The sequence below is a fragment of the Mustelus asterias genome, chromosome 4 (genome assembly GCF_964213995.1).
Source record: "Mustelus asterias chromosome 4, sMusAst1.hap1.1, whole genome shotgun sequence".
Classification (NCBI taxonomy): Eukaryota; Metazoa; Chordata; class Chondrichthyes; order Carcharhiniformes; family Triakidae; genus Mustelus; species Mustelus asterias.
This window is the reverse complement of record NC_135804.1, coordinates 138,072,383-138,360,740: the sequence shown is the minus strand read 5'-3', so window position 1 is coordinate 138,360,740 and position 288,358 is coordinate 138,072,383. Positions and strand designations below refer to the sequence as shown.

General features: G+C 45.8%; 1 protein-coding gene across 1 annotated transcript; it reads left to right on the top strand.

Moving 5' to 3' along the window:
• Positions 1-179,166: 179,166 nt before the first annotated feature.
• On the top strand, positions 179,167-287,988 carry LOC144493170 (neuronal PAS domain-containing protein 2-like). The gene is made up of 20 exons (XM_078212066.1): positions 179,167-179,198; positions 181,606-181,754; positions 184,041-184,132; positions 189,736-189,825; positions 205,443-205,563; positions 221,523-221,636; positions 222,920-223,038; positions 227,603-227,685; positions 236,516-236,622; positions 239,552-239,699; positions 249,916-250,000; positions 253,284-253,413; positions 256,277-256,383; positions 258,625-258,708; positions 262,312-262,470; positions 264,038-264,259; positions 271,773-271,972; positions 281,051-281,143; positions 285,140-285,329; positions 287,824-287,988. Exons 1-20 carry the CDS (start codon positions 179,167-179,169, stop codon positions 287,986-287,988), a joined length of 2,490 nt encoding a protein of 829 aa, XP_078068192.1.
• The last annotated feature ends 370 nt before the right edge of the window (positions 287,989-288,358 follow it).

Genomic DNA, 288,358 nt, shown 5'->3' with positions numbered 1-288,358 from the left:
CCATAAGACGTGGGAGCAGAATGAGGCCATTCGGCCCATCAAGTCTTCTCTGCCATTCAATCATGGCTGATATTTTTCTCATCCCCATTCTCCTGCCTTTTCCCCATAACCCCTGATCCCCTATTAATCAAGAACCTATTTATCTCTGTCTTAAAGACACTCAATGACCTGGTCTCCACAGCCTTCTGCGGCAAACAGTTACAGATTCACCACTCTCTGGCTGAAGAAATTCCTCCTCATCTCTGATCTAAAGGGTCGTCCCTTTAGCCTGAGGTTGTGCCCTCTGGTTCTAGTTTTTCCTACTAGTGGAAACATCCTCTCCACGTTCACTCTATCCAGGTCTCGCAGTATCCTGTAAGTTTCAATCAGATCCCCCCTCATCCTTTTAAACTCCAACGAATACAGACCCAGAGTCCTCAACCGTTCCTCATACGACAAGCTCTTTATTCCAGGGATCATTCTTGTGAACCTCCTCTGGACCCTTTCCAAGGCCAGCACACCCTTCCTTAGATATGGGGCCCAAAACTGCTCACAATACTCCAAATAGGGTATCCAAATCGCAGCCAAATACGAGACGGTAACCAGACAACAAGCATGGAGATAGAACATAGAACATTACAGCACAGTACAGGCCCTTCGGCCCTCGATGTTGCGCCGACCAGTGGAACCAATCTAAAGCCCCTCTAATCTACACTATTCCAATATCATCCATATGTTTATCCAATAACCATTTGAATGCTCTTAATGTTGACGAGTCCACTACTGCTGCAGGCAGGGCATTCCACACCCTTACTACTCTCTGAGTAAAGAATCTACCTCTAACATCTGTCCTATATCTCTCACCCCTCAATTTAAAGCTATGTTCCCTCGTGCGAGCCATCACCATCTGAGGAAAAAGGCTCTCACTATCCACCCTATCTAATCCTCTGATCATCTTGTATGCCTCTATTAAGTCACCTCTTAACCTTCTTCTCTCTAACGAAAACAACCTCAAGCCCCTCAGCCTTTCCTCATATGATTTTCCCACCATCCCAGGCAACATCCTGGTAAATCTCCTCTGCACCCTTTCCAACACTTCCACATCTTTCCTATAATATGGCGACCAGAACTGTACGCAATACTCCAAATGCGGCCGCACCAGAGTTTTGTACAGTTGCAGCATGACCTCCTGGCTCTGAAACTCAATCCCTCTACCAATAAAAGCTAACACACCGTACGCCTTCTTAGCAACCCTATCAACCTAGGTGGCAACTTTCAGGGATCTATGCACATGGACACCCAGATCCCTCTGTTCATCTACACTACCAAGTATCTTACCATTAGCCCAGTACTCTGTATTCCTGTTACTCCTTCCAAAGTGAATCACCTCACACTTTTCCGCATTGAACTCCATTTGCCACCTCTCAGCCCAGCTCTGCAGCTTATCTATGTCCCTCTGTAACCTGCCACTTCCCTCCGCACTGTCTACAACTCCACCGACTTTAGTATCATCCGCAAATTTACTAATCCATCCTTCCACGCCCTCATCCAGGTCATTAATAAAAATGACCAACAGCAGTGGCCCCAAAACAGATCCTTGCGGTACACCACTAGTAACTGAACTCCAGGATGAATATTTCCCATCAACCATGACCCTCTGTTTTCTTACAGCTAGCCAATTCCTGATCCAAACCACTAAATCACCCTCAATCCCATGTGTCCGTATTTTCTGCAAAAGCTTACCATGGGTAACCTTATCAAACGCTTTGCTGAAATCCATATACACCACATCAACTGCTTTACCCTCATCCACCTCTTTGGTCACCTTCTCAAAGAACTCATTAAGGTTTGTGAGGCACGACCTACCCTTCACAAAACCATGCTGACTATCCCTAATCAAATTATTCCTTTCTCGGTGATTGCAACTGATACTTTGGGTGGGATTTTGGGTGGGATTTTCTGCTAGCCCACCGCATGTTTCACGGTCATGGAGGTGACCCGCCATTGGCCAGTGGCGGGATCTTCTGGTCGCACCATTGTCAAGGGGCCTTCCCATTGAATGCGGCCTATTTGGGTGCACCGTTGGCAGGACCGGAAGATCCCGCAGATGTAAATGGCTGGAAAATTCAAGCTATGACCTTTGTTTCAGAGAATCAAAGTTCTAATCGTTGATAATCTGGACCATAGGAGAAAAGCGAAGTATAAAAAGCTTCTGATCAGAGATGACTTGCTAAAAGCAATATACATTCATAGTGCAGGGGCCCATTCTCTGTAAATAAAGGAATATAATTTGATTTGATTTGTTTTATTATTGCCATATGTAGTAGTATACAGTGAAAAGTATTGTTTCTTGCACACTATAGAGACAAAGCATACTGTTCATAGAGTACATAGAGGAAAAGGAAAGGAGAGGGTGCAGAATGTCGTGTTACAGTCATAGCTAGGGTGCAGAGAAAGATCAATTTGTGCGAGGTTGGTCCATTCAAAAGTCTGATGGCTGCAGGGAAGAAGCTGTTCTTGAGTCGGTTGGTCCGTGACCTCAGATTTTTGTATTATTTTCCTGGTGGAAGAAGGTGCAAGCGAATATGTCTTGGGTACGTGGGGTCCTTAATTATGCTGACTGCTTTTCCAAGGCAATGGGAAGTGTAGACAGAGTCAATGGATTGGAGGCTGGTTTTAGTTCAGGCTTTGTGGGGAGCCTATAGGTCCCCATTCCAGTCTCCATGGTAATGCTTAACCAATCAGAGTTGACTTGCTACCCAATCAGCACCCTTTTCTCCTGAAGTATAAATTGTTGTGATTGTTTGAAATTTGGAATTCTTGTGTTTGTCCTGATGAGTGCAAGACTAAAAGCTTCATCAACATGTCTCTCTTTTCAGCAAGTTTAAAGTCCAAGTAACAGGTGACAGAGTGCACAGAAACTGATCAAAGATAATCCAGCTGGATGTTTTGTAATGGAACTCTGTCAGAAACCTTTGTGAACTGCTTTGACCATGCTGGATCGATGACAGAAAATGGTGGTCTGGAGAAGTAGATGTTATCCGTTAGGCAGGGATGCAGTACACTGGGAATTTCAGAAAGAAAGCAACAGGGAATTGCGGATGAAGAAAATTTAGATGAGCACTCTGAACATAAGGACATTATTGAAGTCTTGGGAAGGATGAGGAAACTTCTAGTGATGAGGATGTGGAAGAGACAGAATGAGGTATCCCTTCACTGCGTGACTTCAGAAAGGCAATCATAACTGCAAAACTTCACACGTCCCATGATTGAGAATCTTTTTAACTCATTCATGAGTTAGATAAAGTGGGCATTGAGAAAAAAGAACAAATAATATGAAGCAAACTATATTGGGAATTTGTAATTGACAGAATCAAATTGACATGAATTGATTCAAAAGATTCATGTGTTCTAACCGTAGAGAATTCCCTGACAGATCAATCTTTTGCTGGTCACAAGAAGATTGGCTATAGTGATATTTGACTACACTTAACTTATCATAGAATCATCGAATTCCTACAATGCAGAAGGAGGCTATTTGGCCCATCGAGTTTGCACTGGCCACAATCCTTATAACCTTACTTATTTACCCTACTAACCACCTGACATTAGGGTCAATTTAGCATAGCCAATCAACCTAACCCGTACATCTTTGGGCTGTGGGAGGAAAGCGGAGCACCCGGAGGAAACCCACGCAGACACAGGGAGAATGTGCAGACTCCACACAGACAGTGACCCAAGCCGGGAATCGAACCCAGTCCCTGGCGCTGTGAGGCAGCAGTGCTAACCACTGTGCCACTGTAACCACGGGGACCATGCCACCCCGCGATGCGATCTTAGAAAGACACAGTAAACAGGGCTAAAATGGGTCGGATCCACGTCCATAATGAGCATCATGGTACAATCCCAAGAATCAATGATTTGGAGTTGTGTTTCTATTTCTTCACATCAGCCAAAATGATTCTTTGGATGGCCGTCACGGGCAGATCTGAAGCTACTTGTGAGTGTAACATCGATACATATATTATACAGACTGTTGTAAATGTAGATAGTAACCTTTGCCTTGTTTGGGACATTTTGGAACTATGCAATTAAATTGAGGAGCAATTTATATAAACTGAAGCCTCTCAATGAGATTGGCTTCATTCAAAAAAGTGCTACTTTTTCAGTGTGCCAAATTCCCTAATGTTTAACCAAGAGGTACTATAGTTTAATTAGTGTAAGGGGGACCCAGGGTTAAATGCATTTTCCTCCTGTCAGCAAAGTCAATATGAACTGTATAAACAGCTTAAACCCATTAATTCTGACTGGAACTCATGCACTTTCTTTAACATGGGAAGGTCTTCTTTCATGGGATTTGGGCATCACTGGCTGGACCAGATTTTAGTGTCCATCCCTAATTGCCCTTTAACTGAGTGGCTTGCTAGGCTATTCAAGAGTCAACCACATTGCTATGGATCTGGAGTCACATGTAGGCCAGACCAGGATGGCAGATTTCCTTCCCTAAAGGAAATCAATAAACCAGATGGATTTTTACAATTGTCATCCTTTAATTCCAGATCTATATTCAATTCAAATTCTACCATCTTCCACGAGAGATATTTAATATCTCCCTGAACATCCGCCATTGTTCCTCAACTGTCCTACCCTCAATTTGAGGACAGGGAGGTAGAGAAGTTGAGGGAAGGAGTTCCAGAGCTTGAGACCTTGGCAGCTGAAGGCCCAGTAACCGATTAAAATCTGGAGGGGGGGGGGGGAGGAGGGTGTGGGGGGCTGGGGTGGGGGGGGGAGCCATGGGGGGGGGGGTGCGCAAGAGGTCAGAGCATTGGAGCAGCGCAGATTTCAGAGGGTTGTGAGCTGGAGTTTACAGACGTGAAGAGCAGTGAGATGTTGAATGGGTTTGAAACCGAGGAACAGAATTTTTTAAAATTGAGACTGGGAACCAATGTATGTCAATGAACACAGGGCGATGGGTGAATGAGACTTGGTGCGAGGTAGGGTATGGGTAGCAAAATGTCAGGTTAATTCATATTCCAATGCATCCCATTGAAGCCAAAGTACTGTGAAATGTTTAACCTGATGTTTAGCACATAGAGACCAGCACGGGAGAGATCCCACTTGGGGGGGAAATCCACGAACATGTAACTTAATTGAAGGTTATTTCTCTTGCAAGAGATTCCATAATGTAAGTAGCATCGTGTGTATTTGTGAAGTTTCCATCCAGATTCCAGAACTAAAAGACTTCAATTGTAACTTAGTATTGGTGAGTAGGCCAGTTTTCTGATATTCTGGGGCAAATTTTCCCGTTCTGCCCACCACGGGAATCATAGCGGGTGAGGGGGTGGACCATGGAAAGAACTGTTGACCTTTGGTTTTGGGGCGAGCGCTGTTTTACACTCTTAAATCTTCAATGTTGCTAATTTTTGTATTTATTTTGATTTTTGTGTTCATAAACTCTTTACAATCAGGTTCACTTGCTTTCTGAATGAATAATGAATAGAAAATGGTATAGCTGAATAAAACATACAAATGCTTTTTGCCCAGTGAATTCCATATAGTGTGCTGAGAGCAAGTTAAAGCGGTAGAACAACTTTAAGTGGTTGTAACAAAATAATGTTGTAAAGACATCATAAAAATGGTTTATTATGTCAATAAAAATTTTACTGCAATAGGAAACAGTGACCCACTTAAAAAGCTTTCAAGTTAAAAGGGAAATAAAGGATTATGGACAGTTTACTATAGAGGCCTGACCTATACATTCAAAACTGGACAATTAGATTTAGCTAAGCTTTGCCAATCATGAATTAAGAAACAAAAAGGGATAATCCTGGAAAAACTCAGCAGCTCAGGCAGCATCCGCGGAGAGTAAAGCAGAGGGTAGGATTTTCCAGCCATTCCCACCGACAGGATCTTCTGGTCACACTGAAGAATAATCTCCTCACCTCTGTCCTATAAGGGCAACAGAGCCCCTTCGTTCTGGACCCACCCACAAGAGGAAACATCCATTCCACATCCTCCTTGTCAATACCATTCAGGGTGTTATACACTTCAGTCAAGTCATCTTTCACTCTTCTAAACTCCAGTGGCAACAAGCCCAGCCTCTCCAACCTATCCTTACGAGACAACCTGCTCATTCCAGGTATCAATCTAATAAACCTCCTCTGAACTACCTCCAACACATTTACATCCTTCCTTAAATAAGGAGAGCAAAATTGTGCACAGTCTTCGAAGTGGTCTCGCCAACGCTATGTATAATTGAAGTATAACATCATTATTTTTTATTCGATTCCTTTCATAATAAATGATGGCATTTCATAGAATCTCTACAGTGCAGAAGAGGTCATTCGGCCCATCGCGTCTGCACCGATTCTCCAACAGAGCAACTTTAACATGGTCAATCCACCTAACCTGCACATCCTTAGAGCGTGGGAGGAAACCGGAGCACCCGGAGGAAATCCACACAGACACAGGGAGAATTTGCAAACTCCACACAGTCACCCCTGGTTGAAATTGAATCCGGGTCCCTGGAGCTGTGAGGCAGCAGTGCTAACCAATGTGCTGCCGTGTTCATTAGCCATCCTGATTACTTGCTATACCTACATACAAATCTTTTTTGTGAAGGGTAGGTCGTGCCTCACAAATCTTAATGAGTTCTTTGAGAAGGTGACCAAAGAGGTGGATGAGGGTAAAGCAGTTGATGTGGTGTATATGGATTTCAGTAAAGTGTTTGATAAGGTTCTCCACGGTAAGCTATTGCAGAAGATACGGAGGCATGGGATTGAGGGTGATTTAGCGGTTTGGATCAGGAATTGGCTAGCTGTAAGAAGACAGAGGGTGGTGGTTGATAGGAAATGTTCATCCTGGAGTTCAGTTACTAGTGGTGTACCGCAAGGACCTGTTTTGGGGCCACTGCTGTTTGTCATTTTTATAAATGACCTGGATGAGGGCGTAGAAGGATGGGTTAGTAAATTTGCGGATGACACTAAAGTAGGTGGAGTTGTGGACAGTTGTGGAAGGTTGTTGCAGGTTACAGAGGGACATAGATAAGCTGCAGTGCTGGGCTGAGAGGTGGCAAATGGAGTTCAATGCGGAAAAGTGTGAGGTGATTCACTTTGGAAGGAGTAACAGGATTATAGAGTACTGGGCTAATGGTAAGATACTTCGTAGTGTGGATGAACAGCGAGATCTCGGTGTCCATGTGCATAGATCCCTGAAAGTTGGCACCCAGGTTGATAGCGTTGTTAAGAAGGCGTACGGAATGTTAGCTTTTATTGGTAGAGGGATTGAGTTTCGGAGCCAGGAGGTCATGTTGCAGCTGTACAAAACTCTGGTGCGGCCGCACTTGGAGTATTGCATACAGTTCTGGTCACCGCATTATAGGAAGGATGTGGAAGCATTGGAAAGGGTGCAGAGGAGATTTACTAGGATGTTGCCTGGTATGGTGGGAAGGTCTTATGAGGAAAGGCTGAGGGACTTGAGGTTGTTTTCGTTAGAGAGAAGAAAGTTAAGGGGTGACTTAATAGAGGCATACAAGATGGTCGGAGGATTAGATAGGGTGGATAGTGAGAGCCTTTTTCCTCGGATGGTGATAGCTAGCACGAGGGGACATAGCTTTAAATTGAGGGGTGATAGATATAGGACAGATGTCAGAGGTAGGTTCTTCACTCAGAGAGTAGTAAGGGTGTGGAATGCCCTGCCTAGAGCAGTAGTGGACTTGCCAACATTAAGGGCATTTAAATGGTCATTGGATAAACATATGGATGATATTGGAATAGTATAGGTTAGATGGGCTTTAGATTGGTTTCACTGGTCGGTGCAACATCGAGGGCCGAAGGGCCTGCACTGCGCTGTAATGATCTATGTTCTATGTTCTATTTTATGACTCATGCCCAAGAAAACCTAGCTCTCTCTGCACTTTGGAATTCTGGGCTGCACAGACTTGAGATAGGAAAAGACTGGTTACGGGTGACATATTTCAGTTTGAAGTTTTGTTTGCCACCATACCTTTCTGGTTCCAGAGTCATGCCTATAACCAGAAGTTAGATTATTCCAGGCCCGTGAAGTGATGTGTCTATTGTTCGTAACCAGGGATCTCTCAGCCATGGTTCTTTGTCTGACTGGACTGTAACACTGGCTGCCATGTCCAACTGAAAGTTTATGAGATGGTCATTAACCAAAATGTCCGCATTCTAGGATGACCTCACCAAATAAGCGTGGTTGTGTGTCCTCTTTGTGTGTTGTCTTGACCTCGTGAATCCCCTTGGGGTTTTCTCTGAGTTTTGATGTCTGGCTTTCATAACTTCCTGTTCAATTACATTGAAAGCATTGGGCTGAAATTGCCAGACATTGATCCCACTATATGTGTACTTTGCTCTATAGCATTGACATGGTCACTTTGCTGGTTGGATAAGGTATTACTTCCTTTGGCTTGGAGTGTATCAGTGTCTGTGCAGCAAACTACCCAGCCTTCAGGAGAACAGCGACCATGATACCACACAACCGCTGCCAAGGCAACCACTGCAAGACGTGCCAGATCATCAACATGGATACCACCATCACACGTGAGAACACCACTCACCAGGTACACGGTACACACTCATGCGACTTGGCCAATGATTATCTACCTCATACACTGCAGGAAAGGATGTCCTGAAGCGTGGTACATCGGCGAGACCATGTTGACGCTGCAACAATGGATGAACGGACACCGCACGACAATCACCAGGCAGGAGTGTTCCCTTCCAGTCAGGGAACACTTGAGCAGTCAAAGGCATTCAGCCTCCGATCTTCGGGTAAGCGTTCAAGACACACGACAACGCAGAATCGCCGAGCAGAAGCTGATAGCCAAGTTCCGCACACATGAGGACAGCCTCAACTGGGATCTTGGGTTCATGTCACACTATCTGTAACCCCCACCATTCTTGCCCGGACTGCAAAATCCTACTAACTGTCCTGGTTTGAGACAATTCACACCTCTTTAACCTGTGATTATCCCTCTCTCCACTCGCATTGTTGGTAACTGTAAAGACTTGATTACCTGTAAAGACTCGTATTCTAATCATTATTTTGCTATTGTGTCTCTGTCTATATATGCCGTGTTTGTGAACCTACCTCTCCACTCACCTGATGAAGGAGCAGCGCTCCGAAAGTTCATGATACCAAATAAACCTGTTGGGACTTTAACCTGGTGTTGTGAAATTTCTTTCTGTTTCACTAACTGGACAGTGGGGTTACTTTGTAACACAGTTTGCTTCTTCCTGTTAATATGGATCTGTACTACAAATGGACGCCAGGTTGCCTGACAATCTGGATGGCCTTCTCAAGGGTTTGATTTTCCTTTGCTTGAAGCATATCTGAGATTGTGTTGTCCACCACTCCTGCAACTATTCTATCCCTGATAAGCTAAGGCTTTAGGTCACTGTTACCACAAATCTCAGCCACTCTGCACAGCTCATTCATGAAGGAATCAACAGGTTAGTCCTGACTATCACATATTTATTAAATTGAACCTCTTCAAGGATTTTGTTACTTCTGAGGGTCATTGAATTATCAGGTTTGAATGATTTTAAAATGTTACAAAATAACAAGCAAGTTGCTGTTTTAATCATTTTGAACACCAGGGTTTGTGCATCGAGAGAGGGCTTTTCTGAAATTGAGGTAAGTGTAACATTATACAATATCCCCAAAATAAACTGCATGGTATTTATATTTTCTTTCTGGTTTATATTTCTCTCACTTTACTTTCAAATATTCGAGGTTTAAAATTTGTAGATCTTTGCCTTAATAAGAAGGACATTTAAACATGTTTATTTCAGTGAGATCGTTCTGCAATTTCACAATTTGGCCACCAGATGGAACACAACGCAGCTTTCATCCATCCTATCAAGAGGTGTACAATGGCCATTTGGCCAATGTTTTCAGCAAAAACTGACAAAAGGAAAAAACCCACTGATTAATTGATGTCCTTTAGAAAGCCAAACCTTCCATCCTCACCTGGTCTGGTTTATGTATGAGTCCTATCAGGAGTGTAATGGGAAGCTCTTCTCTCCTCTGGTTGTGTAGATCTACAGCAACTGGACGGCATCCAGAGCAACGGTGGCACAGGTGGTTAGCACTGCTGTCTCACAGCGCCAGGTACCCGGGTTCGATTCCCGGCTTGGGTCACAGTCTGTGTGGAATTTGTACGTTCTGCCCGCATTTGCGTATGTCTCCTCCGGGTGCTCCGGTTTCCTCCCGCAGTCCGAAAGACGTCCTGGTTAGTTGCATAGGCCATGTTAAAATTCTCCCTCAATGTAACCGAACAGGTGCCGGAGTGTGACGACTAGGGGATTGTCACAGTAACTTCATTGCAGTGTTAATGTAAGCCTACTTGTGACACTAATAAAATAATCAGCTACCGTGTGTCAACTTGGCAAACCATCTACAAATTGCACTTCAGTGACCAGCCATGTCTTCCTCAGCAACACCCCCAAAGCTAGCGACCTCCACCACCTAAAACAAGTGCATGAAACCTCCCGCTGATAGGTTCCTCTCACGATGACAGTGACTATACCTCCAAGGTGCTTAACTGGCTTGGAATTATTACTTCCTGAGGTCATGCACTGAAAGTTTTTTTTAGTTTTCATGACCAAATTCAGACACCACCTCAACTTGGACATTTGGGCCAGAATTCTCCGACCTCGCCCGCGGCTGTGATTCTCCGACCTCGACACGGCTGGGATTCTCCAGTCCCGCTGCAGTGAATTGAGTTTTGGTTGAGCGCCAAATTCTCCATTCTCGCTGGCATCAGGGGCGGGGCAAAGGAGATCAGAGAACCCTGTGCCTGATTAATCTTTCTTTCATCATCATCGCTGGGTCAGAATCCTGACTCTGTCTGCTTAACAACCCTTGTGAGTTACCTTCACTGCAGGAAATGCAATTGTTCAACAGGAATGGTGTTTTGTCAATTTTCACCCGAGGTTAATTCATAGTAAAGTGTCAGAAAGTAGAAGTTGTTTTAAATAATTTATATTTGCGCGGCTCAGTGGCACAGTGGTTAGCATGCTGCCTCACAGTGTCAGGGACCGGGGTTCAATTCCAGCCTCGGAATCTATGTGGAGTTTGCACATTCTCCCCGTGTCTGCGTGGGTTTCTTCCAGGTGCTTCGGTTTCATAGAATCCCTACAGTGCAAAAGGACGCTATTCGGTTCATCGAGCCTGCATTGACACCAATCCTCCTAGACCCTATCCCCATAACCCCATATATTTCCCATTCTAATCCCCTGATACTAAGGGGTGATTTAGCATGGCCAATCCAACTAACCCGCACATCTTTGGACTGTAGGGGGGGGAAACCGGAGCACCCGGAGGAAACCCACGCAGACACGGGGAGAATGTGCAAACTCCACACAGACACTCATCCAGGGGAGGAATTGAACCCGGGTCCCTGAAGCTGTGAGGCCGCAAGTGCTAACCACTGTGTCACCATGCTGCCCGTTAACCTTCCACAGTCCAAAGATGTGCGGGTCAGGTGGATTGGCCCATGCTAAATTGCCCCTTAGTATCCAAAGATGTGTAGGTAGGGGGATTAGCGGGGTAAGTACGTGAGCTTATGAGGATAGGGGTGGGCCTGGGTAAGCTGCTCTTTCCAAGGAGAGTCAGTGCAGACTCAATGGGCCGAATGGCCTTCTTCTGCACTGTGTAGATTCTATGATTCTACCAAGCTGGGTTCCACTCTGGAATCTGCAGTAACATCAGCTGGGATTGTAGCAAAAGCCACTTCTGTCTTTCAATGGACAGTAATGCTAACTTTGCCACATCCAGAAAATGAATAGAGTTTTAAAAACAGACTCATATGTACACTTTTGGTTGTTGATCCGTAAACAAAGACTATGGGCAGGATTTTGTGGCCCCCCCTTGTGGCATGCTTCCTAGCGGTGGAGCAAGCCCACCATTGGCTGGCGCCGAGATCTTCCAGTCCTGCCGACGTCTACAGGGTTTCGGGCGCCCACACCCTCCACTGCTGAGGGCCGCGCTGTGGGTGGGAGGGAAGGGCAGGGGGAGGGGCGGGGGAGTCACTTTCGGCAGGAGCAGAAGATCATTCTGATGGGAAGTGCTGGAAATGTTTGGCCTGTTCTGGCTGGAATTCTCCGACCTCGCTCGCTGCTGGGATTCTCCAGTCTCGCTGCGGTGAATTTAGATTTGGCTGAGTGCCAAATTCTCCGATCTTGCTGGCAGTGGTAGCTGGGCATTATGAGACCTGAAAATTCCAGCCTTTATACTTCCATGGGATGTTGGCTTCATCGGCAAGTCAGCATTTGTTGCCCATCCCCAGTTGCCACCGAACAGTGATGCCATTTCAGAGGGCAGTTCAGAGTCACCACGCTGCTATGATCAGTGCTGGGGGGTCTGTTGTTTGTAATATGTCTTGAAAGAAAATGTAACGGGCCTGATTAGCAAGTTTGCGGATGATACTTAGATTTCTGCAGTTGCGGATAGTGAAGAAGATTGTCAGAGAACACAGCAGAATATAGATGGGCTGGAAAATTGGGCGGAGAAATGGCAGATGGAATTTAATCTGGACAAATGCGAGGTGATGCATTTTGGTTGTTCCAATTCAGGTGGGAGCTATAAAATAAATTGCAGAACCATCAAGAGCATGGACGCACACAGAGATCTGGGAGTACAGGTCCACAGATCCTTAAAAGTGGCAGCACAGGTGGAAAAGGTGGTGAAGACAGCATATGGCATGCTTGCCTTCATCAGCTGGGGCATCGAGTATAAAAGTTGGCAAATTATGAAAGATTTACTAGGATGCTACCAGGACTTGATGGATTGAGTTATAAGGAGAGGCTGAATAGACTGGGACTTTTTTCTCTGGAGCGTAGGAGGCTGAGGGGTGACCTTATAGAGGTCTATAAATAATGAGGGGCATAGACAAGGTAGATAGTAAATATCTTTTCCCAAAGGTAGGGGAGTCTAAAACTAGAGGGTATAGGTTTAAGGTGAGAGGGGAGAGATACAAAAGTGTCCAGAGGGGCAATTTTTTCACACAGAGGATGGTGAGTGTCTGGAACAAGCTGCCAGAGGTAGTAGTAGAGGTGGGTACAATTTTATCTTTTAAAAAGCATTTAGATAGTTACATGGGTACGATGGGTATAGAGGGATATGGGCCAAATGCGGGCAATTGGGATTAGCTTTGGGGTTTTAAAAAATAAAGGGCAGCATGGACAAGTTGGGCCAAAGGGCCTGTTTCCATGCCGTAAACCTCTATGACTCTATGTTACAGTTGTATAAAATGTTGGTTAGGCCACATTTGGAATACTGGCGGGGATTCTGGTCGCCACATTACCAGAAGGATGTGGAAGCTTTGGAGAGGGTACAGAAAAGGTTTACGAGGATGTTGCCTGGTACGGAGTAGAGATTAAATAAACTGGGATTGTTCTCCCTGGAAAGACGGAGGCTGAGGGGCGACATGATAGAAGTTTATAAAATTATGAAGGGCATGGATAAGGTGAACAGTTGGAAGCTTTTTCCCAGGGCAGAAATGACAATTGCAAGGAGGCACAAGTTCCAGGTAAGGGGGGAAAGGTTCAGTAGAGATGTCCGGGGGAAGTTTTTTACACAGAGGGTGGTGGGGGTCTGGAATGCCCTGTCAAGTGAGGTGGTTGAGGCATTATGAGACCTGAAAATTCCGGCCTTTATACTTCCATGGGATGTTGGCTTGATCGGCAAGTCAGCATTTAAGGACATTTAAGACTTATCTGGATAGGCACACGAACAGGTGGGGAATAGACGGGGAATAGAGGGATATAAGCTGATGGTCTAGATTGGACAACGTGATCGGCGCAGGCTTGGAGGGTCAAAGGGCCTGTTGCTGTGCTGCACTGTTCTTTGTTTTTTGTTTTATGGGGTCACAGGTAGGCCAGACTTGGGACAGAAAATGCTGGGAAAACGCAGTAGGTGTGGGCAGCGTCTGTGCAGAGAGACAGTGTAAATGCCTCCGGCTCCGATATGACTCCTCTTCAGAAACTTTTGCTCTCAAAGATAAGTAAATGCACACAGGGCAGCTGCACTGCGAAGCACTGTGAATACATCAGCCCCTGACACTGGCAGCCGGCTGGAATTAATTTACAATTTCAAAGCAGCGACAGGTTGCCAGACTTCTCAAAGAAGTAGTATTACTTATTCACAAATTCATAGCAAGTCCATACTGGTGAGAAGAAGAACTATCTTGGAGCAGAGCAGAGATGGCTGTCAAACTTCCTTCTATAAGTTGGGTCATCCTTCAGCAGCTTATTCCATCCAGGGAGCATTTTATCCAGGAATCCTTTGCACTTGTCGGCAGCACTCGCACATTGCCAGTCAGACAGCAGCACAGAGTATGTAAAATCTCTTGTTTGCTTGAGTGGTCACTTACTCACCGTGTAGTGGAGTATTATCTAGGCCAAGCTAGTCTCAGCAGAATAGGTATGCCACCTCCATCAAGCGCACACCACTTACTCACAGTGGCATTATCTTCCTTCAGCTCTCTGGGACCTTTGAACTCTTTCTTTCTCTCTCTCTCTCGCTCCCTGAAAAGCAGTCTTTTTGTCTTGAGCCTCATTAATGTTTTCTTTTTCAATGTGTGAGAGAGAGGCTCTTTTTCAATGTGTGAGAGAGAGGCTTCTCCGGACAACAGTGTCACTGCAGGTGCGGTGTGATTCTCCGTGAGATGGGAAATGAAATTACCCAAAGTGGGAACCACTTGGCATGTTCATTGCCCACGCTAATACTGAAATGGTGTCAGTTATATAACCACCTTCATGAGTAATCGGCAAACTTACTCTGAGCGCCTGTGTGTGAAACTCCCGAACATAAACAACTCCTCACAGCTACCTGGGTGAGTGACTTCTGTAATCTAACACTCGTTCCGTCTACATGTGTGTGTATGTCTGGATATAAATTAATATATAATTACTTCTTTAATTGATTATGAATTATTCCATTAAATCTGTGCTTTATATGTGTGTGTGTCTATAATACAAAATTAGTTCTCCAATTAATCATTGAATTATTCCATTAAATCTGTGCTTTGTGTGTGTCTAAAATACAAAATTATTCTTCATTTGATCATTGAATTATTCTATTAAATCTGTGCTTTATATGTGTGTCTCTGTGTGTGTCAAAAATACAAAATTATTCTTTATTTGACCAGTGAATTATTCCATTAAATCTGTGCTCTGAAATGCAACACTCTTTAGAATGATGAATGTAGTAGCTGACCACTGTTTATTGAGTGTTTAAGGCTGGAAGTGGACAGCTATTATGACAAAACAAAGGATTGTTTTCCCTTGTGTAACAGTGCGTTGCCAGCAGCTCCATTCTTCTTCAGGTTTACAATGTTTTCTCAATGCATAAACCTGACCGGGTTTTGATAGACATTTGTCACACAATAATTCTGCCAAGTATCAGCGCGTCAATTGACTCTGCACTTCCTGAAACTGTGTCGGGAAAACTATATTTAAAAAAAAACACAGCCTGCTATTTGCAGTTCAAACACAAGATTACTTTCACTGAGATGTTTAGCTTGGCTAAGGGACCACTCGTCGTGTTTTTGTAAGCTCAGATAACTGTGATCAAACACATACAATGTGTTCCCCCTGAAGGATACTATTTTTATGAAAGAAATCAACAGATTGGAAGGCACTCATTAGTCCCAGGGTTGTCTGCTCTCCAGGTTTGTCCTGCATCTCTGGGAATTAAGGACTGATCTCTAGGACACCGCTGTGAGAAACCTATGGAGAGAAACATTAAAGGGGCATGAAGATGTCGTTTTTATCATACTCTTCAAACATTTCTGCCTGTTAGTTGTCAAAATATTGGAGCAGAGGGACAGGTTGTTTGACTATCAAACTCTATCCAATTGGCTAAGGAGGTTTTCCACTTTCAACAGGTCATGGTTAAATGGGTTCTACAGGAATAAGCATGTTGGATGATCAATGATAGGACCATTGGATTGGTTCAAGTGATGAAACCTCCAGGAGTACAATCAATCAGGGTTGGCAACTCTAGTTACGGTCTGTAATTCTTATAAACGTTTTGTTATCAGCACGATAACACTGGACTGCGCTGACGGGTCTATATTGGATTGTTGTCTTCCTCTCACAGACTGATAACTTTTAAAAGGAGGGCAGGATCCTCTGGCCTCTCTGTGGCATGTATCTTGGTGATGGGAGGCCATTGGTAGGTGGCGGGATCTTCTTCTGGTCCTGCCACTCTCAATTGGATTTTCCATTGAATCCACCACATGCCACCAGGAAACCCACAGCGGAGGTGCGCCGTTGGTGGGACCGGTTGATGCCACCGGTGGGAAGGGTGGGAAGATTTCCAGCCAGAGATTTGAACTCCCAGTGGACCATATGTCAAGATTTAATGTTTTAAGACTTTTACTGCAACAAATGAACTAAAACCAACATTGACTAAACATTACATTGTATGTGTGAGAATGTATATTATTTTGTATACTTTTGGGGGAATATTGTGTTATTCTGTAAAGAAGGCTGTGTCTGTTTGTGTGTGTGTGTGTGTGGCGTGTGTGTCAATTATTTAACTAAGCTTGGAAAAGGTTAATGGAAGCCACTTACCTGGAAGAGTTGAGGGAAAAGGAGTAAACGTACCAGATAGATGCTTTTGTAATGAAGCTGCATTCAAGTGTTTTTACCAGTAAATTTGTCAAAGCTTAGGAATGTGCATTAGAGATGTGATTTTCTTCCAGCTGTTGAATTTCAAAGGGGAACAAGCAACTTTTACAACTTGCGAAAGTTTCAAAAGTAAACTAGGGGAGATTATTCAATGTTATTCGACCCGAAATAAGAAAACATGTAAGATTTTCATATTCTGGAAAAGTTGAGTTCAAAGAAGTGCTGAGTGGAATCGTAGATGAAAGGGAAAATGGATATTTAAGGAGATATGTTAGGAGGATTTTGGGTTGGCTGAGTGGGGAAAACCTCCTGAGGGAAACGGCTCCAGGCTGGCAGTAGGCTGTTTGAATCAGCCATGAGTTAGGCAAGTTATCTGCTCCTCTTGTCAGTGGTTGTGGCTGCAAAAACCAGTCTTGTGTCTGAAGGTTTCCTGGATTTCCACAGCAGAGTGGAAGTTGGTTTGAGAGGTCTGCGGTATGCCTTTATTAAAGCAACAGCAGTTTTGCCATGGGTAATATTATTGGATTTTTGTTTACAGGATGTGGGCATTGCTGGCTAGGCCAGCATTTATTATCCATTCCTAATTGTTCTTTAGAAGGCGGTGGTGAGCTGCCTTCTTGAATCACTGCAGTGTCTGGTGTGTAGGTACACCCACAGTGCTGTTACAGAAGGAATTCCAGGATTTTGACCCAGCAACAGTGAAGGAACAGCGATATATTTCCAAATCAGAATGGTGAGTGACTTGGAGGAAAACTTGCAGGTGGTGGTGTTCCCATGTATCTGCTGCCCTTGTCCTTCTTGATGGAAGTGGTTGTGGTTTTGGAAGTTGCTGTCTAAGGAGTCTTGGCAAGTTTCTGCAGTGCATCTTGTAGATGGTACAGATGGCTGTCACTGTTTGTCGGTGGGGAGGAATTGAATGGTTGAGGAAGGAGTAGCAAGATACCGCATGGTAGGTTGTTGCATAAGGTTAAATCTCACAGGATCCAGAGTGAGGTATCTAAATGGATACAAAATCCATTTGGATTTGAGTGGTGAGTGTCTGGAACAAGCTGCCAGAGGTAGTAGTAGAGGTGGGTACAATTTTGTCCTTTATAAAACATTTAGACTGTTACATGGGTAAGATGGTATCGAGGGATATTGGCCAAATGCAGGCAATTGGGATTAGCTTAGGGGTTTAAAAAAAAAGGGCGGCATGGATAAGTTGAGCCGAAGGGCCTGTTTCCATGCTGTAAACCTCTGTGACTCTATGACTGAATCAAACAGGCTGCTTTGTCCTGGATGGCATCAAGCTTCTTGAGTGTTGTTGGAGCTGCACCATCCAGGCAAGTGGAGTTTATAGTTCAACATCTATAAGGGAATGTTGCCTGAGAGGAGTTTACTTATGGGTCTGACTAGGTATGGAGTCATAGAGTCACAGAGGTTTACAGCATGGAAACAGGGCCTTCGGCCCAACTTGTCCATGCCGCCTTTTTTTAAAATCCCGAAGCTAATCCCAATTGCCCGCATTTGGCCCATATCCCTCTATACCCCCATCATACCCATGTAACTATCTAAATGCTTTTTAAAAGACAAAATTGTACCCGCCTCTACTACTACCTCTGGCAGCTTGTTCCAGACTCTCACCACCCTCTGTGTGAAAACATTGGCCCTCTGGACACTTTTGTATCTCTCCCCTCTCACCTTAAACCTATGCTCTCTAGTTTTAGATTCCCCTACCTTTGGGAAAAGATATTGACTATCTTGCTGATCTATGCACCTCATTATTTTATAGACTTCTATAAGATCACCCCTCAGCCTCCTACGCTCCAGAGAAAAAAGTCCTAGTCTAAGCAGCCTCTGCTTATAACTCAATCCATCAAGTCCCGGTAGCATCCTAGTAAATCTTTTCTGCACTCTTTCTAGTTTAATAATATCCTTTCTATAATAGGGTGACCAGAATTGCACACAGTATCCCAAGTGTGGCCTTACCAATGTCTTGTACAACTTCAACAAGACATTCCAACTCCTATATTCAATGTTCTGACCGATGAAACCGAGCATGCCGAATGCCTTCTTCACCCTCTGTCCACTTGTGACTCCACTTTCAAGGAGCTATGAACATGTACCCCTAGATCTCTTTGTTCTGTAACTCTCCCCAACGCCCTACCATTAACTGAGTAAGTCCTGCCCTTGTTCAATCTACCAAAATGTATCACCTCGCATTTGTGTAAATTAAACTCCATCTGCCATTTGTCAGCCCACTGACCCAATTGATCAAGATCCCGTTGCAATTGGAGATAACCTTCTTCTCTGTCCACTATGCCACCAATCTTAGTGTCATCTGCAAACTTACTAACCATGCCTCCTATATTCTCATCCAAATCATTAATATAAATGACAAATAACAGTGGACCCAGCACTGATCCCTGAGGCACACCACTGGTCACAGGCCTCCAGTTTGAAAAACAACTTTCTACAACCACCCTCTGAAGCCAATTTTGTATCCATTTAGATACCTCATCCTGGATCCCGTGAAATTTAACCTTATGCAACAACCTAACATGCGGTACCTTGCCAAAGGCCTTGCTAAAGTCCATGTAGACAACATCAACTGCATTGCCCTCATCTACCTTCTTGGTTACCCCTTCAAGAAACTCAATCAAATTTGTGAGACATGATTTTCCACTCACAAAGCCATGCTGACTGTCCCTAATCAGTCCTTGCATCTCTAAATGCCTGTAGATCCTGTGTCTCAAAATACCTTCCAACAATTTACCTTTTGGGAGTCCTTTTGGGAGAATGTTTTGTAAGTCTAATTTTGACTGTGTTACTGGAATCTTGTGCACTTAAGTTTTCTTTTCTTCTTGTTAATAACGTTTTACTTGTAATTTTAACATCAAAAAGTGTTATTGGCCTGCTTGCTGCTGAGATCAGTTTCCTTCTTGTTTTCAACATGGAAAAAGTATGGTTCGTAAGCCAACTTTCCCTCTTGGATTTGGTTTGTTTAGCAATTTACCTCTGCTGTGGTCATAACACGAGGCAACTGATACACTAAACTACAGAAAAATACTCCTCCTTAACTCCCCAACATTATCAAAATTCCCACATAAGTTACACCTGGCTCTATGCAGAATTGTAACCTTTCCAGTCCAAAGGTACTTGCAGCTGTCAACAGGTTCGCTTCCCCCCATTTCGCTGAGTTGTAACATCTGGCATCCATCTAAAGTTCTTTTTCTCATTCTTGTGAGAATCTCTGAGCTGATCTCCAGCAGCAAAACCTGCTCTGGCAATTACTCCTCCCAGTCACACCGGGGCTAAATTCCAGTGTCCATAAAGTAACAGCAGTTAATAAAAGCAAATTATTGCGGATGCTGGAATCTGAAACCAAAAGAGAAAAAGCTGGAAAATCTCAGCAGGTCTGGCAGCGTCAGTCAGGAGAGAAAAGAGCTGACGCTTCGAGTCTAGATGACCCTTTGAAGGGTCATCTGCAAACCCTAAAATTAAGAGCTTTTTTAAAAGTTTATTTATTAGTCACAAGTAGGCTTACATTAGCACTGCAATGAAGTTACTGTGAAAATCTCCCAGTCACCACACTCCGGCACCTGCTCAGGCACACTGGGGGAGAATTTAGCATGGCCAATGCACATCTTTTGGATTATGGGACGAAACTGGAGCACCCGAAGGAAACTCACGCAGAGACTCCACACTGACAGTGACCTGAGCCTGGAATCGAACTCGGGTTCCTGATGCTGTGAGGCAACAGTGCTAACCACTGTGCCATCATGCCACTTACTGAGAATCTCAGAGACCAAAACGAATCTGTTTTGCGAAATCAGTTACCCTGGTGTAGAATTTACTCTTGGCAAGATGAAGGGCTAGTGATTTACTGCAATGAGATTTCATTCCTCTGTCTGCCAATTAAACACAGGCAGTAAGTGCCCTTTATAGTTATGTAGACTATCAGTATAAATTAACCTTCTAGTTATTGCACAGATCAAGCTGAGCCCTGTTGATTTCTAAAGAATTTATTCTCAATGCACTGGTGAACACTGGCGAGACCATTGTCGCTGCCTGGTTGTACTCTAAGTCCCCATGGCACATAGTAACAGGCATGTTGGTGCTGATGTGATTAGAACTTGGAGAACTGTGACTAGACCTCAAAAAGTAGTTCTAAAATAGTTATATAACTCTCTTCCAGGGCGCAAGAGAGTGGTTCATCTGCTGCCATGGTGAAGGGGGCAATTTCACAGTAACCTCATTTCCAGTGTTAATGTAAGCCTTACTTGTGACTAATAAACTTTATTTCACCCATGGGCACAGCGGCTTGGGTGGGCGGGGGGTGGGGGGGGGGGTGGGGGGGGTGGGGAGGTGCGGGGGGGTGGCTTAGGCTGAGCCAGAGGTCCTCAGGTTCCCCAAACCAGCGGGGGTCGTCACTGGGTTGGGGGTCATGTGGCGAGCATTCATCCTGCCTGCTGAAAGACCCCCGAGGGGTTTCAGAGATCGAGATCAAATCCCACTAACGATGCATTCTGAGGTTGTGGAACATACTGTTAAATGAAGCTATTCCTTCAGAAAGGATGCAGAAGAGATTGCAATAATGTGGAGAAGCTGGGTTTGTTCATTGAGAAAGGAAGGTTAAGGGGAGATTTAAATGAGTTGTCAGAAGTTACAAAGAACTTTGATGGAATCGGTAGTAAGAAGGTTTTTGCACTGGTGGCAGGGTCAGTAACCAGTTGGCACAGAGTTAAGAAAATTGGCAAAAGAATCAAAGAGGAGCTAATAAGTTTTTTTAACATAGTGAGGTGTTCTGATCTGGAATTAACGACCCAGAGTGAGCATGGAAAGTGATTCAGTAATACCTTTCAAAAAGGAACTGGTTACTTACTTAGATAAGATAGTTTTGTGGGGCTATGGGTAAAGAAAGGGACAAGTGAGACCAATTTGATAGCTCTGGTTAAAAACTAGCAGAGGCACCATGGAATGAATGAACGGGCATCTTCTGTGCCATATGAAATGATGGATGGTAAAACTGAGAAGCTCTGATGTGCCAGTCACACTCTGGTTCCTGGTTTTCCTGATTTTCCAGCTCCAGGAGATCTGTATAGAAGTCAAGCACCTTTTCCAGAAGTGAGTCAGGCCAAGGAAACTCAGACCCCGGCAAGTAAATGCTTGTAATCCTGTCACTCTGCTCTCAATGTAGTGTCAGCGTCTGATTACAATCAGGGACTCAGCTCCAATGTACAGGGTGAATCACTGGAAATCAAAGATGAAAGAAAACCCTTCAATTTGCTTGAAATCTGCATGAGCTGTTAACGCACTAAATAGAAAGCTTCAAGTTACTGAAGTCATCTTACTTTAATAAGGCACAAAACACCGATGAGATCATCCAACTTAGCCCAAATTCTTAATTAATTGTCAGTGATTAATATTGTGATTGTGATTAATTTCGATGGTGATAGAAAATGTCAATTGCCATAGCATAAAGAGTGACCTGCCATAGCATTGGTGTACAAGTGTAGAAGTCTATGATAACCAGTAACATTGGGTAGGCACAGTACTGTGCTGAGAATGTAATCTTAACTCTCAGTCCGATTTTCCTAAATGTGTATGTTCGGTGTAGCAGACTTCCCTGTTAATTGAACATTTTTACTTCACGTATTAATGGGATGCAGTGGATAGCATGCCTGCCTCTGAGCCAGAAGCTCTGGGTTCAAGTTTTTTTTCATTCATTCATGGAACATCGATGTCGCTGACTGGCCAGCATTTATTGCCCAACCCTAGTCACCCTCGAACTGAATGGCTTGCCAGGCCATTTCAGAGGGCAGTTGAGAGCCAATCACATTGCTGTGGCTCTGAAGTCACATGTGGGCCAGACCAGGTAAGGACAGCAGATTTCCTTCCGTAAAGTGAACCAGATGGGTGTTTCCGACAATCGACAATGGTTTCGTGGTGGTCATAACATTATTAATTCCAGATATTTTTTATTGAATTCAAATTCCACCAGCTACCGTAGCGGGATTTGAACCTGGGTCCCCAGAACATTAGCTGATTTTCCGGATTAATAGTCTAGCGATAATACCTGATGGCCAAGGAAGGTGTGGTCATAATGCGGTCAAACAGGTTAAATGTCAACCTGCAAAATCCTTCCAAACGCGCAAATAGCTGACGGTAAGAATGGGAGAGATTCCTGGTCAGCTACACTTGATGTGGACTGGCGCCCCTCAAACTATAAGACCCTGGCGACAGACTAGCGACCTGTTCCGGGAATGACGAGCTATGCAAATAGATGAACAAAGAACAAAGAACAAAGAACAGTACAGCACAGGAAACAGGCCCTTCGGCCCTCCAAGCCTGTGCCGCTCCTTGGTCCAACTAGACCAATCGTTTGTATCCCTCCATTCCCAGGCTGCTCATGTGACTATCCAGGTAAGTCTTAAACGATGTCAGCGTGCCTGCCTCCACCACCCTACTTGGCAGCGCATTCCAGGCCCCCACCACCCTCTGTGTAAAAAACGTCCCTCTGATGTCTGAGTTATACTTCGCCCCTCTCAGCTTGAGCCCGTGACCCCTCGTGATCGTCACCTCCGACCTGGGAAAAAGCTTCCCACTGTTCACCCTATCTATACCCTTCATAATCTTGTATACCTCTATTAGATCTCCCCTCATTCTCCGTCTTTCCAAGGAGAACAACCCCAGTCTACCCAATCTCTCCTCATAGCTAAGACCCTCCATACCAGGCAACATCCTGGTAAACCTTCTCTGCACTCTCTCCAATGCCTCCACGTCCCTCCGGTAGTGCGGCGACCAGAACTGGATGCAGTACTCCAAATGTGGCCTAACCAGCGTTCTATACAGCTGCATCATCAGACTCCAGCTTTTATACTCTATACCCCGTCCTATAAAGGCAAGCATACCATATGCCTTCTTCACCACCTTCTCCACCTGTGTTGCCACCTTCAAGGATTTGTGGACTTGCACACCTAGGTCCCTCTGTGTTTCTATACTCCTGATGACTCTGCCATTTATTGTATAAGTCTGCCTTAGTGCACCACTAGTTGCAGGAAGAGTATTAGTGGGAATAAACTGCAGAATCTGATGCTCCACAACTTAAGAAAATGTCATTCATTTAATAGAGTTGGAAAATGTTGCCACATTCCATTGAATTACACTTTTTTTGTTTGCTATTCACTCATGGGATGTGGGTGTCGCTGGCCGGGCCAACATTTATTGCCCATCCCTGAAGGACATTTAAAAGTCAACCACATTGCTGTGGCACTAGAGTCACATATAGGCCAGACCAGGTAAGGACAGCAGATTTCTTTCCCTAATGGGCATAAGTGAACTAGGTGGGTTTTTACAACAATGGTCCAGATTTTTTTTTATTGATTCCAAATTTCATCATATGCCACAGTGGGATCCAAATCTGGGTCTCCAGAGCATTACCCTGTGTTTCTGGATTACTAGTCCAGTGACAATATCACTACAATGAAGGCCAACATGCCATGCCAAATGTGGGCAATTGTTGGAGCTTAGTGGTTAAAAAAAAAGGGCGGCATGGACAAGTTGGGCCGAAGGGGCTTTTTCCATGCTGTAAACCTCTATGACTCTCTGACTCTAACCCAACAGGCCCAGACTAATGACCTGGGGACATGGGTTCAAATCCCAAAATGGCAGCTGGTGGAATTTACAAAACTGGAATGCCAAGCTAGCCTCAGTAATTATGCCCATGGCAACTATCAACAACCCGCCTGGTTCACTAATGCCCTTTAGGGAAGGAAATATGCCATCCTTACCCAGCCTGGCCTCCATGGACTCCAGAGCCATAGCAATGTGGCCAAGGGGCAGGTCCCAATGGGAGCCTCATTGGGGTGGGAGGGGCGGTTTAGTGCTGCTGTGCTTGTGGGCCGGGAGCAGTCCAGCGAACAGGGAATGGTGGATGCCAGCCATGACTGTTGGATAAGGTTGACAGACAGAATCGTTTTCCCCAGTGTCTAATTTAACGTCTAATACTAAGGGGGCATTGCCTTAAGGTGAGAGGGAGAAAGTTCAAAGGAGATGTGAGGGGCAAGTTTTTTTGCACACAGAGTGGTTGGTGTCTGGAACACGCTGCTAGGGGTGGTGATGTAGGCAGATAAAATAGATATGTGTTTAAGGGGCTTTTAGATAAGCACATGAATATGCAAGGAATAGAGGGGAGAGGCATTAGTTTAGTTTGGAGTCATGTTCGGCACAACATCATGGACCGCAGGGCCTGATCCTGTGCTGTATTGTTCTATGTTCTAAAAACCGTCTTCAAACATGTGTGTGAAACAAGAGCAGTTAATGCCATGAAGATTCCAGGGTTAGGTTACAGGCTGCACTCACAGTGCAGAGTTTATTAATTCATCAGCGTGTGGGATTTTCGTGTTCAATTCTTTGCTATTTTTGTGGCTTGTTTTGATCTCTGGTAACAGGTGTCAAATGATATTCATGGAATCTTCCTATGCGGCTGTGACAATCTGACGTGCAGAAGCATAATGTTCATTTTGTTCCAGAACATTCCCCTGGGGCTCATATAAAACAAGTATATATTTTGTAGCCATGAAAGGAAAATGTGCATCAAATATAATAATATATAAACTAACGTGAAAGGTAATGTAATCTTGTTACTTATAAACCTTCATAGACTCCCTACAGTGAAGAAGGAGGCCATTTGGCCCATCAAGTGCACAATTGTGCACCTGATGCGCAATTGTCTCTGTTATCATTTTGTCCTTAGACTCAAGGGTTTGTTTGAGGAGAGGTGGTGATGTCACAGAAATCACAGAAACCCGACAGTGCAGAAAGAGGCCATTTGGCCCATCGAGTCTGCACCGACCACAATCCCACCCAGGCCCTACCCCCATATCCCTACATATTTACCCGCTAGTCCCTCTAACCTACACATCTCAGGACACTAAGGGGCAATTTTAGCATGACCAATCAACTTAACCTGCACATCTTTGGACTGTGGAGGAAACCGGAGCACCCGGAGGAAACCCACGCAGACACGAGGAGAATGTGTGCAAACTTCACACAGACAGTGACCCAACCCGGGAATCGAACCCAGGTCCCTGGAGCTGTGAAGTAGCAGTGCTAACCACTGTGCTACCGTGCCGCCTGAATGGCAGAGTAGGCTCCAAGGGCTGAATAGCCTACTCCTGCTCCTATCTTCTATGTTTCTATGTTTGCCCATATCCCTCGATACGCTCCAGAGAAAAAAGTCCCAGTCTATCCAACCTCTCCTTATAACTCAAACCATCAAGTCCCAGTAGCATCCTAGTAAATCTTTTCTTCACTCTTTCTAGTTTAATAATATCCTTTCTATAATAGGGTGAACAGAACTGTACACAGCATTCCAAGTGTGGCCTTACCAATGTCTTGTACAACTTCAACAAGATGTCCCAACTCCTGTATTCAATGTTCTGACCAATGAAACCAAGCATGCTGAATGCCTTCTTCACCATTCTGTCCACCTGTGACTCCGCTTTCAAGGAGCTATGAACCTGTACCCCTACATCTCTTTGTTTTATGACTCTTCCCAACACCCTACCATTAACTGAGTAAGTCCTGTCTTGTCCCATGTAGACAACATTACGAGCCCAGTGACATTACCACTGCACCACGGACAGAGATTTTAAAAAAATGATGGCCTTAAAAAGGAAAGCCAGCTGAATTAAGCCATGCGCAGAATGATAAAAGTGGAAAATATTTGGTATAGTCAAGCTGTGTACTCTAAAACCAACTTGTAAAACTGCAAACAGGAGCCTTTTATATATTTAGTGAATTGGAAACTCAAAGAAACAGTTCTTCAGTTTCTGATAGGTTAATTTATATACGTGTATTGTATATCATTCAGTCTATACCCATATGTAATATCTATCTCTCAACTTGATATGGATAATGGTATCACTTTATAGTCCATTTGTATTATTCATTATCTTAAAAATTCATTATCTTAAATTTGAATGCATTGTACAATTCATCTCACAACACAGAACTCTTTAAAGTCTGAGGTCACAAACCAACCGACTCAAGAACAGCTTCTTCCCTGCTGCCGTCAGACTTTTTAATGGACCTACCTTATATTAAGCTGATCTTTCTCTACACCCTAGCTGTGACTGTAACACTACATTCTGCATCCTCTCCCTTCCTTCTCTATGAACAGTATGCTTTGCCTGTATAGCATGCAGGAAACACTACTATTCACTGCATACTAATACATGTGATAATAATAAATCAAATCAAATTTTTAAAAAGTCTATTAAGAGAGATGCTGGACTTACCACGGTAATAAATCGTTATTCCAATATCCACATTTATAGAGATTGTTTATTCCCAATTGCAAGATGCTGCTAACTATTTGTGGAAAAGGAGAGGGTCATCAGGAAGAGAATCTGCTATCTCAACAAGGGGAAAAGACCAAACGTTCACCTGACCCAATATCCCTCCTGCAACCAACGGACACATGGGTTCGTTGATACTTTCAAAGAGAATCCTCGCAGACTCAGCTCTGCTGAGCGACTGCGTAGGAGCTCAGTGATCTGGAACGACGAAGGCAACATACCAGAAATAGCAATCAGGAGATGGACCCACCCCCGCTGTCCCACCACACAAGTGGGAACCACACACTATGAGAAGTTTTAGGAAGCATGTAACCACTGTGAAGGCTGTGGTAAACCTGCTTTGTAATAGCATTGTCAGTACATTACACATTAAGGCTGCCTGTGATACTTTTATCAACTCAGATGTTAGCACAGTGGCACAGTGGTTTGCGCTGCTTACTCATAGCGCCAGAGACCCGGATTCAATTCCGGCCTTGGGTTGCTGTCTGTGTGGAGTTTGCATGTTCTCCCTGCGTCTGCGTAGGTTTCCTCCGGGTGCTCCGTTTTCCTTCCACAGTCCAAAGATGTGTGGGTTAGGTTGATTGGCCATGCTGATTTACCCCTTGGGTTACTGTCTATGTGGAGTTTGCACATTCTCCCTGTGTCTGCGTGGGTTTCCTCCGGGTGCTCCGGTTTCCTCCTATGTTCCAAAGATGTGCGGGTTAGGTTGATTGGCCATGCTGAATTACCCCTTAGTCTCAGAAGGACTAGCAGGATAGATGTGTGGTGTTGCGGGGATCGCACCTGGGTAGGATTGTTATCGGTGTAGGCGTGATGGACCAAATGGCCTCCTTCTGCACTGTTGGGATTCTATGATTCTATAATTAATTGTGAGAAATACCTCCTACTTACACGCAGATACTGTATCGTGTATTCATAAATTCGATCCAGTCAGAATATTTGACCAATAATTCAGAATATTATTTCAAATTAATGAATGATTGCTAAGCAAGGGCACATGTGTTCAAACTGGTAAAAGGCAAGTTCAGGACAGATATAGTTAGAGTAGGAACAAGCAATTCAGCTGCTCAAACTTGTTCTGCCATTCAACTACATCATATAATTATATATAATTATATTAAATTATCTTAATATGGAGAGGGAAGCTTTAGACTAAACCTCAGGAAGTATTTAAGAGGGAGTTAGATGCTGTGAAGAGCCAGGCTTAGAATGAATCAAATGGATTCCCCTCTCAGCTGCTCCAATTGAAAAGATCGTTCCAATAGCAGGGTTTTTCCTGCCTTGTCATTTGAGGAATAGAAGGGGAATGTATCGCTGATGTTCCCAACTTTTCCCCCAGCCATTTAACGCTCCAAGGGTGTTACCTGCCCATGGGCTAAACCTCCACCCTCATCTGGGGGAGAAGCCCCACCTTAGTGAAATGCCAGCCAATCTGGTTTGCCGGCACCTCTGTCGTCCCAGCGGTGTTGGGTGCGAGCAGTGGCCACTGCAGGGAATGACAGGCAGTCCCCAGAAGGGAGAAGCTAATGGAGGCCGGATAGAAGGTAAGTCCAGAATATCGGCAGGGCCTGGTCGGCAGGCCCGAGCAAGAGAGGTGAAGGGGCTGATGGGGATGGGTCGCCAGGTTTAAGAGGCCAGAGGGAGAGGGTTAAAGGAGGAAGATATGACCTTGTGGGTAGGGGCAGGCACCTCTGATGGATATAGGAGGTCCTCAAAAGAGGTCCCCACCCTCTTGCCCAACACCAGTCTGCCCAGTAAAAGCTGCCAGGCTACCTGCTTGCCTTGGACCACCCCATACCGTGGATACAATAGCGGCAGATGTAGGATGAGGTACTTAATTAGAACTTAATTGGCCCTTTAAGCACCTTGGGAAGCTCGAGGGTTGGTGGCTGCCCTATGCCTCATGGCCCCCCATAAAATGGGAGACAGGCTGGGACAGGTGGGTAGGCAGATATTATCCATATCAAGTTGAGAGATAGATATTACATATGGGTATAGACTGAATGATATACAATACATGTATATAAATTAACCTATCAGAAACTGAAGAACTGTTTCTTGAGTTTCCAATTCACTAAATATATAAAAGGCTCCTGTTTGCAGTTTTACAAGTTGGTTTTAGAGTACACAGCTTGACTATACCAAATATTTTCCACTTTTATCATTCTGCGCATGGCTTAATTCAGCTGGCTTTCCTTTTTAAGGCCATCATTTTTTTAAAATCTCTGTCCGTGGTGCAGTGGTAATGTCATTGGGTTGCACTTTACAAGCATCCCACCTTGAAGCTTGCCAGCGAGGGAGAGTAAAATTTTCCCCTTTATTTCTGGTGTGTTTTGCGATACTTTGTTGGGCACTGATTTTAAAGATTCATTGGATAGATCTTGACTCTGTGCGATAATGTAAAATGGCGAGTGGATGGGCCGTTTTACACCTCCCTGCATTTTTATTTCCATTGACTTCAATGATTCTTGCGGTTAATTTAATCTAAAGTTGTGTCTTTTCGTTTTAAACTGGATATTGGCACGATGCAATTTTTAATTGACAATGTTTTTTTTTCTCTAAAAGTCAGACATGCCTGCAACTAGCTTTCAAAAACAAATTGAGTAAAATTACAAAGCAAATGAGCAGAACAGCTGAAAACACCCTGTTCACATTGCTAAATTTAGATAGGGAACAAGAAACGTCAATAAAGGCTTCGTGATTAGCTCCCGTCAGGATCATAAAGCCAAAGAAAAAAAACGCTCATTGTTTGAGAACGCCTAGTGTCAAAAATATCACAAATGTATTCAGCATTAATTCATTAAATATCTGAAAACAGGTGAGTAATGTGCCTGCATTACTCCGCGCATATATTTATAAGGGTGTTTAGATTCATAATGAGGGACAACCCCCACAGTGGCATGTAGCAGATACTCCTGTCCCACTGACAGGGAGAAGGTATCATCAGCCATCTGATATTGCAACCTCCTCATTACCTCCAGCCCATTTTTGTAAGGTGCATTAACCCTTTGACTTAAAATGAATCAATCCCTGTATGAAACGTGGAACATGGCCCAAAGCTGCTGAAGGTTCAGGCGATGACCCCAGAGACCACCGCACGGATTTCTGCCTGTGCCCATCTTTGTTAAGCAGTCAAAGTAGGGGAGAGCATGAAGGATGATTGGTGGGTTCGCATCTGTACAGGAGGTACTTCCTCAGAACAGGAAATTGGGTAAAGGGAGACCTGATAGAGGTCTACAAAATTATGAGAGGCATAGACTGCCAGAGGCTTTTTCCCTGGGTGGATGTGTCAATTACAAGGGGGCACAGGTTCAAGGTGAGAGGGGGTAAGTTTAAGGGAGATGTGTGGGGGAAGTTTTTCACACAGAGAGTGGTGGAGGCCTGGAGCGTGCTTCCAGAGGAGGTGGTGGAAGCAGGCACATGAGAAATATTTAAGAGGCATCTGGATGGGTACATGAATAGAGGGATACGGACCGGGTGAGGGCAGAAGCTAATTAAATTAATCTTTAGTTAGATTGAAACTAATTTTTTAGTTTAGATAGGACATTATGATCAGCACGGGCTTGGAGGGCCGAAGGGCCTGTTCCTGCGCTTGTACTTTTCTTTGTTCTTTTCCCTATGTATGGCTTTCTGCTTCTTACAACATAATGTAACTGGAGTTAAACAATATGGTAGCGTAGTGACTATGTTCCTGGAGTAGCATTCAAAGAACAAAGAACAATACAGCACAGGAACAGGCCCTTCGGCCCTCCAAGCCTGCACCGCTCATGTGCCCACTAGACCATTCTTTTGTATCCCTCTTTTCCCAGTCTGTTCATGTGGCTATCTAGATAAGTCTTAAATGATCCCAGCGTGTCCGCCTCAATCACCTTGCTTGGCAGTGCATTCCAGGCCCCCACCACCCTCTGTGTAAAATACGTCCCCCTGACATCTGTGTTGAACCTTGCCCCCCTCACCTTGAACCTGTGACCCCTTGTGTTCGTCACCTCCGACCTGAGAAAAAGCTTCCCACTGTTCACCCTATCTATGCCCTTCAGAATTTTATACACCTCTATTAGATCTCCCCTCATCCTCCGTCTTTCCAGGGAGAACAACCCCAGTTTACCTAATCTCTCCTCATAGCTAAGACCCTCCATACCAGGCAACATCCGGGTAAACCTTCTCTGTACTCTCTCCAAAGCCTCCACGTCCTTCTGGTAGTGTGGCGACCAGAACTGGACGCAGTATTCCAAATGCGGCCTAACCATTGTTCTATACAGCTGCAACATCATATGCCAACTTTTATATTTTATGCCCCATCCAATAAAGGCAAGCATGCCATATGCCTTCTTCACCACCCTCTCCATCTGTGCTGCCACCTTTAAGGATCTGTGGACTTGTACACCCAGGTCCCTCTGTGTGTCTATACTCCTGATGGTTCTGCCATTTATTGTATAGCTCCCCCTTACATTAGATCTACTGAAATGCATCACTTCGCATTTATCTGGATTAAATTCCATCTGCCATTTCTCCGCCCAATGTTCCAGCCTATCTATATCCTAATTCCATTGGCTTGGACTAAGAAATCAGTTCAGAGTTTAAATCCCACCATGGTAATTTGACAATCTGAGATAATAAACAGTAAAAATTGGTTAGGTAGCTGTTGAATTGTCAAAATCTGATTTGTTCATGAATATCCCTGAGAGAAGAGAACCAGCTATCCTTCCCTGACCAAGCTAGAGTAACTCCATTTTCACACCGGCGTGGTCGACTCTTAACTGCCCTGTAAGATGACCTCATAGAAATCATAGAAACCCTACAGTGCAGAAAGAGGCCATTCGGCCCATCGAGTCTGCACCGACCACAATCCCACCCAGGCCCTACCCCCATATCCCTACACATTTACCTGCTAATCCCTCTAATCTACGCATCTCAGGACACTAAGGGGCAATTTTTTAGCCTGGCCAATCAACCTAACCCGCATATCTTTAGACTGTGGGAGGAAACCGGAGCACCCGGAGGAAACCCACACAGACACGAGGAGAATGTGCAAATTCCACACAGACAGTGACCCAAGCCGGGGAATTGAACCCAGGTCCCTGGAGCTATGAAGCAGCAGTGCTAACCACGCCGCCCTGGTACAGTAGTGAACCATCCAGTGATATTCGACTTTCTCCGGGCAATGAGGAATGAAGAACACAACCTGGGAATGAAATGAGAGGTACAGATGTGAATTACATGCCACAATAAGTTGTTCTCTTTTACTCTTACATGGGATGTGGGCGTCACTGCCTGTCCATCCCTAATTAGCCTTGGCCACTTGAATTGAGTGGCTTGCTGGGCCATTTCAGCGGGCATCTAAGAGTCAACCACATTGCTGTGGCATGGAGTCACATGTAGGGCAGATCAGGTAAGGACGGCAGATTTCCTTCCCTAAAGGGACGTTTGTGAACCAGATGGATTCTGACAAGAAGTGGACATATAATTCCAGATTTTTAAAATTGAATTCAAATTTCACCATCAGTCCCAGTGAGATTCGAACCCAGGTCCCCAGGGCATGACCCTGGATTACTAATACAGTAACAATACCACTGCGCCACCATCTCTCCTTACTGGAAAAGGCTGGACTTTCTAATGATGTACAGGATTCTCCCTGTCCAAGGGTGCATTGCACATTATAACATTGTGCCTGCTTCATGTTAAATGACCTCCAAAACTGAATTCACATAACCCTCGTTACTGTGCTGCTCTATTGCTGCTGCTTCATTGGAACTGTGTGCCTTGAAACAGGAAGAATTGTTGAACATTCCAGTCACAAGACAATACTGAAATACCTTTAAAACGTCACCCTAATGAAGATGTGGGCGGGGGGTGGTGGTGCGGGGAGGGGGGGTTGCGAGTGGTGGGATGTGCAGGGAATTAAGCAACCTCATCAGATGCCCAGTGGGAATCCAGATGCCCCACAGAATGGGATGTTGGCCAAAAATCAGGATTCCCGACGGGCGTGATGGCTGCCGAGATTCACCCGATCCACCCTGCCAGTCCTGATTGGGTCCCCATAGCCCATAGCGTGCAGCCACCCAATAATTATGCAAAGCCATGAAATATGATATAATTAGCGGGCTTGACAGCCCATTCGCCAGCCCCCCACCATGCACCTGCCCCCCCCCCACCCCCCACCCCTCCCCTCCCCCCAATGGGAAATGCACCAGGCAGATTTTGGTGATGGTAATCACCAACGTGGACCAGGCATGCTGGACCCCAAAGGTTCAGGGGAGCACAACCAAACCCTCAGAAAAGGGGGGCATCCTCCACCCGACCCTCCCCACCTCTGCCAACCCGTACCATTCAATTCAGGGGCCACCCGACACACCATGCAGCCATCAGGGTGATACAACAAGGCCCCCCTTCAGCCACCTTTTGCCTTCAGGCCCTCACTCAGGCACCCTCTTCAGACCATGCACCTTAGCAGTGCCAATGGTGCATTGCCCCAGCACTGACACCCTGGCTTGGTGCCTTGGGCTTGAGGTGGGTTCAAGGAGGTATGTCCAGTGGCTATAGCCCCTCTGCCGCTGCTAGGCTGCAGGCGAGGTGTCCCTCAAGTATTCTGGGGGTTGGGTGGGCCTGGGATGGGGACAAGGGGTTGAACTCGCTGCTCTCCACTGGGACGGGGGATCTCGTGGCTGGCCTACCCTTCGAGCCCTGTAGGACCTGAAGGTCACCATTGGCATGGTGATTTCAGGCAGAAGCCCTGTAGGGCAGAAGGAGGCCACTCGGCCCTCAAGGCACATGACAGAGTTTCTTACCCAGGCCTTCTCCCCCGACCTATCCCTGTAACCCAGCCATTCACCATTGTCAATCCACCTAACCTGCACATCTTGGGACGCTAAGGGGCAATTTGGCATGCTCAATCCACCTAACCTGCACATCTTCAGACTGTGGGAGGAAATCGGAGCACCCGGAGGAAACCCACGCTGACACAGAACGTGCAAACACCACACAGTCAGTGACCCAAGGCCGGAATCGAACCCGGGTCCCTGGCGCTGTGAGGTAGCAGTGCTGACCACTGTGCCACCTGGCAGCCTTTAATATCACTGCAACACTCGATTCTGCAGCAGAGATTTCCCTTTCTCTCTGTCAGAAGCTGCAGGTGTGTTCCTCACAGATAGCCACGTAAAATCCCATGAGATTTGTTCTAAATTCTGGAAGAGTTCAAGTTTATCAGGTTATGAGAGCGTGTGTAGCATAATCCTGGTAAACAGCAATCAGTCTGAGGATTAAGCTGCTATCCAGTATCCACTAGCTCCTGTGTGTGTTTCCACTGATTTGAGAATTTTTAATGTCGATTGATAAAAAATGAACAGATTGCAATGTTTCTCCTGATTGATACATTGGTACATCAGTCAATCATGACTATAATAATATAATGCACAGTGAATCATTCCAGTAGTCTGTTCGGCAAATTGCTGAGGTTTTGCGCAGATGAATGAACATTGATTTTAACTGAGGGAAAGAAATGGTACGTTAGCTTTTGATTTATTATTGTCACATGTATTGGGATAAAGTGAAAAGTATTGTTTCTTGCACGCTATACAGCCAAAGCATACCGTTCATAGGGAAGGAAAGGAGAGAGTGCAGAATGTAGTGTTACAGTCATTGCTAGGGTGTAGAGAAAGATCAACTTAATGCGGGGTAGGTCCATTCAAAAGTCTGATGGCAGCAGGGAAGAAGCTGTTTTTGAGTCGGTTGGTACGTGATCTCAGACCTTTGATTTGATTTGATTTATTATTGTCACATGTATTAGCATACAGTGAAAAATATTGTTTCTTGCTATACAGCCAAAGCATACCGTTCATAGAGAGGGAAACGAGAGAGTGCAGAATGTAATGTTACAGTCATAGCTTGAGTGTAGAGAAAGGTCAACTTAATGTGAGGTAGGTCCATTCAAAAGCCTGATGGCAGCCGGGAAGAAGCTGTTCTTGAGTTGGTTGGGACGTGACCTCAGACTTTTGTTTCTTTTTCCCGACGGAAGAAGGTGGAAGAGAGAATGGTTTACCCAGAGAGAGTGGGCTAGGAAGTCTAGGATCCACCTGCAGAGGGAGGAGTCGAGCCCCGGGCCACGAAGTTTGGAGATGAGTCTCATAGAGGCTATAGGGATCTAATAATTCGAATATGATGAAACTTTCGGCAGCATTGCAGTACACCAAGGTGAAATAAAGTGTGGTCAGAAACAAGGCCGTGGACAGATTTCAGCTGTACTGAGGAAGTCAAGTGATTTCTGACCTCTTAATTAGCATTCTCAATTTTAATTGCTCCATGAGTTGTGGTTGTGCCTTCAGCTGCCTCTGAAATTCTCTCGTTAAACCTCTTTCCTCCCTTGAGATGCTCCTTAAAGCCTAACTTGTTGGTTAAGCTTTTGGACATATGGGGAGGCAGCCCGTCCCACCACCTTCCCACCCACCCGAAGCTCACCAGCCATAATCCAGTGGGGGACAGGGGGGGCTGCCAATTCAGCAGCCACCTGCCATGAGCATTTAAGGGTCAATTATTAGCACTGCTGCTTCACAGCGCCAGGGACGCAGGTTCGATTCAGGCCTTGGGTGACTGTGTGGAATTTGCACCTTCTCCCCATGTCTGCGTGGGTTTCCTCTGGGTGCTCTGCTTTCCTCCCACAGTCCAAAGATATGCAGGTTAGGTGGATTGTCCATGAAAAATGGCCCCTTAGTGTCCAAAGATGTGTAGGTTGGGGGGATAAGCAGGGTAAATACATGGGGTTACAGAGATAGGGCAGGGGTGGGCCTGGTTTAGATGCTCTGACAGAGAGTTAGTGCAAACACGATGGGCCGAATGGCCTTCTTCTACACTGTTGGGATTCCATGGTTCTCGGATCATTCAGCTTATTATCAAGCATTCTAATCCTGAGAACACACTGCCCATATCGTAATGCATTTGACATGAACAACTGGGCGGAAGTCGTGAACCCAATTTTTAACCCGAAATGTTTAAGGGTCAGGAAAGAAGGGATGAGTCGCTCTTCGGGGGCTGCCCTTTGCCGATTGTGAGGCGCCCCCCGCCCCCCCCCCCCCCCCCCCACCCTTAGACTGGACACTCCCTTACCTCTGACCCACTTCCTCCCCTCCCACCACTGTAACTCTTCCTAACCTCCCTTAACCCTGCCAGGCCAAAATCAAGGACTTACCTGCTCTGGGGAGCCTAGGTCTTGGACTTCCCACTTGCCGCATGCAGACCTGACAGCCACCACCGGTGTGCCATCCTGGCACTGCCGGGACTGAGGGAACTGTTGACCAATTGGTTAGCTGGCAGCTCCAGAGAGTGGGACTTGTGCTCCAATGAGGGGCGGAGGTCCCATTCGGCCCCTGCTAATGAGCCCGCAGCACTTTATTGCTGCGGGTGGGTTGGCATGGAGCGTGTCGGTTCCACGCCAACATGGTTTCCGGAGCGGGTGTCCCCCGTCCTCCCCCCCCCCACCTCCAATATTATCCCGCCCATAGTGTGGGCGAGGTCTTATTCTGGAAACAGCTGGACGAAGAGGAATGAGATATCCTGGAGAGGGCAGAGTGGCTGGAGCCTCAGTACTTTCTGTGGAGTCAGATTGGAGTTTCACAGCAGATTTATGCTCCAGTTGTTTAACATCACTGTGTAGCTGCAATGGTTAAAGTTAAACTATGGCTATATTGTAAAGTTGCAGCCCCCCGGTACCCATTGGGGCAAAGTGTTTTTGTGGGAGCCGCCAATCTCCTCAGGGTCCCATCCATGCCAATTAGTCATATTTCTTCCCTTGGAGACTTGTTTACTTTGCAACGTCAGAAAGGCAGAATTATTCCTGCCCCTCCCCACCTCCGCCCTGCCCCCCCCCACCCCCCGCCCCACCCCACTTCCCCCCCGTTGTCCCACTCACCAAGATCAGGAACAGAGGCGGAAGGAGGAAGGAACCAGGACACCATTCCCAACATCGGCCATCTTGGCCAACGTGGGTTCAGGGCCCAAGGAGGTTACCCGCCTTCATGAGGCAGGCAGGAAATGATGTCTGTTAGGAGCTTTGCCGGGGGTAAGTTACAGTGGGCAGACTGGAATTTGTATCTCAGCCTTCAATTCCCCAATGCGATGCCAGGACAGTTCAGCTGCCAGGACGTGGGCACCAAGAGTCAGTGCTCCATTCGGGCCTACAGGCCTTCTTGCCAGAATGGCTGTCGGTCGAACCCAAGTCTGTCCCGTAGACGGGTTAACTCTTCAACCCTTCTCCATCCCACAGTGATGGTCTGGCTGCGTTTTCAGCTTATTTAATTAAATTTTTAAAAAGTGGCTGAGGGGCACCTTCTAATTAAGGCACTCCCCCTTAGTTATTTACCTTGTACTAAATCTGAAACCGAGGCCTCTGATTGGCCCACCAGATTTGACTGTCGGTCTGCCATCCCAATTGGACATGGAGCCCGTCTCCATGCCAACGAAGGGTTGGCCCACAGGGGCAGCACGGTGGCACAGTGGTTAGCACTGCTGCCTCACAGCTCCAGGGATCTGGATTCGATTCTCGGCTTGAGTCACTGTGTGGAGTTTGCATGTTCTCCCCATGTCTGCGTGGGTATCCTCCGGGTGCTCCGGTTTCCTCCCACAGTCCAAAAGATGTGCAGGTTAGGTGTTTTGGCCATGCTAAATTGCCCCTTAGTGTCCCGGGATGTGTAGGTTAGAGGGATTAGCGGAGTAAATATGTGGGGTTACGGGATACAGCCTAGGGAGGATTGTTGTCAGTGCAGACTCGATGGGCTGAATGGCCTCCTCTGCACTGTAGGGATTCTATGATTTCTATGATTTCTGTGAAAATCAGTTTCCCAGTGGACCCCGATAGCAGCCCCAACTCTCGCTGCCCCCTCCATGGTAAAATTGCAGCCCAAGCTGCGCGACATCTTTAACATCTGAACAAACATCAGCTTAACTGCCGAGGTTGATGCTGGCGGAAGATCTCTTAGTTGCAGTTTGCTTTCCGCCAGCAGTTAATGGGTGCAAATAGCGAGCCCTCTGCAAACCACAGTGGGTTAAGGCGTTGCATCGCTCAGTCACTGAGGTTTGCCCTCGTGGGTTTATCACTGACCTAGATCAGAGAGAATCATAACCATTGTGATTTATTTCATGACAGAGTTCTGAGCCACAGTTCATTCTGTGGCAGCCTTTGGAAATCAGTATACTGACCGTGCCAGAACTTGTTAACCCGAGGAAAGTTACTGCAGAGGAGCAAAGTCTCTGCGTGGAAAATGAATTTCTCATTCAACCCATGCGCCTCAAGTGTTGGTAATTATATTTAATTTGTATCTAAGCATGAATTACAATTAAACATTCAGAAAACAAATGTTGGAGCAATAAACAGTGAAGACTGTACATTTGAGTAGGCAGTCAATTCCCTCAGTATCACTGTCTCTGAACAGATTCATCTAATCCGCGCTGAAAGTGCAAATATCTTTTGATGGAAGCACTGATGCTTTGCCACCTTTATTGTATTTTGTTTAACTGATTAGATTTTTGAGTTTAAAACAATCACTCGGCCTGAATTTGGAGCAATATTAAGTAGTTTAACTAGTTGAGCGACATCTTTAATCAAGAGCTAATCTCCCTGGTACGAATCTGAACCTATTGCTGCAGTTTAGAATAAAATACGAAACCATAAAACTCACCAACCAATCTGCTGACCTAAGTGATGCCTCTGGACTTCAGTTCCATGGCCTTGTTGGGTCCCACTCCATCTCTGACACCATTCATAGTTCTGTAAAGGACCAGAGCGGGCAGCAAGGTGGCACACTGGTTAGCACTGCTGCCTCACCGCGTCAGGGCCCCGGGTTCAATTCCCGGCTTGGGTCACTGTCTGTGCGGAGTTTGCACATTCTCCCCGTGTCTGCATGGGTTTCTTCCGGGTGCTCTTTTTCCTCCCACAGTCTAAAAGACGTGCTGGTTAGATGCATTGACCCGAACAGGCGCCAGAGTGTGGCAACAAGGGGAATTTCACAGTAACTTCATTGCAGTGCTAGTGTCAGCCTTGTGACTAATAAATAAACTTTACTTTTACTTTGAACAGCAGCACCGCACTCACTCACTGTATTCCCTAGTTAACTACTCTATTAAAGCTGTGCTCCTTTGAGCTGGCCTCTGTGCTATCTGGCACTCCTCATTGACTTCATAGAATCATAGACTCCTTACAGTGCAGAAGGAGGCCATTCGGCCCATTGAATCTGCACCGACTCCCAACAGAGCATCCCACCCAGGCCTTACTCCTGTAAACTGACGTATTTACCCCGCTAATCCCTCTAACCCATACATCTTTGGACACTAAGGGGCAATTTCGCATGGCAAAATCCACCTAATCTGCACATCTTTGGACTGTGGGAGGAAACCGGAGCATTCGGAGGAAACCTACACAGACACAGGGAGAACGTGCAAATTCCACACAGACAGTGACCCAAGCTGGGAATCAAACCCGGGTCCCTGGCGCTGTGAGGCTGCAGTGCTAACCACTGTGCCACCATGCTGTCCTGCATTTAGAGATTACCTGTCACAACCTCAGTACATCCCAAAGTGCTTTACAGCCAGTGAAGTACATTTGAAATAGAGACACTGTTATAATGTAGGCTACATAGCAACCAATCTGTGCTTAGCAAGCTCCCACAAACAGCAATCTGATAAGGACCAGATGGTTTGTTTTTCAGCTTAATGTAAGGTAGGTCTATTAAAAGTCTGACAGCAGCAGGGAAGAAGCTGTTCTTGAGTCGGTTAGTACATGACCTCAGACTTTTTAATCTTCTTCCCGAAGGAAGAAGGTGGAAGAGAGAATGTCCGGGCGTGCGTGTGGTCCTTGATTATACTGGCTACTTTGCCGAGGCAGCGGGAAGTGTAGACAGAGTCAATGGATGGGAGGCTGGTTTGAGTGATGGATTGGGGTTCATTCACGACCTTTTGTAGTTTGTTATGGTCCTGGGCAGAGCAGGAGCCATACCAGGCTGTGATACAACCAGAAAGAATGCTTTCTATGGTGCATCTGTAAAGGTTGGTGAGAATCGTAGCTGACATTCCAAATGTCCTTCCTCTTCTGAGAAAGTAGAGGCGTTGGTGGACTTTCTAAACTATAATGTCGGCATGGGGTAACCAGGACAGGTTGTTGGTGATCTGGGCACCTAAAAACTTGAAGCTCTCGACCATTTCCACATCATCCCCGCTGATGTAGACAGGGATATGTTCTCCACTACACTTCCTGAATTCGATGACAATCTCCTTCATTTTGTTGACTTGAGGGAGAAATTATTGTTGCCGCACCAGTTCACCACATTCTCCATCTCTTTCCGGTACCCTGTCTCGTCATTGTCTGAGATCTGACTCACTACGGTGGTGTCATCAGCAAAACGAAAATGGAGTTGGAGGGGAACTTGGCCACACAGTCGTAGGTGTATAAGGAGTATAGAAAATTGATGATTCTCTGTGGCTTTGGTGGTCATCATATCAGATACTTTTCCTACTTTTCAGCAAAAATGTCTTTTTTTAAAAATCCAGCCAAACTGGTTTCCAGTTGACAGGTGCCCATTCCATGCGTTTGTCTTTGTCTGCATGAATGTGCTTAAATGTTTCACTGCATCTGTCACACTACCTCCTGCTCTCTCTCTGTGCACTCAATATTGATGGTCAAAATTGCAGAGTGCTGCAGGAATACGTTCCAGTTCATCCTGCCCATGGCTTGGCTGTCACTGAAGGAAGCAGCCAGGCTGCAGACATTCAAAAGAATATCAACATCCAAGAAATATTGGACAGAAGAGACAAGCTGGTCTGTCTAGCCTGTCACATACGGCTTTGACGTCTGATGCATCTCACCAAAAGCTCCCCCCGCAGCACACAGATTGTTATAATGATGGAAAGATCAATTTGCGTACAGCAAATCTCACAAACAGCAATGCAGGTTATAACTGGATAATTTGTTTTTGATGTGGACATGATAGCCAGGTTCCACCCGCATGAGGACAGTCCCATCCAGGACCTCAGGTTCATGTCACACTACATGTAACCCCCCACCATTCGGCCTGGGCTTGCAAAATCCTACTAACTGTCCTGGCTTGAGACAATTCACACCTCTTTAACCTGTGATTATCCCTCTCTCCACTCACACTGTCTGCACCCGTAAAGACTTGATTACCTGTAAAGACTCGCATTCCAACCATTCTCTTGCAATTGTGCCTTTGTCTATATATGCCGTGTTTGTGAACCCACCTCTCCACTCACCTGATGCAGGAGCAGCGTTCCGAAAGCTCGTGACACCAAATAAACCTTTAACCTGGTGCTGTGAGACTTAGAAAGAACATAGAACATAGAAAAAAATACAGCACAAACAGGCCCTTCGGCCCACAAGTTGCGCCGGTCATGTCCCTACCTACCTAGGCTTATATATAGGCTTACCTATAACCCTCAATCCTATTAAGTCCCATGTACTCATCCAGAAGTCTCTTAAAAGACCCTATCAAGTTTGCCTCCACCACCACTGACGGCAGCCGATTCCACTCACCCACCACCCTCTGAGTGAAAAACTTACCCCTGACATCTCCTCTGTACCTACTCCCCAGCACCTTAAACCTGTGTCCTCTTGTAGCAGCCATTTCAGCCCTGGGAAAAAGCCTCTGAGAATCCACCCAATCTATACCTCTCAACATCTTGTACACCTCTATCAGGTCACCTCTCATCCTTCATCTCTCCAAGGAGAAAAGACCGAGCTCCCTCAACCTGTCCTCATAAGGCATGCCAACCAATCCAGGCAACATCCTTGTAAATCTTCTCTGCACCCTTTCAATCATTTCCACATCCCTCCTGTAATGAGGCGACCAGAACTGAGCACAGTACTCCAAGTGGGGTCTGACGAGGGTCTTATAAAGCTGCATCATTATCTCCTGACTCCTAAACTCAATCCCTCAATTGATGAAGGCCAGCACACCATACGCCTTCTTAACCACCTCCTCTACCTGCGAGGCCGATTTAAGAGTCCTATGGACCCGGACCCCAAGGTCCTTCTGATCCTCTACACTGCTAAGAGTCTTACCCTTGATATTATACTCCTTCATCCCATTTGACCTGCCAAAATGGACCACTACACATTTATCCGGGTTGAAGTCCATCTGTCACTTCTCCACCCAGTCTTGCATCCTATCTATGTCACGCTGCAGCTTCTGACAACCCTCCACTTCTTAATTTGTTTTTGGTACTGGCTGAGGGATAAATATTGTAAGCAGTCTCACAACACCAGGTTAAAGTCCAACAGGTTTATTTGGTAGCAAAGCCACTAGCTTTCGGTTGCATTCTTGGACACACGCATTTCCATCAAGGATGGTCTACTCAGCACTTCACTGTACTGCAAGCCCACGGATAACCTCACGATGTTCCACTTCTCCAGCTTCCACCCAAAACACGTTAAAGAAGCCATCCCCTATGGACTAGCCCTCCGTATACACAGGATCTGCTCAGATGAGGAGGATCGCAACAGACACCTCAAGACACTGAAAGATGCCCTCATAAGAACCGGATATGGCGCTTGACCCATCAATCAACCGTTCCGACACGCTACAGTGAAAAACCGCACCGACCTCCTTAGAAGACAAACACGGGACACGGCGGACAGAGTACCCTTCGTCGTCCAGTACTTCCCCGGAGCGGAGAAGCTACGACATCTTCTCCAGAGCCTTCAACATGTCATCGATGAAGACGAATATCTTGCCAGGGCCATCCCCACACCCCCACTACTTGCTTTCAAACAACCGCACAACCTCAAACAGACCATTTCCCGCAGCAAACTACCCAGCCTTCAGGAGAACAGTGACCACGACACCACATAACCCTGCCACAGCAACCTCTGCAAGATGTGCCAGATCATCGACACGGATGCCATCATCTCATGTGAGAACACCATCCACCAGGTACACAGTACATACTCTTGCAACTCGGCCAACATTGTCTACCTGATACGCTGCAGGAAAGGATGTCCCGAGGCATGGTACATTGGGGAGACCATGCAGACGCTGCGACAACGGATGAATGAACACCGCTCGACAATCACCAGGCAAGACTGTTCTCTTCCTGTTGGGGGCGGCCTTCACGACACACAACAACGCAGAGTCGCTGAGCGGAGACTGATAGCCAAGTTCCGCACTCCTGAGGACGGCCTCAACCAGGATCTTGGGTTCATGTCACACTATCTGTAACCTCCATGACTTGCCTGGGCTTGCAAAATCTCACGAACTGTCCTGGTTGGAGACAATGCACATCTCTTTAACCTGTGCTTAACCCTCTCTCCACTCACATTGTCTGTACCTTTAAGACTTGATTACCTGTAAAGACTCGCATTCCAACCATTATCTTGTAAATTGAGTTTGTGTCTATATATGCCCTGTTTGTGAACACCTGATGAAGGGGCAGCGCTCCAAAAGCTAGTGGCTTGTGCTACCAAATAAACCTGTTGGACTTTAACCTGGTGTTGTGAGACTTCTTACTGTGCTTACCCCAGTCCAATGCCAGCATCTCCACATCATTTTGACCAGCTATTTTGCCATTGGCAGGAGCAAAAGCTTTCAATTTGCTTTTTTTTGTCTAGAAGGAGGCCATTTGGCCCACCGAGACTGCACCAATTCTCAACAGAGCATCTTATAAGCAGAGCACCCTTATAAGGCTACCTCTTTGATGAGTTGGTTGCCCTCTCTCAATCAGAGTGAGCTCGTTGCATTTGGTCTTGTTTGTAGGTAAAATTGCAGGAAATTTGAACTCACATGTTGATTTTAATTTCTGCTCCCTGATGCTCAGAATTCCTGGATGAAAATTTCACGCCTCTTTTTGAGAGTAAATGAGATTGCTTCAGTGTATTTTCAATTGCCTATGTTTGAGACCTCGAAATCTGCTGTGAATAAAACTCATCCAACAGGATGAACACGAGGATACACATCAATTTAGGAAGTGTCTTATCAATGGTGTTAGAACAAAGAACAGCACAGCATAGGAATAGGCCCTTTGGCCCACTAATCCTGCACCGACGCATGACGTCTTCCTCCACTAAAAACCTCTTGTCTCTATGTGGTGCGCATCCCTCTACACCCTGTCTATTCATGTATCTAAATGTTATTTGATTCCTGTTCGGGTCTGAATGTTCATAGGGCTTGATCTTATTACAGCAATCCAAGGCTATTGGCATCAAGGATATGAAGAGGACCTGAACTTTTCATCCTTCGGGCGTGTGCACTTTACAGGTCTGAAAGAGGACGCGAAATGCGGGCGCACGGCCGCAATCGGCCCTGGAAGGAGATTTAACGCCGGCTGGGCAATTAACGCACAGCCACCATGAAACGTGTGTGATGACATTGGGATGCGTGCCTGATGTCTGCTCGCACGATTTCACGCACTTCTGTGTCGAACCCACGCCCCAGCAGCAGACACAGGATGGAATTTTACGGCTCTGTCGTGGCAGGGGCGGGGCTATAAAGTGAGGCGAGTCATTCGAAAGTCCATTGACTTCGGCGAGACTGGAAAATGCCACTGGCAGGAGGGGCCCTAAAATTCCGCCCAGACATGGGGATAAAATGAGAACTGGGGGACAGAGCCAAGAGAAAGATAGAGGCCGGGAATATTACCAGTGTTCACGCTGGCGAGATTTTCCCATCCCGCTGTGGTGAATGGAGATTTGGCTGGGCATCAAATTCTCTGACCTCGCTGAAGCGGGAACATGGCGTGAATGGCCAGTAAGACTGGGCGGAGAGGATACAAATATGAGTGGAAAATTAGATGACAAAGCTATAATGACAAAGGGATAATTTGTGCATTTCAAACCATCAGGTCGACTCTGAATCCAACCATGTCCAGATAGTTTTGTGTTTTTGAACAGATCAGTGTTTGAACCAGTGCAGTGTAACTCAGGAAGCAGCTCCAACCACTTTCTGAGTTGTGGCAGCTCTGTCTTATCCTTCTGTATTCTCTGCCTGTTCAGTGGTGGCACAGTGGTTAGCACTGCTGCCTCACAGCGCCAGGGACCCGGGGTTCAATTCTGGCATCGGGTCATTTTCTGTGTGAAATTTGCACATTCTCCCCGTGTCTGCGGGGGTTCCTTCCGGGTGCTCCGGTTTCCTCCCACAGTCCAAAGATGTGCGGGTTAGGTTGATTGGCCTTGCTAAATTAACTCTAGTGTCTGGGGGATTAGCCGGGTAAATATGTGAGGTTACGGGAATAGGGCCTGGGTGGGATTGTGGTCGGTGTAGACTCGATGGGCTGAATGGCCTCCTCCTGCACTGTAAGGATTCTATGAAGGGTTGCGAAGAAGGGTGTGGTGGGGAACTGAACAGGAAAGGAACAAAATGGATAGAGTGGGAGGTAGGAGTGGTGTAATAACTGCTAATATATAGAAGCAGATGTTGGGTTTGGAGGATATGCAAATAGCTACAAGAAAATAACTAATATCGTCTTGGTTGAGAAATTATATCAATTTTTATTCATTCATAGAATCATAGAGTCTCTACAGTGCAGAAGAAGGCCCATCGAGCCGGCACCGACCACAATCCCACCCAGGCCCTGCTCCCGGAAACTCCATGTATTTACCTTGTTAATTCCCCTGACACTAAGGGGTAATTTAGCATGGCCAATCAACCACACATCTTTGGAGTGTGGGAGGAAACCGGAGCACCCGAAGGAAACCCACACAGACATGGGGAGAATGTGCAAACACCACACGGACAGTGACCCAAGGCAGGAATCGAACCCGGGTCCCTGGCGCTGTGAAGCAGCAGTGACAGCGTTCTCGGGACATGGATGTCACCAATGAGGCCATTCACTGGCCATCCCTAATTGCCTTGAGAATGTGGCGTTAAGCCTGTTTCTTGAACCACTGAACGCCATGAGATGAAGATGAGATCATCGGTTAAAGATGTGTTGTCAACATGCAAAAGTTCCTCTGAAACACGGGAGAAGCTGGAGTCTGAGAAATGATAAAGACAGATTTTTCTTAGGAGCGACATGTTGAAAGTTGCTGCACCTGAAGTGCCATTACAGATCTATAAACCAATAAATCTACACAAGACACCATTTTAAATGGGCAACATGCTCAATCAGAAAATACCCTGTGTGCAGTACAGTTCAAGTAAGTACTTGATATAATATACAGAGATGAAGAAAAGCTTTTCCACACAAAACCAAAATCTGGAGGTCTCTCTCCCCTCCACTGCTCCCTCAGGATGCTGGGAACGTTTAGTCTGGAATCTTCCAGCCATTCCTGCCGGCGGGATTTTCCAGTCCGACCAATGGCTAACACCCACCACAGATTCTGCTGTTGGAGGGACGGGGGAAGGGGTACAGGAAACAGTGCCATTGGGCCAGGATTTTCAATTCTCCCAACCCCCCACACCCACCCCCCCCAACCCCTCCCCCCCGCCAGCATGTTTTCCATTGGCAGAGGCGGCTCACCATTGACTGTTGGCAAGATCTTCCAGTCCCGCCGAGGTCTATGGCATTTTGTACAGCACGGCTGCCGCAGGGGTTCGCCTTTGGCGGAACGTGGGAAGGACTGGAAAATCCTGTCTTTCCAGACTGCAATCGATAGGGTTTTTTGTTCGGTCAGGGTATCAAGGGATAGAGAGCAAAAGCAGTTAAATGGAGTGAAAGTGCAGATCAGTAATTATAGAACTGAGCAGGACTGAGGGGCTGAATAGCCTCCACCTGTTTGTATGCTGCTGTTTGTGTTTATTTCCTTTACTTTTGCTAAATGAATTTGACATTTTGACGAAACTTACCAATTTAGTTTTAAAAGTTTTTAAAAGCTTATTTATTAGTGTCACAAGTAGCTTACATTAACACTGCAATGAAGTTACTGTGAAAATCCCCATGGTGCATGTTTGGGTACACGGAGGGAAAATTTAGCATGGCCAATGCACCTAAGTAGCATGTCTTTCAGACTGTGAGGAACCGGAGCACCCGGAAGGGAACCCACGAAGACACAGGGAGAACGTGCAGACTCCACACAGACAGTGACCCAAGCCGGGAATTGAACCAGGGTCCCTGGCGCTGTGAGGCAGCAGTGCTAACCACTGTGTCACCGTGCCACCCACATTTAATTAGCAATCCTTTTAATGACATTTACACTTTCCAAGCGCATACACAGCCGATGGTCAGAACAGGAGGTTACTTATCAAACTGTCGGATTTGAAAACACTTCGAAAATAATTAGAAGTTGTTAATAATAATTAAAAATGAAAACCCCCTTAAACAAGAATAAACGGTGCTTGAGAGCTAATTATGAGTTTTTTTATAAAAGACTTATCACGTGTAAATTTTCCTGCCAAATGCGCATTCCTTTAAAATAATTGACCTCTGCTGTCAGATACTGATTAGGTTTGACAAGTTAATACAGTGACCTTGCTAACTTGAGGCTGCCTCTGATCTCCCAGTTACTTCCCGACATGTTCAACTCTCAGTTATATATGGGTCGCCGCCAGTGAAATCTCACTGACATTTCACCTGATATTGGGTTGCTGGCCAAAAAGTGAATAAAAGATGACGCAGCAATTTAATATCAGTTAGAAACAAATGTTCTTGTACCTTAGACCGTGACATCTGAAAGTAGGTTACTGGGTCATGTGCATCAGGCTTTGACTGCCAGCCAGAGTATTCCTTTTCTAAGTCTGCTTGCTGTGACCTGCCAGGCCAAAAATACAGGCTGTCAATGTTGGCAATCCTCATCTCTCTCTCAGTGAAGAATTGGTCTAGCGTAATCCTAGTTTCTATGTACCTCATTTGTCAATTTCATCTGTGTGCACGTTGTGTACCAGGCAACACATTGCAAAAGAGGTTTCTGAATGTTATGCCATGAGGTGGCTTTTGTGTTCCACCAGTGTTTAAGATAGATAAGTACATTTAGGGCAGGATTTTCCAGCCGCACTCACTCCAAAACCTGAAGATCCCGCCTGAGGTCAACGGACCTTCGCGTCGTCCGTGTCATGCCCGCTACTATTCCCGTGGCGAGCGGGAAGGGAAAATTCCACCCTTAGGATATAACTTTGATGGCTTAGAAATGGGTGCCAAATATGCACAAGTTTGCATCTTCTAGGGGAGATGGTGACACAGTGGTATTGCCGCTGGACTAATAATCCAGAGGCCCAGGGTACTGTTCTGGGACCCGGGTTCAAATCCCACCATGGCAGATGGTGAAATTTGAATTCAATAAAAATCTGGAATTAAAGTCTAATGATGACCATGAATCCATTGTTGTAAAATCATATCCTGTTCACTTATGTCCTTTAGGGAAGGAAATCTATCATCCTTACCCGGTCTGGCCTACATGTGACACGAGACCCACAGCAATGTGGTTGACTCTCAACTGCCCTCAGAGATGGGCAATAAATGCTGGCCCAGCCAACGACACCTACATCCCATGAACGAATAAATAATAATTAATTCTTGATATAACACAAGATAATCTCCTATTCTGATGCTGGTTGTGACTTACAAGATCCTCTGGTTTATTAGGATGGGAGAATTACATAATGCAATGCTATACTTTGGCTGAGAAAGGGCGTCAACCTGTCCTCTGAGGCCATAAGCTCTAATAACTCTAAACAGGTAAATCCTGAGGTCAATGGCGAGGATAATTTCCATAGATTGGCAGATGCTTCTGAATCCAACTCCCTCATGGGTGCCCTTTGCTAAGGCTCTTTCCCAGAGCAAAGGCAGTAACATCGCACCTCTGAGCTCCCAACCCTGATGCTATTGACGGTGATGTGGCTCTTGGGAAAGTGGAACTGCTTCCATATTGTACAGTGGGCTGGCTGCAGAGAGGTGCAGCTGGAAGTGAGGGAATTGCTGGACAGGTGAGGTGCCTTCTCTAACAAGTTGGTAATTACCCGTCAGACAATGGTGGCACTCACTGAGTAGAAGGAATGCTTTGGACAGGGACCTCACACCTGGCCATGGCTGTGGCTCATCAATGGAACCTCTTGCAGTGTATTTTCAGTGAACTTTCATCAATTTTTACAGATGCACCATAAAGAGCATTCTTTCTGGTTGTATCACAGCTTGATATGTCTCCTGCTTTGTCCAGGACCGCAACGAACTACGAAAGGTCGTGAATGTAGCCCAATCCATCACGCAAACCAGCCTCCCACCCATTGACTCTGTCTAGACTTCCCGCTGCCTCGGCAAAGCAGCCAGCATAATCAAGGACCCCACGCACCCCGGACATTCTCTCTTCCACCTTCTTCTGCCGGGAAAAAGATACAAAAGTCTGAGGTCACATACCAACTGCTTAAAGAACAACTTCTTCCCAGCTGTCATCAGACTTCTGAATGGACCTACCTCGCATTAAGTTGATCTTTCTCTACACCCTAGCTATGACTGTAACACTACATTCTGCACTCTCTCCTTTCCTTTTCTATCTACAGTATGCTTTGTTTGTATAGGGTGCAAGAAACAATACTTTTCACTGTATACATGTGACAATAATAAATCAAATCAAAAATCATGATGATAGATATAACCTGTGCTGCCTCAACAAATTCTCTGAATAATTCTTTTTCCTTTTTGAGGTCCCATTAATTTTGACATCTGCACATCTTAAAGGTGCAGTGTGCTCCTTTCTCCCAATGATAAATAAGGAGCACCTTTAAAACCCTTGACATGTCATGGTATTTTAAAGCATATCTTAGCACACTTATTTCCCTTCAGGGATTAGTGGCATGGTTCCACAGCTGATGATCAACTCATTAACTTGCATTATGAACACTCCTTCCATGGCCAACAAGTCCTGATGTTGGGCTTGAACCCAGAGCTTTTGATCCAGAGGCAGGGATGCTCCCCACTGTGCCACAAGGCCTCCTGGGATCTGGCATGGTGTGCAACAATTACTCTTTGTTTAATTTCTTCTTCAAATTTTTAATCAGCCACCCTCAAACCCAGCCAGTCCCAACTCCTCCCAGCTCAGCTGAAGTGATGATTGTCAGAGTGTCATAGAGCTTTACAGCATGGAAACAGACCCTTCAGCCCAACTTGTCCGTGCCGCCCAGTTTTTACCACTACGCTAGTGCCAATTGCCGGCGTTTGGCCCACATCCCTCTATACCCATCTTGTCCATGTAACTGTCTAAATGTTTTTTAAAAGATAAAATTGTACCCGCCTCTACTACTACCTCTGGCAGCTCGTTCCAGACACTCACCACTTTGGTGAGTGAACTGATAACTGACCACTTAGGATATTAGCTTGCTAGAAATAGCATTTCTGCTCCTGTGCTCAGACTTATGAATTGAACTTAAGAAAGAGTTAGGATTTCAACTTTAAAAATGCATTGCAAGAGAGAACGTTACATCTAACTGACCTTTTAATCACAAACAGCCAGCTGAGGAAAACAAAACGTATGGGAGTTTCAAAAGAAATCCGTTCTTGGGATGTGGGGATGGGTGGCAAGGATGGTATTTATTTCCCATTTCCAATTGCCTTGAGAAGATGCCATTCAGCAGTTGCCTCACTCACTCAACCATTTTAGAGGGAATTTTAGAGACAACCATATCTGGTGGGGAAGTGAAGTCACAAACCATTTCCTTTGCTTCCAGGACAATAATGGAACCAGTTGTGATCTTACACCAATCTGACAGCATCATGGTTGCTTGTATTGATGCCATTTTAAAAATTCCAATGAAAAGAAAATTCAAATTCTCAAACTGTCATGGTGGAATTTGAACTCACCTTTGCTGGATTTGTTAATCAAAATCTCTAACTTGCGAGCTCAGAAACATAGCCACTACACTACCACGCATTACAGTTGAATTGCTCCAGGCTCCAGTGTAAGAATTATTAGTTCAATAAATGACAGCATGTGGTATATGCTGACCAGATGTGGGGGAAAGCATAACCAGCCACTTAAACTGACGGCTACAGTTTTTTCCAAACAAAATCCACAAGAACCTCTTCTGGAAGACTAAAGGATATAGTATGCCTAAGCTTACAGTTTCAGTGTTAACTTGGCTATGTGGTTAGCATTCTTATTACCAGGTCAAAAGGCTGTGGGGTTCATGTTCCAGTATAGTATTTAAATGGCAGTGTTATGATGATACTGTGCTTTTAAAAAATGTATTTTTGTGCAGGATTTTTTAAAACAATGCGTTCTAACACCGTTGCCACTTGGTCTGTAACTGGCAGCCACTGCTGTTACTGCAGCTGCATAATTGGTCCGAGTTGCTCAAATGTTTATTTTATCCTGAACTAATGCTGTTCTGTTATTTTAATGTTTTTCCCCTGGATGGGAATTGATTGGGTTGATTGACAGGAAAATCAGGTGACTGGGTGGGGTTATGCTTACACAGAGAAATCAAAATCAGACGCTTCTTGAAATTGTTAGAGAGCAGTGTCGCTCTTTCTCTCTCTGCATTTGGAGATTGGGTTCTGTTAAAAAAGAGTCTTTTTCTCTGAGATTCTGCTATTTGGGGGTGGATCTTTCTCTGGTGTCTGTCTGGATCTCTGCCCAGAGGTGCTAAAAGGCTGGAAATCTACCATTCACGTGAGCATATCTGTTTTTGTGCTAATTTGAAAAAGGGCTTTATGTCTATGGGGATATTGCTTACATTGGGACTATAGATAGCTAGCTGTGAAAAGTTATACTGTGTCATATTTAAATATCTAAATTGGTAAAAGTTATGCTAATTATTTTTGTTATAATCTAACTGTGTTCTTAAATAAAGTTTGTTTATGCCAGGGGGCAATATTGAGGGGGCCCTCTGGGAAGCTCCTTAGGGTGGCAGGTTCCCCTTACATAGGGGGTTGTTCCACTAATCCGTCACAGGAGGGTTTCCCCTTAACCACTGGAGGAGGTTTCCCATGCCCATGGAGGGGACAAGGGAATGGGGACAGAGGGGATGAGGATGGGGGCCAGGGGGGTGGGGGTTATGGTTTCTCAAACTCAGGATTCCAGTGTTGCCTGGCCCTGCCCACCAGCGTGATGCCGTGCACTGCACATGCAGTTTTTTTTTGTACCAAGTGCTGAATTCTCTGGTAATTTAAGCCGGCTGCGTAGTTGGTGAGCTACTTGTTTTTCTTGCCCCAGCCAGTTGGTGCTAAAATAGGAAAATTCCGCCCACGTGGTTGCTATGAAGCACCTTGGGATGGCTTACCTTGTTAAAGATGCTTTATAAATACAAGCTTTTATTGCATGTAAATTGGATTCTAATTTTGGCTTACAAGATAACATTGACTACACTTCAAAGAATATTCACTGGCTATGAAACACATTGAAGTAGTTCACAAATTCACAAGATATAGGAGCAGAATTAGGTCATTCAACCCATCGAGTCCACTCCGCCATTCGATCATGGCTGATATACTCCTCGTCCCCATTTTCCTGCCTTCTCTCCATCATCCTTCAACCCTTTACCAATTAAAAATCTGTCTAACTCCTCCTTAAATTTACTCACTGTCCCAGCATGCACCGTTCTTTGGAGTCACGAATTCCACAGATTCACAACCCTTTGGGAGAAGCAGTTTCTCCTCAATTCTGTTTTAAATTTGCTTACTCTCATCCCAAGACTGTGACCTCCCACCCTCGATTGCCCCACAAGAGGAAGCATCTGCTCCACATCAACTTTATCCATACCTTTTATCATCTTGAATACCTCAATTTGATCACCCCTCATGCTTCTAAATTCCAGGGTGTATAGGCCGCAACTGTTCAATCTCTCTTCATGCGACAAACCCCTCATCTCTGGAATCAATCGAGTGATACTCTGATAATGGGAAAAAGATGATAGAAATCCAAGTCTTTCTCCTTAGCACCATAGAAATGGAGTAGCTTTAGTCTTCTGTAACATTGGCCATTTGAGAAAGGCTTCATTCGTTTCCATAATTTATGACACTCGGGTCATGTGATGCAACAATTCCCATGGTGGATAATTTAACAGACCGTTAATAGGTCCATTGACCTTGGGTAGGGATTTCTGGTCCCCGAGCGGGCGGGACCGAAAGATGCCACCCTTGTCTTTTATTAAAATATCCCTGACCTGTTTTTTCAAGGAAGACAGCATAAAAATAATTAAAACAGCAACTGTTACTGGGTTGATGGATTTTTAAATTATGAAAAGTCTTTATTTGCAGATCTCTTTTAATCTGCAGATAGGACTGTTCCCTTTAAGTTCGTAATATCGTTGTATAGTACAGCACTGGAGGAGCACAATCAGTCCAGGGGAGGTAATGGCCAAATGATATTATCACCATACTATTAATCCAGCAACTCAACGAATGTTCAGGGGACCCGGGTTCAAATCCCATCACAGCAGATGGTGGAATTTGAATTCAATAAAAAAAATCTGGAATTAAGAATCTACTGATGACCACGAAACGATTGTCAGAAAAACCCATCTCGTTCACTAATGTCCTTTAGGGAAGGAAGTCTACCAATCCGTCCCTACCTGGTCTGACCTACATATGACTCCAGAGCTACAGCAATGAGGTTAACTCTCAACTGCCCTCCAAGGGAAACTAGGGATGGGCAATAAATGCTGGCCAGCCAGCGACACCCAGGTCCCACAAAAAAAAAAGCCCATCAGACCTGTGCTAGCTGTTTTATGGACCATTTCCCTACTTTCTCTCCAACTCCATGCACATTTTGCTCCTTCAAGTACTTACCTAGTTTATTTTGAGAACTACAATTGGATCGCCCTATCAGGCAGTGTACTGTGAATCCTAACCACTGATTTTGTAACAATGTATTTCCTCATGTCTTCTTCCATTCCTTAGCTAATCATCTTGAACACCCACCTACTGAATGTTGCCCCTTCAGTTATTGGAAACAGTTTCTTTTTATTTACTCTATCTAAACACTTTATCATTTTAAAGGCCTCCATTAAATCTCTTCTTAACCTTCGCTGCTGTGAGGAGAGCAAGTTTCTAAAATCTTGACTTCTTCTTCACCCGCAGCAAAGATAGTAGCAACGTTGGCACCTTAGAAACATAGAAACAGAGGGCAGGATTCCCTGGCCTCGTCCCTGACGGGACCTGTTGGGAGAGTCAACAGAAAATTTGACATTTCAGACTTGTCGGTCAGCAGCTCCAGAAAATCCCGGCCACGGACGAGAAGGGAAGATTTCATCCATAAAAACGCAATTCGGCCCTCCAAGCCTGCTCTGCCATTCAATATGACCATGGCTGATTGGGCGGCACGGTGGCACAGTGATTAGCACTGCTGCCTCACAGTGCCAGGGACCCGGGTTCGATTCCGACCTCGGGCCACTGTCTGAGTGGCGCGACACGTTCTCCCCGTGTCTGCGTGGGTTTCCTCCCACAGTCCAAAGATGTGCGGGTTAGGTGGATTGGCCATGCTAAATTGCTCCTCAGTGAAGGGAGGATTAGCAGGGTAAATATGTGGGCCGGAATTCTCCAGCTGTTCTCACCAGCGGGATTCTCCAGTCCCGCTGGCAGCGCACCCGTGTCCACGGGTTTCCCGTCAGTGTGGGGTGACATCAGTGGAAATTCTTATTGACAGCGACGGGACCAGGAATCCCGCCGCTAGCAAACAACACACCACTGGCGGGAAACAGCAGCCGGGAGTCCGGCAAATCTCGCCAGTGGAGTTACGGGGATAGGGCCTGGGTGGGATGGTTGCAGGTCCGATGGGCCCAATGGCCTCCTTCTGCACTTTAGGGATTCGATGATCCTCTATCTGAACTCCATATTCCCGCTCTCTCCCCATCCCCCACCCACTCAGCCCTCACCGGCTCAGTGATGAGTTTGTCTGCAGACAGCAGAAAAAAAAATATTTAAAACCTCTCCTGTCAGAGGTCTGCAGCACTGAGCAGTAGGATGTCAGAATTTACATATCACCTGTCAGATTTTTTTTTCTCTCTCTACGAAGGGCAGAGAGAGTGAGCGAGAAATAAATCCAAAGGCTCATCGAAAGAACAGCACTGTACCGAAGGCCAAAGCAAGTTAAAGGTATGCAGTTGCCTTTCAGTGTTATATTATTTGAGGGCTAAAGCTCTCTTTACTGCACATTACCACTTCAGGGCATGTTATATGCAGCAAAGTTTGGTTAAAAGTATAATTGCAAAAATACCCTGTTGTTAGGCAAAGATTACAGAAAAGATAGATCCTCTTTCTCATCAAACAGTGTGTGGAGTTTGCGCATTCTCCTCGTGTCTGCGTGGGTTTCCTCCGGGTGCTCCGGTTTCCTCCCACAGTCCAAAGGTGTGCGGGTTAGGTTGATTGGCCATGCTAAAAATTGCCCCTTAGGGTCCTGAGATGCGTAGATTAGAGGGATTAGCAGGTAAATATGTAGGGATATGGGGGTAGGGCCTGGGTGGGATTGTGGTCGGTGCAGACTCGATGGGCCAAAATGGCCTCTTTCTGCACTGTAGGGTTTCTACGATTCTATGAAACAGGATACAACAAAATTCTAACAATGTTTAAAATTTGATTTGCTAGGTTATATAAAATTTGTTTTAGAAACCTATATAAGCACAATATATCCTGCAGTGGTGTGAGATGCTAATGAGACTGGGCACTGAGTTTTTTTATATTCGTTCATGCGATCTCGGGGTCACTGGTTGTGCCAACATTTATTGCCCATCCCCAGTTGCCCTTGGACTGAGTGGGCCATTTCAGAAGGCAGTTGAGAGTCAACCATGTTGCTGTGGCTCTGGAGTCACATGTAGGCCCGACCGAGTAAGGACGGCAGATTTCCTTCCCTAAAGGATGTTAGTGAACCAGATGGGTTTTTCTGACAAGGATTTCATGGTCATCAGTAGATCCTTAATTCCAGAGACCGTGAACTTAAGCGTATCCAGAAGCAAATAGATTAGAGAAACAAAATTACTTACGTTCGATGAACTTTAGTGCAAAACACAAAATGAAAACTTGGGAACGTGGCTTTGTTCAACTTGCTGTTGAACTTGAGGAGGGATTTGACTCTGAATCACCGTGACTCTTGTTGGTGAAGGTTCTTTGTGCAAATAGACCTGACAACTTGGGTCATGCTGACCATTAGTAGGATAATTCTGGAAGAGTAGTGTGGTGAGGAGACATTCAATTTGTATAGAATTTGTTGTTCATGAAATCACTTTATCACATGATTGGCACTTTTAGTTCGACGCTATGGGAATGGTTCCTGCACTGTTTCCACCTGTGCAGGTAATTGAAATCAGGAATTAAACCTGACCGTACTAACACATGGAGTCATAGAGGTTTACAGCATGGAAACAGGCCCTTCGGCCCAACTTGTCCTTGCCGCAACTCTTCAGTGTCAAAATTGGTGTGAGCTGCGCCCATTTCTTGTATGTACAATGGGCACAAATCATCCCAATTTAGCAGAGGAACATCTTGCGTCCAGTCTGTGCCACTGTCAATCCAGTAAGAGTTTTAACAACACCAGGTTAAAGTCCAACAGGTTTATTTGGTAGCAAATGCCATTAGCTTTCGGAGCACTGCTCCTTTGTCAGATGGAGTGGAAATCTGCAGATTTCCACTCCATCTGACGAAGGAGCAGCGCTCCGAAAGCTAATGGCATTTGCTACCAAATAAACCTGTTGGACTTTAACCTGGTGTTGTTAAAACTCTTACTGTGTTTACCCCAGTCCAATGCCGGCATCTCCACATCATCACTGTCAATCTCACAGCCAAATTCTGGGGCCCATGTTTTAACCGTAATGGGTGAATGTCGAAAATAGGTGAAAATATGTGAATTGAATATGTAAAGTTGGGGCCTAATGCTGCCCAAATACTCATTTCAGATCTCACCTGGGGATGGCCACTCGCCAGGCTAAGGTGCATTTGGAGGAAAGGTCAGCACTGAGGTCAGCACATTCTTAGATAAGGCCTGAGACCCAATCTTCCCTCCTCAGGGTCTCTCTGTTTGGGTGCAAAGTGCTGAGTCTGAACCCAAATTCAGAGCCAGAGAAACAGCTGTTCCCTCAGCATTTAAAAAGCCTTCATTCATTAAAAAAAAATCTATCCCCTAAGCATTACATAGGATACAGAGCAGAACACAGACATCAAGCATTCAGCCCAATGAATCTATACTGGTATTTTTAACTCTTTATGAGTTTGTGGATTGAGCATTAAGATAAGAGCAAAATACAGCGGATGTTGGAATCTGAAATAAAAACAGAAAATGCTGGACAATGTCATCAGGTCTGACGGCACCTGTGGAGAGAGAATAGAGCCAACATTTTGAGCCAGGATGACCATCCAAAGGGTCATTCAGATTTGAAATGTTGGCTCTACTCTCTCTCCACAGATGTTTCCAGACTTGCTGAGGTGTTCTTCCAGCATTTTCTATTTGTGGATTTCATGTCTGCTCTTCTTTTCTCCCAATGGGGCCCAGCAAAGACAAGATGGGTCGAATGGCCTCCTTCTATGCCGCAAGTGTCTGTGATTTCCCTGACATCTATCGCAGCTATGTAAGTCTGTAAGATAAATGTGAGAGAACTTACCCTTCTGATCGCTTCGATAAACTTTTCTGCCCCCTATTATTTGGTCCAATATGGTGCCACTGTCCTCAAAAGGCCACATTTTTTCCTTTATATAACTAAACGTTTCATTAACAATTATTAAGCATTATAAATTAAAGAATTGTGGACAGGTTTGTAAAAATAAACAATACTTCCATTTAATTAACAACTTACGGTGAATCATTCTGGATCTTATCACAGAATGAATTTTGCAAGTTATAATCTGGTCTTTTTGCATTATTTGTACATCAATGATTTTTATGGCACAAGGTATGCTTGACTTCATATAGCATTTTGATTTGATTTATTATTGTAACATGTATTAGTATACAGTGAAAAGTATTGTTTCTTGTGTGATATACAGACAAAGCATACCATTCATAGAGAAGGAAAGGCGAGGTTGCAGAATGTAATGTTACAGTCATAACTAGGGTGTAGAGAAAGATCAGCTTAATATAAGGTTGGTCCATTCAGAAGTCTGATGGCAGCAGGGAAGAAGCTGTTTTTGAGTCGGTTGGTACGTGACCTCAGACTTCTGTATCTTTTTTCGGACAGAAGAAGGTGGAAGAAAGAATGTCCGGGATGCGTGGGGTCCTTAATTATGCTGACTGCTTTTCCAAGGCAGTGGGAAGTGTAGACAGAGTCAATGGATGGGAGGCTGGTTTGTGTGATGGATTGGGCTACATTCACAACCTTTTTGTAGTTTCATGTGGCCTTGGGCAGAGCAGGAGCCATACCAAGCTGTGATATAACCAGAAAGAATGCTTTCTATCTATCTGTAAAAGTTGGTGATGTGGTGAGTGATTGTACCGAGCAGTCTTCCAGAGATATATGCATAGGTAATAAAAATGATAAAAATTGATTTACAATTCCATGATGCATAACACACAGGAGGCAAATCATTTCCCGATGGGCTGTCTTCACAAAGTAAACATTGGGCTTCTCTTGTGTTGCTGGATGAAGTTAATAATGTTTTGTGCAGGGTTATAGGATTATCTCATCTACGGAAGCAGCAAAGTGTGCAAAATCATCAGGCTCACTATTCGTGACTTCCAGGAACAAAAGACACTGGGAGGAAAAAGCCTCCTTATAAAATTGTCACTTACCGCTGCAGTCACTATAACCCCTTAATTCGAAAAGACAAGTGGTGGGACACAATGCCCTTAAACGCTGGGAATCCCAGAATCTCAAGTGTTTGATTTCATCGGCAACTATAAATTCTAACAAAGGCAGGCCCAGTTTCTCCCCCCTCCCCCCACCCCTCTCCCTCCAATATTAAACAAATGCTGGCATTTACTTATGGTCACAGGTGCAGAACAAGCCTTCAGCATCTGCTTGGGGCAGGAAGAATGCAAATATTCAACTTCTGTTCAAATATTTCTCCAACTTTTGAGTGTTGAACCCTGAAAAAGGTTCTTCTGAGCATGAACAACATAATTACATCTGCTCACTGCTGGTTGACTCTACGTTGGGTCTGCCCCGAGTTGTGTACATTTGTGTAAGTTCTTGCAACTGCCCTGAGATCAGAAAAATCAGGTAAGGACACGTCACAAACTCCTCCCCACCCCACATCCAAAGAATTAATTGTAATATATAGGGAGCCCGGTGGCACAGTGGTTAGCACTGCTGCCTCACAGCGCCAGGCCGGGTGGGGGGGAGGGGGGGGGGGGGGGGGTGTGGAGGGTTTGTGTGGGGGGAGGGAGGGATTTTCATTTCAAGTTTTGATCAGGCAGGATTTTCCCTGTAGGCTGTGGAACAGTCAGACCGAAATGTGAGTCCAAAGCTCTCACAGGGCAGAATCTTGTGGAGGCGACAGGTGTCTCAGTCACCAGCTGGAGGACTGGTGAGACCCTCATGTCACCTCTTTGAGAAGGCCAGCCGCAGCTAGTAGGCCAGTGACAAACCTGCCCCTGGGATCAAGAACACATGTGTGGAAACTCCATCTGCCTGGAGCTGCCAGCCAATCAGCAGCCCCTCCGTATTGTACCAGAGTCAGTGGCTGCTGCCGGCATTGCACCCACTCAAGGTCTCGAATACAGAAGGGACCCAGGCAATGGGCAAGTGAGGGCAGGAAGTTGGTTTGAAGGTAGGGGTCATTGAGGAGGTGGTGTGGTCAACACTAAGGGCAGGGGGTGGTTCATAGCAGGAGCCCCTCCCCCATCCCAATGCTGGGTCCCTCAATTATGGACACTGAGTGCCTTTGAAAGTAGGACCCCTCTTAGGAGCCCAAAAGCAAAGATACCAGGATTTGACAAAGCCCTGATGAAGGGTCATCCAGACTAGAAACGTTGGCTCTATGTATATCCAGGATGCGTGGGGTCCTTGATTATGCTGGCTGCATTACTGAGGCAGCGGGAAATGTATACAAAGTCAATGGATGGGAGGTTGGTTTGCGTGATGGACTGGGCTTCATAGTTGTAGTTTCTTGCGGTCTTCTAGTTCTTTGTAATTTTTTGCGGTCTTGGGCAGAGCAGGAGCCATACCAAGCTGTGATACAACCAGCAAGGATGCTTTCTATGGTGCATCTGTAAATGTTGGTGAGAGTCATAGTGGACATGCCAAATTTTCTTAGCCACCTGAGAAAGTAAAGGCGTTGATAGGCTTTCTTAACTATAGTGTCGGCGCAGAGGGACCAGGACAGGTTATTGGTGGTTTGGACATCTAGAAACTTGAATCGCTCGACCATTTCTACTGCATCCCCTTCATTCAAGTGACCACTCTCTGCAAAGTGAACAGATCACAGGATAGTTGGTTATTTACATTTTTTTAGAGTAAAATGCTGTGTAATATTGCTTGGCAAAATGTTTTGCATTTTCCTTCAACCTGAAGGCAAATGAGAAATTGTGCGCAGATATTGCCAAATAATGTAATTTCCAGCATCGTAAAATTCCTTTACGCATATTCCCAAATAATTTCAAAAATCCCAAATGGATTTGACTCCTTGATGGTTTTCTGTACCCAACTTCGTGAAGCTTGTCTCTCAATGTTGAAATGCTTTTGCAATGTTCGAACTCGGAATGATGTTTAAATTGGAAGCTGAATTGATTTGAGATGAAGCAGTTCCTCTCTCGCATTAAGCTGCAAATGCTGACTATCGAACACATCCTGAAAATTGCTGAAATTTAGCCTGATCAGCATTTGTGAGAAATATTGGTTCACACTGGACATTTCATCGGGATTTTACACCTTTGAGGGGGGTGGTGATGATACACGTTACATGGGACTGCCAAGGTCAAGAGCAGTCATAACTCTTCGAGAGAGTTCAAGGGACAGAGGAGAGCACTCAAAGCCTTTAAACCTACTACCTCTACAAAGAAGGGTGTTGGAAAAGTCAAATTTAGAACTAAAAGCTGCCAAAAGAATCATACAAACCCTACAGTGCAGAAGGAGGCCATTCGACCCATCGAGTCTGCACCAACAACAATCCCACCCAGGCCCTAGCTTTGAAACCCCACATATTTACCCTGCTAATCCCTCTACCATACCCATCCCAGAACACTAAGGGGCAATTTAGCATGGCCAATCAACCTAATCTGCAGATCTTTGGACTGTGGGAGGAAACTGGAGCACCCGGAGGAAACCCACGCAGACACGGGGAGAACGTGCAAACGCCACAGAGACAGTCGCCCAAGGTAGAAATTGAACCCGGGTCCCTGGTGCTGTGAAGCAGCAGTGCTAATCACCGTGCCACCCAGAGCTCTGGTGTCCGTGAGCACATGAAGGAAGAAAGTTGACAATGCTGCAGAAGTAGAAACAAATGGGAGGGTATCTTCTTGTAATAACTCCACGGAGGTGAAAGTCCCGTCACTAAGTTACTTTATTTACACCATACATCTGTACACAGCCAGCTCTCCAGTTGCTCCCTGCTGAATGCAGGCTGGGAGGCTGACACACCTGATTTAAATACGGAGCATGAGGCTCCCTGATTTAACCATCAATTTGGACTCATCAGGCAGTTCATACTCCAGCAAGCGAACTTCATTAACCTGGCTGAAGTCATCACACTTGGAAGCACATGTGAGTTAGCACCTGCTTCATTTTGAAACCCAAGTGCCTGTTTTTGTAATATTCATATATGGTCTTATATTCCTCACACAAGCCATTAATCAGCATTAGCACAGGCTGGAGTGACTCACCCATCTTATAGATGCAACACGCACATTTCAGTGACTCCAGTGCACCTTTGTGATCATGCAGTATTCCTCGTACGGTCCGTCTGAAGGAGAAGTCCAGCAGAGCCTTGAGGGATACAGACCGACACTTCACAGCCACTGATCTTGCCCATTACTGCGTCAACACTCTGCACCTCGCCCTTAAATTCGCTATTGTCTGTTTGGTGCCTTTTTCAAGTAATAGTTATTGATCAGATTGAGTCTTTGCTTGTCATTGTCTCACTTATGGCCGTGAGCTAGCAGTATTCAGTAACGTTTGGTCAATGGCTGAGGCGGAACCTTCTCCTGTAATGAACCTGAACTATAGTTGCAGTGGCAGTGACAGCTCCTTGGCACAATACTTTCCTGTTCAGTCGGATACTTTCTCAGGAGACTGAGGAAACTTGGCATGTCCGCTACAACTCTCACCAACAGATGCACCATAGAAAGCATTCTTTCCGGTTGTATAACAGCTTGGTATGGCTCCGGCTCTGTCCAAGACCGCAAGGAACTACAAAAGGTCGTCAACGTAGCCCAGTCCATCACTCAAACCAGCCTCCCATCCATTGACACTGTTTACACTTCCCGTTACCTCGGAAAAACAGCCAACATAATCAAGGGCCCCACACACCCCAAACATTCTCTCTCACCTTCTTCCATCAGGAAAATGATACAAAAGTCTGAGGTCACGTACCAACTGAGAACAGCTTCTTCCCTGCTGCCATCAGACTTTTGAATGGACCTCCCTTGCATTAAGTTGATCTTTCCTTACACCCTAGCCATGATTGTAACTCTACATTCTGCACTCTCTCCTTCCTTCACTATATACAATATGTTTTGTCTGTATAGTGTGCAAGAAATATTACTTTTCACTGTATGCTAATACATGTGACAATAATAAATCAAATCAGATCAAATATGAGATAAAAGCAAATTACCGCGGATGCTGGAATCTGAAACCAAAAGAGAAAATGCTGGAAAATCTCAGCAGGTCTGGCAGCATCTGTAAGGAGAGAAAAGAGCTGACGTTTCGAGTCCAGATGACCTTTTGTCAAAGCTTTGATGACAAAGGATCATCTGGACTCGAAACGTCAGCTCTTTTCTCTCCTTAACTGCTGAGAACTTCTCGCATTTTCTCTTCAAATCAAATATGAGATCTGGGCATCGCTGGCTAGGCCAATGTTTATGGCCCATCTCTACATGGAAACGGTTCCACATGCATCAACTTTTTTTACTAATTCATTCATGGGATATATGGTGTTACTGGCGAGACCAGCATTTTTTTCTCATCCCTATTTGCCCTTGAGAGGTGAGCTACCTTCTTGATTCGCTGCACTCCATGGGGTATAGGTGATATTAGGAATGAATTTCCAGGATTTTGACCCAGCAACAAGGAAGGAACATTGAAATAGTTCAAAGTAAAGGTGTGCGTGACTTGGAGGAGAACTTGCAGGTGGTATGTTCCCATGCATCTGCTGCTCTTGTTATTTTTTTGGGGGGGCTAGTTGGAAAGATACCAGGCCTAGCGAGAGAGGGTATCTCATTTGGGACGATGCAACACTAATAGGAATGATGACTGATTCCATGGCCAGAATTTTATCGGCACGTCATGGTTCCTGTTTAGATTCTGATGCTGTGTGAGTGAGCGAGGCTGTGGAGGGCATTTTACTGGACAATTCAGAAGTCACCGCTGGATTGCCATGCCAATCAGCCAAGCAGGCAGGACCTGGCAATCGGAGGAGTGAACTCTCCAGTGGTGGCATTGCAGGCCAGGGACCCCTCCATGTGAACTGAAGCCCCCAAGAAGGAAGGAGCTCTCCTGGAAAGCTGCTGGAAGGCATTTTCAATGTCTCTGGTGGCCTTCCCATGTGGCAGAGGCCATTCAGAAATGGGTAAAATGCCAGTGGGGACATAAAATGGCTGTTAATGGGCCAACTAATTTCCTTAATTGGCCACATGCCTCCGGTCAGCGGGAGGCCGAGCAAGTGCCATTCCCAACGCTTCAAGTCTGGATGACCTCAGAGCTTGGTCACCCAGACTCGAAACATTGGCTCTTGTTGAAGTTGTACAAGACATTGGTTAGGCCACACTTGGAATACTGTGTACAGTTCTGGTCACCCTATTATAGAAAGGATATTATTAAACTAGAAAGAGTGCAGAAAAGATTTACCAGGATGCTCCCAGGACTGGATGGTTTGAGTTATAAGGAGAGGCTGGATAGACTGGGACTTTTATCTCTGGAGCGTAGGAGGCTGAGGGGTGATCTTATAGAGGTCTATAAAATAATGAGGGGCATAGATCAGCTAAATAGTCAATATTTCTTCCCAAAGGTAGGGGAGTCTAAAACTAGAGGGCATAGGTTTAAGGTGAGAGGGGAGAGATACTGAAGGGTCCAGAGGGGCAATTGTTTCACACAGAGGGTGGTGAGTGTCTGGAACAAGCTGCCAGAGGTAGTAGTAGAGGCGCGTACAATTTTGTTTTTTAAAAAGCGTTTAGATAGTTACATGGGTGATGTGAGTATAGAGGGATATGGGCCAAATGTGGGCAATTGGGACTAGCTTAGGGGTTTAAAAAAGTGGGCGGCATGGACAAGTTGTAAAGCTCTATGACTATGACTGTGGCTCTATTCTCACTCTATAGATGCTGTCAGGCCTGCTGAGATTTTGCAGCATTTTCTGTTTTTGTTTCAGATTCCAGCATCCACCGTATTTGCCTTTATCTCAGAAGGAAGGGAGTTTTGCTCCATAATTTGAATTAGTGTCAAATCCAGGTGCCAACAGTGATGGTGCAATTGTAACAGATAAGTTGTTGGGACATTGACAGTGTAAGATTGTAATGAAAGAATGAATGGAAATAAAATATTTGGGTGGGGGGGGGGTTTCCGAGGCTGCTCACCGCAGCCAGGATTCGCGATGGCCCGTCAAATCGAGGGTGAAGGCAACATCAGGATCCTCAATGGGCATCAAACCCATTGCGAGTTTCCTGGCCCACTGTGCCAGGCCCTATCAGGTTCTCACCCACCGTTAAATTCATTAGAATACATTTATCGGGCTGGAATTCCAATTCACTGGCCGCCTGGGATACTCCCACCCCCATGGCAGGGAGTCACATAGGCACCAATTGGTGCAGGTCTTGAAGAATACGCGCAATGGACACGAGAGGGAGCAAGGAGGTGAGGACCCTCTTAACACTCACCTCCAGTATGCTTCCAAAGGGAGTCCTTCAGGAGAGGTGGTGGTCGGGGAGGGGAGAGAAGAGGGGGGAGATTTGTGCTAGACAGGAGGGGCTCAGGTCAGGGGTCTTTTCCACGGATTGGGGCTCATGTGGCAGGTCTTCACTCTATAGTCTTGAGACACTTTGATGTGTCTCCCAGTATGTCAAGTTTGAAGATCTGTCAGATGAAGGTGAAAGTCTTCCCTCTGATGTGGTGGAAATCTTTGAAGTGCTTATTTCACGTTCAATTTCATTCTCTATTAACTTCTTCAAGCCTCTAGCCATGCTAAGAAGCCTGAAAGCCTTGAACTGGATTGTTTACATTTGATTTCAGCCTCCAGCACCTTTACCAAGCCTCTTGATTGACAGGTCCAGGCTATTTCACAGTAGACAGTTGCCTCGTTTGTTTTTATTGCTCTTCACAACAGATTAAATCTGAAGTGCTTCCTCTTTTGAGCTTCTGCAATTTCTAATTGCAGATTTTTAAAACAGGCTTTCTCTTTGATCTGAAGTGCCTACTCATGTGAGCAGCTGCTAGTTCTAACCACAACTTTTTTAAACAGGCTTTTTCTTTGTTCTGAAGGCCTTCCTTGAAAGACCAGCTGCACTGTCTGATTGCCTTTTTCTCATAGTGTGTCTTTTTAAATCTCGTAAACCAGAACAGTCTGCCTGCACTGGAGGTGGTTTTCAGCATAGAAGAATCTGGCACAACTCAGAGATTATCCTCCAAGTGGATCTCAGTGAGGACCGCCTCGCTGTTTATTTCTTTGGTTTGGCATTATGACCAGGCTGGGGGAAGCAAGGCCTTTGAAATGCCCCGGTGCTCAGGTAAATGGCTGGACAGTGCCCTGGCTCTACCCCATGCCACCCTGGCAATAGACCATAAGACCATAAGATATAAGAGCAGAATTAGGCCACTCGGCCCATCGAGTCTGATCTGCCATTCAATCATGGCTGATATGTTTCTCATCCCCATTCTCCTGCCTTCTCCCCGTAACTCTTGATCCCCTTATTGATCAAGAACCTATCTATCTCTGTCTCAAAGACACTCAATGACATGGCCGCCACACATCTCTGTAGCAATGAGTTCCACAGATTCACCACTCTCTGGCTGAAGAAATTCATCCTCATCTCAGTTTTAAAGGAGCGTCCTTTCAGTCTGAGGTTGTGCCCTCGAGTTCTAGTCTCCCCCAATAGTGGAAACATCCTCTGCACGTCCACTCTATCTGGGCCTCTTAGTTTGTAAGTTTCAATTAGATCCCCACTCATCCTTCTAAACTGCATCAAGTATAGACCCAGACTCCTCAACCTCTCCTCATATGACAAACCCTTCATTCCTGAGATCATTCTTGTGAACCTCCTCTGGAGCCCCTCCAAGGCCAGCACATCCATCCTTCGGCATGGGTCCCAAAACTGCTCACAATATTCCAAATGGGGTCTGACCAGAGCCTTATACAGCCTCAGCAGTACATCCCTGCTCTTGTATTCTAACCCTCTCGACATGAATGCTAACATTGCACTTGCCTTCCTAACTGCCAACCTGCAAGTTAACCTTAAGAGAGCTCTGAACCAGGACTCCCAAGTCCCTTTGTGCTTCAGATTTCCAAAGCTTTTCCCCATTTAGAAAATAGTCAACGCCTCTATTCTTCCTACCAAATTGCATAACCTCACACTTTTCCACATTGTATTCCACCTGCCACCTCTTTGACCATTCTCCTAGCCTGTCCAAGTCCTTCTGCAGCCTCCCCACTTCCTCAACACTACCTGTCCCTCTGTATCATCTGCAAATTTAGCAACCATGCCCTCAATTCCATCCTTCATATCGTGAGTGTATATAGTAAAATGTTGTGGCCCCAGTTCTGACCCCTATGGGGTCAGTGTGTCACTGCAACAGTGGCATGGAGCAGTGCAAGTGTGGCATTGCCAAGAGCTGGGGCCTGAGAGGAGGACCTGAAGAGGGTAGAGTCTTTGGTGCCTATATCAGAGTTTCTCTCACGTGGGAGGTGGGTTGAGGCCTTGGTTTGAAGAATCATGTACAAACATGTGGGCAGCACAATAAATCTTTTCCAATATTAATTGAATTTTTTTCCTTCAAATGTCGAAACTAACAAGCTCTTGCTAGCTGACATCACAACTAAGTCCGTTGACAGTGTTAAGCTTCTATATTCGACAGATGAGCTGTTGATGTGCAGGGAACCTTGAACAGACCCACTACAGAATGAGAGAGGATCTTGTAAACAAACAGTTAGCAAATGGATATGAGCTACAGCTATTTACCTTAAGGGCTTTGTGGTTTGAAAAAATAATTCTACAGCTGTAAAAATGAATAGTTGATATCATCACATGGAAGGAGGAGTTCACACAATGTATGTTGCAACTGGTGCTGCACAGCCTTGCACATCTCATAGAAGAAACATAAATTCCCTACAGGAAGGAGGCCATTCAGCCCATCGAGTCTGCACCGACAGTAATTCCACCCAGGACCTATTTTTTAAAATTTAATTTGTGGCACAAGTAGACTTCCATTACACTACAATGAAGTTACTGTGAAAATCCCCGAGTCACCACACTCCAGCACCTGTTTGGGTACACTGAGAGAGAATTTAGCATGGCCAATGCACTAACCAGTCTTTCAGACTGAGAGAGGAAACTGGAGCGCCCTGAGGAAACCCACGCAGACACGGGGAGAACATGCAGAGTATGCACAGGTAGTGACCCAAGCCAGGAATCGAAACCGGGTCCTTGAGCGCTGTGAGGCAGCAGTACTAACCACTGTGCCACCGTCCCTGTATACTCACATATTTACCTTACTAATCCCCCTCCCCCGACACTAAGGGGCAATTGATCATGGCCAATCCACCTAACCTGCACACCTTTGAAGTGTGGGAGGAAACCGGAGCACCCGGAGGAAACCCACACGGACAGTTATAGAGGATGGAATTGAACACAGGTCCCTGGCGCTGTGAGACAGCAATGATAACCACTGTGCCACCGTGCCAGCCTCCTCTCCAGTCAGTATTGTTCTAAACTCCCTGTTATTTTTTTTTAACCACTGCCTTTGTGATTGTCTGACACTGGATCACATTCGATACTGGAGTTGTGCAGACAGAATGTGGAGCAGCAAACAATGGGAAGATTTGGAAGGCAGATCAAACCGTATGATCACCTGAAAGGGTTTACGTATCCCTGCGGAGGCCCAACATCTCTTTTCAAGGCTGCTTTTACTAAAATGTTGCAAAGGAAAAGGAAGATGAACCTTGAATTGGGAGGCATATTGCTGTTGATTTAGAAAGACTAAGCTTGTGTTTTTGGTGTTGTTGTTACCTTTTTAGCTGCACTAATTCGTGTCATGCTGCAGGCGGGCAGTTTGCCCCTGCCTTTAATTGTGCTCTTGGTTTGAAATGAAAGCAGCGGAAATAAGAGAGGAAATCCTTGATGTGATATCACTCCTCCTGCGGTCACAATCCTAGCTCCTAGCAACATATTTCTGACAATGATGTGATCAGGTTACACGGCCAGAATGCATTAGATCCATCCAACCTCTGCGTGCATCAGTCTTCACAACAGAGTCTCAGTTTTAAAAGGAAACACAAAGTGTAGATTCAATTGGGCACAATTGCACTCGTGGGATTAAGTAAAGCATTTATCTGACAAAAGTGGTTCACCTCCTGATATCAGCGCTGGAGCTTTGAAGTGGGGTCCATCCTTGTCATTGCACATCGTGCATCACGGAATATTCTCCACGGGGTAAACTAGGGGGACGGAGGGAAGAACAGAAGGAAAGACTGAAAGGTGGCAGAGTGGAAGGCAGAAAAGATTTAGGGCAGAATTGAATACCCCTAAGACGTTTGGAGAAGGGCTGCCGCTAGGATTGGCCTGGAGTGTCCAGGAATTGCATGTCATAGAAATCATAGAAATCATAGAAACCCTACAGTACAGAAAGAGGTCATTCAGCCCATCGAGTCTGCACTGACCACAATCCCACCCAGGCCCTACCCCCATATCCCTACATATTTACCCACTAATCCCTCTAACCTACACATTTCAGGACTCTAAGGGCAATTTTTAGCATGGCCAATCAACCTAACCTGCACATCTTTGGACATCAATCTCCTGCACATCAATCTCCAAAAAAATGTTTATTTATTAGTGTCACAAGTATGCTTACATTAACCTGCAATAAAGTTACTGTGAAAATCCCTGAGTCGCCACACTCCGGCGCCTGTTTGGGTACACTGAGGGAGAATTTAGCATGGCCAATTCACCCAACCAGCACGTCTTTTGGACTGTGGGAGGAAACTGGAGCACCCGGAGGAAACCCACGCAGACACAGGGAAAAAGTGCAGACTCCGTACAGACAGTGACCCCAAGCTGGGAATCGAACCCAGGTCCCTGGTGCTGTGAGTCAGCAGTGCTAACCACTGTGCCACCCTCCAGGACACTGCTGTGTGAAACTTTGGAGAAACACAGACATTGGGTAGGATTTTCCAGCCGCACTCGCCCCAAGGCCGGATTCCAGCTGCACTTGCCCCAATTCCCGCCTGAGGCCAATAGACCTTTGCATGGTCCGCCCCCGCTGTGATTCCTGTGGTAGGTAAGAGAGGAAAATTCCACCCATTAGTCTAGATTGAAAATAAATATTCCAGCAATTAACATCAATTATGTCGCTGCTGTAGCAACAGGGCTGCCGGATTTAGACAAAAAGGCACCGATAATAAACTGCTAAAAATAAATCCTGCACAAGAAACATGACCCAAATATATATTTTGAAGGCACAGTATCGTCATACCCCATCCTCACTCACCTGTTCCCAGGGATGCCCATCACTGGCCAATTAAGTGGCTGACTGGCATTTAGTTCCACCAGGTCTTCCCAAAGGGAGACAACCCCGAGCTCTCCTGGCTCTCTGGCCGATGGGCTAGACCCCCATTGCCTGGGTTAAATATCGCTCTAACTGACAAAAAGGATGATGGTGTAAGGCAAAGGGAGGTTGTAATGTGTCAGGTACAAGATGCACTGCAGCAGCTCACGAAGGCTCCTACGACATCACGTTCCAAACTCACAACCTCATCCACCTAGAACAGTCAAGGGCAACCGAGGCTAGTGAGGGGCTACATGAGTGGCCCTCCTTCATCTCAGTGAAATCGAGCTTGTTGACTAACCATGACCCCGTGAATAAGATCAAATACATTTAGCTCATACTAAATATTTCATAATGAGCGACAGAAAATGCTTAATCATTTATATATGAATGGAAGTATTAACTTCAAATGGTAAAAACAAGAGAAATATTCAACCTTTGGGGGCAGAGGGAATTTCAGTGCCAATATGATGTTAGGTATGCGGGTCATCCATCCCAAAGACCGGGGGATCATATCAAACAACATGTCCCAGCTGCTGTTTGCAGCAGGTAATGTACAGACTGTACCCAATCAGCCTGTGCATGCAAAACACAAAACACAGTGTCCAACAATAGATGTGATTCCATGTGACACCATTTGCTGAATAATCTTCAGTGTGCGAAGAACTATGCTGACAACCAATTAAAGACTGTCAGTGGGGCTCACAGTTTGGCACATTTGCATGTACTGGAAGCTATATATGTTAGTACACAGGACCCTGTTCTTTGCAGACAGAAAGAACAAGCACACACAATGCGCCTGTTTCAGCTAAATAAAATATGCGACAGCCATTTGCTGACTCATTCCCCAGGACAATGCCTTGACCAATCAGGGTCAAGCTGCCTGGTTTAAATTTCAAACAATGCTTGGCAGTTAACTGTCAGTCTCCATCAGCTAGTGCACTCTCCATGGCAATGCGTCTACCAATTAGAGTCCACTTGCCAACCAATCAGCACTCTCTTCTCATACAATTTAAATCATTGTTTTCCCCTTATTTGGTATTCTTGCGAAGTGTTCTGATGAGTGTAAGACAAAAAGCTTTGACATGTTTCTTTTTTCAGCAGTACAGACGATAACCTGTTTAATGTAAATTCTGGTGGGGTTAAGATGATGACAAAGGGAACCCTATCATAGTTCTGGGAGGAATGGGGGGTGGTTAAGGGGTGAAAATAGAAGAATGGGAAATGGGACAAATATGACCAAAAGCCCTGCTAACCATGAGGAGAGAATCACCAGGTGACCCTAAACGTTATTGGCTCCAATTTATTTGCCTAATCTTAACACATTATTTGCCTAATCTGGCGACTAGAATTCAACTGCCCACTTGTAATAACAGTTCACTTGATGGATCATTGTTTGAATTCAGGGCTTCACTGTGCTTTCAGTAGCTTTTTTTAATTTCAAATATGTTTTGAATAATTCTCATTCAGATGTGAAGGTTATTAGCTCCTAGACTATCTAACAAACTGAAGTATTAACATCAGAGTAATAGTGAGTAATTGTAGAGGTGGCAGTCTCTGCTGTGGAGTTGTGGCCTCATTCACAGTAATGTTAAGGGTACAGGTCCATACCAACCTTTCTCCATGATTCTCCATGAGGTGCATAATTATTTGAAGAGTGGTCCATGATTCTCCCAAAAGAAAGTGCCCAACTGGAGGGAAATTGGACTATTTCGCATCCATTTTTGGGCGTATTTACCAGATCGAATCTCTGATACTATGAGCAATGCAGAGTGCCTTGGCGTGATTCACTCTTGATAAATAGCCTATTCCTGCCTGAGGGTCTGGCAGCATAGCGCTGAGCAGGTCACTGCACATGCGCTGATCTGTCGGCACAGAGATCAGCGCGTGCACACTGGCCCCCATCGCCGGCCTCCCAATCGCTGGCCTCCGACTCCTGGCCAGCCCCACAATCTTGCTGACCACTGGCCTACCAAACCCCCCATCCCTCGATCGCTGGTGTACCGGACCCCCCACAGCCAGCCCTGATCTCCCCACCACCACCGGCCAGCCCAGATCTCCCCCCCCCCACCCCCCCCCCCCCCCCCCCACCTCACCCCCCGGCCAGCCCAATCTCCCCCAGTGCCCACTGGGCAGTGCTAAGGTGTCCGGTGGGCAGTGTCAGTTTGCCTCTTGGGCAGTGCCAGGGTGCCAGCTGGCACTTCCAGACTGGCATTTCTCAAGAGCACCCCTCCTTGCCTCTGACCTCCCGGGGGGGACCTCATTTGTCTCCACCAATGGGGTGGGGATGCATGATCCCCCATTAGTGGGGAGCAGTCATAAACCCCGCTGGAGGGAACCACTCTGGGTGGGATGCGGGGGAGACACTAGCGAGCCTGGAGAATACCGTCTCGGGCACACTAGTCATATAGAAATGATCATTTCCATATGATAATCAGCTCCACGCCGATTTCCAGGAGAATCCCAGCCAAGATCTTTTTCTAGAAAAATTTGAGGAAATTTGCAGCAAGTCACACAGGATATTTTTGTGGTGAATGGTTGTAGAATGGCCTGTGAAAAAGCCTTTATGTGGCATTTTCCCTCCTAATATTGATGCATGAACATAAGAAACCATTTAACCCCTTGAATCTGCTCCACCCTTCAATAATGTGGCCTGACCCCATAACCTTTGACTCCCTTGTAGGACAAGGATCTCACTCGGCCCTGGAGATATTTGGTGTCCCAGCCTTCATGACTGCATCGGGAAGAGAATTCTAAAGATTAGCAACTCGCCAAGAGGAGAAATATCTCCTCATATCTGTTTTAATCGCTCATTTTTAAACTGTGCCCCTGTAATAATTCTTATTCACCAGTTGAGGGAAAAACTACAACACATTTATCGGCAGGTAAAATCTATACAGAGACTTGCAGCCTCATGGCTGCAGCCAGCTCCTGACCAGGTTCACTAGGGTAATCTCCCACCCTTCTTTCTGATTGGTTCCCTAGATCATGTGACCATCACTCTGCCGATTGATCCTTAAAGAGAAAATCACCACAACTCCCCCCCACCCAGCTCCACATTTGCTCATGTTCTCAGCATTTACCCTGTCAAGCCCCCTCAGGACCTGACATGTTTCAATAAGATTACTTCACATTTTTCTAAACTCCAATGAACGTTAGCAGAACCTTTCCTCATAAGACAACATGTTCATCCCAACACTCAATCAAGTAACTCATAGAGTCATAGAGGTTTACAACATGGAAACCGGCTCTTCAGCCCAACTTGTCTACGCCGCCCAATTTTTACCACTAAGCTATTCCCAATTGCCCTCATTTGGCTCATATCCCTCTATACCCATTTTACCCATGTAACTGTCTAAATGCTTTTAAAATAATGAACCTTATATAAAATGCTTACAATGCAAGTAAATCTCCCCCTTAAATAAGGAGACCAAGATAACAAGCAGCACGCTAGATGTCTTCTCATCAATGCCCAGTACAGCTGCAGCAAGATTTCCCTACTTTTATAGTCCATTCCCCTTGCGAAAAAGACCAACATCCCAATGATGTCCAGGCTAGTTGGATTGGCCATGCTAAATTTCCCCTTAGCATCCAAAGATCATAGAAATCATAGAAACCCTACAGTACAGCAAGAGGCCATTTGGCCCATCGAGTCTGCACCGACCACAATCCCACCCAGGCCCTACCCCCATATCCCAACATATTTTACCCGCTAGTCCCTCTATTCTACACATCTCAGGACACTAAGGGGCAATTTTAGCATGGCCAATCAACCTATCCCGCACATCTTTGGACTGTGGGAGGAAACCGGAGGACCTGGAGGAAACCCGCGCAGACACGAGGAGAATGTGCAAACTCCACACAGACAGTGACCCAAGCCGGGAATCGAACCCAGGTCCCTGGAGCTGTGAAGCAGCAGTGCTAACCACTGTGCTACCGCGCCGCCCTATGTGTAGGTTAGATGGATTAGATGGATTAGCCATGGGAAAAATGTGCGGTTATGGGATAGGATGGAGGAGAAAGCCTGGGTATAGTGCTCTGTCAGAGAGTTGGTACAGACTCGATGGGTTGAATGGCCTCTTCTGAACTGAAGAGATTCTATGATTCTATGACCCCATTTTCCTTCTTACTTATATGCTGCACCTGCATGCTAACTTTTTGTGATTCATGTATAAGGACACCCAGATCCCTCTCTAGCACAGCATTCTGAATTTTTTTTTTCATTGACATAATATTTTGCTTTTTTGTTCTTCCTGCCAAAGTGCATAATTTCATATCTTTCCACATTATACTCCATCTGCCAATTTTTGGTCCACTCACTTAACCTATCTATGTCCCTTTGCAGATACTTTGGGCTGGATTTTCTCAGAGTCGGGCCCACACTGCAGGCCTTTAACAAGGGTGAGGGTAGGGGGGTGGAAGGCCTGGAAGCAGGGGGCCCACCCCCATTTCCGGCTGATAGCATTTTTGCCAGCAGAGCATGGAGGTCATGGAGCATGAATCACAAATGTGGGAATCCTGAGCTAGCATTAGACAGTGCTAAGTTCAAAGAGTCCTCATTATTGCTGTTTCAACCTTAACCCTCAGTGTGGGAGTCAGGAGGAGGCATACATGCTCTTGAAGGGCACGGTGGCACAGTGGTTCGCACCTGGGTTTAATTCCGGCCTCGGGTCACTGTCTGTTTGGAGTTTGTACATTCTCCCCGTGTCTGCGTGGGTTTCTTCTGGGTGCTCCGATTCCTCCCACAGTCAAAAGGTGTGCTGATTACATGTATTGGCCATGCTAAATTGTCCATTAGTGTCAGGGGGACTAGCAGGGTAAATACATGGGGTTATGGGGATATGGCCTGGTTGGGATTGTTGTTGGTGCAGACTCGATGAGCCAAATGGCCTCCTTCTGCATTGTAGGGATTCTATGATTCTCTATGATAAGATCTGTTTAAATGTCATGATCTGAAATGATTAAAATACCCATTTATTTCCTGCTCTGTCCAAGACTGCAAGAAATTAAAAAGGGTCACGAATAAAGCACAGTCCATTACACAAACCAACCTCCCATCCATTCCCGCTGCCTCGGAAAAGCAGCCAGCATAATTAAGGACCCCCACGCATCCCAGACATTCTCTCTTCCACCTTCTTCCGTCGGGAAAAAGATACAAAAGTCTGAGGTCACGTACCAACCAACTCAAGAGCAGTTTCTTCCCTGCTGCTGTCAGACTTTTGAATGGACCTACCTCCCACTAAGTTGACCTTTCCCTACACCCTAGCTATGACTGTAACACTGCATTCTGCACTCTCTCCTTTCCTTCTCTATGAACGGTATGCGTGTCTGTATAGCGCGCAAGAAACAATACTTTTCACTGTATACTAATACATGTGACAATAATAAATCAAATCAAATCCAAATTTAAAAAGGGAAAAGTAGGCTGCAGCCTTCAGCTGGGAAAGGCACCAGCTACCTCATTCTCCTCAGAACAGCAAAACAGATCTTAATTCATTGCTTCCGCAAAGTATGATAATGTCATTTTCATTTTGCACTCTAAACCATGCAGTAAAATAAGTTATGATTAAGGAATAAATTTGCCTGTATTAACTGTGTTTAGGAATGTTTTTACAAAATCTGAGATTTTATTGGTGATCAACATTTGATCCTTCCATTTTCCTGCATAATGTGACAGAATCTGTAAAAATCCAGCAGTGCAGCCGACAGCAGAACCTTAGCTTCAAAGGCCAAACGCAGCAAGTGTTGGGGACATTGTCTTATACGATCAATGTTCTCATGTTCATGCTGTACCAAGTGAATGCGATTTTTGCAGCATCTCATTCAGTTGGCCACAGAAAGCTTCCCCACCAGAAAATGATGATATCACTTTGCATTCGAATGCGCTCAAAACAGTCACTGACATCAATTGACATCAAAGGGAATGAGTTTTTAATGGCGGAAACATTTACCATCAAAAGCGCTTAATTGCCATCCTTTGACAGTAGAGTTCTTTTCGATTGTTCCTGATCATTTCAAGAGTCATCCAAACACTCAGAAGCATATAAAAACCATCACAGCTTTAATAAATGTGTGGAAGCGATCATCAGCGATCAGAAGCATCCATTAGCCATCAAAGATGTTCATCAAGCATCAGGCTCTCAACTTCCTGTTGAACATTTGCAGTCTTCTTATCTCTCTTTTGGATTGGTTAATCTGTGTGAGGTGACTCAGGCACCTCCTGCTTCTGGAGCCAGAAAGCTGGAGTTAGCTTCCAGGTTGTACAGTCCCCATCATCACTTTTTGCCATCCTCCCATCCAGCTGACGGTTTCAGGCCTCCTTTACTCGAGCAACCCTTTATCATCTCGAGAAGGAGGAAGAGCCATTCAGAGGATGTGAAGCCATTGCTTTCATTTTATCTCTAAGACAACTTGCAAACGAGAATCGAGATAGCTGGAGGACATGTGCCCTATTGTATCTGCATTCTCGAGGGTTCTCTTCGCTCTCATCAGTTCTGCGTGGGCGAAATTGTCACCACAGTTGTCTTCCTCAATAATGGGGTCAGTTACCTTTGGCAGCCTGACTTGCGACTGCTACGCAATTGACTCTTGATTTGATTTGATTTATTATTGTCACATGTATTGGGATACAATGGAAAGTATTGTTTCTTGTACGCTACACAGTCAAAGCTTACCGTACATAGAGTACATAGTGGAGAAGGAAAGGAGAGGGTGCAGAATATAATGCTGCAGTTACAGATGGGATGTAGAGAAAGATCAATTTAATATAAGGTAGGTCCAGTCAAAAGTCTGATGGCAGCAGGGAAGAAGCTGTTCTTGATCTCTTGGTTTCTATGGCAGAGAGTGAGAACAAAACATAAGGAAATCAATTTAAATTCAGTTTTATAGAATGCAATTCGGATTTAATGCCCAGTTGCTGAGGGCATCTCCAGATATAACAGAACATGCTTTCAATGTAAGAACAAATGCTGACATTTAAACATCTGATGTGAAGATGCCGGCGTTGGACTGGGATAAGCACAGTAAGAAGTCTCAACACCAGGTTAAAGTCCAACAGGTTTATTTGGTAGCACGAGCTTTCAGAGTGTCACTCCTTCTTCAGGTGAGTGAGGAGTTGTGTTCACAAACAGGGCATATACAGACACAAACTCAATTTACAAGATAATGGTTGGAATGCAAGTCTTTACAGGTAATCAAGTCTTAAAGGTAGAGACAATGTGAATGGAGAGAGGGTTAAGCACAGGTAAAAGAGATGTGTATTGTCTCCAGCCAGGACAGTTAGTGAGATTTTGAAAGCCCAGGCAAGTCGTGGGGGTTACAGATAGTGTGGCATGAACCCAAGATCCCGGTTGAGGCCGTCCTCAGGAGTGCGGAACTTGGCTATCAGTTTCTGCTCGGCGATTCTGTGTTGTGTGTCGTGAAGGCCGCCTTGGAGAACGCTTACCCGAAGATCAGAGGCTGAATGCCCGTGACTGCTGAAGTGCTCCCCGACAATCTGCCCAGCCCTTTCGGAAAAGAATCCAACATCTTATCTTTGAGAATTACCTGATATTCTAAGAGTCTGAGTTCTGAAGGACTCGTTGCTCTTTGATCTGTTGAAGTCCTTCCCTGAGGATTGATAGTCCATTGATTCACTCATTGAGATCTACCACACTGCGGACACATTCATGCATTGTTGGATCAAAGTTCTTGATGCTCCTTGCAATGTCAACAACACAGTGGACCCTATCCATGAGGACCGTTTATAACCAAGCCATGAATAAGTAAAGTAAAATATTCAATCTAAATGTTAGAAGTGTCCTAAATGTGAAGAAAACTATAGACCCTGAACTTGTCCAGCAACAAGCAAGAAGTTGATAGTCTTATAAAAATGCAACCCAATACTAAAACAAGAAAGAACGTAATCCATCTCATTCACACGCAAATTCGTTAACTCTCTATGTCTTAGGGGGAGATGGTAGCATGGTGGTCATGTCACTGGACTGGTAATCCAGAGACCTAGCCTAAATCCTTTGGGAACATGGGTTCAAATCAAACCATGGCAATTGGTGGAATTTAAATTCAATCAATAAATCTGGAATAGGAAGCTAGTCACAGTAACTGTTGTCGATTGCCGTAAAAAAACCGCCTGGTTCACGAATGTCCGACTCCGGATCTGGAACGTACTGCTGAATAGGATAATGGTTGTAGACTCAGTAGGTGCCTTCAAAAGAAAATTGATAAATACTTAGAGAAGAAACAATTGCTGGGATCTTGAGTGAAAGAAGCAGTGCTGATCCAATGGGGCGGGATTGCCTCTTCCTGTGTTGCACCAGTCTATAATTCTATAACTACCTACAAACACCTTGTTTGATGGAATCGAGACTACAGTCATGAGTTAATTCTTTTTCTGTACATAACATATGCATAGGCTTGCTGAAGTGCGTTAATGGGGGCTTACTATATTTCACAACGGTTATGCATAGGCTTTTCTTTTTTAACTCTTTCATGGATTTCCATCATGAGAAAGTTCTTATTAAATGGTGATGCTAATGAGAGGAGAGGCATAATAGACACAGAATTGCGACTCAGCGCAGTATTGAGGGAGCCCTATATGCATATGATATGAATTTAGTTTACAAATAATTATGGGCAGGCGATGGCCGAGTGGAATTATCGCCAGACTATTGATCCAGAAACTCAGCTAATGTTCTGGGGACCCAGATTCTAATCGGGCCACAGCAGATGGTGGAATTCGAATTCAAGAAAAAATATCTGGAATTAAGAATCCACTGATGACCATGAAACCATTGTCAATTGTCAGAAAAACCCATCTGGTTCATTTTAGGAAAGGAAATCTGCCGCCCTGACCTGATCTGGCCTACTTGTGACTCCAGAGCCACAGCGATGTGGTTAACTCTCAGCTGCCCTCTGAACAAGGGCAACTGGGGATAGGCAATAAATGCTGGCCAGCCCGCGATGCCCATGCCCCACAAGTGAATAAAAAAAATAAGAGGTGTTCCACTTACAATGGAATTTTACCGGGGCGGGTGAGGCTCGCAGAACGGAACTCTCCTCGCCCGAGGGAGGTCGTAAAATTCCACCCGAGATTTTTTTTCTCACAGTCGGTCGTGTGTCTGTGGAATTCTCTTCTCCAGAGAGTGGTAGAGACAGGGTTACTGAATATTTATAAGAAACAGGGGAATCAAAGCGACGCCAGCCCACCCCACAGCCATAAGGTGCTGCAGGTGGGTTAGGTAAGCAGTCAGCGTGACTTCCAACTCACAGGGTATGAGGTCCAGCCTTCAAGATTGCTGTCATTTATGGGAGGTGGGCGTCACCGGCTGGGCCAGCATTTGCTGCCCATCCTTATTTGCCCTTGAACTGAGTGGCTTGCTAGGCCATTTCAGAGGGCATTTAAGAGCCAAACGCATGTAGTCCAGACCTGGTAAGGATGCCACATTTCCTTCCCGATTTATATTTTATTCAAATTTCACCATCTGCCATGGTGGGATTTGAACCCGGGTCTCCAGAACATTACCCTCAGACTCTGGATTACAGATCTGGTGACAATACCACTAGGCCACCACCTCCCCTCATTAGGAAGACAAATGACGTTGGAAGAAGAGATTCTTGTTATAATTGTAAGAGCTTTGGCGAGACACACAGTTGCAGTCTCCATGGCTGGAATTTTACCACCCCGCCTGCCACGGGAATCGGAGCGGGCAAGGGGTGTACAATGGAAAGGTCCACTGACCTCAGGCGGGATTTTACAGTTTCAGTAAGAGCAAGGTAATAATACCCCGTCCCACGTCTAAGGAAAGTTCCACTTAGATTGGAGGAGATACAGCATATACCCACTAGATAGGTTCCTGTGATGAGAGTGTTGACCTATAGTGAGAGAGGCTGAATTACTGAGGCCTAAACTCTCCGAAGTTTTAAAAAAAGGTGAATCCATTGAAACAGACAAGATTCTGAAGGAGCTTAACAGGGTAGACACTGAGAGGCTGCTTGGGAAATCTAGAACATTGGGGGCATAGTTTCAGGATAAGAAGTTGACTGACCATTTAGGACAGAGATGAGGAGAAATTTCTGCACTCAAAGAGTTGTGGATCTATGTCCGAAGATTGTGGATATTCTATCATTGAATATATCTAAAGCTCAATATTTGATCTCCATGAGTATCAAAGGATGAGCAGGGTGGAAAATGGAATTAAGGCAGAAGATCAGCCACCATCATGAATGGTGGGCTAGGCTTGAGGGACCAAATGGCCAAACCCTGCTCCTATTTCTTATAAGACCATAAAACCATATGACATAGGAGCAGAATTAGGCCATTCAGCCCATCGAGTCTGCCCCATCATTCAATCATGGCTGATATTTTTCCCATCCCCATTCTCCTGCCTTTTCCCCATAACCCCTGATCCCCTTAATAATCAAGAACCTATCTATCTCTGTCTTAAATACACTCAATGACCTGGCCTCCACAGCCTTCTGTGGCAATGAGTTCCACAGATTCACCACTCTCTGGCTGAAGAAATTCCTCCTCATCTCTGTTTTAAAGGATTGTTCTTTAGCCTGAGATTATGCAGGATGAACGGAAAGCTGGGAGGCACAGAGGTACAGGGAGGGAATTCCACACTGTGTGGTTGCATTGCTGAAGCCACAGCAAAAGCTTGACACATATGAAGTTGGGGCTGAAGGAACTGAGAGTTCAGGGAAAGTTACAGAGATAGTTACAGAGATAGGAAGAGGTAAGACAAAAAGAACAAAGAACAGTACTTTAAAGGATCGTCCCTTTAGTCTGAGGTTGCGCCCTCTGGTTCTAGTTTTTCCTACTAGTGAAAACATCCTCTCCATGTCCACTCTATCCAGGCCTCGCAGCATCCTGTAAGTTTCAATCAGATTCCCCCCTCATCCTTATAAACTCTAACGAGTACAGACCCAGAGTCCTCAACCTTCCCTCATACTACAACATCTTTATTCCAGGGATCATTTTTGTGAACCTCCAAGGCCAGCATATCCTTCCTTAGGTACGAGGCCCAAAACTGCTCACAATACTCCAAATGGGGTCTGACCAGAGCCTTGAACAGCCTCAGAAGTACATCCTTGCTTTGTATTCTAGCCCTCTCGACATGAATGCTAACATTGCATTTGCCTTCCTAACTGCCAAATGAACCTGCACGTTAACCTGAAGTTAACCTTATGTTCCTAAGTTATTGTAGTTACTGTCAACTCACAAATCATCCAGTTAATTGAAAGGTCCACCCCCAACCTCCAGTCACTGGGAGACTAACAGTGTCGAGATTATACATTTTGATGATTCATTGGTCATTCTTCAGCCTGCTCCACTCACTAACCATCCTTTTGGTGATGAGTTCTAGCAAATTTCACACTTTTTTCAGATTGATTGTCCCCAGCGCACAAGGTCAGTATTTCCATTCCAGCGCAATAGCTGAGCACTCGGTAGACCTTTATGCGATAGCTTCCATTGGACATTATGCTGCACTTTTCATGTGGACACAATGTGCTGTTGCTGGGGCTCAGGCTAACACCACCAATTAATGTACTTACCAGCACCCTGCATATAGACATGATAAGGCCCTTAGATGGCTAAAAATAGAATCCTTAATCCAGTCGCAGACTTACTTAATAGCATTGTTATTAATAAGAGGCTAATATTAATTACCCACAGAATGAATTAGGTCTACTTCACGTCTATATTAAGAACTAAATCTGACTTGATTCTTACAAGCTTGACATTTACCTGGCTCTGAACCTGGCACCTTTGCTATATTTAGCTGCAGGAGGCAAGATTCTCCGAAGAAATTATACATCAAGTCCTCGAAGCCTTTGACAAACTGATGACTCCATGCTATATGAGGAAAGCAGCCACTCAAAATCCTGCACTGTGTTTTTGCAGGCAGGGAAAAGAGTGCCGAACGTGATATTTTCGCCCGAACACCTAATTAAACAGCAACACAATAAATGATTCACTTCTCGACTTGAGGCAGCTACCAGAAAACTTCTGAGAATTAAAACTGTGGATGTTGTTTCCATTGTTCTGAGTACCAGGGCTAATCTAATTCATTTAAGAGCTTACAACCCATGCTAAACCTCAAAGCTATTTTTAAAAGCCCATCTTTTAAAGTAGTGAAGTACAAAGCAGGGCAATGTTCTTGCTCGCAGAGATTACTTCTTCTATTTTGTCATACCCAACATGGCCATGAAGTTATTGCAATTTTTAAAGCTGCATTTTAAAGTGGGCACAGTAGAATCCTACAGTGCAGAAGGAGGTCATTTGGCCCATCGAGTCTGCACCGACCACAATCCCACCCAGGCCCCATTCCCATAACCCCATGTATTTACCTTAGCTAGTCCCCCTGACACTAAGGGACAATTTAGCATGGCCAATCCACCTAACCCGCACATCTTTGGAGTGCGGAAGGAAACTGGAGCACCTGGAGGAAGCCCATGCAGACACGGGGAGAAAGTGCAAACTCCACACAGACAGTGACCCAAGCCGGGAATCGAACCTGGGTCCCTGGAGCTGTGAGGCAGCAGTGCTAACCACTGCGCCACCGTGCCGCCCTGGCTGACTTTCAGTCAGACGTCAGAGAGAACAGCGACACGGGTGAAAAATGTGGTGAGAATCGGGAAACGTGGGCCAGAATTTTCCGCCCGTTCCTGCTGGTGGGATCTTCCAGCCCAGCCGACAGCAAACCTCCACTTCGCATTTCCAGGAGGTGGTCGGGAACGTATAATGGGAGATCCTGGGCCGGATTCTCCAACCCCGCTCGGGCTGGGATACCCGACCCCGCTCAGGCTGGGATTCTCCCAACCCGCTCGCCGCTGGGATTCTCCGATCCTGCTCACGGCTGGAATTCTCTGACCCCGCTCATGGCTGGGATTCTCCGACCCCTCTCGCGGCTGGGATTCTCCGACCCCACTCGCGGCTGGGATTCTCCAACCCCGCTCACGTCTGGGATTCTCTGATCCTGCTCACGTCTGGGATTCTCCGATCCCGCTTGCGGCTGGAATTCCCCGACTCCGCTCACGTCTGGAATTCCCCGACTCCGCTCACGTCTGGGATTCTCCGACCACGCTCGCGGCTGGGATTCTCTGGTCGCACTCACGGCTGGGGTGACCTAAGGCTGGGAATTGAACCCAGGTCCCTGACTCTGTGAAGCAGCAGTGCTAATCACTGTGCCACGATGCCACCCTTAAAAGCATGAGTCAGTGAAGGGGATCTCCCTGGAGATACAGAGATATGTATAGCCCCTAGGGTGAGAGGGCCGAGCCTGGGCACTGCCCCCTGACACTGCACCTTGGCACAGATTGACACAGTGCCAATCTGTGCCTAGGGGCAGTGCCAGAGGCAGGGAGCCACATTTGGGGGGGGGGGGGGGGGGGTGGGGGAGGTTGTTCACATTACCTGTGGTGGGGGGGAGCGGGGAGTGTGCTTAGGGCATTGAGGGACGAATGTGCAGATATGAGGTGGGGGTTGGGCTGTAAAGGTGGGGGAATGCTGCCACTATGGTGGTGGGGGAGGGGGAAGCCGCTATTGATTTGGCCATGGGAGGAGAGAGAACCCCCAGAGGTTGTGCGAGGGTGGGGGGCAGGACAGCTTCCAGTTTTAGTGCAAGGGGAGAATAGTCCCCAATCATTTGGCTGTGGGGGAGCGAGCCCCGGCCCCAGATGATTGTTGAAGGGTGGGTGGGAGAGTTGATGAGACCTCCATGGCGGAAGGGGGGGCATTGAACTTCAGCGCTGATTGGGGTGCCCTTTAAAGATGGCGTCCCAATCTCTGCGGAGGGAACCTTGCAGCTCCATCAGGCCCCACCGTGCAAGAGTGATGGTGAAAATTCCAGCTACTGACTCTATTTCTTCAGAGAGGCTCAAAATCTGGGGTAAAAACTCAGCTGTGCTCCAGGAGAGCACACGTTTGTTACCAATCAGAGCCCGACACATTAACAGGGGAAAATTCTGCCCAGCTGTTTTTAAGATGGCCGGCAGCACATCATGTGACTTTGGCAATATCAGCTCCAGACAGACCCGAGACTCGAGCAATTACCTGATTAATATCTGGACAATCTCAGCCAGTTGTGAAATTCACAAGTCCCTTTGTTAAGGCAAAACTGACAATAGAACAAGACTATCACCCGACTTTCTCACTAACACAGAGGCTTCAGCGACATCAAACCTTCATGGGAGATTGATGAAAATGAAATGGATTCCATCAACCTTTCATTGCATTGTGATGGCACCACATCTCAACTTTTTTCTCGAAACTCTCAAAGTATGAAAGGCTGAACCAGAGGAAATGTGTGAAAGATCACGATTAAATCTCTGGAGCAAGTGTGTGATAAGAAATAATGTTATGTTTTCTCTTATTTGCAAAAGCTTGCTGCTGGAAATTATTTAAATTGGGACAAACCACTCGAAGGTTAAGAAAACATTCTAACTTCACGCATAAAGATCCTTTGATCATGGACAATAAGAAAACACAAGTGTCCGTGACAATACGTTGACTTACCGGATATCATTAATATTGCAAAACCCAATTGTGACATAGTGATTTTTAGTCCAGGAATTGCTAGTCGAGAATGGATCATTCAGTTCAGCTCAGTTGGTGCTTAGTGAAGCTGGTGGCATGGACTCAGTTCCTGTACCGCCCATGGTAGATCTTTGAGCATTGTTCCTTTACTATTGTGATATTATAGCATCATTGAGCCACGATTAACAACCCTTGGTAAACTGATGACACCATGCGCAGAGTGAGGTTCAATTGAATCTGAAATGGTATATGTATATGGCACAATATATTGTACAAAGATAACAACAACTTGCATTCTATCAAAGCGAAATGAGACATGCTGCTTCACAGGAGCGATTATTAAACAACATTGGGGCTGAATTCTCCCAAAAAATGACTAAGACTGGAATTCGCCAGCTGTTCATGCCCTGCTGCCTCTACTGGTGAGAACGGAGAATGTGGAGCTCAGCTAAGTCCCCATTAACTGCAGCAGGACAAGAGTGTCCCAGCCACGGGCATGGTTGGAGAATTCGGCCTTTAGCGTCTCTGACAAAGGTAGATTGAAGGTCATCCTCCCTCCCTTAGGCATCCTTCATGTCCTGCCCTCTACAGGCACCTCCTTCAGGCCCTACCCCTTGCCAGTGCCCCCCTGGCACCTTGGCAGTGTCGCCCTACCACTGCCAGTGTGTCATGGGGTAATGTCAGGGCATTGCCGACCACATGGAGGCTTCAATGGCTTCCGAGCAACCCCCCCCCCCCCCCCCCCCCCCCGGCCCCACACCGGCATGACAATCATGCCTGGTCTCCATTTGTGACCTCCAGTAGTAAGTGATTCACACCTGGGTTCGCCTTGGTGCAAATTGCATTTGGCCCCTCTCGTGATATTCTCCGGCCATAACGTGATTGGCGCCTGGGGTACGGGGCTGGGAAAATCACCCCCATTATTGAATATAATAGATTTGTATCATATATACTGAATAAGCAACAGGTAGATGGATTTAGCATTGAAACATGTGTACCATAGAACTCTAGAATCTCTACAACGCAAATGGCCCATCGAGTATGCACCAATTCTCCAAAAGAGCATCCTGCCCATGTCCTCCCCTCTGCCTTATCCCCGTAACCCCACGCATTTACCATGGCTAATCCACCTTAGCTACACATGTGAGAAGAAGCCGGAGCACCCAGAGGAAACCCATGCAGACACAGGGAGATCGTGCAGACTCCACACAGACAGCGACCTGAGGCCGGAATCGAACCCGGGTCCCTGGCGCTGTGAGTCAGCAGTGCTAATCACTGTGCCACCGTGCCGCCCGTGGTGTTGTAGAGCAGAGGGTTTAAATGGACTCTCTAAATGGCCATTTGTTAATACTGGAGTTTATGAAGTACTGTATAAATGTAATTCCGTGCACTTCTACATAAATTTAACTCTATAGCTTTAATCTATCACAGGCAATAATGAAAGTGATTTGCTTGTGAAGTGAATTGCATCCAGATTATCATCCAGCAAGAATTACTATAGAACATAGAACATAGAACATTACAGCGCAGAACAGGCCCTTCGGCCCACGATGTTGCACCGACCAGTTAAAAAAAAACTGTGACCCTCCAACCTAAACCAATTTCTTTTCGTCCATGAACCTATCTACGGATCTCTTAAACGCCCCCAAACTAGGCGCATTTACTACTGATGCTGGCAGGGCATTCCAATCCCTCACCACCCTCTGGGTAAAGAACCTACCCCTGACATCGGTTCTATAACTACCCCCCCTCAATTTAAAGCCATGCCCCCTCGTGCTGGATTTCTCCATCAGAGGAAAAAGGCTATCACTATCCACCCTATCTAAACCTCTAATCATCTTATATGTTTCAATAAGATCCCCTCTTAGCCGCCGCCTTTCCAGCGAAAACAATCCCAAATCCCTCAGCCTCTCCTCATAGGATCTCCCCTCCATACCAGGCAACATCCTGGTAAACCTCCTCTGCACCCTCTCCAAAGCCTCCACATCCTTCCTGTAATGTGGGGACCAGAACTGCACACAGTACTCCAAGTGCGGCCGCACCAGAGTTGTGTACAGTTGCAACATAACGCTACGACTCCTAAATTCAATCCCCCTACCAATAAACGCCAAGACACCATATGCCTTCTTAACAACCTTATCTACTTGATTCCCAACTTTCAGGGATCTATGCACACATACACCTAGATCCCTCTGCTCCTCCACACTATTCAAAGTCCTCCCGTTAGCCCTATACTCAACACAACTGTTATTCCTACCAAAGTGAATTACCTCACACTTCTCCGCATTAAACTCCATCCGCCACCTCTCGGCCCAACTTTGCAACCTGTCTAAGTCTTCCTGCAGACTACGACACCCTTCCTCACTGTCTACCACACCACCGACTTTGGTGTCATGTGTCATCAGCAAATTTGCTAATCCACCCAACTATACCCTCATCCAGATCATTAATAAATATTACAAACAGCAGTGGCCCCAAAACAGATCCCTGAGGTACACCACTTGTAACCGCACTCCATGATGAATATTTACTATCAACCACCACCCTCTGTTTCCTATCCGCTAGCCAATTCCTGATCCAATTTCCTAGATCACCCCCAATCCCATACATCTGCATTTTCTGCAGAAGCCTACCATGGTGAACCTTATCAAACGCCTTACTAAAATCCATATATACCACGTCCACTGCCTTGCCCCCATCCACCTCCTTGGTCACTTTCTCAAAAAACTCAATAAGGTTAGTAAGGCACGACCTACCTGCCACAAAACCATGCTGACTATCACCTATCAATTCATTACTCTCCAAATAACTATAAATCCTATCCCTTATAATTTTTTCCAACATCTTGCCGACAACAGAAGTGAGACTCACCGGTCTATAATTCCCGGGGAAGTCTCTGTTCCCCTTCTTAAACAATGGGACAACATTCGCTAACCTCCAATCTTCTGGTACTATACCAGAGGCCAACGACGACCTGAAGATCAGAGCCAAAGGCGCTGCAATCACTTCTCTTGCCTCCCAGAGAATCCTTGGATAAATCCCATCCGGACCAGGGGATTTATCTATTTTCAGACCCTCCAGAATATCCTGCACATCCTCCTTATCAACTGTAATACTGTCTATTCTACTCCCTTGCAACCCAGTGTCCTCCTCAGCTATATTCATGTCCCCTTGCGTGAACACCGAAGAGAAATATTGGTTCAATGCTTCACCAATCTCCTCCGGTTCCACACATAACTTCCCTCTGCCATCTATAACTGGCCCTAAACTTGCCCTAACCAACCTTCTGTTCTTGACATACCTATAGAACGCCTTAGGATTCTCTTTAACCCTATCCGCCAAAGTCTTCTCATGTCCCCTTTTAGCCCTTCTAAGCTCGCTCTTCAACTCCCTCTTAGCCAATCTAAAGCTTTCTAGTGCACTACCCGAGTGCTCACGTCTCATCCGAACATAAGCCTCCTTTTTCTTTTTAACCAACAAAGAAACTTTTTTGGTGCACCACGGTTCCCTAGCCCTACCAATTCCTCCTTGCCTGACAGGGACATACCTATCACAGACTCGCAGTAGCTGCTCCTTGAAAAAACTCCACATGTCGGACGTTCCCAGTCCCTGTAATCTCCTAGTCCAACCTATGTTTCCTAATTCTCTCCTAATAGCCTCATAATTACCCTTCCCCCAGCTAAAACCACTGGCCCGAGGTTCATGCCTATCCCTTTCCATCACTAAGGTGAACGTAACCGAATTGTGGTCACTATCACCAAAATGCACACCAACTTCCAAGTCTAGCACCTGGTCTGGCTCATTTCCCAGCACCAGATCCAATATAGCCTCACCTCTAGTTGGCCTGTCTACATACTGAGTCAAAAAACCATCCTGCACGCTTTGAACAAAAACTGACCCCTCTAACGAGCTAGAGCTATAACAATTCCAGTCAATATTAGTCAAGTTAAAATCCCCCATAACAATTGCCCTATTACTTTCACTCCTAAGCAGGATTGACTCCGCAATCCTTTCCTCAACCTCTCTAGAACTTTTAGGAGGTCTATAAAAGACTCCCAACAGGGTGACCTCTCCTCTCCTATTTCTAATCTCCGCCCATACTACCTCAACAGATAAGTCCTCATCAAACCTCCTCTCTGACACTGTGATACAATCTCTGACCAATAATGCTACCCCTCCCCCTCTTCTACCTCCTTCCCTACTTCGACTAAAACATTTGAACCCCGGGACCTGCAGCATCCATTCCTGCCCCTGCTCTATCCATGTCTCTGAAATAGCCACTACATCGAAGTCCCAGGTACTGATCCACGCTGCAAGTTCACCCACTTTATTGCGAATACTCCTGGCATTGAAGTATACACATTTCAAACCCTGCTCCACCCCACCTCTGCAATGCCGTGCATTGCAGTCCCCATCCATGCATCCCTCACTTTCAGCCCCACTACTCAGGATCCCTCCCCCCCCCCGAATCAGTTTAAACCTCCCTGCATGGCCTTAGCAAATTTACCCCCCAGGATATTGGTCCCCTTCTGATTAAGGTGTAGACCATCCTTCTCATAGAGGTCACACCTTCCCCAGTACGAGCCCCAATTGCTTAAGTACCTGAACCCCTCCCTCCTGCACCATCCCCTCAGCCATGAATTCAAACCTTCCCTCTCCCTATTCCTCTCTAAACTATCCCGTGGTACAGGCAAGAGTCCAGAGATAACCACTCTGTCAGTCTTGGCCTTTAGTTTCCACCCCAACTCCATAAATCCCTGCCTAATATCCCCTTCCCCTATCCTCCCTATGTCGTGTGTCCCCACATGTACAATAACTTGTGGTTTATCTCCCTCCCCCCTAAGAGTCCTGAATACCCTGTCAGACACATCCCGGACCCCAGCCCCTGGTAGGCAACACACCAACCCTGAGTCCCTACCTTTAGTTCCGACCCTCCTATCTGTCCCCTTAATTGTGGAGTCCCCAATCACAAGGCCCAGTCTTTTACAGCCCCTAACCACCTGAGCTTTCTCACTCGGCTCACCCCCAGAGATCTGCTCTCTATGCTCAGTTGATTCCTCCTCAACTGTAGCCTCCAGCACCGAAAACCTATTATGGAGGGGAACCGCCCCAGGGGATTGTCTTCCCGATTGCTTCTTACCCCTCCTCCTGGCATTGACCCAAGCCTCATTTCTAGGAGTTACTATTTCTCTATAACTCCTATCAACTTCCACCTCCGCCTCCCGAATTATGCGGAGTTCCTCTACCTCCCCCTCCAGCTCCTTTACACGCTCCTCCAGAAGCTGCAATCTAATGCACTTCTTACAACTAAAATCTCCTGAAACACTACTGGATTTCCTCACCACATACATCCCACAGGAGATGCAGCATACTGCCTGAACTGCCATCCCTGAAGCCATTACCAGCAAGAAAAAAAAAAAGAAAACAAAAAAACTTCCCCACACTTATAATTAGGTTAGAGGAGGATGGAAGGGTGGGATCCTCTACCAGTGTAGAGGATCGGGTATCTCCTCTGCACCAATTTATAGGGCTAGGGGCCCTATAACTATGGTTATGATCTAGCTAAAAATCGGTGTTTAAACCAGACCTTATCGATAAAACTGGAAGGATTTATCATCCGTAATATTCTGTTGCTTCCTTTAAAATATGAGGTGTAATTCACCAAAACAACCGCACTAAATTCTGCAGCTTGTTGTTTCCTGTGTAAATTGTACATCTTGATGAAAGCACACAAGATAGCCAAGCACTAACAGCAAAACAAATGATGCTTTGCTGATCGCTAATAAATCAATCTAAAGTCAGTAAATTTACAGTGGGCGCTGGGCGATGGCAGTATTACTGAAGTAACTGATTGTTCTGAGGGCTGAATCTAGGTCAGGGCTCCAATTGCATTTGGTAAAAGGACCATGACCTACATCAGTCTTCCTCCTGATAGCCGTGGATTTATCAGTTGCTGCTTCCCTTGTGCCTGACACCTTATTGTGTGGGCAGTTCAAATGACATCCATTTAATCCAGCCCTCGACGCAGTTTGTATACAGTAAAGGCCAAATATCAGTCACCAGCCTTCAAGGGAGGAAACACAGATCAATTTAACTGCACAATAAAAGATGTTCAGTTGAATTTCAGCGTCACAGTGGTGGAGTGGTTAATCCAAGGCCCTAAGCCTTGTTAGCTTGTCTAAGAGTATAATTTATACCCAAGGCCAGAACTTCGCATGCTGTGATTGGACACACAGGCCGAGATTTTACAACCTCACGCGGGCGAAGCTCGTAAAATCCTGCCCAAGGCCAATGGAGAATTCCGTTCTGCGAGCCTCTGATTCTGGGGCGGGCATGCCGGTAAAATTCCAGCCACAGTCAACCCCACCGAGTGCAAAATCACACGGTAAAAGATCAGGTGAGCATCCCGATATCATAGCGATGTCTCACCATATCACAATCAGCAGGGACAATTCAACCTTCCACGTGCCCCCGCTGAAATCAAAAAATTCCAATTAAGCCAATGAAAGCCCCAATCGACCAAGATTTGATGTGGCTCGTGCACCTTTACGCTTGGTGCACGGACCAATCAACCAGGCGGCCTTCGCGTTGTTGCATCATTTTCGATCAAGAGCGGGATAAAATGCCCAGAAGATGTTCGAAGGGTGAGGAGTTCCGATTATTGCAGTCACTTGTTTGTGGTTACATGAGGGAGAGTTTGTAACATTTTCTTGTGTACCAATACCCTTTGAACAATACTGCAACGCCCTGAGGCAACTTCACAGCAGTCGTCAGTCTACAGGGGGCTCATTGTAAACCGTCCGCCCGCATGTTCACTTGTCTCAGTGCCTGTCCTGTTCTTGCCAACCACTCCCCCCACACAGCCCCCACCCCGCGCCCCCCCCCCCCCCCCTCCCCCCCCCCCACCCACCCTCTCCACCCCAACTGTGTTGAGCCTCTCCTCCGCATACATTTCACTCCGGTCAACCAGCGTTAAATCCTAGAACATAGAACATTACAGCGCAGTACAGGCCCTTCGGCCCTCGATGTTGCGCCGACCAGTGGAACCAATCTAAAGCCCCCCTAATCTACACTATTCCAATATCATCCATATGTTTATCCAATAACCATTTGAATGCTCTTAATGTTGACGAGTCCACTACTGCTGCAGGCAGGGCATTCCACGCCCTTACTACTCTCTGAGTAAAGAACCTACCTCTAACATCTGTCCTATATCTCTCACCCCTCAATTTAAAGCTATGTCCCCTCGTGCTAGCCATCACCATCCGAGGAAAAAGGCTCTCACTATCCACCCTATCTAATCCTCTGATCATCTTGTATGCCTCTATTAAGTCACCTCTTAACCTTCTTCTCTCTAACGAAAACAACCTCAAGCCCTTCAGCCTTTCCTCATACGATTTTCCCACCATACCAGGCAACATTCTGGTAAATCTCCTCTGCACCCTTTCCAACACTTCCACATCTTTCCTATAACACAGCGACCAGAACTGTACGCAATACTCCAAATGCAAATCCTGGGTGGGATTTTCCGGCCTTGCGCGACCCAAGACCGGAAATTTCCGCCCAAGGTCAACAGACCTTTAAATAGTTGGCCACATTTTCTGTCCCGCCCATTACGATTCGCACGGTGGGCAGGATGGCAAAATTCCACCCCGTGTGTCAGCTGAGATCGGGGCTTGGGAGAAGCGACAAACATTCACTTGCAAACAAAAGGAATATGTTCAACCTTCTGCCTTTTTTTGAATTACCTGGGGGTTGAGAGAGTCTATGGGCGAAATCTTACCAAAAAATGTCAGAGTGTTGGTTCCAGTGTGAGAGATGGCGTGTTTCCCGCCGACACCATCAGTGTGTTTTCAGACCGAATCTTATGCCTCATTAGTAATGATTTTTATGCTCACATATTTCACACAGCATTTGCGGCATGTTCCACCTGAATCGCCCACCCCACACCGACTTAACTACTGCAAGCACTGGGGAGCTCCATATAAGCGGCTCCTTAGTACTGGTTCCACAATGACTGCAGGGGATGGGGGGGCAAGAAACCCACACCCCGATTTTCAGAGGGGGCCCTCACCAGAATGCTGGAGTTCTGATTTTTTAAAAATTTGATTTGATTTGATTTATTATTGCCACATGTATTAGTACACCGTGAAAAGTATTGTTTCTTGTGCGCTATACAGACAAAGCATACCATTCATAGAGAAGGAAAGGAGAGGGTTTTACAGTCATAACTAGAGTATTGAAAAAGATCAACTTAATGTGAGGTAGGTCCATTCAAAAGTCTGATGGCAGCAGGGAAGAAGCTGTTCTTGAGTCGGTTGGTACGTGACCTCAGACTTTTGTATCTTTTTCCCGATGGAAGAAGGTGGAAGAGAGAATGTGCGGGGTGCGTGGGGGTCCTTAATTATGCTGGCTGCTTTGCCGAGGCAGCGGGAAGTGTAGACAGAGTCAATGGATGGGAGGCTGGTTTGCGTGATGGATTGGGCTACATTCATGACCTTTTGTAGTTTCTTGCGGTCTTGGGCAGAGCAGGAGCCAGACCAAGCGGTGATACAACCAGAAAGTGCAGACAGTGTCAATGGATGGAGTGGAGCAGAGGCGGAACACACTCTACCCGCTCCAGGAGACAACCGTCCAGCAGGGTCATCACTCGCACCTGAGATGCAGTGGCAGCCCTGATCAGTTGAAGCGTATTCCAGAAGAGGATGGGGCAGCAGTGTCAGAAGAAGATGAAATGGGAGCAGGGAGAATCCAGCTTGAAATTGAAAAAGCATATTTAAATGGGTGGTGGGATAGGGGGAATCCCAAAGGGGACCCAGAAGTCAACACAGGGGGTAATCTCAATCTCAACCCTGCCCTTGTGAGTAAGTACCAAGTGGTCCCAAAGACTTCCCACCAGGATAGAACAAGCTGAAGAGCGATCACTCCAGGTCAATGTGACACAATTCCCAGTGCCCATTTGGCAAGTGGCATTGCCCTTTTGGGAATTTGTCTTTCCATCTCCATGGCTGAGGAAGGACAAAGAACAGAGGGAGATCCCCCTGAAAAATGAGCCCTATCCGCCAGTGAGATCTTCCAGTTCCCACTGAAGGCAGCCCTCCTGCAACAGTTTCCATGGCAGCAGGAGAGGTGAGCTACGCAAAAATGCGCTGGATATTGGTAGGACCAGTAAATCCAACTGGTGACAAATGGTGAGCCACTTCTATGGAATCCTGACTTTCCACAAAAACAAAACCTCTCGGAAAACATCCTTCAATTCTTGAAGAATCGGCCTTTGGTAGAGGAGGGTCACCTTGAAACAATTCAAGTGAAAATTCCACCGACAAAATCATCAATTTCTGTATTAAAACAGGGTATGAGAAACTAAGGAGCCAAAATTAAAGGGCCAAGCTTGGAATTAGAGATGATGCTGTTGGTTGATTATTGGTACTTGCGTCTTTGAAAATAGGAGGATTTTGTGGCTTATTTGTATTCCCTTGATGTGAATGCCAAGTCACTGGAGAGGTTAATATAAGTATACGAGAACACACTTGAAATGCAATAGGGAGCCATTAAAGACATAGTAGAGTGCCTTCTTCAGTTCAAGATCTTTCTTAACTCTCCGTAAGACATCCTTGAACATTCATTATGCCTTCTGGTAGAAACATGTTCAAATCCATTCAGCATGATAAATGCTGAACCTTGTTAAACACCCAGTTCTGCTTTTGATGTATTACTTGTTTCAGGAATAAAGGATTGCATCACTCTTTAATGTCCATGTTCTTGGCTGCTCAGGTCATTAATCAACCTCCCAGCTCCACTGAAACACTGAGAGGATTTAAGCCAGTGACCATATTAATGTAGAATTAATGATGAATATTTGCCACAACAAAAATGCAGGAAATCATTCAAAATGTTGGCTAGTTCTAGATAGAGGCGAACTTCATGCACCAAGATAATTGGGGAGCAAAGTGGAAAGCACTGAAGAAAATTAAAGATATAAACAGATACTGCTGGAAGTATTCGTAGGACAGGAAGCATCTACAGAGAGAAAGGTAGAGTTAACATTTCAGGTGAATGACCATTCATCAAAACAGTTAATTCTATGTCCAAACTTTGCTAGTTTTTTTTGAATTCACGGAAATCATAGAATCTCTACAGTGCAGAAGGAGGCCATTCGGTCCATTGAGTCTGCACCAACCACAATCCCACACAGGCCCTATTCCCACAACCCCACATATTTATCCTGCTGATCCCCCTGACGCTAGGGTCAATTTAGCATGGTCAATCAACCTCACCCACACATTTTTGGACTGTGGGAGGAAACCAGAGCACCCGGAGGAAACCCACACAGACACGGGGAGAACGTGCAGACTCCACACAGACAGTGACCCAAGCAGGGAATTGAACCCGGGTCCCTGGCGCTGTGCTACCGTGCTGCCCCAGTTGGATAGATAGATAGAGTAGAATTATTTAATTGCAGATTTTACAGGTGTATTCAAACAGCCATTGTGGTCTGATCTTCATTTGAAAATTCCAAAAACAGAATGTGTTAACAGGTTTTCCTAACACAGGGCAGCACGGTGGCACAGTGGTTAACACTGCTGCCTCACAGCGCCAGGGACCCGGATTCAATTCCCGGCTTGGGTCACTGCCTGTGTGGAATTTGTATGTTCTCCCCATGTCTGCGTGGGTTTCCTCCGGGTGCTCCGGTTTCCTCCCACATTCTGAAAGACGTGCTGGTTAGGTGCATTGACCCAAACAGGTGCCGGAGTGTGGCGACTAGGGGAATTTCACAGTAACTTCATGGCAGTGTTAATGTAAGCCTTACTTGTGAGTAATAAATAAGCTTTTAAAATGCTGGATGACCACAATTTGCCCATTTTTCAATAGCCTCCTGCCTATTCTGCGCGCGAGAGTTGTGCACCCTGACTATGTCAGGCAGACCTTGAATACCCAAGAGGCAGAAGAGATTCCCCACCCTGCGACTTTGCAATATGGGCCATCCATTTCTCAGGTACTCTCAGAGAGGGTGTGGGAGCAGTTCATTCCTGAGCATTGGCAGGTTTATTAGCCAAAGTGGAGCATGTTCTCTCTGAATGTTTACTTGAATGTATACTTGGAAATACTTCTGAAGGGCCAATAAATATAAAATAAGGGTATAGAAACATAGAAACTAGAAGCAGGAGTAGGCCATTCGACCCTTCGAGCCTGCTCCGCCATTCATTATGATCATGGCTGATCATCGAATTCAATCTCCTGATTTCCCCTTCCCCCCATATCCCTTGATCCCTTTAGCCCCAAAAGCTATATCTAATTTCTTCTTGAAAGCAGACAATGTTTTGGGCTAAACTACATTCTGTGGGAGTGAATTCCAGACATTCACCACCTTCTAGGTGAAGAAATTTCTCCCCATCTCAGTTCTAAAAGGTTTACCCCTTAGCCTCAAACTATGACCCCTAGTTCTGGAGTTCCCCACAATCTGACCTCCAAATCTGTACTTCACTTGTGCCAACATCCACCATAAATATAATAATCAGAATTTGCCTTTCCAGCCAAGAGATGCTGAGGCTAATTGTAGATCTGGCCTGCCCTCCTCCATCTATTGCTGGATCTTATTAGTTGAAGCACTGTGCATTCAAATCAAGGAAGGAAACAAAAAATAACTTGCTTTGTGGTGTCCACGTCATGCTCTTTGTAAATATATAATCGGCAGTTGAAAAAAAAAGCTGAATGTCAAGCCAAGCTTTGGCCTTTGATCCACGGTCTGGACCAGATAAATGTAGAGAACTTGATTTGCTTTACTGGGTCAGCATGAGTCACGGTACAGCACTCCGACTGATTAATGGAGGTCACCATTGCTCCAAGCAGTTCACAGAGCGACCCACAGATTAAGTGCTTTCATTCCCTCTGTGAGACTTCTTATTATTAAAACCAAACCCATCTTTCTGCTTGCTCTTCATTTTTCTTTCTCAAAATGTTCTCTCGCCACTCGTTCCGCTGCAAGATTGTGCCCTTCACTCTATCCTGGGTCTCAGCTCCTCCAGGGATATCCTTGTGTTGGGTTGGCTATGATTTAATGTGATCTGATTTATTATTGTCACATGTATTGATATACAGTCAAAAGTATTGTTTCCTGCGCGCTAGAACAAAGAACAGTACAGCACAGGAACAGGCTCTTCAGCCACCAGGCCTCCGCTGATCATGTTGTCCAATTTAGACCAAGTGCCTGTATCCCTCTATTCCCCGCCTGTTCATGTGCCTATCCAGATAAGTCTTAAATGTCGCTAATGTATCTGCGTCAACCACCTCACTTGGCAGTGCATTCCAGGCCCCCACCACCCTCTGTGTAAAAGATTTCCCCCGCACATCTCTACTGAACCTTTCCCCCCCTTATCTTGAACTTGTACCCCCTTGTAATTGCCATTTCTGCCCTGGGGAAAAGCTTCCAACTGTTCACCCTATCCATACCCCTTATAATTTTATAAAATTCTATCAGGTCGCCCCTCAGCCTCCCTCTTTCCAGGGAGAACAAGCCCAGTTTATTCAATCTCTTCTCATAGCTAATACCGTCCTGGTAAACCTTTTCCATACTCCCTCCAAAGCCACCACATCCTTCTGGTAGTGTGACTATACAGACAAAGCATACCGTTCATAGAGAGGGAAATGAGAGAGTGCAGAATGTAGTGCTAGGGTGTAGAGAAAGATCAATTTAATGTGAGGTAGGTCCATTCAAAAGTCTGATGGCAGCAGGGAAGAAGCTGTTCTTGAGTCGGTTGGTACGTGTCCTCAGACTTTTGTATCTTTTTCCCGACAGAAGAAAGTGGAAGAGAGTATGTCCGGGGTGCATGGGGTCCTTGATTATGCTGGCAGCTTTTCTGAGGCAGCGAGATGTGTAGACAGTGTCAATGGATGGGAGGCTGGTTTGAGAGATGGACTGGGCTTTGTTCACGACTCTTGTAGTTTTTTGTAAATTTGGTCCGAGGCAGCAGAGGTTCCAATCTTTAAAAGATGTGCCAGGAAATCTTGGGATCATTGCTGACCTTGCCTAACCGGATTCCTGCCGTTTTTTGGTGAATTCCACCAAAGCCTGCTGGTACTGTGGCAAAAGTCTGCCAATGCACACAAAGATTTAGCAGCTTTTACACTGTAGAAAACTGAGAAAAACAGCATGACCTAAGTGTACAGAAGACTCAAGTAGGGCCAAAATCATTCATAGAACATAGAACATAGAACATTACAGCGCAGAACAGGCCCTTCGGCCCACGATGTTGCACCGACCAGTTAAAAAAAAAAAAAAAAAACTGTGACCCTCCAACCTAAACCAATTTCTTTTCGTCCATGAACCTATCTACGGATCTCTTAAACGCCCCCAAACTAGGCGCATTTACTACTGATGCTGGCAGGGCATTCCAATCCCTCACCACCCTCTGGGTAAAGAACCTACCCCTGACATCGGTTCTATAACTACCCCCCCTCAATTTAAAGCCATGCCCCCTCGTGCTGGATTTCTCCATCAGAGGAAAAAGGCTATCACTATCCACCCTATCTAAACCTCTAATCATCTTATATGTTTCAATAAGATCCCCTCTTAGCCGCCGCCTTTCCAGCGAAAACAATCCCAAATCCCTCAGCCTCTCCTCATAGGATCTCCCCTCCATACCAGGCAACATCCTGGTAAACCTCCTCTGCACCCTCTCCAAAGCCTCCACATCCTTCCTGTAATGTGGGGACCAGAACTGCACACAGTACTCCAAGTGCGGCCGCACCAGAGTTGTGTACAGTTGCAACATAACGCTACGACTCCTAAATTCAATCCCCCTACCAATAAACGCCAAGACACCATATGCCTTCTTAACAACCTTATCTACTTGATTCCCAACTTTCAGGGATCTATGCACACATACACCTAGATCCCTCTGCTCCTCCACACTATTCAAAGTCCTCCCGTTAGCCCTATACTCAACACATCTGTTATTCCTACCAAAGTGAATTACCTCACACTTCTCCGCATTAAACTCCATCCGCCACCTCTCGGCCCAACTTTGCAACCTGTCTAAGTCTTCCTGCAAACTACGACACCCTTCCTCACTGTCTACCACACCACCGACTTTGGTGTCATCAGCAAATTTGCTAATCCACCCAACTATACCCTCATCCAGATCATTAATAAATATTACAAACAGCAGTGGCCCCAAAACAGATCCCTGAGGTACACCACTTGTAACCGCACTCCATGATGAATATTTACTATCAACCACCACCCTCTGTTTCCTATCTGCTAGCCAATTCCTGATCCAATTTCCTAGATCACCCCCAATCCCATACATCTGCATTTTCTGCAGAAGCCTACCATGGTGAACCTTATCAAACGCCTTACTAAAATCCATATATACCACGTCCACTGCCTTGCCCCCATCCACCTCCTTGGTCACTTTCTCAAAAAACTCAATAAGGTTAGTAAGGCACGACCTACCTGCCACAAAACCATGCTGACTATCACCTATCAATTCATTACTCTCCAAATAACTATAAATCCTATCCCTTATAATTTTTTCCAACATCTTGCCGACAACAGAAGTGAGACTCACCGGTCTATAATTCCCGGGGAAGTCTCTGTTCCCCTTCTTAAACAATGGGACAACATTCGCTAACCTCCAATCTTCTGGTACTATACCAGAGGCCAACGACGACCTGAAGATCAGAGCCAGAGGCTCTGCAATCACTTCTCTTGCCTCCCAGAGAATCCTTGGATAAATCCCATCCGGACCAGGGGATTTATCTATTTTCAGACCCTCCAGAATATCCTGCACATCCTCCTTATCAACTGTAATACTGTCTATTCTACTCCCTTGCAACCCAGTGTCCTCCTCAGCTATATTCATGTCCCCTTGCGTGAACACCGAAGAGAAATATTGGTTCAATGCTTCACCAATCTCCTCCGGTTCCACACATAACTTCCCTCTGCCATCTATAACTGGCCCTAAACTTGCCCTAACCAACCTTCTGTTCTTGACATACCTATAGAACGCCTTAGGATTCTCTTTAACCCTATCCGCCAAAGTCTTCTCATGTCCCCTTTTAGCCCTTCTAAGCTCGCTCTTCAACTCCCTCTTAGCCAATCTAAAGCTTTCTAGTGCACTACCCGAGTGCTCACGTCTCATCCGAACATAAGCCTCCTTTTTCTTTTTAACCAACAAAGAAACTTTTTTGGTGCACCACGGTTCCCTAGCCCTACCAATTCCTCCTTGCCTGACAGGGACATACCTATCACAGACTCGCAGTAGCTGCTCCTTGAAAAAACTCCACATGTCGGACGTTCCCAGTCCCTGTAATCTCCTAGTCCAACCTATGTTTCCTAATTCTCTCCTAATAGCCTCATAATTACCCTTCCCCCAGCTAAAACCACTGGCCCGAGGTTCATGCCTATCCCTTTCCATCACTAAGGTGAACGTAACCGAATTGTGGTCACTATCACCAAAATGCACACCAACTTCCAAGTCTAGCACCTGGTCTGGCTCATTTCCCAGCACCAGATCCAATATAGCCTCACCTCTAGTTGGCCTGTCTACATACTGAGTCAAAAAACCTTCCTGCACGCTTTGAACAAAAACTGACCCCTCTAACGAGCTAGAGCTATAACAATTCCAGTCAATATTAGTCAAGTTAAAATCCCCCATAACAATTGCCCTATTACTTTCACTCCTAAGCAGGATTGACTCCGCAATCCTTTCCTCAACCTCTCTAGAACTTTTAGGAGGTCTATAAAAGACTCCCAACAGGGTGACCTCTCCTCTCCTATTTCTAATCTCCGCCCATACTACCTCAACAGATAAGTCCTCATCAAACCTCCTCTCTGACACTGTGATACAATCTCTGACCAATAATGCTACCCCTCCCCCTCTTCTACCTCCTTCCCTACTTCGACTAAAACATTTGAACCCCGGGACCTGCAGCATCCATTCCTGCCCCTGCTCTATCCATGTCTCTGAAATAGCCACAACATCGAAGTCCCAGGTACTGATCCACGCTGCAAGTTCACCCACTTTATTGCGAATACTCCTGGCATTGAAGTATACACATTTCAAACCCTGCTCCACCCCACCTCTGCAATGCCGTGCATTGCAGTCCCCATCCATGCATCCCTCACTTTTAGCCCCACTACTCAGGATCCCTCCCCCCCCCCGAATCAGTTTAAACCTCCTTGCATGGCCTTAGCAAATTTACCCCCCAGGATATTGGTCCCCTTCTGATTAAGGTGTAGACCATCCTTCTCATAGAGGTCACACCTTCCCCAGTACGAGCCCCAATTGCTTAAGTACCTGAACCCCTCCCTCCTGCACCATCCCCTCAGCCATGAATTCAAACCTTCCCTCTCCCTATTCCTCTCTAAACTATCCCGTGGTACAGGCAAGAGTCCAGAGATAACCACTCTGTCAGTCTTGGCCTTTAGTTTCCACCCCAACTCCATAAATCCCTGCCTAATATCCCCTTCCCCTATCCTCCCTATGTCGTGTGTCCCCACATGTACAATAACTTGTGGTTTATCTCCCTCCCCCCTAAGAATCCTGAATACCCTGTCAGACACATCCCGGACCCCAGCCCCTGGTAGGCAACACACCAACCCTGAGTCCCTACCTTTAGTTCTGACCCTCCTATCTGTCCCCTTAATTGTGGAGTCCCCAATCACAAGGCCCAGTCTTTTACAGCCCCTAACCACCTGAGCTTTCTCACTCGGCTCACCCCCAGAGATCTGCTCTCTATGCTCAGTTGATTCCTCCTCAACTGTAGCCTCCAGCACCGAAAACCTATTATGGAGGGGAACCGCCCCAGGGGATTGTCTTCCCGATTGCTTCTTACCCCTCCTCCTGGCATTGACCCAAGCCTCATTTCTAGGAGTTACTATTTCTCTATAACTCCTATCAACTTCCACCTCCGCCTCCCGAATTATGCGGAGTTCCTCTACCTCCCCCTCCAGCTCCTTTACACGCTCCTCCAGAAGCTGCAATCTAATGCACTTCTTACAACTAAAATCTCCTGAAACACTACTGGATTTCCTCACCACATACATCCCACAGGAGATGCAGCATACTGCCTGAACTGCCATCCCTGAAGCCATTACCAGCAAGAAAAAAACAAAAAAAAAAACAACTTCCCCACACTTCCCCAACTGTCACACTCTACTGCAGCCCGAGCAGCACTCCCTCACTGAGACACCAACTGTCACTCTCCACTGCAGCCCGAGCAGCACTCCCTCACTGAGACACCAACTGTCACTCTCCACTGCAGCCCGAGCAGCACTCCCTCACTGAGACACCAACTGTCACACTTTACTGCAGCCCGAGCAGCACTCCCACACTGAGACACCAACTGTCACTCTCCACTGCAGCCCGAGCAACACTCCCTCACTGAGACACCAACTGTCACTCTCCACTGCAGCCCGAGCAGCACTCCCTCAAATTCCATCAGATAACTGCCACTTTAAAACAATTCAACAACTTTGGATGTCCAAACATTTCCAGGGGCAAGACAGACATTTTTAAAAAATTATTCATGGGACATGGGCATCCCTAGTTGCCTGAGGGCAGTTGAGAGTCAAACACATTGCTGTGTCCCTGGAGTCACATGTAGGCCACACCGGGTAAGGACGGCAGATTTTCTTCCCTAAAGGACATTAGTGAACCAGATGGGTTTTTCCAACAATCGACAACGGTTTCATGGTCATCAGTAGTATTTTTTACTGAATTCAAATTCCGCCATCTGCCAGAGCGGGATTTTGACCTGGGTCCCCAGAACGTTAGCTGAGTTTCTGGATTAATAGTCTTTAATAGCCCTCTTGATTGGCACCACATCACCCCCTCCACCACCGACACTCAGTAGCAGCAGTGTGTTCTATCTACAAGATACACTGCAGGAACTCACCAAGACTTCTTAGACAGCACCTTCCAAACCCATGGCCATTACCATCTAGGAGTACAAGGACAGCAGACTTGTGGGAACACAACCACCTGGAAGTTCCTCTCGAAGCCACTAACCTGAGGCTTGTGAGATTTATCACTGTTCCTTTACTGTTGCTGGGTCAAAATCCTGAAACTCCCTCCCTAACAGCACTTTGGGTGTATATACACCACAGGGACTGCAGCAGTTCAAGAAGACACCTCAGCTCCACTTTCTGAAGGGTAATTAGGGATGGGCAATAAATGCTGGCTTAGCCAGTGATGCCCACATGCATGAATGAATCAAATAAGTAAATAAAAGAATACCAACAGTACGGTTTCAATTCCTCTACATATATGGTAGTTAATGGAGGACTGATTGCCTACCTTGTTTAGAATCATAGAATCATAGAATCCCTACAGTGCAGAAGGAGGCCATTCGGCCCATCGAGTCTGCACCGACCACAATCCCACCCAAGCCCTATTCCCATAACCCCACATATTTATCCTGCTAGTCCCCCTGACACTAGGGTCAATTTAGCATGACCAATCCACCTAACCCGCACATCTTTGGACTATGGGAGGAAACTAGAGCACCCGGAGGAAATCTGCACTGACCACAATCCCACCCAGGCCCTATCCCCATAACCCCACATATTTACCCTAGCTAGCCCCCCTGACACTAAGGGATAATTTAGCATGGCCAATCCACCTAACCCGTACATCTTTGGACTGTGGGAGGAAACTGGAGCACCCGGAGGAAACCCACGCAGACACGGGGAGAACATGCAGACTCTGCACAGACAGTGACCCAAGCCGGGAATCGAACCCGGGTCCCTGTGTTTGATGTTGTGCTTGATGTGGACTCATACGCCTCAAATGATGTGATCAATTGACTCTCTCTCTCACTAATAGGGGCAAACATTATGATCCCTCATGGATTATGGCTAATCACTTACCTAGATTTGCCAAAGCAGTGGTGGGGTTTGAACACATCTCTGAATGGTTTTCTCCAGACCTCCCATTATCATTATCAGTGGCATACCTATCATAACACCCTACCCTTCATTGACAAAACAGAGAAAAAAGGAGGAAAACCAGACGCAAAATCCTCTTCCCCTGAACGTACTGGTTGATGATTCAAGAGTGGCCTGGTCAAATGAAGCAGATAGCCAAAACCTTAAAGGGGTTTACATGAAGCATGGTGATCCCCCATCTTAATATGTCACAACAGTTGTCTCTCCCCCGGATACCCATTTTGAACAGATCTGGTCGATGGGTGTTATTGCACCATGTTGTGCCAGTCAATGGCATTCCTGGCACTTTCCACAGCAAATAACAGAGATAAAGCAGAATACACCCGCCTGCCTGTGAGGGAGAATTTTATAACAATACAATAGACAGGTAAACATTAGACCATATACTTTCTGCCATTATCTCCACAGTAACGTAGTGTACAAGACATGTCAGTAGGTGCCTGGCATTTACTGTTGCCATGGCTTGGAGAGCAGGATTTGAAAATTAATTCCTTCCCAAGCGAGGCACAGATTTAATATTTAAAAAAGACACCTCACCCCTTCAATAGTCCACTCATTTTTGATTTGATTTGATTTATTATTGTCACATGTATTGGGATACAGTGAAAAGTATTATTTCTTGCACGCTATACAGCCAAAACATACTGATCATAGAGTACAAAGGGGAGAAGGAAAGGAGGTAGTGCAGTATATAATGTTACAGTCATAGCCAGAGAAAGATCAACTTAATCAGAGAATCTTGACGGTGCAGAAGAAGGTCATTCGGCCCATCGAGCCTGCACCGTCAATGATGCCATTCAGGCTCTATTCCTGTAACCCCATATATTTACCCTGCTAATCCCCCTGACACTAATGGACAATTCAGCATGGCCAATCCACCTGACTCGCACATCTTTGGACTGTGGGAGGAAATCAGAGCACCCGGAGGAAACAAACACAGGAAAGGGGAGAAAGTGCAAACTCCACACAGACAGTGACCCGAGGCCGGAATTGAACCCGGGTCCCTGGCGCTGTGAGGCAGCAGTGTTAACCACTGTGCCACTGTGCCACCTATAAGGTGGGCCCATTCAAAAGTCTGATGGCATCAGGGAAGAAGTTGTTCTTGAGTCGGACCTCAGACTATTGTATATATTTTTCCGACGGAAGAAGGTGGAAGAGAGAATGTCCGGGGTGCGTGCCTGGAAAAGTGATCTGACGTCAGGGGAAGCTCCCTCACAGAGGCCAAAATTATTTAAATGAGGCTTATCGGGGAAAATCTATGAGGATCAGCTCATGGTCAGATAGCTTGGCATGTTGCTGGCCCCTGCTGTAGATATGGCAGCATGCTGGCAAAGCAGGAAATCAGATTTCATAGAATTTCATAGTTTTTAAGCTTTTCCTTAGCAGCTCATGTTTATCTGTAGTGGACAGGCCACACAATCAGCTTTTCCAAGCTTTCTACCTATTTCATTGTACCCTAGTTACCACACGCCACAGTGGCACAGTGGTTAGCACTGCTGTCACACAGCAAGAAGTCTCACAACACCAGGTTAAAGTCCAACAGGTTTATTTGGTAGCAAAATCCACTAGTTAGTGGATTTTACTACCAAATAAACCTATTGGACTTTAGCCTGGTGTTGTGAGACTTCTTGCTGTGTTTACCCCAGTCCAACGCTGGCATCTCCACATCATGTCTCACAGCTCCAGGGACCTGGATTCGATTCCGGCCTCGGGTGACGGTCTGTGTGGAGTTTGCACATTCTCCCCGTGTCTGCGTGGTTCCCTCTGGGTGGTCTGGTTTCCTCCCTCAGTCCAAAGATGTGAGGGCTAGGTAGATTGGTCATGCTAAATTGACCCTGGTTTTGGGGTATTAGCAGGGTAAATATGTGGGGTTATGGAGATAGGGTGGGATTGTTGTCAGTGCAGGCTCAATGGGTCGAATGACCACCTTCTGTACTGTAGGGATTCTATGATTACTTACTCACCTTAGACGCGCTAAGTGTGAATAAAATAGGAATTCCCAGATGAAATAAAACCAATGTCTCTTTATGAACACTGCCGTCAATCCAAAAAGACATTCCGGTCACTACACAATTGGGAAATGTCATATGTGAATTTCAATGCCAGTGTGATACCAGGTGTATAGGCCCTACATCACAATGATTGGCTGATCAAATCGAAGGGAAAGTTCCTTCAGATGTCTGGAATAGGCAGAGAGCAGATCGCTCTCAACCAGCTCAGATTTACAAAACCCAATTTTCAAATCCCCTTCTCAATGCCATAGCAACACTGAATGGTAGGGACAGACTGACATGCCTTATGCTATGGCTCTGGCTGAAAGTGTAGGGTCTACTGTTAGACCCTGCAATTGGGCAGCACTTCCCGAACAATCCTGAGTGGGGAATAATCGTGACACTAACAGCCAATTTACGATGATCAGTAGAGTTTGTAATGTGGCTCACTTGTGCTTGCTAGAAGTGACATGTCTTCATAACGAGTGATCTATTCTTGGGAAATTAAAGGAATATGTGTGCCTTTTTTGACCCAGTGACGATGAAAGAACGGTGACATTTTTCAAGACAGGATGGTGAATGGTTTGGATGGGGACATGCAGGTGGTAGTGTTCCCATGCACCTGCTGCCCCTTGTCCTTCTAGATGGTCATGGTTGTGGGTTTGGAAGGTGCTGCCAAAGGAACCTCGGCAAGTTTCTGCAGTGCATTTTGTAGATGGTGCACACTGCTGCCACTGTTCACTGCCACTGGCAATGGTTCCCTGTCGCTTTCCCCATGGCAACATTTCAGCCACACAGAATTGACTTGCTGTTGGCTTGAAATTTGGCATTCTTGTATTTGCCCTGATGGATACAGGACAGAAAGCTTTGTCAACACGTCCCTCTTTTCAGCAATATTAATTGTCCATCTTGTTAATCACATTGATGATAAAGTTGTTGGTTATTGATTTGATTTATTATTGTCACATGTATTAACATACAGTGAAAAGTATTCTTTCTTGCACGCTATGCAGACAAAGCATACCGTTCATAGAGAAGGAAAGGAGAGAATACAGAATGTAGTGTTACAGTCATAGCTAGGGTGTAAAGGAAGATCAACTTAATGCAAGGTAAGTCCATTCAAAAGTCTGACGGCAGCAGGGAAGAAGCTGCTCTTGAGTCAGTTGGTATGTGAACTCAGACTTTTGTATCTTTTTCTTGACGGAAGAAGGTGGAAGAGAGAATGTCCGGGGTGTGTGGAGTCCTTAATTATGCTGGCTGCTTTTCCGAGGCAACGGGAAGTGTAGACAGAGTAAATGGATGGGAGGCTGGATTGCGTGATGGATTGGGTAATCACGGTAATCAATCTCGATCAATCTACAGCAAATCCAGACAGAAGACGAGGAAATCCCTCAGTGGAGGAGAGCTCTGGTTTTCTATAATTCCCAGGGCTTAAAATTGCCATTTTTTTTGGAATAGTGTACGTGTTTCCAACACATCCTAGCCACATAAATACCGTGGCTACAAGAGCAGGTCAGAGACTAGGAATCCCACAGTGAGTAACTCGCTTCCTGACTCCCCAAAGCCCATCCACCGTCTACAAGGTACAAGTCAGGAGTGTGATGGAATACTCTCCACTTGTCTGGATGTGCGCAACTCCAACAGCACTCAAGAAATTTGACACTATCCAGGACAAACCAGCTCCCAATGTGGATGGCACCCCATCTACAAACATTCACTCCCTCCACCATCAGCGAACATTGGCAGCAGTGTACACCATCTACAAGATGCCCTACAGAAACTTGCCAAGACTCCTGAGACAGCACCTTCCAAACCCATGACTACTATCATCAAGAAAGATAAGGGCAGCGGATACGTGGGAACGCCACCACCTGGAGGTTCCCCTCCAAACCACTCATCATCCTGACTTGGAAACATATCGGCATTCCTTCACTGTCGCCAGGTCAAAATCCTGGAACTCCTTCCCTATCAGCACTGTGGGTGTACCTACACTACATGGATTGCAGTGGTTCAAGTAGGCAGCTCACCACCAGCTACCCTAGGGAAGTTAGGGATGGGCAATAAATGCTGGCTTAGCCAGCAATGCCCACGCGCCCCGAAATAAATAAAATAAATCTTGCCACCCATCACCCCCAAAACCTGACAGTGTTAAATCAGGATCTGTGGTTCAGCTCAGAGCTTGAGCCTATTAACACAGTGCAGGGTGGAAAACAGACACAGAAGCTGAAGTAAATCAGGAATTAAAACATTTCTTGATGCAAGATCTCTGTAATTTTGAGTTGACCGCAAGGTAACTGACAATATGCTGTACCTGAACACAGCTGTTCAATTTTTGTATAACTCAATTGAAGAGAATCGTTAATCCATGCTAACATCTCATGCCGACTTAGATTGTCGCTGGTCACAGATGTAGAATAAACGTTCACTGCATTTTGGTGGGAATAATGTAGGGAGGAGCTACACGATAAATGGAAGAACCATAAAGGGTGCAGAGACGCAGAGGGACCTGGGTGTGCAAGTCCACAGATCTTTGAAGGTGACGTCACAGGTGGAGAAGGTGGTGAAGAAGGCATATGGCATGCTTGCCTTTATAGGACGGGGCATAGAGTATAAAAGTTGGGGTCTGATGTTGCAGATGTATAGAACGTTGGTTCGGCCGCATTTGGAATACTGCGTCCAGTTCTGGTCGCCACACTACCAGAAGGACGTGGAGGCTTTGGAGAGAGTACAGAGGAGGTTTACCAGGATGTTGCCTGGTATGGAGGGGCTTGGTTATGAGGAGAGATTGGGGAAACTGGGGTTGTTCTCCTTGGAAAGACGGAGGATGAGGGCAGACTTAATAGAGGTGTATAAAATTATGAAAGGCAGAGATAGGGTGAACGGTGGGAAGCTTTTCCCCAGGTCGGTGGTGACGTTCACGAGGGGTCATAGGTTCAAGGTGAAGAGGGGGAGGTTTAACACAGATATCAGAAGGACATATTTTACACAGAGGGTCGTGGGGGCCTGGAATGTGTTGCCGGGCAAGGTGGTGGAGGCGGACACACTGGGAATGTTTAAGACTTATCTAGACAGCTATATGAACGGAGTGGGAATGGAGGGATACAAAAGAGTGGTCTAGTTTGGACCAGGGAGCGGCGCGGGCTAATTGTTCTTTGTTTCTCGTTTCAAGGCTTCATTCTATGATCATCTTGCTGGTGCCAGTACAGAGCGAGACTGCGGATAGTTGGGAACCTGTCTCGGGGGCAGGGAATTCAGATGGTGTTCGTAAAGCAGAAGTGGAAATGAATAGGGTGGGAAGCATTTTCTGATCAGGGCCAGTGTGATCTCCTGGACTCATTTCGATCGCCTCAGGGGGTCGGAGAGGAATTTCCCAGATTTTTTTTTCCCCATATTGGCCCTGGGGTTTTCACTCTGGGTTTTCGCCTCTCCCTGGAGATCACATGGTCTGGAATAGGGGGGTGGGGGTGAGTTAATAGGTTGTGATGAACAAAGCATCGTAGCTGTGAGGGACAGCTCGGTGGATAGGATATTAGGATGTAGATAGGCTGGAAAATTGGGCGGGGATCCTGGATTCAGGATTCAATCCTGGACCGGGGAGCGGCGCGGGCTTGGAGGGCCGAAGGGCTTGTTCCTGTGCTGTATTGTTCTTTGTTCTTTGTTCTTTGTAGGTTGTTGCATAAAGTTAAATCTCACGGGATCCAGGGTGAGGTATCTAAATGGATACAAAATTGGCTTCTTGACAGAAGCCAGAGGGTGGTTGTAGAGAGTTGTTTTTCAAACTGGAGGCCTGTGACCAGCGGTGTGCCTCAGGGATCAGTGCTGGGCCCACTGTTATTTGACATTTATATTAATGATTTGGATGAAAATATAGGAGGCATCGTTAGTAAGTTTGCAGATGACACTAAGATTGGTGGCATAGTGGACAGTGAAGAAAGTTATCTCCAATTGCAATGGGATCTTGATCAATTGGGCCTGTGGGCTGACAAATGGCAGATGGAGTTTAATTTACACAAATGCGAGGTGATGCATTTTGGTAGATTAAACCAGGGCAGGACTTACTCAGTTAATGGTAGGGCATTGGGGAGAGTTACAGAACAAAGAGATCTTGGGGTACATGTACATAGCTCCTTGAAAGTGGAGTCACAGGTGGACAGAGTGGTGAAGAAGGCATTCGGCATGCTTGGTTTCATCGATTAGAACATTAAATACAGGAGTTGGAATGTCTTGTTGAAGTTGTACAAGACATTGGTAAGGCCACACTTGGAATACTGTATGCAATTCTGGTCACCCTATTATAGAAAGGATATTATTTAACTAGAAAGAGTGCAGAAAAGATTTACTAGGATGCTACCGGGACCTGATGGATTGAGTTATAAGGAGAGGCTGAATAGACTGGGACTTTTTTCTCTGGAGCGTAGGAGGCTGAGGAGTGACCTTATAGAGGTCTATAAAATAATGAGGTGCATAGATCAGCTAGATAGTCAATATCTTTTCCCAAAGGTAGGGGAGTCTAAAACTAGAGGGCATAGGTAAAGGTGAGAGGGGAGAGATACAAAAGTGTCCAGAGGGGCAATTTTTTCACACAGAGGGTGGTGAGTGTCTGGAACAAGCTGCCAGAGGTAGTAGTAGAGGCGGGTACAATTTTATCTTTTAAAAAGCATTTAGTTAGTTACATGGGTACGATGGGTATAGAGGGATATGGGCCAAATGCGGGCAATTGGGATTAGTTTAGGGGTTTTAAAAAAAAAGGGCGGCTTAGACAAGTTGGGCCGAAGGGCCTGTTTCCATGCTGTAAACCTCTATGACTCTATGACATGTTGGAATATGCTACCCACAAAAGGCTTTATAATTATTTGGCTTGCCATCAGAATGCTTTACAATATCCAATATTTTACAGCATCGATTGGAATAATATACACCCGAAATGTTTAGAGCCAATCATTAGTTCATTTCCGAAAAGGTTACGCATGACGCAAAACGATTGACTGGTTTGATGCATAGGATCAGTGTTTCGCAAAAGCTAATTGAAGGATGCAAACTGATACGTACAAATAGCCAAACCATTAATGTTTAATCTAGCATTAGATGTTTAAAATGGAATGGAGACATTTAGAAGCAAAATCTGGTCCTCTGATAGGTGGGCTAGGGTAGCTTATTATTAGGTTCAGAATATTGTGATCTTTAGCTTTGTCTGCACCAGTTTCTTAATGTGGGAAAACTAGGCCAAAGCATTGCCCAGATATACGTTACGCAGGAAAAGCTTTCACCAGACTTACACAATTGCACTTTGCTAGGTCTGACTTACCCTGTAATTGGCACAGCTGAAGCTACCTATAGCCAATGCGTTGGTACAGGACACAGTGTTCCACTTCAGTATGATGTGATTGAACTCAAAGCACAAAATAGGAGGAGATAAGTTCTGACATTTGGACAAAGCAGAGTCATCACAAGTTGCTGTACAAAGGGAGAAAATTGCATGAGGATGTTTGGAGATTTGTGACCTAGATATAGCCCGGTACAGTCAGTCAGCAGCTCTACACATATTCAGCAGAATCTTTTCTTTCAAAAATCAGTATTTTCTTTCACATCTCCACTATCAGTCACAGATTCTTGAGAATGGATTTGAAGGCACCCCTCGTCAGATATGAAATGCCATATCAATTTTAAAAAACGATTTGACAAATTCAAATTCATTTTGCTTGCAAAGTTTCACTGCTCAAGGTTCCAACAAGCTGTTCTGCTCCGAATGCGAGCAGTAAGTCTTCAGCTGCTGAAAGATGTCACTGTCTGGTGTGAATGCTTTTTCGAAAGGTCACGGCACAAATGATTAAAATGTGTTCTGAAAGCATGTTGTGGATGAGAGGAACTTGGTGTGAGTTATTGTAGGGATATGGGGGTAGGGCCTGGGTGGGATTGTGGTCGGTGCAGACTCGATGGGCCGAATGGCCTCTTTCTGTACTGTAGGGTTTCTATGATTTCTAAGAGTTGGGTACAGGGGAGAGAGCAGATTTTTGGACGAGTTCAAGTTTATTTATTAGTGTCACAAGTAGGCTGACATTAACACTGCAATGAGGTTTTGTGAAGACCCCCAGTCGCCACACTCCGATGCCTGTTCTGGTACACTAAGGGAGAATTTAGCATGGTCAATGCACCTAACCAGCACGTGGGTGGCATGGTGGCACAGTGGTTAGCACTGCTGCCTCACAACACCAGGGATCTGGGTTTGATTCCTGGCTTGGGTCTGTGTGGAGTTTACATGTTCTCCCCGTGTCTGCGTGGGTTTCCTCTCACAATCTGAAAGACGTGCCGGTTAGGTACATTGACCCGAACAGGTGCCGGAGTGTGACGACTAGGGGAACTTCACAGTAACTTCATTGCAGCGTTAATGTAAGGCTTACTTGTGACTAACAAAATAAACTTTAACTCTTTCGGACTGTGGGAGGAAACCGGAGCACCTGGAGGAAACCCAGGCAGACACGGGGCAAATGTACAGACTCCACACAGACAGTGACCCAGGCCGGGAATCGAACCCGGGTCCCAGGTGCTGTGAGGCAGCAGTGCTAACCACAGACTGCGGGCTTGGAGTGGCTTCAAAGGGGAGTAACGTTCGTTCACTTTTGACCAATTCATGTTTCTTAAGGGAAAAGCCGGGATAAATTTTCCAATCCTGCCTGTAGTGGGAATAGCCGTGGGCCGGATGGAAATTTTCACGGACCATTTAAAGGTCCACTAATCTCAGGAAGGGATTTCTGGGATTGGGACAGACATATGTTCCTTGGCCATGAAGGTTGGCTGGGGGAATGTAGCAAAGGGCATTGCTACTCATAGGGCCTGTGTCTGAAATCTGACATTTTTACACTCTTTCAATCACCCAGTACAGTATAAAATAACCATTGCGTGCATCATTCAAGTCAACCATTGAAACTCTCCTTTCCCCTGACAGTGAACTGTAACACTCGCAAGCGCCATAGCAACATCCAATCAAAAACACTTTCAAATCAAATGCTGCGGAGATCACAATTTTCCACACAACAGAAGACAGACAATACAGAACAGAAGAAAGCAGAAATGTATCAAAACTAAACACAGCTAACAGAATAGATATTGTTCCCATGTTTAATTTTCCAGGTTGATAGCCCCTTGTGTAATAATGGAAGAGGTACACACACACACACAGTGCCACACTTAAGACACAGCCTCTGCCTCACTACACACACAAATGCTAAATATTGCAAACAGTCCCAAGTGTGCTATAATTCTTGTCCCAGAGGATTAAATGCCAAACCAGACAAAAATAAATGCTGAGCATTGCACGTGAGATTCTGAGGAGTCTGTCAGTCAGAAATAAGCAATTCAAGAGTCAACTTACAGATCAAACCAACTCTCACAATCCAGTAATCAGGACATACAGGTCTCTAAACCGTCAACTTACATCAACAACTCTGCACAAAATCACACGCAAATTAATGCACCGATTAAATACATTCCTTCTGCAAATAAAATAGATTCGCATCAAATGAAAAGCCTAGGTGCTCATTCTTTCTTCTGTCTGTTTTGTCTGTCTATCTACCTATCCATCCACCCATCCATCCGTCCATCTGCTGGTCCGTCTGTCTGTCTATCCATGTATCCATCCATCTATCTGGATGTCTGTCTATCTGTCTATCTATCTGTCTGTCTATCCATGTATCCATCTGCCTATCCATCTATCTATCTATCCATCTATCCATCTGTCTATCTATCCATCTATCCATCTATCCGTCTGTCTGTCTATTTACCCATCTATCCATCTGTCCATCTGTCCGCCTATCTATCTATCTGTCCATCTATCCGTCAATCTATTTATCTGTATCCATCTATCTATCCATCAATCTATCTATCTATCTATCTATCTATCTATCTATCTATCTATCTATCTATCTATCTATCTATCTATCTATCTATCTATCTATCTATCTATCTATGTCCATCTATCTATCTGTATCCATCTATCTGTATCCATCCATCTATCTATCTATCTATCTATCTATCTATCTATCTATCTATCTATCTATCTATCTATCTATCTATCTATCTATCTATCTATCTATGTCCATCTATCTATCTGTATCCATCCATCCATCCATCCATCCATCTATCTGATAATTTATATCTATCTATCTATCTATCTATCTATCTATCTATCTATCTATCTATCTATCTATCTATCTATCTATCTATCTATCTATGTCCATCTATCTATCTGTATCCATCCATCCATCCATCTATCTATCTATCTATCTATCTATCTATCTATCTATCTATCTATCTATCTATCTATCTATCTATCTATCTATCTATCTATCTATCTATCTATCTATCTATCTATCTATCTATCTATTTGCCTGCCTATCTATCTACCTACCTACTTATCCATCTATCTGTCAATCTGTATCTCAGCTGTTGATTTTGGGCAATGGTAGGATATTGGCTGTTACTGGACTAGTAATCCAGAGAAATGAATTCAAATCCGAGCATACTGATGGGGAGTTAGAATCAATTAATTCAATAAATGTGGAATTAAAAAGCTGCAATCAGTAATGATGACCATGGGCTGCATTTTATGCGCTCCCGCTGGGTGAGTTTTCAGCGTGGGTACCCACCCCACCACCTTCCTGCCCACACCCAATCTCACTCCCATAATTGGCAGCCCACCTGCTATATTGAAATGAAGGGTCAATTGATCTTGTGATTAAGCTAATTGATCTCAGCAATATGGTGTGGGTAGTAGGACAGGAGTGAGCTCTCTGCTTATTAAGGCAGTGTGTTATTGTTGCTGTCGGACAGCCCTTTCTAAAGGCGGTGTCCCTGTAAAATTCAGCACACCAATGCCCCCTAAGAAAGAAAATCTGCCTGCTTTACTTGGCCTGTCTAATATATTCTCCAGATCCCACAGGTAAGTTGTTGACTCTTATCTGCTTAGCAATCCACTCAGTGCATTCAGGAGTCAGTTAGCTCAGTTGGCTGGATGGCTAATTCCTGATGCAGAGTGACGCCAACAGTGTGGGTTCAATTCCTGTACCTGCTGAAGTTATTCAGGGAGGTCCTACCTTCTCATTCTTGCCCCTGGCCTGAGGTGTGGTGATCCTCAGGTTAAATCACCACCAATCAGCTCACCCCCTCAGAGGGGAGAGCAGCCTGTGGTCATCTGAGGCTATGGAAACCTTTTGTTAAAGTTTATTTATTAGTCACAAGTAGGCTTACATTCATACTATAATAAAGTTACTGTGAAAATCCCCTAGTCGTCACACTCCGGCACCTGTTCAGGTACACTGAGGGAGAATTTAGCATGGCCAATTCACCTAACCTGAACATCTTTGGACTGTGGGAGGAAACCGGAGCACCCGGAGGAAACCCACACAGACATTGGGGAGAACGGGCAAACTCCGCACAGACAGTGACCCAAGCCGGGAATCGAACCCAGGTCCCTGGCGCTGTGAGGCAGCAGTGCTAACCACTGTGCCACCGTGCCACCCAACTTTACCTTTATTGAGGAAGATGGCTCACGACCACCTTCTCAATTAGGGATGGGCAATAAATGCTGGCCTTGGCAGCGATGCCCACAACCTGTCAATGAATAAGTAACATAGGAGCATAGGAATTAGGAGCAGAAGTAGGCAATTCAGCCCTTTGAACCTGCTCCGCCATTCAATCAGATCATGGCGACCTCTCCCTGGTCTCAAATCCACCTCCCCACCTGTTCCCCGTATCCATTTAACCCCCATTTCTTTATCAGAAATATATCGATCTCCTTCTTGAAACCACTCAATGATTCAGACTCCACCGCGCTATGGAGCAGCAAGTTCCACAAATTCACCACCCTTTGCGAGAAGTAGTTCCTCCTCATCTCAGTTTTAAATCTACTGCCTCTCAACGTAGGAGCTCCTGTGTTGTTGCACGTGTACAGAGGGAGTCTTCAGCAACAGTCAATAGAAGATAAATCAGGTGGAATGTAGAATAGGCGACCACTTCAGCATCACCTCCGATCAACCCACCACCATCAAACTACCACAATCTTGAGCCCCAGAGATAAAACCATTCAACGCAACCTTCGGATGAAGCAGCATTCGAGGGCTGGGGAGAATTGGACCAGGGCAGGTAGATGTAACTCAGTACCAATTTACCGTTACTTTAATTAATGCCTGAATTTATCATTATAATCTATATGACAATTTGGGAAGCAGAGTTTCTTAGGAGAGCATGTTGGAAGCACCAACGGGGAATGTAACTGTAATTGCACAAGCTGCCAATGACACGTTTGCGGAGGAAATTCCCAATGTGATCATAGGAATTTTAAAAGGAAACATTTGACAGGATGTGCATGTAGGTGTAAGGCTTTAGATACGGATATATCGCTCCATCAGAATTGCCCACAGCTCAAGACAAAGTATAGTCATTTTTGGACAATGCCAAATGGGAAATACAGTCAATTCTTTAGAAGATTTAAATAAAAGCTGCAAAGAGATATTGATAAAATGGGGAAATGAACTAAAAGCAGGAGATGGAATTCAGTGCCACTCAGTGTAAAGTGACGCACTTTAGTAAAAAAAAAGCAACAACAGTAATTATATTCCAAATGGAAGTGGGCTCTATGCTGTTAAAAGCAGAGGAATTTGTAGATGCACATTTACAGGACATTAGAGGCCTCAAATAGAGACTGATAAAGGTTTATAAAAGCAAATAAAATTCTAGGTTTCATCACAGAGCTGCAGAATATAAGAGACAAGAAGTAAGATGAGCCTACACAAATTCTTAGTAAGACCTGAGCGAGAATAGTGAGCACAATATTGGCTCTACACCACAAGATACATTTCCAGGAAATGGAAATATAAAGAAAGACTTGAAAAATTGGGCTTGTTTTCATTACAAAATATTGATTATCCAACCACGTGGTAAAAATGCTTGAAAGGACAGGGTGGAAGGAAATGGCCCTGGTTCCAGAAGAGAAGGTACAGTTGCTAAATTTGCTGATGATGCACAGATAGGGAGGAAAGTTAATTATGAAGAGGGTGTAAGGAGGCTTTGAAAGTACATAGGTAGGTTAAGTGAGTGGGCAAAAATCTGGCCAGTGGAGTATATAATATGGGTGAAATTGTCCATTTTACCTGGAAGAATGAATAAAAAGCTTATTATCTTAATGGTGAGAGACTGCAGAGCTCTGAGATGCAGAAGGACCTGGATATCCCAGTGCATAAGAACATAAGAACATAAGAAATAGGAGCAGGAGTAGGCCATCTAGCCCCTCGAGCCTGCCCCGCCATTCAACAAGATCATGGCTGATCTGAAGCGAATCAGTTCCACTTACCCGCCTGCTCCCCATATCCCCTAATTCCCTTATCGATCAGAAAACTATCTACCCGTGATTTAAACATATTCAACGAGGAAGCCTCCACCACTTCAATGGGCAGAGAATTCCAGAGATTCACTACCCTCTGAGAGAAGAAGTTCCCCCTCAACTCTGTTCTGAACCGGCCCCCACTTATTTTGAGGCTGTGCCCTCTAGTTCTGGTTTCCCTTCTAAGTGGAAAGAATCTCTCCACCTCTACCCTATCCAGCCACTTCATTATCTTATATGTCTCTATAAGATCACCTCTCATCCTTCTAAACTCCAACGAGTACAGACCCAATCTGTTTAATCTCTCCTCATAAGCTACACCCCTCATCTCTGGTATCAACCTGGTGAACCTTCTCTGCACTCCCTCCAAGGCCAATATATCCTTTTGCAAATAAGGGGACCAAAACTGCACACAGTACTCCAGTTGCGGCCTCACCAGTGCCTTGCACAGTTGCAGCAAGACCTCCCTGCCTTTATATTCTATCCACCTCGCGATAAAGGCCAACATTCCATTCGCCTTCTTGATCACCTGCTGCACCTGCAGACTGAGTTTTTGCGATTCGTGCACAAGGACCCCCAGGTCCCTCTGCACAGTCGCACGATGTAATTTTTCTCCATTTAAATAATATTCCAATTTACTATTATTTCTTCCAAAGTGGATAACCTCACATGAATCACAAAAGGCTAGTATACAGGTACAGCAAGTCATTACGGAAGCTAATAGAATGTTATTGTTTATTGTGAGGGGAACTGATTACAAAAGGAGGGAGGTTATGCTTCAGTTGTACACGGCATTGGTGAGACCACATCTGGACCATTGTGTCCAGTACTGGTCTCCTTATTTAAGGAAAGATGTAAATGCATTAGAAGCAGTTCAGAGAAGGTTTACTAGACTGATACCATCATTGGGTGGGTTGTCTCATGAGGAAAGTTTGGAGAGGTTAGGTTTGTATCGACTAGAGTTAGAAAACTGAGAGGTGACTTGATCAAAACCTTTTAAGATCCTGAGGGGTATTGGCAGAGTGATGTAAACAGGATGCTTGAACCAGTGGTCTATTTAAACTGTTCAAAAATAAGGGGTCTCTCATTTAAGACGAAGATTAGAAGAAATATTTTCTCCCTATGGGTGTGAGTCTCTGGATCTCTTCCTCAAAAGGCAGTGGAAGCAGACTCTCCCACTGTGGAATGGTGGCACGGTGGTTAGCACTGCTGCCTCACAGTACCAGGGGCCTGGGTTTAATTCCTGGCTTGGGTCACTGTCTTTGTGGAGTTTGCCTGTTCTCCCCTTGTCTGCGTGTGTTTACTCCAGGTGCTCTGGTTTCCTCCCACAGTCTGAAAGGCGTGCTGGTTGGGTACGTTGGCCATGCTAAATTCTCCCTTGGTGTACCTAAACAGGTGCTGGAGGGTGGTGACTAGGGGATCACAGTAACATCATTGCAATGTTAATGTAAGCCTACTTGTGACAAATAAATAAACTTATACTGAATATTTTTGAGGCAGAGCTAGATAAATTCTTGATTAACAAGGGGGTGAAAGGTTATTCGGGGTCGTCAGGAATGTGGGGTTGAGGTTACAATCAAATCATCCATGATCGTATTGAGTGGTGGAACAGACTCGAGGGGCTGAGTGGCCTACTGGTGCTCCTAATTTTGTATGTTTGTATTGAATGGCTGGGCAGGCTGGAGGGGCCATATGGTCTAACTCATGCATCTAGTACTTATGTTGTTAGCCTCTGTGAGAGATATAAATATACCACAATGCAATTACTTGAAGTTAGGTCAGTGATTAATACAATGTGTTGTACAAAAGCTGGTTGTATGTAACTTGCCCTAAGGGATGATTAAGATTTGCAATATGGCCAAAAGAATGCTAAATTAGGAAGGATTTGGAACAAACTTCATTCTGTTGGCATGAATAGGTTGGTTCCTCAAGTATCATAAAATGAATATTGCTGGAAGCATTTTGAGGATTATCAATTTCCATTCCTTTGGCAGACTAGAATGAAATGTAGGCTGCAATTCTTCTACTATTCTCACCATATTTTAACGCTTTCTTTCTCATGCTGATCCCTAACACAATGTTGTATTTAGTCCAGTCCAAAAATGTAGCCGAGTTTCTCCCAGCCACTGATCTGCTCAAGTCCGTTAAATGCTAATAGTTGCATCAGCTACCTTAATGAATAATTTACTAAAATAATTTGACCCAATAAAATGGGACAATAGTGAAAACAATGCAAGAAAGGACATTTACACATTGCGGCACCTAATTTTCAAAATCATCAAATGATAGCAGTGAATTGGAGTGAGTTAAAGTGAGTTAAAGCCCTAACTCCAGAGACTTGGGAGTGACACTCTCGTGCATGACTAAAGGAGTTTTATTTTCTTTCACAGAATGGGGATGCCATTTTCCAGGCCATCTCCAGTTGCCCTTGAGAAGGTGGTGGGTCTTGTTGAACCACTGCAGTACACGTGGTCTAATTACACCACCGTGCTGTTATAAAGTGAGTTCCAGGGCTTTGACCCACAGCAGTGAAGGAACGGTGATATATTCCCAAGTCAGGATGGTGTGTGGCTTGAAGGGAACTTGCAGGTGGTGGTGTTCACATGCATCTGCTGGCTTTCTAGGTGGTTGAGGTCGTGAGTTTGGAAGGTGCTGTTGAAGGAGCCTTGGTGAGTTGCTGTGGTACATCTTATAGATGGTACACACTGCTGCTATTGTATGTTGCTGGTGGAGTTAATGAATATTTAAGGTGATGAATGGGGTGCCACTCAAATGGGCTGCTTTGTCCTGGGTAGTGTTAATTTTCTCGAGTGTTGTTGGAGCTGCATTCATCCACGCAAGTGGAGATTATTCTATCACACTTCTGACTTGTTCCCTTTCGATAGTGGGCAAGCTTTGGGGAGTCAGGTGATGAGTTACTCTTGACCAAATTCCCAGCCTCTGACCTGCTCTTGTAGCCACAGTTAATAAATGGATGATTTAGTTCAGTTTCTGGTCAATGGTAATCCCCAGGACATTGATGGTGGGGGTTTCAGAGATGCTAATGCCATTGAAGGTCACGGGGAGATTGTTAGATTCTCTCTTGTTGGCCATTGCCTGACATTTGTGTGGCTTGAATATTACTGGTGAGTTATCAGCCCAAGCCTGAATGATGTCCAGGTCTCCCTGGACATGGACTTCTTCACTATCTGAGGAGTTAAGTATACTGTTAGGCATTGTGCCATCATCAGCGAACATCCCCAGTTCCAACCTTATGATGGAGGGAAGGTCATTGATGAAGCAGCTGAAGATTGTTGGGCTCAGGACATTCCCCTGAGGAAGTCCTGCACTGGTAACCTGCGACTGAGATGATTGACTCCCCCACAATTACAACCATCCTACTTTGTGCTAATTATGATTCCTACCAGTGCAGAGTACTCCCTGATTCTCATTGACTCCAGATTTGCTCGGGCTCCTTGATGCCACACTTGGTCAAATGCTGTCAAGGGCAGTCTCTCTCACCCCGCCTCTGGAGTTCAGCTCTTTTGTCCATGTTTGGACTAAGGCTGTAATGAGGTCAGGAGCTGATTAGCCCAGGCACAACCCAAACTGTGCCAAGGAGCATGTTATTGCTGAGTAAGTGCCGCTTGACAGCACTGTTAACAATCCCTTCCATCACTTTGCTGATGACTGAGAGTCAACTGATGGGGTAGTAATTTACTGGGCTGGATTTGTCCTGCTTTTTGTGGACAGTACATACCTGGGCAAATTTTCACATTGCTGGGTAGATGCCAGTGTTGCAGATGCCAGTCTACAGCTTGGCACTGTTAACGGTGCTACCTTTTGGAGTGATGTGTTAAAAAAAAGGCCCCATCTGCCCTCCCAAATGGATGTCAAAGATCCCCCATAGTACTATTCAAAGGATGGTGGTCAAGGGGCATCATCCATGAAGTCCTGGCCAAGTCATTATCTGATTGCACTTTGGCAGAGCTTGCTGTGTGAAAATTGGGTGCTGTGTTTCGCTACCATGTAACAGTGACTACATTTTGATTTAATTTGATTTGATTTATTATTGTCACATGTATTAGTATACAGTGAAAAGTATTGTTTCTTGCACACTATACAGACACAGCATACCGTTTATGCTGAGAGAGTGCTGAATGTAGTGTTACAGTCATAGCGAGGATGTAGGGAAAGATCAACTCAATGCGAGGTAGGTCCATTCAAAAGTCTGATGGCAGCAGGGAAGAAGCTGTTCCTGAGTTGGTTGGTACGTGTTCTCAGACTTTTGTATCTTTCTCCTGACGGAAGAAGGTGGAAGAGAGTATGTCTGGGGTGCGGGGGGATCCTTAATTATGCTGGCTGTTTTTCCGAGGCAGCGGGAAGTGTCATTGGATGGGAGGCTGTTTTGTGTGATAGACTGGGCTTCGTTCACGACACTTTGTAGTTTCTTGCGGTCTTGGATAGCCATATCAAGCTGTAATACAACCAGAAAGAATGCTTTCTATGGTACATCTGTAAAAGTTGGTGAGAGTCGTAGTGGACATACCAAATTTCCTTCGTCTTCTGAGAAAGTAGAGGCATTGGTGGGCTTTCTTAACGAGAGTGTCAGCCTGGGGGGGACCAGAACAGGTTGTTGGTGATCTGGACAACTAAAAACTTGAAGCTCTCGACCATTTCTACTTCATCCCATTAATGTAGACAGGGGCATGTTCTCCACTATGCTTCCTGAAGTTGATTTCAAATGTACTTCAGTGGCTGTAAAGTGCTTTTGAACGTGCTGAGGTAGAAAAAGATGCTATATAAATGTAAGTTCTTTCTTTTTAATATGGAGTAATGTGTATCAATAAACCTTTTGATTTGCTGCTGTGCTTTGAAGTTAGTTTAACACTTGGAAAGTAGATGATGAATAAATTTGCTGAGGGGTTTGATTGGTAATGTTGTGAGAGAAAGTGTTTCTTTGAACCAGTCAAATAGGCGACAATAGTCATCGAGTCATTGGGTGGTTTTAATCCGCTCCCCCAAAGCAAGTTTGGACCACCCTGACCCCTCCCACTATCCTTCACCTTTGACCCTCCCCCTTCATCCTGCCCTCACTCACCTGTAGCCCGGGCCTCTCACTGATAGTTTGGTGGGTGCATATTCTTTCTTTATTCTTTCATGGGAGATGGATGTTGCTGGCAAGGCCAGCATTTGCTTCTCATCCCTGGTTGCCCTTGAACTGAGTGCCTTGCTTGGCCATTTCAGGGGAGCAGTTAAGAGTCAACCACATTGCTATGGGTCTGGAGTCACATGTAGGTCAGACCAGGTAAGGATGAGGGATTTTCTTCCTTAAAGGGGCATTAGTGAACCTTTGACAAACAGTCATTTGGACGCAAAACGTCAGCTTTTTTTCCCTCCTTACAAATGCTGCCAGACCTCCTGAGATTTTCCAGCGTTTTCTCTTTTGGCATTGGTGAACCTGCTGGGTTTTTAAAACAGTCGATGTTGGTTGCCATGATCACCATTACTGAGACTAGTTTTGGATTTTATGAATTGAGTTCCACCAGCTGCCCTGGTGGAATTTGAATCAGTGTCCCTGGAGCTTTGGGATTATTAGTCCAGGAAATTAGACGGGTAAATTGGAAGGAGGCATTCTTGGGGAAAAGTACCGAAGGAAAGTGGAGGATTTTCAAGGAATGTTTGTCTGGAGCTCTGCATGACAACGTTGCGATGAGACAGGGGGGTGTTGGTAGGGTACGGGAACCGTGGTGCACGAAGGTTGTGATGAACCTGGTGAATAAGAAAAGAGAGGCGTACAGAAGGTTCAGAGAGCTAGGAGGTGTTAAGGATTTAGAGGAGTATACGGGATGTAGGAAGGAGCTTAAGAAGGAAATTAGGAGAGCGAGAAGGGGTCATGAGAAGGCCTTGGCGGGTAAGATTAAGGAGAATCCCAAGGCTTTCTACAAATATGTCAAGAGTAAAAGGATGAGATGTGAAGGCATAGGACCCTTAAAAGGTGAAGGGGGAAAAGTTTGTGCGGAACCGTTAGAAATGGCGGAGCTGCTTAATGAATACTTTACCTCGGTATTCACGGTGGAAAGGGATCTGGGTGGTTGTACTGCTGGTTTGCAGTGGACAGAAAGGATCGAGCATGTGGACATAAAGAAAGAGGATGTGTTGGAACTATTGAATGGCATCAAGGTTGGTAAGTCGCCGGGACCGGATGGGATGTACCCCAGGTTACTGTGGGAGGCGAGGGAGGAGATTGCGGAGCCTTTGGCGATGATCTTTGCATCGTCGATGGAGACGGGAGAGGTTCCGGAGGATTGGAGGATTGCAGATGTGGTCCCTATATTCAAGAAAGGGAACAGGGACAGCCCGGGAAATTACCGACCGGTGAGTCTAACCTCAGTGGTTGGTAAGTTGATGGAGAGGATCCTGAGAGACAGGATTTATGATCATCTAGAGAAGTTTAGTATGATCAAAAGTAGTCAGCACGGCTTTGTCAAGGGCAGGTCGTGCCTTACGAGCCTGGTTGAGTTCTTTGAAAATGTGACCAAACACATTGACGAAGGAAGAGCGGTGGATGTGGTCTATATGGACTTCAGCAAGGCGTTCGATAAGGTCCCCCATGCAAGACTTCTTGAGAAAGTGAGAGGGCATGGGATCCAAGGGGCTGTTGCCTTGTGGATCCAGAACTGGCTTGCCTGCAGAAGGCAGAGAGTGGCTGTGGAGGGGTCTTTCTCTGCATGGAGGTCAGTGACCAGTGGAGTGCCCCAGGGATCTGTTCTGGGACCCTTGCTGTTTGTCATTTTCATAAATGACCTGGATGAGGAAGTGGAGGGATGGGTTGGTAAGTTTGCTGACGACACCAAGGTAGGTGGTGTTGTGGATAGTTTGGAGGGATGTCAGAAGTTGCAGCGAGACATAGATAGAATGCAAGACTGGGCGGAGAAGTGGCAGATGGACTTCAACCCGGATAAGTGTGTGGTGATCCATTTTGGCAGATCCAATGGGATGAAGCAGCAGTATAATATGAAGGGTACCATTCTTAGCAGTGTAGAGGATCAGAAGGACCTTGGGGTCCGGGTCCATAGGACTCTTAAATCGGCCTCGCAGGTGGAGGATGCGGTCAAGAAGGCGTACGGCGTACTGGCCTTCATTAATCGAGGGATTGAGTTTAGGAGTCGGGAGATAATGCTGCAGCTTTATAGGACCCTGGTTAGACCCCACTTGGAGTACTGCGCGCAGTTCTGGTCACCTCATTACAGGAAAGATGTTGAAGCCATTGAAAGGGTGCAGAGGAGATTTACAAGGATGTTGCCTGGATTGGGGGGCATGCCTTATGAGGATAGGTTGAGGGAGCTTGGTCTCTTCTCCCTGGAGAGACGAAGGATGAGAGGTGACCTGATAGAGGTTTACAAGATGTTGAGAGGTCTGGATAGGGTAGACTCTCAGAGGCTATTTCCAAGGGCTGAAATGGTTGCTACGAGAGGACACAGGTTTAAGGTGCTGGGGGGTAGGTACAGAGGAGATGTCAGGGGTAAGTTTTTCACTCAGAGGGTGGTGGGTGAGTGGAATCGGCTGACGTCGGTGGTGGTGGAGGCAAACTCGTTGGGGTCTTTTAAGAGACTTCTGGATGAGTACATGGGATTTAATGGGATTGAGGGCTATAGATAGGCCTAGAGGTGGGGATGTGATCGGCGCAACTTGTGGGCCGAAGGGCCTGTTTGTGCTGTGGCTTTCTATGTTCTATGTTCTATGTTCTATTACCAATACATTATCACCTTCCCAGCCAACAGCTGCCACTGCTCCTATTGGCACTGCCTATGGTTGGCTGACAGCTCTGGGGGAGGGGGCAGGACTTCTAACCCGGGATCCACTGCTGCCCACTTAAGTCTATGATTGGCACCTAATAGGGCAGATCTAGGATGAGGTGGAGGTGGAGGTCTTGCCAGATCTCCAGCCAATGGGCAAGATGCCTGGCACCTTGATTCAAGACCACCAACAGAGCCATAAGAGGGAGGCCATTCGGCGCTTATCCAGTTGTACATTCCTGTTGCAATCACCCAAGTTCACAGCATAACTTCAATTTTGATTCCCTGACGTAAATGGGTCTGTCTGAGAAAATAATAATTTTGATGGCCTGAGTCACTTCTGTTAAAGCAATGCTGTGTCATGATTTATTAAATTACATTGATATTGGATATGTGGACTTGAGTTGCAATCATTTTTCACCCATGTCAGAGAAAACCTTGCAAGTAAATAGAGCTTACAAGCTTAGGGCGCTGTGTCAATACAATACAGAAGTAATCTCTTACTGGTGGCAGATTGACTTGGGATGGCAATGGGAGACCTGTGTTAGACTATTAATCTGATAACTGAGCTATATCAGTTCATGGTTCTTCAGGCATTGTTAATAATTTACCAGCCTGGCTGGCTCATAGATCAGGCCTAGGTGGATACATTTTGCCACTGAGAATGCGACTTTTTGTGTTCAGCTTCTTGTAACCCAGAAGTTTAATGCTTACATCAACCATGATTGAATGGCGGAGCAGACTCGATGGGCTGAGTGGCCTAATTCTGCTCCTATGTCTTATGGTCTTATGGAAACTGGTCGAATGATCCCAGGATTCTTTAGGTTTAGGTGAGCGGATGTGTTCTGATTGAACACTAATGTTCCCGTCAGGAGATTACACTGAGTTTTTACATTGATTACATTGAGTTTTTCTCAATGGTTTTTTTTTGGCTGAGATTCACGAGCAGGTGAACAGTATTGATATTGATCAAAATGGCCCATCACTACTCAGTTTAACAACCGGACTTGTGTTGTTATACCGGGGCCAGGTCTGAGTCCGTTTCTATTAAAAGGAGCATCTATTGCTATGGTCATTCCAGTAAAGGGCACAGAAATGGACAACATAAAGTTTCACAAGATGAGCAGTCATCTCAAATCCTATGGCCTTTGTCCTCACCTGCACTGAGGCCTACATCCCCATCAACCCTGTTCTTTTTTCCATATTTATTTGCCTTGGGTGGCATAACGGCACAGTGGTTAGCACAGCTGCCTCACAGCGCTAGGGACCTGGTTTCGATTCCCGGCTTGGGTCACTATTTGTGTGGAGTTTGCACATTCTTCCCGTGTCTGCTTGGGTTTCCTCCGGGTGCTCTGGTTTCCTCCCTCAGTCCGAAGGACGTGCTGGTTAGGGTGCATTGGCCGTGCTAAATTCTCCCTCAGTGTACCCGAACATGCGCCGGAGTGTGACAACCAGGGTATTTTCATAGTAACTTCATTGCAGTGTTAATGTAAGCCTACTTGTGACGCTAATAAATTCATTTTAAAACTTTAGAGAAGTGCCTTGAAAGTTCTTGTTCTTGTTTCCAAATAGCCCCATAGCCACATCACATCCTGTCTCACTGATCGCTTACAGCCCTGCATCGCTGTGCTGGCTGTGCGACCCTCAAACACTAGCTTACTGTTCACTCTCTGCTCCCTCCGTGCAATCTTAGCCCATAAGACATAGGAGCAGAAGTAGGCCATTTGGCCCATTTAGTCTGCTTGCCATTCAATGAGACCATGATCTATCTAATATGATCAGCCCCAAATCTGCTTTCCCACCTTATCCCCATAACCCTTAATTCCCTTACTGATTAAATATTTGTTCGTTTGGGATAGGGAATCATAGAATCTCGACAGTGCAGAAGGAGGCCATTCGACCCATCGAGCCTGCACTGACAACAATCCCACCCAGCCTCTACCCCTGTATCCCTACATATTTACTCATTGCCCTGACACTAAGGGGCAATTCTGTGTAGCCAATCAACCTAATCTTTGGCGTGTGGGAGGAAACCAGAATACCAGGAGAAAACCCACGCAAACACAGGGAGAACATGCAAATTCCACACAGACAGTGACCCAAGGCTGGAATTGAACCCTGGCGCTGTGAGGCAGCAGTGCTAACCACTGTGCCACCGTGCCACCCATGTCTATCTCAGCCTTGAACATAACTAAATGACTCAGTCTCTACAGCCCTCTGTGACAAAACAATCCACAGATTCACCACCCTCTGAGAGAAGAAATTCCTCCTCATCTCTGTTTTAAAAGGGTGACCCCTTACTTTGAGATGATGCCCTCTGGTCCTAAACTCTCCCACAAGGGGAAACAACCTCTCAGCATCTACCCTGTCAAGCCCCCTGAGAATCTGATATGTCTCAATAAGGTCGCCTCTTACTCTTCCAAGTTCCAATGAGTACGGGCCCAACCTACTCAACCTCTCATTAAAAGAAAATCCCTCCATACCCGGGATCAACCCAGTGAACCCTCTCAAGTTTGTCTCCAATTTCAATATATCTTTCTTTAGATAAAGGGACCAAAACTGGCCTCTATTTCAATCATGTTACCGCCCTGTCGATCTCACCCACTCACAATCTGTGCATTGACACCTCAATCTCTGCATTCAAAACACTCCCTAACACTCTGCAATCCTGTTTCCGCTTGGGACGGCACGGTGGCACAATGAAGCACTGCTGCTTCACAGCGCCAGGGACCCGGGTTCGATGCTTGGGCCACTGTCTGTGTGGAATTTGCGCGTTCTCCCCGTGTCTGTGTGGGTTTCCTCTGGGTGCTCTGGTTTCCTCCCACAGTCCGAAAGACGTGTTGGTTAGGGTGCATTGACCCGAACAGGCGCCGGACTGTAGCGATTAGGGGAATTTCACAGTAACTTCATTGCAGCATTAATGTAAGCCTTACTTGTGACTAACTTTAAATTTTATCTAAACTTTAAACTTTAACATCACACCTCCCACATCGCTGTCTCCCCACGCTATCCACCGCACTGTAAAGAAAGCCGAGACCTCACTTTGTGAGTAATGAGAACCATAAAAGTGTAATCATTCATGTATTAAAAATAGCGATGATTGATTACAAATTGTATTTTAATTGATGGGTTCAAACTGCATTGCAAGGCGAAAATGCAGTGGCAGAGATATACTCATCAGCTGAACCGCATGCTTAATGCACACTTTCTAGTTGTCATCTCTGTGGGGTAATTTTGTGGAGAGAAGCTTGCAGTTAATTAAGCTTTAGTGATGAAGGGGTGGGGAGGGGGAGGAGCGGTTTGGAAATCTGGAGGTATAGTATTGTGGTCTTAGCTTCCCAGTGCACTCACCATTTACTATAAATCAAGCCTTCAAAAGTTGTCACCTCCCTCATTCTTTTTGTCCATCTTTAAGCCATTGCAGTTTTGAATCTTACCTCTATTGACCATAAGGAACTTGTGACCTACTATCACAGTGGTTATTGAGAGCCCTTTGGTCAGTGTAATGTGATTCCTGTGTTGGTGGCTAAAAATTAGGGTTGCCAACTAAGATTAACTGTATTCCTGGAGATTTCACCACATGATTTTCCCCCACACTCCAGCCATTCATTGGCCAACACATTGTGTTGTATTGCCTTCGTACACCAACTGGAAAGCGAAATGATTCATTACCCAATTAGATGATGCATTTTTTTTATTCATAGGCGCCACTGGCTGGCCAGCATTTATTGTCCATCTCTAGTTGCCTGAGGCCTACTGAGGCTTTAGAGTCACATGTAGGCCAGACCAGGTAAGGATGGAAGATTTCCTTGCCTTAAAGGCCATTAGTGAACAAGATGGGTTTGACTGACAATTGACAATGGTGGGAGAGTCCAGAACTAGGGGGTCATAGTTTAATGATAAGAGGTAAACCTTTTAGAACTGAGGTGAGGAGAAACGTCTTCACCCAGAGGGTGGCGAATGTGTGGAATTCACTGCCACAGAAAGTAGTTGAGGCCAAGAAGAAATTAGATATAGCTCTTAGGGATTAAGGGATATGGGGGGAAGGGGGATCAGGATATTGAATTCGATGATCCGAATAAATGGCAGAGCAGGCTCGAAGGGCCCACTCCTGCTTCTAGTTTCTATGTTTCATGGTCATCAGTAGGTTCTTAATTCCAGATATTTGTTATTGAATTCAAATTCCACCATCTGCCGTGGTAGGATTCAAACCCAGGTCCCCAGAACTTTAGCTGAGTTTCTGGATTAATAGTCTAGCGATAATACGACTAGGCCATTGCCTCCCCATCCAAAAAGCCTTTCTTTTCCACTCCCTTTTCGATATTTTTGCATCTGGTAAAGAGAAATATTCGAAGAAAATGACAAAAAAAACTTGATCTTAATGTCCCGATTATTTTTCTCCAGGATTTGGTCTTCAATTCATGGAGAGTCCAGGCCAATCCTAGAGGGTTAGGAACCTAACTCGGACCACAGCTGTCCTCAGCAGTATATGGCAGTGCACAGCTGGACTAACAGGACTGGGTGTTCAGTTATGTTATTTGTATATGGAGAGAGAGAGAGGTTTTGCAGTAAAATCTATTTTGATTGTTTAGCAGAGTGCAATGCTGAATGGAAAGCTAAGCTCAGTGTGGTACAGTGAGCACATTAAGTTATTAAATATAATTTAAGGGGAGAAAAGTCATTTGTAGATAATTGCAGGAATATTGTCGAGCCATTTAATATAATATAATTTGAGCACCCAGTCTCTGGAAAGGTAATGCATGCGCTCACAGACAAACATTTCAATTCAGTGGGATTTGAAAGGTTTGCAAGGCTGCGGTTTGCAAGAGGCGAAATCTCCATCTTTGTATCGGATAAAAGTACACTGTACATTGTCAGCAATATTAATATTGATGCTGGCACATTGTGAATAGCGAGGCTGAATTAAGAACAAAGTCAGCAATACTGATTCTTGAAGACTGCTGTAAAAGACTGGGGGAAGCAAGCCCTTTGAAGCAATGGAAATAATATTCATATCGCAGGATTATGTTTTAAATAAGGAGCCTTACATAATCGTCAGTTAATACCTTGCTTTGTTAAACAGGAATGTTATTTTTTTTTTAGGTTCTCATGGTGGGAACTGAAGCCCTATTTCATGAAAGCGCACGTTATCATATGACTTTATTTTTTTTAAAAAGAGTGAAACACAGGGATGCATGCTAATTTCAGAATGAATATTTTGCAATGTTTTCCAATCTGATGTCTGAACTGTGAAGCGAGTTGTTAATGATCATGTTGTTAGGCAGCTGAGCTGTTGAATTGACCTACTTTCGTCGTAGCTTTGCAAGCAGACAATCAACCCTATTTTATGTGTGGCTGGAGGAGGATGGACTGAGACAGAATCCTTACAGGGGGAATTAGTTGCACAAATGACCAACCTTGATATCCAGCCTGTACAGCGTCATCTCTCCAAATCCTTGCTGGCGAAGGGAGGTTAACTGTGCATGGCTTGTTGGTATTCACTCTGAACCTCAGACATGTCTAATGTTTTTTTTCTGTGATGCTGAGGTGGATTATGTGGCTTAGAGCTGTGCATCTTTAAGAATGGTATACAGCCACGCCAGGCACTGAACTTCAATAAAAGAGATTAAGTTAACAAAAAAAAGGTATGTATGGTGAGTGCTTGCATGTCAATACCATCTATCTTCTTAAATATCGCATCAAGGAAAAGACATCTCAGTGGATTCATTTTATCCATGCTTCTGAGTAGATGTCTTTGAGTGTTGTGAAATAGTAAGTCCTTTTAGTTTACTTTCTCTGCATTGGCTAATAATAATTACCACAAACTATTACATTCTGTGCACAAATATAAATTAATTCCTACTGTATTACAGCTCAGCTATGAAGCTGCCTGCGGTTTTCTGTTTTAGTTGTGTAGGCATACAAGCCGTGTCAATGTTTTAATACATGTTTTGCTTTTCTATTCAGGTGGGTAATTAAACGGTCTCAAAGGCAGATCAATATTCAGATTTTATCACCAGGAAAGTGAAACAAAAAAGAGAGTCTGTCTTTTTAACCTGCATGGTTTTTCTAGCGAGATGTGAATTTAGCAATCTGGTTAGGGAGGGATCGATCTAATGTACTGTGGTTCGAAGTATAATTGTTGGGTAATGCAAGTGCTGGAAGTTGCTGTGCAGCCAATATGGAAATATGTAGAATGTTCCACCAGTGAAGAGCATGATGGGAGTTAACAAGCATAAGGTACGAGTGACTGCAGACAGGTTGTGTGCAACTGAAATGTCACTACTGCACTGTAAATGGTGCAGGATTCTATTATTATATCGGCCTGGTGTATTTGTCATGCGATGCTTGGCAGTAAGTGATAAGTAACTGCAGTCAAATGTCACCACAGCTAGTTATCACTCTCGCAAGCACTCAAGATGTCACTGCCATTGGATAAATCTGTTCATTCTGCGTCCGTGACTGTAATCAGAATGTAAGGTGTCCTGTTATTGCGTGCTATGAAACTAAACATCGAAACTTAGGAACTTCAAAGCAGGTTGTGTGTGCGCTGGAAGGAATGGTTGATTGCGTTTCCATAGAAAGAGGAAAGCAGGTAGAGGGAAGGGGCAAGTCTCGTTGGGCTGAATGGCCACTTCCTTTTCCGGAAGTTTCCCAGTATCCTCCTTTCGTATGTTCCTTTTTTCGAAAAAGAAAAAGACCCATGCAATTTGATCAGTGAAGCCTGCAAACCATCATCATTAAGCTTGATCTTCACCCTTAGCTGGTCAGGTTGGGATGGAGGAAATATCAAACCTCACAGTATCGCTCATATCCCTCTGTCAAATGTTTTTACCAGATGTTCATTCGGCTCATTCTTGAATTTGCTATTTTTGTTGCTACCCCATCCCATCTATCCGTCTACGGAAGATAATTTAAATTAATCTGTCTTGACTCACCTCCTTCTAGCTTTGAAATCATGTTTCACTGTTTAAGACATAAAATTATTATTTTACGTACATTGACATTTAACTTTTTGCTACGCTTTAATATTTAATAATCAAATATCAAAGAATTCATATTTGAACACATCAGTAAGACACACTTGAGGTTTCCTTCTCCAATGTAAATGACACAAGGGTAATCTTCAACATAAGATAATACAATTGAGTGTTGCTAAATATTTACATATCCATGGTCCCTATGCTACCTCTTGAGCAAATTCTAGTTTTTGTGATTTATGATAAGAATTCAATCTTCTAATACACGATGTGTAATCTTGTATTTCATAGACACTGCCAGGTAATATCTTATTGTTGCTAAAATAAAAATGATGTTAATGAGCAATGTCCTTACAACACAAAAATGTACCTAAAACTGAAAAGTTCAGCAACAAGGATCAAGAACAAGAGGGCACGGTTTTAAAATGATTTGCAAAAGAAGCAAATGTGATGTAGAAAAATCATTTTCACACAGCGACTGGTTTGGGTTGGAGTTTAAAGTTCAAGTTTATTTATTTAGTGTCACAAGTAGGTTTATATTGACACTGCAATAAAGTTACTGTGAAAATCCCCTAGTCGCCACACTCCGGCGCCTGTTCAGATACACTAAGGGGGAATTTAGCATGGCCAATGCACCTAACCAGGATGTCTTTCGGAATATGGGAGGAAACCGGAGTACCCGGAGGAAACCCACGCAGACACAGGAAGAATGTGCAGGCTCCACATAGACAGTGACCCAAGGCCAGAATTAAACCTGGGTCCCTGGCACTGTGAGGCAGCAGTGCTAACCACTGTGCCACTGTGCCGCCCCTGGAAGTGCGGTGGAGATAGACTGAATTGAAGCATTCAAGAGGACATTAGATGATTAGTTGAATAGAAACAATGTGCAGGGGTACAGGGAAAAGGCAGGAGAATGGTACTAAGCCATGATGTTCATTTGGAGAGCCAGCACAGACACAGGGCCTGATTTTACCAAAACGTTGTGCCCGTTTTCGGGCGCGAAATCGCGGTAAAGTTGGGCGTCAGGCCTATACCGCGATCTGCACCCAATTCCGAGCAGATCGTGGGTTTACCGACACCCGATCCAGACGTGGGTCCAGCCCGCGCCCGAATCAGGCGGCCCAACGATTTAAATGCATTAGCATGCATTTAAATCACTAGCATGCATTTAAATCGACTTAATGAACCACGCGCCCAACTCTACCGCCAAATCCCACTTTACCGTCTTCTGGCCCGTTCCGCAACCGCGCTGTTACCGGCCTGCAAAATAAAAGTCTGAAGTTGTTGCTGCAGCCTCCAGAGAGCGGCGTCAGAGACTGCAACGGCTCTCTGACCCAGGTCATCCTCTGGTTGGCGGGGGGGTGGGTGGGAGGAGGAGGGGGGGTGGGACGCAGATCATCTTCTGGTTGGGGTTGGGGGCGGGAGGAGGGGTGCGGTGGGAGGAGGAGGGGGGGCGGGACCCAGATCATCCTCTGGTTGGGCGGGGGCGGGGGTGGGGGGGGTCCGCTGCCAGTCTGCGGCCGATCCCTCCTGCCGGACGTGCGGCCATGCCACCCCACAAAGCCTTCAGGATGAAGCGATTCTTCACTAAGAAGATGAAGCAGAACTGGCCGATTCCACAGTGGATCTGCATGAAAACCGGCTACAAGATCAGTACAAGTCCAAGAGGAGACACTGGAGGAGGACCAAGCTGGGCCTGTAAAGGGATACACCATCACTGGTACACTACCAGCCACAGCCATCTCTCCCGCTCTCTTGCCCCTGCAGGGAAGAGTAATCTGTGGCTGGTAGTGTACCAGTGATGGTGTATCCCTTCACAGGCCCAGCTTGGTCCTTCTCCAGTGTCTCCTCTTGGACTTGCAGTGATCTTGTAGCCGGTTTTCATGCGGATCCACTGTGGAATCGGCCGGTTCTGCTTCATCTTCTTAGCGAGGAATCGCTCTCTCCGCTTTCTGCTTTTTTTTTCTTTCGCGCCCGGGTGCGTTCTGTCAGATTTTTTTCGAACTGTGCATGCGCAGTTCAGAGCTCCGATCGGTCTGCCAGCGCTAAGCCCCGCCCACAACGCGAATCAGACCGGAGCCAGCAAAACGTGTATGGGTGCGCTGGAAAGAGGACTCCAGGCGCGGATCTATTTGACGCCCAGATTCGGCACTTAGAATCAAAATGGTAAAATCAGGCCCACAGTGGGTCGAATGGCCTCCTTCTGCACCATAACAATTCTGTGAATCTGTGAAATTAAATACTACACTCTCTCAAACATACTCTTTTGTATTTAAACTAGCATCTAAATATCATTCTAAATTTTCATTACACCCATAAGTATGTAGGCACAATTCTGATGGCGTGCTGTGTTGATGTACTAGAGGCTTGAGAATCTTGAGCCTCACCAAATTAAATGATTAATAAAATAAAAAAACAGATTCATTACTTGTTGTCATCCATTTCATCATTCTTGCAGAGTTTGGGAATAAAATTCTTATTTGTCACTGGAAGATTGCTTAAAGAAAGGTTTTGCAAATCTCTACTCCTCGGTTCACTCCAGATAGGCTGTAAATTCACAGGGTACAAAACAATTTGTCTGACAGCTTCTGGAGAAAGGAGAAAGAATCCAATTATTCAGTTAAACTGGTAAATTTTTGTACCAGGAAAAATTTAGATCAACAATTCAAGATACTTTTTTTTCCTGAGCTGTTGGTACACGTCTGATTGATAAATTTTGGGGATAGTGTCATTAGCATTAAAGGGACAGTTGTCATTTATAGTACATTGTGGGTTGGTGCCAGAGAAGTCAGAATGGTAAGGTTGTATTAGCTACAGAGTTGAGTTGTGTAAATGTGGTGATTTCTTTGTGGCCACTTTCCTAACATTAGTTGATTGCCCTGTGATTAATTATCTTTTGAGAATTAGCATTGGACCTCCAATTTCACCATTGCTACATTCACTTTAACTAGTACATGCAGGTGTAATGAAAGAAAGATAAAACCTACATTTGTATAGTACCTTTCAACAATGTCCCAAATCACTTTACAGCCAATTTAGTACTTTTGAGTTGTAGTCACTGCAGGCAATGTTTTCAAATGACGGAGCACTCTCGAGGGGCCAAATGGCTTACTCCTGCTCCAAATACGTATGTTTGTATGTTGTTCTGGATAGATGAGATGAGCTTGGCTAGATGGCCTTTCTCATTCATAATTTGATTTGATTTGATTTATTATTGTCACATGCATCAGTATACAGTGAAATGGATTGTTTCTTGCACGTTATACAGACAAAGCATACCATACATAGAGAAAAAAAGGAGAGAGTGCAGGATGTAGTGTTCTAGTCATAGTTAGGGTCTAGAGAAAGATCAACTTAACGTGAGGTAGGTCCATTCAAAAGTCTGATGGCAGCAGGGAAGAAGCTGTTCTTGAGTCAGTTGGTACGTGATCTCAGACTTTCGTATCTTTTTCTCGACGGAAGAAGACGGAAGAGAGAATGACCGGGGTGCATGGGGTCCTTAATTATACTGGCTGCTTTTCCGAGGCAGCGGGAAGTGTAGACAGAGTCAATGGATGGGAGGCTGGTTTGAGTGATGGGAAGGCTGGTTTGAATGCTGGGGAGGCTGGTTTGAGTGATGGTTTGAGCAATTATCTCACAAACAGAGAGCGGAATCATTGCTGAAGTTCTGTTTATGTTTTTTGCCAATTGAATTTTACTGAGAGTCGGCTTTGTGGGGTTAAGTTACCAGGATGGGAGTGTAATGGGCTCATAATGAATCAGTAACGTGATTTACACTGCTTGTGATTCTCAAGAATCATAGAAACCCTACAGTGCAGAAGGAGGCCAACCTCAGAGTACAGCACCAAACCCCACTTCCCCCACCCTCCTCCCATGGTCATTGCAACCCCTGACAAACCTTTCACCACAGTGTGGCAATTTTCCTCCACCACTAAATGTCTGGGTCAGACACCCACCGCCCCCCCATCACACAGGAATGAAGGTGTCCCAAACACCATCCCCCCCCCCCCCCCACCTCCCCAGTCAGAGGCCTAACTCCCCCACAAGAGAGACACTATGATACAGAGGCCACAACCCCTTCAAGCCCTCCCTTCAGCCCCCACCCCTTCAAGGCCTGTCTTGGCAATGTCAAGCTGGTTCCGCCTCCTGACAGCCTGGCAGGAACACCCTGTCACTGCCAGGGTGACATTGGCAAGGTAACAGCGGGTAGAGCCAGGGCACAGTACAACCTTGTACTTGACCACCCAGGGACTCCAGAGGGCTCTGAGCCCCCCAGTATGTTCATGATGTCAATCCAAAGAAATCTCCTGCCAGAAGGTCCTCATTGAGAACCCCTTGGAGGGTAATCTCTGAGTTGTGCCAGCTTATTCCATGGGTGACAAGAACTTCCATTACAGACATGCTGTTCTGGCATAAGAGGTTGAAAAAGATCCACTATAAAAAAAGAGCAGTCAGAGTGAGCACCTGGTCTTTCTAGAAAGGTGCTCAGATCAAAGAGAAAGCTGTTTTTAAAAAAAACTGCAGTTGGAACCAGCAGCAGCTCACGCGGGTAGACACTTCAGATCAAAGAGAAAGCCTGTTGAAAAACTGTGATTAGAAACAGCAGCAACTCAAAAGAGGAAGCACTTCAGGCTGAATGGAATGTGAACTGATTGCATTAAAAATGAACTGTTTGATCTCCCCTGGAGCTGTGAGTCAGGAAAGCTTTTAGCAGCAAATGGAACAGCAGTTCCTTATGTAAATAAACTTCAGCAAATCCCCCTTTGATCTGCTCTGGAGCTGTCAATCAGAGCAGTTCTAAGAGCTTTCAGGACAGCTGGGGCTCATTCAAGCCAGAAAGGAGAATTTCCACTAGAGCAATTCGAAGCTCCTGTCAATCAAAGTGCTTCAAAACTCTGTCAGAGCACCTGGGGCTTATGAGAGAAAGCAATGTGAAATTGACATCCCATGTCAATAAAAATACTTCAAAGAGGTCTGGTAACACCTGGGGCTTCTGAAATCAACTGAGGGCAATCCCACTGTAGTGCTGCTCTCATTTTGAGGGATTCTGTATGTTAGGGGGCATGGATTTTAAAGTGACCAGGCCACTTCAAAGGTTTTACAGAACATAGACAATAATAAAGATTTTAGCCAGAACTTTGCCTGAAACCATCTTCCTGAGAGTGATATCCACATTTCCCAGGGCAGGAAGGGGAAATCCAACCATGAGACCCCCGTCCTGGGGAGGAGCCCCAAGGTCAACCTCTTCCCCCAGCCTGAGACCACCCCAACACCCAGATCCCTTGAGAGACCCTCCCCCTGCAGCTTAGCTGAGCAGAGGAGCCAATGGGCATAGTTGGAGGCAGCACTTGTGTCCTTTCTCTCCCCTCAGCGATCACAGCACCTTTTCAGGATATACATGATCAAGCCCAATCATTAAATGAAACATCAGGCAGAACATCTGGCCATCACTTGACCTGATTCCAAGTGGCTTTGAAGAAATACCAATTACAAAATGTTTGAGCTAACTGGAATAGCCTGATGGCTTGACTTGATGCATTGGTTATCAGCCAAAGGATTCAGAGTGAACATATATTTAATGCCAAAGAAATGTGGTATCCCATCACAACACTTAACCATGGCATTTAATTACTAATCTAGGTTAGTGCAATGGGGGGCATAATCAAAAATAGAAAGAGGAAACAGCTAAACCTAACAGGAAAGAGAATATCATTAAATAGGAACTTCAGACTAGATATTTCTGAAACTAGACATGTCGGCCAAGATTTTCACCTTCAAGGCAGGGTGCATGAGTTATGCTGCTTCTCCACATTGTATTCCCTCCTCCTGCCCAGCCGTGACCACCCGCAGTACTTTCATCATGGGGTGGCAGGGATGTGCGGAGGTCTGCCCACCACCTCCAGAACCTCACCCTAGCGGTGATCAGAAGTGGGAAATGCCAACGTGGGCAGGTTAAAAGACCCACCTTAGTTCTGTGGCACATTGGCTCAGTTTGGTGGAAGATTGTGAGGCATCTTACTCTTCACTGCCCTAACCCCTGCGCACTCATTCCCCCGAAATGTTTCTTCGGAAGGAACTCTTCAAACGCAGACAATTAAAATATAACAAAACTTACTCCAACTTATAAATCAAAGAAAGGGTTTAATAAAGAAACTTCATTACTCCAAACTTGGGGTCTCGCCCTGGGCCAATCCAAGTTCCCCACAATTCCCAACAGGTTCTTATTTATCGTGAGTCGCTGGTCAGCTGACCATCACATCATTCTGTAATTGATTCCATGGTTCCATGGCTTGTTGCCATTGGTCACATTACATCCAATACAAAATTGTCACCAGTTACATTCTAACACTAAACACCTCCATACCATCCATGCCCATGCCCACTCACCCACCCCTTTATCCTCTCATGCCTCCTCCACAACCCCCATAGCCCCCTGCCCCCTCCATACTCTCTCTTTCATGCCTTCATCATATCCCCATGCCCGCTCCATAGCCCTGCATCCCAAGTACCCTCATGCCTCCTCTATACTTCCATTCCCCCTTCATACCCACATGACTTCGCCATTCTCTGTGGCTTCCATACCCCCCATGTCCACTCACCACCCCCTATACTCCTTACCACCACTACCCCCACATATCCGTACCTATGATATACAGAAATCTTGAGTCCTATAATAACATTAGGAAGTTTTTGAATGTTCATGAAACTGTCAACGTAAAGGACCAATCATTCAAAAGCACTTCAAAAAAGCTATTATCCTATGAAGCGGTAATGAAAGTGTCAAGCTAAGCAAAATAATTCATAAAGCACTTCAAAATACATACTTGTATTAAGTGGGCATAAAAGTGTCAATCTGAACAAACTAATCACTCCCTTAATAGTTATGTCAACACCTCTGATGAGTGGAATGGTATATGGAGTTTACCCAAGCACGCAGAGTAAGATTCTATTCAATGACTGGATCAATAGTGCTGAGTTTAATCCATTAGTAGGGTCTAAAATTCAGCCAAGTGTTCGTAATGCACAACTATATAAACAAGACCTCAAAGCTGAATGTATTAAAACCTTTGAAGTCACTCTAACAGTTCAGCCACCTCTTCAAGCTTAAAAGCAGGGAAAGTGATATCTGAGCTGTCATTCAAAAATATTACCTTGTCAAGAACCATTGACACAACCAGATGTAAATATCACCATTTCTCAATGCAGAAGAACACTTTATCTAATGGATAATGAACTCTAAATATCACAATTGTTCAATGCAGAAGAACACTTTATCCATTGGATAATGAACTCTAATGCATCTGAATACTTTTCTACTTTAATAGTGCTGGTCAATTTAGTGGTGACTTACCTCTTAAAAACAAAGTCATATCAACAATCACTGCATTTAAAACATATTTAACTTATCTCACAGTATTACATTATGATTTGTGAAATGGCAACACCTTTTGATCTTAGCTGTCAAAAGATTCCTAACTTTAGACTAGGGTTCCCCCGTGGTTCATGACTTCTCTGAGATGCGGTGAACCACTTTGCATTCAGAAGCCATCCTAACTCGACCTAAATTGTGTGGGTCTGAAATTCCCACCTCTGCAATGGAGCCAGAAAGGTTGGGAGTTATGTGTGCTATCCGCACCCTTATCTCACATCAATTAAAATAGCCAGTCATGGTTCAGGGGTAGGAATCCTGAAATCAGATCCTGGCATATCAATTCTAAAACTGCTTGCCTCCATTCTGACACAGATGCAGGAATGAAAATCCAACCTTAGAATAAGTTACCATTAATAACCAATATAGCAAATATGGATTCCACTGACAATTAGATAAATATTTAATCGAAGGTAAGCATGCAGGTGCAGCAGGCAGTAAAGAAGGCAAATGGTATGTTGGCCTTCATTGCGAGAGGTTTCGAATACAGGAGCAGGGATGTGTTGTTGCAATTATACAGGGCCTTGATGAGGCTACACCTAGAAAATTGTGTGCAGTTTTGGTCTCCTTTTCTGAGGAAGGATGTTCTTGCTGTCAGGGGAGTGCAGCAAAGGTTTACCAGGCTGATTCCAGGGATGGTGGGACAGATGTATGAGGAAAGATTGACTAAGTTAGGATTGTTTTCGCTGGAGTTCAGATGAATGAGGGTGGATCTCATAGATACTTGTAAAATTCCAACAGAACTAGACAGGGTAGATGCAGGGAGAATGATCTTGATGGTGGAGGGGTCCAGAACCAGGCATCACAGTCTGAGGATTCAGGATAGACCATTTAGGATGGAGATGAAGAGACATTTCTTCACCCAAAGAGTGGTGAGCCTGTGGAATTCATTACCACAGGAAGTAGTTGATGCCAAAAGATTGAATGTGTTCAAGAGGTGGCTGGATATAGCACTTGGGGCAAATGGGATCAAAGATTATGGGGAGAAATTGGGATTAGGCTGTTGAGTTGGATGATCAGCCATGATTGTAATGAATGGTGGAGCAGGCTCAAAGGGCCAAATGGCCTCCTCCTGTTCCTATCTTCTATGTTTCTATCTAAAGAAAAAGAGGATGAATAGACATAATGTGACATTGTAGTTCACAACAATCAAAAGGGGTTAAATTTGTTGTGTTAAATGTCCTACCCAGATCTTCATGGTTTGTATTTGGTATGTTTCCTAACCAGAATTTAACTACAAGCTCGTTTCAAGCATTACGGATGAGGAAATCGAAATCCTCAAGAAAGCCCGGGCGAGGTAGTCACGACTGGCAACTTTATTGTACCGTCAAATCTGTATCCCTCGGTAAAGAAATATTGGATTTTAAATTTCTCCTAGATGGTCACGCTGAACTGAATCATTGGCTCATTTTACACTCTGCCCTGTTTTTTTTCAATTGAGTTCAATGCAAAATGAAAATCTTGTGCAATGTGAAACGTGTTGTAGATTTGCTCCTGATCCACTGTATTAGTGTTCGGCTGACTGAAGTGATATCTTCATCATTTGCTGCTGAGCCTCACATAGCCCAAAGCTATGCCTGACAAATGACTTAATCCCAGATTGTGCTCTTTTACAACATAGAAAATTGTCAGCAAGAAAGCAGAACCCATGACAGCAACACCGAAAGAGTTAACGCCGCTTAAAGTTTATGTCTACTTTAGGACTTGTACCAGTATAGTACATATACTTGATGCGCGATTGATTCACACGGGAGGCTAGGACGTACCCGGGAATAAAGGCTTTTATTCACAACAAGATTGGAGCACACTACTTAACAATACTATCCCAGACTAAGGGCTACTAGGAAGTAGCAGTGACCTTTATACTCCTGTAAGAAGGCGGAGCCGAACGGAGTGGACCACATAAACAATGATAACAGGTGGAACACCCCAACCCTAACCCCAACAGTAACAAGAGTACCATATGTACAAGTACCCATAGCGGTAACCATCTACGGTTCACCACAATACTATATAACTATATATACTAGCCAGTATATAGTTGCACCAAAGGGGCGACATGGTGGCACAGTGGTTAGCACAGCTGCCTCACAGCAGCAGGGACCCGGGTTCGATTCCTGGTTTGGGTCACTGTCCGTGTGGAGCCTGCGCGTTCTCCCTGTGTCTGCGTGGGTTTCCTCCGGATGCTCTGGTTTTCTCCCACAGTCTGAAACACATGCTGGTTACGTGTATTGGCCGTGCTAAATTCTCCCTCAATGTACCCGAACAGGGGCCAGAGTGTAGTGACTGGGGGATTTTCACAGTAACTTCATTGCAGTGTTAATGTAAGCCTACTTGCTGCTAATAAATAAAATAAACTGTAAACTTTAGTAGTCCAAACCATTTTGGGAACCTGAATTGTAGCTCCAGTGTACAGGAGGTTGAGAGTAGTGAGATCATGGATAAGGTTTCAAGGTCGCAGGAGTGCACTGGCAGGCAGGAAGGTGGTTTGAAGTGTATATACTTCAACGCCAGGAGCATCCGGAATAAGGTGGGTGAACTTGCAGCATGGGTTGGTACCTGGGACTTCGATGTTGTGGCCATCTCGGAGACATGGATAGAGCAGGGACAGGAATGGTTGTTGCAGGTTCCGGGGTTTAGATGTTTCAGCAAGAGCAGGGAAGGTGGTAAAAGAGGGGGAGGTATGGCATGGTTAGTCAAGGACAGTATTACGGTGGCAGAAAGGACGTTTGATGAGGACTCGACTACTGAGGTAGTATGGGCTGAGGTTGGAAACAGGAAAGGAGAGGTCACCCTGTTGGGAGTTTTCTATAGGCCTCTGAAAAGTTCCAGAGATGTAGAGGAAAGAATTGCAAAGATGATTCTGGATAGGAGCGAAAGTAACAGGGTAGTGGTTATGGGGGACTTTAACTTTACAAATATTGACTGGAAAAGCTATAGTTTGAGTACTTTAGAGGGGTCAGTTTTTATCCAATGTGTGCAGGAGGGTTTCCTGACACAGTATGTAGATAGGCCAACAAGAGGCGAGGCCACATTGGATTTGGTACTGGGTAATGAACCAGACCAGGTGTTAGATTTGGAGGTAGGTGAGGAGAGGTTGGTGATAGTGACCACAATTCGGTTACGTTTACTTTAGCGATGGAAAGGAATAGGTATATACCGAAGGGCAAGGGTTATAGCTGGGGAAAGGAAATTATGATGCGATTAGGCGAGATTTAGGATGCATAGGTTGGGGAAGGAAACTGCAGGGGATGGGCTCAATTGAAATGTGGAGCTTGTTCAAGGAACAGCGTGTCCTTGATAAGTATGTACCTGTCAGGCAGGGAGGGAGTGGTCGAGCGAGGGAACCGTGGTTTACTAAAGAAGTTGAATCTCTTGTGAAGAGGAAGAAGGAGACTTACGTTAAAATGAGACGTGAAGGCTCAGTTAGGGCGCTTGAGAGTTACAGGTTAGCCAGGAAGGACATAAAGAGAGAGTTAAGAAGAGCCAGGAGGGGACATGAGAAGTCTTTGGCAGGTAGGATCAAGGAAAACCCGAAAGCTTTCTATAGGTATGTCAGGAATAAAATAATGACTAGGGTAAGATTAGGGCCAGTCAAGGACAGTCGTGGGAAGTTGTGCATGAAGCCTGAAGAGATAGGAGAAGCGCTAAATGAATATTTTTCGTCAGTCTTCACGCAGGAAAAAGACAATGTTGTCGAGGAGAATACTGAGATACAGGCTATTGGACTAGACAGGATTGAGGTTAATAAGGAGGAGGTGTTAGCAATTCTGGAAAGTGTGAAAATAGATAAGTCCCCTGGGCTGGATGGGGTTTATCCTAGGATTCTCGAGGAGGCTAGGGAGGAGATTGCAGTGCCTTTGGCTTTGATCTTTATGTCGTCATTGTCTACAGGAATAGTGCCAGAAGACTGGAGGATAGCAAATGTTGTCCCCTTGTTCAAGAAGGGGAGTAGAGACAACCCTGGTAATTATAGACCAGTGAGCCTTACTTCTGTTGTGGGCAAAGTTTTGGAAAGGATTATAAGAGATAGGATTTATAATCATCTAGAAAGGAATAATTTGATTAGGGATAGTCAACACGGTTTTGTGAAGGGTAGGTCGTGCCTCACAAACCTTATTGAGTTCTTTGAGAAGGTGACCAATGAGGGTAAAGCAATTGATGTGGCGGATATGGATTTCAGTAAAGCGTTTGATAAGGTTCCCCATGGTAAGCAATTGCAGAAGATACGGAGGCATGGGATTGAGGGTGATTTAGCGGTTTGGATCAGGAATTGGCTAGCTGTGAGAAGATAGAGGGTGGTGGTTGATGGGAAATGTTCATCCTGGAGTTCAGTTACTAGTGGTGTACTGCAAGGATCTGTTTTGGGGCCACTGCTGTTTGTCATTTTTATAAATGACCTGGATGAGGGCGTAGAAGGATGGGTTAGTAAATTTGCGGATGACACTAAAGTCAGTGGAGTTGTGGACTGTGCGGAAGGTTGTTGCAGGTTACAGAGGGACATAGATAAGCTGCAGAGCTGGGCTGAGAGGTGGCAAATGGATTTCAATGCGGAAAAGTGTGAGGTGATTCACTTTGGAAGGAGTAACAGGATTACAGAGTACTGGGCTAATGGTAAGATACTTCGTAGTGTGGATGAGCAGAGAGATCGCGGTGTCCATGTGCATAGATTCCTGAAAGTTGGCACCCAGGTTGATAGGGTTGTTAAGAAGGCGTACGGAGTGTTCGCTTTTATTGGCAGAGGGATTGAGTTTCGGAGCCAGGAGGTCATGTTGCAGCTGTACAAAACTCTGGTGCGGCCACACTTGGAGTATTGCGTACAGTTCTGGTCGCCGTATTATAGGAAGGATAGAACCATAGAACCATAGAAGATTACAGCTCAGAAAGATGTGGAAGATGTGGACGCATTGGAAAGGGTGCAGAGGAGATTTACCAGGATGTTGCCTGGTATGGTGGGAAGGTCTTATGAGGAAAGGCTGAGGGACTTGAGGTTGTTTGCGTTAGAGAGAAGAAGGTTAAGAAGTGACTTAATAGAGGCATACAAGATGATCAGAGGATTAGATAGGGTGGATCGTGAGAGCCTTTTTCCTCGGGTGGTGATAGCTAGCACGAGGGGACATAGCTTTAAATTGAGGGGTGATAGATATAGGACAGATGTCAGAGTTAGGTTCTTCACTCAGAGAGTAGTAAGGGCATGGAATGCCCTGCCTGCAGCAGTAGTGGACTCGCCAACATTAAGGGCATTTAAATGGTCATTGGATAAATATATGGATGATATTGGAATAGTGTAGGTTAGAGGGGCTTTAGATTGGTTTCACTGGTTGGCGCAATATCGAGGGCCGAAGGGCCTGTACTGCGCAGTAATGTTCTATGTTCTATTTCATTTATAGCTACACCTCCCTGTGGAACCATCTCCAGATTTTCCTTTTTGACATCTTCAACAATTTATAAAAGTCCTCTGATTTGCTCCTTGGTACCCAAGTGGAATTTCTGCAAGTATTTCTGTGCTCCTAGCACAGAGGTCAAATTCATAAAGCATATGTTCTTGACTCCAATTGAACTTTGCTGTGATTAACTGAACTATGAGGAACCAAAGATATGCGGGTTAGGTAGATTGGCTGTGCTAAATTGACCCAAGCGTCAGGGGGATTAGTAGGGTAAATATGTGGAGTTACGGGAATAGGATCTGGGTGGGATTGTGGCCAGTGCAACTTGATGTGCCAAATGGCCTCCTTCTGCACTGTAGGGATTCTATGATTCTTTTCTATGATTCTATCTCCGAGAGCCATCAATCATTTGTATTTGTCAAAAGAAAGACTTGTCGTTCTGCAAAAAATTGATCTTTTCAAAGCACTCATCACTACTTCTTTCTTCTGAACATTGAACATATGAGTGCATGCATCAATTTTATGCCAACATTTGTTGTTGTCTCATGAAAATAATTCAAAGATTACAGAATAACTCACCTGTGCAATTCCCTTCATTGTATGTCCAGAATTTTGTATTTTGACTGCTTCAATCACTGTTTTATCAAAGCAGTGTAAAATATGAAATATTGCATTTAAGAATGACACTCACGATTCCTCCATTTTAAAATTTTCTTTTGGGGGACATGGGTGTGGCTGGCTTGGCCAGCATTTATTGCCCATCCCTAGTTGTCCTTGGAAGGCAGTTGAGAGTCAACCACAGTGAAGTCACATGTAGGCCAGACCAGTAACGACGACAGATTTTCTTACCTAAAGGTCACTAGTGAACCAGATGGGTTTTTCCTACAATCAGCAATGGTTTCATGGTCATCGGTAGATTCTTAATTCCAGATTTTTAAAAATTGAATTCAAATCTCCCCAGACCAAGTGTTAGATTTGGAGATCGGGGAGCACTTTGGTGATAGTGACCACAATTCAGTTACGTTTACTTTAGCGATGGAAACATTTCCCAAACATCGATTGGAGTATCCCTAGGTTAAGGGGTTTGGATGGGAGGGAGTTTGTTAGGTGTGTTCAGGAGGGTTTCCTGACACAGCATGTGGATAAGCCTACAAGAGGAGAGGCTGTATTTGATCTGGTACTGGCTAATGAGCCTGGACAGGTGTCGGATCTCTCAGTGGGGATAGTGATCATAACTCTATCTCCTTTACGCTAGCATTGGAAAGAGATAGGATCAGGCAAGCTGGGAAAGTGTTTATCTGGAGTAAGGGGAAATATGAAGTCATCAGGCAGGAGATTAGAGGCGTAAATTGGAAGGAGGCATTCTCGAGGAAAAGTACCGAAGTAAGGTGGCAGATTTTCAAGGAATGTTTGTCTGGAGTTCTGCATGACAACGTTCCGATGAGACAGGGAGGTGTTGGTAGGTTACGGGAACCGTGGTGCACGAAAGCTGCGCTGAACCTAGTCAAAAAGAAAAGGAAAGTGTACAAAAGGTTCAGAGAGCTAGGCGATGATAGGGATCTAAATGAGTATACGGCTTGTAGGAAGGGACTTAAGAAAGAAATTAGGAGAGCCAGAAGGGGTCACGAGAAGGCCTTGGCAGGTAAGATTAAGGAGAACCCTAAGGCATTCTATAAATATGTGAAGAGTCAAAGGATGAGATGTGAAGGAATAGGACCTATAAAATGTGAAGGTGAGAAAGTCTGTACAGAACCGGAAGAAATAGCAGAGGTGCTTAATGAATATTTTACCTCGGTATTCACGGTGGAAAAAGACCTGGGTGGTTGTACTAAAGGATTGAGGCGGACTGAAAAGATTGTGTATGTGGACATTAAGAAAGAGGATGTGTTGGAAATTTTGAATAGCATCAAGATAGATAAGTCACCGGGACCGGATGGGATGTACCCCAGGTTACTGTGGGAGGCGAGGGAAGAGATTGCAGAGCCTCTGGCGATGATCTTTGCGTCGTCGATGGAGACGGGAAAGGTTCTGGAGGATTGGAGGATTGCGGATGTGATTCCTATATTCAAGAAAGGGAATAGGGATAGCCCAGAAAATTACCGACCGGTGAGTCTAACTTCAGTGGTTGGTAAGTTGATGGAGACGATCCTGACGGACAGGATTTATGAACATTTAGAGAAGTTTAGTATGCTCAAACGTAGTCAGCACAGCTTTGTCAAAGGCAAATCGTGCCTTACGAGCCTGGTGGAGTTCTTTGAAAATGTGACTAAACACATTGACGAAGGAAAAGCGGTAAATGTGGTTTACATGAACTTCAGCAAGGCATTCGATAAGGTCCCCCATGCAAGACTTCTTGAGAAAGTGAGAGAGCATGGGATCCAAGGGGCTGTTGCCTTGTGGATCTAGAACTGGCTTGCCTGCAGAAGGCAGAGAGTGGTTGTAGATGGGTCTTTTTCTGAATGGAGGTCAGTCACCAGTGGAGTGCCCCAGGGATCTGTTCTGGGACCCTTGCTGTTTGTCATTTTCATAAATGACCTGGATGAGGAAGTGGAGGGATGGGTTGGTAAGTTTGCCGATGACACGAAGGTTGGTGGTGTTGTGGATGGTTGGAGGGATGTCAGAAGCTGCAGCGTGAAATAGATAGGATGCAAGACTGGGCGGAGAAGTGGCAGATGGACTTCAACCTGGATAAATGTGTAGTGGCCCATTTTGACAGGTCAAATGAGATGGAGGAGTATAATATCAAGGGTAAGACTCTTAGCAGTGTAGAGGATCAGAAGGACCTTGGGGTCCGGGTCCATAGGAGTCTTAAATCGGCCTCGCAGGTAGAGGGGGTGGTTAAGAAGGCACATGGTGTGCTGGCCTTCATCAATCAAGGGATTGAGTTTAGGAGTCGGGAGATAATGATGCAGCTTTATAAGACCCTCATCAGACCCCACTTGGAGTACTGTGCTCAGTTCTGGTCGCCTCATTACAGGAGAGATGTGGAAATGATTGAAAGGGTGCAGAGAAGATTTACAAGGATGTTGCCTGGATTCGTTGGCATGCCTTATGAGGATAGGTTGAGGGAACTCGGTCTTTTCTCCTTGGAGAGACAAAGGATGAGAGGTGACCTGATAGAGGCATACAAGATGTTGAGAGGTATAGATCGGGTGGATTCTCGGAGGCTTTTTCCCAGGGCTGAAATGGCTGCTACGAGAGGATACAGGTTTAAGGTGCTGGGGAGAAAGTACAGAGGAGATGTCAGGGGTAAGTTTTTCACTCAGAGGGTGGTGGGTGAGTGGAATCGGCTGCCATCAGTGGTGGTGGAGGCAAACTCGATAGGGTCTTTTAAGAGACTTCTGGGTGAGTACATGGGACTTAATAGGATTGAGGGTTATAGGTAAGCCGAGGTAGGTAGGGACATGACCAGCGCAACTTGTGGCCAAAGGGCCTTTTTGTGCTGTATTTTTTCCATGTTCTATGTTCTAAAGGAATAGGTCTATACCGAAGGGCAAGAGTTATAGCTGGGGGAAAGGAAATTATGGTGCGATTAGGTGAGATTTAGGATGTATAGGTTGGGGAAGGAAACTGCAGGGATGGGCACAATTGAAATGTGGAGCTTGTTCAAGGAACAGCTACTGCGTGTCCTTGATAAGTATGTACCTGTCAGGCAGGGAGGAAGTGGTCGAGTGAGGGAACCGTGGTTTACTAAAGAAGTTAAATCTCTTGTGAAGAGGAAGAAGGAGACTTATATAAAGATGAGAAGTGAAGGCTCAGTTAGGGTGCTTGAGAGTTACAAGTTAGCCAGGAAGGATCTAAAGAGAGAGTTAAGAAGAGCCAGGAGGGGACACGAGAAGTCTTTGGCAGGTAGGATCAAGGAAAACCCTAAAGCTTTCTATAGCTATGTCAGGAATAAAAGAATGACTCGGGTAAGATTAGGGCCAGTCAAGAACAGTAGTGGGAAGTTGTGCGTGGAGCCTGAAGAGATAGGAGAAGCGCTAAATGAATATTTTTCGTCAGTACTCACGCAGGAAAAAGACAATGTTGTCGAGGAGAATACTGAGATACAGGCTATTGGACTAGACGGGATTGAGGTTAATAAGGAGGAGGTGTTAGCAATTCTGGAAAATGTGAAAATAGATAAGTCCCCTGGGCCGGATGGGATTCATCCCAGGATTCTCTGGGAGGCTAGGGAGGAGATTGCAGAGTCTTTGGCTTTGATCTTTATATCGTCATTGTCTACATTGTGCCAGAAGACTGGAGGATAGCAAATGTTGTCCCCTTGTTCAAGAAGGGGAGTAGAGACAACCCTGATAATTATAGACCAGTGAGCCTTACTTCTGTTGTGAGCTAAGTTTTGGAAAGGATTATAAGAGATAGGATTTATAATCAACCAGAAAGGAATAATTTGATTAGGGATAGTCAACACGGTTTTGTGAAGGGTACATCGTGCCTCACAAACCTAATTGAGTTCTTTGAGAAGGTGACCAAAGAGGTGATGAGGGTAAAGCAGTTGATGTGGTGTATATGGATTTCAGTAAAGCATTTGATAAAGTTCCCCACGGTAAGGTATTGCAGAAGATCCGGAGGCATGGGATTGAAGGTGATTTTGCGGTTTGGATCAGGAATTGGCTAGCTGTAAGAAGACAGAGGGTGGTGGTTGATGGGAAATGTTCATCCTGGAGTTCAGTTACTAGTGGTGTACCGCAAGGATCTGTTTTGGGGCCACTGCTGTTTGTCATTTTTATAAATGACCTGGATGAGGGCGTAGAAGGATGGGTTAGTAAATTTGCGGATGACACTGAAGTCAGTGGAGTTGTGGACAGTGCGGAAGGTTGTTGCAGGTTACAGAGGGACATAGATAAGCTGCAGTGCTGGGCTGAGAGGCGGCAAATGGAGTTCAATGTGGATAAGTGTGAGGTGATTCACTTTGGAAGGAGTAACAAGATTACAGAGTACTGGACTAATGGTAAGATACTTGGTAGTATGGATGAACAGAGAGATCTCGGTGTCCATGTGCATAGATCCCTGAAAGTTGGCACCCAGGTTGATAGGATTGTTAAGAAGGCGTATGGAGTGTTAGCTTTTATTGGCAGAGGGATTGAGTTTCGGAGCCAGGAGGTCATGTTGCAGCTGTACAAAACTCTGGTGTATTGTGTACAGTTCTGGTCACCGCATTTTAGGAAAGATGTAGAAGCATTGGAAAGGGTGCAGAGGAGATTTACCAGGATGTTGCCTGGTATGGTGGGAAGGTCTTATGACGAAAGGCTGAGGGACTTGAGGTTGTTTTCATTGAAGAAGGTTAAGAGGTGACTTAATGGAGGCATGCAAGATGATCAGAGGATTAGATAGGGTGGATCGTGAGAGCCTTTTTCCTCGGATGGTGATAGCTAGCACGAGGGGACATAGTTTTAAACTGAGGGGTGATAAATATAGGACAGATGTCAGAGGTAGGTTCTTCACTCAGAGAGTAGTAAGGGCGTGGAATGCCCTGCCTGCAGCAGTAGTGGACTCGCAACATTAAGGGCATTTAAATGGTCATTGGATAAATATATGGATGATATTGGAATAGTGTCGGTTAGAGGGGCTTTAGAGTGGTTTCACTAGTTGGCGCAACATCGAGGGCCGAAGGGCCTGTACTGCGCTGTTATGTTCTATGTTCTATGTAACCAGACACATCACAACCAAGTATTTAAAGTAATAATTCTGATGAAGGTTCATTAATTTGATATGGTAAATCTGTTTCTGTACACGGATGCTGCCTGACCTGCTGAGTATTCGCGGTATTATCTTGTTTTTATTTCCAGCAGGTGCAGCATTTTGCTTTTTGCCAAGCATTTAAAGCAACTGGAAGGTTTACAGAGGTGTTGATAAGAAATATTTAATCCAGGGAATGGTGGGAGCAGGAGCTCACTGCCTGGAAGGATGGTAGAGGCAGAACTACTTGGATATGCAATCGAGATGCTGTAACCTCTATATTATGGACCAGGAAATAGAGGGTGGGAAGCACAGACACGATGGGTCAAATAGCTTCCTTCTGTGCTGTCAATCTTTATGATTCTATGATTTTATTGAAAGAACTTAACTCCTGGTAGACCTCTCATTTCAGGAAAGCACTGCCCAGAAAGAATACATTAAAAGAACAAAGAACAAAGAACAATGCAGCACAGGAACAGGCCCTTCGGCCCTCCAAGCCCGCGCCGCACCCTGGTCCAAATTAGACCATTCTTTTGTATCCCTCCATTCCCACTCCGTTCATGTGGCTATCTAGATAAGTCTTAAACGTTCCCATTGTGTCTGCCTCCACCACCTTGCCCGGCAGCGCATTCCAGGCCCCCACCACCCTCTGTGTAAAATACGTCCTTCTGATATCCGTGTTAAACCTCCCCCCCCTTCACCTTGAACCTATGACCCCTCGTGAACGTCACCACCGACCTGGGAAAAAGCTTCCCACCGTTCACCCTATCTATGCCTTTCATAATTTTATACACCTCTATTAGGTCACCCCTCATCCTCCGTCTTTCCAGTGAGAACAACCCCAGTTTACCCAATCTCTCCTCATAACTAAGCCCTTCCATACCAGGCAGCATCCTGTCAAACCTCCTCTGCACTCTCTCTAAAGCCTCCACGTCCTTCTGGTAGTGTGGCGACCAGAACTGGGCGCAGTATTCCAAATACGGCCGAACCAACGTTCTACACAACCGCAACATCAGACCCCAACTTTTATACTCTATGCCCCGTCCTATAAAGGCAAGCATGCCATATGCCTTCTTCACTACCTTCTCCACCTGTGCCGTCACCTTCAAGGATCTGTGGACTTACTGATTCAGTATTACAGTTTTCCAAAATCAATCAACCTAAACAGTAAAAATGTAAGAAAACACAGAGCAAATGGAAAACAAATATCCGTGATAGAAACCAAACCTGCCACCACAGTCCCAGAGTCTGCTCTCCCCTTTGAGAGAGGGCTGGACAATGATGATTTAAGCTAAAGGTTGCCACACCTCAGGTGAGGTTGAGAAGGGGAGGCCGTCATGGATAACCTCAGGCGGCACAGGAAGTGAACCTTATGCCGATTGTGTCTGCGCCATGTCACAAACCGTCCGTCCAGTCAACTGATCTAACCAATGCCCCTAAACCAACCACGATGAATATGCTGGCAACAGGGATCCCGTAACACTGTGCTTTTTAAAATTCATTCATGGGGCATGGGGGTCGCTGGCTGGGCCAGCATTTATTGTCCATCCCTTGTTGCTCTTGGAGGGCAGTTGAGAGTCAACCACATTGTTGTGGTTCTGGAGTCACATGTAGGCCAGACCAGGTAAGGATGCCAGACTTCCTTCCCTATAGGACATTAGTGAACCAGATGGATTTTTCCAACAATCGACAATGGTTTCATGGTCATCAGTAGATTCTTAATTCCAGATTTTTTTTTGCTGAATTCTAATTCCACCATCTGCCGTGGTGGGATTGAGCCGCGATCTTTCTTGGTTAAGAAACATTTTAGCACCAACAATAAACCAAATTACAGCGAACTGGACACGCAAACAGTCATCATTTCCTGTTCCCCAGAACATTAGTTGAGTTTCTGGATTAGTAGTCTAGCTATAATACCACTAGGCCATCGCCTACCCCTAGCTTTCACTACTGGGCTGGTAATCAAGAGGGTTGGATTAATAATCGAGAAACATGAGTTCAAATTCCATCAAAGAGCCGAGTGTCAGTCATGGTGACTGTGAATACTCTTTTTTGTTGTGAAAACCCATCAGGTTCAATAATGTCCTTGAGGGAAGGAAATCTGCTAACTTTATCTGGTCTGGCCTACACGTGACTTCAGATCCACAGCAATGTGGTTGACTCTTAACTGTCCTCTAAAATGGCCTAGCAAGCCACTCAGTTGTATTCAAGGAGGTGGCTCACCACCACCTCTCAAGGGCAATTAGGAATGGCAACAAATTCTAGACGTGCTAGCGAGACCCAGTTCCTGTGAATGAATGAAAGAATAAGACAACCATTCAATGGAGAGCAAATCTTCAAATTACTTCATAATAATGACATAATAAGAAACTACTTTTTACAGCAAGTAATGGATCTGTACTGAACTTAATGAAGCACTCACATTGAGTTATGAATTTTTCTTGATGTGAAATAGACTTCTGATTAAATCACGGCCATAAATTAACACAACATCCTGATTTCTTCAGCAATTAAATTCATCACACACACACACACGCACATGAATCCACGCACACCCACACACACACACGCACATGAATCCACGCACACACACACCCACACACACACAATGTTTTGAAAGTTTCCTGTTGAATTTAACATTCTGGATAAGAATGGAAAGGTATATGACTCTTGCTGAAAAAATATACATGCACCATGGGCAGACTTCAGGAACCAATGAAAGATTAAAAAAAATAAACTTCTAACAATCAAATAGAGGTCATTCACTCTTGTTGGTGAAAACAGCTTCTAGAAAAAGTGAGAGGGCATGGGATCCAAGGGGCTGCTGCCCTGTGGATCCAGAACTGGCTTGCCCAAAGGAGGCAGAGAGTGTGTATAGATGGGTCTTTTTCTAAATGGAGGTCGGTCACCAGTGGTGTGCCCCAGGGATCTGTTCTGGGACCCTTGCTGTTTGTCATTTTCATAAATGACCTGGATGAGGAAGTGGAGGGATGGGTTGGTAAGTTTGCCGACAACACGAAGGTTGGTGGGGTTGTGGGTAGTCTGGAAGGATGTCAGAAGTTACAGAGGGACATAGATAGGATGCAAGACTGTGCGGAGAACTGGCAGATGGACTTCAACCCAGATAAATGCGTAGTGGTCCATTTTGGCAGGTCGAATAGGATGAAGGAGTACAATATAAAGGAAAAGACTCTTAGTACTGTAGAGGATCAGAAGGACCTTGGGGTCCGGGTCCATAGGACTCTAAAATTGGCCCCGCAGGTAGAGGAGGTGGTTAAGAAGGCATATGGTGTGCTGGCCTTTATCAATTGAGGGATTGAGTTTAGGAGTCCGGGGATAATGATGCAGCTATATAAGACCCTCGTCAGACCCCTCTTGGAGTGCTGTGCTCAGTTCTGGTCGCCTCATTACAGGAAGGATGTGGAAAAGATTGAAAGGGTGCAGAGGAGATTTACAAGGATGTTGCCTGGATTGGTTGGCATGCCTTATGAGGATAGGCTGAGGGAGCTCGGCCTTTTCTCCTTGGAGAGACGTAGGATGAGAGGAGACCTAATAGAGGTATATAAGATGTTGAGAGACATAGATCGGGTGGACTCTCAGAGGCTTTTTCCCAGGGTGGAAATGGCTGCTACAAGAGGACACAGGTTTAAGGTGCTGGGGGGTAGGTACAGGGGAGATGTTAGGGGGAAGTTTTTCACACAGAGGGTGGTGGGCGAGTGGAATCGGCTGCCGTCAGTGGTGGTGGAGGCAAACTCAATAGGGTCTTTTAGGAGACTCCTGGATGAGTACATGGGACTTAATAGGGTGGAGGGTTATAGGTAGGCCTAAAAGGTAGGGAAATGTTCGGCACAACTTGTGGGGCCGAAGGGCCAGTTTTGTGCTGTAGTTTTCTATGTTTCTATGTTTCTAAAACCTCCCATTTGTGAAACCCACTTAGAACTTTTAATTTTCCTCACAGAGTTCATCTCTTCTAAAAACAAACTCCTATTCAGAGCCCATAAGAAAGGCAGCTATTTATTTAATAGACTCTTCAAACTGTTAATCAAACTGTTATCAGAACCCCTGCTAAAATAATTGTAGCCTTCGAAACTTAGCCAAACGCTCAGAATGATATAGTAATAACTCTTTGGAAATTTCAACAAAAACCTCTTTTGAAAGTGCAAAAACAGACAGTGATGTTCTATATGGCCTGTCAAACAAAGTAGCCTACAATTTTTAAAAAACTTTCCCTGATGGCTTCAGCCTTTTTATTTCATGTTTAAAGAGTGGGAGATTTAAGAAACTTCAGGACAGTACACTTAGGGTGGAATTTTACTGGCGCATCCACCCGAGGTTCGTACGATCGCGCCAGCGGCCAACGGAGAATGCCTTAAACAGACCTCATCTACCCTTCTCGAGTATTTACATCCACTCCATTAATTTGTGACTCCCATATTACGGTTTGGACCAAAATAGGGTCTGTTAGAGAAAACAGATGACAGATGTTAGAGGTGACAAAGGATTATCTGGACTCGAAACGTCAGCTCTTTTCTCTCCTTACAGATGTTGCCAGACCTGCTGAGATTTTCCAGCATTTTCTCTTTTGGTTTCAGATTCCAGCATCTGCAGTAATTTGCTTTTATATAGGGTCTGTTAGAATTCAGCACCAACTTCAAGCGACCTTGTTGAAACATAAAAACATAGAAACTAGAAGCAGGAGTAGGCCATTCGGCCCTTCGCGTCTGCTCTGCCATTCATTTTGATCATGGCTAATCATCAAATTCAATATCCTGATCTCCCCTTACCTCCATATCCCTTGATCCCTTTAGCCCCAAGAGTGATATCTAATTTCTTCTTGAAATCAGACAACGTTTTGGCCTCAATACTTTCTGTGGGAGTGAATTCCACACATTCACCACCCTCTGGGTGAAGAAATTTCTCCTCACCTCAGTTCTCAAAGGTTTACCCCTCATCCTCAAACTATGACCTCTAGTTCTGGACTCCCCCACCATTGGCAACATTCTTTCTGAATCTACCCTGTTTAATCCTGTTAGAATTTTATAAGTTTCTATGAGATCCCTTCTCAATCTTCTAAACTCCAGTGAATGTAATCCTAACTGACTTACTCTCCCCTCATTTGACCGACCTGCCATCCCAGGAATCAGTCTGGTAAACCTTTTGGTACTCCCTCTATAGCAAGGAAATTCTTCCTCAGAATAGGATATCAAAACTGCACACAATATTCCAGGTGTGGCCTCACCAATGCCCTATACAATTGCAGCAAAGCATCCCTTTCCCTATAGTCAAATCCTCTCGCTATGAAGGCCAACATACCATTTGCCTTCTTTACTGCCTGCTGTACCTACACGCTTAATTTTAGTGACTGGTGCACGAGGACTCCAAGGGTCTCATTGAGTATCCACCAGTCTCAATTTACACCTATTCAAGTACTAATAATCTCCCCTTGGGTTCAAGTAATAATCTATCTTCCTATTATTTCTATCAAAGTGGATAACCTCACATTGATCCACATTAAACTGCATCTGCCACACACATGCTCACACACTCAGCCTGTCCAAATCATGCTGAAGCATCTCTGCATCCTCCTCACAGCTCCCACCGCTATTGCTCAATGGATACATGTTTTTTTAAAACATCAAATGAGGCAGATTTCAGAGAGACGCACTTTGACTGCACTACACTGTGACAGTTGACATAACAAATTAGAATGAGAACCATAGATGTAGTAATTTACAGTGATACACGCAAAGGGAAAATCATGAGCAAAATCCAGAAAATACTTTATATCATCTGCAAATTTGAAGATAATACATTCAGTTCCCTCTTCCAAATCATTAAAATATAATGTGAACATTGGGGTCCTAGCACAGAGCCCTGCGGAACCCCACTAGTCATTGACTGCCAATCAGAAAAAGACCCATTTATGCCAACTCTTTGCTTCATATCTGCTAACCAGCTTTCTATCTATCTCAAGACATTACCTGTGATCCCATGTGCTTTAACTTTACATAGCAGTCTGTTATGTGAGGCCTTGTCGAAAGCCTTCTGAAAGTCTAAATAAATCATGTCCACTGGTTCTCCTCAGTCAACCCTACTAGTTACATTCTCATTGAGTTTGGGTTTCCCTCCTTTGTGAGTGCCCCCTTGCCCCCTGCTGGCAAAAAAATGGATTTGCAATTAAGACTCAACCACAATTTTTAAAGACCAGCTGACTCTTCCCGAATCGCGAAAAGCTGGTCTTTGATTTGATTTGATTTGATTTATTATTGTCACATGTTTCGTACAGTGAAAAGTATTGTTTCTTGCGTGCTATACAGACAAAGCATACCATTCAGAGAGAAAGAAAGGAAAGAGTGCTGAGTGTAGTGTTACAGTCATAGCTAGGGTGAAGAGAAAGATCAACTTAGTGCAAGGTAGGTCCATTCAAAAGAGGCAGCAGGAAAGAGGCTGTTCTTGAGTCGGTTGATACGTGACCTCAGACTTTTGTATCTTTATTCTGACAGGAGAAGGTGGAGGAGAGAATGTCTGGGATGCATGGGGTCCTTGATTAAGCTGGCTGCTTTTCCAAGGCAGCGGGAAGTGTAGGCAGAGTCAGTGGATGGGAGGTTGGTTTGCGTGATGGATTAGGTTTCGTTCATGACCCTTTGTAGTTCCTTGCAGTCTTGGTCAGAGCAGGTGCCATACCAAGCTGTGATACAACCAGAAAGAATGCTTTCTATGGTACATCTGTAAAAGTTGGTGAGAGTCGTAGCTGACATGTCAAATTTCCTTAGTCTTTTGAGAAAGTAGAGGCATTGATGGGCTTTCTTAACTATGGTGACTTAACCCCCATAGTTAAGAAAAGCTGGTCCATATTGTCATCGATTGTAAATGCAAACAAATACCATTTGGTGAGAGTGCAGACAGGAATAGAGTGTGGACCAATATCCACATAATGAGGTTGAAATGATTGTTTTAAGCTCAAATGTCCTTAATGTTAAAATTCCTAGGTGTTTTTCTTTGTTTGGAATCTGAAGCAAGAATGAACATGTAGGGATTATATATTCCTCTAATACTGTGGGTGCCTGAATTTTGTGGGTGAAACTGCATGAAATGATCAAAGCCTCTTAGGTACAGACCCCACAGATTCTACTTGATAGAGCCTAGCCCTTAATTTGAGGGTCAAAGTTTTGTCTTTGTTCTGAACACTCTATGTTCCCTGGGAAAGATACTGCAAATCTTGTCATTTAAACATTCCATTGCCTCTATTTTAAAGGAACCATCACAATCGGAATATCCAAACCGAGAAAAGGAAGCATTTGTTTCCACAAACCTTAGTTCTTGTTGTGTCTGGATTTACTCATAGTGGCACAGTGGTTAGCACTGCAGCCTCACAGCGCCAGGGGAACCGGGTTCGATTCCGGCCTCTGTCTGTGTGGAGTTTGCACGTTCTCCCCATGTCTGCATGGGTTTCCTCCCACAATCCAAAGATGTGTGGGTTAGGTTGATTGGCCATGCTAAATTGACCCTCGTGTCAGGGGATGAGCAGGGTAAATATGTGAGGCTATGGGGATAGAGCCTGGGTGGGAATGTGATTGGTGCAGACTCAATGGGCTGAAGGGCCTCCTTCTGCACTGTAAGGATTCTATGATTTTCTCTCTGTGTGTATCACTGTAATTTCTACATCTATGATTCTCATTCCAATTTGTTATGTCAACTGTCACAGTGTAGTGCACTCAAAGTGCGTCCCTCTGAAATCTGCCTCATCTGATGTTTTAAAAGAACATGCATCCCTTGGACGACAGCAGTCAAAGTCAGGCAATTTATTGATATAATTCTAATTGTTCTTGCGGATTTGGGTTATTTATGTTTATATTTTCCCTTCCAATTATTTTGAACATTTGTACATTGGATGATGTAAGCATTGATGAAGGTAATTGGATTGAGGTGGTGTATATGGACTTTTAAGAGGCATTTGGTGAAATGCCACATAATATGAAGCTGAGAGATAGGAAACAGAGAGCCGTGGTGAAGAGTTGTTTTTCGAACTGGAGGAAGGTTTACTGTGGGGTTTCCCGGGGTCGGTATTAGCACCACTGCTTTACTTGATCTATATTAATGACCTTGAATTGATAGACATCAAGAAGACATGGGCGGCACGGTAGCACAGTGGTTAGCACTGCTGCTTCGCAGCTCCAGGGACCTGGGTTCGATTCCCGGCTGTATGTGTCTGTGTGGAGTTTGTATGTTCTCCTCGTGTCTGCGTGGGTTTCCTCTGGATGCTCCAGTTTCCTCCCACAGTCCAAAGATGTGCGGGTTAGGTTGATTGGTCATGCTAAAATTGCCCTAGTGTCCTGAGATGCGTAGGTTAGAGGGATTCGCGGGTAAAATATGTAGGGATATGAGGTAGGGCCTGGGTGGGATTGTGGTCGGTGCAGACTCGATGGGCCAAATGGCCTCTTTCTGCACTGTAGGGTTTCTATGATAAGACATAGACAGGCTGATGGAATAGATGGACACGTGGCACCCCGGACATTCTCTCTTCCACCTTCTTCCATCGGGAAAAAGTCTGAGGGCACGTACCAACCGACTCAAGAACAGCTTCTTCCCTGCTGCTGTCAGACTTTTGAATGCACCTACCTTGCATTAAGTTGATCTTTCTCTGCACACTACATTCTGCACTCTCTTGTTTCCTTCTCTATGAATGGTATGCTTTGTCTGTATAGCGCGCAAGAAACAATATTTTTCACTGTATGTTAATACATGTGACAATAATAAATCAAATCAAGATGAGATGTTTATGTATTAGTGTCACAAGTTGGCTTACATTAACACTGCAATGAAGTTCATAGAATAGAATCATAGAATCCTACAGTGCAGAAAGAAGCCATTCGGCCCATCGAGTCTGCACCAACCACAATCCCACCCAGGCCCTATCCCATATCCCTACAGATTTACTCACTAATCCCTCTAACCTATGCATCCCGGGACACTAAGGAGCAATTTAGAATGGCCAATCAACCTAGCCCACGCATCTTTGGACTGTGGGAGGAAACCGGAGCACTCGGAGGAAATCCACGCAGACACGGGGAGAACGTGCAGACTCCACACAGACAGTGACCCAAGCCGAGATTCGAACCCAGGTCCCTGGAGCTGTGAAGCAGCAGTGCTAACCACTGTGCTACCGTGCCGCAAGTTATTGTGAAAATTCCCTAGTTGCCACATTCCAGCACCTGTTTGTGTACACTGAGGGAGAATTTAACTTGGCCAATGCACCCAACCATGTATTTTGGACTGTGGGAAGAAACCCATGCGGACACGAGGAGAACGTGCAGACTCCACACAGAAAGTCACCCAAGCTGCGAATCGAAGTGAGGCAGCAGAGCTAACCATTGTGCCACTGTGCTGTCCATGCAGAGAAGTGTGAGGTGATGCATTTTGTTAAGAAGAATGAGACGAACTAAAGGGTACAATTCGACAGGAGTGCAGAAGCAGCAGGAACTGGGGTAACTGCACAAATCATTAAAAAATGACAGGACAGATTGAGAAAGTGGACAGGAAGGCACACAGGATCCAGGGCTTTGTAAATAAGTAAGAAGTCTCACAACACCAGGTTAAAGTCCAACAGGTTTATTTGGTAGCAAATACCATAAGCTTTCGGAGCAATGCTCCTTCGTCAGATGGAGTGGTCTCTGTTCTCAAACAGGGCACAGACACAGAAATCAAATTACAGAATACTGATTAGAATGCAAATCTCTACAGCCAGCCAGGTCTTAAATGTACAGACAATGTGGGTGGAGGGAGCATTCAACACAGGTTAAAGAGATGTGTATTGTCTCCAGACAGTACAGCTTGTGAAATTGTGCAAGTCCAGGAGGCAAGCTGTGGGGGTTACTGATAATGTGACATAAATCCAACATCCCGGTTTAGACCGTCCTCATGTGTGCGGAACTTGGCTATCAGTTTCTGCTCAGTGACTCTGCGCTGTCGTGTGTCGTGAAGGCCGCCTTGGAGAACGCTTACCTGAAGATCCAAGGCTGAATGCCCGTGACTGCTGAAGTGCTCCCCCACAGGAAGAGAACAGTCTTGCCTGGTGATTGTCGAGCGGTGTTCATTCATCCGTTGTCGTAGCGTCTGCATGGTTTCCCCAATGTACCATGCCTCGGGACATCCTTTCTTGCAGCGTATCAGGTAGACAACGTTGGCCGAGTTGCAAGAGTAGGTACCGTGTACCTGGTAGATGGTGTTCTCACGTGAGATGATGGCATCCGTGTTGATGATCCGGCACGTCTTGCAGAGGTTGCTGTGGCAGGGTTGTGTGGTGTCGTGGTCACTGTTCTCCTGAAGGCTGGGTAGTTTGCTGCGGGCAATGGTCTGTTTGAGGTTGCGTGGTTGTTTGACGGCAAGAAGTGGGGGTGTGGGGATGGCCTTGGCGAGATGTTCGTCTTCATCAATGACATGTTGAAGGCTCCGGAGGAGATGCCGTAGCTTCTCCGCTCCGGGGAAGTACTGGACGACGAAGGGTACTCTGTCCACCGTGTCCCGTGTTTGTCTTCTGAGGAGGTCGGTGCGGTTTTTCGCTGTGGCGCGTCGGAACTGTTGATCGATGAGTCGAGCGCCATATCCTGTTCTTATGAGGGCATCTTTCAGCGTCTGGAAGTGTCTGTTGCGATCCTCCTCATCCGAGCAGATCCTGTGTATTCGGAGGGCTTGTCCGTAGGGGATGGCTTCTTTTACGTGTTTAGGGTGGAAGCTGGAGAAGTGGAGCATCATGAGGTTATCCGTGGGCTTGCGGTACAGTGAGGTGACCGTCCTTAATGGAGATGCGTGTGTCCAAGAATGCAACCGATTCCGGAGAGTAGTCCATGGTGAGTCTGATGGTGGGATGGAACTTGTTGATGTCATCATATAGTTGTTTCAGTGATTGCTCACCATGACTCCAAAGGAAGAAAATGTCATCGATGTATCTAGTGTATAGCATCGGTTGAAGGTCCTGTGCGGTGAAGAAGTCTTGTTCGAACCTGTGCATGAAGATGTTGGCATATTGAGGTGCGAATTTTGTCCCCATGGCTGTTCCGTGTGTCTGGATGAAGAACTGGTTGTTGAAGGTGAAGATATTGTGATCCAGGATGAAGCGGATGAGTTGTAAAATTGCATCTGGAAACTGGCAGTTGACGGCATTGAGTACTGAGGCCGTTGCAGCAATGCCATCATCGTGTGGGATGCTGGTGTAGAGTGCCGAGACATCCATTGTGACGAGGAGTGCTCCTGGTTCAACTGCTCCATGTGTGTTGAGTTTCTGTAGGAAGTCCGTAGTGTCGCGACAAAAGCTGGGGGTTCTTTGTACAATGGGTTTGTAAATAAGGGCATAGAATAAAAAAGTTAAGCGGTTACGATGGACCTTTTTAAAACACTAGTTTGGTTCGGGTGGATGCTGAGCTCTGGAATTCCCTCCAAAACTTTCCCACCTCTCTCCCTCTTTTTCCTCCTTTAACGCCTTCCTCAAAACTGACCTCTTTTACCGAGCTTTGGGTCATCTGCCCTAATTGCACCAGAGTTAAATTTTGTTTGCTAATATCCATGTGCGAAAACTTTGAACGTTTGAATATAATCAAAGAAATGCAAGTTCCTGTTGTTAATAATTTTATGAATTAAAAATTCCAAAATATTTTAAACCACCCCTTTATTGTTAATTTTAAAAGCGTTTGCCAAAGGTGCTTGCATACGATCTAGTTAATAACAGTTAATAACTCAGTTCACTATCATTCAAAGCATCTGATTAATGAGAATATTGAGGTTAATGAGAAAATGATACAGCATAGAAGAAACTGAGGAGACTTCACCTGGCTGTTTAATTTGGGTCAATACTTCCACTATAGTGAGAAAGCAACTCAGCAGAATTACTTATAAACACTTTTATCTGCACTCCGCTATTGAAGTCGGATCAAATGATCACACTGTAAACCCGCAGCTCAATGAAGCCAAACGCTACGGTTGTTGGAACATCAGAAATGGAAATGGAAAATGCTGGGAAGTGTCAGTAGCTCAAGGAGCAGCTGTGGAGGGCAAAACATTTAGCTGAAATTCCCAAAGGGCTTCAGACATCTACAGCTGAGCTGGAATGTCGTCCCCAGATGGGGGCAGATGTCCCACCACCAGCCACTTACTGCTGTTCATTCTTTAAAGTTAGTTTATTTATTAGTGTCACAAGTAGGCTTACATTAACACTGCAATGAAGTTACTGTGAAAATCCCCTAGTTGCCACACTCAGGCACCTGTTCGGGTACACTGAGGGAGAATTTAGCACGGTCAATGCACCAAACCAGCACGTCTTTCGGACTGTGGGAGGAAACCGGGGCACCCGGAGGAAACCCACGCAGACACGGGGAGAACGCGCAGACTCCACACAGACACAGTGACCCAAGCCAGGAATTGAACCCGGGTCCCTGGTGCTGTGAGGCAGCAGTACTAACCACTGTGCCACCGCGCTATCCGGTCACATTCGTAGTGATAAGTAGCTGGAGGACAGCCAGGGAGTGGGTCTTTTAAAATCATAGAATCCCTACAGTATAGAAGGAGCCGATTTGGCCCATCGAGTCTGCATCGACTGTTCGACAGAGCATCTCACTCAGGCCCACGCTCCTACCCTATCCCCATAACCCTGAGCATTCAACCCGCTATTCCCCCTAACCAACACATCTGGGACGCTAAGGAGCAATTTAACATGGCCAATCCACCTAACCTGCACATCTTTGGAGTGTGGGAGGTAACATGAGGACCCAGAGGAAACCCACGCAGACACGGGGGGAATGTGCAAACTCCACACAAACAGTCACCCAAGGCCGGAATTGAACCCAGGTCCCTGGTGCTGTGAGGCAGCAGTGCTAACCACTGTGCCACCCGTCTGGACTCTCCTCCACAATTGGTTATCTGGCAAAGGATGGGGCGCCAGGTACCACAATGTCCCGTTAAATCCGGTCCTCAGCATTGGGACCATATGCAGATCCCAGTCCCACTCTTGTCATCAAGGCACCCGCCTGATTAACGTTATGCGAGACTGACTCTAATTTCCTGCCTCAGGTTTCGCTGTCAATTTAAAGGTGGCGGGCATGATTCCCGAGGCAGAAGACCCAATGAGAAGCACAGGCTTGTCGGCAGCCCAACCACTGGATTGGTTTTGGCTGCAGCTGTGACGTTTTCATATTTAGAACTATGGTGCCATTATTGCACAGAAGGAGGCCATTCAACCATTAGCTCATGTATACTAATACATGTGACAATAATAAATCAAGTCACATCAAAGAATATACTTTGCTCCCTTCTTACCAGCTGAGTGGCTTACAATCGAAGCTACTTACAGTTATATAGCACTTTCAGGATCTGTGGATGTCCTGTAGCATTTTGCAGCCAATGAAGTACTTTTGAAGTTTAGTCACTGTTGTAATGTAGGTAATCCTGCATAGCAAGATCCCACAAATAGCAATGTCTTAATGGCTAGATAGTCTCCTTTGGATTTGCTGGTTGAAGAGGAAATGCTGACCAGGAGATCAAGGAGGACAGTCCAGCATTTATCCAAACAGTGCCCATTTAAATCTTTTACATCCACCTGAGAGGGCGGAAAGGCCTGCCTCATCCGGGAGATGGTATGTGCGGCAGTGCGGGAGTTCCCTTAGCGCTGCATTGAAAGCTTCAGCCTAGATTCTGTGCTCAAATCCTAAAGAACAGGAAAATCACTCAGCCATGCAGCATTTGTGGAGGGAGAAGCTGGGTGTAGAGGCTGGGTTGGGTTTAGAGGCAGGCAGTTAGTGTGGAAATTCAGATCGTTGGTCTTCGACACTGCGCCGTCTCTGAGCAAGCTTCCTGCTGGCGGGCAGATGTGGGAATCATCAACCTTCTCCAAAGTGATGGGCAGCCAATTATGAACATAGGAATTAGGAACAAAAGTAGGCCCTTCAGCCCTTCAGGCCTACTCCACCATTCAATCGGATCCTGGCTGATCTCTCCCCTGGTCTCAATTCCACATTCCCATCTGTTTCCCATATCCCGTTAACCCGTTTTGATCAGAAATATATCTATCTCCTTCTTGAAACCATGATGTGGAGATGCCGACGTTGGACTGGGATGGGCACAGTAAGAAGTCTCACAACACCAGGTTAAAGTCCAACAGGTTTATTTGGAATCACGAGGTTTCGGAGCGCTGCTCCTTCATCAGGTTAGTGGAGAGGTAGATTCACAAACATGGCATATATAGGCAAAGACACAATTACAAGATAATCACAGATTGGAAAGTGAAGAATGGTTGGAATGCGAGTCTTTACAGGTAATCAAGTCTTTACAGTGCAAATGAAAGGGATAATCGCAGGTTAAGGAGGTGTGAATTGTCTCAAGCCAGGACAGTTAGTGGGATTTTGCAAGCCCAGGCCAAATGGTGGGGGTTACATGTAGTGTGACATGAACCCATGCTCCCGGTTGAGGCCGTCCTCTTGCGTGCGGAACTTGGCTATCAGTTTCTTGAAACCATTTAATGATTCAGACTTTACCTCTCAATGAGACAGTGAGTTCCACAAATTCACCAGCCTCTGTAGTTCCTTAATTAGGTCAATTAAGGCTCTAGTTCGGAGCTATATTCAGAACCCTGGTGGCATTTTCCTGGGTGTGGCACAGGCACTCCCCCTGCCACCCACCTGTGTCTGGAGGTCAGCAGCAACATGGAAGCACTCCGACTGGGGCAGGCCAGAGGGACAACAGTGCGTCCTCTTACTGACGCAATGAATGAACCACATTCCTAAACTTCAAAAGTACTTCATTGGCTGGAAAATGCTACAGGACATCCACAGATTCTAAAAATGCTATATAAATGTAAGCAGTTTCCATTTTAAGTCATTCAGCTGGTAAGAAGGGAACAAAGAATATTCTTTGATTTGACTTGATTTATTATTGTCACATGTATTAGTATAGAGTGAAAAGTATTGATTCTTGCGCGCTGTACAAAGTATACTGTTCATAGAGAAGGAAAGGAGAGGGTACAGAATGTAGTGTTACAGTCATAGCTCGGGTGTAGAGAAAGATCAGCTTAATATATGGTAGGTCCATTCAAAAGTCTGATGGCAGCAGGGAAGAAGCTGTTCTTGAGTCTGTTGACTAAGTCTGCACTGTGACATTTCGGTAGCTGTTTCACGTAACTAAATGAATGGGGACATCTGAAAGATTCTGAAACTGTGGCTGATTCCAGCATTGATCTCATTCCATTGTCGCCAGTTGTCAAGGATACAAGAAAGGCATGTTTGTGAATTATGAATTTGATATTGATTCTCAACAATAGTATCTTCATATCAGACTGCTTCCTATTGCATGTTCCTAACCTCATTTAATCTTTTACATCAGCCCCTTTTAAAATTCTCCTGAATCGTGAATATTCAATGTATCTTTTAAGCAGAAGTATATTCTTATAAAGACAAGTCTCCCTAAACTAATAACTTGAGCTTATCTAAAACTCTGCTGTCTGCGTGTTATCTTGCACCATGTTCCATTTATCTCCTGTGTTCTCTCTTGGTTCAACAATGTCTTGATTTGAAAATTATCATCTTTGTTTTCAAATCCTTCCATGGCCTCACCCCTTCATAGAATCCAACAGTGCAGAAGGAGGCCATTCAGCCCATCAATCTCACCCAGGCCCTACCCCATAACCCCATGCATTTGCCCTAGCCAGTCCCCCTGACTCTCAGAGGCAATTTATCATGGCCAATCCACGTAACCTGCACATCTTTGGACTGTGGGAGAAAACCAGAGCACCCTGAGAAAACCTATGCAGGCATGGGGAGAACGTGCAAACTCTACACAGACAGTGACCCAAGCTGGGAGTCGAACCCGGGTCCCTGGCATTGTGAGGCAGCAGTGCTAACCACTATGCCACAGTGCCGTCCTATTGATGTAACTTCCTCCAATCTTATGATTCACTGAGGTATTTACGCCACTTGTGCATTCCAGATTTTAATCTCTTCAGCGTTGCAGAGTGTCACTTTTTTTTAGTTTTGCTTGCACTGAACACTGAGCTTTGTTCTCCTATATACTGCTATAAGCTCTTCTTTAAAATTAAAGTTTATTTATCAGTGTCACAAGTAGGCTTACATTAACACTGCAATAAAGTTACTGTGAGAATCCCCTAGCCGCCACACTCCGGCGCCTGTTCAGGTAGCCTGATGAAGAATTCAGCATGGCCAATGCACCTAGCCAGCATGTCTTTCGGACTGTGGGAGGAAACCAGAGCACCCGGAAGAAACCCAAGCAGACACGGGGAGAACGTGCAGACTCCACACTGATAGTGACCCAAGCTGGGAATCAAATCCGTGTCCCTGGTGCTGTGAGGCAGCAGTGCTAACCACTGTGCCACCGTGCCACCCCTTTGTCTTGCGTCCATGACATCTTTGTCAATCTCTCCTTAGCTCTGACCCATCCCTGACCTTCTCATCTGCCCCACCTCCTCCACCGCCTCTCCAACCAGAGACTCCATCACATTTCTACATATCTTTAGTTCAGTAGAAGACTCGTAGGGACTCAAAGTGTTAACTCTTCCTCCATAGCTGCTGCAGGTCCTGCTGAGTTTAACCAGCATTTTCTGGTTTGGTATCAGATTTCCAACAGCTGCAGTATTGTGCTTTTATTTTGGGTGGTTGTTGCGTATAGATCCACTGTCCCAGCTGCTCCACAATGTTGTTAGCAGGCACAGTCCATTTCTTTACATTGACCATCTAACTGGAACCAGGGAACTACCAGCATGAATGTCTCTGCTCATAGACTTCTCGGTGCTCAGCAGACTGGACACCTGTTGCCCTGTGTGCTTACCTTGCTGTGTGATAAAGTGGACAAACAATTTGTCTTCCTCTGCCCTCATGTGGTCTGCCATTTGAGAAATCAAAGGAATACATTATGTACGATAGACTTGCTACATAAGACCGGGTGAATCAACTATAATGAAAGTCGGCTGGAATTCATAGCAGTCTTGTGCATGTTTTAGCACATTACAAATATATTAATATATTTATACATATTTTTATAATCATTTACAAATGATATTTTGCCTTAATGACTTCAACATTATGTTTAATATAATATTTATGTTTAGTTAATGTTAATGCTTTTCTGTTTAACTAGTCACTGCCATTTCTGACACAATATGATGTCAAGCACAGGGAGCCAGACTCAGGAGATGATCATTAGTTTCAGCAGTGGCAGTGACTATTACCATCTTGTCCACTTCCAGTTGTAAAGTCCAAAGTTCCTTCCACCTCACCCAATCTTGGCTGTCTCTTTCTATCCTGTTAAAGTTGATATGGGCTTACGAAACAACTCTGCAGCGTACTTCCACCTTGGGTCCTCGCATCATGCAGAAAGCGTGCACATTGACGTTGAGAATATAATGAACCCATTTGCAATGGGCTTTTAACCTGTGAGTTGATGGATTTGGCCATGGGTGACATGACCATTGGACCATTAAATTCCAAAGTCGATCTGCCGTGCTGTCAGAGAGGGGCAAGAATCCTGTTGTACAGAAAAATTGGGAGGTGCAGTGCAGTGGAAAATACAGTAAGAATGAACAGCTAAATATTCCTCAAGCTTCTGGCTGGAACATACCAATATGGGAGGCAATGGTGCAGTGGTATTATCACTAAAACTATTAATACAAAAACTCAGCTAATGTTCTGGGGACCCGGGTTCGAATCCCACCATGGCAGATGGTCGTATTTCAATTCAATAAAAAAAAATCTGGAATTAAGAATCTACTGAGGACCATGAAACCATTGTTGATTGTCGGAAAAACCCACCTGGTTCACTAATGTCCTTTACAAAAGGAAATCTGCCGCCCTTACCTGGTTTGGCCTACATATGACTCCAGAGCCACAGCAATGTGGTTGACTCTCAAATGCTCTCAAGGGCAACGAGGAATGGGCAACAAATGCTGGCCAGCCAGTGATGCCCATGTCCACAAATGAATACAAAAAAAAATTTAACTTCATCTGTCCAAGGTAACTGTGGGCTGCATTTTACGTGCCCCAGCTGCGCATGTTTTTGGGCGGGTGCTCACCACCTTCCTACCCACCCCCAAGATCACCACCATTATACAGGAGAGGGTTGGTGCTTGTTGGAATTGGCAACCCGCATGCCATATTTAAATAGGTAATCAATGGGTCAATTAGGTTTGTTACCAACCCAACCAACCTTGACAATACGCTGCCCATGCCACAAATTGTTCGGTGTGGGCAGTTGGACTGGAGTGGGCAACTGATTTTTAGAATAATTTTGACAAAGAGTGGGAAGGAAATGGCGGTTCTATCTTCAGGATGGGCTGCCCTTTGTTGATTTGGGGGCAGCCCTAGGAAGATGGAACACTCCATTTCTTTCTACCCGCCTGTAGCCTTAAACCCAACACCCAAGCTCCACCCATCTGTCCCCTCCCTGACCTGCAGAAACCCTCTCTGCCCAAGCCCACAGATTTACCTGGCCCTGACAATTCATTGGACCTTCTTCCTCCTCTTCTTGCAGTCCCAGCAGCGGCCACTAACACGCTTTGGCCATACGAACATTGCTGGAGCTGTTCACTAGTCGGATTGGCCAACAGCTCCAGAGGGCAGACCTGCCTCCCTAGTGAGGGGTGGAAGTCCCAACTGGCCTTTGTTAAACCCACCTGCTGTGTTATGGGGTTGCACTGCTGCCTCACAGCACCAAGGACACGGGTTTGATTCCCAGTTTGGGTCATTGTCTGTGCAGTGTCTGCATGTTCTCCCCGTGTCTGTATGGGCTTCCTCTGGGTGCTCCAGTTTCCTCCCACAGTCTGAAAGACGTGCTGGTTAGGTGCAATGGCCGTGCTAAATTCCCCCTCAGGCGCTGGAGTGCGGCAACTAGGGGATTTTCCCAGTAAATTTATTGCAATGTTGATATAAGCCTACTTATGACTGAACTAATAAATAAACTTCAAATCTAAGATGCTGGCCAATTCCAATCATTGCAGGTAGCGATCACTTTGGTAGGTTTAGCTCAGATGGCTGGACTGCTGGTTAGTGATGCAGAGCTAATGCCAAAGCATGGGTTCAATTCCTGTACTGGCCGAGGTTATTCATGAAGTCCCCACCTTCTCAACTGTGCCCCTCACCTGAGGTGTGAAGATCTCCAGGTTAAATCACTACCTGTCAGCTCTCCCCCGTCAAAGGGGAGAGCAGCCTATGGTTATCAGGGACTATGGCTACTTAACTTTACACTTTGGTGCCAGAGAATTTGCCTCATAGATTGTCCCGTCAATCTGGACATTTTCAGCAATCTTCTTTTGGAACAGTGATGATCAGCCACTGGACAATTCAGATTGGGTGGGGTCACTGCACAGCATTAGATTGTGCCAATATGTGTGGCGGTACCCTGCGGAATATTTACTTGGATCCCTGAGTTACTGATTTCCCACAGGGGGCAGAGGTGAACTCAAATATGGATGGAAGGTAAAACCAGGAGGATAATTTTTCAAAAACCAGTGTTCCCCCACCTCCAAGATAGCACCTAGCTTAATGTGGGCAACGACAGCAGTCTACTCCTGAGAATTCAAATTTGGTGATTGCATTTGTAAAAAAGAATGATTCAATAACTCAGATTCATGAACTTTAAATAAATAAGAGCAAGGCATCGCAAGAAACTACAAAGGGTCGTGAACGAAGCCCAATCCATCTCACAAACCAATCTCCCATCTATTGACTCTGTCTACACCTCCCGCTGTCTCAGAAAAACAGCCAGCATAATTAAGGACCTTACGCACCCCGGACATTCTCTCTTCCACCTTCTTCCATCGGGAAAAAGTTACAAAAGTCTGAGATCACGTACCAACCGACTCAAGAATAGCTTTTACCCTGCTGCCATCAAACTTTTGAATGGACCTACCTTATATTAAGTTGATCTTTCTTACATCCTCGCTATGACTGTATCACTTATATTCTGCACCCTCTCCTTTCCTTCTCCCCTACATACTCTATGAATGATATGTTTTGTTTGTGCAGCGCGCAACAAACAATACTGTCCACTGTATCCCAATATATGTGACAATAATAAATCAATCAATCAATCATGTGGCCCTATCATGGGTGGCACAGTGGTACAGTGGTTAGCACTGCTGTCTCACAGCGCCAGTAGCTTGCGTCACCAACTGTGAGGAGTCTGCACGTTCTCCCCATGTCTGCGTGGGTTTCCTCCGGGTGCTCTGGTTTCCTCCTACAGTTCGAAAGACATGCTGGTTAGATGCATTGGCTATGTTAAATTCTCCCTCAGTGTACCCAAACAGGCGCCGGAGTGTGGCGACTAGGGGATTTTCACAGTAACTCCATTGCAGTGTTAACATAAGCCTTACTTGTGACACTAATAAATAAACTTTAAACTAAGGGATTAACGCACAAGCAGGAGAGGTTCAGAAACTCAACCGAGTCATCTGAGCCCCAGTGAATGAGCAGCCCAGACACAAAACATGCACCTACCCTTTTAGCATAGAAAAGCGATGTGGGTCTCCGAGTCAACAAAGAGAAGAAAATCACTTGAAATTTTGAGTTGAAAATCAATTAGAAGCAATAAAGCAGTTATCCTGAATTAACTTCGACACAGTGTCAGCCAGACTATAGAACGAAGAATGTCACTGCCAGAACAGTCAAGGCAAACAAGCTTTCATCATTCTCTTCATTCGGAACATTTAGCTATAGCCTCTTTCTTTCCTGTTTCCAAAGCATTAAAATAATGGCAGGTGCGGGTAAAACCAAATTATTTGTGCCAATCCACTGCTGCAGATTGACATGTCGGACCAAAGGAACCTGAAGGTGGAATTTGACCTTGTGCGGAAATGAGAGTGAGTCAGTCGGGGATCGTTACTGTGCCTCTCCCGATTAGAAGTCAATGGAAATGGGGAGCAATGTAAAATGGGCTGTCGGCTTTCTGTCACCTGCTTGAGGTAGTCGAACATGGTCCAGATCTCCACCACTGCGCACACATTCTCTGCCAGAATAGTAATATCAGCATATTAAATAGTGATATGACTAAGGGCGGCCTGGTGGCACAGTGGTTAGCATCGCTGTCTCACAGCGCCAGGGACCTGGATTCAATTTCGGCCTCGGGTCACTGACTATGTGGAGTTTGCACGTTATCCTCGTGTCCGCGTGGGTTTCCTCCGGGTGCTCGGGTTTCCTCACACACTCCAAAGATGTGCGGGTTAGGTTCATTGGCCATGATAAGTTGCCCCTTAGTGTCAGGTGGATTAGGAGGGTAAGTATGTGGGGTTACGGGGATAGGACCTGGACGGAATTGTTGTCGGTGCAGGCTCGATGGGCCGAATGGCCTCCTTCTGCACTGTAGAGATTCTATGATTCTATATTCATTCTGTCTTTACAGCTAACTGTGCCTCTTTGAACATTTTAAAAATGTTAGTTATTAATTTGGTCATTGCGAAGCACTAACCTGAGTGAATTCTCGGCTCTTTTTTTTGCAAATCCGCTTTTCCATAACTAATTTGTCAATGTCTATCAAAATGTTCTGGTCAGATAAGATTATACTGCATACATAAAACATAAAACAGGTGGAGTCCATCTCTGTTCTTTCCCTAGGGGGTCATTCGTGACACTGAGCATTGCAACTAATTTCTGCATCAATCCATGTATCAGCTGTAACAAAATCAGGAAATGCAGACCCAAGTCATAGTAATTTGTGAATACAACTGTAAGCATTCAGTCGTCAGGACGTGATTCTGTGATTCTCATCTGTGCATATTCCACTTGTACGGAAGACCAGCGGCCATGAGCTGGTGGAAAATTCAAGCGCATACGAATCTACAAAATATTCAGGGGATGCATAATAAGGAAGGAATTTGAAAAATAAACGAGGGTAGAGAAGGGGAGGTCAGCCAGGAAGGCATTTGTGAACACAAGTCTGACAGTCACCAAGGTGTGGATGAGAGTTTTAGTTTGGACTAAGGAGTTGGGACATCTTGTTGAAGTTGCACAAGACATTGGTAAGGCCACACTTGGAATACTGTGTATAGTTCTGGTCACCCTATTATAGAAAAGATATTATTAAACTAGAAAGAGTGCAGAAAATATTTACTAGGATGCTACCGGGACTTGATGATTTGAGTTATAAGGAGAGGCAGGGACTTTTTTCCCTGGAGTGTAGAAGGCTGAGGGGTGATCTTATAGAGTTCTATAAAATAATGAGGGGCATAGATCAGCTAGAGAATCAATATCTTTTCCGAAAGGTAGGGGAGTCTAAAACTAGACAGCATAGGTTTAAGGTGAGAGGGGAGAGATACAAAAGGATCCAAAGGGGCAATTTTTTTTCACACAGAGGGTGGTGAGTGTCTGGAACAAGCTGCCAGAGGCAGTTGTCGAGGCGGGTACAATTTTGTTTTTTAAAAAGCGTCCAGACAGCTACATGGGTAAGATACCTATCGAGGGATATAGCCAAACACAGGCAACTGGGACTAGCTTAGGGGTTAAAAAAGGGGCGGCATGGACAAGTTGGGCCGAAGGGTCTGTTTCCATGCTGTAAACTTCTATGACTCTCTGACTCTGTGACTCTAAGTAGTCTCACAACACCAGGTTAAAGTCCAACAGGTTTATTTGGGGTAGCACGAGCTTTCGGAGCGCTGCCCCTTCATAAATGGTGACCCCCACACCGACCACAGGAACGCCACCAACCCCTCACCAAAATCAACCCCTCATCAGGTGTACTGTGTCTACTCCAGTCCAACGCCGGCAACTTCATGTCATGTCTATGACTCTAATAAGACAGTTTTATAGGTGGCTAATATTATGGAGGTGGAAAGAGGTATTGTTTGCAATGGAGAGGAGGGTTGGACACATGACCATTGTGATCTGTCTGGTTCAATGTGAATTGTGATGTTCAACTGCCTGATTGTTCTGTGTTTGATCATGTGAGTCTGTTTACCATTGATGTTCACTGTGCTTGATTGGTTGGGCCTGGGTGTGGACTCAGAGAAAAGTAACCAAAATAATTTAGAAAGATCTGCAAGCTAGAGCTGAACTACGGAGCAGACATTTTTAAAGCATTGTGAAAAAAAACTATTGCTCACAAAGAACTGGTGTTATCTCTGCAATTCACTGAGATCGATAACATACCCAATGTGAATGAAAACTGTTTTTTTTTATTCTTGTGCAAAATAGTATCAAGTCAGCCATCCATAACTGAGGGTCTAATGTATAGCTAATGTGGCATGTTTAAACATGTGGACCATGATTCTCCAAATTGGGACCAATTTGCCATGCCGTTCCCGTCAGCGTTAGCAGCGTTTATCAGGCGGGATTCTCCCACACGATGGATAGTAATTTATTCAGAGTGGACACCAACCAGCCCCACTGTTCCGATACCGGGCTGCTATTTTTAAAGAGCGATCCAGTCTCTGCCCTCGGAGACAGACACCACCTTCTCCCCCACCACAAAATCATAAATGGTGACCGCCGCCCCCCCCGCCCGCACACTGACCACGGGAACACCACCAACCCCTCACCAAAACCAACCCCTCACCAAAACCAACCCCTCACCAAAACCAACCCCTCACCAAAACCAACCCCTCACCAAAACCAACCCCTCACCAAAACCAACCCCTCACCAAAACCAACCCCTCACCAAAACCAATCCCTCACCAAAACCAATCCCTCACCAAAACCGACCCCTCACCAAAACCAACCCCTCACCAAAACCAACCCCTCACCAAAACCAACCCCTCACCAAAACCAACCCCTCACCAAAACCAACCCCTCACCAAAACCAACCCCTCACCAAAACCAATCCCTCACCAAAACCAATCCCTCACCAAAACCGACCCCTCACCAAAACCAACCCCTCACCAAAACCAACCCCTCACCAAAACCAACCCCTCATCAAAGAGGGGCATACCCCCCCCCCACCCCACCCACAAATAATGGGTAACCTCCCCGCCCCCCCACCCCCCACTCCCATACCATGCTGGCATGAGAGTGACCCAACCCAATGGGCTACAAGCCCACTAATTATATTATATTTAATGTCATTATATTTAAACACCTGGTTTTGAATATGCATCAGCTTCCCACCCGCTATGGGCAGGAACACGATTGGGGCCGGCAGCGAGCGCCTGGGAGGGTCAAGTGGGTTTCCGCCCACTCCCGATTCTCCGGCCCAACATGATTTGCGATCGGAGGTCGCAGGCCCAGAGAATCTCCCACCACCCAACACCACTCACTACCCCCTCCCCCCCACACCCCACTCTGCCTCCGCCCCATGATGTCGTTATTTTACTTCACAAACCCGTTTGAATTGTCTGTCAGCATTCTTCCAATAACATTCTATCATGAACAGTATACCAACAGTATACCAACAGGGTGGGGAGATAGTGGCGTAGTGGTGTTGTCACTGGGCTAGTAATCCAGAGACCCAGGGTATTGTTCTGGGGACCCGGGTTCAAATCACACCAGGGCAGAAGGTGAAATTTGAGTTCAATAAAAAACCTGGAATTAAAAGTCTAATGATTGTTGTAAAAACCCATCTGGTTCACTAATGTTCATAGAATCCCTACAGTGCAGAAAGAGGCCATTCAGCCCATCGAGTCTACACCGACCACAATTCCACCCAGGCCCTATCCCTGTAACCCCATGTATTTACCCTAGCTAGTCCCCCTGTCACTGAGGAGCAATTTAGCATGGCCAATCAACCTAACTCGCACATCTTTGGACTGTGGGAGGAAACCGGAGCACCCGGAGGAAACCCACACAGACATGGGGAAGATGTGCAAACTCCACACAGACAGTGACCCAAGACGGGAATTGAACCCTGGGTCCCTGCTAACCACTGTGCCACCGGGCCATTCTGTAGAGAAGCAAATCTGCCATCCTTACCTGGTCTGGCCCACATGTGACTCCAGACCCACAGCTATGTGGTTGAATCTTAAGTGCCCTCTGAAATGGCTTACTGAGTTTAAAGGTTATTTATTGATGTCACAAGTAGGCTTACATTAACACTGCAATGAAGTTACTGTGAAAATTCCCTAATTCGCCACACTCTAGCGCCTGTTCGGGTACACTGAGGAAGAATTTAGCATGGCCAATCCACCTAACCAGCACGTCTTTCGGACTGTGAGAGGAAACCAGAGCACCCAGAGGAAACCCATGCAGACACGGGGATAATGTGCAGACTCCGCACAGACAGTGACCCAAGCCAGGAATCGAATTCTGGTCCCTGGCGCTGTGAAGCAGCCGTGCTAACCACTGTGCCACCAGTTCGAGGGCAATTATGGATGGGCAACAAATGCTAGCCTTTCCAGCTGCGCCTGCAACCCATGAATGAATTTTTTAAAAAGATCATGGGAACAGGTGGAGACTGTTCCAACCAATTCCACCATTCGGTGCGATCATGGCCAATCTGCAACTCACATCAACTTATTTGAATTTGTTCTATATCTCTTATCTAACAAAGGCCTACCAATTGCACCACCCCCGCTCCTCGCCAAACCCTGGCGCAACCCCTCGTACCTACAGCCTACTGGGACAGAGGATCCAGATTTGTTCTCTCGAGTTGTGTACAGAAATGCTTCCTGATTTCCCGCCTGGACAGCCACGCTCTAATTTTAAGTTTGTGCCTCTTTGGCCAGGATTCTCACACCAGAGGAAATAGTTTCTCTGCATTGATCCGATCAAATCCTTCTGACTAATAATTTCCAATGAATTGTTAAGCATTCCTGAGCCACAAGATAAGGTCCAGAGGGAAATTTAATACGAGTGTTCAAACTCACGAGAGGTTTTGACAGAGTCAGTAAGGGGAAATTAGTGACAGGCAGTTCGGTAACCTGAGGGTACAGATTGAAGGTGATTGGCAGATGGGCCAGCAGTAGAGCTTGTTAATGCAGCAAATTGTTATGCTGTGAACTGCGCTGATTTATAAGGTGGCTGCAGCAAAATAACTTTCAAAGGGGAATTTCATAAATACTTAAAGTACTCCAACCAGTATTTTCTGCCCTTTGTTATTTTGTGGTACCATCCATTCTCATTCTACTTTCTGATTCCCTGGGTTAAGATGCTTTAGAATCATAGAATCCTACAGTGCAGAAGGAGGCCATTTGGCCCATCGAGTCGGCACCGACCACAATCCCACCCAGGCCCTATCCCCATGTATTTACCCTACTAGTCCCCTTGACACCAAGGGGCAATTTAGCATGGCCAATCCACCTAACCAGCGCATCTTTGGACTGTGGGAGGAAACCGGAGCACCCGGAGGAAACCCACTCAGACATGGGGAGAATGTGCAGACTCCACACAGACAGTGACCCGAGCCGGGAATCGAACCCGGGTCCCTGGTGCTGTGAGACAGCAATGCTAACCTAACCACTGTGTCACCATGCCGCCCAATAAAAAACTTAATCAATGCGAGCTTATGATCCACACTTACTGGGAATTCCTCGTTCGTGGAAAATAATTGCAATTCCCAATCCTCACTACGAATGGGGTTCAACGGGTTACCCACACCTGGTGGCGAAGGGTAGACACACGCTGATCCATTCAGTGTAGCGTGCGTGCAGCCCTGGACATCTAAGGGCATCAGAGATCTGTTAGTGCCCAATCTCATGTTGCTGTACGCCACTTGCCCCTCTAAGAAGTTTCTCCCTTATGTCTTTATCTCATTCATATTTACCAGGGCTACGCACCCCCTTTTCTGTTTGCTCATCTCTTCGATCTAAAGGTGTGCAGGTTAGGTGGATTGGCCATGCTAAATTGCCCCTTAGTGTCCCAAGATGTATTGGTGAGGGGGATTAATGGGGTAAATATGTGGGGTTATGAGGATAAGGTGGGGGAGAGGGCCTGGGTAAGATATCCTGTCAGGAAGTCGGTGCACACTCAATGGGCCAAATGGCCTCTTCGGAACTGTAGGGATTCTGTGATTCTAAAACTCAAGTATGCTGGAAGATTTAATTCCCAACTTTTGTCACGATTTATTAGTGTCACAAGTAGGCTTACATTAACACTGCAATGAAGTTACTGTGAAAATCCCTTAGTTGCCACACTCCACCAACTGTTCTGGTACGCTGAGGGAGAATTTAGCATGGCCAATGCACCTAACCCGCACATCTTTCGGACTGTGGGAGGAAATCCACGCAGACACAGGGCGAACATGCAGACTCTGCACACAGACAGTGACCCCAAGCTGGGAATCGAACCCAGGTTCCCTGGAGCTGTGAGGCAGCAGTGCTAACCACTGTGCCACCGTGCAACTATACCTCAATAATGGCACTAAATAAAACACATTTATCTCTATTCGTGCCATTAATTCATCTATCCCGTTACGAAGGATTTATGCATTGAGATGCGATGCCCTTAATTTTACATGTCTCCTGTTTTTCCCTGCTGCAGCCCTTGTTGCTAACGCCCGTTGCCAATATTAAACTCTCCTGTCTGTTCCTGATACATTCTGCTTAATTTTATTCAGATTGCTATTTTGCTCTGCATCCTTGACTTTCTTCTTCAATCTATCTGAAGCCTGCGTGGTCACTTTTTGACACAACAAACAGTTTTTTAAAAAGAATGAATAAAATAATTATTAATTTCTCCGTTATGTGCTGTGTGTTGTTACAACTCATAAACATTTCATCATCACAAGCATCCATTTTCTTTCTTTCCATTTCCAGTGTCCAGTAGCATTGCTGATCAAAAATAAACAATTGTTAGTCGATGGCAAGTAATTTTTTCAGTTTAACAACACTGTATTTACAGTCATCACGTCCCTTTTCCTTTCATTGACAGTTCCAATATAAATCCTCGCTACCAAAATAATACCTGTTGTAGGTCAGCACTGATGAAGTGTGGTGGTGCAGTGGTAACACCGCTTGACTGCTAACCCAGAGGCCCGGGCTAATGGTCTGGAGATTTGAGTTTAAATCCCACCATGGGTTTTAAATTCAATTAATAGGTTCAATTAATTAAAGACAAATCTACAATTGCAAGGATGTTTCCATAATGGTAACCATAAAATTATCATAAGAATCCCCACAGTGCAAAAGGAAGCCATTTGGCCCATCGAGCCTACACTGACAACAATCCCACCCAGGCCCTATCCCCATAACCCCACGTATTTATCTTACTAATCCCCCGACACTAAGAGGCAGTTAAGCATGGCCAATCTACCTAACCCGCACATCTTTGGACTGTGAGAGGAGCACCCGGAGAAAACCCACGCAGACACGGGGAGAATGTGCAAACTCCACACAGGCAGTTACCCGTGGCTGGAGGTCACTGGCACTGTGAGGCAGCAGTGCTAACCACTCTGCCTCCATGCCACCCACAGCTTGTCATAGAACCTATCTGGTTCACTCATGTCCTTTGATGGGAAGGAAATCTGCAATCCTGGGGAGGCGATGGCCTAGTGGTATTATCTCTAGACCATTAATCCAGATACTCAACTAATGTTCAGGGGACCTAGGTTCGAATCCTGCCATGACAGATGGTGGAATTTGAATTCAATGAAAAAAAAAGGCATCTGGAATTAAGAATCTACTGAAACCATTGTCGATTGACTGAGAGGTGACTTGATTGAGATGTTCAAGATTATGAGGGGCATGGACAGGATGGATAAGGAACAGCTGTTTCCCCTTAGTTGAAGGGTCAGTAATGAAGAGTCACAAGTTAAAAGTGAGGGGTGGGAGGTTTAGGGGGGATTTGAGGAAAAACGTTTTTACCCAGAGGGTGGTGACGGCCTGGAATGCGCTGCCTGCGAGCGTTTTGGAGGCGGGATGCCTCTCATCCTTTAAAAAGTACCTGGATGAGTATTTGGCACGCCATAACATTCAAGGCTATGGGTCAAGTGCTGGCAAGTGGGATTAGGTGGGCAGGTCAGGGCATTTCATGCATCGGTGGAGACTTGATGGGCCCAAGGGCCTCTTCTGCACTGCAGTATTCTGTGATTCTGTGATTGTCCTTTAGGGAAGGAAATCTGCCATGCTTACCTGGCCTGGCCCACATGTGACTCCAGAGCGACAGCAATGTGATCGACTCTCAACTGTCCTCTGAAATGGCCTAGCAAGCTATTCAGTTCAAGGGGCAACTGGGGATGGGCAATAAATGGTGGCCCAGCCAGCGACATCCATGTCCCACAAATGAATAAAACTCCTTACCTGGTCTGGCCTACATGTGACTCCAGATTGATGGCAATGTGGTTGACTCTTAAATGCTCTCAAAGGTCAATTTGGGATGGGCAATAAATACTGTCTTTACCAGCAATGTTAACCTGCTATGAATGTCATGATCAATGAATGGCTTAACTAGACACTCACTGCTATGCCCAGCGTTGACTGTCAGATTTTGTTTTGATTTAGTGTTGTCTCTGTTTATGTATTACAGGGACAACGGCTGTGGAGGTGAGCTGATGGACGACAATGAGAAAGACAGGGCAAAGAGGTGAGAGGCTTGAGAATTCGACCAGCCAATGCCCACTTGGCTAATTTTGTAGAAGCTGCAGCATCGACATAGACCATTAAGCATCACCTGTAGTATTTAAGTTGTGATCTGAACACCCCAAATGGGTCATTGGACAAAGGAAGTGTGCAACTGAGGCATGAGGTCACAGGTTTGATCTTGCTGTGCTGAGTTTGTTCATTTTTAATTTGGAGAGGAAATTTCCAAGGTGTCAAAGGTCTATCAGATCAGCAAACGTTCAGATCTTCATAGTATCCCTACAATGCAGAAGAAGGCCATTCAGCCCATTGAGCCTGCACCGACCACAGTCCTATTCCCGTAACTCCACATATTTACCCTGCTAACCCCCTGACACTAAGGTCGATTTAGCATGGCCAATCAACCTAACCTGCACATCTTTGGACTGTGGGAGGAAACCGGAGGAAACCCACGCAGACAACGGGGAATGTACAAACTCCACACAGACAGTGACCCGAGGCTGGAATTGAACCTGGTTCCTTGGCACTGTGAGACAGCAGTGCTAACCACTATGCCGCTTTGATGGCTTGTGAGGCGTAAACTGTTTTTGACAAAGAGGCAGTTGTTTTAATGGGGACCAATACTTGCACTAAATCCAGATTAGTGCAGGGAATGTGTCTCATTATGGTTTGATGTGACAGCTGTCAGTCCAGAGAGGTTAAACCACATTTCAAAAACTTGGCCGAAACCTTTCTCATGAGGCCTGCTCCACTGGCAAGGAAAAATGATGATGAAACCTTGACCTTTCAGGGTCTCTTCATATGTCGAATGTCCACTGGCCGATATAAACCAAGCAGGCAAGCCACAATGGCACTCAGATCGAGCATCACAAAATTTCAGTCAAGCCTCAATTATATCAAGCGGCCTTAAATCCCTAGTTTAACAAAAGTCTCAGGTGCATTTTCAAACTATTCGGAAAAGTCTGGGATAAACCGATGAATTTGAGCTTGGTCATCTGGATGAATGGGAAATGGCTCCTCACTTTTCTCTGTCAGGCCCACTTTGCTCTCAGCACAGGCCCATCCTGCTCCTTCCCTGCATGCCCCAGGGCTCTCTCCTCAAATGGAGTTCGGATCTTCAGCTCAGGCACCCCACTGCCCATCTTCACTCACTCACTCACTGCGGTTGTGAGCAAGTTGCAGCAACGTCAATGAGGATGATGCTAGCTAGCTACCTGGCGGATCAGATAAGAACAAAGAAAATTACAGCACAGGAACAGGCCCTTCAGCCCTCCAAGCCTGCACCGACCATGCTGCCTGTCTGAACTAAAACCCCGTTCCCTTCCGGGGACCATATCTCTCTATTCCCATCCTATTCATGTCTTTGTCAAGATGCCCCTTAAAAGTCATTATCGTATCTGCTTCCGCAACCTTCCCCGGCAGTCGCTGTCGATGAAACCTGGCATGTAGGTGGTACAGTGGCAGAGTGGTTAGCACTGCTGCCTCATAGCGCCAGGGACCAAGGTTCGATTCCCAGCTTGGGTCACTGTCTGTGCGGCGTTTGCACGTTCTCCCCGTGTCTGCGTGGGTTTCTTCCAGGTGCTCCAGTTTCCTCCCACAGTCCAAAGATGTGCGGGTCAGGTTGATTGGCTATGCTAAATTGCCCGTTAGTGTCAGGGGGACTAGTAGGGTAAATATGTGGGGTTACAGCGATAGGGCCTGAGTGAGATTGTGGTAAGTGCAGGCTTGATGGGCCAAATGGCCTCCTCCTGCATTGTAGGGGTTCTATGTGTGGGTATGGCATGTGAGCAAGAAGGGGGTTGTGAAGAGAGGAGCCCCAGGTGTGTGTGAGGAAACTTGTGGGAGGTCGGGTGCTGGGGCCAAGCTAGGTGGCAGCATATGGGGTAGGATTTATTTTCCAAGGAGTGATGGCAAGGTGGTGTGCAGTGAGGAGACCAGGAGCCTTGCCTTTTGGTCTTTCCGACCTTTCCCTCCTTCTATTGGCTCAAATCCTATTACACGTCTCCTTTCTTTATCGGTGAAAGATCATTGGTCTGTTTCACCCCCCTCACACCGATGCTGCCTGAGTATTTCCCACCATTCTCTGTCATGATTTTATAATTAATACCCAGTCTTGGTGCAATCCTTTTCCTCTTTGCCAGATTTTCTATAATTAAAAATTTGATGCATTGTAACGAGTGACTTTTCCACATATCCAGCACACCAATCGCACATATCGGCCAGAATTTTCCAGTCATTCCCGCCCCGCTGCAAGCGAGGATGGGGGAATTTGGCGCTCAGCCAAGTCTTCGCTCACTGCAGCAGGACCAGGCGTGATTGCCTGGAAAATTCCACCCATCGTGTTTGCTTGTGTATGAATCGGAACTTATACATTTTACTTAGTAGCCTGAAATATTTCCTTCTCATTAAAGGGCTTCACGTAACAAATCTGAGAAGAAGCGAAGGGACCAGTTCAATGTACTCATCAAAGAGCTTAGCACCATGCTGCAGGGTTCCACACACAAGATGGACAAGTCCACTGTGCTGCAGAGGACGATTGATTTCTTACAAAAACAAAAAGGTGAGAACATAGATGAACCAACGAGAGTTTGTAGCCAAAACCGTCCTTGGTCCTGTTTGACATTAGTGGCAAAGTGGCACAGTGGTTAGCACTGCTGCCTCACAGCGCCAGGGACCCAGGTTCGGTTCCCGGCTTGGGCCATTGTCTGTGCGGTGTCTGCACCTTCCCCCCCTCCGTGTCTGCGTGGGTTTCCTCCGGGTGTCTCCGGTTTCCTCCCACAGTCCGAAAGATGTGCTGGTTAGATGCATTGGCCATGCTAAATTCTCCCTCAGTGTAACCCGAACAGGCGCCAGAGTGTGGCAGCTAGAGGATTTCACAGTAACTTCATCGCAGTGTTAACGTAAGCCTACTTGTGACGCTAATAAATAAATTTTAAAACTTAAAACAGTCCTTGGTTCTTGGTGACATTAGTGGCGTGGCGGCAATAGTGAATGGCACTGCTGCCTCACAGTGCCAGGGGCCTGGGTGGGATGCTCTTACAGAGGGTGGGTGCAGGCTCGATGGGCTGAGTGGCCTCCTTCTGCACTGTAGGGGTTCTATTGATTCTATGGTTCTAGTAACTGGATTTTCAGCCATTTTAAGCCAATGATCAGACCCCAAGGACATCGCTACAGACTCTTTGTGAGTTTGCTTGGTTCCATGCTTCTTGAATTCTTCAGCGATTTCACAATAGATCCAAGAACACAAAAGGTGTTTTGGTGGCTTAGATTTATGGGGTCAAGATTCTATCGCCCTACTGTAAACCAGTTATTTGAAATTGTGGTAAATTCAAAACATTCAATAATAAACCTCAATAAAGCTCTTCCCTTTCACATGATTGGCAGCATCTTCTGAGCCCTGTCTTGCACCAACAGGACAACCTGCTTTACTCCATCACATAACTTAGGAAGTAAATCTTGCTATCCACAAACCAAATTGATGAATATATCCCAGACTGAGATGAGTGAATTTTGGGGCATTGACTGGGAGACTGATCGGGCAGAGAAAGGAGAAGTTCAGGGAAAAGATCTCACTGAATGGCAGAGCAAGCCCGAGGAACTGCATTCTACTCCGACTCAAATTTAGTATATTGTCACCAAAAACAGTGGCAATTCTGAATCAGGCTGTTCCACCCAACTTGTCTGTGTTCATGTTTATCCCCTACACAAGTAGTATTCCTTATCCTGTGTGTCTGTCCCACTCTCCAAATCCCCTTATTTTCATTATTATTCAAATCCTAGAATCATAGAATCCTTACAGAGCAGAAGGAGGCCATTTAGCCCATCGAGTCTGCCACGACTCACTGACAAGGCATCTTACCCAGGCCCATTCCCATAACCCAGCTAATCCCCTAATCTACATATCTTTGATTTGATTTGATTTATTGCTGTCACATGTATTGGGATGCAGTGAAAAGTATTGTTTCTTGTACGCTATACAGACAAAGCATACCGTCCATAGAGTACATAGGGGAGAAGGAAAGGAGAGGGTGCAGAGTATAGTGTTGCAGCTACAGATAGGGTGTAGAGAAAGATCAGCTTAATATGATAGAACCATTCAAAAGTCTGATGGCAGCAGGGAAGAAGCTGTTCTTGAGTCGGTTGGTACATGACCTCAGACTTTTGTATCTTTTTCCCAATGGAAGAAAGTGGCAGAGATACTCTCCAGGTTCCATGGGGTCCTTGGTTATGCTGGCTGCTTTTCCAAGGCGGTGGGAAGTGTAGACGGAGTTAATGGATGGGAGGCTGGTCTGTGTGATGGACTGAACTACGTTCATAACCCTTTGTAGTTTCTTGGTGACTGCAGGAGTCATACCAAGCTGTGATACATCTGGAAAGGATGCTTTCTATGGTGCACCTGTAAAAATTGGTGAGAGCTGTAGCGGACATGCCGAATTTCACTTTGGACAATTTAACACAGCAAATCCAACTAAAACTACACATCTTTGGACTGTGTGAGGAAACCAGAGCACCCGGAGGAAACCCACCCATGGGGAGAACGTGCAAACTGCACACAGAAAGTCACCCAAGGCTGGAATCGGACCCGGGTCCCTGGTGCTGTGAGGCAGCAGTGCTAACCACTGTGCCACCTATATGATTTATTCTTAAACTTTGAGTTTATCCTATTCAGTGGCATTGGTCATCAACCAGATCCTCTAACTAGACTCCTTCACAGCGAGCTGATAAACTCAGGGTTGGCCTAGTTTGATAATTGTGCTGGTTATATTGTTAACTTTACAAATTGTCATTGAAACCGGTTCTCAGATGTGTTTTCTTCAATAGATTTCAAACGTACTTTCCTTTCCAGAACTCTCAGCGCAGACAGAAGCTTGTGAAATCAGGCAGGATTGGAAGCCTTCTTTTCTTAGTAATGAAGAGTTCACACAGTTGATGTTGGAGGTAAGTACAAACTTGTCAGTACATACCATAAAACAGTTTCCACGGTGGAGGTCAGATACATTACAGAGATGAAGACTGGAAAAGCAGTGCTTTCCAATCGAGAAAGTTTTTTATTCATTCACAGGATATGGGCATCGCTGACAAGATCAGCATTTATTACCCATCCTTAATTACCCTGGAGAAGGTGGTGGTGAGTTGCCTTCCTGAGGCTATTTCAGAGCACAGTTAAGAAGCAACCACACCACTGGGTAAGGACAGCAAATTTCTTCCCTCAAGAGATGGCTCTTAACAATGATCCAGTAGACTCATGGTCACCTTAACTTACACTCGGAGATTTTATTTAGATAATTGAATTCAACATTGCTGCATTGGGACTTGAACTCACATTGCTGGATTATTAGCTCAGAGGCTCTGGATTACTAGTCTGGTAATGTAAACACTGTACTGCTATGGGGACGACAAGTGGAACATAACCTTAACCTGAGGCCTGTCCCAGAGCAGGGAGCGAAGTGGCAGAATTTATGATTCACCAGCAGGTTCCCTGCTTATCTGACTGAATCCTCCTTAATGAAAAGCAGCAGTCAGCCACCTTTAACAGCAGTGTGAGAGTGCCTTCGTCACATGGACTGCACTGGTTCAAGAAGAAGCCCAGGAATCACAAGGGCAAACAGGGATGAACAATAAAGGCTAGCCTTGGCAACTATGGACACATCCTGAGAATGGTTTGTTATAAATTAAACTGTTTGCAGGCGAGTACATCAAAGAATTATACCTTCCTTTGTTTTTTAGATGATACAGCATTCATCACTAAGCAGTAAGTTATTGACTCATAGAACCATAGAATCCCTGCTGTGCAGAAGGAGGCCTTTCGGCCCATCGAGCCTGCACCAACAACAATCCCACCCAGCCCCTTTCCCTGTAACCCCACATATGTTTCCGGCTCGTCCTCCTGACACGAAGGGGCAATTTTAGCATGGCCAATCTAACTAACCCGCACACCTTTGGAGTGTGGGAGGAAGCTGAAGTACCTGGAGGAAACCCGCGTAGGCCATGGGGAGAATGTGCAGACTCTGAACAGACGGTGACCCGAGGCCAGAACTGAACCCAAGTCCCTGGCGTTGTGACACAGTAATGCTAACCCACTGTGCCACCATACTGCTGTACTGTAACTTAATAGGTGGGTGTGAGCATCTGCCTGGGTGGGACGGCAAATCTTGGAGAGGATTGATGTTCAAAGTCAGATTTTCCAGTCCGGCCTGCAACAATGTCGGAGCTGGAAAACCCTGCCCACTGCTGAATGTTTCAGTAGAGTTTATAGCATGACATTCTCATCATGTTCCAAAATACTTCTCCATCAGCGAATTGCTTTCTAAATGCAATCACGTTCATTGAAGTTGAGAAACATGTTCAGGCTCAGGCTCTGCAAGTTAAGCATGGGGAAATCAGTCCAGTCCAGAGCGATATAGATTTGTTAAATGTTGAGTATCAGAAAGTTGAACATGTTCCCCTGTGTTCTGACCTAAAACAGTTCAGAATATACAGAATATTGGGTGTAAAAGTCTTCTCACGATTAAGGTTGGAAGCATAACATAGGAACGACTCTGGAATGAGTAGAATATGATGTGGTGATGCCGGCGTTGGACTGGGGTAAACACAATGAGAAGTCTCACAACACCAGGTTAAAGTGCAACAGGTTTATTTGGTAGCACAAGCCACTAGCTTTCAGAGCGCTGCTCCTTCATCAGGTAAGTGGGAGTCATGTTCACAAACAGGGCATATAAAGACACAAACTCAATTTACAAAATAATGGTTGGAATGCGAGTCTTTACAGGTAATCAAGTCTTAAAGGTACAGACAATGTGAGTGGAGAGAGGGTTAAGCCCAGGTTGAAGAGATGTGTATTGTCTCCAGCCAGGACAGTTAGTGAGATTTTGCAAGCCCAGGCAAGTCGTGGGGGTTACAGATAGTGTGACATGAACCCAAGATCCCGGTTGAGGCCGTCCTCATGTGTGCAGAACTTGGCTATCAGTCTCTGCTCAGCGACTCTGCGTTGTCGTGTGTCGTGAAGGCCGTCCTGGGCAACGCTTACCCGAATATCAGAAGCCGAATGCCCGTGACCGCTGAAGTGCTCCCCCACAGGAAGAGAACATTCTTGCCTGGTGATTGTCGAGCGGTGTTCATTCATCCGTTGTCGTAGCATCTGCATGGTCTCCCCAATGTACCATGCCTCGGGACATCCTTTCCTGCAGCGTATCAGGTAGACAACGTTGGCCGAGTTGCAAATGTATGTACCGTGTACCTGATGGATACCCTCCGTGCTCTCATCCCACGTACTCCCCGCGTTGGAGATCTCTACTGCCTCCCGAAGATACACAAGGCAAACACACCCGGCCTCCCCATCGTATCGGGCAATGGGACCCTGTGTGAGAACTTCTCCAGCTACGTTGAGGGCATCCTGAAACCCATTGTACAAAGAATCCCCAACTTTTGTCACAACACTACTGACTTCCTACAGAAACTCAGCACACTGGAACAGTTGAACCAGGAGCACTCCTCGTCACAATAGATGTCTCGGCTCTCTACACCAGCATCCCCCACGACGATGGCATTGCTACAACTGCCTCAGTACTCAACGTCGACAACTGCCAATCTCCAGATGCAATTTTACAACTCATCTGCTTCATCCTGGACCACAATGTCTTCACCTTCAACAACCAGTTCTTCATCCAGACACATGGAACAGCCATGGGGACCAAATTTGCACCTCAATATGCCAACATCTTCATGCACAGGTTCGAACGAGACCTCTTCACCACACAGGACCTTCAACCGATGCTATACACTAGATACATCGATGACATTTTCTTCCTTTGGAGTCATGGTGAACAATCACTGAAACAACTATATGATGACATCAACAAGTTCCATCCCACCAGCAGACTCACCATGGACTACTCTCCGAAATCGGTTGCATTCTTGGACACACGCATCTCCATCAAGGACGCTCACCTCAGCACTTCACTGTACCGCAAGCCCATGGATAACCTCACGATGCTCCACTTCTCCAGCTTCCACCCTAAACACGTTAAAGAAGCCATCCCCTACGAACAAGCCCTCCGTATACACAGGATCTGCTCGGATGAGGAGGATGCAACAGTCACCTCCAGACGCTGAAAGATGCCCTCATAAGAACAGGATATGGGGCTCAACTCATCGATCGACAGTTCCAATGTGCCACAGCGAAAAACCGCACCAACTTCCTCAGAAGACAAACATGGGACACGGCAGACAGAGTACCCTTCGTCGTCCAGTACTTCCCCGGAGCGGAGAAGCTACGACATCTTCTCCGGAACCTTCAACATGTCATCGATGAAGACGAACATCTCACCAAAGCCATCCCCACACCCCCACTTCTTGCCTTCAAACAACCGCACAACCTCAGACCATAGTCCGCAGCAAACTACCCAGCCTTCAGGAGAACAGTGACCATATCACCACACACCCTGCCACAGCAACCTCTGCAAGACGTGCCGGATCATGGACACGGATGCCATCATCTCATGTGAGAACACCATCCACCAGGTACACGGTACATACACTTGCAACTCGGCCAACGTTGTCTACCTGATACGCTGCAGGAAAGGATGTCCCGAGGCATGGTACATTGGGGAGACCATGCAGATGCTACAACAACGGATGAATGAACACCGCTCGACAATCACCAGGCAAGAGTGTTCTCTTCCTGTTGGGGAACACTTCAGCGATCACAGGCATTCGACCTCTGAGCTTCGGGTAAGCGTTCTCCAAGGCAGCCTTCACGACACATGACAACGCCGAGTCGCTGAGCAGAGACTGATAGCCAAGTTCCGCATACATGAGGACGGCCTCAACTGGGATCTTGGGTTCACGTCACACTATCTGTAACCCCCACGACTTGCCTGGTTTGCAAAATCTCACTAACTGTCCTGTCTGGAGACAATACACATCTCTTCAACCTGGGCTTAACCCTCTCTTCACTCACGTTGTCTGTACCTTTAAGACTTGATTACCTGTAAAGACTTGCATTCCAACCATTATTTTGTAAATTGAGTTTGTGTCTTTATATGCCCTGTTTGTGAACATGACTCCCACTCACCTGATGAAGGAGTAGCGCTCCGAAAGCTAGTGGCTTGTGCTACCAAATAAACCTGTTGGACTTTAACCTGGTGTTGTGAGACTACTTATTATGAGTAGAAAATGACATAGCTTTCCTTTGAACCATTAGTCTAAGACAACTACTTCTACACCTTTCTATCTCCAGAATTCCACCACTGCCACATGCAAAATAAATAGAATCTCCTCAGCAATTTTAGTTACGCTAATAACCTTGATAAAAGCAAATTACTGCAGATGCCAGAATCCACGGGCGGAATGTTCCCAAAAAATGATTATTTGTTCACGGGATGAGGGTGTTGCTGGCTGGCCAGCATTTATTGTCCACGGCTAGTTGCCTGAGGGCAGTCACATTGCTGTGACTCTGGAGTCACATGTAAGCCAGACCGGGTAAGGACAGCAGATTCCCTTCCCTGAAGGACATTAGTGAATCAGATGGGTTTTCCTGACAATCGACAAAGGTTTCATGGTCATCTGTAGATTCTTAATTTTTTTTTGTTGAATTCAAATTCCACCATCTGCCGTGGTGGGATTTGAACCCAGGTCCCCAGAACATTGGTTGAGTTTCTGAATTAGTTGTCTAGCAATAATACCACTAGGCCATCGCCTCTCCTACTAAGGGGACCGCTCTCCTGGTGACAGCACTTTGCTATCCATAGAATCCCTACAGTGCAGAAAGAGGCCATTTGGCCCATCGAGTCTGCACCGACCACAATCTCAGGCCATATCCCCTTAACCCCATTTATTTACCTGCTAATCCCCCTGACACTTAGGGGCAATTTAGCATGGCCAATCTACCTAACCCACACATCTTTGGACTGTGGGAGGAAAGCGGAGCACCCGGAGGAAACCCACGCAGACACGGGGAGCATGTGCAAACTCCACACAGACAGTGACTCAAGCCGGGAATCGACCCCGGATCCCTGGCACTGTGCGGCAGTAGTGCTACCACTGTGCCACTGTGCCACCCTCTGGAATTGGGACTAAGTGCCCACATCAGCGGGAAACCTGGAGAATTTCCTGTAGGCATTAACAGAGTCTTATCAGCTGGGATTCTCCCACCTGATAGATGCTCATTTATGCATAGCGGGCAAACCGATGGCCAGCTCTGCTGTTCCGAGACCAGGCCGCCATTTTTGAAGGGTGACCCAGTCTCCGAGCCATTATTCATGAAGGCCCCGCCTTCCCAACCTGATTCTCAGGTTATACCACCACGAGCCATGGCCTACGTTCTTCTGGGACTATGGCGACTGTAAGTTATCACATCAGCACAGAAACTTATTTCTCTTTGCTGTAATGTTCACCCATCCAAACTTTGGTCTCTGTAGCTCAGTGTTGTTACAATTGCTTCACTTGCTGAGGGTTCCTTGTTCAAAAGCAGACAGGAATATTTATTTCATTTAAGCGGAGTATTGATGCATGTGTGTGTGTGTTTTTTTATTTCCTTTTAGGCTTTAGATGGGTTTCTCATCGCACTTAGTGCCGACGGAAACATTATTTATATCTCCGACAGTGTTTCTTCATTGCTTGGGCATTTACCGGTAAGTGTATAGCAGAATTGTTCGATGATCCTTTCTCCTTCTGCACTTCCAATTTTGCATGGTTTGGACAAGTGAGAACTGACAGGGTCGCCTGAGAGAAATGAGAAAGCAGATTGATTTTGATCTGCTGATTTCTGCTGTAAAAGTGGTGTTATATTGTTTTATTCTGTAAACGTGGATAGGGAAGGCAAGCCAAAGATTATTCCCACAGCTGTTGTACAGCTCAGATTGAAAGTCTAAGCAAAAGATTTCACTCCCAGGTTTTGTAATTCTGACCTGTAGCCTCTTGATTGTTCCATCAGACATTTCAATATTGACTTCTCCCTCACTATTCTCCTCAGCTTTGAAAAGTGTATTTTTGAATCTCTCTGCACTTGCTGGTCCTCTGAACTACTTCCAACCTGAAAAAAGATCATAAAGAACACTGAAATTCTACTAACAGAATAATCATTGGCTTTATCAATCACTAATTAATATGGCGCATCATTATTTGATTGGATTTGATTTTACTTGATTTATTATTGTCACATGTATTGGGACGCGTGATGCAAACAAAACAAACTGTTCATAGAGTGCAAACGGGAGAAGGAAAGGAGAGGGTGCAGAATGTTGAGTTACTGTCATAGCTAGAGTGCAGAGAAAGATCAACTTAATATATGATAGGTCCATTCAAAAGTCTGATGGCAGTAGGGAAGAAGCTGTTCTTGAGTCGGTTGGTACGTGTTCTCAGACTTTTGTATCCTTTTTCCCAATGGAAGAAAATGGAAGAGAGTATGTCCGGGGTGCGTGTGGTCTTCAATTATGTTGGCTGCTTTCCCGAGGCAGTGGGAAGTGTAGATGTAGTCAATGGATGGGAGGCTGGTTTGCGTGATGGACTGGGCTATGTTCTCAACCCTTTGGACAGAGCAGGAGCAATACCAAGCTGTGACCAGAAAGGGCACTTTCTATGTCGCATCTGTAGAAATTGGTGAGATTCATAGTGGACATGTCAAATTTCTTTAGCTTCCTGAGAAAGTAGAGGCATTGGTGGGCTTTCTTAGCTATAGCGTCGGCGTGGAGGGACCAGGACAGATTGTTGGAGATCTGAAAACCTAGAAACTTGAAGCTCTCAACCAGTTCCACTTCATCATCATTGATGTAGGCAGGGGCATGTCCTCCACTATGATGGGGGCCTGGAATGCGCTGCCAAGTAGGGTGGTGGAGGCAGGCACGCTGACATCGTTTAAGACTTACCTGGATAGTCACATGAGCAGCCTGGGAATGGAGGGATACAAACGATTGGTCTAGTTGGACCAAGGAGCGGCACAGGCTTGGAGGGCCGAAGGGCCTGTTTCCTGTGCTGTACTGTTCTTTGTTCTTTGTTTTTTGTTTCCTGAAGTCAATGACCAGCCCCTTTGTTTTACTGATATTAAGCAAGAGATTATTATTAGTACAGGACTAAAATATATGTATGCCTTCCATATCCAATCTGTTACATTGTGGTAAATTTTGTAAGAAATTCATAATGTTTTAAATATGTGACATTAACCTAACGATCTTAAATAATGTGGCAAATAATGTGTTATGTACACACTGGTTTAAACCTCAGTATTGTTATGGTTCAGGTTAGAAACTCCAAAGTGTTTTATGAAGCCCGCCTGAATCATGAGCTTTGCATTTTGAATTTGGCTGGGACAAGCATGAGTTGTTTCACTTCACATCTGATTCAAAAGACCCACTAGGGAGCTTTTATCAAACAAAGTTTATTTAAGAATATGGTTAACATACTGGAATCCAGTCTGTTAGTTGAATTCTGCAGTCAAATGTTCTTGAGACTCAGAACAGTTTGAAGATAAGACAGCTTCCCAAAACATCAGAGAGACTCTGGCCCAATCCCAACAATAGCAGATTCTCACCATTCAGGAAAACAAGATCTTGTTTTCAGGAAACAAACAGAATTTTCAAAACAACAGGGAGAGAGGGAAAACACTTCTTTTTAGCTTGCTGTCCCTTCTAAAACTAAAAACTCAACCCTGCAGCTCCAAACTGAAACTGAAAATGAAATCCCTGTCACCTGACGTGCCCACAGTTTGTTTTTCTCCTCCCAACAATGACATCACCTAAGGCTGTGAGCATGAATTAAAAATAAATCTTAAAGGTACACTAACATCACAGTATCACCCTACTTCATAGCTACTTCAAATGAGATGACAGTTAATTTGCAGTTCATAAGTTACAGAAGATCAAGTTAACATTTCTTACCGCTACACATCCTAACACAAAGTACAACTCAGAATGGGAGGCTGAGGTCTGTAAACATTCACTCCCTCCACCACCGGCTCACAGTGGCAACTATGTGCACCATCAAGAGATGCACTGCATTAACTCACCAAGGTTCCTTCGACAGCACCTTGCAAACCCGCAACCTCTACCACCTCGAATGACAAAGGCAGCAGAAAACCGCCACCTCCAATTCCTCCTCCGAGCCACAAACCACCCTAGCTTGGAACTATATCACCATTCCTCCACCCTTGCTGGATTCATCCCTGGAACACCCTTCCCAATGGGTGCACCTAATTGTTAAGAATTTCACCGATGTGACCTGCAAGAGTGTCTCAAAACCCCAAAGGTTATCTTGAAACATTGGTTCTAAGTGGTGTATAATTGTTTGGAATAATGTGTGGGAAAATGAGCAACCCAGTGAGGAACCAGTCTAGTCGTTGTGTGAACAATTAATAAAGAGTATTTATTAAAGTAAAAGAACAGTGAGGAACCAGTCAAGTCGTTGTGTAAACAATTATTAAAGGGTATTTCTTAAAGCAAAAGAAAAGAAAAAACACATGACAAGAAAGGCTAATCTCCACTATGACGCTTAAGAATATGAATAACTAAACACCGTTTTATCTCAAATTACATCTTATTCCCAAAATGTACCCAAACCCACTGAGACATCCCTTTTCCCAAACAGCATCCAATTAAGTAACTCCAAGTAAAATCCAGCTAATAATTACCACACAATACAACATAGATGACCAAGTCTGGGAAAGCGTCTTTTCCTGGTTCCACGAAGGCATGAAACTGAATCTTACAGTGGAGAATATCTGCAATCTGCCATTGCTCTAAATGTTAGATGGAACAGGACTCTGTTTGACTGTTGGATGGAAAACTAGCCTCCTTCCCCAGTGAGGGTAATTATAGTGATTATGGAACAGTTATACTGTTCAATTTCTTTGATGTTCCCCCCTGTGGATTGGGCTGTCTGCATGTCTCAAATTCCTTGCCTTTAGAAATTACCATTTGTATAGCTCCACTGATCTCTGGTAAACACTTTTTCTGAGATGACGATTTGCAACCTCAACTTCTCTAGACGCCTGCTAATCTTGTTACTTGTTTATTATTTTGTCTTCATCTCATGTTCAACTGTTAGCCTGTATAACTTCCCAAATTCCAAACAGACTGTAGTCGTTCAAGAAAGCTCACCACCACCTCTTCAAGGGCAATTAGCGATCGGCAACAAGTGCTGTCCTAGCCAGCGACGCCCACATTGGGTGAATGAACAAATTAAAAAATGTCAATGAAACAACCTTTCACTGTACATTGATGAGAAATGGCTAATTTACTAAAGCACCTTCAATCCTGACCGGTTAGAAGGGAGTCAGTAATATTGCTTGCCTATCATTCAGCTGTCTTGATCATGGCTGGACAATGAGATAAAGAATCAAAATTGTCAATGGGCAATGAAGTAGCAGAAAAGTGTTCAAATTGACATTGGTCTCACCTATTGTATCCCATGTGGGCGGAGGTTTGGTTTGATTTGATTTGAGTTGATTTATTGTTGTCACATGTATTAACATACAATGAAAAGTATTGTTTCTTGCGTGCTATACAGACAAAGCATACCGCTCATAGAGAAGGAAATGAGAGAGTGCAAAATGTAGTGTTACAGTCATAGCTAGGGTGTAGAGAAAGATCAACTTAATGCAAGGTAGGTTCATTCAAAAGTCTGACAGCAGCAGGGAAGAAGCTGTTCTTGAGTCGGTTGGTACGTGTCCTCAGACTTTTGTATCTTTTTCCCGACAGAAGAAGATGGAAGAGAGAATGTCCGGAGTGCGTGGGGTCCTTAATTATGCTGGCTGCTTTGCCGAGGCAGGGGGAAATGTAGACAGAGTCAATGGATGGGAGGCTGGTTTGCGTGATGGACTGGGCTACACTCATGACCTTTTGTAGTTCCTTGCGGTCTTGGGCAGAGCAGGAGCCATACCAAGCTGTGATACAACCAGAAAGAATGCTTTCTATGGTGCATCTGTAAAAGTTGGTTAGAGTTGTAGCAGACATGCCAAATTTCCTTAGTCTTCTGAGAAAATAGAGGCGTTGGTGGACTTCCTTAACTATAGTATCGGCATAGGGACCAGGACAGGTTGGTGGTGATCTGGACACCTAAAAACTTGAAGCTCTCGACTATTTCTACTTTATCCCCATTGATGTAGACAGGGGCATGCCCTCCACTGGTGCAGGGAGGGGAGAAGATAGGTAATAAAAACTTACCACTCTCCTGCTGAAGACACGGTTGGTGGATGAGCACACTCGACTAAGCTGAGACACTGGCTGGAATCCCCCCCAAAGCACACAGAGCATTGGCTCAGGTGAGAAAACCTGTGTGAAGCTTGCAGGCAGCACAGTCAGCTTTTCTCACCACATTGAACAGCGTTCTGAGAAATTGCAAAGAGGAAGAGTGATTCACACAGCCAGTTGGACCAGCGCACCGATTGCTGATTTAAATAAAGGTCCAGAGATGTGGGGGTTAGGTGGATTGGCCATGCTAAATTGACCCTTAATGTCAGGGGGACTAGCTAGGGTAAATACATGGTGTTACGGGGATAGGACCTGGGTGGGATTGTGGTCGGTGCATACTTGATGGGCCGAATGGCCTCCTTCTGCATAGTAGGATTCTATGACACCTCTTGCCTCACCACCCCCACCGGACACAAAACCTCCTCCACGGACATGGGGAAACCTCTTCCAGCAGATTTCAAGAGCCCCCCACTGACACGGTCTCCCTCTCCCTCGCCCCCCCACCCCACCTCCACAGAAATTGAGACCCACACACTGAAAGACATCCTCACTGCCCTTGCCATGGATAAAGTAAAGCCCAATGGTGGAGCTCCCCAGCTGGTCCACAAGTGGTACCTCTGGCAGGGGGCACTGTCAGAGTACCATTGGCTATGTCCAGGCATAGGATTCCCTCACCACGCAGGGGGCTATAGCTGCTTGTGCGTCCCGGCGTGGTTAGTTTGACTGGTTTTCATTTTTATAAGCCAGGCTCATGCCTTTCCTGGGTATGAACCTGATTACCTGACCGGCAGGGGCGGGGGGGGAGGGGGAGACGGACGGTGAAGATCGCATTCTGAAATCTCGCTGGTTCCTGCGAGATTTAGCGGCTAGTACAGTGTTTGCACCCCAGGGTCAAAGGGGCCCTTAGATCATGGCCACTGACTGTACACAGTAAGAAGTCTCACAATACCAGGTTGAAGCCCAACAGGTTTATTTGGTATAACGAGCTTTCGGAGCACTGCTCCTTCCTCAGGTGAGTGGAGAGGTGGGTTCACAAACACGGCATATATAGACACAATTGTAAGTAATGGTTGGAATGCGAGTCTTAACAGGTAACCAAGTCTTTACAGGTACAGACAGTGCGAGTGGAGAGAAGGATAATCACAGGTTAAAGAGGTGTGAATTGTCTCAAGCCAGGACAGTTGGTAGGATTTTTCAAGCCCAGGCCAAATGGTGGGGGTTACAGATAGTGTGACATGAACCCAAGATCCCGGTTGAGGCCGTCCTCATGCGTGCAGAACTTGGCTATCAGTTTCTGCTCGGCGATTCTGCATTGCCGTGTGTCCTGACTGTACAGTCTGCCAGATAGGGAGCAGATACTCAAGCTAGACTCCGAGGATTCCTGCCTCTTGTCAAATAGCATCCTCGCATAGAGCCTATCTTCAAGAAAACAGAGAGCCGACATAAGGTGTCAGTCAGATTATTAATAGAAAGTGCACAGCTCATCAGGAATGCAGAGTGACAGTTGATGAGGCGGAAGTCCCTGAACTCTGAAGAAGGAGGCTGCTCTGTGGAGAGAGCCTGAAGGATTCTGCAGGCTGGCCAGCAAATGTATTCATTCGCAATTCAGTAAAAGGAATAATGAGACAAATAGAACAAAGAACAAAGAACAATACAGCACAGGAACAGGCCCTTCGGCCCTCCAAGCCTGCGCCGCTCATGTGCCCAACTAGACCATTCGTTTGTATCCCTCTATTCCCAGTCTGTTCATGTGGCTATCTAGATGAGTCTTAAACGATCCCAGCGTGTCCGCCTCAATCACCTTGCTTGGGAGTGCATGCCAGGCCCCCACCACCCTCTGTGTAAAATATGTCCCCCTGACATCTGTGTTGAACCTTGCCCCCCTCACCTTGAACCTGTGACCCCTTGTGTTCGTCACCTCCGACCTGGGAAAAAGCTTCCCACTGTTCACCCTATCTATGCCCTTCATAATTTTATACACCTCTATTAGGTCGCCCCTCATCCTCCGTCTTTCCAGGGAGAACATCCCCAGTTTACTCAATCTCTCCTCATAGCTAAGACCCTCCATACCAGGCAACATCTGGTAAACCTTTTCTGTACTCTCTCCAAAGCCTCCACGTCCTTCTGGTAGTGTGGCGACCAGAACTGGATGCAGTATTCCAAATGTGGCCTAACCAACGTTCTATACAGCCGCAACATCATATGCCAACTTTATATTCTATGCCCCATCCAATAAAGGCAAACATGCCATATGCCTTCTTCACCACCCTCTCCACCTGTGCTGCCACCTTTAAGGATCTGTGGACTTGTACACCCAGGTCCCTCTGTGTGTCTATACTCCTGATGGTTCTGCCATTTATTGTATAGCTCCCCCTTACATTAGATCTACCGAAATGCATCACTTCGCATTTATCTGAATTAAACTCCATCTGCCATTTCTCCGCCCAATGTTCCAGCCTATCTATATCCTGCTGTATCCTCTGACAATGTTCATCACTATCCGCAACTCCAGCAATCTTCGTGTCATCCCACAATGCCGTTAGGGAGGGAATTCCAGGATTTTGACCCAATGACTGTGAAGGAACAGAGACATATTTCCAAATTAAGATGGTGAATGGCTTGGAGGGGAACTTGCAGCTGGTGGTGTTCCCAGGTATCTGCCGCCCCTATCCTTCTAGATGGAAGTGGTCATGGGTTTAAAAGATGCTGCCTAAGGATCTGGTGAATTCGGTGAATTGCTGCGATATATCTTGTAGATGGTACACACTGTTGCTACTTGAGCGTCAGTGGTGAAGGGAGTGCATGTTTGTAGATGTGGTGCCAATCAAGCGAGCTGCTTTGTCCTGGATGGTGTCGAGCTTCCTGAGTGTTGTTGGAGCTGCACTCATCCAGGGAAGTGGGGAGTATTCCATCACACTCCTGACCAAAACTGGGCGAAAAACAGGTTTGCAAAAATAGTGAAAACCAGGGAATCAATATGTTCATTCCCCCGTGTTCAATTCCATTTATTCAATGAAGCAATTCGAAGCATCTAGGTTAAGATGGTAGAATTTAGATGAAATAAGGTGGGAGGAGGCTCGTGTGGAGCACAAACAGCTGCATCCACTCATTGGGCCGAGCTCCACATGGCCTGTTTCTGTCCTGTATTTTCTATGGAACTTGGCCACATTTATCTGCATTTCTCATATCTTAGAACCTTTGTTCTTTAATATTTAAAAGACATCTGGGTGGGTACATGAATAGAGACATATGGACCGAGTAAGGGCAGAAGTTTTTGTTTAGTTTAGTTAGGGCATTGTGATCGGCAGGGCCTTGGAGAACTAAGGGCCTGCTCCTGTGATACACTTCTCTTTGTTCTTTCTAAGTTTAAAGAAGGAAATGTGGAGCTCGGGTAAAATAATTCATCTCTTGTGGCCTGTATCTTCCCAAGGGATTTGCCCAACTCTGTCATCATGGATTCTTGATCCCTGTGAAGTTCCCTCTGATCTCCACAGGTAGCCAGGTGTAAAGTCCGGAGAGTTTATATTATTCAGTTCTGAGGTCAGAGATGGCCGCTGTAAATCTGAGTAGATCATCTACATTCAATTTTTTTTCTAATCTTCAGTTCCATTCTTAAGCACGAACAAAACCCACTCCTCATCAAAGAAATTAATCATTAACTATGTCAGTTTAGCAAGTAACTCATTTGCTTATTAAAACTTTCATGAAATCACTGTTCCATGGTTCGATAAAGGACTCGGTGAGGCATTGACTATTGAACCTTGAATAATTTTCATGCTTACTCCTGAGTCCTTTTTTCAATTCATTTACGGGGATTTATTGCCCATCTCTAGTTGCCCTTGACAAGGTGGTGGTGAGCTGCCTTCTTAAAACGCTGCAGTGTCTGAGGGGTGGCTACACCCACAGTCTGTTAGGGAGGGAGTTCTAGGAGTTTGACACAACGACAATGAAGGAACGATAATATATATTCCAATTCAGGATAGTGAGTAACTTGGAGGGGGACTTGCAGGTGGTGGTGTCCCCATGTATCTGCTCCGCTTGTCCTTCTACATAGTAGTGGTTGTGGCATTGGAAGGTGCTCTCTAAGGAACTCTTGAGGCAAATGTTGTGCCTTTGTTTAAAAAGGGCTGCTGGGAAAAGCCTGGCAACTTCAGGCCAGTTAGCCTCACATCTGTGGTGGGTAAATTGTTGGAAGGTATTTTGAGAGACAGGATCTACAGGAATTTAGAGATGCAAGGACTGATTAGGGACAGTCAGGATGGCTTTGTGAGTGGAAAATCATGTCTCACAAATTTAATTGAGTTTTTTGAAGGGGTAACCAAGAAGGTAGATGTGGGCAGTGCAGTTCATGTTGTCCACATGGACTTTAGCAAGGCCTTTGACAAGGTATCGCATGGTAGGTTGTTGCATAAAGTTAAATCTCACGGGATCCAGGGTGAGGTATCTAAATGGATACAAAATTGGCTTCTTGACAGAAGCCAGAGGGTGGTTGTAGAGAGTTGTTTTTCAAATTGGAGGCCTGTGACCAGCAGTGTGCCTCAGGGATCAGTGCTGGGCCCACTGTTATTTATCATGTATATTAATGATTTGGATGAGAATATAGGGAGCATGGTTAGTAACTTTGCAGATGACACCAAGATTGGTGGCATGGTGGACAGTGAGGAAGGTTATCTCCAATTGCAGCAGGATCTTGATCAATTGGGCCAGTGGGCTGACAAATGGCAGATGGAGTTTAATTTAGACAAATGCGAGGTGATGCATTTTGGTAGATTGAACCGCGGCAGAACTTACTCAGTTAATGGTAGGGCGTTGGGGAGAGTTACAGAACAAAGAGATCTAGGGGTACATGTTCATAGCTCCTTGAAAGTGGAGTCACAGGTGGACAGAGTGGTGAAGAAGTCATTCGGCATGCTTGGTTTCATCGGTCAGGACATTGAATACAGGAGTTGGGACATCTTGTTGAAGTTGTACAAGACATTGGTAAGGCCACACTTGGAATATTGTGTGCAATTTTGGTCACCCTATTATAGAAAGGATATTATTAAACTAGAAAGAGTGCAGTAAAGATTTATTAGGATGCTACCGGGACTTGATGGATTGAGTTATAAGGAAAGGCTGAATAGACTGGGACTTTTTTCTCTGGAGCGTAGGAGGCTGAGGGGTGACCTTATAGAGGTCTATAAAATAATGAGAGGCATCGACAAGGTAGATAGTGAATATCTTTTCCCAAAGGTAGGGGAGTCTAAAACTAGAGGGCATAGGTTTGAGGGGAGAGGGGAGAGATACAAAAGTGTCCAGATGGGCAATTCTTTCACACAGAGGGTGGTGAGTGTCTGGAACAAGCTGCCAGAGGTAGTATTAGAGGCGGGTACAATTTTATCTTTTAAAAAGCATTTAGATAGTTACATGAGTACGATGGGTATTGAGGGATATGGGCCAAATGCGGGCAATTGGGATTAGCTTAGGGGTTTTTAAAAAAAATAAGGGCGGCATGGACAAGTTGGGCCGAAGGGCCTGTTTCCATGCTGTAAAAAAAAATGGGGAGCATTCAACTACACTCCTGACTTGTGCCTTGGGGTGGGGTGAATAGGTTTTGGGAGGAGGGGTTGATGTGGAGTGGGGAGGTGAAGGGGTGAGCTACTCATTGCAGGATTCCTATCCTTCGGATTTTGACTTTGTCTATGCTGAGTTAACTGATCACTGATGGGGCATTGGCAGGAGCGCTACATCTCTAAACCAGCAAGGGGAAAAACAATGCTGGCATGATCTGGAATGCACTGTCTGAAGGAAGCAGATTCAATAGTAACTTTCAAAAGGGAATGGGATCTATATTTGGAAAGGAAATATTCGGAGGGTTTTGGGAAAGAATGGGGGGACTGGGACTAATTGGACAGCTTCTTCAAAGAGCCAACAGAGGGAAAGTGGGCTGAAAAACCTCCCTCCATGCCATATAGAACAAAGAACAAAGAAAATTACAGCACCGGAACAGGCCCTTTGGCCCTCCAAGCCTACACAGAACATGCTGCCTGTGTGAACTAAAACCACCTACCGCTCCGGGGATTATATCCCTCTATTCCCATCCTATTCATGTATTTGTCAAGACGACCCTTAAAAGCCACTATCGTATCTCTTCCACTCCCTCCCCCCAGCAGTGACTTCCAAGGACCCATCACCCTCTGTGTAAAAAAGTTGCCTCGTGCATCTCCTTTAAACCTCGCCCCTCGCACCTTAAACCTGTTCCCCCTAGTAATTGACTCTTCCACCCGAGGAAAAAGTTTCTGACGATCCACTCTGCCCATGCCCCCCCATGTTTGAAAGTGAATATTAGGTGAAATCGCAAAGTAGCATGGCTGTGAAAATTCCAGGTTTGAAATTATAAATTCTGACAGGGCCGGACAGACTGTACACAGGGTTTGCATTTGAGGATTGAGATGAGGAGCAACCTCTTCACTCAGAAGATGGTAAAGCTATGGAATTCTCTTGGCTGTAGAGGTCAAGTTACTGAATATAAGTAAGGAGAAAATGGATAGATTTCTAGACTCTAAAGGCATCAAGGGGTATGGGGACAGCATGAGAGTGTGGCGTTGAGATAGAGGATAAGCCATGATCATATTGAATAGCAGAGCAGTCTCGAAGGGCCGAAAGACCACCTCGTGCTGCTATTTTCTACGTTTCTAAGTTTAAATAGCATGCCAACACATATTTATGTAGCATTTATGTCCTTTAAATGTTGCGATTGTACCTGCCTCTACTACCTCCTCTGGCAGCTCATTTAATATACACACCACCATCGATGTGACAAAATTGCCCCTCAGGTCCCTTAAATCTATGCCTTCTGGTTTTAGATTCCCCTATCTTTGGGAAAAGGTGTTCACTGTCTAACTTATCTATGCCCCTCATTATTTTATAAACCTCTATAAGGTCACCCCTCATCTTCCGACACTCCAGGGAAAAAAGTCCCGGCCTATCCAGCCCCTCCTTATAATTCAAACTTCGCAGTCCCAGTGACATCCTTGTACATTTGTTTTTGCGCCCTTTCCTGTTTAATAACATCCTTCAGGGCGACCAGAATTTTACACAGTACTCCAAACGTGGCCTTTTCAATGTCTAAAGTTTTTAGCACAGTAACATACTCCAGGGAATCAGCCTTTAAACTTGGCCATGTAGAATTGCCATTTACCAACATGGCCCAAAGTGAGGAAGAGGAAAATCAGGGATAAAATGACAATGTTAATCATGTAAGCTCTGACACGATGCTGCTGCCTAGGAAACCCTCTGAAAGGATTCTTGTGTCCTAACCTGCTGGTTGTTAAACCTACATTTATAATAATAATCGCTCGGCCTTGCATCGGCTAAAATAATTCCCCGAAGACCCAGCCTGCAGTAATGTATGTTTTCAGTTTCTCCAGCTGCTTGTTAAGAGGTGAGGATTTTGCTTCCTTTTGAACATCCAATCAATGTAACAGGGATGGGAGCAATAATAAGCGTCTTCAGTAACCTCGTTAGATGCCAGTTATCTTGCCAAGTAAAGTTTTATTCAGACTTTCACAGTAAAATACAAATGAGTCAAATCCATGGTTTGTTAGATTTGAGAACAGTTTTTTCCTCTTTTAGCAGCAGAGTATGAGCCTGGAATTATGCCTAGTTAAAGCAGATGACGTCTTCGAAATTCAGTGTTGTGTATGTGTGTGCTTATTTGTGTGTGTGTGTTGTGTATCTGCATGTTTCCATGTGTGTGCCTATCTGTGTGTGCGTGTTGTGTATCTACATGTTTCCATGTGTGTGCCTATCTGTGTGTGCGTGTTGTGTATCTACATGTTTCCTTGTGTGTGCCTATCTGTGTGTGTGTGTTGTGTATCTTCATGTTTCCATATGTGTGCCTATTTGTGTGTGTGTGTTGTGTACCTGCATGTTTCCATGTGTGTGCCTACTTGGACGGCATGGTGGCATAGTGGTTAGCACTGCTGCCTCACAGCACCAGGGACCCAGGTTCGATGCCCGGCTTGGGTCACTGTCTGTACAGAGTTTGCACGTTTTACCTGTGTCTGCGTGGGTTTCCTCTGGTGCTCCAGTTTCCTCTAACAGTCCAAAAGGCATGCTGGTTAGGTGCATTGGCCATGCTACATTCTCCCTCAATGTACCAGAACAGGCGCCGGAGTGCGACAGTTTGGGGGATTTTCACAGTAACTTCATTGCAGTGTTAATGTAAGCCTACTTGTGAACCTAAATAAACCTAAGCTTAATAAACAAAACTTAAACTATTTATGTGCCTGTGTGTGTGTTTTTCTGCATGTCTCCATCTATGTGTCTATGTATGCGTGTGTATGTCGTGTGTCTGCATGTGTCTCCATGTGCGTGTGTTTGTACGTGTGCATATATACACACATGCATGTTACTTTTTTCATTCTCAATAAACAACAATAAAATGTTGATGTTTCATGATAAGAGACCCATTTTCTCCCTCAGTTTGTACAAGAACCCCATTAAGTGCAGAAGAAGGAGACTATTCAGCTCATCTAGTTCAACTTTTGTAGAAACCAATACTACCCCTTTTCCCCTTCACAACATCCAATGGCCTCTTGAAAAATTCAAGTTTCTCCGAATTTAGTCATATGATAATTTAATTTGGGAACATGCAATTACACAACACACAAACACAAATAGGCACACGCATGAAGCCAATTAAATCAATTTAGGTTATTTGCAGGGACTTCAAGAAATGAATATCATCACACCACGGATCCACATTGGGATCAGTGCACAAGCTGCCTCTTGTTTTTATTCATTCGTGGGACATGGGCGTCGCTGGTTGGCCAGCATTTAGATGTCAATTGAGAGTCAACCACATTGCTGTGGCTCTGGAGTCACATGTAGGCCAGACTAGGTAAGGATGGCAGATTTCCTTCCATAAAGGACATTAGTGAACCAGATGGGTTTTTCCGACAATCGACAATGGTTTCATGGTCATCAGTAGATTCTTAATTCCAGATATTCTTTATTGAATTCAAATTCCACAATCTGCCATGGCAGGATTCGAACCCGGGTCCTCAGAACGTTAGGTAAGTTTCTGAATTAATAGTCTAGCGATAATACCACGAGGCCATCACCTCCCTGTGGTTTATAATCATAGCAGTGCTCAGGGTTAATCTTGGACGGACTCCATCAGTGTTAAACACTAAATCTCAAGATAGATGATAGGCCTTGGAGGGAGGGCAGTGTAGATTCACCAGAATGATATGAGGACCTTAAGGATATGAGGCTCAAATATGGAAGTTTTGCTTTGATTCCCTTGATCTTAGAAGACTGAAGGGTGATCGAATTGAAATGCTTAAATTCATTAAAGGTTTCAAAGGGTAGCTACAGAGAAACTATTTCTTCAAGTGAGAGAATCCACAGGGAGGAACCGTCATCTTTACATTAGTAATAAAAGCAGAAAATGCTGAAAAAACTCAGCAGGTCTGACACCATTTGCAGAGAGAGAAAGAGAGATAAAGTTTCGAGTCCATATGACTCATCTTCAGTGGGGTAGAAGTTGATGGATTTTATACTGTTCGAGAGGGTTTAGAATAAGTGGCGCAAAGCAGAAGGTCAGGGATAGGTGGTGGAAGGAGAGATTGGACAAAGATGTCTAGGGCACAAGGCAAAGGGACTGTTAATGGGTAGTTTTAAAGACCAAAGAAGGTGCAGATAGTGGCATCAGGATATTGAATTTGATGATCAGCCATGATCATAATGAATGGCAGAGCAGGCTCGAAGGGCCAAGTGGCCTCCTCCTGCTTCTAGATTCTATGTTTCTACAAAGATAGATAGCAGAATGTGTAACTAGCAGAACAAAGGTCAGTGTTCTGTGAAAGCAAAACCTAAGAATGAGTGACGGATGGCCCTGTGGATGAGGGGGTGGGGAGTGCAGTAGGATAAAATAATTTTTTGTGTATAAAAGGGGATTAGGAATCGTAGCAGGCAAGGGGCGGACCATAGAAAGTTCCAGTGACCTCGGGCGGGATTTTCTGGTTTCAGGGCGAGTGCAGCCAGAAAATTCCGCCCATAGTCTGAAGTTGTTAAACTCAGTGTTGAGTTCAGAAGGCTGTAAAGTTCCGAACTAAATCATAGAAACCTACAGTGCAGAAGGAGGCCAGTCCAACATAACCCCCCTGCTCTTATAATCTATGCCACGATTGATGAAGGCAAGTGCCCTTATATCTTAATTACCTTATTAACCCATCCTGCCACCTTCAGGGATCTGTGAACAGGCATCCCCAGATCCTTCCGTTGCTCTGAGTGTTCTGTCATTCATTAAGTACTCCCTTGTCTTGTTATTTCTTCCAAAGTGGATCACCTCACACTTTTCAAGGTTAAACTCCATCTACCACTCATCTGCCCAACCTGTCGATATCTTCGTGCATCCTAAGACCTTCTTCCTCACTATTAACCACCCTACCAATCTTCGTCTCATCCACAAACTTACTTACCATCCCCCTGACATTCTCATCCATATTATTTATATATATCATGAATAATAAGGGACCTAGCATTGATCCCTGTGGTATGCTACTGGACACTGGCCTCCAGTCACTCAAACAGCCTTCAGCCACCATCTTCTGTCTCCTACAACCAAAATGTGGAGATGCCGGCGTTGGACTGGGGTGGCCACAGTAAGATGTCTCACAACACCAGGTTAAAGTCCAACAGGTTTATTTGGAATCATGAGCTTTTGGAGCACTGCCTCTTCATCAGGTGAGTCACCTGATAAAGGAGCAGTGCTCCGAAAGCTCACGATTCCAAATAAACCTGTTGGACTTTAACCTGGTGTTGTGAGATATCTTACTATGTCCCACAACCAAGCTAGTTTTGGATCCAATTAATGAACATCTCTGACTTGTGCATAATCAGCTGGGCTGTTAAGAGGAATTGTCTAGAATGGGGGGGATTTATTCAGCCCCGTGATTGGAAAATGCCGTGATATTTTTGTCTCGTTAGACAAGGACAAGGAAGCAAATAGCTACATTGACAAGAAAAGGTGACAACAGGTTTCATTAAAAAGTTAACATCTTCTTCTTTTGTATCAGTCAGATCTAGTGGACCAAAATATATTGAATTTCCTCCCGGAACAGGAACATGCAGAAGTATACAAGCTGCTATCAAACCAGATGCTAATGACAGACCCAGTTGCACGTGATTATTTGAACAGTATGTATCCTGCTTCCATCTGATTTGTCACAAAGACGTGTTACATTGCTAATACTAAGTGCGAGTTTCACTCAACATGCCAGAAGGTGGATTTTAATTACTGTCCTGAGCTGTTGTTTGGAAAGATGTTTCTCAAGGCTGAAGGAAAATGAGACAGTCCAGTCAATTTGGTGAATGAGAGTTGGGGTGCGAGTGTTTCGGAGCCTGCTTTGAATCTGAACCAAAGTCAGTGAGATTTGTCAGCCCTGAGAAGCAATGCATTAAGGATAGTAAAAACGATCCCTTTCACAGGGGAAGCAAGATTAGAAGCTTATCTTCACAGCACGATGGCACAGTGGTGCCTCACAGCGCCAGGGACCCGGGTTCGATTCCCGGCTTGGATCACTGTCTGTGTGGAGTTTGCACATTCTCTCTGAGTCTGCGTGGGTTTCCTCTGGGTGCTCCAGTTTCTTCCCACAGTCCAAATATGTGCAGGTTAAGTTGATTGGCCATGATAAATTGACCCTAGTGTCAGAGGATTAGCAGGGTAAATATGCGGGGTTACAGGAATAGGACCTAGGTGTAGACTTGATGGGCCGAAATGCCTCTTCCGCATTGTAGGGATTCTATGCATCTGCGTGGGTTTCCTCTGGGTGACCCGGTTTCCTCCCACAGTTCAAAAGGCTTGTTGGTTAGGTGCATTGGCCATGCTAAATTCTCAATAATGTACCCGAACAGGCGCTGGACTGTGGCAACTAGGGAATTTTCACAGTAACTTCATTGCAGTATTAATGTAAGACTACTTGTGACACTGATAAATTAACTTAGAAATCTTGGGATACTAAGGGGCAATTTAACATGGCCAATCCACCTAACCTATGGGAGGAAACCAGAGCTCTCAGTGGAGAACGTGCAAACTTTGTACTGACAGTCACCCAAGGCCGGAATTGAACCCAGGTCCCTGGCGCTGTGAGGCAGCAATGCCAACCGCTGTGCCACTGTGCCATGTCCTTTTAACTTTCTTCACCAGAACTCGAGATTCAGTTCCAGCTGCATTACAAGACTAAGGCTACAATTCATCTGGTTTAGTGAGTGTGTGCACGCTATCATCTAACAAAATAACTGTCAGAAGTTGGTGAGATAGCCCATGTCAGTCTGAGTAATGGCACTGGTTGTCTAATATTCCAGTTGGCTGAGTTGTGATGGAAATGTATGCTGTGGGTGCCAGCCTTGATTCAGTGATTTAATGTGTAGCACACTTGCTTTTAAACCCTGAAGTTGTGGCTTCAAACTCCACTCATCAGGACATAGAACATGAAATAGAGTCATAGAGGTTTACAACATGAAAACAGGCCCTGTCGCCTGTCCATGTCGCCCAGTTTTTACCATTAAGCTCGTCCCAATTACCCGCGTTTGGCCCATATCCCTCTATACCAATCTTACCCATGTAACTGTCTAAATGCTTTTTAAAAGACAAAATTGTACCCGCCTCTGCTACTACCTCTGGCAGCTCGTTCCAGACACTCACCACCCTCTGTGTGAAAAAATTGCCCCTCTGGACACTTTCGTATCTCTCCCCTCTTACCTTAAACCTATGTCTTCGAGTTTTAAATTCCCCTACCTTTGGGAAAAGGTGTTAACTATCTACCTTATCTATGCCCCTCATTATTTTACAGACCTTTATAAGATCACCCCTAAGCTTCCTATGCTCCAGGGGAAAAAAGTCTCAGTCTATCCAACCTCTCTTTATAACTCAAACCATCAAGTCCCAGTAGCATCCTGGTAAATATTTTCTGCACTCTTTCTAATTTAATAATATCCTTTTTTAATAGGGTGACCAGAACTGTACACAATATTCCAAGTTACCAACATAGAAACCATAGAACCATAGAAACCCTACAGTGCAGAAGGAGGCCATTCAGCCCTTTGAGTCTGCACCGACAACAATCCCACCTAGGTCCAATCCCTGTAACCCCACATATTTATCCCACTAATCCCTCCGACTTATGCATCCCGGGACACTAAGGGGCAGTTTAGCATGGCCAATGCACCTAATCCGCACATCTTTGGAATGTGGGAGGAAACTGGAGCACCCGGAGGAAACCCACGCAGACACAGGGAGAACATGCAAACTCCACACAGACAGTGACCCAAGCCAGGAATCGAACCCAAGTCTCTGGAGCTGTGAGGCAGCAGTGCTAACCACTGTGCCATCTTGTACAACTTCAACAAGACATCCCAGCTCCTGTATTCAATGTTCTGACCAATGAAACCAAGCATGCCGAATGCCTTCTTCACCACCCTGTCCACCTGTGACTCCACTTTCAAAGAGCTATGAACTTGTAACCCTAGATCTCTGTGTTCTATAACTCTCCCCCCACACCCGACCATTAACTGAGTGAATCTATAACATTACAGCTTCCTGCTTGCAGTCATATTTTTTATCCCACAAAACAGAGTTGTGACTAATTTCTATCTGCATCAAACTCGTTCAAAATATTTGTGCAGGGCCTGAATCAGCCAGCGCAGGCGCTAAAGTTCAAGGTGGCTTGTGCATGTTGTTTTGTGAGAATCTGGTGGTGTTTTGATGGATGAGTCATATCTCTTGGTAGCCTATTTTCATACATTGAACAGTTGGAAGTTTCAGCCAGGGATCCACGTCCAATGTTTCAGATGCAAATGAAAACAAGGAAAAAGTGCAATAGCAGAGGCTCAAACATGAGAGACGATAAGTAACATTAAACCACAACAAGGTTTCAGATTGCAGCACTGTGCTTAACTATCAGAGAACAGGAGGGGATAAAGGAGGCCATAGAATTGAACCCCCACAATACAGAAAGAGGCCATTCAGCCCATTGAGTCTGTACCGACTGCTAGCTGGCTAGATGACTAATGTGTGGTTTGGAATAACACCAACAACACAGGTTCAACTCTTTTTCTCAAGGGACATGGGCATCATTGCCTAGGCCAGTGTTTTCTTTTATTGCCCATCCCTAATTGCCCTTGAGAAGATGATTCGCCTTCTTGTTCTGGCTATGGTTTACTGTGCCCCATCCTTGATGCAGAGTGGCACCCCTTGAGCTGTGTGAGCTAATAGAGAGAGACGCCCACAGTCCCTTCTGGACTATGGACTTATCTACCCAGAATAATTACATGAGTTATATGCACAAAGTATTGAGAAGTTCTGATTTCAGCAGCATCACGACTGTGCTCCGAGCTGCAATCAAAGAACAAGGGACAAAGAAAAGGTACAGCACAGGAACAGGCCCTTTGGCCCTCCAAGCCTGTGCTGATCATGATGCCCTAACTAAAAAAAAATCTTCTGCCCTTACTCGGTCCGTATCCCTCTATTCCCTCCCTATTCATGTACCCATCCAGATGCCGCTTAAATGTTGCAAATGTGCCTGCTTCCACCACCTCCTCTGGCAGCATGTTCCAGTCACCCACCACTCTCTGCATGAAAAACTTCCCCTGCACATCTCCCTTAAACTTTTCCCCTCTCACCTTGAACCTGTGCCCCCTCGTAATTGACACTTTCACCCTGGTATAAAGCCTCTGACTATCCACCCTGTCTATCCCTCTCATAATTTTGTCAACCTCTATCAGGTCTCCCCTAAACCTCCGTCATTCCAGTGAAAACAATCCTAGTTTATTCAATTTATTCAACCTCTCTTCATAGCCAACACCCTCAAGACCTGGCAACATCCTGGTGAACCTTCTTTGCACTCTCTCCAAAGCTTCCACATCCTTCTGATAGTGTGGTGACCAGAACTGCACGCAATACTCTAAATGCGGCCGAACCAAGGTTTTTATATAGCTGCAACATGGTTTCCCAGCTCCTGTACTCAGTGCCCCGGCTGATGAAGGCAAGCATTCCATATGCTTCTTAATCACCTTGGGCACCTTTGTTGCCACTTTAAGGGAACTGTGGGCCTGCACGCCCAGATCCCTCTGTATATTCCTAAGGGTTCTGCCATTTACAGTATAAATTTGATCCTCCAAAATGCATCACCTCGCATTTGTCTGGATTAAACTCCATCTGCCATTTCTGTGCCCAAATTTCCAATCTATTTATATCCTGTTGTATCCTCTGACAATCCTCGGTACTATCAGCAACTCCACCAGTCTTTGTGTCATCAGCAAACTTACTAATTAGACCACCCACATTTTCCTCCAGATCATTTATATATACTACAAACAGAGGTCCCAGCACTGAGCCCTATGGAACACTACTAACTACAGATCTCCATTCTGAAAAACACCCTTCCACCGCTGCTCTCTGTCTTCTATAACCAAACCAGTTCTATATCCATCTAGCCAGCCCACCCCGAATTCCATGTGATTTTAGTTTTTGTACCAGTCTGCCATGTGGGACCTTGTCAAACACCTTACTAAAGTCCATATAAACTACATCCACAGCCCTTCCCTCATCAATTTTCTTTGTCACCTCTTCAAAAATCGCAAGCAAATTGGTGAGACATGACGTTCCCCGTACAAAACCATGCTGCCTGTCACTAACTAGTCCATTTTCCTCCAAATGTGCATATATCCTGTCCCTCAGAATCTTCTCCAAAAGCTTCTTCACTACTGACGTCAGGTTCAGCAGCCTACAATTTGCTGGATCATCCCTGCTTCCTTTCTTAAACAAAGAAACAACATTGGCTATTATCCAGTCCTCTGGAACTTCACCTGTGGCCAAAGAGGATGTGAAGATATCTGTTAAGGTCCCAGCTATTTCTCCCCTTGCCTCCCGTAGTAACCTGGGATAGATCCCATCCATCCCTGGGGGCTTGTCTACCTGAATGCAAATTTAGGATACTCAACACTTCCTCCTTTTATATATTGATGTTCTCTAGAGCGTTCACACACCTATCCCTGACCTCAATGTCCATCATGTCCTTCTCCTTGGTGAATACCGATATAAAGTACTCATTAAAGATTTCACCTACTTCCTGTGGCTCCACGCATAACTTCCCACCATTATCCTTGGGGGTGGGCCTACTCTTTCTCTTGCTACCCTCGTGCTCCTAATATATGTATAGAAAGCCTTGGAGTTCTTCTTGGTCCTGTTTGCAAAAGACATTTCATGGCCCCTTTTGGCCCTCCTAATTCCATGTTTAAGTTCCTTCCTACTTTCACTGTATTCCTCAAGGGCTCCTCAATTGGTGAGGAGGGGGAATGATTCCAGCTTTGTTGCAACATTCTTGTCAAAGGTTGTGAATTCAGAGGAAATTAAATACAAAGACAAGCAAGACACTTCATTGCAGTACAGCAGGAGTGCTGCCTTGTTGGTGCTGCTCTGTTTTTTGGATGATAGGTTAAACTGTGGCCCTATCTCTCACTCTCTCTTTCTCTCACAAGTTGGCGTAAACAATCACATTATCCAAAGAAGAGAAAGGGAATTCTCTCTAGTGTCCTGGCCAATATTTATCCCTCAACCAACATCAATAAACCAGATCATCAGTCATGATGCGCGACAATCAAGCACGAGGTACAAGGCTTCAGCGATTGAAGGCTTTTATTGACAAACAATGGAACTATCTAACACGAGTACACCAATCCAGACTGGAGGGGTCCCGCCTGAGCAGAGGGTCTTATACCTCTCCCCAGGAGGCGGGGCCCGACCGGGATGTGCCATAACAACATCTACCACAGGTAAACACCCTAACCCAACAACATTATAACAACCCCCACAGTGGCAACACCCTAACCCAACAGTAACATTGGAATAACCCCACAGTGGTAACCAACGATGGTTCACCACATTCACCCCTCCTTTAAAAACAAAGGCCGGCGGGGTGCGAAAACAGGTCACATATATACAAAATTCACAAGTCCAGACGGTCTGGAGGACCGCACCGTCGCTGTGATCTCCTCAACACCGGTTGCGACACCGGAGCAGGTGCTTGCGGTGGCGTTCTCTCCAAATCAGCGTCCGGCTGTCCCCTCGAGGACTCCCGGGCCGGTTGACCCTGGTGAGGCGATGGTGCAGGGGATCCTGGAACCTTCTGTGGTGGCGCCGATCTCTGAGTCTCAGGCAAGCTGTACATGGGAGTATAACTGTTATGCATTGGTCCCGGTGCTGACCGCGCCACGTCTGGGGAAGAAAGAAGTGAAAGGGGGTTCGTGACGGGGGGTATAGGAGCGACAGGAGTTGCTACGTCCCCTGCGGGCGCCAGGTCTCGAATCGAGACCGTGTCCTCTCGCCCGTCAGGATATGCCACATAGGCATACTGAGGGTTGGCATGGAGGAGTTGGACCGGTTCGACCAAGGGGTCGGCCTTGCGGGCCCTCACATGTCGCCGCAGAAGGACGGGTCCTGGGTACGTCAACCAGGCTGGTAAGGAGATCCCCGAGGACGACTTCCAAGGGAATGAGAACATCCTCTCGTGGGGAGTAGCATTGGTTGCCGTACACAGGAGGGAGCGAATGGAATGAAGCGCATTTGGAAGGACCTCCTGCCAACGGGAGACTGGAAGGCCCCTGGATTTCAGCGCCAATAGGACAGCCTTCCAGACTGTAGCATTCTCCCTCTCCACCTGTCCGTTACCCCTAGGGTTGTAGCTCGTGGTTCTACTAGAGGCAATCCCGTATGAGAGCAGGAATTGCCTCAAGTCGTTACTCATGAACGACGAGCCCCTGTCGCTATGTATGTAGCAGGGGTACCCGAACAGGGTAAAAAGATCACTGAATGCCTTGATCACTGTGGCAGTCGACGTGTCCGCACAGGGGACAACAAACGGGAACCGGGAGTATTCATCTATGATATTGAGGAAATAGACTTTCCGGTCCGTTGAGGGAAGGGGGCCCTTAAAATCCACACTCAGCCTCTCGAAGGGGCGAGTGGCCTTGACCAATTGTGCCCGGTCCGGTCGATAAAAGTGCGGTTTGCATTCCGCGCAAATCCGACAGCTTCTCGTTACTGACCTGACATCCTCCACCGAGTAGGGCAGGTTGCGGGCTTTTATGAAGTGGTAGAGTCAGGTGACTCCAGGATGGCACAGGTCATTGTGGAGGGCCTTCAAGCGGTCCTCCTGCATGATGGCGCATGTTCCGCGCGAGAGGGCATCCGAGGGCTCATTGAGCTTCCCTGGACGATACATAATATCGTAATTATAGGTGGAGAGCTCAATTCTCCACCGCAAGATCTTATCATTCTTGATCTTGCCCCTCTGCGTATTACTGAACATAAACGCCACGGATCGTTGATCCGTGATCAGGGTGAACCGCTTCCCCGCCAGGTAATGGCGCCAGTGTCTGATGGCCTCCACAATGACCTGAGCCTCCTTCTCCACCGCTGAATGCCGAATTTCGGGACCTTGAAGGGTGCGGGAAAAAAACGCGACGGGCCTGCCTGGTTTAGTGTGGCGGCCAGGGCGAAATCCGATGCATCACTTTCCACCTGAAAAGGGATGGATTCATCCACCGCGTGCATCGTGGCTTTTGCAATGTCGCTTTTCAAAGCCTTGAAGGCCAATTGGGCCTCCGGCGTGAGTGGGGGAAGGTCGTGGACTTGATGAGCGGACGGGCTTTGTCCGCGTAGTTGGGGACCCACTGCGCATAATAAGAAAAGAAGCCGAGGCATCTCCTCAGTGCTTTTGTGCTAGCGGGCAAGGGAAGTTCAGTAAGGGGGCGCATACGGTCTGGATCAGGGCCGATGACCCCGTTTTCCACCACGTATCCAAGGATAGCTAACCTGCGCGTACGGAATACGCACTTCTCCCTGTTATAGGTCAGATTCAGGCGAGATGCAGTGCGCAGAAGGTTTTGGAGATTCGTGTCATGGTCCTGCTGGTCATGGCCGCAGATGGTGACGTTATCCAGGTACGGGAAGGTAGCCCGCAACCCGTTCTGGTCCACCATTCGGTCCATAGCACGCTGGAAGACCGAGACCCCATTGGTGACACCAAATGGAACCCTAAGAAACTGATGTAGACGACCATCCGCCTCAAAAGCCGTGTATTGTCGGTCCTCTGGGCGGATGGGGAGTTGGTGGTAGGCGGACTTAAGGTCTATGGTGGAGAACACCCGGTACTGCGCAATCTGATTGACCATATCAGATATGCGCGGGAGAGGATACGCATCCAGCTGCGTATAACGGTTAATGGTCTGACTGTAGTCGATGACCATCCGAGGTTTGTTCCCGCTTTTAACCACCACGACCTGCGCTCTCCACGGACTAGCACTGGGCTGTATGATCCCTTCTTTGAGGAGCCGCTGAACCTCAGATCTGATAAAGATCCGGTCTTCAGCACTGTAACGCCTACTTTTAGTAGCGATGGGCTTGCAGCCTGGTACCAGATTCTTAAATAAAGAAGGTGTGGTGATCTTTAGTGTGGAAAGATTGCATGCGGGGCGCTTTGGGCAATTTGGAGGCTGCGGCTGATTCCCTACTGCCAGTGAAGGGAGTGGCCCACCGTACTGTAGGATCACACTCTTCATGTGGACCATAAAGTTTAGTCCGAGGAGAATTGGCGCACAAAGGTGCGGTAACACAAGGAGCCTGTATCGCTCGTAAATTGTGCCCTGCACCTCTAGGGTTACCATACAACGTCCTTGGATCGGTACAGACCGGGACCGTGATGCCATAGAAATTGTCTGTTTGGCAGGTAGAACCCGGAGTCCACACCTTTTTGCAGTGTCAGGGTGAATAAAACTCTCGGTGCTCCCACTGTCAAACAGACAATACACAGTACGACCATTTACCTTGATGTTCATCATCGAACAGTCAAGTCTGTGATGCTTTGTCTGGTCCAGAGAGATCGACGCCACCGTTGGCCCCAGGGCGTCACTGCATGCAGCCGAGGTTGATACTGAGGACCCCTGCTGGTCGCTCCTGGTCATCGTCGACCATGATGGCCGCCCCCATGAATCGCACGTGGGTGAGGGCGCCAAGCGTAGCGACTCCTGGTGGTCATCCTCCTCCGTCAGCCACGATGGCGCCGTCCTGGATTCGCATGTGGTCGGGCCTCGCGGGTACTGCGACATCGAAGGAGATTGTCTCCGCTCTGGAGGGTCACAGGCTGCACTGCCGTTACATAAGAACATAAGAACATAAGAAATAGGAGCAGGAGTAGGCCATCTAGCCCCTCGAGCCTGCCCCGCCATTCAATAAGATCATGGCTGATCTGACGTGGATCAGTACCACTTACCCGCCTGATCCCCATAACCCTTAATTCCCTTACCGATCAGGAATCCATCCATCCGCGCTTTAAACATATTCAGCGAGGTAGCCTCCACCACCTCAGTGGGCAGAGAATTCCAGAGATTCACCACCCTCTGGGAGAAGAAGTTCCTCCTCAACTCTGTCTTTAACCGACCCCCCTTTATTTTGAGGCTGTGTCCTCTAGTTTTAACTTCCTTACTAAGTGGAAAGAATCTCTCCGCCGCCACCCTATCCAGCCCGCGCATTATCTTATAAGTCTCCATAAGATCCCCCCTCATCCTTCTAAACTCCAACGAGTACAAACCCAATCTCCTCAGCCTCTCCTCATAATCCAAACCCCTCATCTCCGGTATCAACCTGGTGAACCTTCTCTGCACTCCCTCCAATGCCAATATATCCTTCCTCATATAAGGGGACCAATACTGCACACAGTATTCCAGCTGCGGCCTCACCAATGCCCTGTACAGGTGCATCAAGACATCCCTGCTTTTATATTCTATGATGTGGAGATGCCGGCGTTGGACTGGGGTAAACACAGTAAGAAGTTTAACAACACCAGGTTAAAGTCCAACAGGTTTATTTGGTAGCAAAAGCCACACAAGCTTTCGAGGCTCTGAGCCCCTTCTTCCGGTGAGTGGGAATTCTGTTCACAAACAGAACCCATAAAGACACAGACTCAATTTACATGAATAATGGTTGGAATGCGAATACTTACAACTAATCCAGTCTTTAAGAAACAAAACAATGGGAGTGGAGAGAGCATCAAGACAGGCTAAAAAGATGTGCATTGTCTCCAGACAAGACAGCCAGTGAAACTCTGCAGGTCCACGCAACTGTGGGAGTTACAAATAGTGTGACATAAACCCAATATCCCGGTTGATGCCGTCCTTGTGTGTGCGGAACTTGGCTATCAGTTTCTGCTCAGCGACTCTGCGCTGTCGTGTGTCGCGAAGGCCGCCTTGGAGAACGCCCACCCGAATATCAGAGGCCGAATGCCCGTGACCGCTGAAGTGCTCCCCAACAGGAAGAGAACAGTCTTGCCTGGTGATTGTCGAGCGGTGTTCATTCATCCGTTGTCGCAGCGTCTGCATAGTTTCCCCAATGTACCATGCCTCAGGACATCCTTTCTTGCAGCGTATCAGGTAGACAACGTTGGCCGAGTTGCAAGAGTATGTACCGTGTACCTGGTGGATGGTGTTCTCACGTGAGATGATGGCATCTGTGTCGATGATCCGGCACGTCTTGCAGCAACCTCTGCAAGACGTGCCGGATCATCGACACAGATGCCATCATCTCACGTGAGAACACCATCCACCAGGTACACGGTACATACTCTTGCAACTCGGCCAACGTTGTCTACCTGATACGCTGCAAGAAAGGATGTCCCGAGGCATGGTACATTGGGGAAACTATGCAGACGCTGCGACAACGGATGAATGAACACCGCTCGACAATCACCAGGCAAGACTGTTCTCTTCCTGTTGGGGAGCACTTCAGCGGTCACGGGCATTCGGCCTCTGATATTCGGGTGGGCGTTCTCCAAGGCGGCCTTCGCGACACACGACAGCGCAGAGTCGCTGAGCAGAAACTGATAGCCAAGTTCCGCACACACAAGGACGGCCTCAACCGGGATATTGGGTTTATGTCACACTATTTGTAACTCCCACAGTTGCGTGGACCTGCAGAGTTTCACTGGCTGTCTTGTCTGGAGACAATGCACATCTTTTTAGCCTGTCTTGATGCTCTCTCCACTCCCATTGTTTTGTTTCTTAAAGACTGGATTAGTTGTAAGTATTCGCATTCCAACCATTATTCATGTAAATTGAGTCTGTGTCTTTATGGGTTCTGTTTGTGAACAGAATTCCCACTCACCTGAAGAAGGGGCTCAGAGCCTCGAAAGCTTGTGTGGCTTTTGCTACCAAATAAACCTGTTGGACTTTAACCTGGTGTTGTTAAACTTCTTACTGTTTATATTCTATCCCCTTCGCAATATAGGCCAACATCCCATTTGCCTTCTTGATCACCTGTTGTACCTGCAGACTGGGCTTTTGCGTCTCATGCACAAGGACCCCCAGGTCCCTTTGCACGGTAGCATGTTTTAATTTGTTTCCATTGAGATAGTAATCCCATTTGTTATTATTTCCTCCAAAGTGTATAACCTCGCATTTCTCAACGTTATACTCCATTTGCCATATCCTCGCCCACTCACTCAGCCTGTCCAAATCTCTCTGCAGATCTTCTCCGTCCTCCACACGATTCACTTTTCCACTTATCTTTGTGTCGTCTGCAAACTTCGTTACCCTACACTCCGTCCCCTCCTCCAGATCATCTATATAAATGGTAAACAGTTGCGGCCCGAGTACCGATCCCTGCGGCACGCCACTAGTTACCTTCCTCCAACCGGAAAAACACCCATTTATTCCGACTCTTTGCTTCCTGTCGGATAGCCAGTCCCCAATCCACTTTAACACACTACCCCCAACTCCGTGTGCCCTAATCTTCTTCAGCAGCCTTTTATGGGGCACCTTATCAAACGCCTTTTGGAAATCCAAAAAACACCGCATCCACCGGTTCTCCTCCATCAACCACCCTAGTCACATCTTCATAAAAATCCAACATGTTCGTCAAGCACGATTTTCCCCTCATGAATCCATGCTGCGTCTGATTGATCGAACCATTTCTATCCAGATGCCCTGCTATCTCCTCTTTAATAATGGATTCCAGCATTTTCCCTACTACAGACGTTCTTGGGCTTCGACCTACAAACTTTAGCATAGTGCCCCTTTTTACCGCACTGACTGCAGATCGCCGTTTTTGCTGGACACTGTTGCCGTGGATGCTTGGCTCCGCCGCAAAAATAGCATCGCTGGCCGCCTGGAGCTGCCGCCGTCGTCGGGTCGATATGGGAGCGCGAGCCCGTGGGGCGAGGAGGGATTTGTGCTTGCTCCTGCCACGTTGTCTCCGCGTGGTCTTCGGGGTACAGAGCCAAGCTTTTCGACGCTGCCTCCAGCATCTCAGCCATCTCCATCGCTTGGGTCAAGTTGAGGTTCCCTTTCTCTAATAGCTTAAGCCGGATGTACGAGGACCCTACCCCTGCTACGAACGCATCTCGGGCGAGGTCGTACATATATTGCTCAGCCGACACATCTTTGCAGTCGCAGCCCCTGGCAAGCTGCAAGAGCTCATTGGCGTAGTCCTCCATGGTTTCGCCCGACTGCCGACGTCGTGTAGCGAGGAGGTAACGAGCGTGAATCTCGTTGGGTGGTCTCGTGTATCGTTTCTTCAAGAGCTCGATGGCCCTCGGGTAAGTGGTGGCCGCACGAATCGCTAGATAGACCGTGTCGCTTACCCTCGCGTGGAGGACCTGGAGTTTGTCGTCGTCCGTAGTAACTGCTGCAGAGGCTGCCAGGTAGTCCTCGAAACACTTCAACCAGTGGTCGTAGGTGTTGAGGCACCGACCGCACGTGGGTCCAACGTCAGACGCTCTGGTTTCAGCATTTGCTCCATACTCTCTTTACTGTCGAGAGTTTTGTGTTTGTCAATAAAATTGATGCGCGACAATCAAGCACGAGGTACAAGGCTTCAGCGATTGAAGGCTTTTATTGACAAACAATGGAACTATCTAACATGAGCACACCAATCCAGACTGGAGGGGTCCCGCCTGAGCAGAGGGTCTTATACCTCTCCCCAGGAGGCGGGGCCCGACCGGGATGTGCCATAACAACATCTACCACAGGTAAACACCCTAACCCAACAACATTATAACAACCCCCACAGTGGCAACACCCTAACCCAACAGTAACATTGGAATAACCCCACAGTGGTAACCAACGATGGTTCACCACAAGTCATTACCACATTGCTGTTTGTAGAATCTTGCTGTGCCTAAATTAGCTGCTGTGTGTCCTACGTGACCACACAATTTTTTTTAATTCATGGGACACAGGTGTCTGGACAGCATTTATTGCCCATCCCTGGTTGCCGTTGGAGGGCAGTTGGCTCTGGAGTCACATGTTGGCCAGACAGGATAAAGATGGCAGATTTCCTTCCCTAAAAAAAAAATGAGTGAACCAGTTGGGTTTTGCCAACAATCATTTCATGGTCACCAGTAGATTCTTAATTTCAGAGAGTTTTTATTGAATTCAAATTCCACCATCTGCCGTGGTGGGATTTGAACCCAGGTCCCCAGAACATTAGCTGAGCTTCTGGATTAATAAATCTAGTGATAATACCACTAGGCTATCACCGCCCCTTTGGAATGTCCTGACTTCGTGAAAGGTCTTTCTTTTACAATTTCTTGATATGCACATTAGCACAATGTGTGTCTGCACTGAGGTACATACACACATTGTGCTAAAAGTAAAGTTGCTCCCGTGGAGAAAATTAAACCTATGATTTAATTCTGTCCCTGAAGAGCATGCAGTGAAACTTAACTCTCCGTTTCCATGTAGACAGCACACATGGTTGAGCCATGTAAGGTTCAGCCTGCCCTTTTACCCCATCGATTCCTTTCACAAGTGAATAAGCACGCCAATGTCACGTGAATTGATGCATGGTTTATTGGAGAAATCAGTGGTGCTTAAAACATTTGTCCCAGTTGCACCTCTGAGGTAGACCTGAGATTGTTAACATGTTCCCGTCATGGTAATGATAGTATCAGTTAAACCAGTGAGCTGAACATGGAATATATCAATAGCTTCCTGCTCATCAGCCAGCTACATTTACAGTGGCAAATTTCTCAAACAGCAGGACGAGGCTGGACATCTCTTCAGATGGGTTGATAGCTTTTAAGTTTACCAATACCCTGACTCTGGGGACAAAGAAATGAAAGGACATTCTGCACAATTCCCCAATTAACACATCTTGATCAGCACTCAATTCGGAAGGCTGGCCTCTTTTCAATACACAAGATGGTTAAAGCAATGACATTTCTTTTATGTACTCGTTATCTGTGACCAACAATCTTTAAAGTTCATTTATTAGTGTCACAAGTAGGTTTACATTAACACTGCAATGAAGTTACTGTGAAAATCCCCTCGTCGTCACAGTCCAGCACCTTTTTGGGTACACTGAGGCTGAATTTAGCATGGCCAGAGCACCTAACCAGCACGTAGGCCAGACTGGGTAAGCATGGCAGATTTCCTTCCTGAAAGGGCATTAGTTAACCAGATCCAGTAGTTTGAAGCTTGGTTGCCCCTTCCAGTGACAAAGAAGCTTCTTACATTAGGCTTCCGTCCCATTTAAACGTTTCAGGTGAGCTGCAAGGTGCCAAGCTGGTGAAATGAACATTGAGGTTCCCAGCCCCACTTTGAGGCTGTTATCCCTGCATCACATACTACAATGCCAGGCAAGGGAACAGAGGAACATAGAAATAGGAGGAGGCCATTCAGTCCCTCAAGTCCGCTCTGCCATTCAGTAAGATCACTGTTGATCCATGTACCTGCCCTAGGCACATATCCCTCGATAAACCTGCTCAATAAAAATTTGTCTATCTCAGACTTCAACCTAACAATCCACCGTCGTTTGAGGAAGAGAGTTCCAAACCTCCGCCGTTTTCTGCGTATAGAACTGTTTCCTAACATCTCTCTTGAATGGCTTGGCATGAATTTTTAGATTATGGCCCCTGATTCTTGAGCCTTCAACTAGTGGAAACAGTTTATCCTTATCCACCCTGTCCTTCCCTGTAAATATTGTGTAGACCTCTATCAGATCCCCCCTCAACTTTCTGAATTCGAGAGAATAAGGGCTTATTTTGTCTAATCTCTCCTTGTAACTTAACCCCTGAAGCCCAGATGTCATTCCTGTAAGAGCATTGAAAAATGAGCTTGATGAGCCTTCTGAAAATTCTTTTGTCTCAGGAAGTCTCAGGAACAGAAGACAAAGAAATTTCCACCCAGGCATTTTAGACTTAAAACCACACAGAATGTTGCCGTGAATAAAGTAACCAGTTACATTGAAGCAGAAATTCTGTGGGAACTCAGTCAAGGGCAAGTTACAGTGCTGTTGAGAAGAATCCTAATCAACTGGTCTAAATAGTGTTTGCAGGTTTAGGCCAGGTATTATACTGAGATAAAAGCAAAATAATGCGGATGCTGGAATCTGAGACAAAAACAGAAAATGCTGGAAAATCTCAGCAAGTCTGACAGCGTCTGTGGAGACAGAACAGATGATGTGGAGATGCCGGTGTTGGACTGGGGTAAGCACAGTAAGAAGTCTCACAACACCAGGTTAAAGTCCAACAGGTTTATTTGGTAGCACAAACCACAAATTTGTGCTACTAAATAAACCTGTTGTTCTTTAATCTGGTGTCGTGAGACTTCTTACAGAGAGAACAGAGCCAACATGCAGAATCGTACTGGCTCGCCCACCCGAGGCTCGTAAGATCCTGTCCGAGGCCAACGGAGAATGTCGCTCTGCAAGCCTCACCCGCCCTGATTTCTGGTAAAATCTGGATGGTCCTTCGTCAGACCCTCCGCTCTGACGAAGGTTCATCCAGACTCGAAACGTTGGCTCTATTCTCTCTCCACCGGTGCTGCCAGACCTGCTGAGATTTTCCAGCATTTCCTGTTTTTATTACATCTGAGAGTAAGTTATTGACATTAAGTCATTACTCTCTGAGAATCAAATATATCTACGGCAAAATGTCCATTCCTTGAATTAAAGTTAGAATTATTCATTGTGGTATGATTTAATTTTTTAAAAAAGCGATTGAAAATAAGATGGGGAGATTTACCCTTTACTTTGTCAGTATAACCCAGAGTAAGGTGATAAGGTCACTTCAATAATAACACACGTTTCCTCTCCTTCTCTCCAGATCAAAATCACGTTGAGTTTTGTTGTCATTTGTCAAGAGGATCACTAGATCCCAAAGAACCCCCTACGTATGAATATGTAAAGTTTTTAGGAAGCTTTAGATTTCACAACATTGGTGAGTTCAAGTTACAATATTTTACATGTCCTACCGCTTATTAATTATTTCAAGGCCAGCAAGGGATCAAAAACAGTTTAACAGTCCCCTTGAGGCTCTTTACAGAAACCATAAATTATTGCAATGAAACTCCTTTTGCCACAGGCAATTTAGATTTTGTAAATCATTAGGCTGAATGTTGCCGCAGGCTCCACGGCTGCAGTGTCAGGACAAAATGAGGCTCCTGAAGCCACACTTATGGGGACAGTCTTCCCAAAGGATGTCTCCGAGCTGGCCATCTAATTAAGGATGGTGATCGGGCTCCCAATGCTCTCAGGGTCTAGTCAGTGCGCTGGCAGCTCCGAGACCTTGGTATCCCCATCTGGACTGAGGCTGGATTCTGAGGGAATTTTAACATGGAGGAACCCTCACTGGGCTATTCATCAGGGATTTTGAGTTCCAGACCGGAATGTCAAATGATTTGCGTGGGAAACTATTCCAATGGTTTGCTCTCGATCGTGACTGTGGTCTTTTACAATCATATCCCTCTCATAGCGGCTTACGCCTCCCGTATCCCTCTGACCTCCAGCCTCCATAGAGCTGGTGACTTCTGTACACAGCATGGGGAAGGGTGGACGACATTCTGCCGGTGACAAAATGGAAAAAAGGCCACAACATTGCCCCTAACCTCAACAATTCGTGTTGGTCGCCATCCTCCATGATGTCGGCAGCCAACCCACTTCCTAACCTGCCTCTAGAAGTGGTCCCTGGCAGTGAGAATGCTTGAGAGAGCCATCCCAATACAATGGCACGGTGGTTAGCACTGCTGCCTCATAGCACCAGGGACCCGGGTTCAATTCCAGCCTCGGGTGACTGTCTGTGTGGAGTCTGCACATTCTCCCCATGTCTCTGTGGGTTTCCTCTGGGTGCTCTGGTTTCCTCCCACAGTCCAAAGATGTGTGGGTTAGGTGGATTGGCCATGCTAAATTAACCCTAGTGCCGGGTAAATATGAAGGGCTACGGGAATAGGGCCTGGGTGGAATTGTGGTCAGTGTAGACTCGATGGGCCGAATGGCCTGCTTCTGCACTGTAGAGATTCTATGACTCCCTGCTATCCCCCCCTTCCCCAACTCCATGCCAACCATCACAACACTGGGGAATTTCAGCCCATTTTGTTAGAAGGATACGTCAGTTCAGATTTTAGTGTACTTGCACAATGTTTCATAATGACAGCCTTACTGTGTCGGCACTAGTTGAAGCGAAACTGTTTGTCATGTTCTGAAAAGGCATTATTGTCATTCCAGTGCCTATGTCTTCTTGTAATGGCTTTGAATCAGCCATCTCAAGGTCACTTAGATCTACAGCAAAGGAACAAGTCTGCCTTGTGGCTACAGTCCGCCTTGTCATCCCACAGTTCTTAAAGGTAAGTACAATGAACATATTCATTTTTAGACATTCTTCAAATCCCCTGATTAAAATTTGAATAAAAGCAGGAACTGCTGATTTCTTAATGCTGCCCTCCTGCATTAACTTCACTTTAATTAAAGTGGTCGTGTTATTTTAGACCCTCCAATGTAAAATATAAATTAAACTGCAGACACGAGTGGCTAACTTAATTCTATAAATCCACTCACACCTTAATGTGATGTCGTTTCTATTGTGGAATGCTTTTTACCAGAGACTTTGTTTCCTTATTGGTGCAAGAAGGTCCCCCATGTATGCTGTTTATAAACCCAGGAGTTGGTTAGAATAGAAGTACCATAGAAACCTTACAGTGCAGAAAGAGGCCGTTCGGCCCATCGAGTCTGCACCGACAACAATCCCACCTAGGCCTGCAACCTCACATATTTACCCCCACTAATCCCTCTAACCTTACTATTTATCATTTACATGACCGAGATCATTAAGAGTGGGCTTCCCCACTGGAAAATCCCCCCTCTCCCCGCCACCATATAGGAACGACCCCGCCGGCTGCATGGATTTACATCACCAGCGTTCCCAACAAATGGGAAATGAGCAAACAAATCCCTCCGGGACGCACAGTTTAAATACAGCCCCCAGCGGGGAAGCAGGTCATGCCGGCGTATTACCCTGGCACTGTCCTTGGCAGTGTCCCCTGGCACTGCCCCACGTGTCCTGGGAGGGGAGGGGAAGGGGGTGGGGAGCGAGATCCCATGTCTGTGGAAGGGGTGGGGGAGGAGGGGGTTTATTTTATTTTCATTTCTTTTTACATCGGGGGTGATCTTGATCTGTCAGGAACTGGAGTTGCTGGCGGTGGGTGGAGAGACTCATTCAGAGCCTGCTACCTTCAGCATGAGGTTGTGGGACCCGCCTCCAGGACTTTTTTTCAGAGTGTTTAAAAATTTGGCAGGTAAAGCTGGCCGCGGGTACACACTGGTCCTCTCACACAAGCTGACCCTCTGAAAAAAAGTGAGAAAATTCCACCCATTAAATTCAAAAGAGCTCACGACGGTTGTTGTAGTGGGGGACTTTAATTTCCCTGGCACAGACTGGAAAGTGCTTAGAGCTGGGGGACCGGACGGGGAGGAATTTATAAAATGCGTACTGGAAGGTTCTTTGGAACAGTATGTAGATAGCCCGACTAGAGAGGGGGCTATACTGGACCTAGTTCTGGGAAATGAGCCCGGTCAGGTCGTCAAAGTTTCGGTAGGGGAACATGTGGCAAATAGTGACCACAACTCTGTTAACTTTAGGATAGTAATGGACAAGGATGAGTGCTGTCCTACGGGCAGGGTGCTAAATTGGGGGAAGGCTGACTATAGCCGGATTAGGCAGAAATTGGTGGATGTTGATTGGGAGAGGATGTTCGAGGGTAAGTCCGCGTCTGGCATGTGGGAGTCTTTTAAGGAACTATTGATAAGGCTGCAGGATAGGCATGTGCCTGTAAAAAGGAAAGATAGGAAAGGTAGGATTCGAGAGCCGTGGATAACCAGGGAAATTGAGGATCTGATTAAAATGAAAAGGGAGGCGTACGTTAAGTCCAGGCAACTGAAAACAGATGGAGCTCTGGAGGAATACAGAGAGAGTAGGAAAGATCTCAAACGGGGAGTTAGAAGGGCAAAAAGAGGGCACGAGATGTTCTTGGCAGGCAGGATTAAGGAGAATCCTAAGGCATTCTATTCATACGTTAGGAACAAAAGAGTTGTCAGGGAGAAAATCGGACCTCTCAGGGACAAAGGAGGGGAATTATGCTTAGAACCCAAGGGAATAGGGGAGATCCTAAATGAATACTTTGCATCGGTATTCACGAAGGAGAGGGGCGTGTTAACCGGGAGTGTCTCGGAGGGAGGTGTTGACCCGTTAGAGAAAATCTCCATTACGAGAGAGGAAGTGTTAGGTTTTTTTAGGGAACATTAAAACTGACAAAGCCCCAGGGCCTGATGGCATCTATCCTCGACTGCTCAGGGAGACGAGAGGTGAAATTGCTGGGCCTCTGACGGAAATCTTTGTCGCTTCTTTGGACACGGGTGAGGTCCCTGAGGATTGGAGGATAGCGAATGTGGTCCCGTTGTTTAAGAAGGGTAGCAGGGATAACCCAGGAAATTATAGGCCGGTGAGCTTGACGTCCGTGGTAGGGAAGTTGTTGGAGAGGATTCTTAGAGACAGGATGTATGTGCATTTAGAACGGAACAATCTCATTAGTGACAGACAGCATGGTTTTGTAAGAGGGAGGTCGTGCCTTACAAATTTGGTGGAGTTTTTTGAGGAAGTGACAAAAACGGTTGATGAAGGAAGGGCCGTGGATGTCGTCTATATGGATTTTAGTAAGGCATTTGACAAAGTCCCACATGGCAGGTTGGTTAAGAAGGTTAAGGCTCATGGGATACAAGGAGAAGTGGCTCGATGGGTGGAGAACTGGCTTGGCCATAGGAGACAGAGGGTAGTGGTCGAAGGGTCTTTTTCCGGCTGGAGGTCTGTGACCAGTGGTGTTCCGCAGGGCTCTGTACTGGGACCTCTGCTATTTGTGATATATATAAATGATTTGGAAGAAGGTGTAACTGGTGTAATCAGCAAGTTTGCGGATGACACGAAGATGGCTGGAATTGCGGATAGCAAAGAGCATTGTCGGGCAATACAGCAGGATATAGATAGGCTGGAAAATTGGGCGGAGAGGTGGCAGATGGAATTTAATCCGGATAAATGCGAAGTGATGCATTTTGGAAGAAATAATGTAGGGAGGAGTTATGCAATAAATGGCAGAGTCATCAGGAGTATAGAAACACAGAGGGACCTAGGTGTGCAAGTCCACAAATCCTTGAAGGTGGCAACACAGGTGGAGAAGGTGGTGAAGAAGGCATATGGTATGCTTGCCTTTATAGGACGGGGTATAGAGTATAAAAGCTGGAGTCTGATGATGCAGCTGTATAGAACGCTGGTTAGGCCGCATTTGGAGTACTGCGTCCAGTTCTGGTCGCCGCACTACCAGAAGGACGTGGAGGCGTTAGAGAGAGTGCAGAGAAGGTTTACCAGGATGTTGCCTGGTATGGAGGGTCTTAGCTATGAGGAGAGATTGGGTAGACTGGGGTTGTTCTCCTTGGAAAGACGGAGAATGAGGGGAGATCTGATAGAGGTATACAAGATTATGAAGGGTATAGATAGGGCGAACAGTGGGAAGCTTTTTCCCAGGTCGGAGGTGACGATCAGGAGGGGTCACGGGCTCAAGCTGAGAGGGGCGAAGTATAACTCAGACATCAGAGGGACGTTTTTTACACAGAGGGTGGTGGGGGCCTGGAATGCGCTGCCAAGTAGGGTGGTGGAGGCAGGCACGCTGACATCGTTTAAGACTTACCTGGATAGTCACATGAGCAGCCTGGGAATGGAGGGATACAAACGATTGGTCTAGTTGGACCAAGGAGCGGCACAGGCTTGGAGGGCCGAAGGGCCTGTTTCCTGTGCTGTACTGTTCTTTGTTCTTTGTAGGAATGTGTGAAATTTGGAGGGCTGCAGGTGTGTGTGTGTGTGTGGTGCGGGGGGGGGTGCGGTGGGGGGGTGGGAGGGATGGAGGGGAATGGTTGTCGCTGTCCATGGGACTGGAGGATCCTCCCGGCAGCCAATATCTCTTTACATGGCACGGAGTCATATTTTTATAACACCCACGTGAAGTGCTTTAGGGGGCGGCACAGCAGCACAGTGGTTAGCACTGCTGCCTCACAGCGCCAGGGACCCAGGTTTGATTCCCGGCTTGGGTCACATAAGAACATAAGAAATAGGAGCAGGAGTAGGCCATCTAGCCCCTCGAGCCTGCCCCGCCATTCAATAAGATCATGGCTGATCTGACGTGGATCAGTACCACTTACCCGCCTGATCCCCATAACCCTTAATTCCCTTACCGATCAGGAATCCATCCAGCCGCGCTTTAAACATATTCAGCGAGGTAGCCTCCACCACCTCAGTGGGCAGAGAATTCCAGAGATTCACCACCCTCTGAGAGAAGAAGTTCCTCCTCAACTCTGTCTTAAACCGACCCCCCTTTATTTTGAGGCTGTGTCCTCTAGTTTTAACTTCCTTACTAAGTGGAAAGAACCTCTCCGCCTCCACCCTATCCAGCCCCCGCATTATCTTATAAGTCTCCATAAGATCCCCCCTCATCCTTCTAAACTCCAACGAGTACAAACCCAATCTCCTGTCAGTGTGGAGTTTGCATGTTCTCCCTGTGTCAGCGTGGGCTTCCTCCAGGTGCTCCGGTTTCCTCCCACACTCCAAAGATGTGCAGGTTAGGTGGATTGGTCATGTTAAATTAGTCAAGGGGATTAGCAGGGTGAAAAAATGAGGTTACAGGGATAGTGGCTGGGTGGGATTGTGGTCGGTGCAGACTCGATGAGCCAAATGGCTTCCTTCAGCACTGCAGGGATTCTATGATTTTAGTACTTTACAGGAGTAGTTGTTGATAATTGTAGTTTGCTCTTAGGAAACGTTCACAATCATAAAGATCCAGTAAGTTTGATCACTGTCTGTTTTTAATGCAGGAACTGTGCAATGTGGAAGAATCCTATGAAGAATTTACATCACGGCATAGTTTAGAGTGGAAATTCCTATTTCTGGATCACAGGTAATCCTGTAAAGCCCTATTGCTTGGATCCTGTGTATTATTCCTCCTTTACCACTTCTCCCTTACTAAAGGAAACTTAATGTTCTTTGGTGTGTTTGGTTATCGCAGTACACATGCATCTTCCAACCTGTTCATAGTCAGACTTTTATTCCCCTCTTTTTTAAACATTTAACCTGCACTGTATTAATACTGGGGTTGGAACTGGGCAGAAGAATTTTGAGAATAAGATATGGGCAACAGAGATTTGGAAATAATAAATGGGTAAGAGATGTTGGAATCAAAATGCATGCGCAGTGACCCCGAACTGTCAGCCTCTCGATCGCTGATCAGCCCGATCACTGGGCAGTCCGGGACCCCCGCAGCGTTGCCCCTCCGGAGAATTCAGTCCTGGGCCCGCTAATAGCATTTAAATAGTATGTAAAATACTCTTTAAATGCTAGCCCTGCCTCCCAGCTGATTTCCGGCGCTGTGCAGACGCTGTGCGAGCCTGGGAGATGCATGCACGGCACGAACGCTCACGGGAATCCCGCGAATCGGCCAACACACGATTCTCCCGGCCCGCTGCACTAAAAACTTAGGGCAGCACGATGGAGGAATCGCCCCCCCGGGTCTTGCCGGTGAGAATTACCTTCCCTGATTCTCGCTGTATTTTTTGCCCGTGTTGCTGTTCTTGCTGGAGGCTAACATGAGCTGAAAATCACCCCCATTGAATTCGAGCCGGAGACTTCAGACAGTTCCAATATACTTCCCAAAATAGCTACTTAGGAAATGTTCAACAGGTTAAAACCTAGTCTAACTCCTGGGTAACTCTGGAACTGACTCCCCAATCGCTTACACTGTCACCCTTAACTATACCCACTCACACCACCCCAGGCTATACACCTCGCATGGCACGATGGCACAATGATTAGCACTGCTGCCTCACAGCGCCAGGGACCTGGGTTCGATTCTCGGTTTGGGTCACTATCTGTGTGGAATTTGCACATTCTCCCTGTGTCTGTGAGGGTTTCCTCCGGGTGCTCCGGTTTCCTCCCACAGTCTGAAAGACATGCTGGTTAGGTGCATTGACCCAAACAGTGGCCAGAGTGTGGCGACTAGGAGAATTTCACAGTAACTTCATTGCAATGTTAATGTAAGCCTTACTTGTGACTAATAAATATACTTCAACCCCACAGATCCCACAATAACCCCCCCCCCCGCTCCCCAAGCCACAGATTACCCCCGGCTTTCCTGACCCAACCACCTCCCCACCTGACTACCCACTTACCCACCTCTGGAACAAGCTGCCAGAGGTAGTAGTAGAGGCGGGTAAAATGTTGTCTTTTAAAGTCCATGTAGTCTACATGGACTTTCGCAAGGCCTTTGACAAGGTACCGCATGGTAGATTGTTGCATGAGGTTAAATCTCACGGGATCCAGGGTGAGGTATCTAAATGGATACAAAATTGGCTTCTTGACAGAAACCAGAGGATGGTTGTAGAGAGTTGTTTTTCAAACTGAAGGCCTGTGACCAGCAGTGTGCCTCAGGGATCAGTGCTGGGTCCACTGTTATTTGTCGTTTATATTAATGATTTGGATGAGAATATAGGAGGCATGGTTAGTAAGTTTGCAGATGACACCAAGATTGGTGGCATAGTGGACAGTGAAGAAAGTTATCTCCAATTGCAACGGAACCTTGATCAACTGGGCCACTGGGCTGACGAATGGCAGATGGAGTTTAATTTAGACAAATGCGAGGTGATGCATTTTGGTAGATTGAACCAGGGCAGGACTTACTCAGTTAATGGTAGGGTGTTGGGGAGAGTTACAGAACAAAGAGATCTCGGGGTGCATGTTCATAGCTCCTTGAAAGTGGAGTCACAGGTGGACAGAGGGTGAAGAAGGCATTCGGCATGCTTGGTTTCATCGATCAGAGCATTGAATACAGGAGTTGGAACATCTTGTTGAAGTTGTACAAGACATTGGTAAGGCCACACTTGGAATATTGTGTGCAATTCTGGTCACCCTATTATAGGAAGGATATTATTAAACTAGAAAGAGTGCAGAAAAGATTTACTAGGATGCTACCGGGACTTGATGGATTGAGTTATGAGGAGAGGCTGGATAGACTGGGATTTTTTTCTCTGGAGCGTAGGAGGCTGAGGGGTGATCTTATAGAGGTCTATAAAATAATGAGGGGCACAGATCAGCTAGATAGTTAATATCTTTTCCCAAAGGTAGGGGAGTCTAAAACTAGAGGGCATAGGTTTAAGGTGAGAGGGGAGAGATACACAAGTGTCCAGAGGGGCAATTTTTTCACACAGAGGGTGGTGAGTGTCTGGAACAAGCTGCCAGGGGTAGTAGTAGAGGCGGGTACAATTTTGTCTTTTAAAAAGCATTTAGATAGTTACATGGGTACGATGGATATAGAGGGATATAGGCCAAATTGGGATTAGCTTAGGTGTTTAAAAAAAAAGGGCTGCATGGACAAGTTGGGCCAAAGGGCCTGTTTCCATACTGTAAACCTCTATGACTCTATGAGTCTATTTAGACAGTTACATGAATAAGACGGGTATAGAGGGATGTGGGCCAAACGCGGGCAATTGGGACTAGCTTAGTGGTTAATAAAAAGGGTGGCATGGACAAGTTGGGCCGAAGGGCCTGTTTCCATGCTGTAAACCTCTATGACTCTATTACCAACTTATCCACATACCCATCTCAGGCAACTGTCCCCTACCAATTTATCTACCTCACCCATTCACTCACCCATTCTCAAGGGCAACGACGCATGGGCAATAAATGCCAGCCTAGTCTGCGATGCCCACATCCCGTAAATGAATTTTTAAAAAATTCACCCATCCATTCACTGACAGTCAATTTAAACTTATATACAGCAACTCATCTTGTCAAAAGAGGCTGTGTCTTATCTTCCCTAACAAAACTGTGATCCATTGGATTTCCCCGACAGACTCCCGGTTCCTGTATTTCTGGGATGGCTGGGTTCGGAAGACCCAGGTAAAAATGTAGCCTCAGGTCAGGAGAATTTCCGGATGCTATGGCAATCTGATGATGATTGCTGCTCCACGGAAGGTCCTGGCCAATCCTGCTGGAAACGCTTCTCAAGTCAGGCAATAGCTGTGGAGATGAAAACAGACGCAGCGTTTCTGGTCGATTACCTTTCACCAGGACTAGAGGGAATGGTAGCGAGTCATCACTGGGCAACAAAGACAGCATCAACATGCATTTATATAGCACCTTTAACAAACTAAAACATCCCAAGATACTTTAAAGGATCATTATCCAACAAAATTTGACCCCGAGCATTTAGGGCAAATGAGAGGTAGGTTTTATGGGGTTTAAAAGAGGAAAAGACTGGTCGAGAGGAGAAGGGAGAATTCCAAATTGTAGGACCTCAGCAGCTGAAGGCAGGTTTGCCATTGGTAGAATGGTTAAAATTGTGCTGGTCAAGATGCCTGAATTGGAGGTGCACCGATGTAGTTGTAGGGTTAGAGGAGGCTACAGAGATGGCAGAGGGTGTGTATGTGGGGGTGGGGTGATAGGGTTCTGCCTGGAAATTAAGGATGAGATGTTACAATCAGGCATTATTTTATTAGGGAAGCAATGCAAACGATCGAGTTGATGGGATAATGGTTGAACGGGTCTTGATGTTCATAAGGACACAGGCAGTAGAGTTTTGAATGACCTCAGGTTTGTGGAGGATCCAATGAGGAGGCTGGCGAGAAGGACACTGGAACAGTCCGTCTAGAGCAGGCCCGTCCAGCCATTTCACTCGGGTGCACATTTGCATATTTTTGTCATTCAAGGAGCCGATGTGGAAATTTCAGAAAGATACATTTGCCACAACGTTAAACTGAATTTCCAAATAACTCGCAGTATTAAGAAAAGAGACAATTGCTGAGCAAAAAAGATAAAGCAATGTTTTAGCAATAAACTGCTAACTTTTAAAAAGCCATTCATAAAAGTGACCTGAATGTGAGAGGGTCAGAGTGTGTGTGCCACGCTCACGCCCAGTTTCAGGGTCTCGCTCACTCTCCCTCAGCCACTGTGAGTGTGAGGGTGACTGTGAGAGTGACTGTGAGAGTGACTGTGAGAGTGACTGTGAGAGTGAGAGTGAGTGTGAGAGTGAGTGTGAGAGTGAGTGTGAGAGAGAGTGTGAGAGTGAGTGTGTGAGTGTGAGAGTGAGTGTGAGAGTGAGTGTGAGAGTGAGTGTGAGAGAGAGTGTGAGAGTGAGAGAGAGTGTGAGAGTGAGTGTGAGTGTGAGAGAGAGTGTGAGAGAGAGTGTGAGTGTGAGAGTGAGTGTGAGAGTGAGAGCGAGTGAGTGTGAGAGAGAGTGTGAGAGAGAGTGTGAGCACCCTGAGACTGGGAAAAACTCTTACACATACACACACAAACACACAGTCTCTCCCTCCCACACACATATGTGCACACACATACACAGTGTCTCTCACACACACTCACACACACACCCTCTCTCACCTGCCCCCACACTCACACACATATATACACACACATACTCTCTCACTGCCACATAGATTCAGTCTCTCTCACTCTCTCATTCTCCCCCCCACCCCCACCCTGCACACTCACTCTTTCAGTCCCACACACTCACTCTTGCGCACCGACACACACACATACAACACACACACAGATAGATGGGTGATTTTAAGGAGATAGAAGTAAGTAGCCTCAATAATGATGGAGATATATGGTCGTTTCAGTTGGTTTACCCTCAGACTTTTGTGAGGGAGACGGGTGGAGTCAGTGACTTGAGAACTGTAATTTGTATCAGGTGCCAAAGACAATGGCCGGGACTTTACGGCCCCGCTCATCCCGAGACCAGAAAATGCCTGAGGTCAGCGGACTTTCCCATTGTTCGCCCCTTGCCTGCTCCAATTCCCATGGCAGGTGGAGCAGTAAAATTCCAACCAATGGCTTCAGTAAATTCAGTGTTTAGTTGGATGAAATTTCTGTTCATGCAGTCGACAAGCAGTCTGATGATGCAGAGATAGTGAAAAGATTGCAGGAGATGGTCATGAAGTAGAGTTGGGAATCATGGCTGTGTTGGAATTCACCGTGTTTTCTCTCGATCCCATCCATGTGGTCCTGACTTTCCGGCTTGCCAATCGAAGAGTTGACATCTTCCTTCTTTCATTTATTTTCTTTTTTCTTTTTATTTGCCTGCAGCTCAAATGCTGAGAATGCAGCATAATAATTGTTTCTAGCTGGGAATGTGTTACTTTGTGGGCCTAATGAAATTTTGTTTACTTATGTTCTCCTGGGATTTTAGACTAGGTATGCAGAGTCATGTGAGTTTTGGTTAGGTTGATTGACAGGGACAGAGTCATGTGGTTAATGGGAGAAGTTATGCTTGCAGGAAAAAAAAGTTTCCTTTTCATTTTAAAATAAAGAGCAGTTGCTGCCTGGAGCTGGTGGAAGAAGGAAGCGTCTCTCTCTTTCTCTCTCTCCTGAAAGTTCCAAGACTGTTAACCTAAGTCAAAACAAAGTATGCCTACGTTTAGCTAACTAATTTTAAAGACTGGTTTAAGTCTATTAGGAAAATATTGCTTGATTGGAGCTAATCGTGATAGGTTAGAATTGTTTAAGTGTTGTTCAATTGTTAAAAAATAAGCTAATTCATTTGTTATAGTTAAACTGTGTTGTTAAATAATGGTCCCTAGTTTGTCAGTGGAATCGCATCTGGAGTGAAACATCCTATCCTCACATTTATGTCAAAATAGCAAATTGTTGGAGTCCAGTCCAGCTTCATAATTTAACTTGGAGCTTCTGATCCGGTCCTCTAACAACTGACAGGGAGAGACTTACACTTTTGTCACTCCTTTGGATGTTTCAGCTAACCAGCAATGTAGGTTAAAAATGAGAAGCAAACTAGCACACAAAAGTGTGAAACAAGTTCGACAGATCACATTGATCTGCTGGACACACAACCCAAACCCGAGGGGCTCAGGCAATAGTGCTCATGTTTCTAGGCCAGAGTGCCCTTGGGTCAAGACCCATTCAAGCTCTTATTCACCATGTCCATGCAGATCACACCCAATCATTACCTTGCTGTTATTTGTACAGCCCGATTACGAAAGATGTTGATCAGAATTCTCCAATCCCACTGCAGTTAATTGAGATTTGGCTGAGTGCCAAACTCTTCATTCTCACTGGCAGCAGTGGCAGAGCATACAGCATTGGAGAATTCTGGCTATCGTGTACCTAAATACCTGTCCAAATCAGGTCAGAGTCTAACAACTCCGGGATTGCCTCTGTCAGGCCCCTATCAGCCTGTACCCTGCCCAATACCAGCTTGACAAAATCAAGAAGAATCATAGAATTCCGACAGTGCAGAAAGAAGCCATTCGGCCCATCGAGTCTGCACTGACCACAATCTCCCCCCCCCACCCTGCCCCGGACCCTATCCCTGTAACCACATGTATTTACCCTGTTGATTCCCCTGACACTAAGGGGCAATTTAGCATGGCCAATCAACCTAACCCGCACATCTTTGGACCGTGGGAGGAAACCGGAGCACCCGAAGGAAACCCACGCAGACATGGGGAGGACATGCAGACTGCGCACAGACAGTGACCCAAGCCAGGAATCGAACCCAGGTCCCTGGTGCTGAGAGGCAGCAGTGCTAATCACTGTGCCACTATGCCGCCCCGTGTCCTTGATATGTGGCTATTTTGCCTTGGCCCTATCCACATCTGAGCCTCTTGGATTCTGCTAATGTGTTTATCTTTTACTTTTCATACAGCCACCAAATTTCTGCTGACTGTTTCCTTTTCACAATTTGGTCAGCGAATTAAGGTCTAAACCACAATTTCCCATCAAGCTGTTTTTGGACTAAACACATTACCGGGGGAATTTTTTTTAAAGTTCAAGAGAAGATTCAGTTTAACAATAAAAGTGCACAGTCAGTCATAGGATTTAATTTGGTATTTGTTAATATGAAGATAACTCAAGTTAGAGATTTCTCTGGACTCAGACAAGGGTTCATGTGGAAATGAATGCCATGTTTTCAGATGATGTCACTGAGGGGGCAGAATGTGGATGGGAAATAGGAGGGACCCAAGGATAGATCCCTGAGGGACAGCAGAGATAACAGCACTGGAGTTGGAATAATTGTGAATGATCGTCTGGCTGTAACTGGATCGACAAGAATGCAATCAAGCACGGTGGCACAGTGGTTAGCACTGCTGCCTCACAGGACCAGGGACCTGGGTTCGATTCCCAACTTGGGTCACTGCCTGTGCACTGCATGTTCTCTCCGTGTCTGCGTGGGTTTCCTCCGGATGCTCCGGTATCCTCCCACAGTCCAAAGATCTGCTTTGGTTGGTCGGCCATGCTAAATTGCCCCTTAGTGTCACAGGATGTGTAGGTTGGAGGGATTAGTGGGGTAAATGTGTGGGGTTGTGGAACCTTGGATGGGATTGCTGTTGGCGCAGACTGTATGGGCCGGATGGCCTCCTTCTGCACTGTAGGGTTTCTATGATCTATTTGCACCTCAACAATGCCTATCACAACCTCAGGCATCCCAAAATGTTTTAGAGTCAATGAAGTACATTTGAAATGTAGTCACACAGTTGTAATAAAGAACAAAGAACAAAGAACAATACAGCACAGGAACAGGCCCTTCGGCCCCCCAAGCCCGCGCCGCTCCCCGGTCCAGGATTGAATCCTGAATCCAGGATCCCCGCCCAATTTTCCAGCCTATCTACATACCAATATCCTATCCACCGAGCTGTCCCTCACAGCTACGATGCTTTGTTCATTACAACCTATTAACTTACCCCCACCCCCCCATTCCAGACCATGTGATCTCCAGGGAGAGGCGAAAACCCAGAGTGAAAAACCCCAGGGCCAATATGGGGAAAAAAATCTGGGAAATTCCTCTCCGACCCCCTGAGGCGATCGAAACGAGTCCAGGAGATCACAATGGCCCCGATCGGAAAATGCTTCCCAACCCTAGTTGAACATCAGTGCGGAAACATGTTCCTGTGTCAGCCAGTGTAAACCAAGAGAAGGAATTATCCTGGTGTCACAAAGCAGGGCGTGGGGAGGGTGGGGAGGAAGAGTTGATTCTGTAAAATTATTATAATGCATATACAATGTTTGTAAATGGCCTTGGTTATGTCAGATTAATTATTTAAAGAGAGTTGCTGAAAAATAATTAATTCAACATCATATTCAAGATAGGAAAATCCTACTAACTGTCCTGGCTTGTCCTGTCACCTCTTTAACCTGTGATTATCCCTCTCTCCACTTGTATTGTCTGTACCTGTAATGACTGATTACCTGTAAAGACTCGCTTGCAATTGAATCTCTGTCTATATATGCCGTGTTTGTGAATCCGCCACTCCACTCATCTGATGAAGGAGCTGCGCTCCAAAAGCTCGTGATTCCAAATAAACCTGTTAGACTTTAACCTGGTGTTGTGAGACTTCTTACTATATTCAAGGTGGTTGAGGGAAAAGTTAAATTGAAGCCTTGTTAATATATTGCAAGTTCTAGAGCTGGGTTCATGGTTGAAGGTTGGGAAAGGATAGGGGCACATTAGACTGAACTACTTTATCCAACAGGTAGTGAACAAATGAACTGACCAGAGAGGAAGACGAGGCAGACAGTGTGGAAATATTTAACTAACTGCACAGATATTTGAATGAGTAGGCAATCGAGGGGTATTTATTTTTGTGACCAGCCAAATGAACTGGATCATAATATCTGGTTTACTTACTTTTGTTCCATGTGCTGTGAATTTCAGTAGTTTCCAGCCTACAGCCTCTCCAAAACTAACGTTCTTCATGTACCTTGTTCCTCTTTATCAGGGCCCCTCCTATTATAGGTTACTTACCATTCGAAGTGCTAGGAACATCTGGCTATGATTACTACCACGTTGATGACCTGGAACTTCTAGCAAGATGCCATGAACACTGTAGGTGACTGGATATATACGCTAGTGATGGCTAAGGGACTGATATCAGGGACAGAGTCAGTAATGAGATAGGTGCATTGGAAAACACGTTATAGATCAGGGAAATCAAACCCTACTGACATTTAACCCCCCACCATTGGGACTAACATATAATTAAGGATGAACAAATTGCACTCTGCACAGCATTCCCTCAAAGTCATGTTTTGGGCTGTCTGGTTTATCTATTTGTTTAATTAGTGGGTGAATGATGTGGGAAGTCATAATGACGCTGTAATTTGTGATTGCATTAATATAGTTTGAATACAATCTATATTTTATTGTATTCATATGTATGTATTGTATTGTGTGTTGGTTAAGCTCAGTTGGCTGGACAGCTGCTTAGCGATGCCAACAGAATGGGTTCAATTCTTGTACCAACTGAGGTTATTCATGAAGGCCTACCTTCTCAGCCTTGCCCCTCACCTGAGGTGTGCTGAGGTTAAATCACCACCAGTCACAGCCTATGGTCATCTGGGACTATGGCGACTTTACTTTTTTTTAATATGGTTTGATTATTTTGGATTCTGTAAGAGATGTTTCGCAGGAGTCCTGTTGGAAATCAAATCATACTAATCCATGCTTAGAAACCAAGCCCCTCAGTTCTATCTCAACTTACTTTCCATTTCTCTTTCCTGCGTGGCCCTGTTTAAATTGTTATGAGCCTGGCAGTTTGGGGAATGGCTTATTCTAACTTGCTTGGTTTTGGTGCAGCGCGGTGGCACAGCGGTTAGCACTGCTGCCTCACAGTACCAGGTGATCCGGGTTCGATTCCCGGCTTGGGCCACTGAGTTTGCACGTTCTCCCTGTGTCTGTGTGGGTTTCCTCCGGGGATGCTCAGGTTTCCTCCCACACTCCAAAGATGTACGGATTAGGTGGATTAGCCATGCTAAATTGCTCCTTAGTGTCAGGGGGATTATCAGGGTAAATACATGCGGTTACAGGGATAAGGCCTGGGTTGGATTGTTGTCAGTGCAGGCTCGATGGGCCGAAAGGCCTCCTCTGCACTCCAGGGATTTTATGCTTCAATGTTGGACAAACTTCAACTCCGCACACCAAGATTTGAGATGTCAGAGTAGATCTGGACTTACTCAAGTAACAAGTCGACAGCCTGTTTTACATGTCTCCTGATTTAAAGGCACTGAATTTTTGAAAAAATCAGCACACTGTCATTTGCTTTGTGCTGTGGCAAAATAAGTCAAGATCTACCCCACAGACACTAAATAATGAGAACATGGATTCGAGCTTTAGAGGGGAGATTTTGGCAGGTCTGTAGCCAGTTGCTAAATGGATGGAAGGGAGTTGGATAGGTACATTTACAGGCAATCTCTCTGACCCACCTAGCCTTCCGAGAGTTGCCTGCCATCTACTCCTCATTCCCACACTCCTCAAGCTACATGTTTCTCAACTACATAAAACACAATACAATTCCTAGCTTACCGCGCCACTGGAGGATTTACCACAAAGAAATGCTCTTATCTACAGCCCTTAGCATTCCATGAATATTGAACACTTTATTTCAAATCCAGCTCAAATTGATGAAATATTATTCTACCCGTACATTGTACAAATCATTTTGCAAAATTAATATCCTAAGTCTCAATTCGGTTTCTAATGGGAAAACACCCACTGACTCTAATTCCACATTATGGGCGGCACGGTGGCATGATGTTTAGCACTGCTGCCTCACACCTCCAGGGACCCGGGTTCGATTCCCGGCTCGGGTCACTGTCTGTGTGGAGTTTGCACATTCTCCCCGTGTCTGCAAGGGTTTCCTGCAGGTGCTCCGGTTTCCTCCCACAGTCCAAAGATGTACGGGTTAGGTGCATTGGCCATGCTCAATTGCCCCTTAGTGTCCCGGGACGCATAGGTTAGTGGGAGTAGCAGAGTAAATATGTGTGGAGTTATGGGGATAGGGCCTGGGTGGGATTGTTGTCAGTGCAGTATCGATGGGCTGAATGGCCTCCTTCTGCACTGTAGGGTTTCTATGGTTTCTACGATTTAATGGTAGTTTTAGTCTCAGAGGAAGGCTCATGTCCAGGTGATGACATGTGCAGGTAGAAGGATACTCAGACTTGCAATGTTTTCACAAATGTAGTGATGGGTCTGGGCTACGCCTCTTCCCTAGAAAGAGAGAGAAGGTATGGGGAGGAAGAGGGGGTGGAGGGATCAACTGACAATCAAATCCCAAGCCACCCTTATTGTGGATTCAGATGGGGAGCTGTACAGGTCCAGAGAATGGTCAGAATATGAAACTGATGAAATTGGACACGAGGCTCGAAGCTTCAGTAAAAGAAGGCTTTTATTAACTAACAATGAAGCTATCAGAACTTTAACACACTATCCCAGACTGAAGGGGTCCCGTCCGAGCAGGGACTCTTATACCTCTCCCAGGAGGCGGAGCCCGACTGGGATGTGCCACAACAGTAACAAACACAGGTGTAACAACCCCACCCTAACCCAACAGCAACATTAGTACAATCCCACAGTAACCTATATACATCCCTGTAGTACTGGCCAGCCCTGGCTCAGTACTATCCAGTGGGAACCAACGATGGTTCACCACAGAAACTCACTGCCACATGGAATGGTTGAGGTGAATAGCAGGTTTATTCAGGGGGGAAGCTAGATAGATATGTGAGGGAGAAGACAATAGAAGGATATGCTGATTGAGTTAGATGAAGAGGCTTGGGTGGAGTATAAACACCAGCAGAGACCAGTTGGACCAAATGGCCTGTTACTCTGCTCAGTGCAAACATAGAAGCAGGAACAACTTAAAACGAGGATATCACTGTCCGCAAAATGGAAAGAAATGTATGTTTTGTGAAATTTAAAGTATTTTACCAGTTATATATAATGGTTTGCCACTCACAATCTTGCTCATTCTGTTTAGTGATGCAGTTTGGGAAGGGCAAGTCTTGTTACTATCGTTTCCTGACCAAAGGACAGCGGTGGATTTGGCTTCAGACTCACTACTACATCACCTATCACCAGTGGAATTCTAAGCCTGAGTTTATTGTCTGCACTCACACTGTAGTGAGGTAAGTTTGCAATGGTTTTAGTGACGCCCCAGAGGGAAGCTGTGACTGCAATTCACACTATTTATATGTTCTTTTTTTCCCCCTTTTCAATGTCCCTGATTAAGATTAAGAAGAAAAACATGCTTGAGGACATAATTAGCTGATATGCAATTTGCAATATCTTGCCTGCACAGAATTTCACACTTTCTATCTTCAGCGAAACATTGCAATGTGGGCAAAAGCTGTTTCTCTGTCTAAGCCGGGTTTAAAATCCGTCAAACAGTCCACATCTTGAAGTGAATTTTGTTTAACAAAATATCAACGTGCTTTTAAGTTTATTCATTAGTCACAAGTAAGGCTTACATTAACAGTGTAATGAAGTTACTGTGAAATTCCCTCAGCCGCCACACTCCGGCGCCTGTTCGGGTCAATGCGCCTAACCAGCATGTCTTTCAGACTGTGGGAGGAAACCGGAGCACCCAGAGGAAACCCACGCAGACACGGGGAGAACGTGCAAACTCCACAGAGTCAGTGACCCAAGCCGGGAATCGAATCCAGGTCCCTGGCGCTGTGAGGCAGCAGTGCTAACCACTATGCCAATGAAAATTGTGAGGGAAGAGAGTGTCAAGAGCTCAGCTGACCCGGTGGTGGAGTGCAGGCAGGCTGAAGGAGCGTGAAGGCCGGAAAAAGGAAAATAGGATTACTGCCGTTGTTTCAGTTATCTTAAAGGAGCCAATGGACCAGCACCGGCCTGTACAATGCACAGGGTTACCACTGAGCATTTGAAAAAGGGTAACACTGGTGAATTCGTACCACGAAGACTGTCAGGAGCAGAACTGAGGATGTTCTGCAGAAGTGCACCATTTTAGTGAAGGCCATTCCCATGGGCGTTGGCTGGGAGCTGCCATTGGATAAGAATGTTGGTTAAATTCTTGAAGAAAAGGAGCTAGAATTGTACCTGACGATGTTTAAATTTTGAAGGATATTACTGTGTGCAGTAATTGCAGTACTGTGTGCAGGAATACTGTGTGCAGTGTTGGTCCCCATATTTGTGGAAGGATATATTGGCCTTGGAGGGAGTGCAGAGAAGGTTCACCAGGTTGATACCAGAGATGAGGGGGTGTTGATTATGAGGAGAGACTGAGCAGATTGGGTTTGTATTCGTTGGAATTTAGAAGGCTGAGGGGGGATCTTATAGAGACCAATAAGATAATGAAGGGGCTGGATAGGGTAGAGATGGAGAGATTCTTTCCACTTAGAAAGGAAACTAGAACTAGAGGGCACAGCCTCAAAATAAAGGGGGGTCGGTTTAGGACAGAGTTGAGGAGGAACTTCTTCTCTCAGAGGGTGGTGAATCTCTGGAATTCTCTGCCCACTGAAGTGGTGGAGGCTACCTCGTTGAATATGTTTAAATCACGGATAGATGGATTCCTGATCGGTAATGGAATTAGGGGTTATGGGGATCAGGTGGGTAAGTGGAACTGATCCACTTCAGATCAGCCATGATCTTATTGAATGGCGGGGCAGGCTCGAGGGGCTAGATGGCCTACTCCTGCTCCTATTTCTTATGTTCTTATGACTGAAATGAGTGACATGATATAGCGGGTGGACAGTAAATCAGTGTGATCCATCTTTGCTTTTATCGGTTATTTAATGTATAATTTATAGTTTAAATTGACCACGATTTGCCTGTGAATCCATATTTAATTTATGTTGATCTGGGCTTGATTGTTAATGTAAAAGTTATTAAAATCCACTGGTTTTCTGTTGGGGTTTTTCAGTAAATTTGATTCTTTTGGTCTCCATAACACTTTGCTTTCAGCTGTCTCAGCTCTGAACACTGGAATTCCCTCCCTAATCCTCTCCTCCTTTAAGACATTCTCCAAAGCCTCTGTCTTTGACCTAGTTTTAGATAACCTGTCTTGTGGGTCAGTGTCAAATTTCAAACTACTATGAAACCCTTTAGGAGATTCTATGACATTGAAGATGCCATAAAAATTCAAGATGTTGTTGCTTTGATGTCAAAGTGAAGCCTTCACATAAAAACTTGCAGGTAAATTCATAGAAATCATAGAAACCCTACAGTGCAGAAAGAGGCCATTTGGCCCATCGAGTCTGCACCGACCACAATTCCACCCAGGCCCTACCCCCGTGCCCCTACATATTTACCCGCTAATCCCTCGAACGTATACATCTCAGTACACTAAGGGGCAATTTTAGCATGACCAATCAACCTAATCCACACATCTTTGGACTGTGGGAGGAAACCGGAGCAGCCGGAGGAAACCCACGCAGACACGAGGAGAATGTACAAACTCCACACAGACATTGACCCAAGCCGGGAGTCGAACCCAGGTCCCTGGAGCTGTGAAGCAGCAGTGCTAACCACTGTGCTACCGTGCCAAATTGAGAGAACTCATCACATATTCAGTATATCTCATAAGAAACATAAGAACTAAGAGGAGTAGACAATTCAGCCCCTCGTACCTGCTCCACCATTGAAAACCATCATGATTGATCTCATCATGGCCTCATCTTCATCTTCCTGCCCATTCCCCATGACCCTTCACCCCTCTGCTAACTAAAACCCTGTCTATCTCCTCCTTGCTGCCTCACAGTGCCAGGGACCCAGATTCACTAACTTCATAACTGCTGCTAAACACTCCAACTGACCTTTGGAGGCTTGTGGAATATAACATTTTTCCATTGTAACAAAAAAAGTCCCCACATTTGAATATTTTAATTGCTATCTTGATCCAATCATAATTTATTTTGCTATCTGAAAATTTCAATGAAAAGTGAAGGATGAAATAAGTATGTTTAACTTCCTGGTTTGCTCTTTTTGCTGTTAGTTCCTTACCTGAGGAAGGATGTTCTTGCTATGGAGGGAGTGCAGCAAAGATTTACCTGACTGATTCCTGGGATGGCGGGATTGAAGTATGAGGAGAGATTGAGTTGGTTAGGATTATATAGGGCGGCATGGTGGCACAATGGTTAGCTCTGCTGCCTCATAGCACCAAGAACCTGGGTTCAATTCTCGGCTTGGGTCACTGTCTGTGCGGAGTTTGCACATTCTCCCTGTGTCTGCGTGGGTTTCCTCCGGATGCTCCGGTTTCCTTCCACAGTTTGAAAAACATGCTGGTTAGGGTGCATTGGCCGTGCTAAATTCTCCCTCACTGTATCCAAACAGGCGCCGGAGTGTGGCGACTAGGAGATTTTCAGAGTAACTTCATTGCAGTGTTAATGTAAGCCTACTTGTGACACGAATAAATAAACTTTAAACTTAAATGTATTTAGTGTTCCAGCGTCCACTGCACTCTGGGGTAGAGAATTGCACAGATTCACAACCATTTGTGAGAAATAATTCCTTCTCATTTCTGTTTTAAATCTGTCCCCCCCTCCCCCCCACCCCGTAGCCTAAAACTATGTCCTCTCATTCTAGAATGTTCACCAAGAAGAAACATCTACTCTACATCTACCCTGTCAATCCCCATTAGCATCTTCTATACCACAATTAGATCTCATTTCAATCTCTTAAACTCCAGCGAGAATCGGCCTATACTTCTCAAAATCTTTGCAAAGTTTCTACGTCCAAATGAATTAGAATTGAAGTGCTGTGGCCATAGAAGCAACCACGGCAGCCAACTTACACACAGGAAGATCCCACAAACAGGTACCAATTAAACTGCTTCACTGGTATTGGTTGAGAGATAAATTAGAAGCAGAGAAAGTTCACATGGACCGATCCCTGGGATGAGAGGGTTACCTTAAGAGGAAAGGTTGGACAGGTTGGGCCTGTACCCACTGGAGTTTAGAAGAATGAGAGGTGATCTTATTGAAACATGTAAGATCCTGAGGGGACTTGATGGGGTTGATGCTGATAGGATGTTTCCTCTTGTGGGAGAGACAAGAATGAGGGGACACAGTTTAAATATAAGAGCTGCCCCATTTAAGATGGAGATGAGGAGAAACATTTCTCTGAGGGTCGTCAGTCTGTGGCGTTCTCTTCTCAGAGAGTGGTGGAGGCAGGGTCATTAAATATTTTCAAGGCAGAGTTAGATAGTTCTTGACTAACAAGGGAGTCAAAGGTCATCAGGTATAGGCACAAAAGTGATATTGAGCCCACAATTAGGTCAGCTATGATCTTATTGAGTGGTGCAGCAGGCTCACAGGGCCAAATGGCCTACTCCTGCTTCTAGTTTGTATGTTGATCTGTATAAATGTTGGCCGCGATCCAGATGATTTCATGCTTTTCTTCCAGTGGGTGCCATAGAGTCTTTTAGCCTCAGCAGACCACCTCGTGGGCACGATGGCATGGGTGGCACGGTGTCACAGTGGTTAGCACTGCTGCCTCACAGTGCTAGGGATCCGAGTTCAATTCCCGGCTTGAGTCACTGTCTGTGTGGAGTTTGCCCGTTCTCCCCGTGTCTGCGTGAGTTTCCTCCGGGTGCTCCGGTTTCCTCCCACAGTCCGAAAGACGTGCTGGTTAGGTGGATTGGCCGTGCTAAATTCTCCCTCAGTGTACCCGAACAGGTGCCGGACTGTGGCGACTAGGGGATTTTCACAGTAACTCCATTGCAGAGTTAATGTAAGCCTCCTTGTGACACTAATAAATAAACATTTAAAAAAAATCTTGTGTGCCAGTTTAATGCATCATTGAAAAGATGGCACCTCTGGCATTGCAACAGAAGGTATTAGCACAAATTAGGAACACAAGTCACGGAGTGGATTGGGTGAACCATGGGGTACCTGTACCCACATGCCCTGACTCAAACGTCAGTGTGCTGCCAACTGAAATGACGACCCAAGATAAAATTAGAGATCAATAGCCGGTGATTCAGAATCAAGAACTGCTGTTCTTTGTGTTTACAAGAAATACAGTGGAAAGAGCAGGTAACCTTTCTCTGAGCAGGAAAGATCAAACAGGCAGCTGTGTATGAAACAAAATGCTTATAGTGCCCTCTTGATGGCAGACTAGCACACTGCATCCTCACACCCTTCAGCAGTCTCATTCATCGGCAAGTAGTTGGTGCCTTCAAGGTACTTGCTTTTAATGAGTCCATTCCACATACTGAAGTTGAAAGAGGATGCCCAAAGGAATAAGAAAAGAAGACCACACACACACTGCCACTCTCACCAGCTGGTATTTAGAATCAATCATAGAAACATAGAATATAGAAACAGGAGAGTAGGCCACTCGGCCCTTCCAGCCTGCCCTGCTGTTCATTATGATCATGGCCGATCATCAAATTCAATAAAAAATTGTCCCTCTGGACACTTTTGTATCTCTCCCCTCTCACCTTAAACCTATGCCCTCTAGTTTTAGACTCTCCTACCTTTGGGAACAGATATTGACTATCTAGCTGATCTGTGCCCCTCATTATTTTATAGACCTCTATAAGATCACCCCTCAGCCTTCTACACTCCAGAGGAAAAACGTTCCAGTCTATCCAGCCTCTCCTTATAACTCAAGCCATTAAGTCCCAGTAGCATCCTAGTAAATCTTTTCTGCACTCTTTCTAGTTAAAAAATATCCTTTCTATAATAGGGTGACCAGAATTGCACACAATATTCCAAGTGTGGCCTTACCAATGTCTTGTACAACTTCAACAAGACGTCCCAACTCCTGTATTCAATGTTCTGACCAATGAAACCAAGCATGCCGAATGCCTTCTTCACCACTCTGTCCACCTGTGACTCCACTTTCAAGGAGCTATGAACATGTACCCCTAGATCTCTTTGTTCTGTAACTCTCCCCAATGCTCTACCATTAACTGAGTAAGTCCTGCCCTGGTTCAATCTACCAAAATGCATCACCTCGCATTTATCTAAATTAAACTCCATCTGCCATTCGTCAACCCACTGGCCCAATTGATCAAGATCCTGGTGCAATTGGAGATAACTTTCCTCACTGTCCACTATGCCACCAATCTTGGTGCCGTCTGCAAACTTGCTTACCATGCCTCTTATATTCTCATTCAAATTATTAATATAAATGACAAATAACATCATTGGCTGGCGGTGAGATCTTCTGGTCCCGCCGCTGTCAATGGGATTTCCCATTGAATCCACCCCATGCTGGGGAATCTACAGCGAGAGTTTGCTGTCGGCAGGACCAGAAGATCCCACCAGTTAGAATGGCCAGAAATTCCGGCCGCTCTTCCCATTAGCTGATGACATGGGGATCACGGGACACAGATTGAAGGTTTGGGGCAAGAGAGACAGGGGGATACAGGGAAGAAATTTTAGAAGCAGCAAGCTCTAATGATCTGGGCCTAGCTGCCTATGATGGTAGCAGAGACAATGAATGATTTCACAAGGAAGTTGGATGCGCACTTGAGGAGAATAAACTTTAGGGTTAGGGCATTGGGACAGATGAATGAAACTGACTGGATTGTTCTTCAGAGGGCTGGCATAGACTTGATGGGCCAAATGGCCTCTTTCTGTGTCATGACTCAATAGCACCTCCATCTTGAGGGTCTCTCTCTTTCATCTACCTATCTAAGCAGCACCCACCTCTGACATTGGAACTACTGCGTTGCCAGTGCTGGAAAGCCTCATGCTGGTTCCCCAGCCCCCCTGGGGGAGGGGAGGGGGAGGTGTGGCTGCCAGTCCTTATTGGTGGGCACTCCCAGAAGCGGCCACTTACTGTATATTGTGATGTATAATTCAATCCTTGAAACCACAAAAAATGTTTTCAAAAATGGGAATTGACTTGTGTGCCAAGTGTCAGTGAACTGCTGATGTTTGCGTCGCTGGTTATCATTTTGAAATGTGATAAGCAAGCAAAACACCGGCAATTCACATTAAATCAATGTGATGTCAGAACATAAGAAAGACATATTTCACGGAATGAATGAACTCTATCAGGATACCTTTAACCACAACTAAAATATCTTAAAAACATCAGGTTCTGTCTTCAGCATCTGATGCAGAGTTTGTTGAAATCATTCTGAGCTACTTTGGCTCTGACTTCATCGTAAGGGTCTCACCCTGGATCGGCTTTGGCACTTTCGGTTTCAGAATCATTAGAGAATCGGGGTCTTTCGATCATCTCTGAGCGCTCTTGATCTTTTGCCGCAACATAAGAGATTTTTGTTCCATAATGTGGCTACACCAACTGGATGTTGTGCTGAAATCCTTGTTGGACTCCAGGTTTGCTTTGGCCCACTAATATGCATGTATTGAATTTCTGGTGACGATGTAACCATTTTGATGATTTTTGAGGACACATTGCTATGCATTCTTCTTGAGATCAGGCCTGCTCCTTTTACACCAATTTCCCACAGACACCGTATTCCTCACTGTCGCATGGTTATGTGATGCATTGGCAAATGTTACAACATTTACCTTGAATGCAGTTACACTCTTCATTCTTTTTGCTGGAAGACCCACTTCTAGTCATCGTTTGCCCCACGTGGTCTAGTCTATGTGGGCATGTGTGGTGAACCATCGTTGGTTACCACTGTGGGGTTATTCTAATGTTGCTGTTGGGTTAGGGTGTTGACACTGTGGGGTTGTTATAATGTTGTTGTTGGGCTAGGGTGTTTACACTGTGGGATTAATATACCTGTGGTGGATGCTGTTATGGCACATCCCAGTCGGGCCCCGCCTCCTGGGAGAGGTATAAGACCCTCTGCTCAGGCGGGATCCCTCCAGTCTGGAATGGTGTACTCGTGTTTAAATAGTCCCATTGTTTGTCAATAAAAGCCTTCAATTACTGAAGCCTTGTACCTCGTGCTCGATTGTCGCGCATCAGCATGTCTTAAACTCATGCGCATTTTCTTGGCTACTTGACCATATGGACTGCTAAACCCCATGTGCTGACTTATAAGATGAGCAAAACATGCATTTCTGAAGTGCAAAATTGAAGCGAACTCCTGACGCGGGTATAATATTTATTACACAAAAACAGAAAATGCTGGAAAATCTCAGCAGATCTCAATTCCAGCCTTGGGTGACTGTCTGTGTGGAGTTTGCATTGTCTCCCCGTGTCTGTGTGGGTTTCCTCTGGGTGCTCCAGTTTCCTCTCACAGTCCAGAGATGTGTGGGTTAGGTTGATTGGCCATGCTAAATTGACCCTTAGTGTCAGGGGGATTAGCAGGGTAAATATGGGGGTTACAGGGATAGGGCCTGGGTGGTATTGTTGAGGGTGCAGACTCAATGGGCCGAATGGCCTCCTTCTGCACTGTAGGGATTTTTATAAGACACACCTGGGCAAGTACTTGCATTCTTCTCTATTTGACATAAACGTACCAATCACACACAAGATTGTTTGTCATTTTCATAAATGACCTGGATGAGGAAGCGGAGGGATGGGTTGGTAAGTTTGCTGACGACACCAAGGTAGGTGGTGTTGTGGATAGTTTGGAGGGATGTCAGAAGTTGCAGCGAGACATAGATAGAATGCAAGACTGGGCGGAGAAGTGGCAGATGGACTTCAACCCGGATAAGTGTGTAGTGATCCATTTTGGCAGATCCAATGGGATGAAGCAGCAGTATAATATGAAGGGTACCATTCTTAGCAGTGTAGAGGATCAGAAGGACCTTGGGGTCCGGGTCCATAGGACTCTTAAATCGGCCTCGCAGGTGGAGGATGTGGTCAAGAAGGCGTACGGCGTACTAGCCTTCATTAATCGAGGGATTGAGTTTCGGAGTCGGGAGATAATGCTGCAGCTTTATAGGACCCTGGTTAGACCCCACTTGGAGTACTGCGCGCAGTTCTGGTCACCTCATTACAGGAAAGATGTTGAAGCCATTGAAAGGGTGCAGAGGAGATTTACAAGGATGTTGCCTGGATTGGGGGGCATGCCTTATGAGGATAGGTTGAGGGAGCTTGGTCTCTTCTCCCTGGAGAGACGAAGGATGAGAGGTGACCTGATAGAGGTTTACAAGATGTTGAGAGGTCTGGATAGGGTAGACTCTCAGAGGCTATTTCCAAGGGCTGAAATGGTTGCTACGAGAGGACACAGGTTTAAGGTGCTGGGGGGTAGGTACAGAGGAGATGTCAGGGGTAAGTTTTTCACTCAGAGGGTGGTGGGTGAGTGGAATCGGCTGACGTCGGTGGTGGTGGAGGCAAACTCGTTGGGGTCTTTTAAGAGACTTCTGGATGAGTACATGGGATTTAATGGGATTGAGGGCTATAGATAGGCCTAGAGGTAGGGATATGATCAGCGCAACTTGTGGGCCGAAGGGCCTGTTTGTGCTGTGGCTTTCTATGTTCTATGTTCTATGTTAATAGTATGGATTCTTTATTTGAAAATAAGGCAATGTACAGATATACTAGGAGACCATGAAACACATGTCTGTCCTCGACCTCTGCTGATTGCAGATTGCCTACAAATCAGGAGACTAATACACCAAATTGTGTTGAGATATATAATGATTGAGAGTAGCCCCCTTCAAGGTATGTGCCATCATGCCACAGCCCATACAGCCCAGTGGATGGAATGCATTGCAATCTTTAAAACTATTTACTTTTGCATCTGTCCTTTAACATAGTAAAACTGCCTGAGGTCACTTCATTTGGAATATTAGTACTTTGTACTTTGCTATGTTGCACATTGAAGAGCAAGACAAGGAGAGGACAAGAAATTAAACAGTTCCAGATCCACCTTGCTTTGTTTGTTGGCAACGTCTGGCGAATAAAGAACAAAGAACAGTACAGCACAGGAAAAGCTCTTTGGCCCACCAAGCATGTACCGACACAAGATGACTTGCTCAATGTACTTACAGAGTTGGAAGTCAGCAATGCTTCATTTGTCTTCATGTCTGAAGCCAAATGATGAGATCTATCATGCGAAGAGATTCAAAATAAGATCCCAAACTGTTCATTAGAGTCTGTGGTGTGTCAAAAGGTGTGTGAAGAATAAGGTGGAATTGTAAAGAGTTGAATATCTCAGCGCTCGTAATATTTAATCCCTAGAATGATACCAGGTTCATGCCTGGGGTAATAATTCTGACTGAATAGTTTAAATGTGACTCATGTTATTTTGATTTGCCGGCAACAGCTGTTTCTTGATGCTTTGCAAACTTCAAAGTTAAATACATTTATTCATTAGCATGGGCAGTTGTAACTTTTCACTTGATGTGGAGTTTTGACCTCTAAGGTAAACTGATGTCTGTCATGTTGCTGGTATCACAGCCTCTCAGAATTCCTGGATGGTACAAATAATTTGCATTTTCTAAATAAATAAACGGCGTGAATTTTTTTGTGTTTGTTTCCCCTGATTTGCAGCTATGTGGAAGTCAGATCCGAAAGGCGACGGGAACAAGGCCTTGAGGAATCTTCTCCTGAAATCCTGCCTCCAGCAACCCTGAAAGTAAAGCTAACAATATGTGGTTGTTGTTTTTTGATCAAGTCATCTCCAGGCTCAAAGTTCATATTTCTTTAAACCCCGTAGTAAGCTGGCATCATGAACAAAAGGGATACACGGTTGAAAATATATAAATAGAGAGTGGGTGGAGACTGGCAGAATGATCAGTCACCAGGGGACAAAGGCTTATTCTAAGTACCACAAAATCAGCTGGACTTTTTTCGATGTTATGGTTTGGATTGCACTGCTTGTGGGTTGTGGAAGCAGATTCAATAAAAGTTTTCAAAGTGTGAGTGGATGTCTGCTTCAAAAATATAAATGGAAAAACCAGTCGACGCAGAACGCGGCGCAGGAATGATAGACAGAATCTCCTCCCCTTGTTTGTTTTTATTCATGGGCATCACTGGCTGGCCAACATTTATTGCCCATCCATAGTTGTGCTTGTTCAGAGGGCAGTTGAGAGCCAACCACATTGCTGTGGCTCTGGAGTCACATGTAGGCCAGACCGGGTAAGGATGGCGGATTTCCTTCCCTAAAGGACATTAGTGAACCAGATGGGTTTTTTCCGACAATCGACAATGGTTTCATGGTCACCAGTAGATTCTTAAGTCCAGATATTTTTATTGAATTCAAATTCCTCCATCTGCGGTGGCGAGATTCAAACCCAGGTCTCCAGAAAATTAGCTGAGTTTCAGGATTAATAGTCCAGCGATAATATTACAAGGCCATCACCTGCCCCCCCCCCCCCCCCACTGTATGCTTCTATGAGTCTATCTGATAACAAGTACGGGTTTTTTGATACGGTCTCTGAGCCAGACATTTGCCAAAACCTCTGACTTCGCCCATGGCTGGGATTCTCCGGCACCGCTGCAGCGAATGAGATTTTGGCTGAGCACCAAATTCTCCGTTCCCGCTGGCACTGAGGAGCTCGGAGGGTCCCACCCATAGTCATTGGGATTTCACTTCCAACTATTTCATAGAATGGCTCAGAAAACTGTGTGTGCAAAAACAGCACCATCGTGTAAAATGAGAGGTTACTGAAATCTGTAGAACATGCGTGCTAAAGTGTGCCAGGGCGGCACGGTGGCACAGTGGTTAGCACTGCTGCCTCACAGCACCAGGGACCCGGGTTCGATTCCCGGCTTGGGTCACTGTCAGTGTGGAGTCTGCATGTGCTTCCTGTGTCTGCGTGGGTTTCCTCCGGGTGCTCCGGTTTCCTTCCATAGTCCAAAGATGTGCGGGTTAGGTGGATTGACCATGCTAAATTGACCCTTAGTGTCAGGGGGATTAGCAGTGTAAATGGAGTTATGGGGATAGGACCTGGGTGGGATTGTGGTTGGTGCGGACTCGATGGGCCAAATGGTCTCATTCTGCACTGTCGGTATTCTATGGATTCTATGAAAGCGTTTCCTTTGAACTCTGTGTTCTTTGTTGTGGCTCAATTCTTTAATCAGAGTTGCACCACAGTGTTCTAGAACTTGTTGATTTTTCTGGTGTCACTTTGTGCCACATATTTACCTGAACCCAGGGCAAATGTAAGCTTCTCCCTGACCTTTGCATTTCATTGGTTTCAAATATGATCTTTTTTTTGAAAAAAAAGTTACAAAACTATGTGATAACTTTTACATTGTATTGAAATGTAGGCGTATGTCAAAGTGTTCTTGATTTTTCTGTTCGATAGAGTTCTGAAACAAACACAGATCTTTCTAACAATAAATGATCTGTGATTCAGCTTCATATAGGGAGCTTCCTCTTTATTTTACCATTAGTTTTGCCCAACGGCTAAGCCAGCTCTGTTAATCTTGCCCAAACTCCGTATCATGAGCATTGGATTCAACTCCCTCTCCAATCGCTGACTGCTCACAATCTCAGCATCCTGTTTGACCCTTGGCGGAACTTCTGATAAAGAAACACTTCCAACCCATATCCTCTTGGTCACAAAAACCAGTTACTTATATCACTATAACGCCAGCTGCCTCTGCCCATTCTCTGCTCAAATCCTCAATCACTTCCATTCCATGCTGGACAGCCTCCCACCTTCCCCCACACATAATTGTTGCTCATCGGAATCTCACCTGCCCATTTTTATCCAGCTTTAATTCATTCATCATTAGATATAGCGCTTGGGCGAAGGGGATCGAAGGATATAGGGGGAGGGCGGGATCAGACTATTCAGTTGGATGATCAGCTATCATCATAATGAATAGTGAAGCAGGCTCGAAGGGCCAAATGGCCTCCTCCTCCTTCTATTTTCTATATTTCTATCATTCCTGACAACATTGACCTAGATTATCTCCTCCAGGACCTCTAATTCAAACTTCTCAGCTTCATGTTTAACCCTGATGTGCAAATCAAGTTTTTTACACAGAGGGTGGTGAAAGTCTGGATCGCACTGCCCGGGGTGGCGCTGGGAGCAGGTACGATAGGGGCACTTAAGGGGCATCTGGACAAATGCATGAATAGGATGGAAATGGAAGGATACGGACTCCATAAGTGGGTACGGTTTTAGTTTAGGCAGACGTCATGATTGGCAGGTTTGGAGGGCCAAAGGGTCTGTTCCTGTGCTGTACTGTTTTTTGTTCTTTTTGTTTTGTTCCCTCTTCATGGCCTTACCGCTCCCTATTTCTGTAACTATCTCTGTAACTATCTCTGTAACTTTCTCTGGACTCTCAGTTCCTTCAGCCCCAACTTCATATGTGTCAAGCTTTTGCCGTGGCTTCAGCAATGCAACCACACAGTGTGGAATTCCCTCCCTGTACCTCTGTGCCTCTCAGTTTCCCTTTCATCCTGCACAACCTCAGGCTAAAGGGACGAATCTTTAAAACAGGGATGAGGAGGAATTTCTTCAGCCAGAGAGTAGTGAATTTGTGGAACTCTTTGCCGCAGCAGGTTGTGGAGGCCAGGTCATTGAGTGTCTTTAAGACAGAGATAGATAGGTTCTTAATTAATAAGGGGATCAGGGGTTATGCGGAAAAGGCAGGAGAATGGGGATGAGAAAAATATCAGCCATGATTGAATGGCGGAGCAGACTCGATGGGCCGAATGGCCTAATTCTGCTCCAAGGTCTTATGGTCTTAAGATCATCATTAAAACCCACCAAGCCTTGGGCTACTTCACCTTTGCAGTATCTCCTCATGTGGCTGAGCATTGTATTTTTGTCTAATTATATCTCGGAGTCACCTTGCAATGTCCTTGCTTCATAAATGCAAGTTCTTGTTGTAAGCTTCTCTGTGATGAGCACTTTGTCACTATTTCTTCCTTAGATGGTCTTTTTCTTCCCACGTTATAGGCTCAAAACTGCAGGCAATGTGAAAGTGCCCAGGACATTACCATAGAGAGACTTGGCAGCAGTCGGCCATGCTCAGTGTCATCCCCAAGCTCACACAAATCCTCTCACACCGCACTGTCGGACACTCCATGTAAGTGGAATCTTCTATATCCTTCTATTTCCTTCTTGTGCTTTTTGTTCCCATAATAATATGAAGATGGGGTGCAATATAGAGAAGGGGGGTGGAATTTTCCTGTCCCACCCACCACGGGAATTGTAGCGGGCGGGACACGGACCATGCAAAGATCATAGAATCCCTACAGTGCAGAAGGAGGCCATTCGGCCCATCGAGTTTGCACCGACAACAATCCCACATAGGGCCTATTCCCATAACCCCACATATTTACCCTATTAATCCCCCTGACACTATGGTCAATTTAACATGGCCAATCAACCTAACCCGCACATCTTTGGACTGTGGGAGAAAACCTACGCAGACACGGGGAGAACGTGCAAACTCCACACAGACAGTTACCTGAGGCCAGAATTGAACCGGGGCCCTGGTGCTGTGAGGCAGCAGTGCTAACCACTGTGCCACCGTGCCGCCTCGTTGACCTCAGGCGGGATTTTTCGGTCTTGTGGCACGTGTGGCCGGAAAACCCTGCCCGCGATATCTGGGAATCGTGAGATGAAACAATCTCAAGGACCATTAAGTTGACCTTATGCCATCCTGAAACAATGATAACGGGGATGTTGACTAACCATGGCAACCAATCTCTATCACTTAGTGTACTCCAGACATGGCATGAGAAAAATGCCAGTGGTGAAGAGCTTGGGGAACAATTGGCCAAAGTCATCTGTCCCTTCCAAGTATGCTGCATTCACCATGGGAACATAGCTCTCGGAGCAGGAGTAGGCCATTCAGCCCTTCAATCCTGCTCCACCATTCAATAAGATCATGGCTGATTATCTTATCTCACTGCACACCATGGGTGGGATTTTCCAGCTCACCCCAAAACCGGAAAATCCCGCCCGATGTCAATGGACCTTTGCTCGGTCCACTCCCACCCGTGATTCCCATGATGGGCGGGATGGCAAAATCCCCCCCCATGTCTCAATGTACTCACTTGGTGTATCCTAAAACAAATAATTAGTTAATGATTTTCTTTACAATTCAAATAATTGGGAAACAAAAACACTGCGCGATGTATTGCTGCACATTCAGTTAAGGATTTATAATAAAATAGGTGTAGTAATGATTGAGTTGGAATGTGTTGGAGACCGGCAGCACAATGTAAACATGTTTAGGTTTTGGTTACAGATGAAGAAACAGACAAACAGATGCATTAAGAGCAGCAGAATACTATTCAGCTCCTTGAGCCTGCTCCGCCGTTCAATGAGATCGAGGCTGATCTGACCGTGGCCTCAATGGCACTATCCATCCTGTCTCCAAAACCCTTTCATTCCCCTGTTCATCAAAAATCTATTCAACCTTAAAAATATTCACTGACCTGACTCCACCATTATGTAATAAATGATAAGACATGTACAATAAGTAATCAGAATTGTGCGGTCTGTTCTGGAAAGAAATTATGTTATAATGGATGATGAGGGCAGTAGGGTGGCACAGTGGTTAGCACAGCTGCCTCACGGCCCCAGAGACCCAGGTTCAATTCCTGCCTTGGGTCACTGTCTGTGTGGAGTTTGCACATTCTCCCCGTGTCTGGGTGGGTTTCCTCCAGGTGCTCTGATTTCTCCCACAGTGCAAAGATCGTAGAATCCCTACAATGCAGAAGGAGGCCATTTGTCCCATCAACCCCACCCAGACCCTATCCCCGTAACTCCACGTATTTACCCTGCTAAGCCCCCTGACAGTAAGGGGCAATTTAGCATGGCCAATCAACCTAACCCGCACACCTTTGGACTGCGGGAGGAAACCGGAGCACCTGGAGGAACTCCACACAGACACGGGGAGAATGTGCAAACTCTACGCAGAGGGTCACCCGAGGCCAGAATTGAACCCAGGTGAGGCAGCAGTGCTAACCACTCTGCCACCATGTCGCCCTCCACTGTGCCACCATACCACTTTATTGTGCAGGCTAGGTGGATTGGCCATGCTAAGTTGCCCCTTAGTGTCCCAGGATGTGTGGGTTAAGGGGATTAGTGGGGTAAATACATGGTGTTGCGGGAATAGGGCCTGGATAGGATGCTCTATTGGAGGGTCGGTGCAGGCTCGATGGGCCAAATGGCCTTCCTCTGCACTGTAGGGATTCTATGATCTTTGGACTGTTTGTCTGTTTCTTCATCTGTAACCAAGACCTAAATATGTTTACACTGTGCTGCAGGTCTTCAATCCATCCAACTCAACTATTACTACACCTATTTTATTCTATGATTCCATGGTAAGGCTTTGTAATTATCTCAATCTTCAGTAAATATTGAAGATATTCAGTGCGAGTTTACACCCCAGCCACTGCCTGTTTTCCGGTGGTGGAGGCAGATTGCCTTTGGACACCAGCGGGATCTTCCGATCCCACTGATGTCTATGGTGTTTTGAGCAGACCCCCCCTATCCTGCCACCAGCAAACCTGCCTCTGGGTGCCAGTGGGGGTGAGTTCTCCTTCCTTGAGACCACAAGATGCCACTGGAGGGAATGGCTGGAAAATCCCACCCTCTCCGTGTCCAATATAGTCCAAAAGACATGGAGTGTTCTTTGTGCACTCAGTTTAAATTCCACCAAAATACCTTGCTCCTTACTGGACTATTTTTAAAGCCATAATTAACTAGGGTTTAGCAAATGTTAAGGTGTTAAATTTTCACTGTTCAGTTAGCCACTTGCTGAAATTGTGTGTATTTTTATTCTGAGGGGAGCGGAGGTAGATGTTGAGAAGAGTGGTATAGGAAATTCATTATTCTCACTGTACCTGAATTTTCGTTTTCATATGCCAGTGAGTAGGTTAAGCCCGAGGGAGAGTCAGAGTTAATTTGATTCAATGATTGCTTGATTCTTCCAGCAACGCAATCCAAAGTATACACAGAGGCCAGCACTCCTTCTCGACAATCAGTGACTACCAGCTTGCAGGACAAGTCGACACAGAGACCGCAGCAAGTTAGCGCTCAGGTGGGTTTTTGCATCTTCACCGCAGTCAGCAAGAGTTGACAGGGTAGATAGTCAGAGGCTTTTTCCCAGGGTGGAAGTGCCAATTACAAGCGGGCACAGGTTCAAGGTGAGAGTGGGAAAGTTTAAGGGATCAAAGCAAATTACTGCAGATGCTGGAATCCGAAACCAAAGGAGAAAACGCTGGAAAACCTCAGCAGGTCTGGCAGCATCTGTAAGGAGAGAAAAGTGCTGAAGTTTCGAGTCCAGATGACCCTTTGGCAAAGCTTTGACAAAGGCTCATCTGGACTCGAAATGTCAGCTCTTTTCTCTCCTTACAGATGCTGCCAGACTTGCTGAGATTTTCCAGCGTTTTCCCTTTTGGAAAGTTTAAGGGAGATGTGCAGGGGAAGTTTTTCACACAGAGAGTGGTGGGTGCCTGGAACGCGCTGCCAGAGGAGGTGGCGGAAGCAGACACATTAGCAACATTTAAAAGGCATCTGGATGGGTACATGAATAGGGAGGGAATGGAGGGATACGGTCCGAGTAAGGGTAGAAGATTTTTTTTTTCAGTTTGGTTAGGGCATCATGATCGGCACAGGCTTGGAGGGCCGAAGGGCCTGTTCCTGTGTTGTACTTTTCTTTGTTCTTCGTTTGTTCTTTGAAAGCCTGACTGAGACTCAGCAGTAAGAAGTCTCACAACACCAGGTTAAAGTCCAACAGGTTTATTTGGTAGCAAATGCCACTAGCTTTTGGAGCGCTGCCCCTTCGTCAGATGGAGTGGGAGATGTGCTCACAAACAGGGCATACAGAGACACAAACCTTTGTGAGCACATCTCCCACTCCACCTGACGAAGGGGCAGCGCTCCGAAAGCTAGTGGCATTTGCTACCAAATAAACCTGTTGGACTTTAACCTGGTGTTATTAGACTCCTTACTGTGTTTACCCCAGTCCAACGCCGGCCTCTCCACATTGAGACTCAGCAGTGCAGAGATTGCAGAACAAACAGAATATCTGCAACACTTACGACCATTTGAACCAACAAAGCAAAATGGCTCCCGATCAGACCGATTGGTAGCATCTTCCTCCAAGACATTTCTTCCTCCTCTCTGGAAGTTTACCATTCCGTTCAGAAGAAACGTATTCAAAACAAAAAAAAGAGTTTGGATTTACATAGCATCGTTCACGACCTCAGAACGCTCCAATATAATTTGTTACCCTTGGAGTGCGTTTGAAGTGTAGTAGCTGTTGCAACGTTACCCAAAGGGTGGTGTTAATAGTGGAACAGCCAGATTTTATTATTCTAAATACATCTAAATTTTCATATCCAAGGATTTTCACTCCAAAGAATGGCGGGTTAGGTTGATTGGCCGTGCGAATAGTGTCAGGGAGGCTAGCAGGGTAAATACGTGGGGTTATGGAGAAAGGTGGGATTGCTGTCGGTACAAGCTTGATGGGCCGAATGGTCTCCTTCTGCACTGTAGGGATTCTATGATTCTATGATTAGTTACTCGCTGCCACAAGGAATAGTTGAGGTGAATGGCGTATATTTAGTTAAGGGGAAGTTCGATAAGGACAGGATGGAGAAAGGAATAGAAAGCTATGCTGGTGAGGTGAGATGAGGGGGAGAAGGCTGGTGTGTACAGCAGCAACATCAGCAAAGACAAGCTGGGTAAATATTTCTGTGCTGTAAATCTCACGTCATTATTAGTGTCATAGCTGGCCCCTTTAGCGGGTGTACAGGATGATGGTCATGTGACTCGATTACCCAATGGGGAGCAGGCATGGGGATTTCGGGACAAAGTGCGAGCATTTGCAGCCAAAGTAGATCTCAGAGCTGGAAGTGTTAGCACCCTGAAGGCACGCTGTCCGAAGATGCGCAAGTTAGCTGGATTGGCCATGCTAAATTGTCCCTTAGTGTCTTAAGATGTGTAGGTTAGGGGGATTAAGGAGGTGAATGTGTGGGGTTACGGAGAAAGGGCCCAGATCAGATGCTCTTTCGAAGAGTCAGTACAGACTGGATGGGCCAAATGGCCTCGTTCTGTACTATAGGGCTTCTATGATATTTATTGCTCATAAATAAACCGTTATAATTCATTATCCTAACTGGTGGCCGCCAATCTTTGCAATTACTACAATTAAAATGGATTAAATGGTTCATTTACCAACTGAAGCACAGTCATGTAAACTAACGCTTTTCTGTATTCGGGCTATTTTTAATTAAGAAGGTACATTTTGCTTATGGACTCTTGTTTTCTTTTATAGGTCTCGATGACAGTACCACCATCCTCTGATGCAGAACAACAGCCGCAATCTCCAGCTGCAATCTCCACTCAACAAGCTCCCTTGGTACTCACTGGCTGGCTTTGATTTGCTGTGATTCACGATTCGAAATTTCTGAGTTATTAACTCGATTTAACCTCACAGTGCAGGAACCAGATTTACTCCTGCGCTCGATAAACTTTGTCTGCATCACACCAGCCTGTTGCATTGCCCCTCACCAGTTATCATTCCTACTTCCAGCTCTTTCCGAGTTGGCAGGATCGACTCCAGAGATGACGGCCGGAATTCCCTGGCCATTCCCGCCAGTGAGATTCTACAATCCCACCGCAGTGAGCGGAGATTTGGCTGGACACCAAATTCTCCGTCCTCGCTGGCAGCAGTGGTGGGGCATGGACGGTTGGAGAATTCAGTCCATGGCTTCCAGTCCCACTCCAGAAACTTGAGTGCAAAGTCCAGGCTGATGGTCAGGGGGCAGTACAGAGGGAGTGCTGCACTGTGAGAGATTTGTTAAGCCAAAACCCCATCTACTTTCCCTGGCACTGTTTTGACAAAGAGCGGGGGGAGTCATCTTCAGTGCCCAATATTTATTCCTCTATTGACATCACTTAAAATAGATATCTGGTCACTTATCACATTTCAGTTTGTGGGAGTTTGCTGTGTGCAAATTAGTGACCATGTTTCCTACAGTACAACTGTAACCACACTTTGACCGTACTTCATTGGCAATAAAGTTATTTTTTATTCATTTGAGGGACATAGGTGTTGCTGGCTGGTCAGCATTTATTGCCCATCCCTAGTTGCCCTTGGAGTGCAGTTGAGAGTCAACCACATTGCTGTGGCTCTGGAGTCACACGTAGACCAGACCGGGTAAAGAGGGCAGATTTCCTTCCCTAAAGGACGTTAGTGAACCAGATGGGTTTTTCCGACATTTGACAGTGGTTTCATGGTCATCAGTAGATTCTTAATCCCAGATATTTTTTATTGAATTCAAATTCCACCATCTGCCGTGGCGAGAATCGAACCCGGGTCTCCCAGAACATTAGCTAAGCTTCTGGATTAAGAGTCGAGTGATAATACCACTCGCCCATTGTGTCCCAATTGCTCCAAATTGTCCTGTCATTGAGAAAGGTGCGATGTGAATGCAGATCTTCAATGATTCCTGGAAGATCTGTGCCAGAGTTTTTACAATGCCTAGTCCTGATCCTCTCTTCCTGTGTTCCTCACTTTGTTTCTTGAGGATTTTCAGATACATTTGATCCAGCTGTTGCGATTACTTCCTATGTTCCCATAATGTGAATTGTGTCAGTTCCTGATTCTGCAAAAGCCTCAGGCTCTCGTTCAAAGAAATTACTTGGCTTTCCCCTCATCAGTGGTTAGCACTGCTGCCTCACAGTGCCAGGGATCTGGGTTCGATTCCTGGCTTGGGTCACTGTCTGTGTAGAGTTTGCATGTTCTACCTGTGTCTGCGTGGATTTCCTCCGGGTGCTCCGGTTTCCTCCCACAGTCTGAAGGACGTGCTGGCTTGATGCATTGACCCAAAAACAGGCGCCAAGGTGTGGCGACTAGGGGAATTTCACAGTAACTTCATTACAGTTTTAATGTAAGCCTTACTTGTGACTAATAAATAAACTTTTACAAACTAAGCAAGAAATGTACTGAACACTTCAGCAGCTGAAGTCGCACCAGCTGCTCCGTCCTCACTCGATCCCAATTTCAATGTCCCCACTCCATTCCTTTCTCTCTTCAGATTCCCGGACTGTGTAATCTGATGTCTGATAGATGAAGAGTCATTGGTTGAAAGCAGTTAAAGTCATCTGCTAATATGTTAACAGCAGCTCCGCTATCAATTTTAAAATTAGCACTGAAACCTTGAACATGGACTGTAGCTACTCAGTGGTCTGGAGACAGATGGGGCATCACGATGACACAGTGGTTAGCACTGCTGCCTCACAGCAGACCTGGGTTTAATTCCAGCCTCGGGTCGCTGTCTGTGTGGAATTTGCACATTCTCCCCATGTCCGTGTGGGTTTCCTCTGGGTGCTCTGGTTTTCTCCCACACTCCAAAGATGTACGAGTTAGGTAGATTGGCCATGCTAAGTTGCCCCTTAGTGTCAGGGGACTAGCAGGGTAAATATGTGGGGTTACGGGAATAGGACCTGGGTGGTATTGTGGTCAATGCAAACTTGATGGGCCAAATGACTGCCTTCTGCACTGTAGGGAATCTATGCTTCTGTGATCATTAAACATCTGAACATATGAGAATGCCAGTGGACCAAAGATCAATGAGTCCACTGAACATGTCCCAGACATTTGTAATGTCACGGTGCAGAGACTTCCTATTCACACGTGATCTCCCGGTAGGAGTAAAAATCAGATAAAGACCCAGGCCAGTTGCTGGGGAAAATGGGAAATTCCTGTCCTGTCTTTAGCTGTTTCTAACCTGTCGAGACTCTTTTGTTCTTCTTAATCTTTCGTGGTTTGTGGGTATCGCTGGCAATTTGTTGCCCATCCCTTAATTGCCCTGGGGGTGGAGGTGGCGAGCAGCCTTCTTGAGTCAACGTAGCCCATGCTGTGCATCCACAGTACTGTCGGGACGGGAGTTGGGGATTTTGACCCAGTGTTGGTGAAGGAATGGCGATATTGTCTGTGGCCCAGGGTGTGGGTGCCCCCTTGCATGTACTGCCCCCATCAAAAAATGCTGGAGAAACCCAGCTGGTCTGTAGCAGCATCTGTGGAGAGAGAGAGGGACAGAGTTATTGGGTGAGATGTTCCGGCCGCATTCACCCCAACACTGGAAAATCCCACCTGCGGTCAACAGATCTTTGCATGGTCCCCGTGTCCCACCCGCCACAGGAATCATAGCCCTCCCACTACGATTCCCGTGGCTGACGGGACAGGAAATTCCACCCCATATCTCAGGTCCAATTTGACTCTTACATTATGTCCAGACTTGCTGAGTTTTTCCAGCACTTTTTGCTGTAATCTCATATCTCCAACATCAGTATTGTCTTGCATTTTAAAAAATTCATTCATGGGACATGGGCATCGTTGGCTGGCCAGCATTTATTGCCGGCGTTGGACTGGGGTAAACACAGTAAGAAGTTTAACAACGTTGTTAAACTTCTTACAGCATTTATTGCCCATCCCTAATTTCCCTTGCAACTGAGTGGTTTGCTAGGCCATTGCAGGGGGCAATTGAGAGTCAACCACATTGCTGTGTCACATGTAGGCCAGACCATCAAGGGCGTTAGTGAACCAGATGGGTTATTTTCTGACAATCGGTACTGGTTTCATGGTCATTTGTAGATTCTTAATTGCAGATTTTTTTTTTCAATTGAATTCAAATTCCAGATTCGAACCTGGGTCCCCAGAACATTAACTGAGTTTCTGCATTAATAATACCACTAGGCCAATGCCTCTCTTAGCACTAATCTATGCATCCTGCCCAATTGATGCTGCCAGTGTTTGATAGTAGGTTGTATCTGCCTCTCCATGTTCTCAGTCTAACTGGTTGCTATTGGCTAGTTCGATCACTTAGCTGACATCTGCACTTGAAGGAAAGCGCTTTAGATAGCGCAGGAAGGGAGGGAGATTGTTAGTTGGATTGTGATTGATGACAGATGTTTCTGTTGGATGCCTGTTTTGATGATGCTTGTGTTTCTCCTACAGCCCATGTACCAGTGCCCTGCACAGCTGGGAGTGATGCACCAGCTCAAGGAACAGCTGGAGGAGAGGACAAGAATCCTACAGGCAAACATAAAGACACAACAGGAGGAGCTCCATCACATAAAGGAGCAGTTACAGCTTGTGCATGATTCGAATCTCCAGGTATGATTCTGTTGGATATTCATGTGGATTGTTTACTTACCAAATCCCCCTTCTGTCTCCATGGAGATCATTTGGATCTTCCAATCGGTCACTAACTATCAATCAATGTTGCAAGGCTGTTAATTTATTAGTGTCACAAGTAGACTTACATTAACACTGTGAAAATCCCCTAGTCGCTACACTCCAGCACCTATTTGGGTACACTGAAGGAGAATTTAGCATGGCCAATGCACCTAACCAGCACGTCTTTTGGACTGTGGGAGGAAACCAGAGCACCCGGAGGAAACCCACGCAGACACGAGGAGAACGTGCAAACTCCAAACAGACAATGCCGGGAATTGAACCCAGGTCTCTGGTGCTGTGAGGCAGCAGTGCTAACCACAGTGCCACTGTGCCGCCCTATATAATCCGAACCAACTCAATCTCTCCTCATACTTCAATCCCGCCATCCCAGGAATCAGTCAGGTAAACCTTCGCTACTGCCTCCATGGCAAGAACATCCTTCCTCAGGTAAGGAACTCAAAACAAAAAGAATAAACCAGGATGTTAAAAATACTTATTTTATCCTTCATTTTTAATTTAAATTTTCAGATAGCAAAATATAAAATGATTGGATCAAGATAGAAATTAAAATACATGAAAAAATTCAAATATGGGGAAGTTTTTTTTATTACAATGGAAAAATTCCACAAGCCTCCAAAAGTCAGTTAGGGTATTTAGCAACAATTATGAAGTTAGTAAACTGTTAGGAACCCAATTCCAGCTCATTCAACATGGCATAATAATAAGACTAATAATATAAATATAAATGGGGCGGCACACTGGCACAGTGGTTCGCACTGGTTCAATTCCGGCCTTGGATCTGTCTATATGGAGTTTGCACATTCTCCCCGTGTCTGCGTGGGTTCCTTCCGGATCCTCCGGTTTCCACCCAGATTCCAAAGATGCGCGGGTTAGGTGGATTGGCCATGCTAAATTAACCCTAGTGTCAGGGGGATTAGCGGGGTAAGTATGAGGGGTTGCAGGAATAGGGCCTCGGTGGGATTGTATTTGGTGCAGACTCGATGGGCCGAATAGCCTCCTTCTGCACTGTGGGGATTCTATGATAAGAATTGACATTGTGTGGATTTCCCATGGATTGCAGACTGGGAATGCCGCATCAATGCATTTCATCAGACAGCAGAGAGTCACTGACAACAGCCTCTGGATTTCCATATTATTCGGCACATGTGTGCACTCCAGAAGTTGCTGTCGGTTTCACAGGTTGGCCATCATTGACACCATGAAATCAGACTCACACTCTTTAGGCTTAATTCCCTCCTAGGCCCGGGGTTAACACCTTGGCTGCAAGATGACTTTGTGGGTGTTGGCATATAATTATTTGTCGGAAATTCTCACTGTTGTAACAGAGGAATTAATCTGTTGAATAAAATACCTCAGTTCATTCGGATCTGCCCAGAGCGGTGAAGAGAGCAATTTCGGTAACTTCATGGCCTGGCGTGAGAATTTGCCATCATTGCCATCAATCCTAAATAAATTTTAATACATTCTGTTGATGTGATCATAGATGTTGCTTCAACAACCCAGTGCACTTGGATTTAATGCAATGGAACATCAAGATCAAGGTCAGCAACAGCAACAACAGCAGCAGCAGCAGCCAGGAATTATCATGCAAAACCCCTGCCAGTCCAGCAAACGAATGCAAGCTCTTGTCGGCTCTGAACTATGTAGTCAACAATTGTCTTCTTCTCAACAACTCCTCAGGGAACCAAGTTTGAAATCAATGCAGGTAACACTTTCCCTACAACTTACAATGGTCGAATATTGGGTGCAACTTCTGAGGGGTCCTTAGTGCGTGACTATTCTTCTGGGCAATAGATTTTTGAACAGGACAATAATGAGTTGATCTCCTGTAGTATTGCACATGGATTTAAGATCAGATGCAGCCTTCCGCTGAAGCAAGGTTGAGGGGCAGGGATAATTGGTCCAGGGTTTGTGGGCAGAATTCATTGGGCTATTTTTTTTCACATTTGTTCATTCTGCTACTATGGGCTCCTCATTTATTATGGAAACCCACAATGTGTAAAACCGTAAGACAGTAAGACACAGGAGCAGAATAGGCCATTCAGCCCATCAAGTCTGCTCCACCATTCAATGAGATGACTGCTCAGATGTGATAATCATAGAATCCCTACATGCAGAAGAAGGCCATTTGGCCCATCGAGTTCATTGACCATAATACCACTCAGGCCCTATTGCTGTAACCCCACATATTTACCCTGCTAATCCCCCTGGCATTAGGGTCAATTTTGTATGGCCTAACAACCTAACCCACATATCTTTTGACTGTGGGAGGAAACCGGAGCACTAGGTCCACAGAGACAAGGGGAGAATGTACAAACTCCATAAAGACAGTGACCCGAAGCCGGAATTGAACCCTGGTCCCTGGCGCTGTGAGGTAGCAATACTAAGTACTGTGCCACCGTGCCACCACAACTCTACTTTCCCGCCACATAACCCTTGATTCCCCGACTGATTTCAAATCTCAGCCTTGAACATACTTAACGGCCCAGCCCGTACAGCTCTCTGCGGTAAACAACAACAACTTGCATTTATATAACTGCTTTAAACCAGTAAAACCTTCTGAGGAGAGTTTTCAAACAATCTTTGTCAGGGAGCCAGTTAAGGCTATATTATGTTAGATCACCCAAACCTGATAAAAAAAAGGGAAGTTTTAAGGAGTGTCTTGAAGGAGGAAAGAGAGATGGAGAGTTTAAGGGGGAGTGGGGGAATTCCAGAGCTTAGGACCTTATTAGCTGCAGGTACTTTTGCCAATCGTGGTGTAAATAAAATAAAGAACGCTGAAGAGGCATTGGGAGAACACAGATATTTCAGAGGGTTGTAGGGCTGGACGAGATTTCAGAGTTAAGGATGGGTGAGGCTAATATAGGCCAACAAGCGCAGGAGTGAACAGGAGTCGGTGCCAATTAGAAAATGGATGTCAGAGTTTTGGATGGTCTCAGGTTTAAGGAGGGTAGCGCAATCTCCCTGCCAGATGTGCATTGGAATACTCAAGGCTAGAGGGTTTCAACAGCAGTGTATGTTAGGTGGATTGGCCGTGCTAAATTGCCCCTAACTGTCCAAAGATGTGTAGATTAGGTGGATTGGCCGTACTAAATTGCCCCTTACTGTCCAAAGATGTGCAGGTTAGGTGGATTGGCCATGGTAATGTGCAGGGATGGGATGGGGTGAGGGAGGTGGAGGGGGGGGGGGGTGAAGGGGTGGGTGCGGTGGGCCTGGCTAAGATGCTCTTTCGAAGAGTCAGCACAGACTCAACGAGCCAAAGGGCCTCCTTCTGCACCGTAGGAATTCTATGGTTCTATGAACTATAATCATACCCTCCTGCCCACGATGATGCTGCAAGACTTCCACTTCCTGGGCAGTTTAATCACATTCTCCTCCCAGTAACACTGCTGCAGCACCTCCAGTGGCATAATGGTGTAATTACCACATGACAAGTTTACATAGGGAATTTCCATTCTAAATGTGGAAATAGGACATCCTGGTGTCATGAAAGGCACATATAAATGCAAGTCCTTTCCTTTTCTTTCCTTCTTTTTTTTATAATAAAAAGTACTTGCAGAATTATGTTGGCACAGTCAGAAGATTCTGATATATTGAGGGGAATTTTCCCATCCCGGCTGCCACGGGAACCGTAGCAGGCGCGGGGGGGTTGGGGGGGGGTTGGTGTGGGGGGACCATGCAAAGATCCGTTGACCTCGGATGGAATTTTCCAATTTTGGGGTGAGCATGGCCAGAAAATCCCACCTCCTGTGTTTCAAACCAAAGTTAATTGCGTGTTCTACTTTCAGAAGAAAATGTTTTCTGTTAAATTCAGAATGAACGTGGCTTAGTTTGTATTATTAACGTATTGTAGAGAATAACATTGACCTTGTATGTCCAAATTATTTATTTATTTATTGGTACCTGCCAGATAATTGAACAGAAATACATATTTAGTATGATATATTGATTTAATATCACCTGCTACAGCTAAGGACACCAGTATCGACAATATTATAGATGATAAGTGCAACACAGTAATCGAATTAAATCCAAGTGTCTGATTCATTGGTTAAAGCCATTAATTCCTAGTGAAACTGTTCGGATTAAATAATTAATTCTAATATTTTAGCATTTCCTCATAAAATGATAAAACATTGTTAAAATTTTGAGCTGTCAGGATTAAAAACATTTATTTTAAAACATATTCAATGTCGTCATTAAGAACCAGCATGGGTCACTGTCTGTGCGGAGTCTGCACGTTCTTCCCGTGTCTTGTGTGGGTTTCCTTTGGCTGCTCCGGTTTCCTCCCACAGTTCGAAAGACATGCTGGTTACGTGGATTGGCCATGCTAAATTCTCCCTCAGTGTACCTGAACAGGCGTGTGGCGACTAGTGGATTTTCACAGTAACTTCATTGCAGGGTTAATGTAAGCCTACTTGTGACGCTAATAAACAAACTTTAAAAAAAACTTCTCTGATAAATTAACAGAAATGTGAACGATTTGTTTTTTCATAGCTTTATCAAAGTGGTTGACAAAGGAAATGCTGCACAACTATATTAAAATATTGGTCCCGACATGTCTGTTGAATTCTGATTATTTCTTTGAAGGAAAGGATTTTGAGTTTGGAAATGGGCCATATCTATTGTTGGGTCTGGAAACAAAATGAACAGGCACAGGTTTAAGTGAAGCTCTGCATTGGAAATAGATGGGCCAGTTCGTCATTTGTCACAACTCACAGTCTGATTCAGATTGACGCAGTAAAGATCAATTATCTTCACCTGGCTCCATTTGTGAAGTTTGCCCTCCAAAGGTCTTGAGAACAGCAGAAGCTGCACAAACTAAAGCAAATTAATGTTATTTATTACAGAACCCCTACAGTGCAGAAGGAGGTCATTCGGCCCATCGAGCCTGCACCGACCACAATCCCCTCAGGCCCTTTTCCCGTAACCCCACATATTTACCCTGCTAATCCCCCTGACACTAGGGTTAATTTAGCATGGCCAATCAACCTAACCCGCACATCTTTGGAGTGTGGGAGGAAACCGGAGCATCCAGAGGAAACCCAAGCAGACACGGGGAGAATGTGCAAACTCCACACATACAGTCACCCGAGGCTGGAATCGAACTCAGGTCTCTGGAGCTGTGAGGCAGCAGTGCTAACCACTGTGCTACCATGCCACTTGACTTTATCTACATAAGAACATGCAATTGAGGAGCAAGAGTTTGCCATTCAGCCCTTCTAACCTACTCCGTCATTCAATAAGATCATGGCTGACTTGTTGTGGTCTCAACCCCATTGTCCTGTCTACCCCCATAATCTTTGACTCCCTCGTCTAACAAAAATCAATTTACCTCAGTCATGAATAAATTTAATGACCTAGCCTCCACTGTTCTTTGAGAAAGAGAATTCCGCCTTTTAACAACCCTCGGAGAGAAAAGAATATCCATCTTAGAAGTGAGACCTTTTATTTTTAAACTGTGTCCCCTGGTTCTAGCTGCCCCCACACTGAAACATCCTCTTGGTATCTACCTTATCAAATTCCCTTGGGATCTTATATGCCTCAGTAAGGTGACCTCTGATTCTTCTAAACAGCAATGGGTATAGGAGTTGGGCCTGGATAAGATGCACTTTCAGGGAGGTGGTGCAGACTTCAAATGACCTCCTTCAGCACTGTATGTGTTCTCTGGTTCTATGAAAGAGGTCATCCGACCTATTGGGTCTGCACCAACTCTCCAAAAGAGCATCCTACCATTTTGGGGAAAATTCCACCTTTAGTCCTGTCATACAATGCATTGATGAAGATTATAAATAATTGTGGCACTCCAACCAGCTTTCCAACCCAAAATGACCCATTTATCACAGTTCTCTGCTTCCTCTTATGTAACTAGTCCTTTACCCATACTAATATGCTAGCCATTATGTTGTGTGTTCTTATCTTGTAACCATTGATGTGGCACCTTCCCAAATGTCTTTTGGAAATCCAAATACACCACATCTACAGGTTCCCCTTTATCCACCCTGCTTTACTTCCTCAGAAACTCCAACAAATTAATTAAACATGATTTCCCTTTCACAAAACCATGATGACACTTCCTGATTCTATTATAATTTTCTAAATACCCTGCTAAAGCCTCCTTAATAAAGGATTCTCGCAATCACAGATGTTAAACTAACTGCCCTGTAGTTTTCTGCTTTCTGTCTCCCTCCTTTCTTGAATAAAGGTGTTACATTTACTGGGTGGGATTTTACCGTCTCGCTCATCCCAAAACCGTAAAATCCCACCCGAGGTCAACGGACCTTCCCATGTTTTGCCTCTCGCCCGCTCCGATTCCCGTGGCGGGTGGGACAGTAAAATTCCGGCTACTATTTTCCAATCCGCTACCTTCCATTGGAGAGATGCACAGTGGTTAGCACTGCTGCCTCACAGGTCCAGGGACCCGGGTTCAATTCCTGGCTTGGGTCAGTGACTGTGCGGAATCTGCACTTTCTCCCTGTGTCTGCGTGGGTTTCCTCCGGGGCTCCGGTTTCCTCCCAAGTCCAAAAGACGTGCTGGTTAGGTGCATTGGCCATGCTAAATTCTTCCTCGGTGTACCCGAACAGGCGCCGGAGTGTGGCAATTAGGGGATTTTCACTGTAAAACGTCATTGTAGTGTTAATGTAAGCCTACCTTTGACACTAATAAATAAACTTTAAACTTTAAAAACGTTAAACATTAGTCCAAAGATGTGCGGGTTAGGTTGATTGGCCATGCTAAAATTGCCCTTAGTGTCCTGGGATGTGTAGATTAGAGGGATTAGCGGGTAAAATATGTAGGAATATGGGGGTAGGGCCTGGGTGGGATTGTGGTCGGTGCAGACTCGATGGGCCGAATGGCCTCTTTCTGTACTGTAGGGTTTCTATGATTTCTATGATTAACTTAAAGGCACATGTATAAAGTGAAATCAAATTCCTATAACTAGGGGTCCTTATTGTTATGTCAAAAGAGAAAATGCTGGAAAATCTCAGCAGGTCTGGCAGCATCTATAAGGAGAGAAAAAAGCTGATGTTTTGAGTCCAGATGACCCTTTGTCAAAGCTTTGACAGAGGGTCATCTGGACTCCTCCTTACAGATGCTGCCAGACCTGCTGAAATTTTCCAGCATTTTCTCTTTTGGTTTCAGATTCCAGCATCCGCAGTAATTTGCTTTTACTTATTGTTATATTCCTAGTTTACATAGTTCACATAGTTAAACATTGAGTGGTGTGGACACATCCCTGAACTTAAGATACTCAAAGCACTTACAACAATATCCAGCACTGCTGTAACCAATAGAATGTCAAATTCAGGTCTTGAACTTCTAATAACAAACAGTTATTGCTTAATATCTTTCCCATGATGTCCATCATTCTCGCACAAACCAACTGGGGAGAATTATATGGGATGCATATGTAGAGCAAGTTACACCGGCTCCATCTTCTACACCAATCTTTCCTTCCATCTCTTAGCTCATCTCCAGTAAATAGTGAAACCATGAAGTAAATTATCAGCTCCTATTTCAGCAGCTAAATGGAGAGAATGAGGCCTGACTCAGTGAATTGATGTGACATCAACAGTTTTCAAAATCAACAATATTGCAGCTGAAGTTCAATTTTTTCAATGGGTAAACATATTTAATTAGGTTGTAGAGTAATAGAACTCTATAGCTCTTTCAGGTAATTGTGTCTGTCCCAGCTTTAGATCTTATTCCCCCGATATTTCTTTATTCACTTCAACATTTTCTTTTTTAATTATCTGTCCGCTTCCCTTTTTGTGATGTCTACTTCCTTTCCAATGTCTGGCTACTCTCAATAAATCTCCATGTCAAAAACAAAATCTCCTGATCGCTCACCTCAATCTTTTAAGGATGTTCTTAAACCCAAGATGTCCATTCAGGGAATGAACAGAAAGTATTTCTGTTGGGAGTCTGGGACTAGATGACATAGTCTAAAAAATAGCGCCAGTCTTTAGGAGTGAAACTTCTATACACAAAGGGTGGTAGAAGTTTGGATCTTTCTGTATAAGGTAATTGATGCTGGATTAATTATTGATTTTAAACCTGAGATTGACAGGATTTTTGTCATCCAAAGAGATATGGATATGTGGAGTTAGGTCAGAGATCAGCCATGATTAAATTGAATGGCGGAACAGGTTTGAGGGGCGAAATGAGGTTAAGTGGGCTCCTTCTGTTCCTATTTCACACACATGAAATACAGATTGCACTGTAGAGCCTGTTGAGATTCAGCCATAACAATTGGAAACCTATTGTACAAGGTTTATGTTAGGGACCAGATCAGAAAACCCAAGGTACATTATGGAGTTAGCCTAGACCCCAACTTTTACGTTTGATTTTGGCATTGGGCTAAACATAAGGTCTTTCACTCCAGGTATGATCCAATTCACCCACGAGGGTAAATTATTTAAGAACATAGTTAAAATATAACAAAAAGAATTAACATAACTTTTACCAATAAAAAAATTAAAACATTTAAACATGACAAAGTATAATTCTTAATAGCTAGCTATCTCCATTGTTCCAATTTAGCAGAATCCCCCACAGACATAAATCCCTTCTTTAGAACCAGTTAGCACAAATAACAGATACGCTAATGTGGATGTTAGATTTCCAGCCTTTTAACATGTCTGGACAGAGATCCAGCCAACAGTTTCCAGAGAAGGATATATCCTCAAACAGCAGAACTTTAGAGAATTAAACCTATCTCTGGCAGATCTCAGTCTCCAGACAACAGATAGAAAAAGAGCTACCTCTGCAGCTTTCAAACAGCAACTAAACTTGAATTTTCTGAGCGAGGTTTTCCGGCCGCGCTCGACCCAAGACTGGAAAATCCCACCCGAGGTGAATGGACCTTTGCATGATCCAGTTCCGCCCCCCACGATTCCCGTGGCGGGTGGGATGGGAAAGTTCCGCCCTCTGTGTAAGCCTAGCTCCACTCAGTCATATGACCTTACCAGTCAATCAACCGAAGCAAGGCCTCCATGGGGAAATCACTAAAAGAAAACAGAACAGCAATAGTCCAGATTAAAACAAACATTCTAGCAATTGGGAGCAATTATGCTGCTGCAGTAACAGTATAGGGCTGCTGGATATAGACAAAACAGCATCGGACTGCTAAAGCAGATCCCGCACAAAAAACATGACAAATACGTTTCTGAAAGGCACAATATTGTCACAATTAACTGATTGTTCACTTTCTGCAGGTTCAGCAGCAGTTCATGAAAGGAGGTCACCTGCAACAAGCCAACTTGCAAATCCAGTCATGTAACAGTTTGGTCACCCCGCTCTTCAGTAACCCCATGATGTTTTCCCAGACTTCCACAGTGCCCTTCCCTATTCCACTGCCCTCCGATGTCAGTCGGAGCCACTCAACGACAGAATACAGCCACGAGCGACAATTAAGGTACAATTATTGCTGCAATTCCTGCGCTGTCTGAGAACCAAGGAAAGAGCAGTTATTTTAAGTCACATGAGGTGGCACCACTATGAAATGCAGCACAGTCAATCAGGGAGAGGCAACAATAGTACAACTTCAGACATTACTTTGAATGGCCACTGCAATCTTGTCAGAAGTACAAACTTGGCATCTGATCACTTTGGTGAATAAAAAATTGATCATCTTTTTTTATTCATTCGTGGGACATGGGCGTTGCTGGCTGTCCAGCATTTATTGCCCATCCCTAGTTTAACCTTGAGAAGGGGGTGATGAGTTACCTTCTTGAATCGCTGCAGTCCATGTGCTGTGGGTTGACCCACAATGCCATTAGGGAGGGAATTCCAGGATTTTGGCCCAGTGACTGTGAAGGAACGGCGATATATTTCCAAGTCAGGATGGTGAGTGGCTTGGAGGGGAACTTGCAAGTGGTGGTGTTCCCATGTATCTGCTGTCTTTGTCCTTCTAGATGGGAGTGGTTGTGGGTTTGGAAGGTGCTGTCTATGGATCTTTGGTGAATTGCTGCATTGCATCTTGTAGATAGTACACACTGCTGCTACTGAGCGTCGGTGGTGGAAGGAGTGGATGTTTGTAGATGTGGTGCCAATCAAACGGGCTGCTTCATCTCACAAGTCCCTGTTTTCCTCGGCTGAGAATGAGGCCTGTGGTGAACCATTGTTGGTTCCCACCAGGTAGTGCTGAGCCATGGTCTGGCCAGTACTATGAGTCTGTAGATATGTTACTGTTGGGGTTAGGGTTGGGCTGTTCTACCTGTTAATATAGTCCTATGGTACACCCCAGTTGGCTCCGCCTCCTGGGAGAGGTATAAAGGTCACTGCTCTGCCTGGTGACCCTTTAGTCTGGGATTGTATACTGTATATAGTAGCTCCATTATTGTTGGCAATAAAAGCCTTTATTTCCCCGAGTACATCCTGCCTCTCGTGTGATATATCGCGCATCAATTTTATTGCCAACAAGTAAATTCTTTTTTTTCGACAAAACAAAACAAAAGAAAACATGGAGCAAATGCTTAAACCCGAACGGCTTACGTTGGACCCAAGTGCGGCGGGAGCATCGAACACTTTTGACCACTGGTTGAAGTGTTTCCAAGATTACCTCGACGCCTCCACAGCGGTCAACAACGACGCCGACAGACTCCGGGTCCTCCACGCGAGGGTAAGCGACGCTGTATACTTAGCGATCCGTGGGGCCACCGACTACAAAGGGGCCCTCGAGCTTCTCAAGAAGCGATACAACAAACCGCCGAATGAGATGCATGCTCGACACCTTCTAGCCACTCGACGGCGGCAGCCCGGCGAAACGACAGAACAGTACGCGTGTGAACTTCAGCAGCTAGCCAGAGCCTGCAACTGCAAGTCAATGTCGGCGGCCCAGTACATGAGCGACCTAGTTCGAGATGCGTTCGTGGCGGGAATCGGCTCGTCGTACATCCGCCTTCGGCTGTTGGAGCAAGGTAACCTCGATCTCACTAAAACCATAGAGTTAGCTGACGCTCTAGAAACGGCCTCCAAAAGTCTGGAGATGTACCCTGACGACCGCGTGGAGACAGTGTGGCAGGGGCAGTCGCAGACTCCACTTTATTCAGCGGGACCGAAAAACTGCGCGATTGCGTTCCCAGCCTCGGACCTGACGACGGCAGCAGCTCCAGGTGGCCCGTGGTGTTACTTCTGTGGGGGGGGTGAAACACCCTCGGCAGCGATGTCCAGCTAAAGCGGTGTTGTGCTCCGCCTGCGGCAAGAAGGGGCATTATTCCAAAGTATGCCGGACCAAACCTCCATCAAAGAACAGCAGTGCGGCGTGTGACTCCCCGGAGCCGGCCTCCTTGTCTTCTGCATCTTCAAGGTCTTCTACCACGTGCGATTCCAGGACGTCGCCATTCCGAACGATGGAGTCGCAAGACACATGTGACCTGCAGGGGCCGCAGGTTTTGGCGCCATCGTCCACGTGCGACCTATGGGGGCAGCCATTTTGGTCGGCACCGACCGCGAATGACCAGCAGGGGTCGTCATCAACCATCTCAGCTGCCTGCAGTTGCACCCATGAACCAACGGTGGCGTCGATCATCCTGGACCAGGCCAAGCCTCACAGACTCGACAAGTCCCAAGGTGCCCCATAAAAGGCTGCTGAAGAAGATTAGGGCACACGGAGTTGGGGGTAGTGTGTTAAAGTGGATTGGGGACTGGCTATCCGACAGGAAGCAAAGAGTCGGAATAAATGGGTGTTTTTCCGGTTGGAGGAAGGTAACTAGTGGCGTGCCGCAGGGATCGGTACTCGGGCCGCAACTGTTTACCATTTATATAGATGATCTGGAGGAGGGGACGGAGTGTAGGGTAACGAAGTTTGCAGATGACACAAAGATAAGTGGAAAAGTGAATCGTGTGGAGGACGGAGAAGATCTGCAGAGAGATTTGGACAGGCTGTGAGTGGGCGAGGATATGGCAAATGGAGTATAACGTTGATAAATGCGAGGTTATACACTTTGGAGGAAATAATAACAAATGGGATTACTATCTCAATGGAAACAAATTAAAACATGCTACCGTGCAAAGGGACCTGGGGGTCCTTGTGCATGAGACGCAAAAGCCCAGTCTGCAGGTACAACAGGTGATCAAGAAGGCAAATGGGATGTTGGCCTATATTGCAAGGGGGATAGAATATAAAAGCAGGGATGTCTTGATGCACCTGTACAGGGCATTGGTGAGGCCGCAGCTGGAATACTGTGTGCAGTATTGGTCCCCTTATATGAGGAAGGATATATTGGCATTGGAGGGAGTGCAGAGAAGGTTCACCAGGTTGATACCGGAGATGAGGGGTTTGGATTATGAGGAGAGGCTGAGGAGATTGGGTTTGTACTCGTTGGAGTTTAGAAGGATGAGGGGGGATCTTATGGAGACTTATAAGATAATGCGGGGGCTGGATAGGGTGGAGGCGGAGAGATTCTTTCCACTTAGTAAGGAAGTTAAAACTAGAGGACACAGCCTCAAAATAAAGGGGGGTCGGTTTAAGACAGAGTTGAGGAGGAACTTCTTCTCCCAGAGGGTGGTGAATCTCTGGAATTCTCTGCCCACTGAGGTGGTGGAGGCTACCTCGCTGAATATGTTTAAAGCGCGGATGGATGGATTCCTGATCGGTAAGGGAATTAAGGGTTATGGGGATCAGGCGGGTAAGTGGTACTGATCCACGTCAGATCAGCCATGATCTTATTGAATGGCGGGGCAGGCTCGAGGGGCTAGATGGCCTACTCCTGCTCCTATTTCTTATGTTCTTATGTTCTTATGTTCTAAGTCCATGATGGACATACAGGTAAACAGACGCCAGATTTATTGTTTGTTTGACAGCGGGAGCACGGAGAGCTTCATTCACCCTGACACCGTGAAGCGGTGTGGTCTCCAGATTCGGACTGTCAAGCAGACAATTTCGATGGCGTCAAGGTCCCGATCTGTCACCGTGCTAGGGAGCTGCATGGTCAATCTGACGGTGCAGGGCACGGTTTACGAGAACTTCAGGCTCCTTGTGTTACCGCACCTTTGCGCGCCGATACTCCTAGGACTAGATTTTATGGTCCACCTGAAGAGTGTAACCCTGCAGTATGGTGGGCCACTCCCTCCGCTTTCAGTGGGAGACCCGCAGCCTCTAAATTGCCCAACGCGCTCCACATGTAGTCTCTCAACGCTTAGGATTACCACACCCTCCCTATTCCAGAATCTCGTGCCAGGCTGCAAGCCCATTACAACAAAGAGCAGGCGTTACAGCGCTGAGGATCGGATCTTCATTCGATCTGAAGTTCAGCGGCTCCTCAAGGAAGGGATCATCCAACCTAGTGCTAGTCCTTGGAGAGCGCAAGTCGTGGTGGTTAAGAATGGGAACAAACCCCGGATGGTCATAGACTATAGTCAGACTATTAACAGATACACGCAGCTGGATGCGTATCCCCTCCCACGCATATCTGACATGGTCAACCAGATTGCGCAGTACCGGGTGTTCTCCACCATCGACTTAAAATCTGCTTATCACCAGCTCCCCATTCGCCCAGAGCACCGACAATACACGGCCTTTGAGGCGGATGGTCGCCTGTACCATTTTTTAAGGGTTCCTTTTGGTGTCGCGAATGGGGTCTCGGTCTTCCAGCGTGCTATGGACCGAATGGTGGACCAGAACGGGCTGCGGGCTACCTTCCCGTACCTGGATAACGTCACCATCTGCAGCCATGACCAGCAGGACCACGATGCCAACCTTCTTAGATTCTTACGCACTGCATCTCGCCTGAATCTGACCTACAACAGGGAGAAGTGTGTATTTCGCACGCGCCGCCTAGCCATCCTCGGATACGTGGTGGAAAACGGGGTCCGTGGCCCTGATCCAGACCGTATGTGTCCCCTCCTCGAACTCCCCCTGCCCACTAGCATCAAAGCACTGAGAAGATGTTTAGGCTTCTTCTCATACTATGCACAGTGGGTTCCCAATTACGCGGACAAAGCCCGTCCGCTCATCAAGTCTACCTCTTTTCCCCTAGCAACAGAGGCTCGCTTAGCCTTTGCAAGAATAAAAGCTGACATCACGAAAGCCACGATGCACGCTATCGATGAGTCCATCCCCTTCCAGGTGGAGAGTGATGCATCTGATGTCGCCCTGGCCGCCACACTTAACCAGACAGGCAGGCCCGTCGCCTTTTTCTCTCGCACCCTCCAAGGCCCTGAAATTCGACATTCGGCGGTGGAAAAGGAGGCCCAGGCCATTGTGGAGGCCGTTCGGCATTGGCGCCATTACTTGGCGGGAAAACGGTTCTCCCTGCTCACGGACCAGCGGTCCGTGGCGTTCATGTTCAACAACACGTTACGGGGTAAGATCAAGAATGATAAAATCTTGAGGTGGAGAATCGAACTCTCCACCTACAATTATGATATAATGTACCGTCCAGGGAAGCTCAACGAGCCCTCGGATGCCCTGTCGCGTGGAACATGCGCTAGTGTGCAGGAGAATCGACTGCAGGCTCTCCACAATGACCTCTGCCATCCGGGGGTCACTCGGCTCTTCCACTTCATAAAGGCCCAGAATCTACCCTCCTCGGTGGAGGATGTCAGGTCCATAACCAGAAGCTGCCGGGTATGCGCGGAATGTAAACCGCACTTCTACCGACCTGACAGGGCACACCTCATTAAGGCCACTCGTCCCTTCGAAAGACTGAGTGTGGACTTTAAGGGCCCCCTTCCCTCGACAGATCGGAACGTGTACTTCCTCAATGTGGTTGATGAGTACTCACGATTCCCTTTTGTCATTCCCTGTTCTGATATGACCGCTGCCACGGTTATCAAGGCATTTCGTGATCTTTTCACCCTGTTCGGTTACCCCTGTTATATCCACAGCGAAAGGGGCTCGTCGTTCATGAGCGACGACTTGAGGCAATACCTGCTCTCATATGGGATTGCCTCTAGTAGATCCACGAGCTACTACCCAAGGGGTAACGGACAGGTTGAACGAGAGAATGCTACAGTCTGGAAGGCTGTCTTACTGGCGTTGAGGTCTAAAGGTCTTCCAGTCTCCCGTTGGCAAGAGGTACTCCCTGATGCGCTCCACTCCATACGCTCACTCCCGTGTACGGCAACCAACGCTACTCCTCATGAGAGAATGTTTTCATTCCCTAGGAAGTCTTCCTCTGGGACCTCATTACCGTCTTGGTTGACGTACTCAGGACCTGTCCTCCTGCGGCGGCATGTTAGGACCCGCAAGTCCGACCCTTTGGTTGAATAGGTCCATCTCCTCCACGCCAACCCTCAGTATGCCTACGTGGCATATCCTGATGGGCGAGAGGACACGGTCTCGATTCGAGATCTGGCACCAGCAGGAGGCTTGGAAACCCCTGTCGCTCCCACACCTCCTGTTAGGGACCCCCCAACCATTATTTCCCCTCCTTACACGGTGCGGGCAGTATCGGGACCACCACTTAACCCTCTTACTCCCGTGTACAGCTTGCCTGAGTCCAGGAGATGGTCGCCACTTCAAGGCGTGCCCGAGTTCAGCGGATTGTCACCACCTCGTGGTCTACCGGCCCGTGAGGAACTGGAGGAGTCGCTGGACACCGCCTTGGAGAGAACGTCACCGCGATTGCCTGAACCGGTGTCATCGCCGGTGTTGAGGAGGTCACAGCGACGGTGCGGTCTCCCAGACCGTTTGAACTTATAGACAGATGAACAATTGTTCTGTGTTTTGTACCCCGCCGGCCTTTGTTTTCAAAGGAGGGGTGAATGTGGTGAACCATTGTTGGTTCCCACCAGGTAGTGCTGAGCCATGGTCTGGCCAGTACTATGAGTCTGTAGATATGTTACTGTTGGGGTTAGGGTTGGGCTGTTCTACCTGTTAATATAGTCCTATGGTACACCCCAGTTGGCTCCGCCTCCTGGGAGAGGTATAAAGGTCACTGCTCTGCCTGGTGACCCTTTAGTCTGGGATTGTATGCTGTATATAGTAGCTCCGTTATTGTTGGCAATAAAAGCCTTTATTTCCCGAGTACATCCTGCCTCTCGTGTGATATATCGCGCATCAAGGCCCACTCTTTGTCGACATGGTAATTATTTCCGTTGGTGTTTAGGTTATTTTGGCTATTCAATAAGTTAATAAGACCTTAAAGTTTCGGGTACGGCTTTGTTCCTCTCAAGTGCTTAAAATTCATTTATTGGTATTCTGTACTGTTTCGAAGAACAAGCCACAGTGTCTCAAACCAGATCCGCTTTGAAATAGCTGACACAACCTGAGAGTTGTTATATCACCATGAATGTGTCTCGAATGATAGATGGTCTGCATCCCATTATAGATCACCTCTGATGCGGCCTTCATCACCAGGACTACTTTAATCAAGACTTTCATCTGTAACTGCAACTGCTAACCGGCATCATCCTGTTTGCCACTTCCTAAGCAGTATGCGGGTTGGGAGGCGATAGTCTAGTGGTATTATCGCTAGACCATTAATCCAGAAACTCAGCTAATGTTCTGGGGACCCGGGTTCAAATCCCGCCACGGCAGATGGTGGAATTTGAATTCATTAAAAAAAAATCTGGAATTAAGAATTTACTGATGACCATGAAACCATTGTCAATTGTCAGAAAAACCCATCTGTTTCACTAATGTCCTTTGGGGAAGGAAATTTGTTGTCCTTACCTGGTCTGGCCTACATGTGACTCCAGAGCCACAGCAATGTGGTCAACTCTCAATTGCCATCTAAATGCTGGCCAACCAGCGACGCCCATGAATAAAAAAATCACTAATGTCCTTTTGGGAAGGAAATTTGCTGCCTTACCTGCTCTCCAGGTTTCCACTCCATCTGACGAAGGAGCAGCGCTCCGAAAGCTAATGGTATTTGCTACCAAATAAACCTGTTGGACTTTAACCTGGTGTTGTTATAACTCTTACTGTGTTTACCCCACATATTTACCATGGCTAATCCCATCTAACCTACACATCCTGGGATACTAAGGGGCAATTTAGCATGGCCAATCCAACTAACCTGCACATCTTTGGACTGTGGGAGGAAACCGGAGCACCTGAAGGAAACCCACGCAGACATGGGGAGAACGTGCAGACTCCATACAGTCAGTCACCCAAAGCCAGAATCGAACCCGGGTTCCTGTAGCTGTGAGGCAGCATTGCAACTGTACCACCTACCCTCCTCCTCCAGGTCCGACGACACTACAGAGGATGGAATCTTATGAGCATTTGGCAGAGTGTCAGTTCTGGTGCAAGAACTGGTGTGGAATTTTCCACTTCCATTGGCCAGTTTTCTACCTGGATCTTGTCCCTTTAACTGAAAAAGAATGGGGGTTGTTTACACTGTCAGTCTGATGAGGTGGGGCTTTTGCAGCTGGGAAACGGCTCCAAAAAGGATGCCCCAATCACTGGAAAAAAATCAATCTCCCTCCACTCCCTCACCACGGACATATCTGTGGCCACCTCTACCCCCTTTCGCTCCCTCGATCATTGGCTCCCTTCCCCTCAATCATCGCCAGCATCCCCACCCCCCCATCCCCTACCCTCACCAATTATCCCAGCATTGAATCCTTCCCCCCCACCCCGATCATCAGCCGTATCCCCCCCACCTCCTCCACTTCCCTCCGAACATCCTAGCATCGGCCACCTTCCTCCTGCTCACCACTGGTATCCCCATCGCTTCTATGTCCTCATCCCGCCCCCACCATCACAAACAAATGAGTCCCCACATGTGAGGCTCCCCTAGGGCCCACCACTGGCACTACTCCATGGCACAGGTTGGCACTGCCAGGGGCAGTGTCAAGGCACAGTGCCAGGGGGCATTGCCACGGCACTGCCTGGCCACGGCCCTCTACTCTGGGGGCTACGCTGACCTTTACGCTCCCACCCCTCCCCAAAGGCATCCCCCAACATGTTCACGTCCATGTGAATCTGTTGTAAACCTCACTGACGTGACGTCAACTTTTTTTCCCAAAGGTAGGGGACTCTAAAACTAGAGGGCATAGGTTTAAGGTGAGAGGGGAGAGATATGAAAAGGTCCAGAGGGGCAATCTTTTCACACAGAGGGTGGTTAGTGTCTGGAACAAGCTGCCAGAGGTAGTAGTAGAGGCGGAACAATTTTATCTTTTAAAAAGCATTTAGACAGTTACATGGGTAAGATTGGTATAGAGGGATATGGACCAAACATGGGTAATTGGGACTAGCTTAATAGTAAAAAACTGGGCGGCATGAACAAGTTGGAATGAAGAGCCTGTTTCCATGTTGCAAACCTCTATGACATTGACTCTATTGTAGAGTTTCTACTGTTCAGTTCCATACACTCAATCAACTATCACCATGACAGTAACTGAATATTTCAGTTTGGTTCATGCACATTAACAATCTACTCAATGTTTCTAATCTAACCTGAACTGCTCACATGAATTATAGCGTTTTGGTCTATGTCCAGCGATGAATATTAATGAACTGAGTAAAGGATGCCCTCACTCACATCTCGAGCACAATGAGAAGGGAAGGTTTACCCTCATTTTTGATGTGGCTCTTTTTCAGGTTATTTTTGAACCAACCCATTCATTCCAATTTGCCAAACAGCAGTGGAGATGAACAACCATCCCAGAATAACACAACCAGACAACAGGCAAAGTATGAATTTTGATATTGTTCCAGATAGGTTGTCACAATAGTTTGTTGTTAACGCAATAGATATAGTAGCCTGGAAATCACTGTGAATGATATTATTGTACAAATGCTTCAGGCATCTCGGGTATTTTAGCCGTCATTTGCCCATTTAAGATATGCCGGTAAATGCTGGCATCGCAACTGTGAAGTCAGCATTCAAATCTCATTGGATTAAAGCAAATTACTGCAGATGCTGGAATCTGAAACCAAAAGAGAAAATGCTGGAAAATCTCAGCAGATCTGGCAGCATCTGTAAGGAGAGAAAAGAGCTGACGTTTCAAATCCAGATGACCCTTTGTCAAAGCTTTGTCACCTGGACTCGAAACGTCAGTTCTTTTCTCTCCTTACAGATGCTGCCAGACCTGCTGAGATTTTCCAGCATTTTTTCTTTTGGTTTCAAATCTCATTGATTGCCATTTCCCCTTCTAACCAGTGTTTATCAAACATGATGAAGGGTCTGTCTGAAAAAGAAAAGATTTTAGCAGTTTTCCCAAGAGGGGTTAGAGTCATAGAGTCATAGGGTCATAGAGGTTTACAGCATGGAAACAGGCCCTACGGCCCAACTTGTCCATGCCACCATTTTTAAAAAAAAACCCTTGAGCTAATCCTAATTGCCCGCATTTGGCCCATATCCCCCTATACCCATGTAACTATCTAAATGCTTTTTAAAAGATAAAATTGTACCCGCCTCTACTTACTACCTCTGGCAGCTTGTTCCAGACACTCACCACCCTCTGTGTGAAAACATTGCCCCTCTGGACACTTCTGTATCTCTCCCCTCTCACCTTAAACCTATGCCCTCTAGTTTTAGACTCCCCTACCTTTGGGAAAAGATGTTGCCTATCTGTCTGATCTGTGCCCCTCATTGTTTTATAGACCTCTATAAGTTCACCCCTCAGCCTCCTACGCTCCAGAGAAAAAAGTCCCAGTCTATCCAGCCTCTCCTTATAACTCAATCCATCAAGTCCCGGTAGCATCCTAGTAAATCTTTTCTGCCCTCTTTCTAGTTAAAAAATATCCTTTCTATAATAGGGTGACCAGAATTGCACACAGTATTCCAAGTGTGGCCTTACCAATGTCTTGTACAACTTCAACAAGACATTCCAACTCCTGTATTCAACATTCTGACCGATGAAACCAAGCATGCCGAATGCCTTCTTCTTCACTCTGTCCACCTGTGACTCCACTTTCAAGGAGCTATGAACATGTACCCCTAGATCTCTTTGTTCTGTAACTCTTCGCAACACCCGACCATTAACTGAGTAAGTCATGCCCTGGTTCAATCTACCAAAATGCATCACCTCGCATTTGTCTAAATTAAACTCCATCTGCCATTCGTCAGCCCACTGGCCCAATTGGAGATAACCTTCTTCACTGTCCACTATGCCACCAATCTTAGTGTCATCTGCAAACGTACTAACCATGCCTCCTATATTCTCATCCAAATCATTAATATAAATGACAAATAACAGTGGACCCAGCACTGACCCCTGAGGCACAACGCTGGTCACAGGCCTCCAGTTTGAAAAACAACTCTCTACAACCACCCTCTGGCTTCTGTCAAGAAGCCAATTTTGTATCCATTTTGATACCTCACCCTGAATCCCGTGAGATTTAACTTTATGCAACAACCTACCATGTGGTACCTTGTCAAAGGCCTTGCTAAAGTCCATGTAGACAACATCAACTGCACTGCCCTCATCTACCTTCTTGGTCACCCCTTCAAAAAACTCAATCAAATTTGTGAGATGTGATTTTCCACTCACAAAGCCATGCTGACTGTCCCTAATCAGTCCTTGCATCTCTAAATGCCTGTAAATGCCTCTCAAAATACCTTCCAACAATTTACCCACCACAGATGTGAGACTAACTGGCCTGTAGTTCCCAGGCTTTTCCCTGCAGCCCTTTTTAAACAAAGGCACAACATTTGCCACTCTCCAATCTTCAGGCATCTCACCCGTGACTATCGATGATTCAAATATCTCGGCCAAGGGACCCGCAATTTCCTCCCTAGCCTCTCACAATGTGGGTTGAGCAAGACTGACATGGAGATTGATATGTCTATTACCTAAACAAAATCTTACAGGAGATGTTGATCTAATCTGAGATTGGCAAGTCATTGGCACGGTGCACAGTTGTTGGCATTGCTGCCCCACAGCGCCAGCGACCTGGGTTCAATTCCGAATTTGGGTGACTGTCTGTGTGGAGTTTACACATTCTCCCCGTGTCTGTTTGGATTTCCACCGGGTGTTCCGGTTTCCTCCCACAGTCCAAAGATATGCTGGTTAGGTGGATTGGCCATGCATAATTGCCTCTTGGTGTCCAAGATGTGTAGGGTGGGGGGATTAGTAGCCATGGTAAATTAGCGGGGTTATGGCAATGAGGTGGGATCAGATGCCCTGTTGGAGAGTCAGTGCAGAGTCAATGGGCCGAATTGCCTCTTTCTGCATTTTAAGGATTCTTTGATTCGGTGGGGATTCTGTAAAAAGTCTCACCAGCTATTAGATCAATGCCAGCTACCTTCGAGCATCTGTGGCCAGTGCTGGGAATCTATCAGTAATGTCACAAAAGCAGACAATTACGTTTGAGTCAAATTTCACCAAACAACAGCAATAATTTAAAGAAAGAAATACAGCATTTTTAAATGGGTAAAATGCTCACAGAGTATTATCAAACATAATTAGATATCGCTAACAGCAATGACACTGGATTAGTAATCCTGCACTGATGCTCTGGAGTTATGAGTTCAAATCCCACCACGGCAGCCATGGTAATTAAAATTCAATAGTGACTTTTAACAGGCATCTGGACAAATACATGAATAGGATGGAGATAGAGGGATATGGTCCCCGGAAGGATAGGGTGTTTTAGTTCAGATGGGCAGCATGGTCAGTGCAGGCTTGGAGAGCCAAAGGGCCTGGTCCTGTGCTGTAATTTTCTTTGTTCTTTGATTAATAAATCAGGAATAAAATTCAATCATTATTAACAATGATCATAAAATGACATAGAAATCTAGCTGGTGCACTTCAGGAGAGGAAATCTGCCATTCTTATCTGGTCAGGCCTATTCACAGCAATATGGCCGACTCCCTGTGATGACCGAGTTAGCTCAGTTGTATTAAGCTGCTACTGCAGGCACTGTCAGTTTACCTACACCGCACAGACTGCCGCAGTTAAAGAAGCTTGCTCACCACTGCTACCTGCTCGAGGGCAGTAAATGCTGGGCCTTGCCCGTGAGGCTCAGCCCAAGAACAAAGGCAAAAAAAACATATAAGGTCTGACCTGTCTTAAAGGAGAAAGCTCCAACATGGGAATGGTGACAGATATTGCAGAACAGACACATGCCCCTGTTAGCTCTGTTCATAGACAGCTACTGCCCATCCTGTGTACTAGCTACTAGCTGTCTACTAGTACTAGGGCGGCACGGTAGCACAGTGGTTAGCACTGCTGCTTCACAGCTCCAGGGACCTGGGTTCGATTCCCGGCCTGTGTGGAGTTTGCACATTCTCCTCGTGTCTGCGTGGATTTCCTCCGGGTGCTCCGGTTTCCTCCCACAGTCCAAAGATGTGCGGGTTAGGTTGATTGGCCATGTTAAAATTGTCCCTTAGTGTCCTGAGATGCATAGATTACAGGGATATGGGGGTAGGGCCTGGGTAGGAGTGTGGTCGGTGCAGACTCGATGGGCCAAATGGCCTCTTTCTGCACTGTAGGGTTCCTATGATTTCTATCCTTCATGGCTAGATAATCATACAGCCCTGAATCTCATGACAATGCAGCATTCACCCAACTCCCTTCAGTCAGTGTGTGAGCCATCAGCTTGCTGCCGGTTATCACTGACCATCAAGCGCCAGATTGTGTTACCCTGTTAGGTAAACATCACCTCATGCGTTTCACTAATTCTACATGCATCAAAGTTTTCAGTGAATCTGATATTGGGTATTTTGTGGTCTTGTATTTTCAGATATATCCAAGATCAGCAGATGCTGACAGCGCTAGCGATGCAACCAATCAGCTGTAGTGCGGTCATTGTCCCTTCTCCAACTTCTGTGACCATCCAACATCAAGGTTTCTCCTCACACCAGCAGGCCTCAATTCAACAACAACACACCCATCAGTCCATGCAGCTCCAGCAACAACATCAATATCTTCAGGTACAAATTTCCATGAATGTACTTTTTTAAAAATTTATTCGTGAGACATGGGCATCGCTGGTTGGCAAGCATTTATTGCCCATCCCTAGTTGCCCGAGTATAGTTGAGAGTCAACCACATTGCTGTGGCTCTGGAGTCACATGTAGGCCAGACCGGGTGAGGAAGGCAAATTTCCTTCCCTGAAGGACATGAATGAACCAGAAGGGTTTTTCCGACGATCAACAATAGTTTCATGGTCATCAGAAGATTCTTAATTCCACATTGTTTTTATTGAATTCAAATTTCACCATCTGCTGTGGCGGGATTCGAACCCGGGTCCCCAGAACATTACCTGATTTTCTGGACCACAAATTGTACCTCAAAGACACCTTTGGTATTAACATTCGAAGATTTATTTTCGTTCTCAATGTCCCAAAAAGTATCATCACATGAGAAATGCTTGGCCTTCAAACCGGTGCCAAATTCTTGCTGGTAGCGGGAGTGGGGTGTGCGAGGCCAGAGAACTCCGGCCTACATGTGACTGTGACAAAGGTAAACAATCCCTCCTTGTCCTTCCTGACCTGTCTGCAGCCTGTGACATGTTTGACTGTGAAATTCTGCTCCAATGTCTCTCCCCATCGCCCCGCTGGGTGGATGAACCCGACTGCTTCCTTTCTCATCGCTCCAGTCACAGCCTGAGAATCACCCGCAATGATCGTATCCCCCTCCCCTCCCCTCCCCCTGCTCCTTACTCTTGCGTCATTACCTCTAATGGATCTACCATCGGTCCCCTTCTATTTTGCATTTACTTTCTTCAATTAGATATTGGGAAGACCTAAACCATTGTTTTCAGTCCCACCTCCAAACTCTGTTCCCTGCCTACCAACTCAACCCCTCTCCCTGACGGCAGCCTGAGACTAAGCCAAACTGTTCACAGCCCTTGTGACATATTTGACCCTGAGCTGAGCTTCCAACCTCATATTGGAACCGTAACAAAGGCTGACTATTTCCACCTCCATAACATTGTCTGAGTGCTCCTGTCTCGACCCTCATTTATGGCCTTGTTGTCTCTAGATGTGACAATTCCATTGTTCTCCTGGCTGGTCTCACACATTGTAAACTCAACATCATCCAAACCACTGCCCTTTGTGTCTTAGTTCACATCCAATCCCATTCCAACATCACCCTGGTGGCCACCAGCCCACACTGGTCTGCGGTCAAAGAACATCTTGATTTAAAAATGTTCATCCTTGGCTTTGTTTTGAAAGTTTAAAGTTTATTTATTACTATCACAAGTAGGCTTAGATTAACAGTGCAATGAAGTTACTGTGAAAATCGCCTAGTTGCCATATTCCAGCACCTGTTCGGGTACACAAAGGGAGAATTTACCATGGCCAATGCATCTAACCAGCATGTCTTTCGGACTGTGGGAGGAAACCAGAGCTCCCGGAGGAAACCCACACAGACACGGGGTGGACATGCAGACTCCGCACAGATGGTGATTCAAGCCGTGAATCGAACCCGAGTCCCTGGCGCTGTGAGGCAGCAGTGCTAACCACTGTGCCACCATGCTGTCCACACTCATCTCACTCTCCTTTAGGGTTTCCACCTCTTTCGCTATTACGCACATCTTTCTTCAAGAACTCTGCAAACAGGCTCTGCAACTGGCATCCAGATATTAGCATGTTCCAAACTATCTTGTCCCTTTGTCCCTCCCTATCTCTTCCAGCCCCTATACCCCTGCGAGGAATCTGCACTCTTCTAATTCCGGCCCCTTGAACATCCGCAGATTTCATTGTGCCTCCATTAGTGGCCATGTTTTCAGTTGGCGAGGCCCCAAGCTCTAGAATTCCCTCTCCACACCACTCTGCCTCTCTACCTTGCTTTCCTCCTTAAATCTTTTGACAAAAGATTTCCTCAAGTATCATAGAATCTCTACAGAGTGGAAGGAGGCCATTTGGCCACCTTTCTATCTTATTTGACCCACTTTTTTTTATCTTACCCAGGCCCTATCCCCGAAACCCCACATAGCCACCTAACCTACACATCTTGGGACACTAAGGGGCAATTTAACATGGCCAATCCACCTAACCTACACATCTTGGGACATTCAGGGGCAATTTAGCATGGCCAATCACCTAACTTGCACATCTTTGGACTGTGGGAGGAAACCCACGCAAATACAGGGGAGAAAGTGCAAACTCCACACAGTGACCCAAGGCCGGAATCAAACCCGGGTCTCTGGCGTTGTGAGGCAGCAGTGCTAACCACTGTGCCATCATGCCGGAGTGGGGGAGTTGGGTGGGGAAAAGGGGTTTAGGGGAAACAAGCCAATGTGGGACATGTTAATATCTGGATGCCGGTTTGCAGAGCTCTTGGAGAAAGACGGGAGAAGTAGCGAAAGGGGTGGAAACCCTAAAGGACAGTGAGGTGAAAGGGTTCCTCTTACAAATGGACACTTCTTGTGTAGAACTGAAATGAATCAGTTTGTAACAAAATGCTTCTATTTGTTTAGCAAGTGCCACCAAGTGGAATGATGCAACATGACCAGTCGCAGCCTCTTTTCCTGGCATCACCTCCGCATGTTAACATGGGGTACCTCTCTCAACGTCAATCCCGTGGGACACAAAGTGGTGCCAGCGGCCTCGCGGACTTGTCCAACATTCCGTTGCCGCGGTAACCAAGGACCTGCCGGAGGCAGGCGATGCACAGCCACAAATTGGACATACCTCACTGGTAAATTTGTGGGTGGAGGGCGAACATTCGACCGGCGGCTCAGCCACACCCAGGAGGGGACGGGTAGGGGACTACGCCTCTTCTGTGGAAGCACGCGTGGCATGAAGAAACGCCGGAAGCCAGCAAAGACAGACAGAGGTGGCCACGCCTTTCATGAAGGAAGCTTCTGCCTTCACTGATAGCAGATCATCAACTATACCACACTGGAATAGTTTTATAATAACTTTTCTCCTGACAGATGGACCTCTTGAGGAATTGTCTGCTTGCCAAGCAAAGTAATTGTTTTGCAAACACAGTGCGTTCTGTGTCACAAT

What these genes read in the sequence shown, in the direction of transcription:
- LOC144493170 (XM_078212066.1), top strand. Translation starts at nt 179,167, where the DNA reads ATGGACGACAATGAGAAAGACAGGGCAAAGAG. An exon ending in TGCACGTGATTATTTGAACA is followed by an intron (nt 205,564 to 221,522) that starts GTATGTATCCTG and finishes CCTTCTCTCCAG; the next exon opens with ATCAAAATCACGTTGAGTTT. An exon ending in CTTTAGATTTCACAACATTG is followed by an intron (nt 221,637 to 222,919) that starts GTGAGTTCAAGT and finishes TTGTCATTCCAG; the next exon opens with TGCCTATGTCTTCTTGTAAT.